This window comes from Anolis carolinensis, chromosome 1, assembly GCF_035594765.1.
Source record: "Anolis carolinensis isolate JA03-04 chromosome 1, rAnoCar3.1.pri, whole genome shotgun sequence".
In the NCBI taxonomy this organism is placed as follows: Eukaryota; Metazoa; Chordata; class Lepidosauria; order Squamata; family Dactyloidae; genus Anolis; species Anolis carolinensis.
Window position 1 is genome coordinate 191,214,299 of NC_085841.1, and position 249,988 is coordinate 191,464,286.

The window sequence follows — 249,988 nt, forward strand, 5'->3', positions numbered from 1 at the left end:
CACTAAATTCATAAATGCAGTAATTACTATGTAGCATTACTGTGCCTCTGGTGGCACAGTGTGTCAAAGCGCAGAGCTGCTGAACTTACTGACCGAAAGGTTGCCAGGTTCCGGGGAGCAAAATTAGCACCCGCTGTTAGCCCCAGCTCCTGCCAACCTAGCAGTTCGAAAACATGCCAATGTGAGTAGATCAATAGGTACCACTCCGGCGGGAAGGTATCGGCTCTCCATGTAGTCATGCCGGCCACATGACCTTGGAGGTGTCTATGGACAACGCCAGCTCTTCGGCTTAGAAATTGAGATGAGCACCAACCCTTAGAGTCAGACATGACTGGACTTAACGTCAGGGGAAACCTTTACCTTTACTAGCATTACTGTGTATTGAACTACCTTTTCTGTCAAATTTGTTGTTAAACATGATGTTTTGGTGCTTAATTTGAAAAATCATAACCTAATTTGATGTGAGAGAAGCCAGAGGGGGGTTGGCCGAGTGGGTGAAGGTGGTGGTGAATGCCTCCCTTCGGGAAGACATATTTCCAGCGAGCCTGAAATTGGCTGTGATCAAACTGCTGTTGAAGAAGCCATCACTGGACCCCACTCAATTGGATAACTATCGGCCTATTTCCAATCTCCCCTTTTTGGGCAAGGTCGTGGAATGTGTGGTGGCCGCACAACTCCAGGCATTCTTGGTAGATACCAATTTTCTGGATCCGGCTCAGTCTGGTTTCAGGCCAGGGCATGGTACCGAGACAGCCTTGGTCGCCTTAGTCGATGATCTACGCCGGGAACTGGACAGGGGGAGTGTGTCCCTGCTGGTTCTGCTGGACCTCTCAGCGGCCTTCGATACCGTCGATCACGGTATCCTTCTGGGGCGCCTTGCTGGGATGGGTCTCGGAGGTACTGTTTTGCAGTGGCTCCGGTCCTTCCTGGAGGGGCGTTCCCAGATGGTGTCATTGGGGGACACCTGCTCGGCCCCACAGCCATTGTCTTGTGGGGTCCCGCAGGGGTCAGTACTATCCCCCATGTTGTTCAACATATACATGAACAGAGATCATCCGGAGTTTTGGGGTTCGGTGTCATCTGTACGCAGATGATGTCCAGCTCTGTTACTCCTGCCCACCTGTCACTAAGGAGGCTGTTCAGGTCCTGAACTGGTGTCTGGCCGCTGTGTCGGACTGGATGAGGGCCAACAAATTGAAATTGAATCCAGACAAGACAGAGGTCTTCCTGGTCAGTCGCAGGGCTGAACAGGGAATAGGGTTACAGCCTGTGTTGGATGGGGTCGCACTCCCCCTGAAGACACAGGTTCGCAGTCTGGGGGTTCTCCTGGACTCATCGCTGAGCCTGGAACCCCAGGTCTCAGCGGTAGGCAGGGGAGCATTCGCGCAACTGAGACTTGTGCGCCAGCTGCGCCCGTTCCTTGGGAGGTCTGACTTGGCCACGGTGGTCCACGCTCTGGTTACATCCTGTTTGGACTACTGCAACGCTCTCTACGTGGGGTTGCCTTTGAAGACGGCCCGGAAGCTCCAATTAGTACAACGGGCGGCAGCCAGATTAATAATTGGGGTGGCTTATAGGGAGCGTACCACCTCCCTACTTAGCCAGCTCCACTGGCTGCCGATATGCTACCGAGCCCAATTCAAAGTGCTGGTTTTGACCTATAAAGCCCTAAACGGTTCTGGCCCAATCTACTTGTCCGAACATATCTCCTCCTATGAGCCAGGAAGATCCCTAAGGTCATCTGGAGAGGCCCTGCTCTCGGTCCCGCCTGCCTCACAGGCACGGCTAGTGGGGACGAGGGACAGGGCCTTCTCGGTGGTGGCTCCCCGGCTGTGGAACACCCTCCCCAGAGAAATACGGCAAGCCCCAACCCTTTTGAGTTTTAGAAAAGCCCTGAAAACATGGCTATGTGCCCAGGCTTTTGAAGATTAAATGATAATGACGACCCGGACTGATTTACGGCTACAGCACGAGGATTTTGGAGGAATGGATTTTAATCATATGTTTTTATATTTTTTTATATTGTTTTAATTGTTTTATTGGATTTTTATTGTTGTTTTAATTATGTATAGGCATCGAATTGTTGCCAATTTTGTACGCCGCCCTGAGTCCCTTCGGGTGAGAAGGGCGGGATATAAATGTTGGAAATAAATAAATAAATAAATAAATGTTTAATAGGCTTTTCCTTAATCCCTTCTTATTATCCAACATATTCGCTTATCCAACGTTCTGCTGGCCCATTTATGTTGGATAAGTAAGACTCTACTGTATATTCTTGGTGACAGCAAACGGCCTCGCCTGCTAGAAGCAGCAACCCCCAGAATTGGACATGACTGTGCCGGGCTGTGGCGCAGGCTGGTTAGCAGCCAGCTGCAACAAATCACTCTGACCAAGAGGTCATGAGTTCGAGGCTCGCCCGTGCCTGCGTCTGTCTCTGTTCTATGTTATGGCATTGAATGTTTGCCTTATATGTGCAATGCAATCCTCCCTGAGTCCCCTTCGGGGTGAGAAGGGTGGAATATAAATACTGTAAATAAATAAGGAAAGGGAAAAAACTTCCTACTCCCGAGGAATGGTTAATCAGAATCTTGGACATGATACAAATGGATAAGCTAATACAAAAAATAAGAGAGGGTAAAAATAAAACAGACTGGACAAACTTCATAATATTCTTGATAAAAAGAAGAATGGACTTCATGATAGACTTATCTACAATATAAAACGGTTTAAGTGAAAAGAGACTAAGGGAAATTACCAATATGTAATCAACGAAAGAAAAAACTCAGAGATCAAGATGGGAAGTCAACCAATTGTTTTAAAATTATTTTTCTTTCTTTTTTCTTCTTCTTTCTATTCTTTTCTTTCTTTCTTTCTTTCTTTCCCCCTCCCTCCATTTTTCTCTCTTCACCTACTTTCAGAACCCTTTCACCTCCCTCACTTTCCTATCAATATATTGTTCCACCACTTTCGATGTACAGTAGAGTCTCACTTATCCAACACTTGCTTATCCAACGTTCTAGATTATCCAACGCATTTCTGTAGTCAATGTTTTCAATACATCGTGATATTTTGGTGCTAAATTCTTAAATACAGTAATTACTACATAGCATTAATGTATAACGAACTACTTTTTCTGTCAAATTTGTTGTATAACATGATGTTTTGGTGCTTAATTTATAAAATCATAACCTAATTTAATATTTAATAGGCTTTTCCTTGATCTCTCCTTATTATCCAACATATTTGCTTATCCAACGTTCTGCCGGTCCGCTTATGTTGGATAAGTGAGACTCTACTGTATGTAATCAACGAAAGAAAAAACTCCGAGGTTAAGATGGGAAGTCAACCAATTTTTTAAAAATTCTTTTTCTTTCTTTCTTTTTTCTTCTTCTCTTTCTTTCTTTCTTTCTTTCTTTCTTTCTTTCTTTCTTTCTTTCTTTCTTTCTTTCTTCCCCCCCTCCGTTTTTCTCTTCACCTACTTTCAGAACCCTTTCACCTCCCTCACTTTCCTATCAATATATTGTTCCACCACTTTCGATGTATTATGTTTCTTTACAAAATAAAAAATGCGTCCGAACGCATCTCCTCCTATGAGCCAGGAAGATCCCTGAGGTCATCTGGAGAGCCTTAAAAACATGGCTTTGTGCCCAGGCTTTTAACGAATAAACGATAAAGACGACCCAGATTGTTATATGGATAAAGTTGGAGGATATTGGACGAACGGATTTTAAACACGTTTTATGTTTTATATTTTATACTGTATTTAATTGGTTGTAATATATTTTTATATGTTGTTGTTTTTAATGATGTATCGGCATCGAATTGTTGCCAATTGTACGCCGCCCTGAGTCCCTCCGGGTGAGAAGGGCGGGATAGAAATATTTGAAATAAATAAATTTGAAATCAATAATGAGTAAAATAAATAAATAAATAAATAAATGACTGGATTTAAGATGCAGAGAGATTGGATGGTGACTGCTGGATTTCTCCATGTTCAGTGGCTGGGTGGCCATCCGTGGGGAGTGCTTTGATTGTGTATTCTAGCATGGCAGTCTGGGTGGCTCTTGGGGTTTTTTTTTCGTGTCAGGAGCAACCGGAGTTGCTTCTGGAGTGAGAGAATTGGCCGTCTGCAAGGACGTTGCCCAGGGGACGCCCGGATGTGTTTGATGTTTTTACCATCCTTGTGGGAGGCTTCTCTCATGTCCCTGCATGGAGCTGGAGCTGATAGAGGGAGCTCATCCACACTCTCCCCGGGTGGGATTCGAACCTGGCAGCTTTTTTTTTTTTTTCCGTGTCAGGAGCAACCGGAGTTGCTTCTGGAGTGAGAGAATTAGCCGTCTGCAACACGAGAGAATTAGCCGTCTGCAAGGACGTTGCCCAGGGGACGCCCTGATGTTTTGATGTTTTTACCATCCTTGTGGGAGGCTTCTCTCATGTCCCCGCATGGAGCTGGAGCTGATAGAGGGAGCTCATCCACACTCTCCCCGGGTGGGATTCGAACCTTCTGGAGTGAGAGAATTGGCCGTCTGCAAGGACGTTGCCCAGGGGAACGCCCTGATGTTTTGATGTTTTTACCATCCTTGTGGGAGGCTTCTCTCATGTCCTTGCATGGAGCTGGAGCTGATAGAGGGAGCTCATCCACACTCTCCCCGGGTGGGATTCGAACCTGGCAGCTTTTTTTTTTTTTTCGTGTCAGGAGCAACCGGAGTTGCTTCTGGAGTGAGAGAATTGGCCATCTGCAAGGACGTTGCCCAGGGGACGCCCGGATGTTTTGATGTTTTTACCATCCTTGTGGGAGGCTTCTCTCATGTCCCCGCATGGAGCTGGAGCTGATAGAGGGAGCTCATCCACACTCTCCCCGGGTGGGATTCGAACCTGGCAGCTTTTTTTTCGTGTCAGGAGCAACCGGAGTTGCTTCTGGAGTGAGAGAATTGGCCGTCTGCAAGGACGTTGCCCAGGGGACGCCCGGATGTTTTGATGTTTTTACCATCCTTGTGGGAGGCTTCTCTCATGTCCCCGCATGGAGCTGGAGCTGATAGAGGGAGCTCATCCACACTCTCCCCGGGTGGGATTCGAACCTGGCAGCTTTTTTTTTGTGTCAGGAGCAACCGGAGTTGCTTCTGGAGTGAGAGAATTGGCCGTCTGCAAGGACGTTGCCCAGGGGACGCCCGGATGTTTTTGATGTTTTACCATCCTTGTGGGAGGCTTCTCTCATGTCCCCGCATGGAGCTGGAGCTGATAGAGGGAGCTCATCCACACTCTCCCCGGGTGGGATTCGAACCTGGCAGCTTTCAGGTCAGCAACCCAACCTTCAAGTCATGAGGCTTTTATCCCCTAGGCCAGGGGTCCCCAAACTAAGGCCCGGGGGCCAGATGCGGCCCTCCGAGGTCATTTACCAGGCCCCCGCCCTCAGTTTTATAATATAATATATTGTATATACATATAATATTGATAATAATATTATAATGTAATACAATATAACACTAATAATACCATATAATAATATTAATTATATATTCTATATTACATATAATATTACTAATAATATTACAGTATAGTGGTATAGTTCAATAAAGTAATATATAATGCTAATATTGTGCTATGCTAATAATATAATACATTGTATGTACATATAATTTGTAAGCCACTCTGAGTCCCCTTTGGGGTGAGAAGGGTGTGATACAAATGTAGTAAATAAATGCAGTAAATAAATAAATAATAAATAAATACATTTTAGACTTAGGCTTGCCCAAAGTCTGAAATGACTTGAAGGCACACAACAACAACAACAACAACAACCCTAATTAACTTGACTATTTCATTGGCCAGAAGCAGGAACACACTTCCCATTGAAATCCTGATAAATGTAGGTTGGTTAAAATTATTTTTATTTTTAAATATTGTATTGTTCTTTCGTTGTTGTTGTTGTTGTTGTTTTTGCACTACAAATAAGACATGTGCAGTGTGCATTGGAATTTGTTTGTATTTTTTTTTTCAAATGATAATCCGGCCCCTCAACAGTCTGAAGGATTGTGGACCGGCCCTCGACTTAAAAAGTTTGAGGACCCCTGCCCTAGGCCATCGGAGGCTCCGGCTCTTGGGGTGTCTGTGACTCAGAGAAGAGTGAGCGAGAGGGAGAACCTGAGGAGGAGTTTTGGAGAGGGAGTCTCTCTCTCTCTGCCTGTGTCTCTTTCTCCTGCTCCTCTGTCTGTGTCTCTGAGCGGGAGGAGGGATGACTTGGCACTGAGTCCCGCTCCGGGCTCAGCCAGCGCTGGGTCCACGCCTCCGGGTCTTGCCTGAGCCGAGCTTTGAGGGAGGGAGCAAGAGAGAGAGAGAGCCGGTGAAGGAAGGAAGGAAGAAGAGAGGGAAATAGGGAGGGAGACTGCACCGGCGCGGAGGGAGGGGGAAGGGGGTGTTGCGGAGAGGAAGGGCAGCCTCCTCCTCCTCTTCCTCCTCCTGCTTCCAGAGGAGGACCTGCTCCTGCCTCCTCCATCCTCTCCCGCAGCAGCGCCCTCAGGTAAGGCTCGTCCTTCTGCGGCTGTCTGGAGCTGAGGCTTTGAACAGAGCAAGGGATGCCCTTTCCTCTCTCCCTCTCCTGGGTTTTCTGCAGGCTCTCTTCCGCAGAGCAGGGAGTGAAATGGCAGGAGGGATTGAGCCCTGGTTTTTTGCTGCCTTTGCCCCTTCCTCGGCCAAGGATGACAAAGGGCCAGGCCTGCTGCCTCCATCCTTCCTGCCATCCGGGTGGCAATATGTGTGTGTGGGCCGCAGCCTAGAGAGGCTTTGGGGCAGCCTTGACGAGTCACACACACACACACACACAGAAACACCCGCAGTCATGAATGCCAACTGGGGACACAGGAGGCGGGAGGAGAGGGCAATGCGCTTGGGTAGGGAAGGAGAATTGCTTCCACACTCCCGCATCCATCCAAGCTGAGGTGGCACATAGCAGTGTAGGATGATGCCCATGAAAAAGGGGCTGGGTATATACAGTAGAGTCTCACTTATCCAACACTCGCTTATCCAACGTTCTGGATTATCCAACCCATTTTTGTAGACAATGTTTTCAATACATCGTGATATTTTGGTGCTAAATTTGTAAATACAGTAATTACTACATAGCATTACTGTGTATTGAATTACTTTTTCTGTCAAATTTTTTGTATAGCATGATGTTTTGGGGCTTAATTTCTAAAATCATATCCTATTTTGATGTTTAATAGGCTTTTTCTTAATCTCTCCTTATTATCCAACATATTCGCTTATCCAACATTCTGCCGGCCCATTTACGTTGGATAAGTGAGACTCTACTGTATATGTATGTGCCTTCAAGTTGCTCGTTGACTTAAGGGCAACCCCTGAGACCATCATGGGACTTTGTGTTGTCGAAGGCTTTCATGGCCGGAATCACTGGGTTGTTATGAGTTTTCCGGGCTGCATGGCCATGTTCCAGAAGCACTCTCTCCTGACATTTCACCCACATCTATGGCAGAGGTTGTGAGGTATATTGGACAACTATGCAAGGAGGGTTATTGTGTGTTTTCCAGGCTGTACGGCCATTCCCTCCTGACGTTTCGCCCACATTTATGGCAGGCATCCACAGAGGTTGTGGGGTTATTGGACAACTATACAAGGAGGGCTATTGTGTGTTTTCCAGGCTGTATGGCCATTCCCTCCTGACGTTTCGCCCACATTTATAGCAGGCATCCACAGAGGTTGTGTGGTATATTGGACAACTATACAAGGAGGGCTATTGTGTGTTTTCCAGGCTGTATGGCCATTCTCTCCTGACATTTCGCCCACATCTGTGGCAGGCATCCTCAGAGGTTATGAGGTACAGTATAGTCTCACTTATCCAACATAAAGGGGCCGGCAGAACATTGGATAAGCAAATATGTTTGATAATAAGGAGGGATTAAGGAAAGGCCTATTACACATCAAATTAGGTTAAAAAAAGGTAAAGGTAAAGGTTTTCCCCTGACGTTAAGTCCAGTCATGACCGACTCTGGGGGTTGGTGCTCATCTCCATTTCTAAGCCGAAGAGCCGGCGTTGTCCATAGACACCTCCAAGGTCATGTGGCCGGCATGACTGCATGGAACGCCGTTACCTTCCTGCCGGAGCGGTATCTATTAATCTACTCAAATTTGCATGTTTTCGAACTGCTAGGTTGGCAGGAGCTGGGGCTAACAGCGGGAGCTCATTCCGTTCCCGGGATTTGAACCTGGGACCTTTCAGTCTGCAAGTTCAGTAGCTCTGCGCTTTAACACACTGCGCCACCACCAGGGGCCCCTAGAGTCTCACTTATCCAACATAAATGGGCCAGCAGAACGTTGGATAAGCGAATATTTTGGATAATAAGGAGAGATTAAGGAAAAGCCTATTACACATCAAATTAGGTTATGATTTTACAAATTAAGCACCAAAACATCATGTTTAACAACAAATTTGACATAAAAGGTAGTTCAATAGGCAGTAATGCTATCTAGTAATTACTGTATTTACGAATTTAGCACCAAAATATCACAATGTATTGAAAACATTGATTACAAAAATGCGTTGGATAATCCAGAATGTTGGATAAGCGAGTCTTGGATAAGTGAGACTCTACTGTATATTGGAAAAACTAAAGGCAGGTTTATATATCTGTGGAAGGTCCAGGGTGGGAGAAAGGACTCTTGTCTGTTGGAGGCCAGTGTGAATGTTGCAATTAATCACCTTGATTAGCATTAATGGCCTTGCAAGCTTCATTCCTGCCTGGGGGGATCCTTTGTTGGGAGGTGTTAGCTGGCCCTGATTGATTCATGTCTGAAATTCCTCTGTTTTCAGAGTGTTGTTTTTTATTTACTGTTCTGATTTTAGAGTTTTTTTAAATACTGGTAGTCATATTTTGTTCATTTTCATGGTTTCCTCCTTTCTGTTGAAATTGTCCACATGGTTGTGGATTTCGATGGCTTCTCTGTGTAGTCTGACATGATCGTTGCTAGAGTGGTCCAGCCTTTCGGTGTTTTTAAATAATATACTGTGTCCAGGTTGGTTTATCAAGTGCTCTGCTATGGCTGACTTAGTCTGCAGTGCCTTTCATGTTCCTTGATTCGTGTTTTACATACTGGTTGCTAGGTTGAGTTACCAAAAGTTAATTGCCGATATTCTACATATTTTAGACAACTTAGCTATGTCTGTGAATCTAAATAACCTCTCCTAGTCCAGCCCCTTCTGACCTCATCTAAAAAGCCAGCCGCTAGACCGGGTATTTTTTTTTTGCACAGCCTTCATGGTGTCATCAGAAAAAGCTGGGCCTGGGAAGTGATACCTTCCCGGCACCATGACAAGAGGAACTGCCCGTGCATGCTTAAAAAGTTGTAATCCGAAGCCGATTCTGTGCTGTGATCAAACCTCCAGCTGAAGCTTAAACACTCGGAGCCGGCATTAGGGCATGATGTTATATAACTATTTCCACTGTGATGGGATGAAATGGGGATGAAGTGGCTTGGAAAGCTCAATTGCATTTATTCCCGCCCCCCTTATTAGAAGAAGCAAGATATTTCCTCCTTGATAGTGCTTTTAAATATATTCCCAACTAGCTTGGGTATCCGCATTACGCGGGTTTTTTAAAAATTAAGTTTTTTAATTGTACAAAATGCATAAGGTTGTGGGTGAACTACAACTCACATCATACTGGGTTAACCCCGAGAAATTCCATCAGTCCTTAAAGTTTGTTATGTTGGGCAAGTTTGCTCTAGATCAGGGGTCCTCAAATGTTTTTGACTTTCAACTCCCAGAAATCCTAACAGCTAGTAAACTGGCTGGAATTTCTGGGAGTTGTGGGCCAAAAACATCTGGGGACCCCAGGTTGAGAACCATTGCTCTAAATGCATCATCAGTGGGGTTCATTATGCTTTCTGGTTGTAGGGTAAACTACAATTCCCATTACAGTGAGTCAGTCCCCTTAGACCTCTCCAGTACATTGAGTTAGCCATGGGAGTTCTGTGTGCCAAGTTTGGTCGAGGTCCATCATCGGTGGAGGTCACAGTTTCCCTGGTTGTGGGTGAACTACAACTCCCAGAAAGGAAGGTCAGTTCCCCCCAAACCCCTCCAGTAAACAAATTTAGGAATAACTGGTATTTGTGCCAAGTTTGGTCCAGATCCATCAATGTTTAGGTTCATAGTGCTCTCTGGATGTAGGTGAACTACAACTCTCCCAAATCAAAGTGAATTTCCCCTAAAGACCTCCAGTATTTTTTGCTGGTCATGAGGACTCTGTGTGCCAATTGTGGTCCAGTTCCATCTTTGGTAGAGTTCAGAGTGCTCATTTATTGCAGGTGAACTATAAATCCCAGTATCTACAACTCCAAAATGTCCAGGCCAATTCCCCTTAAAATCGCCAGTATTCAAATTTGGGCATATTGGATATGCATGTCAAGTTTGGTCCAGATCCACCATTGTTCGGGTTCATAATGCACTCTGGATGTAGGTGAACTACAACTCCTATAAATCTCTCCAAAGACCTCCAGTATTTTTTGTTGGTCATGGGGGTTCTGTGTGCCAAGTTAGTTCCAGGTCCATCGTTGGTGGAGTTCAGAGTGCTCTTAGATTGCAGGTGAACTATACATCCCAGTATCAACAACTCCTATAAATCATGGTGAATTCTCCCCAAACTTCTCTAGTATGTTCAGTTGCTGATCAATTCCTCTGTTTGCTGTGTGCCTTAGAAAAGAATAGGAAAGGGTTAAGGGAGAGGCAGGGGGTGGAGTCGTGCACATTCCACACCAATGGGGAGAGTAAGGAACACTTGGATGTCTGTGGTGGAGGAAAAACAGAAAATCTAGGATGAAATGGTCCCCGTATGAAAGCCTTCACTTGGGTGGGGGGCAGTATGGTGTTTGTGGAGGACATTAGCAGGACTCTTGGACATGTTCACGGTGCTCGCTATAACCTGCAATGTCATTGGAGGGAGGGCCTTGGTGTCTCCTAAGTAGTGGGAGCTATAGTTATTTGTGGAAGTGGGAGCTTGTCTGTGGAAGTGGGCACCCCAACCTCACACATGCATACATATTTTCATTTTTATTATGTGTATAGATGAAATGCTCAACCTAGTGTCTTGGAAAAGATGATTGATAGGCCTCAAAGGAAGTTGGCATCCTAAAGTATATCCTTTCTGCCACTTTCCCACAATCATGTTTATATGTGGGTGGTATGTAGTATTAATTTGCTAGGAATCGTGTGGGCTATTAATTGTTGCGCAAAAAAACCCCTATTTTGACAGTCTCATCCTTCCCACAATATGGTAAAAACAATATGATAAACTTTTCTTTTTGATGAGTTTCACTGTACAATCAGATTGTCAGAATGCCACTTTGTACCACAGGCATTCCTGGTAATCTACATCAGTTCAGTTTTATTATTAGCATTTAGTAAATGAAGCCGGACTGCCTCTTTTGGACTTCTCTCAATGAAACAAATTTCCAAAGGTCGTGAAGCAAACTGCAGTACAATTTGGCTTTAACAGTCTCTCCTCCGTAAGGAACACTGTCTGAGCTTTTTTCAAGGGGTTTTGATCACAATCCTGCTTGAATGGGCTCTGAAGATTATAAAATAATAGCTTGGGGACCCGGCGGTGTCCAGGTTATATGAGAAAAGCATTGTTTTTCTGTGCTCCAAGTTTAGTCTAGATCCAATGTCAGCTAGGTTCAGTGGGTGCAGGTAAACTACAACTCCCGTATGCAAGTCCCATCGTCCATGGTGTAGCCTCCTCCAAACCACACCAGGATGTAGAGTGGATCATGGAGGCTCTGTTTGCCAAGTTTGGTCTTTATCAGTCATTGGTGTGGGTTGAAGTGGTCTCAGGAAGTGAGTGAAGGTACTGTAAATCCCATCATCCATGGTCTGTTGCCCCTCAAACCGCAGCAAGACGTAAAGTGGGTCATGGGGGGCTCTGTGTACCAAGTTTGATCCTGATCGGTCATTGGTTTGGATCACAGTGGTCTCAGGAAGTGAGTGGTTACTGTAAATCCCATCATCCATCATCCATCATCCATCCTCCCCTAAAATGCACCAGGATGTAAAGTGGATCATGATGGCTCTGTGTGCCAACTTTGGTTCTTATTCATCATTGGTGGGGTTGCTGTGGTCTGTGGGAGGCGAATTGCATGAAGGCACTCCAAATCCCATAATCCACAGTCCGTCCTCCCCCAAACGGCAACGGGACATAAAGTGCCCATCATTCGCTGAAATAGTTATGTTAAATAGCAACCATCGTCTGCTTATAATAGCCACCTCTGTTCTAATTTGATTGTAGTTTTGTCTATGTGTGACCTTGACTTGCAAAGCCTGAAAAGGAATTATGTTGAAACACTCTACAATAAAATTATGTTTTTGGGGGTTTGTCTTATTTCTGGTATAAACTAACACAGGCAGAAAACTAAATTAGAAGCTAATTGGATTAAACATAACCCCAGGGTTGACTTTCTTCCAGTAATGTCCTTACACCCCTTTGCATCACCCCAAAACTGACTCCAGTGGGTTTCTTAGTAATCCAGAAACGCCTTTCCTCCCTAAACCTAGAAGAGAACTTCTGGTCAAAAGGGTTGGGCAACTTTCACAGATCTGGAGTCTGATTTTGTGCCAACAGGACACTCAAGGGCAGTAGGCACTAAAGCTTTTTTTGGTCTCCCAAATGATCAGGTTCCCATTATTAGAACCACCAAGGTAGTGAAGTTGAGCTCACCGTCTTGGTGGCCCTAATAGTGAACTATCAACCTGAAGTATTTCAGTTTTTTGACATCTTTGTATTCACTTAACAGGGTCTTATACTTTCCCCATTCTTGAGTATTGATTTAATGCTTTCAAATATTCTATAATAGAATAGTTGAAAGAAACAGTCAGGGCCAGCTAACACCTTCCAACAAAGGATTCGCCCGGGTAAAAAGCTTTGAATCTGCAAGGCCATTAAATGCTAATCAAGCTGGCCAATTGCAACATGACTCAAACAGAAAAGAGTTCTTTCTCCCAACCTGGACTTTTAACAGTTATATAAACCCCACTTAACTAGTTTCTAACAGACCTCTCAACCTCTGAGGATGCTTGCCATAGATGTGGGTGAAACATCAGGAGAGAATGCTTCTGGAATATGGCCATACAGCCCGGAAAACTCACAGCAACCCATTCCAACAAAATTGCAGTATAAAATCCTTAAATAGCATCTTGCTGTTGCTCTAAATATTAGTATCTATAAAAGGTCTAATTGTTGTAAACAATGACAAGAATGCCATCGTTTAATATTATGAAGGCAGGTCTTGCCAGAGAAGGCATTTTTGTAATGTTCTACCTTCTCCTAATTTGAGAGTGAAAAATAATCCAATTTCAAATGCCTATTGAAATATTTATTTAGACAGGCTTTTTCTAGGTAGTAGCAAACATTTCCTTCTCTCCAATTGCATATTACTGTTCATGGGTTCTCATTTTTCCAATTAGTTAAAACTACTTTTACATTGTTTTGCTTGGTGTTCTGTTTTGCTATACAGTATATGCTTTTAATTGCAGCTGCGTATAATGCTATTATCTTCAGTGGCATAGAAATGCCATGAATAAATAAACAGCATGAGATACCCAGCTAGTTGTTTGTGTCTGTGATACATAGTCAGGACTGCACCTGAAGTTCTCTTCAACTTGACATTTTGAAAGGTCTTACTCAATTAGAACTTGATTATTTCATTTGCTCCCACCCCTTTTTTCGATGTTGGGAAGTTTTCTTATAGCCAATGCTATTCTGTAAGCAATTAGCAACCTGAATAATGGTGAAAAGTGATCTGAATAATTGACAGACTGTATTAAATGACATGGCAAATTAAAATTTGCCTTCATGCAGATTACAGAAAGAAAATCTAATGAGAATGTTAACATGTGTTAAGTGAATAACAGAAGTGATTTTGAGATAAATTGACACAAAAATACCAGAGGAAGGTAACAATAGTTCATTCGTGTTGAGTGATTGTCGCTTTGTAATTATAGATCCCATTCTATTTAGGAAGCTAAACAGGTCGGATCTGGTAAGGGCCTAGATGGGAGACCACTAAAGAATACCTGGTGTTTTAGGGTATATTTCAGAAGAAGGAACTGGCAAAACAACTTCTAAGTATTTCTTGACTAAGAAAATCCTATGAAAGTAATGGGCAGGGCTACCATAAGTTGACAGGCACTTGAAGACACATATACAGTAGTGTCGTGCATGTGTATGAAATCGCTTACCGTTCCTGTTTGTTTCATTCGTATGGCCCCATTTTCATTTCTGTCTGCTGCTTATGGAGATGAGCACCTATATGAATGGGCTTTTCTGTCCAAGGTCCGAAAAAAACCAAAAGATTTTCAGGCCTTGGGCAGCAAAGCACCAGGCCCTGCGGTTGAGTGCTTGACTGTAGGCTTGGAAGTCAGAGCCTACAAGCACTGAGCCCTCAATGCTCATAGGCTCTGGCTGGCGGGCCTAGCATCAAGTGCTCGACCATAAGCCCTGCGAGCCAGGCCTACGAGCATTGAGTGATCAGTCTCCTATGCCCAGCTCGCAGGGCCTATAGGTGAGCACCGAACGCTTGATGCTCATAGGCCCTGTGAACTGGGCCTATGAGCACCGAGCGTTTGGTGCTTGACTGTAGGCCCTGCGAGCCAGGCCTATGAAACATCGAGTGCTTGATGGCTCATAGACCTGGCTTGCAGGGCCTATGAGCATTGAGCGCCCGGTGCTTGGCTGAAGGCCCTGTGAGCCAGGGCCTACAGCCAAGCGACGAAAATCAGCTGACCAATCGGCTACCGTTCCCCTCTGCCTTTCATTTCACTGTTTCTTTTGTTCCCATGGGGTTGTACCATTCCGTGCAATCCAAATGTTTTTAGGATTCATTCAGCACTTTAAGTATTACACCTGCTGTATAATTATCCCTCCCTGATAACTTGATATTGCTTTGCACCTTGGCCTGGATCTTTTGACCCAAATCGGGATTTTAATATTATTGTGTATATTGACTTTTATGACTGTTTTTAATCATGTTGAAGTTTTACTGCTCGGTTTAATGTTTTATCTGATTTGTGCTGTCGTGTCTGGGCATGGCCCCATGTAAGCCGCCCCGAGTCCCTCCGGGGAGATGGGGCGGGATATAAGAATAAAATTATTATTATTATTATTATAAATGGCCAAAACGGTACAAAACCACGAAAGAAACAGATGAAACAGGATTTGAGCCCAACCCTAACATACAGTATTTCTAGCGCTTGGGTTGACCCAGCAACCCAAGTTTGCCTTTGGGATGAGTTATTCTGGTCTCTCAAGATGAGTGGATTGACTTGGATCTTGCTTTTTGCTCAGGATTTCAACTGGAGTATTTCCTCTCTGTATGCTCCCTTTCTGACACTCCAACTGAAGCACGTTTCATGTATGCTGTAAACCCAACTGAATTCAAGCCATTGTGATTTATTGTTTCTAGATACATAATGTCCACCTTAATCCTTGTGTTGCTGCAGAACCCACCCCCCCCCTCCATAAGTTCCATAGTGTTGTGTACATGGCTTCTGTACATTCTTGTAAGGTGGTGACAAAATATGCTGGGTTTATATGTCACTTTATGTGAATTTGCAATATGTCAGTACACTAAGATATGAATGAGCATTCTGTGCCTTTGCACAGCTTTTTTGTTTTTCCCTTCATATACGCCAGGAAATTGTTTAGGAAACTATAGCTGAGTGTAGTTTCTTATTACACTTGACCCTTGAAACTGGGATGATCAACATACGGCCCTAAAGGTCTTGTTGGATTCCAACTCCTATTAGCCCTAACCCGCAGAGCCAATGGTGACGGATAATGAATTTCATTCTAGCAACACCTATAAGGCCACATGCTCCACATCATTGTATGAAACTAGAGGTAATCACTTCTGTACCATCAGAATATAATGGCATACTTTATAGTTTACATTCATATCTTGTCTTGTTTGGAAGTAACTAATCAGTATTTCTAGTTTGGGTGTTAATTAAAACTATGCTCAGCTGTGATTTCTTTGACTGGATCTATACAGCCATATACTCCAAATTATAAAAGCAGATAATCCAGATTATCTGCTTTGAACTGGATTATATGAGTCTACACTGCCATATAATCCAGTTCAAAGCAGATAATCTGGATTTTATATGGCAGTGTAGAAGAGACCTTAGTTTGTTTTCCAGTCACATACATATAGCAGGAGAAGGTTGGCTTCAGGAATGTCATTTATATCTCAATTCAGTTAAATCGGGAGCTCCTGCTGGCACAGTGGGTTAAACAGCTCAGCTGTTGAACTTGCTGACTGAAAGGTCAGCAGTTTGAATCCGGGGAGCAGGGTGAGCTTTAACTGTTAGCTCCAGCTTCTGCCAACCTAGTGGTTTGAAAATATGCAAATGTGAGTAGGTCAATAGGTACCACTCCAGCGGGAAAGTAAGGGTGCTCCATGCAGTCATGCTGACCACAAGACCTTGGAGGTGTCTATAGACAATGTCGGCTCTTTGGCTTAGAAATGGAGATGAGCACCAACCCCCAGAGTCAGACACGACTAGACTTAATTTTACGGGACAACCTTTACCTTTCCTTAGATAAATCAAGATCTGGATCTTCAGAATTGGCTACAGAATGGATTCCCCTGGATGTTTGTTCAACAATATTTCTCATTCAAGATGCCTTGATAAGTTTCCATGGAACATTTTTTGGGTTTCTCGTCGGACTCCTATTTGAAATTCATGGGGTCATCTTAAAAGGCTGCACTTTTTGACTTCATTTATATTTCCCCTCTTTCTGCAAAAGTCCACAAGCACTTCACTCACCTCTTTAAGCAACCTTTTGTGAGTCTTTAGTTTTATTTTTCTCTTCTTGATGTCTGTTAGGAAAAGGACAACAGAGGGAAACCACTAATGCTTTGTTTTTAGGAGGTAATTTGAGAAAACCGAGGAGAGCATTAATCCCAGGGTGGCTTTGTGACACAGCGCAGAAGACAAAGCTTACCACAGGCATAGAGGGAATACACAGGTAGAAAGGTGGGCCAATCTGATCCGTAAGATAAACAGAATCATTAAAGGATTATGTGAGGGGAAAACATAAAGTGAAAGAAAAGAGCTTTTATGAATGTAGCAATGACATTATAACAATTGTACCAATATTTAAAAGGCATTAATATTTAGAACAATACTTAGTTGTTAAGTGAGAATTTCAGGATGTGTGCTCTTTATTCAGTGTTTGTTGAGGGGCTGGTTGTGAAAGTTAAAATTTTCCATAGGCTACGTCATGAGACATTTATTCCTTGGGAGGAGAGCAATGACCAACCTTGATAAAATAGTGAAGAGTGGCAACGAAGGTCCGCATAGTTAAAGCAATGGTATTCCCCATAGTAACCTATGGATGCGAGAGCTGGATCATAAGGAAGGGTGAGCGAAGGAAGACAAACGCTTTTGAATTGTAGTGTTGGAGGAAAATTCTGAGAGTACCTTGATCTGTAAGAAGATCAAACCAGTCCATCCTCCAGGAAATAGTGCCTGATTGCTCACTGGAGGGAAGGATAGTAGAGGCAAAAATGAAGTATTTTGGCCACATCTTGTGAAGCCAGGAAATTTTGGAGAAGACAATGATGCTAGGGGAAATGGAAGGAAAAAGGAAGAGGGGCTGACCAAGGGCAAGATGGATGGATGGCATCCTTGTAGTGACTGGCATGACCTTGAAGGAACTGGGGGTGGCAGCTGACAGGAAGCTCTGGCGGGGGCTGGTCCATGAGGTCGCGAAGAGCCGGAAGCGACTGAACAAATAAACAACAACAACATCATGAGAGCAAAAGGAGAACTTTGTCATTATTTGCTTTTTTGGGGCTGTCTTGGTTTTTGTTTTCTTAGTATAAAAGGTTTGCAATTTTGGAGTTTCGACAGCCCAACTGATTGCAGATGGATTTTTAAATGCTTTTCTTTGTTTGCTGTTGTCTTCAGAATAGCACTTTGCTGACCTTGCCTGATCTATTTTATATGAGTTATACAATCTTCTAGTTTAAAACTAAAGCAAAGCATTACCAGAAACTATTAGATGAATGAGAAACATCTGAAACATTTCATTCCTGTTTTATTCAATTTAAATGTGAGTAGGCAGTGTAATGCACATAATTACAACATTCCCAAACTGCAGCAGTAATCATCAACTATGTTTCCAGTTTGTATGTTTGCAAGACTCCGGAGCTATTATAAACTATGAAATGTTTAAGTATACTTTAAGCCAGGGGTCCCCAAACTTTTAAAACAGGGGGCCAGTTCACGGTCGCTCAGACCATTGGAGGGCCGGATTATAGGTTTTTTTTTAAACTATGAACAAATTCCTATGCACACTGCATATATCTTATTTTCAAGTAAAAAACAAACAAAAAGGAACAAATACAGCCTCAATGTTAATAATAATAATCATCATCATCATCATAAAAATAATAAGGAGGGTTGGAAGAGACCCCTTGGGCCATCTACTCCAACCCCCTTCTGTTTTTGTGCACCACACCATAATCAAAGCACCCCTGACAGATAGCCATCCTATAATAATAATAATAATAATAATAATAATAATAATAATAATAATGATAATGTAATAAACATGGTTGGAAGAGACTCCTTCAGCCATCTAGTCCAACCCCCTTCTGCTTTTGTGCACCAAAACATAAAGAACCCCTGACCAACAACAACAACAACAATAATCACCGTTGGAAGAGATTGCTAGCCTTCAAGAAAAATGAATCCACAACAAGGCTGCAGAGTATTCTTTCAGTTATTCACATTGGAATGACTGACGAGGGAGAGAGGCACATGGGGACTCCCTGCTTGTCTTGCCTTGTCTCCCTGCTTGTCTCCTCGGCAGCAGCGGGGGGGGGGGGGGGGGGGGAGGTGCATGCGAGGTGAGGAAAAGGCGTGTGCCTTTCTCTCCTCGCTCGCCTGGCACGCACCTTTCCCGCTGCATTCCTCAGTGGCAGGGGCGGGAAAGCTGGCCACAGGGCAAGGGAGGAAAGGCGAAGGCCTTTTACTCACCCTGTGGGTATCTTCCTCGGCGGCAGCAGCGGGAAAGCTGCCCGCGGGGCGAAGAAAAGGCTTGCACCTTTCTCTCCTCTCTCTCCCAGCATGCACCTTTCCCGCTGCCTTCCTTAGTGGCAGCGGTGGGAAAGCTGCCCACGGGGCGAGGGAGGAAAGGTCCAAGCCTTTTACTCACCCCTGTGCATCTTCCTTGGCGGTAGCAGCAGGAAAGCTGCCCACGGGGCGAGGAAAAGGCGTGCGCCTTTCTCTCCTCTCTCGCCCAGCACGCACCTTTCCCGCTGCCCTCCTCGGTGGCGGCGGCGGGAAAGCTGCCCACGGGGCGAGGGAGGAAAGGCGCAGGCCTTTTTCTTGCCCTGTGTGCATCTTCCTTGGCAGCAGCAAGCTGCCCACGGGGCTAGGAAAAGGCGTGTGCCTCTCTCTCTCTCGACCAGCACACACCTTTCCCGCTGTCTTCCTCGGCAGCAGCGGCAGGAAAGCTGCCCACGGGGCGAGGGAGGAAAGGTGCAGGCCTTTTACTCGCCCCATGTGCACCTTCCTTGGCAGCGGCGGGAAAGGTGCGTGTGGGCCGGGGCGGAGAGAAATGTGCATGCGCGGGCCGGATAAATGGCTCTGGCGGGCCGCATCTGGCCCGCGGGCCGTAGTTTGGGGACCCCTGCTTTAAGCAGTTCCATTTTTTTGTTTTAAAAAAGCTTTGTCCCTTTAAAATGTTGGGAATTTATAAACCATATATGTTATTGATAGTCATAACGGCTGTATCCAACCATCTATCACATTATATATATTCTGACTTTCTCCCAGACAATCCTGGTCCTGTTTAACTCTTAAGGAATGACAGAGTTAGGCTGGATCCCTTTGAATTTCCTGCTCCGCCCTGCTGAGGCTTGCTTTGTCCTGATTGGTGGAGCCGCCCTGATGTCATGAACAGCTGGGAGGGATCCCCTCGAAATGGCGGGATGATGACTCTGCCGACCAATCGGAGAGCATTTCTCACTTCCAATGCAGATTTCTGTTCTCCAATGACTGTCAAGGGCCTGGAAGGTCATATCAGACAAAGGAGACATAATTTTATAAATTAACAGCAGTGTCCCAACACCAGGATGAACAAAAAGGGGCCATCAGATCCCATGTGTTTTACTGTTGTGATTATTGTTTCTATGGGCCCCAACCGAGTGGGTCTGGCGACTCTGCACCAGTGTCCATTGTGTTTCAAAGCAGCATATTGTCCAAGGTGATAGGATTATAGGATCCATTTCTGGAAAAGGGGGAAATGTCATTGTGGAAAGTGGGGCAAATCATCCAAACATCCAGGAAGGAAATGCCAGATGATAAATGTCTTTTCATATGTCAATGTGGCTGCTCAAAGAACAGGCAGCCCTACTCAGAGTCTTGTCTCTTGCACAGCCTGCTCTATGGGTCAAAGATGATGGGTGATGGAGTCCTTTGTCCTTAGGTGATGACCCGGGGAAGGAATTCCCAGGTCAAGGGGTGCTGACAAAAGGTCATCAATGTTCCAACATTTTATATGAAACATAAAATATGACATTATAAGAAGAGTCCGTAGATGCCGAGAGAGACCCAACAACCTGGAGGCCTGGGTATCTGCGGAAAAAGGGTACACATACACAAGGGATCTGTGGGTATCGAGAGAGACCTAACAACCTGGAGGCCTGGGTATCTGTGGGGGATATTGGGGTGAAAAGGATCACACTTGGGTGAAGAAAGGAAGGAGGGAAGTGGGAGAGCCCTGCTGTGAGGGCCATGGGGCCATGGGGTTATCTGGGCCGACTGCCGGAGGTGAAAGGGGGAGAGAAAGTCACAAAAGTCAAATAAGATACATAGAGTCAGATGTAGAGGATAATGCACTGAAGTACACATTTATTAAAGGGTTACTTTGTGATGAGCTAATAATAAGTGGAAAGATTGTTGTGGGATGTATCGCTGGTAGCTGCTGTCGGGTTCCTCCAGTCCTGCAAATGTTTGTATAACCCAGTGGTTCTCAACCTGTGGGCCACAGCCCAGCAGTGGGCTGCGAGAATGAAAATCCGGTCCGTGAACCTCCTTCTTCTTAATTTTTTTATTTTATTAATTTTTCCTGTTCCTTTCCACATAGCTGACCATTGTATTGGATAGACCACATCGGCTCTAGATTATTAAATAGGGTTTTCTGTTGGTGAGCAGATGGTGACTACTGGATGGCATATGTTCTGTATCTCGAGCTGATGTGGTCTATCCAATGCAATTTTCTGAATCAGCACCCCCAAATAACCAAACATTATCTAAAGTTGACTAATAACTGATTTGTAACCCTTTTGGTACTAATGTTGGAGAGTGGCCCCTGGTCAAAGTGATCCCTGGTCAAAGTAGTCCCCGGTCAAGTGAGCCCTAGCCAAAAAAGGTTGGGAACAACTGGTATAACTGATCAACCAAACTTCAGGCTACCGCCACCTGCAGAACTCTCTGCTGCAGTGCTGCCTTTGTCAATTTAATATTTTGAGCTGGGTGGGTTGGCGCTTGACATCATGGTTATTGTCTATTGTGAATCTTATTAGACACTTGTCTATTGTGAGTGTTATTAGACACTTGTCTATGTGTCTAATAACACTTAATAAATTCTTATTTACCTCTCCCCATGAATCATGGTGAAGAACAGTAACATAGTAAAATACAACACACACCATCAGTTTTAAAAACCGACACCATTATTTAAATAATTGGTATTTTAAAACAGTAGTTTAAAACTCATAATTAGAGAATAATTTACCAAGATGAAAAAGATTGCTGTTATGTAGAAAAGAAAAGTCTTGGGATTTTTTTTTAAAAGTGATGGTTTACTGAAAATAATCCAGTGTTTTTTTAGCCTGCAAATATCTTATGATATTCTTTTTGGGGCTATTTTTAAAATGGGATCAATAGGTGAACACACAGCTGACAGTAATTTTAGGAGGAAACAAATTGCACTTTGCAAAACTAATTATGTGTACATTTAACTTATACAAAATTACATATAAATGGTCTTATGTGTCATATGCATCATAGAATGCACTGAGTGTTATTTTTAGAAATGATATTTGTATTTCAGTGTTAGAAAAAACAAATAACTGGAGAGGTTTTTAAAGAAGGCTGTTGTGTGGGCGTTTTGTAGTGTTGTTTACCAGAACTCAGTAAAATACTAAGATGGTTGAGGATTAATTTAGCTTTTTTCCCTTGCATATCCACTCAACTGTACAGAAAACAGTAGTGTCTGGCTTTTGGGGGTTTTTGTGGCATCTGTGTCACAAGTTGAGTCTGGAGCCCCTTCTACACTGCCATATAAATTCCAGATTATCTGCTTTGCTCTGGATTATATGGCAGTGTATACTCATATAATCCAGTTCAGATCAGATAATGTGGATTTATTGTTTTGATAATCTGGATTATATGGCAGTGTAGAAGGGGCCTGAGAAAGGCATTGCCTCTGTAGTAGCCCCACTGCACTGTGTCTTGATATTCTGGATTATATGACTGTGTGGAAGGGCCCTCAGAATCAAAGATATATGATATTTAACTGTGGGCTCCCCAGTTTATGGTCATAGCCAATATTGATTCCCCCTTTCCCCTCTTCATAAAAAATCTCAACTTTCTTGTAAAGGAGGATAACTAGAGATCTGTATTGTTTGCAACCTGCCTGCCTATTTTTGAATGTTAAAAGAGCCGTAGTTTAAATTATCATTATTGTAAAAAGAAAGCAATACTTTTAGACAGTGTGGTGGTGATCTGCTCTATCTTTTAATTTAGAGGTTGCTGTTAGTTTTTTGGGCTGTATGACCATGTTCCAGCAGTATTCTCCCCTGACGCTTCACCTGCATCTGTGGCTGGCATTTTCAGAGGTTCAGATCCTCTGAGGATGCCTGCCACAGATGTAGGCGAAACGTCAAGAGATAATGCTTCTGAAACATGGCCATGCAGCCCGAAAAAGTCACAGCAACCCAGTGATTCGAGCCATGAAAGCCTTCAACGACTTTAAATGAGTTTCCCAAATGGCAGAATCCTATCATCAAATAATTCAGAAACTGGGATATCACCCTTCAAGTTCAGACTAAAACTCAGAGTGGATTTACCATTCCGTTAAGGTGGGAGCCACTACTATTGGCTATCAGTACAGTTGGCCCTCCACATTTGTGTGTTTGACTTTTATGAGTTTGGTTATTTGATTAAGATGTTCTCTCAGGGAATCTCTAGGTCCTCTGGTGCCACTCTTTGATCAATTTCCTTAGGCCCCATTTACACTCCCATATACTCCAGTTTTTGAATACAGATTAATTGCACTGACCTGGATTATATGGCAGTGTGGATGGGTATAATCCAGTTCAAAGCAGTTAATCTGAAACTAGATTATATGGCAGTGTAGATCCAGCCTAAGACTGCAGCATCTGGAAGTCTGACTGTGATGAGACTCTTCACTCTGTCTGCTAAATGACAAAAATGGTAAGAAATCTTTTACATTGTATATAAGAATAGACATTAGAGATGAATATTGTATACATCTGTTTCTGTTAAAATCAATATATTACATTCATGCTTGGTTTATGGCACATTCGGTTGACAGCCTGCAATGATGGACTGTGGCAGTGATAATGCAGAATTCATTATTCTTTGAAAGTGAGAAGGGAAATGTGAGGTGCTTTGAGGATTATTTTCAGGAACTTCATTACACTTGTGAAATTCGCAATAGTAAAGAATTGAACACTTATAGTAAACATTTTTTCAAATTGTAAATTAGTTTTTTTTTTTACTGAAGAGTGCTACAAAAATGTCAATAAATAAAATACTTAAAGGTGAGCCATTGTGTTATGACTGTGGTTGCCTGTTGTGCTGCATTGCAATATTTGGGTACAGTAGAGTCTCCCTTATCCAAGCTACACTGGCCAGCAGAACCTTGGATAAGCGAATATCTTGGATAATAAGGAGAAATTAAGGAAAAGCTTATTAAACATCAAATTAGGTTATGATTTTACAAATTAAGCACCAAAACATCATGTTATACACTAATTGGACAGAAAAAGTAGTTCAATACGCAGTAATGTTATGTTGTAATTACTGTATTTACAAATTTAGCCCCAAAATATCACGATATATTGCAAATATTGACTACAAAAATGCATTGGATAATCCAGAAGCTTGGATAAGTGAGTTTTGGATAAGTGAGACTCTACTGTATTTTCATTGTAGCAGTCTAACATTGCAATATTTGGGTGTTTTATCATTGTTATTATGCGACACTAATAATTTTATATGTATTCCTCTGGTTGACAAATTATCACCTTTTCATGTTCATGATTAATACAATCATAATTTTTGCTTCTTTTAGACTGGTACGTTAAAATATGTGATTAGAAAGGAATGTGATCAGAAACAAAACTGATGATTGTATTAATCGTGAAGCACATGGACAATATTCATGATGTATGGTACATTTAACCTTTTGTCTGTAAAGACGAAATATCCCTCCTATAGAGTCAGTATAATTGAATGGTAATTGAAGTGTATGCACATAACAGCTCGTTTTTGTAAGGATATATTTTGTCAGCTGTGACATTCCATCAGTGTGAGATGAAATAATATATTTAGAGGCTCTTCTACCGCCACTGTCCCCCTTTGCTTATGTCTTGTATCCTGAAGATAGGACCTCTTTGTTGAAGCACTCTTATCTTTCCCGAACAAATATTGTGAGGGCAGTTAAACAATTCCTGTGTATTCAGAAAAGCACAGAGTACACACAAGGTGGAGGTTAACTGACAGCTAATATTACAGTGACTCCAATTACAGCAGTTGCGTGTGCTGTGGAAATACAGATGACCTCCTGAGTTTTATTAGAGAGCAGCCATTCACCAGCCACTTTTGTCTCTGCTCCTAGCATACGTTCTTTTGTTCTCTTGTCGTGTTATAATCATTTGTTTATTTCCTTCCACATCACCGCTTTTAAAAGGCTCCCTGCTTGACAATTTCTGCTTTAGAATCAATTGATCCTAATGCCAATGAGGGGGCTTTGCTAATTATTATGTAATTGGTCACCCCTGGCAATGAGGTCCTGCAGCACAGCAGTCTTCTTTGTTAGGGAGAGCCTTTGGAATACCCAGACCACATCCCCAGATGTTGAATCATATTTTGAGTTCCCTAGAATTTTTCATCTGATTAGATGTTGATTTTAAAAAGGAGGGTAGGACTGTGGGAAGGGGGAAAAGGAAGCAATTAAAGTCCGAATTTATCTTAAACTGATGATAGGAAGAGACAACATACACAAAGGATAATTGTATGTCTGTCTACACAGAAATAAGGCCTGCTGGGTTTAATGAAATTTAACACTCAGGCCAATGTAATTGAGATTTACTAATCTTAATTTGATTAGGTTTTACTAGATTGCAGTCAAATGCCTAGTTGCTGGGATAAAGAAGCAAATAATAAGGGACGCCCCTCGTCCCCATTTTTTAAAGTGCATAACAGCCAACAGAATAAGCACAATATATCTGTGTTGTTTGTTAATGCTACTTCTTCATATTATTTCATTGTGTGCATACTATTTAAATTTGTTGTGTTTGTGCTCATGGTGAAACGGTGCCATCATTTGCAAAGGCACTGTGCTGTGTGTGTTAATTGGAAAATGAAGTGCATGAAGCCAATTGACTGAGTCTGCTGATTCGATGCTGCTGCAGAACCTGTTTGGACAGATTTTCAGTGCTGACTGAGTACTGCTAGTGAAGAGAGCAGTATACTCCAAGAGGCCTTGCTATTTTGAGGCCTGTTTGCTGCTGAGAAAAGAGGGAGAAGAACCAGGACTGTATTCTTCTCTGAAGCTGATTTGTGGAATGAGAAAGGATTGTTTATGATTGTAGACTTCTGTAAGTGATCAGAGGGACCATTGTAAAGATTACTGGTTTTTTTTTTATCCCTTGGAATTAGTAAAGTTCCTGTATTTTTGTTCTGCAAATCTAAGTGGCATGTTATTGTTCTGTGGGTGACTCTGGATTGCGGGCACATGTACAGTAAGAGCTTCCATTTATCATCATCAATCCGCTACAATAGGTAATTATTATTATTGTGTGCCTTCAAGTCATACACAATTTATGGCGACCCTGAGACAAATCTTTCACAGTATTTTCTAGGGCTGAGTATGTGGGATGTGCTCAGAGGTCCCCCAGTGAGATTTCATGGCCAAGCAGGGATCTCCATTACATCTGTCTCTTTCTGTTGCTATTATTTTTATTTTAGTGATGGAGAAACCAAAGCAGAGGTTTCAATTTAGTTTGGCCAAAATCATATACAGTAGAGTCTCACTTATCTAACATAAATGGGCTGGCAGAACGTTGGATAAGTGAAATGTTGGATAATAAGGAGGGATTTAGGAAAATCTATTAAATGTCAAATTACCTTACTATTTTACAATTAAGCACAAAAACATTGTTTTACAACAAATCAACAGAAAAAAGCAGTTCAATATATTGTAACATTATGTAGTAATTACTGTATTTAAAAATTTAGCAACAAAACATTGCAATGTATTGAAAACATTGACTACAAAAACATTAAGTACTAAAAATTGACTACAAATAAAGATAACATTGCATAAAATGAACTTGCAGTAACAACATTGTTAGAAGTTACAATTCTAAAAAGTTCAGTCCTTGCTGCCTAGAGAAACAGCTGTGGATCTGGGCGGCAGGCAGACTGAGTTGGATAATACAGAACTTTGGATAAGCAAAGGTTGGATTAGTGAGACTCTACTGTATGTAAAAACATCTGTGTTCCATATCTTTGTAGACCTGCGGAAATGTCCTGGTTTCAAAGGACATTTGGAAATGTACTGACATAATATCTCCCATAGAGCATGAATCCACTTTAAATCCGGTTTCTGCCTCCTGCAGAATTCTGGGATTTGTAGTTTGATGAGGCCCAGGACCTGTCTGGCTGAGCTGTTTAAAGGCCTCTTCCTAAAGTGGATTTAAAGTAGATCCAAGTTCTAGTGTGATGAGGTCCATAGAGTTGGGTACCACTAGCATAAACAGCAGTTAAAGAATTATCAAAAAGTTACCCTATAATTAATTGGAAGGAAAGAGTCACATCATCAAGCTCTATTTATAAGTTAGGCTGTGCAATCTGAAGCCTTGGGACCACATGTGACCCTTGGCTATTTCCTATCCTAGAAGCAGTGGCACACCACCCACTTTTCCTGGCAGCCATTGCGTTTGCAGTCTTGATGGAAATTTCTGGAGCATGGGAGTATGTTGGGATTAGTGTGTGTTGTGGGGGCAGAGCAAATGTGTATTTGCTCATGAATCAGCACACTCGTGCACAAGGGCAGACAGCTCTTGTTGTTCTAGTCAACAAGAAAGCAACCCTTACAACTCTTATGGTCAAAAAGGCTGTGCAGAAACATTCCTTCCACTACCCCAGTTGCAGACATTATTAATACCTGCCTGATGTACAGTGAAGCTTCAGCACTGAGTCTGAAAATGGTATGGAAATTCAGTGTATTAGATCCAGACATTGCATCATATGAACAGAAGCATCCACAGAATATACCTGATCCAGTGGAGTTGGCTGAATAATACTGGAGAAAGTGGTGTTTTGTGTGTGTGTGTGTGTGGGGGGGGGGCAGTTCCTCTGTTTTCTGCATCTTCCATGCTCCCTGAAAACCTTAACTGAAACACTGAGAGATGGGAAAAGGATTGAGACAAGAGGCTCAGCTGGGAGCTGGAAGGAAGATTGCCATTACTGTGAGTGGTGTGTCTCTTCGTATCAGATATTCATGTGATATCTGATATGGAAGTTCCGGCTTGAACAGCACATTACAATTTATCTTTCCAGCAGTACTGTGACACAGCTCATTATTGCCAGCAGTATTTATTTACACACATTTAGATCTTTCCCCTCAAACAGGAATTAAGGTGGGAAAGTAAAGCTGCAAGATAGTGTTTTGTCTAAAAGTGTAGTTATATTCCTGCTCTAAGAATACATTTCTCTTCTCTAAGACACAGAATCTTTTTGGAAGTGCTCTGAAACCCTAAAGTAGAGTTCCTCGTGATAGAAAGTACACACAATTCAGGAAGAATGACAGAAATTGGAGGAAAGGTAATTGTTACAATAAATACAGAAGAGTATAATACTTGGCAAGTATGTGCTTTGGAGCCTCGAGTCAGAATGTTGTGAGGGTAAATCTCTCCTCATCTCTTTCAATGAAGAGTTGTATTTTCTGATAAAGAATTAAAATGTCACCAATGTTTAGTGGGGGAAAAAACCATTTTATTTCTTTGAAAAAGGAAAGACTGGCCAATCATTAGTTTTATAGATTAATAAAATATATATGTAGATCAATAGATTAATAAAATACTGCCTAAATAAACAGCTGATATTCAGTGAAACAGAGAAAGATGACAGGAAAGAAAGGTGATTGATTTAGAAATAGTATTTTAACCATTCATCTTATGACAGAATTCTACCATGGCTTCCTGTTGTGAAATTGGTTTACACAATACAGCACCTTTCCCATTTGCTAGTGCCTACAATTTGAATATATCCACTGGATAATGGAGGAAGGCAGGGAATTTCAGAAAAACATCTATTTCTGTTTTATTGACTATTCTAAAGCCTTTGACTTTAGATCATAATATATTGTGGCAAGTTCTTGGTGGTATGGGGATACCATGTCACCTTGTCTGACGCCTGAGGAATCTATATAAAGACCAAGTAGCAACAGTCAGAACAGATCACAGAACAACAGACTGGTTCAAATTGGGAAAGGAGTACAGCAGGGCTGTATACTCTCACCCTATCTTTTCAACTTGTATGCAGAACAAATCATGCGACGTGTGGGGCTTGATGAATCCAAATCTGGAGTTAAAATTGCTGGAAGAAACATTAACAACCTTAGATATGCAGATGATACCATCTTGATGACTGAAAGCGAGGAGGAGCTGAGGAGCCTTATCACCAAGGTGAAAGAAGAAAGTGCAAAAGCTAAACATAAAAACCCAAGATTATGGCAACCAGACAGATTGATAACTGTCAAATAGAAGGAGAAAATGTGGAGGCAGTGATAGACTTAAATTTCTAGGCACGGCGATCACTGCAGCTGCAGACTGTAGCCAGGAAATCAGAAGACATTTACTTCTTGGGAGGAGACAAATGACCAACCTCAATGAAATAGTGAAGAGTAGAGACATCACACTGGCAACGAAGGTCCGCATAGTCAAAACAATGGTATTCCCCATAGTAACCCATGGATGTGAGAGTTGGACCATAAGGAAGGCTGAGCGAAGGAAGACAGACGCTTTTGAACTTTGGTGCTGGAGGAAAATCCTGAGAGTGCCTTGGACCGCAAGAAGATCAAACCAGTTCATCCTCTAGGAAATAATGCCCGGCTGCTCACTAGAGGGAAAGATGAAGTACTTTGGCCACATCATGAGAAGACAGGAAAGCTTGGAGAAGATCATGATGCTGGGGGAAATTGAAGGGAAAAGGAAGAGGGGTCGACCAAGAGCAAGATGGATGGACGGTATCCTTGAAGTGACTGGCTTGACCTTGAAGGAACTGGGGGTGGCCACAGCCGACATGAAACTCTGGCGTGGGCTGGTCATGAGATCACAAAGAGTCGTAAGCGACTGAATAAATAAACAACAATCAGGTTTAGCTAATGCGTGGTTCAATGTAAAGTTTTAATGCAGTTGTCTCTCTCTAAGATTTTCTGGTGTAAAATGGCACTTAGCTAAGTTATGGGTATATTAATCAGTAAGAGGAAGAGGAATAAATTACAGCTGTGTTTTCGTTTTGTCCTATCAGTTCTTACTAGTCGTAAACTAACATTTTTATCAGGAACATTATTTAGCTGTCTTTTCCATGTGGTAAGTTGCTGACAGCCCTGTGCTATGTAGATAATGCTGTCAGATAATGCCAGGAAATCCCTCAACAATCCCTCAGGAAACACAGTAGCTTCAAATTAAATTGCCAAATAGCAAAGGGACTTGATGGCTTCAAAAGACAGATGACTCCTACCTCCAGGCTACATGCAGGTTATATGGTGACTGGCAGTTATAAATTTCTGTCTCAGAGTTGAGTTTGGACACATTCAGCTTCTTAGTTGACAGTTATAGAAATCATCAGTAGCCTCAAAGCTAGTATTTGTTGCTGTCTTTATAAATGTGCAACATCTAGGGCCCCTTCTACATTATCCTTATATCAAAAATAAACCTAAAAGGATAAACCTGGAGAGTTGCTATCAATTTATTAATGTCTAGCTCTGTTTCTGTCAGCAGCATGAATTGAAATTTTAAATACTTATTGCACTTGCACTATTATTAACTGCTTATCACACAATTCAGAAGTTTATTTATTTATTTACAGTATTTATATTCCGACCTTCTCACCCCAAAGGGGACTCAGGGCGGATCACAATGCACATATACATGGCAAACATTCAATGCCATTATTAGACATACAACACATATAAACACAAATAGAGGTAATTCAACATTTTTCAACTTCCAACTTTCCAACTTCAGGAGGTTATGCTCAATTCCAGCCACAGGGGGAGCTGTCGCTTCATCCACTGTGACGTCGAGTCTTTTTTTATTGTAGTATTTCCTCCTTACTCCTCGATCTTGGCAGCTTTATGGTGTCGTAAATTAAATTAACCTCCCTGCTTTAAACAGTCCCTAATTTCTCTACTCACAGCTGCAGCTGCTTTTGAACTGCTTAGGTGGACAGTAAGCTAGGCTATTAAACAGTTGGGTGCTCAATCCGATGTGGGCTTCGAACTTGTGACCTTTCGGTCAGCAGTGATTTATTGCTGCTGCCGATTAACCAGCTGTACTACAGCCCGACTTTGTCTGCACTAGAGCCCGGCTATGAAATAAGATCTCATGTATGGCCTCTATTTATAGTTTGTATTATAAACATGTCATTACATTCAGATATTCCTGCTGATGCATGCTGGACTTCCTGACAATACCATACACACTTGTCTGCCAACACTTGGAAAATAAAGTAGTCATGACAACTTTACCTGTATGCTACAGTGCCCCTCAGAGGTCAACATCACCTACTTTGGGAAGCACTGGTATAGTTTTTTTTTTTTGGTGTCAGGAGCAATTTGAGAAACTGCAAGTCGCTTCTGGTGTGAGAGAATTGGCTGTCTGCAAGGACATTGCCCAGGGGACGCTCTGATGGTTTTGATGCTTTACCATCCTGTGGGAGGCTTCTCTCTGGAGCTGACAGATGGAGCTCATCCGCTCTCCCCGTATTTGAACCCTGACCTGTCGGTCAGCAGTCCTGCCGGCACAAGGGTTTAACCCATTGCGCCAACAGGACTCCATTGGTATAGATTATTGGATAACTTGTAAAAAAATTAGTGTGACATAACATTTGATTGTCCTGATAGATGTTACTGCCAGAACAGAATACAAAAACCAAATGCTTCCACTTGATGGGTCAGGCAAGGTTGCACTTTATCATCCTGTCTGTTTAACTTGTATGTTGTATGTTGAACATATCTTATGTTATGTTAGACTCAGAGGAACGAAGTGTGGAAATTGGGGGAAGGAACATCAACAGTTTAAGATATGCAAATGGCACACTACTAGCAGAAATTAGCAAAGAATTGCTAAAGAAAGTCAAGGAAGAGAATGCAAATAAAGGTTTACAGTTCAACAGTAAAATGGAGACTGCAGTCAAGAAATCAGACTAGGACCTAAAAGGGCAGCCATGGAGGAACTATACAAGATCCCAAAATATAAAGATACATAATTGAATTCTAAAATCAATACTGTCCGCGTCACCATATTAAGAAATTTCTAAATATTGTGGAAGCTGGGTGGTGAAGAAAGCTGATAGGAAAACACTAAACTTATTTAAAACTTGGTGCTGAAGAAGAGTTCTGTGGCTAACGTGGGACTGCTATAAAGACAAATAATTGGGTCCATGAGCAAATTAAGCCAAGAAGCCAAGGTGACTGAACTGAGATTGTCGTAGTTAGACTGTATCTTGAGAAGAAAATAATGCTTGGTAATTCAGAAAGCAGTAACAAAAGAGAAAGAACGCATTCCAGCTTGATGGACTCAATCATGGAAACAACAGCCCTGAGTCTGTAAATACTAAATAGGGCTCTTGAGGACAGGGTGACTTGAAGGTCTCTCATTCATACGGTCACCATAAATCAGTGTCAATGGCAGTTAATAACAACAATATCAGCCTGGATAAACCGCTGTTGCTTCCAGAATGCCTTGCTGAGGATGCATGAATAGAGAAAAAGTAGAAATGAATAAGCCTCCTTCACCAGCTACCACCAGAGTTATGAAAAAGATGTATTAATTAGGCAATCAAAATCATAATCAAAAGGCTGATTGAGAAAGGGGATGGGAATAATCCCTAAATGAACTTTGTGAGAAATGCTTTAAGTGGTTTCTAGAAAATTCAAAATGTTTCATTTACAACAGAACAGACCATGGAACAGCAGACTGGTTCAAGATTGGGAAAGGAGTATGGCAGGGCTGTATCCTCTCACCCTACCTTTTCAACTTGTACGCAGAATACATCATGTGATGTGCGGGGCTTGATGAATCCAAGGCTGGAGTTAAAATGGAAGAAACATTAACAACCTTAGATATGCAGATGATACCACTTTGATGGCTGAAAGCGAGGAGGAGCTGAGGAGTCTTATAAGCAAGGTGAAAGAAGAAAGTGCAAAAGCTAGTTTGCAGTTAAACATCAAGGAAACAAGATTATGGCAACCAGACTGATTGATAACTGGCAAATAGAGGAAGAAAACATGGAGGCAGTGATAGACTTAAATTTCTAGGCACAAAGATTACTGCAGACGCAGACTGCAGCCAGGAAATCAGAAGATGTTTCTTTCTTGGGAGGAGAGCAGTGACCAATCTCAATAAAATAGTGAAGAGTAGAAGCATCACACTGGCAATGAAGGTCCACATAGTTAAAGCAATGGTATTCCCCATAGTAACCCATGGAGTGACTGGCATGACCTTGAAGGAGCTGGGGGTGGCCACGGCCGACAGGGAGCTCAAGCGTGGGCTGGTCCATGAGGTCACAAAGAGTCAGAAGTGACTGAATGAATAAACAACAAAAAATTTGCAACTCGACGTGGATAATTTGTCATGTTCATATGTTTAGTTTTGAACAAAAGCCAATTGAACTGTTGCTGAAATATCTTAAAACTGCTCTGCTTTTTGCAGTGTAGAAAGCTATATCTATTGTTTCCATGTTATTTCTGTCTCTCATATACAATTTTCTGTAAAAGAAGTAATGCCCACAGTGCATCTTCTTAGTTAATTGAGCTATATCTGCGCTTATTTAATTTGACTCTGGTGTCCTGATATGTTCCCTATCTTTCCAGTTTTGTGAAATCATTGTGGAGATCTTTATAGTTTGCTTTAATTTTCAGCACTCCGTATAATTTGGCATCATCCACAAAGTTATTACCTCACACTGTACTGCAGTGCTCTGTCCTTTCAAGCGTTGAAGCATCAATTTTATTCCCTAATAGGCAAACAATTCTGCAGAATCAGGCTATCTTGGCTATTTCTTACACCATATGTCTTATTTTGCACCCAGATTACTTGATCTGCAATACACATTTACCTTTGACAGAGGGTAACTAATCCTTAATACCTTTTATCTCTGTAAATTTGTGTAGAGTTGTGTACTGCTAGTGACTGGAGACTGAGTATGCACTATATGATTTCAGCACTAGGACCTGGACCTTTAAAGTTTTCATTGTACAATAATTATGAACTATTATACGAAAATTATTTATCCTAATTATGTTCACAATATTAGCATCTATGCGTATTTGTGTGTGCCTTCAAGTTGCTTATTGAATTATAGTGGTCCAATGAATTTCATTGCATTTTCTAAAGCAGGGAATATTCAGAGGTGGTTTTTACCAGTTCCTTCATCTGAAATATAGTTTACACTACTTTGTATTCATAGGCAGTTACCCATCCAAGTGCCAACCAAGACTAATCCTTCTTAGTTCCCAAGAACCTAGTCCCAAATGCTACAAACCCTTGGGGAGTCAGATTGCTTACCCCCATATGTCCTTAGAAGAATTTGTCTTTTGATATCATAACAGTATAAGAGAGATGTGTGTATGTGCAAAAACATTTTCAGCATGAGACCTCTTGGCCAGGGAGTATTTCCAGTAGTTGCAGCATTGAAAATCCAGCCTTGTTGAAAGGCGAAAGGTATCTTGTGTGTCTGTAAATTCTTTCAGGTCACCTCCCAATTTACAGCAACTCACTGATTTCAAAGGGTTTTCTCAGGCAGGGAATATTCAGAGGTGATTTTTCCAGTTCCTTCCTCTAAATAAAATATAGCATACTGCACCTGGCATTCATTGACTTAACACGTGATATAAAACTTGGAGGTCAAAAGAATTTGCTTTGAACCAGTCTTTCTTGACTTAGTGCCCTCTCAAATGTGTTGGATATCAATAGCTAACATCCCCAAATAGCATAATAATTTATTTAATCCCAGCTTTGCTATGAAGCCCCCAGTGGCGCAGTGTGTTAAAGCGCTGAGCTGCTGAACTTGCGGACCGAAAGGTCGCAGGTTCGAATCTGGGAAGCAGAGTGAGCGCCCACTGTTAGCCCCAGCTTCTGCCAACCTAGCAGTTCAAAAACAAACAAATATGAGTAGATCAATAGGTATCGCTTCTGCGGGAAGGTAACAACGCTCCATGCAGTCATGACCTTGGAGGTGTCTACGGACAATGCCGGCTCTTCGGCTTAGAAATGGAGATGAGCACCAACCCCCAGAGATAAAAGCAGGGAGATATTTTAAGGCACCTATAAGGAAAATGCCGGCATATAGATCAAGGAGAAAGTTTATGAACAAAGCTCTTCGGCAGGGAGATGGAGCGACAGCTCCACCCCCCACTCCATGGCCAGAACTGAGCACAAGCTTCCAAGATGCCAAAGATGGGAAAGCCTATATATACCTCTATTCTATGTACAATTGTCTGTGTCTTGTCTGTATAAATTGCATTGAATGTTTGCCACGTATGTATGTTCTGTGATCCACCCCGAGTCCCCTTCAGGCTGAGAAGGGCAGAATATAAATAGTGTTATAGGGTATAGAGTCAAAGAATATTCATAGTCTGTCAAAAAATTTTTTAGAGTAGTGTATGATATCCTCAGGGCTAAACGGTACATCACAGGGAAAATCAAGAGAACATTATGGAAGACACCAAAATAAAAGTTCATCCCCATTCACTATCCCAAGGAGACTTAGCTTTAGTAGAGATTTGGTCCTTATGTTTGTTTATAAAATAAACAAATGAAGGCCATGTACCAAAGAGCATGTAATTGTGCTTTGCTTTTTGGAGCTTCTTAGAGCAACCCTTCAAATTTGTATTATGAAGTTATAGAAATCACTTAGTTTTTTCATCTCCTGGAAAGCTATTTTCCCTCTAGCTGTGAGTGGCAGAAATAGCTCTAAATCCTTTATGCAACAAGATTTTAAGATTCTCATACATTAATAAGAGTGGCAGCTTTGCATTTGGTTGTAAAATGTGTCCAGTGGTTTCAGAAATGAAATGATCATTTAAAAAAACAACCACTAAAAGTCAGGCGTTGTATTATTCAACGAAGAGGTAAATGTATTTTTAGATCCATCATGATCAAGTGGAAAGGGCACCTGAGTTACATTGGGAAGATCTCATCTCAGCTGGTGTAATTCAGTAATTTGACATAATAGTTTTATAGAGGACTCCCCTTGTCATGTGGCAATATTACATATTTGTTCAGACATGTAATATTTGTTGTGCAATGACTCTCTTGCTTTTCTGCTGAGTGGTGATCCTGAGTATTCCTCCCAAAGTCCCGCCTTGACAATTGTGGCGGAATGAAAATCACGCATAGTTCACGTTTGACCAGTCCACACACTATCTTGTCAGAGAAAAGATATGCCACGCAGATGATCAGCAAAGAACAAGAAGTTTACTCTTCAAATTGCAGAGCAATATATATACAGTCATATGAACAGTTGCATTGACTCACACAATGTCCTTTGAGGGAGATTCAAATATTCCTTAGATGCCCATATTAATTGTCTTCTTCCAGCAGCCCAGAAGCAAACCTCTCTTGGTAAGCTCCTGCACAGAAAAAACTATATGTAACTGTTGCCAAAACTCCCAGGCTCAGTTAGCTGCCTGGATGTAGCCCAACCAATCAGCTTTGTGCTTTGCATTTTCAGTTAACACACTCACCAACTGATTTAAGAAACTCTAACAATAACATCATGTGTACACGTTGAAGTGATGAACACATCAAAAATTAGTAGAAGACTTTTAAAAAACGATTTGCCTGGTCACCCTTTGTGCCCATGAATTATAGGTAGGCCTCATCTGAAAACAAAACTATGCAATTTCACTGTGGTTTGAAGAGAGGGAAAGCATTTGTTTCCCTAATCTCGACATTCCCTAGTGTCTGTTCAAATTCTCAGTGAGCTTTACACGAAATGGACACATCTGGTGAACCCATGTTACAGCCTGATGAATGTGTTCATGAATATAGGCTCCACTTTGTCTGTCTTGTCAAGATTGTGAAAGGAGTACAGCAGAGCTGTATCCTCTCACCCTACCCATTCAACTTGTACGCAGGACACATCATGCGACATGCGGGGCTTGATGAATCCAAGGCCGGAGTTAAAATGGCTGGAAGAAATATTAACAACCTCAGATATGCAGATGATACTACTTTGATGGCTGAAAGCAAGGAATAGCTGAGGAGCCTTATAACCAAGGTGAAAGAAGAAAAGGCAAAAGCTGGGTTGCAGTTAAACATCAAGAAAACCAAGATGATGGCAACCAGACTGGTTGATAACTGGCAAGTAGAGGGAGAAAACGTGGAGGCAGTGATAGACTTTGTAATTCTACAAAGATTACTGTAGCCAGGAAATCAGAAGACGTTTACTTCTTGGGAGGAGAGCAATGACCAATCTCGATAAAATAGTGAAGAGTAGAAACATCACACTGGCAACAAAGGTCCGCATAGTTAAAGCAATGGTATTCCCCATAGTAACCTATGGATGGGACAGCTGGACCACAAGAAAGGCTGAGTGAAGGAAGATAGACGCTTTTGAACTGTAGTGTTGGAGGAAAATCCTGAGAGTGCCTTGAACTGCAAGAAGATCCAACCAGTCCATACTCCAGGAAATAATGACCGGCTGCCCACTGGAGGGAAGGAGATTAGACACAAAGATGAAGTACTTTGGCCACATCATGAGAAGACAGGAAAGATTGGAGAAGAGAATGATGCTGGGGAAAATGGAAGGAAAAAGGAAGAGGGCAAGGGCAAGATGGATGGATGGTGTCCTTAAAGTGACTGGCTTGACCTTGAAGGAGATGGGAGTGGCGACGGCCGACAGGGAGGTCTGGTGTGGGCTGGTCCATGAGGTCATGAAGATTTGAAAGCGACTGAACGAATAAACAACAACTGTCTGTCTTTATTAATTAATCAAGAGGTTATAACAGTCATGATGAAAGACAGTTATTTCTTGCTTCTCTTTTGCCCTTTTGAAATAATAACTTTCTATCTCACTAAATGTTAATCCTATATAAAACCAAGACCAAAAAATACAATAGGGCAAAAATTAATCTTGCCCACATCTACACAGCGGTGACCATTACAGGTTCCAAATGCTATAACTCCCATGAAAGTTAATTAGTTTTCTGGAATTCCCCCTGCCCTGAATCACTACATACAAGTGTTGATTTTTTTTCTTCCAATATCAACATGGCAAATGGCGGGTCATGCTGAGAGTTGTACTCAAAAAGATCTGTAGGGCATCATATTGAGGAAAGCTTCTCTAATGAGTTCTGAAATCACTAAGTGGATCAGCACTGCTTCCTTTGCCAAAGGTTCCTTTGCCAAACCATAGGTGTCATGCAAAAATGAATTCTTACAACCAGTGTGCCTCTGTATTGTATTTTACGGCACAGTTTCAAATGATATTATTAGGTTGCAAGGATATCTTGTGCTCAGCATTTCTGAAGGTTTTATCCTGCAGTGGAGCCAAAAATGATCTCATGGTAGTTAAATGAAAACTGCTATCTCAGTAATGTACAGAAGCCGTCTTCATAATAAGAAATAATGTTAGGTCATCTTCAGTTTAGAGTATTTGGCTGAATTCCCCCTTTCTGGTGAAAACTAGCAGTTTCACTGGGTGAACGACAATAGGTGGTTAATGAACATACCAGCCAGTGCTCCAGCAGTAAAAAATGAGGGATTTGGCAAGCGCCGAAACCGCAGATTCGGCAATGGAAATGCGGTATGTGATCAAGTATTTCCAATGAATATTGTTCTAAATGTAGCTCAGAATGGTTCTGTGCTGTGATTGAATTATTAGCAAGACTCTGGGCACTAAATCACTTGGCTTGCTAGAATCAAAACCTCTGCTTAGCCATCATTCTGCAAGGGTGACCTTCATAGAGCCTAGGAAGGAAATCCCGTTTGCCTGTTGTTCCAGCATAATTCAAAAGGCTCACTAGAGTGGCATAATGGCCTAATACCCACATTGAAAGAGCCAGTTGGAGCATCCCAGCTAGCATGGGGTGCATCTACACTACAGAATGAATGCAGTTTGACAGCTATTTTACCAGCTGTTAGGATTTCTGGAAGTTGAAAGCCAAAAACATCTGGGGACCCCAGGTTGAGAACCATTGAGCCATGCCAGTTAAAGTAGTGTCAATTTGCATTCATTCAACAATGTAGATGCACTCACATTATGAGTGCATAATGATAGCCCTATGTTCCACTTTGACTACCATGGCTACTAGGAGCCTCCGGTGGCCTAGGGGATAAAAGCCTCGTGACTTGAAAGTTGGGTTACTGACCTGAAAGCTGCCAGGTTCGAATCCCACCCGGGGAGAACGTGGATGAGCTCCCTCTATCAGCTCCAGCTCCATGCGGGGACATGAGAGAAGCCTCCCACAAGGATGGTAAAACATCAAAAACATCAGGGCGTCCCCTGGGCAACGTCCTTGCAGACGGCCAATTCTCTCACTCCAGAAGCAACTCCAGTTGCTCCTGACACGGAAAAAAAAAACATGGCTACTTTCTGTGGAATTCTTTGGTTTGTTGTTTCAGTGAAGCCCAACACTGAGAATTCAAAATGTCCCTTGCAAAACTGCAAATTTCAGGATTCCATCAAAAGCCACCATGGCAAGGTGATTTAGTGGTTTGAGCATTGGATGAAGACTCTGGAGGCCAGAATTTAAATCCCTACACAGCCATGAAACCCACTGGTGAGTGACCTTTGGACAAGTCACACTCTTTCAGCCTTAGAGGAAGATAGAAGCAAACCCTATTCAGTGGTTCCCAACATTTGGGCCCCCGGGTGTTTTGGACTTCAGCTCCCCAGTTCCTAACAGCTGGTAAGTTGGCTGGGATTTCTGGGACTTGAATTCCAAACACCTGGAGGCCCAAAGTTTGGGAACCACATTTTTTTTGTGTTAGTCGTGACTTAAGAACATACTGCAAGTCGCTTCTGGTGTGAGAGAATTGGCCGTCTACAGAGATGTTGCCAAGGGGACACCCAGATGTGTTACCATCCTGCTGGGAGGCTTTTCTTATGTCCCCACAAGGTAGAGCTGACAGACAGGAGCTCACTCTGTCTCTCAGATTCGACCTGCCAACCTTCAGGCCAGCAACCCAACCTTTCTGTGCAGTTCAGCCGGCACAAGGGTTTAACAAATCTTACAAAAAAACCCAACAAAAATAGTGCTGTAACAGTGTCGTGTGATAAGGCTTCAAGAATCTACCAGCACCTTAAAGACACATTTTACTTAGCAAATAATCTTTTGTGGACTAGAGCTGCATTTGAATGAATGCAGTTCTTACAATCAAAAACACTGCAGTAAGAAAAAGAAAAACAGTAATGAGAAAAATAAAAAGAAGCATGCTTGTTTGTTTGTTTATAGTACAGATTTTGGATGAAGCAAAAATTAATTTTTGTTTAGAATTAAATTCTATGTCCATGATATCTCATTGTGTATGTATAATCAAATGTGAAAATACAGATACAGACAGTCCTCGAGTTACAAACATCCAACTTACAAATGCTTAAGAACGAGGCTGAGACAAAAGGAAGTGAGAGAAATCTACTACTAGGAAGAGAAATTCATTCTTGGAAGAATTGTGATGGGGAAAAGGTGTCTCCACTGAAGCTTTAGCACAAATCCTTGTTTCCATAACAAGTCAAATTTTTCGGTATCCAATTTTCACAGGGACAGAAAGTGAGGAGAAATCTTCTGAGCACAGACAACAAAACAAACCCCACAGGTGTGTTAGGCCTTCCCTATGCAATCCAAAGCTAAGAAATGTATATGCATTTTGTTCGTAACTTGGGGACTGCCCTCAAAAATCTAAAAAAAACCCTGAAATCTAAACACTCTTGATCTGAAGCTTGTCAGATAAGGGATACCCAACCTGTATTTCTGTATCATTTCCCAGTCCACAAGGGCTCCTGAAGTGATGAGCAAATAAAAACCAATTAATACAAAGATATAACAGTTTTAAAACATATTAAGATATTCTTTAAACTCATAAAAGTAATCTAAATGCTTAACAATAAAAGAATGTAATGTGCAGCTAAAAGGAAACTTAGCGAAAACAAACAGTCTTCCTTAAATATAAGGAATACATTACATCAATCGGTTACAAAGAAGCAAAAAAAACACCAGTCAATAGTAAAACTTCAGCAACAAAACAACATAAAAGCCAGTAATTGATCTAAAAATATCTGTCATGTCAGCAGAGTGGCAATAAAGATAGAGGTTGATTTGCTTCCTTTGACCGAAGGGTGCATCCACACTCTAGAATGAATGCAGTTTGATACCACTTGAAATGCCATGCCTCAAACTACAACTCCTGTGATTCCAAAGCCTAGAGCCATGGCAGTTAAAGTGGCGTCAAACTGCATTCATTCTACAGCGTATGCGCTGTGGAAATTGAGTCTGGAGGCTTGTCTACAGTAATATATTGTATATACATATAATATTGATAATAATATTATGATGTAATACAATGTAATAATAATAATACACTATTATAATTGTATATATTGCATGCAATATTACTAATAATATTGCAATATAGTCGTAAAGTACAATATAATAATATATAATGCTTATGTAGTGCTTATATTATGCTATACTAATAATATAGCTTTAACACACTGGTGGCACAGTGTGTTAAAGCGCTGAGCTGCTGAACTTGTGGACCAAAAGGTGCCAGGTTCAAATCCCGGGAGCGGAATGAGCACCTGCTGTTAGCCCCAGCTCCTGCCAACCTAGCAGTTTGAAAACATGCAAATGTGAGCAGATCAATAGGTACCGCTCTGGCGGGAAAGTAACGGCGCGCCATGCAGTCATGCCAGCCACATGACCTTGGAAGTGTCTACGGACAACGCTTAGATATGGAGATGAGCACCAACCCCCAGAGTCGGACACGACTGGACTTAACGTCAGGGGAAACCTTTACCTTTACCTTAATAATATAATATATTGAATGTATATATAACTTGTAAGCCGCCCTGAGTTCCCTTCGAGGTGAGAAGGGCAGGATAGAAATGTCGCCAATAAATAAATAAACAAATAATAAAAATATCACACTCACTTTGTAGCTGCCTTGTTCCTGACAAATGATAAATGATTCTTCTGGCAGTGAAAGGGTTTTAATGTGCTAAAACACTTATTTGTCTGCAATTTGCAGGAAAATCTGGATGTGTTTTGCTATGTGTGTGCAGTCTACTTCAGGAGTCTAGCTCAAGACTGTTCAGTCATCCTGAAATCAGAGGAGTGCAGCATACTAGCGGTTGAGATGGGAACTAACTTAAACATTTGATGGGGAAAGAGTGATTCTCTACTTACTTACTTGCAAGTAAATGGCTTATTTATGGGTAAACAACTAAAACCAGTGGTAATTTGAATTCAAGGTACAGTAAAGTCTCGCTTATCCAACCTTCGCTTATCCAATGTTCTGGATTATCCAACTCAATCTGCCTCCTGCTTGGATCCACGGCTGTTTCCCTAGGCAGAAAGGACAGAACTTTTTACGAATTTAACTTCTGACAATGTTGTTACTGTAAGTTCATTTTATGTAATTCTATCTTTTTTTGTAGTCAATTTTTTAGTAGTCGATGCTTTTGTAGTCAATATTTTCAATACATTGCAATGTTTTGGTGCTAAATTTGTAACTACAGTAATTATTACATAACGTTACTGTGTATTGAACTGTTTTTTTCTGTCTATTTGTTGCAAAACATGATGTTTTGGTGCTTAATTTGAAAAATCATAACGTAATTTGATGTTTAATAGACTTTTCCTTAATCCCTCTTTATTTTCCAACATTTTCACTTATCCAACATTCTGTTGGCCCGTTTATGTTGGATAAGCAAGACTCTACTGTATACTGTTTCAATGCAGTATATTACAGGTAGGTGTGGCACGAATGCAGTGAATCCAGGTAGTTTTGGGGCTGAATAATCTGAATTACAACTGGGTTATTTTGGTAGTGGAGCAGTGGGTTGAACTGCTGAGCTGCAAAACTTGCTGACCAAAAGGTTGGTGGTTCTAATCCATGAAGTGGGGTGAGCTCCCGTCATTAGCCCCAGCTTCTGCCAACTTAGCAGTTCGAAACATGGAAATGTGAGATCAATAGGTACCGCTCCGGCGGAAAGGTAAAGGCGTTCCATGTAGTCATGCTGGCCACGTGACCTAGAAGGTGTTTACGGACAACTTCGGCTCTTTGGCTTAGAAATGGAGATGAGCACCAATACATATCCTGTTTAGTTGTAACTTGCATAAGAAAGAGAGAAATCAATACCTCGGCTATGCATTATACAAAAGACACACTGGGATATTTATATTAAAACTATCTTTTTATTGGCCAGCCAGAATGCTAAAATAACATATAAAACTGCCGTTTTTCTATTTAAAGCAACTCTGCTGAGAACTGAGTATTTGGAGTTGATTGGTGTAAATTTTAGGGGTGATGCAGATATTTGATCTGGTTCAGCATCTTGACTCCTTGTTGTTAAAAACTTGTTTAACTTTTGGTTGAAATGTGGGTTGTTTATTGTATGTGTTAAATGTGTTTGTCAAATGTTTTGATATGGCCGCTAGGCTAATCAATAAAACATATTCATTTGAATTGCTGCCAGAATCTGTTATTACATTCTATTGGGGGCCTCTTATTCATTGTTGTCATCGTCATGGTTTGCAATGATACTATATGTGGGTTAAATGGAAAATCAAATGCATGAAGCCGATTGGCTGAGTTTGCAAAGACCTGGGGAATTGGTTTGAAATTGCAACTGTTGCTGTCCTGCTGCTGGAGAATCGGTTTGAACAGGTTTCTGTGTGTGTGTGTGTGTGAGTCTACTGAGTACTGGCTAGAAAGAAAATGGCTCTGTACTCAGAGAGGCCTGACTATTTCTGAGGCCTTGTTTGCTGCTGATCTTCACTAAAGCAGATTTATGGACTAAGAAAGGACTGCTCATGACTGCTGATTTCTGTAAGCAATCAGAGGGACTATTGTAAATACCATTGTTATATTGATCTCTTGAATTTAGTAAAAGTTCCTGTGTTATTTGTTCTGCAAAGCTGAGTGGTGCATCATTCTGTGGGGTGACTCTGTGCTCATGGGCACACGTAAGAGCTTCTATCACCCACAATCTGCAACAGTTGTCATTATTATGTGCCTTCAAATAATTTTCAATTTCTGATTCCCCTAATGTGATATTTTCACAGTTTTCCTGGCAAGATTTGATCAGTGGGTTCTGCCATAACATTCCTCAGAAGCTGAGTGGGTGTGATTTGTCCAAGGTCACCTACTGGATTCAATTACCAGGCAAGGCTTCAAATACTGAGTCCTAGCATTAGTCCAACACTCAAACCACTATAACATGCTGGCTCTCTTATTCATTGTATTGCAATAAGTCTAAGTCAGCTTGACAGTACATGCTGTAATACCAAAAACAGTGAGATGAAATATCATGAAATAAATTGATTAGCCTAAAAGATGCCATAAGATTCCTTTTTCTTTTCATTGCTTTGATCCACATCCTGATAAACTAGTTACAGTACAAAGATGTTAGATGTTTGTAGCATCTTTCTTGTGAAATTTAAAATGCTAGGCACAAAAATAAAACTTTATTGCTATTCTCAGCTGGCTATGAAAGCCTTAAACTTCCAGTATATACAGTAAATCTCACGGAAGTTAATAGAATCAAAGTGGTAGGCTCTTTATTTTCTGATCACACTAAGCAGTTAACATTCACTGGTGATGCCTTAGAGAGCATTTCACAGGAATATTTTTGTAGCGCTAATTATCCAATTTTTTTGCAAATCTCCCAAATTTTTTGGAATGTTTTAAGATTCTCTTCACAAGGGTTTGGAGGGCATTACAGTTATATTTGAAGCCTCCTGGACCCCGAAGGATAAAAACCAAATTTTTTTTTGCAAATATAACTTTTAAAAAAATTAATTTGCCACAAAATGACCTAAAATTCCCAATCTGGTAAAAGTGCCTGCATTGTTCACAGCAAAACAAATCTGTAAACCAGATCAACAAATGGGCCACACAGTTTACAGAAAACCTACATACATGATAGATACCTACATAAAAACTCCAACCATCACCCAAGTAGCACAATCAAAGCCCTGGCAGACCGTGCAAAAATAATCTGCCAACCCCACCTCCTCCGTGGTGAACTGAACCACCTAAACTGGGCTCTACAGGCCAATGGAAACTCCACCACAGACATCAGAAGAGCTTCAAGGCCAAGAACAAGTCAGGAGAGTAAAGACAAAGATCCACCCAGAGGAAAGGTGTTCTTACCAGACAACAAGGGAACCACTGAATACATAGGGAAGCTGATGAAGAAACAACCCACAAACTATCTACAGACCCACTAAGAAAATCCAGCAAATGCTACGTTCAGCAAAGGACAAGAGGAATCCTCTCACATATGCAGAAGTCTACCATATACCATGTAGCTGTGGACAAATCTACTTAGGGACCATCAAACGCAGCATTGCCCAAATACAAATCAAGGAACATGAAAGCCACTGCAGACTGACTCAGCCAGAGAAATCAGCCATAGCAGAGCACTTGATGAACCAACCTGGTCACAGCATATTATTGGAGAACACAGAAATGCTGGATCACTCTGACAACCACTATGTTAGACTACATAGAGAAGCCACTGAAATTCACAAGCATGTGGACAATTTCAACAGAAAGGAGGAAACCATGAAAATGAACAAAATCTGGCTACTAGCATTAAAAAAACCTCTAAAATCAGGACAGTAAATAAAGAACAACACCCTGAAAACAGGGGAGTTCCAGACAAGAAACAATCAGGGCCAGTTAACACCTCTCAACAAAGGATTCCACCAGGCAGATGCAGCCAGGCTTTGAAGCTGCAAGGCTTTTCAATGCTAATCAAGCTGGCCAATTGCAACATTCACACTTGCCTGAAACAGACAAGAGTTCTTTCTTCCACCCTGGACATTATTCCACAAATATATAAACCTCCCTTAGTTAGTTTTCAATAGACCTCATAACTTCTGAGGATGCCTGCCATAGATGTGGGTGACACGTCAGGAGGGGACACTTCTGGAACATGGCCATACAGCCTGGAAAATTCACAGCAACCAAAGGAATTTTGTTTGTTTGTGGGAGTGCATATAGTGAAGTTGTGGCAGTCAAAGGTCTCCCCAGCCTTGATGCAACCCCATCGCCATCCATAGTTGGATGCATTAGGGATAAGCCTTGTTTAATATGTTTGTATGATAATCTTCACAAAACTCTTAATTTTCCTATCTGTGCTTGGCAGCTGCTTGACATCTATTTTACTGCCAATGATTTAATGAATTCTGTGTCTTCTGTGAAATGTCTCTTGCTGTAGATAGTACTGGGAAGGAGACATTATAATCTTGTTTTAAAGTAGAGAAAACAACTATTCTCTGATTGTAGTGATTTGTTTTTTACTTTTGCCTCTCCTTGCTTCAACCCGCTGAATCTACTTAATCTGCAATCGACGTAATCTTCTTTTGTCCTTGGAGATCTGTTGTCTGATCTATTTTGTAAGAGATTGTAATGGATGTTGTATTATGATTGTTATTAGTAAAATTTCTGTGGAGTATATTTCCCTTTACTGCAACTATTATTGTAATGGAAAACGGGTTCTGTGAGCCAGAATTTTGGACCAGTTTTGGGACAATTAGTCATTCCTCTGTATGCTAAGCAAGTGCATTGGTGAGTCACTGTCTCCTTGCAGACGGAGTAAAAAAAGGAGGGATGCGAACCAGCATCTTACACAATTTCTTCCTTGTTCTGAGTCATTTCTGCTTACCTCACTGACAAAAATAACATTATGCAGCTCAGAAATCTTGTTAGCACTCTTGCAAAATCATTTGTCACTACAATCCAGGCATTGGTAATTATTACTGGAAATGATGCAAAATCCTGCTTGACCATAGAATCCCAGGTTGGCTAGCAGTACAATTTTGCTGCTGTCTTAGTGGAAGCATTAACAGGAAAAAGAAATCCTGATCCGTTGCTTTGCAGCTAAACTGCATACTCTAAAAATCCAGCATTTGGCAATTGAGCATTCATGAAGAAGTGAATACTGGGATTGTGGCTGTCACCACTCAATAAGGTGGGGGTATGTCACATACTGCTGCTCATAATTATGAATTCAGGTTTAGCTCCTGAGAATAAGTACCAACATAATTCATAAACAGGCAGTCCAGTCCTGTCCATTGATACAGCTGCTTTTTAATAGAAAGAGAAGTTTGTATTGTGACAGCTAAATTAGCACAGTATAATGAGGTCGAAGGCTGTTTAGAGCCGTGCAGCTGTTGTCCCAGATTTATGCAGCTGTCATGCCAGGAGTTTAGTTCAGGATCAGATTCCGGAGCAGGCAAGCAAAGATCAAAACCCAATAGTAGTAGTAGTAATAATAATAATAATAATAATAATAATAATAATAATAATAATTTTATTCTTTTATCCCACCTCCATCTCCCCGAAGGGACTCGGGGTGGCTTACATGAGAAAAAAGCCAAACACAACATAAATTGACATACAATCCATGAATTTAAAACACAATATAATAGTAAAGGTAAAGGTTTCCCCTGACGTTAAGTCCAGTCATAATGTCTGGTTGGTGCTCATCTCCATTTCTAAGCCGAAGAGTCGGCGTTGTCTGTAGACACCTCCAAGGTCATGTGGCTGGCATGACTGCATGGAGCGCTGTTACCTTCCCCCCGGAGCAGTACCTATTGATCTACTCACATTTGCATGTTTTCAAACTGCTAGGTTGGCAGAAGCTGGAGCTAACAGCAGGCTCTCGCTCCGCTCCCCGAATTTGAAACTGGGGCCTTTTAGTCTGCAAGTTCAGCAGCTCAGCGCTTTAACACACTGAGCCACCGGAGACTCTACAATAAAATAACATAGTTATACAACAACATAACATAATAAAATTAAAAAACTGAGACATCAATTGTTGTGTATAGTTTGTTTTAAGGACTTCACAACACCTTACGTGTCCACAGCTGTCTCTTGGAGTTTAGTGTTCAAGATCTAGGACCATATAATTGTCTTCGGGGTGCAATTTTGAAGGACATGTCAGCACCATATATCAATTCTGCAATTGCCCTTCAGCTTGATATAATTATGCAAGAATTGTCCTCTGAATGAATACCATATATCATGAAAAGAAGCATATTAAATGTTACATTTAAGTTGGTCTTCTTTAAGTCTTCATTTTTGCTTTTTTTTAGGTCCTAGGTCTTGATGATTCTGCATGACGCTTGAGGAAACCATGGCAGGTACGATAATTATGTGACCAATTTTATATTACAGGTGCTGAAAAAAATTAACTTTGTAAAGTCATGTTTGTTGCTGCATATCTTCAAGTCATTTCTGACTTATGGTGACCCTAAAGTAAATCTTTCAGGTGTTTTCCTCCTGTGAGGATGCATCTTGCAATTCTCCAGGCAAGATGTAGCTGCATACATATTTTTTGATATTATACCTTCTGTCTTCCTAAGATTATGAGATTTAGAAAGTTAGTTAGCTCCAAGATCTTTCCTATCTAGAATGGATTTCTTTTACTTCAATAAATACTTTTGAACTTATATTTTTGGCTCTGCATTCTCTTGATGTTTCGCCCACATCTATGGCAGGCATCCTCAGAGGAACCTCACAACTTCTGAAGATGCCTGCCATAGAAGTGAGCAAAACATCAGGAAAGAATGCTTCTGGAACATGGCCATACAGCCCAAAAACTCGCAGCAACCCTATGGCAGTATTGTTCTAATCTGGAATGTACTGGTAGTGTCAATCCAAATCCAGTTCAAATACTGTGCAAAGGGAAATGTGTTATTTTATTTATCAGATAGTTTATTATTGTTATGTAGATATACATCTCTGTCTTGATATATGGTTGCTACTAGAGCAGAGGAATGCACATATGGAAACATTGTATGCACAGAAATCTTTATTCTGAGCACAGGCATATTTTCCTATCCCTTGTAAATGATCAGATATTATAGCCATGGAAGGACGGCTACAATAATTTTTTCCAGTGTGGATGACACATTAGACAATGTTATTCCTTCTGCTCTCCTTACAGAAAGTCTATAATTACTTGACAATAATTTTGTTAACTTCTTCATTGTACAGTAAATATGAAACGGTCCAAAGTAATTTGTTTTATCAGTCAAGCTATCCAAAGTAAAGCGAAATGATTGATTCAGTGAGATTTAAATGGAAGCATGATACACACATTCAGAGATGCTTTTATTGATCTGTTCATTTAGCTGTGACAAGAGTAAGGAAACAAAGGCCCTAATTGCTTGTTCTGCGCTCATTCAATATGTGTGTTTCCTAAAAAAAAAAAAATCTGCTTAGTCTACACATGTTTTCCCAGAGTGCATGATGTCACTAATCTCAGTATCCTTAGATGACTCGATAATAATTTTGGCATAATATCTCGCTTTCTGTCTCTGTCCCTTTCTCTTTATCCTCAAGGACAATTCTAATTAATTAAGAATAGGAAAGTAGCCTGGGTAGCAAGGTCACAATGTGCATCAATTTGCATTGGTGAAGAAGTCAATTTAATTAGCATTGCTAGTGCCACCTCAGACTCTTGCAGTAGTGAAGACTGTGCATATCTTCTGTTCCCTGCCAGTATTTTTCTATTTTCCTTTATGCTTCGTATGGTATTTTCTTAACACCTCCAGATAGTGTTAAAGCAACGTAGCATTCTGTTTTGTTTTCTCTGTGAATACTTGTGTACCATCCAATCACATTTTCTTTAGCTGAGGTTTGGAACTGTTAGCATCTTGCTTAAGAATTTACATTAGTAAAGGAATGCTCACAATTGAAATGTGGTTTGGGAACTACAGTCATCCTTTTCTTTATTTTGAGAACTAAGGGCCTTTCCACACAGCCATATAACCCAGAATATCAAGGCTGATAATTCACAATATCTGCTTTGAACTGGGTTATCTGAGCCCACACTGCCATATAATCCAGTACAATGTGGATTTTATATAGCTGTGTGGAAGGGGCCTTAGTGATGATGGGTGCCCAGGAGGAACAATGGTAATCAAGATACTCCAAACTAGTAAAATGCTGTTGATGGTCAAAGGAAGAGAGATTGCACTGAAATCACATTGAATCTACAAATGCATCTTACTGTTTTATCACACTTGTGTGTGTCTAAGGGCCCTTCCACACAGCCATATAACCCAGAATATCAAGGCAGAAAATCCCACAACATCTGTATCACACCCCAAGGCTGCATGGGCACCTTGAAAACCACACTGGAGCCCAGAATATAAGCAATCAAGCTGTTTATTGTAGAATATAAGCAAGCACAAGCAAATAAAGTTCAAAGTCAATACAGTGGATGGACCACCAAGCAATATACTTATCTGTCCTAAATAGAAGTCCAACAAAGTCTCTCAAGGTTATAATCCTAACTGGAACTGTGCTTAGTCCCACAAGATGCAAGCAATAGTCCACAGAGAGTTCACTTTCCAAAAAGGAAACAGCAGGACGCCACAAGAACAAGAACCATACTCAAAGTAATCCAAAGAACTGTAATCCACACAGCAAGGAATCAGCAAGGTTCAACTGGAGACAAGGTACAACAAGGCAAGAGATACTTGAAATCCACAAGGCAAAATCTTGGCTTGGAAGTTACGGAGGCAAGAGCACGAAGACAGGGTTCTTTCTCACTTGAATAGCAATGTTGACAGCTCCGCAGTGCAGAGAAAGCAAGGAATATTTAAGGAGATTTCAAGGCTATTGTTTCTGATGAGAACTAGGGAGTGCTTTCCTTTTCATGAGAAAACTCCGCATTAGTGCATCTCTGAACCAGACGTTGTCCCTGCGTAAATATCTCCCTTCTGTCAAAGTCATCAACCCCCTCCGGGCTAGCAAACCCATCTGGCTGAATTAGCCTTGACTTCTTACAGGAATGCTTATCCCTGGTTTCAGAATCCTCTGTAGAAATCAATTCAGGCACCTGTAGCTGGATTGCAGGCCTATAATCATAGTCTTGGATAGGGCCAACGTCTGATTCTGACTCCAGCTCAGGCTGAGCTACAACAAACTGCTTTGAACTGGGTTATCTGAGTCCACACTGCCATATATTCCAGTTCAAAGCAGATAATGTGAGATTTTATTCAGCTGTGTGGAAGGGGCCTAAGTAAACCTAATGTTATTGAGCAATTTAGAGCAGCAGTGGATAGTGAGATCCAACCAGCTGTGGTTTAAGCCTGGTGAGAAAAAGAAGCCAATATTCCAGAATAGATTTCACCAAGTTGAAGCAGAAGCCACCGAGGTATTTAATTTCAGCTGAAAGTGATGCCAGCCCGCGATAATTCACCAGAATAGGTTGAGATACATAACACAGCAAAACATGTATGTTTATACAGTTTTCAAGTTAAAAATTATCACCACCCCCGGCTGGACCCAGCATTGCCATGATTGGCTGAGCCAGCGTGACATCAGCCCCTTCCTCTAAGGATGTTAGAGCCAGCTGCAATAAATCACTACTGACCGAGAGGTCATGAGTTCGAAGCCCGGGTCGGGTTAAGCCCCCGACCATTAAATAGCCCGGCTTGCTGTTGACCTATGCAGCCCCGAAAGACAGTTGCAGCTGTCAAGTAGGGAAATTTAGGTACGCTTTATGCGGGAGGCTAATTTAACTAATTTACAATATCATAAAAAAACTGCCAGCTAAACACGAAGAAAGGAATGAGGAAGTACAGCCACCAGTGGACAGTGAAGCAACAGCTCCCGCTGTGGCCAGAATCATGAAGCTGGAAAAAAATGTTAAATGCCTCTGTGTCTGTCTATATACAGTAGAGTCTCACTTATTCAAGCCTCGCTTATCCAAGCTTCTGGATAATCCAAGCCATTTTTGTAGTCAATGTTTTCAATATATCATAATATTTTGGTGCTAAATTCGTAAATACAGTAATTACAACATAACATTACTGTGTATTGAACTACTTTTTCTGTCAATTTTTTGTATAACATGATGTTTTGGTGCTTAATTTGTAAAATCATAACCTAATTTGATGTTTAATAGGCTTTTCCTTAATCCCTCCTTATTATCCAAGATATTCACTTATCCAAGCTTCTGCCGGCCCGTTTAGCTTGGATAAGTGAGACTCTACTGTATGTTGTTTGTCTGTTGGCATTGAATGTTTGCCATATATGTGTTCATTGTAATCCGCCCTGAGTCCCCTTCGGGGTGAGAAGGGCGGAATATAAATACTGTAAATAAAATAAATAAATAAATAAATAAGGCTCAATGGTCTTCTGAGGACTAAGGGCTCTTTTGTTGGCCTACTACTGTATTTCAAATTTTATTGGCAAATTTCAATTTAGCTAGTGTGACAAATGAAGCAGGATGTTAGTTCAGGTAGAATTACATCAGATTGTTCCTTGCAAGGCATCTCTTATGTGACTGCTAAATACAGACACATAATTTAGTACAGACATGCATTCTACGAAGCTTGGAACCAGTAATGCTGTAGTATGAAACTGTTAATTAAGTATTATAAACACAGATGAAGTTGGCCTGAAAAGTACATGATAAAGTTGTTTTCAGGATGATTTAAGATAATTTATGCGACTTTTTGACAGTTGAAGCCATCATCTTTGATGACTCATTTATGACTCAGGCGCTGAGTTATAAAAATAAAATCCAATGAAAGATTTTGCTCTTAGGAAATAATAAAAATGTATAGGTTGGTGCTCGGGATGCATTTTATCTGTGACAGCAGATGCTCATGAGCAATTTTATTGTTTGTTCAGTCATGCCAGTAATGATTTAGGGAAAGAAAATTAAACTAAGACCCTCGTAATTATAGAACCCATATCTACATTTTTCACTTACCCCTCTAGTAATCTCTAGTTTTTCCAACACAACTCTAATTATGGTTCAGCTAGAAATGAGGTAATTAATGGTATTTCTTTGGATCAATTGTTTCACATAACCACAGTATGGCTGGGCACAAATCTTTTGCAGATGCAGTAGTCTTACTGTAATAGTAATTCAGATGAAACCATCCTGAAAGGACCAACGCATTGACATCTCCGGCCCATCCTCTGTTTGGATATCAGCCAGCAAGCCAACACCTTAAATCAAGAAAGAATTTCCTAAGATCTACAGGGATACTTGCAGGAACACCTCAGCAAGCAAGAGTCCAAAAGTGGCAGTTAAAACCTGGAACCTCAATCTGGCTGATACTGGATGAGAAACTCCCTCCTGGACACAGAGAAGACTGGGCGACTTGGAAGGTGTTGAACAGATTGCGTTCTGGTACCACGAGATGCTGAGCCTTAAGAAATGGAGCTATAAAGTGGAGTCCATGACATGCGAGTGTGGAGAAAAGCAAACCACAGACCACTTACTACAATGCAGCCTGAGCCCTCACACATGCTCAATGGACGACCTTCTTACAGTGACACCGGAGGAACTCCAAGTGGCAAGCTTCTGGACAAAGGAAATTTAGCATAATGCTTCCGGTGGTGCAGCAGGTTAAACTGCTGAGCTGCTGAACTTGCTGACCGAAAGGTTGGCAGTTCGAATTCGGGGACTGGAGGAAACCATGAAAATGAACATAATCTGGCTACCAGTATTAAAAAAAACCAACTAAAATCAGAACAACACTCTGAAGACAGGGGAATTCCAGACATGAATCAATCAGGGCTAGCTAACTCCTCCCAACAAAGGATTCCCCCAGGTAGGAAGCAGCCAGGTCTTGAAGCTGGCAAGGCCGTTAATGCTAATCAAGGTGATTAATTACAACAGGTAATCAAACTGGCTAATTGCAACATTCACACTGGCCTCCAACAAACAAGAGTTTTCTCTCTCACCCTCGACCTTCCACAGATATACTCGTATTGCTTCGTTTCCAATATACCTCACAACCTCTGTGGATGCCTGCCATAGATGTGGGCAAAATGTCAGGAGAGAATGATTCTGGAACATGTCCATACAGTCCGGAAAACTCACAACAACCCAGTGATTCCGGCCATGAAAGCCTTCGACAACACAAAGTCCCATGATGTTCACAGGGGTTGCCGTTAAGTCAACAAGCAACTTGAAGGCGCCTACATATATACCTCTGTTTGATAGGCAACATGAAGGCAAGTGCACACACACATACACACACACTTTGCTTTTACTGGCAAAAGAGTAGGCTGTTTTAGCTGCGGTGTTCAGTAACTATAATCCATCATATAGACAGACTAATCCATTTTCTAGTGCAGCAGTGTCATTGTTCTAAATGGCTGGAACAAATCTCGGTCTCAAAGGCAACTGCCACTTCTAATTTACTTTTTTAGTGGTTTAGGTTTAGGGCACTGTGTGCATTGCTTACCAGCTTTTGTCCCCTGAATCTTTACCCTGCCTGCATGAAGCAAAGCAGATGAGTACAAGATGTTGAAGCCTTGTTTCATTGCTGTAGAGCTTGTATTTAATCTATTCCATATTTCTTGGAAGTGACTTGATGCAAATTTTTCCGAGATTCACCTTTTCTTCTTTGCGGTTTCTGTGACCCACACATAGGGTCACAGATGTGTGTGTGCATGCTTCAGGCTGACAAATATTCCAGCGTTGTGCCTATTGTAGGAGATAGGTTTTTAAGCAATTAAAAATACATAAAATTAACTCTCTGCATTTTAAATAGATTTAAATTGGCTGAAATGCATTAAAATTAATTCTTCATGGATTATTAAATGCATTAAAGTTCTTCCCACTTATTGACAAATAAAATTCTATGCGTATGCTTGTTAAATAGTATTACATTGTTAGTTATACAGAAATGAGCCTTAAATGTACTTTATAGGACTTTAATTATTTCTTATTGATGATCATAGTTGAACTAAAAGGAACTACATTGACCATGATGTTAACTACTCCATTGATTTTAATGATCTGCAAACAATTTTCAGTGACAAATCATGTCACTTTTAAAAAAAATCTGGGGAATATTGGGGGATTAAAAGAAGAATTTAGGAGCCCCATGCACCTCAAAGACTACACTCTGTTCTAGAAATTGGGAAGTCTTTTGACAGTAACCCTTCATGGTTTAGAACAATCTACCCTTATTTCCCACAATTTCTTTCATTTGCCAAAACTGGAGGAGGAGAAGGGACTTTCTCATCAATGTTTTTTACTCTAGTAGTGATGCTTTTTTCTGTTTTTTTTTCCTTTTTAGACTTTAATTTTTCCCATCAGTTTTAAACAATTAATTGAGCATGAGGATCTATAACTGCAAGCAGCTTTTCCATGAAATGTGTGGCTTAGGGAGTATCTATACTGGCAGGAAACCCTGAGGCTGTTTTGGAGAACCGTACTCTGCATCACCCCCAAGGTCTAGGCATGTGCGATCCAAAAAAAAAGAAAAGAAAAGAAAAAGGTTCTAAACTGTGTTCAAAAGTAGGGAGACTGGCGCTTTGTTTCTAAAGTCCTTTCCGAATTTTGGGGGTAGAAATTTCAAAACTTTACGAAACTTCCGAATCTTCTTAAGTATTTCATTAATGGCGGTTGCGCATGCTCAATAAGGAAGACATCATTGCCAGTGGGGAAACTTCAGGGGCTCATATATCCTTCATTTTTAAAGCTATTGAGGTGAAACTTGCTACAATGGTAGAACATATTTACCACTGTTTGCTTACCAAATTTCAGAATGTTTAACATATCCACAGATTTTTGGCAACTTTTCAAAGTTTTTATAAAAAAACATTTTTAATAATAAAGATAAACTGTTCCTGGTTTGAAAATATTATTTCCTGTTTCATTGTGTGGTCTTTACTTTGAAAGTCATTGTTCTACTCCAGAAACTCTGTTTTTGTGACAGAAACTATGTTAAATTGGTGGAGACTCAACAAAGCAAAATGCGCTATATAATATAATATAGGACGATGTCCCTTGCACAAAGACAACGTTTTAGTAGTGTAATAAACTTTCATCCATAGCATTTGGGAAAGATGTTTTATGTTCCCTGGGATGATGCACATTCCTTCTGGTTGAACAATTTGCTGATTTCCCATATATGTGTGAAGAAACCAGGAAGAAAAGGAAGTGGTTGCATAAATGTAACTGCTTCTTTAAGTGGCTACCCATGAAGCCATCCAACTTCCCTTTCTTCTCTATGTAGTCCCCTGCTCTTCCTGTTTGGATTGTATGAATGTACCGGTATGTATATGTATGTGTGTATTTGTTGTATTTGTATGCTACCGTTCTCCCAGAGTGGAACCCAAGGCGACTTCCAAAATAGTTAGATTGTAGTTTCCACAACAGAAGTGAGGGAAAGGATTGAGGGCATCATACTAGACACAAGAGGTCTTCCACCAAAAAGTCAATCAAGTTATAGAAGTTTCTAAGGTTAGGTTTTGTAGTTGCTGTGTGACTCACGTATAAATTCACAGATTACCACTCAAAGAACTACAGTTAAAGGTAAGCAACTTTTTTTAATGGTGTGAGAAAGGAGGTTTAATTCTGTGGCTTTCAGAGGGAGAGGATATGAAGTTCCCTAAAAGTGATCAAATCTTATTTGCAACATTTGATAGTCATTTGTTAATGCAATATTGAGTAAATTTTCTTTACAATAGAATTTGCCCTGGTGGCGAAGTGTGTTAAAGCATTGAGCTGCTGAACTTGCAGACCGAAAGGTTCCAGGTTCAAATCTCGGGAGCAGAGTGACCGCCCTCTATTGCTCCAGCTTCTGCCAACCTAGCAGTTCGAAAACATGCAAATGTGAGTAGATCAATAGGTACCGCTCCGGCTGGAAGGTAACGGCACTTCATGCAGTCATGCCGGCCACATGACCTTGGAGGTGTCTACGGACAACGCCGGCTCTTCGGCTTAGAAATGGAGATGAGCACCAACCCCCAGAGTCAGACATGACTGGACTTAACGTCAGGGGAATCCTTTACCTTTACCTATGTTATTTTAAGATATGCATTGGGTGCATTTTTGTATATTTAGTATTTGGTATTAAATTGCATTAGGGGTTTTGAAGTAATAGTATCAGAATATTAACTGTGGATGGGTTTTTGAGGATTGGAAGTGGTCTAAAACTGGATTTGGAAAATGTCTTGGCTCATTTGATCATATTATAGTGCCTCCCCCCCCATTCCTCTCACGAATTGCCTTGAAGTCACTGGATTAGAAGAGGAGAGGGGGAAAAATGCAGTGTCACCACTAACTCAGTTGTATCTGTAGCATATTACTTTGTTCTTCCTACCCAAGCTAATGTAGAAGACGTCATGCTGCTGCTTGAAAACATGGATCAAAGGGTTTTGTGTTATTTATAAACAAAGGAATGATTATGAAAAAAGACATTGCACATTAACAATTATGTGTGCAGCAATTGATCAGTCATTAAAAGTATGCAAAATGTACATTTTAGGTAAGAGTACAGGAGCATTGGAAGACAGAAAACTAGTAGACCGTAGAAAATATATAACAAAAAGTGCTGTAGCAGTGTTATTGCTGTAGGCTGTTGACAAAATAGTTTTCATGCACTGTATATATTCAGGACAGTTTTTCAATGTGTGTGTATATCAGTGAGAGCAGGGAGAAATGAGATATCCCTGGTTGTGCATCAGGACCTCCAAGCCCTGGGCCTTTCATAGCAGAATGAACTGTACCTTCCTGTCTGTGGTGTTCACTGTGTTTCCTAATTGTATGTTTCATGACAGCAAATTCTTCTATGCTATCTCAGGGCTAAAACTCCTGTTGTCATTCCTCTTTCTCACAAATTGAAAAGAAACCTTGTGCACGGAGTTGGACATACACCTTGCTCTTTTCAGGTCCTGTTAATATGCTTTCAGAAGAAAACATTCACCCCTTTCTTAAAACCAATGTTTAAGAAAATAGTGTCGACAGTAGTGTTTTTCTGGTTGTAATAAAAGATATAAACTTAACACTTACTGCTTTTAAATTGAAAAGGTATGAGAGGCAGAGATCAGGAGTCTATGCTATTGATCTAAATGTCATATTTGAAAAAGTCAATATGTAGGAGAGACACACTGAAGCATGACATGAAAACTGCTAGTCCTCTTATATTACTAGTTTGCCGCATTATCATCCAGAATATTAGAGGGAGAATGGTGCGAAAAGGTGAAAGAATCCAGCTTGATTTTACAGACTCCTCAATCTGCTCATATATATTTTTGTGGTGGAAGTAAAAACCCTAGATAAAATTCACATGAAATGGGAGTATTAGGAGCTTGCGTTCTGAAAGCACACACAAGTGGACCATCAGACCAAGGGTTGCCAAACTGTGAACCGGCTCTCTGCTTAAAATGTTTGAGGACCCCTAATCTGGATTGCTTACTGACCAATCTTTTGAGCCAGTCCCTTCCCAGTCTATGCACAGGGCAAATATTGGCAATTTAATCTACCTTTCAGTTTCTGAAACTTTTCCTTGCAAAGCATTTATGACCCTTCCTGTCTGTGTTTTCTTAGTTAAAAAGATTTCCTTCCAGTCTGTATTATCATTCATGGAGCACAGATTTATTTCCAATTGCCTGATCTTTCCCTTTTTTAAGGTGTATCTATGGCAACATGAGCACAGAGAGATATCTTATTCAATAACTAACAACAACAACAACCACAACTTTATTCTTATATCCCTCCACCATCTCCCCAAAGGCAACATGGGGACCAAGCCCAGTATAAACAAGATACAAAGAGACATAGTTAAAAATATAAACAATAAAATATAGTAAAAATAATAAAAACTAGTAGAATTAAAACATCATAAAAAACATCAACCAAACAACAGACAATCAGTCGCCAAAAGTAGTGGGCGTGTGCAGAATGGAGGGGGCGAGACAATGGCTTATGCAACCACGAGCTGTAGGGCTGGGACTAGTGGCCATGCCATTCAGATTTGAGGGAGAAGGACAAAGGTGTGTGCAATTGCAAATTTTAGGGCTGGGTCAGGAGATAAAGTGCTGGAGATCCAAAACAGAAAATTAGGGCGAGGCAAACCTATCAGTAGCTAAACTATTATTCCAAGGCACATTGGAACATCCAAGTTTTCAAGTACAGTAGAGTCTCACTTATCAAAGCCTCGCTTATCCAAGCCTCTGGATTATCCAAGTCATCTTTGTAGTCAATGTTTTCAATATATCATGATATTTTGGTGCTAAATTCGTAAATACAGTAATTACAACATAACATTACTGCGTATTGAACTACTTTTTCTGTCAAATTTGTTGTATAACATGATGTTTTGTTGCTTAATTTGTAAAATCATAACCTAATTTGATGTTTAATAGGCTTTTCCTTAATCTCTCCTTATTATCCAAGATATTCGCTTATCCAAGCTTCTGCTGGCCCGTTTAGCTTGGATAAGTGAGACTCTACTGTATTTCTGGAAGGCAGACAGGGTAGGAGTTAATCTAATCTCCCTGGGAAGAGCATTCCAGAGCCGGGGAGGGGGGGCACCACCGAGAAGGCCCTCTCCCTCGTCCCCACTAGTCGTGCTTGTGATGGAGGTGGGAATGAGAGAAGGGCCTCCCTGGCAGAACTTAGAGCCTGTTCAGGTTCGTAGAGGGAGATACAATAACGAAGATAAGCAGGACCTGAACCCTTTAGAGCTTTGTAGGTAAAGACCTGCATATTGAATTGGGACCGGAAACCTATCGCCAGTCAGTGGAGCTGCTTCAGTAGAGGTGTCGTAGCCTGCTCCGACACCTCTACTGGTTAGCCAGGTTAACAAACTGGCTGCCGACCTTTGCATAAGTTGCAGTTTCCGGACCATCTTCAGAGGCAGCCCCACATAGAGTGCATTGCAGTAATCCAGTCTAGATGTAACCAAGGCGTGGACCACTGTGGCCAAGTCAGGCTTCTCGAGCTATGGCCGCAGCTGGGTAAGGTTACCTCTCCTCAGCTCATCCAACCAAGCCTTGGTGATGCTAGCCAGGTCCGCTTTTTCATCCAGGATGAAATCTTGGATGGCCGCTGTTTTACCCTTTATGGACCTAGCATTTAACAGCAGGACCTTAAGTCCGGAGGGCCTGTCATGTTGGCTAACCTGCTTAACCAGCCTCAGAGTCTCAAGAACTCTGTTCCCTGGGATGGTATGATTGACCACATCTCCCTCTCCCCAGTACGACCTCAATGGTGATCCCCCGGTCCCGGATCTCCCCTTTCCTAGGGGCACTTACTTGTGGGATTGGGATGGTAATGGGTTTAAGGGAGATAGTCAACTCTCAGATGACAAGGGTCCAAGGGGACTTGTAAGGAGGGTCCTCACCGGGGGAGAGTCTTATAAAACCAAGACAAAGGAATCATTTAGAGTCCTTTTAGGGGATCATTCTAGGGGCAAGAGTGGGCGCTCTTCTTGCTCAGAGATTGGAGACGCTGGCGAGGAAACTAGAGTCTTCATTCGTACTTTTAGGGATGATTCTGGGGATTTCTGGGAGCTATTCCTTTATTAGGGGGCCTATCTTAAGTCCAGCAGTAAGTGACCAGATAATTTTGACTCTCTTTATATGGAAACCCCAACCATTCAGTAATGGTTTACATGCTAACACCTCCTTCGATATATAAGCGTCTTTGAATGTAAGTAGGAGACGTGAGGTGTGCTTATAATACTCTCTACAGAGCCACTGATGGAACCAATTTTGACATCCTTAAGGCGCTTCCTTAGAATCTGTCCCAGGGACACCTTGACAGCTTTCAACGAAGTCCATTGCTCCGTTTGACTTCAATAGCCAACTGATTAGGTTGCAAAATCCTGTGTTGTTGTTGCGATTGCAAATACTGCTGGGGGCAACTTTGCCATGCGGGAGGGGGGGGGGGGGGTTATCTATCTGCTTGAAATGGCAGAAAATATAAAAGCACAACTTTTTATTTACCCGGAGGGTGTAGAGCCGGCATGGGGAAACTTGAGCCCTCCAGTTGTTTTGGACTTCAACTCCCATCTACTGGCTGTTAGGAATTGTGGGAGTTGAAATCCAAAACATCTGGAGGGCCCAAGTTTTCCCATGCCTGGTGTAGATAAATCTTCAGCATTTTTTTTTTAAATTAAGCATACCAAAAAATCTGAGGTCCATATTCCATACTTGGGGAAGCTGGAGGTGCTGAAGGTTAGTAAATGGCAGTAAAGGTTGTCTGTGACATGCGGTTTGGCCTGCATTTCTAATTCATCCTCTCTCTCTCTTTCTCTCTCTCTCCCCTCTCCCCCCCCCCCCCCCCCCCCCCCCCCGCTTAGAGGTGGTGGTAGACCTTACCCCACTGGGCTGAGGTCTTGTAGTTGAGCCATCCTATATAGTTTGAATTGGGAAGTGATGCATCTTTGTCTTAGGCAACAAAAATTATCTTGGCCCAACTCTGGACACTTCCCTTGTGACATCATTCAGAATAGACAACTGCAGGATACCACCCTCATTTGGAAGCAACATCAATATCCATCTCATGGGGAAATATTTGGCATGGTGGAAATCATGTGTCCTTCCAGGTGTTGTTGGACTGCAGCTCCCTGAGTCCCTAGCAAGCTTGGCCAGCATTGAGGAATGCTTGGAGCTACAGTTCAACACTGTTTGAAGGGCCACATGATTCCTGCTTCTGATATATACTAGCTGTACCTAGCCACAGGTTACCTTCCACAGATATATAAAAAGAAGCCTCCCATAGAATGGTAAAACATCCAGGTGTCCTCTGAGTAACATCCTTGCTGCTTGCAGTTTCTGAAGTCGCTCCTGACACCCTTTCCATGGCTAGACCTCAGAGCCTTGGCCGTGCATAACTCCTCATGAGTGGCGAGGAGGTGGGCCTAGCCTTCCCTTGCAGCCCTGTCCACACCAGTTGCTAAAGGGTGGAGACTACTTCGCTGTTGTTTGCGCCATTGCTAAGAGGAGGTGCCGTCTGTTACGACAGTTGCTAAGGGAGAAGGGGAATACTTGGCCTTGCTAAGGGGAGGAGCCATCTGTTAGGATGGTAGTTAAGGGAAAAGGAGCCTGATTGGCTGTTGCTTTGGAGTATGATTTTACCTTTTTCAGGTGGGTCAGGTTTATGAGAGTAGGCTCAAAACACTCAGCAGTTCGAATGCTATGTTGTGTCCAAATTTCATAGCAATTGGTGGAATAGTTTGGAAGAGATGAGGTCCCTATAGATTGATTGGCACATTTATAGCGCTATTAATAAAAAGTTACCTTTATTATTAGAACAATGGGAATTAGTTGGCCCTATCTGGCAGTGGACTTTAAGGACAGCACAAGGTTTTTTGTTGTTGTTGTTTAAAAGGTTTTAAATAACAGGATAATTTATTAACAGCAAATCTCTCCTAGCTGCATGGAACACTACACTCTACACCTATGAATGTGAATCGGATCTAATAACAAAATCTTTCATCTTCATTGTCATTTGACCTAGGACTTTTTGTATGCGTGTCCCACTCTCTTCTTGGTAGAGTTCCCGTCTGGAAATATAGGGTCTTTCTTATCCTAGTTGCAGTGTTTCAAATACTGACTCACTCAGCAAGCCATACCATAAAACCATCAGAAAACAGGAAAACTGCTCCTACCTGTTTTAAAGTAGATTGCGTATTATTCTCCTGAGTAAGCGTATCTGCCTCCTTCCTTGGTTATTGTGCTAGCAGTCTACGAGTGTTCTTTTCTGTGGTAAGTCAGTCTTTTCTCTCCTTTTTAAGTAGCTCTTAGGTCCCTTTTAATCCACATTTTCTGTCTTGCTTAAGTGAACAAGTCACGTGTAGACTAATATAGGATGCGGGCTGCTGCTGAATTATTCATCCATTCACTTCCAGTACTGAAGGAAAAATAAAGGCAATATCCAAAGGCAATATCCAAAGGCAATTTAGACCCTTTTTTAAAAAAATGAGAGCAAAGCTTTTGAGTTACAGCTTAAAAAATATTCTCTTGTGGTATGAAATTCACATTAGCATTTAAAATGGAAAATATTAAATATAATTATTTCACTTCAGGCTTTTTTTTAAGTTCAGATTTGACAGCCGTATGTGATGGTTTTTAAAGGAATTGAGAGAAAAATGTTTGAAGACTAACGCATAGCGTTTTAGCACTTGGTTATGTAACTTATGAAGTAAAATATTACTGACAAGAGTATCTCTTATCAAAAACTCCAAAATATTCCAAAATCCAAAACTGTTTATATGGGTGGCTGAGACAGTAAACTGTTGCTTTGTCATTGAAACAATGTACACAAAAACTTTGTTCCATTTCCAAAATTATGAAAAATATTGTGTGTAAAACTACCTTTAGGCTATGTGTATGAGATGAAACATAAATTAAATTTCATGTTTAGGCATGGATCCCATCTCCAAGATATCTCATTATGTATACAGTGTTCCCTCACTTATCTCTGGGGTTAGGTTCCAAGACCACCCGCAATAAGTGAAAATCCGCGAAGTAGGGATGCTATATTTATTTTAATATTTATACATTATTTTAGTAGTTATACACTTAAGTCTTTATCAACCAATCATGTGTTGATAAATCGCCTCCTTCTCCCGTTGCTGCTTGGGCTCCTTTTCTTTCCCTTTGGCTTCTCCTTCCTCCCTTCCTTAGACTGTAAATTGTAATTTTTTTATGATTTATAATAGTCTTTTAGAGTTTATTAAAAACTGCGAAACAGCGAATCTGCGAAAAATGAACCACGAAGTAGTGAGGGAACACTGTATCTAGGTATTCCATAAGCTGAAATATGGAATACATTGACTCTAAGCATTTTGGAAAAGGGATATTTAATTTGTATCTGCTGATAAAGCTCAAAAGATATGTATATGTATATGTGGTATCAAATTGTTGCCTTTGTAAGACTGCTCTGAGTCCCCTTCAGGGTTGAGAAGGGTGGGGTATAAGTGTGTGGTATATAAAAGCTGAGTAATCAAATCTGAATGCAACAAAGAGATATTGGAAGATGTTTTAAATATGTATTTCATTCTGAAATGAAGAACTTTGTTTTTCTTTATGGATCAGTATTTGTAAATCCTACATTTTAGCTTTTTCTACAAATAATTGTTTTTTTGACCTCTCTGCAGAGGAGTGAGGAAGTGTTCTCTATTAGTCTGAATTAATGGTAAGATTTAAATTTCCAGAAACAATAGAGAGCAGCCCTTCTGGGGACATTCTGCTTCACAAAGAGCTATGAAAAGACTGCCTATGAGCAAGATGAATGTCATTCAGTAGAGTGATGCCTGCATATATCTGTCGACTAAGCTATTAAAAGAAGTCAGGCTGCATAATGGCTAGTTATTATATAGGAATCTGCAGAGCAGAAGCGGTTTTATACAGGTCACAGGTCAAGGACACCAGTACATGCTATTCAGCAGGAAATCCAGCTAAGGTACAAAGCAACCTGGACTGGATGAGATTTGTGAGTGCTTGGTCTTGAAAGTAGATAGAGGCGGAAATCATTTGAACACCTCTCTTGAACTCTTGACAGATTCTGGATCCCTCCCCATCTATATAATGCACAGAAAGAAAATCTTTGGAACATTGAAACGATCTCTCAGTTAAAGGACAAACACTTTCTAACTTCATAAAAACAATAGCAGGAACATCAATAATAATATTTGCAAATTTGAGAAGTTTTAGAGGTTTAGAGGTTGCTGAAGCAGAGAGGGTTTTCATTAGTGGTGTGCATTTGTGTAAATGCTCATCCTGTTTCGTTTCTGGGATTTTGTTGTGGGACCCAATCCGTTGGGAGGGTTGTTTTCAGTTCTTTCATTTGGGGGCTTCTCATTTCGTGCTTATGAATAAACAGAAGACACGAAAGAAACGGTAATACGAATTTTGCGCACATGTCTAGTTTTCACCCTTCACTCATTTTTAATACGTGCTGTTTGCTTCTTGTGCGAAGACTGTGTTTACTTTTCAATAGCTATGGTATATTTGGAGAAAACATTCCTGAACTCAAATCTCAGTAAGATTCCACAAGAAATATTTACAAGGTTTTGGTAAATATAATTCATTCATGGAGTTGCGTGCAGAGCCTGGTAATGATTGAGCTTGCCGTTTGCTGTGGTCTAATTCTGGCACAACTGGCAAGGTTTGTAACATTGAGATGGGAGGGAGGACGATTCTGAACAACTCACCTGGAGTATCAGTACAGAAGTCAACATAATGCCTGTTAGGATGTGACTGTATAATCAAAACAGAGGAGAGCTGCTCTCTTTTGCTCCTTCTGCACATAAGATTGATGTGATTGCGATATTTTGTGCTGTTCTGAAATTTAACGCTGGCATGAGTGCAAGGAGACACTCAGCAAGGATATTTTTGCTGGGCTACACAGTGTACTGAGAGCAGTCATAATGTATTTGGATCACACAGCATCTAATGGGGGTAATGACAGCTTAAATAAAATATACACCCAGGGGCACAGGACCACAATTTGTTTTAGGATAAAAATCAGAAATTTAAATTTACAGAGAAACAAATGTTTTGAATTATTCTCCCCTCCTACACAAGCACTTCATGACAGCCTGAATGACAATGACAGGCTTATGAGTAATACAATACTTCATTAACCACGAGATACAAAGATCTTGAAATTATCATTCCCACTCATTATGTCATCAAAAGACCCTTTAATTCATGGCCATTACAGTCAGTAGCAGCAACCTTCCAGTATACCTTTTTCTCAAGGCTGATCCCAAAGAGCTGGTGATGTGGGAATTGAACCTTGAAAGACATAGAAAACATATTTTCAAATTGAATTGTGGGTCTTCCTTTCTGTTCAGAGAAAAAAGTTGTCGATTTCACTTGTTTGGTTTGTATTTCCTGCCCGCGAGCTTGAATAAAACCCTCATTTCTAAAAAAATCTCAACCAAAACAGATAAGTATTTTGAATTAAGAGAAAACCCCAAAAGCAGTTATGACCTTTGTTCCCAATTTATTAGTTCCTGTCATTATTGTTAGAACAATAACAGTACTTACTATTAGCTTTCCTATTCTTTCTTAATTTGCTGAAAGAAAATTATGTCATTCCTATTGTATTAACAGCAAGCAAGCGCTACCAAGTGCCTTGAGTGCCTTCTCAACCTTCGGGGTTGAGAAAGGCGGGGTAGAAGTATCATAAGTAAATAAATAAATGATGATGATGATGATAATGATGATGATGATGATAATAATAATAATAATAATAATAATAAACTTTATTTATACTCCACTCTATCTCCCCAAGGAGATTCAGAATGGATTACAGTACATACATGGCAAACATTTAATGCTGCTATACAATTGACAGAGATAGAGAGTACATAAACAGAAGCAAGGCTTCTCTCTTTTCATCTCCGGCATCTGGCTGTGCTCGATTCAGCCATGGGGATGTGCTATTGTTATGACTTTCCACGCTGAGGAGCCTGTCGTTCTCCTTTCCTGGTCAGATTTTTGCCGACATGCTTTTTTAGGGCGCCTTTTACTTCCCAGCCAAAGCGATACCAATTTATTTATTTACATTGTTGTTTTCGAACTGCTAGGTGAGCAGAAGCTGGGCTGATGTCAGGAGCTCACCCCGACCCGGGCTTGAATTGTCAACCTTCTGGTCAGCAGGATCTTTTATACCAGGTGGTTTAACCCAATGTACTAGCCTGGTCCGGTTCCAGTATTTCTGTTACTACTTAGGTTTTAAATGAGATTATATTTTTGAGCTGACATGCATTCTATAGAGTCCTTTTGAACTGCAGCGTTCTTAAAATAAGAGTAATTTTCTTAAAATAAAATGCTCTTGCCAACTCTAGCTGATAAGCATGTTATTCATAATCACTGGGATTTTCGCTTTTCCACTCAAACCAGCACAAGCCACTCACTACCAAGACTGATCTTGAGAAGAGTCTGTTGCTTTGTGGTGACCTTGAAATGGTTTGAAGCAAGGACACGAGTCCATGTGCATTCTCACTTATGCATGCCTCTCCATGTAATGCTGCCGGAAACGGGGTTTGTAAGCATGCATTGTTTTTTTAAAGATATGCTGCTTTGTTCCATCAGGAAAACAAAAAGCAATAGCCACAAGAATCTGTTATTTATGTGGCACAAATTAATGCTACGGTCCTCGTCATTTTCAAAGTTGGGCATTAAATAATGAAAAGGAGCCCCTTTTCTAAATCACCATTTAACCTAGCAATTTGAATTCAGTGGGACTCTCCTGATTACCATAAATGCTTCAGATGTTCTGACAGGGTAGAGATGTATGCTCACTCATGTAGGCAAGGCAGCAGGCAGAGGAGGCAGATGTCATGTTGACCTCTTGTCATCCGAATCTGATTATCTGGGGGGTGACCTCCATCCATTTGAGGTCACCATTGATGAATGTAGTGCACAGCTTTAGAAATTTTAAGCTAGTTTGACCCTACCATGTGATATTTATGTTTGGGGAAAGCAAAATAGAGAATCCATTGTATCATTGCAGAATATATGTGGGAGGAATTGATATTTTAGTATATTTTGGAAGGCTAATTAATGGACACCAATAAACACAACCCAATAAATATTGCGACCGCAAACAATCAAAACATTATTCTTTTTTTCTCAGGGATTATATTTTTTTCTTTAATTAAATTGCAATGGAATCATCCATTTTACCAAATGGTAAAATGGTATTTGCAAATTTCTGAAATTCTCAGAATAATTTGATTGGAAATTTGATTTTCACACTGCTCTTGGTTTCCCTAAGATTATTTTTCTTTTTTTGGACACTCTGTTTAAATGTAGAGGATATCAGCTATTACCATGCATTTTCTTTGCTAATGTGTTTATAGTTAATTAAAGTATGTGGCTTTAAAAACTCTTTATGTGGAGTAAATTTAGTTTATGTGAGTTGCTACAGTGTGCAAAAAATAGCTCCGTGACATCAAAACAAAAACACTCCAATGTTTCTAACCCAATTAACTCCATACTCTTACATTATAACATAATGTTAAAATATGCAGTGAAAATGTGGCATCTCACTGCAAAACTGGAACATGAAATCAACCGTCATCGCACTGATTGAACTTCATCACCAAAAATGTTTGGTGATTGTGGCATTATGATGATGATGATTAATATCCTGAAGAAGGCTGAGGAGGGATTCTACAATTGGAAAGGAAAGGAAAGGAAAGAATGGCGAGAGAGAGAGAGAGACTGGTTATTGGGAGCAATTCATTAAACACATCTCTGTTTCAGGTTTGTCTTGATCATCTAATGCAGTGTTTCTTAACTTATGGGGGGTCACAACGGGGGTGTCAGAGGGGTCGCAAAGACCATCAGAAAACACATATTTCTGATGGTCTTAGGAACCCCTTTGAAGGTTAACTATACATTCCAGCAACTACAATTCCCAAATGTCAGGGTCTATTTTCCCCAAACTCCACGAGTGTTCACATTTGGGCATGTTGAGTATTTGTGCCAAGTTTGGTCCAGATCTATCATTGTTTGAGTCCACAGTGCTGTCTGGATGTAGGTGAACTACAATTCCAAAATTCAAGGTCAATGTCCAGCAAACCCTTCCAGTATTTCCTGTTGGTCATGGGAGTTCTGTGCCACGTTTGGTTCAATTCCATTGTTTGTGGAGTTCAGAATGCTCTTTGATTGTAGGTGAACTATAAATCCCAGCAACTACATTTTTCCAAATGACAAAATCAATCCCCCAAAACCCACCAGTATTCAAATTTAGGCGTATTGGCTATTTGTGCCAAATTTGGAAATGAACATACATCCTGCATATCGGATATTTACATTAAAATTCATAACAGTAGTAAAATTACAGCAATGAAAATAGTTTTATGGTTAGGGGTCACCACAACATGACTGTATTAAGGGGTCGCGGCATTAGGAAGCTTGAGAACCACTGATCTAATGATTCAGAATATTGCATTCAACCCTCCATATTCACTGGACTTATGAGTGCAGGGTCACCGGGAAAGTGGGAAAATGCAAATAAAAACTGTCTTTTTGCCATAGAGAACACTTTTCCTGGAATCTCTACGTCTTTTAGCATGGCTCTGTATGGTCAATACCCAATGGATGTAAACCTATAAGCATCCAAAGAAGGTCCCTTGGATGCGGAATGACTAGGAGACTCAATGGAGAATGAGCTGTTGCTAGCAACCACAATAGTACCTACCTAGTGGGTTATGTGACTAGGGTGGTAATATATCATTTCCAAAACATATCTATGTACGAGTCCCCTAAGGAAAACTCCCTTTAATTTAATTATCAGAGGACACACACTGATTATAATTAGGCAACAGTCCTCCTGTTGTCATCTAGTAATGTTTTCTCATTGCTGGCAGCTTTCTAGCCTATTTGCTCTTGCTCCATTTCTCAGGGGAAAAATGATGCTTTCCTTAAGGTATTGAGCAAGCTATATGTGTGATTGGATTTCTTTGTAACAATTGTTCCCCTAATTTTATGTAGCTGCAAACCTCACTTTGCATTTTTAAGGTGGTGCAAGTAACAATATGGAGGAAAGTGGGCTCGCCTCCATAGTGGCTTTCGTGTATAAAGAGGATGTCTTCTGTTATTGAACGCTTTCTACATGATTGGAAACCCTGGATAGCACTATATTCCTTCAAGTTGGGTTGCTGTGAGTTTTCCAGGTTGTATGGACATGTTCCAGAAGCATTATCTCCTGACGTTTCTCTCACATCTATTGCAGGCATCCTCAGAGGTTGTGAGGTCTGTTGGAAACTAGGCAATTGCGGTTTATATATCTATGGAATAATGTCCAGGGTGGGAGAAAGACCTCTATTTAAATGTGAATGTTGCAATTAGCCACATTGAGTAGCATTGAATGGCCTTGCAGCTTCAAAGCCTGGCTGCTTCCTGTCTGGGGGAATCCTTTGTTCAGAGGTGTTAGCTGGACCTGTTTGCTTCCTGTCTGGAATTGTTTTTTTTTAGTGTTGCTCTTTTTTTACCGTCCTGACTTTAGAGTTTTTTTTAAAAAAAATACTGTACTGGTAACTAGATTTTGTTCATTTTCATGGTTTCCTCCTTTCTGTTGAAATTGTCCACATGTTTGTGGATTTCAATGGCTTCCCTGTGTAGTCTGACATGGTGGTTGTGAGAGTGGTCCAGCATTACTGTTCTCCAATAATATCCCATGTCCAGGTTGGTTCATCAGGTGCTCTGCTATGGCTGACTTCTCTGGTTGAGCCAGTCTGCCTTTCATGTTCCTTGATTCAACATGTTTGGGTGCTGTGTTTGGTGGTCAAATTGCTTGTTGACTTATGGTGACCCCGTAGATTTGAAGGGTTTTCTTAGGCAAGGAATGCTCAGAGGCCCCCACATAATAGATAGATGCATTTTACTCCAGTTGTCAAAGGCTCATTGGGGGGCTGATCGGGGTAAATTGTAGGGGTGATACGGAAACATGATGTATATATAGTACAGTCTCACTTATCCAACATAAACTGGCTGGCAGAACATTGGATAAGCAAAAATGTTGGATAATAAAGAGGGACTAAGGAAAAGCCTATTAAACGTCAAATTACTTTATAATTTTACAAATTAAGCACCAAAACATGTTTTACAACAAATCGTCAATACAAAGCAGTTCAATACACAGTAACATTATGTAGTAATTACTGTATTTATGAATTTAGCACCAAAACATCACAATGTATTGAAAACATTGATTACAAAAACATTGGCTACTGACAAATTGACTACAAATAAAGATAGAATTGCATAAAATGAACTTACAGTAATAACATTGTCAGAAATTAAATCTATAAAAAGTCAGTCCTTGCTCCCTAGAGAAACAGCTGTGTATCCAGGCGGGAGGCAGACTGCGTTGGATAATCCAGAACGTTGGATAAGGAAAGGTTGGATAAGTTAGATTCTACTGTATTCAGTTTTATGATATTTATTTACTGTATTGATATAAGTGTTTTCTTTAACTTACTATATGGAGTGTAATCATGTTTTACCAAGTCTTTTTGTTTGGTTTGGTATTCTGACATGGCCTAAGGGCTAATTAATAAATGTACCATTGCCCAATGAGAAACCTGTTTGAAACTATTCTTATTTCGAACTCTCTCTGGGATCCAATATATAAAGATATGCCACAGAGCTCAGCTCAGGAAATAAACTTTCCAAGTCCAACAATCTTGTTATATCTTCTCTTCTTTATCTCCAAACATAATGGACTTAGTCATCATGCATATACACTAGAATCATATGGAAGATCTTCATTTGTTGCTTATACAGAATAATCACATTAATATCAATGACATTCATAGGAAGAAAACATGAAGATGCTATGGTTGCCATAGCTACTAGGCTTCCTATCTATCCTATAGGCGACGCTAGCCACCTATGCATGCATTTCTAAACAAATAAAGCTGTGGCGCAATGGGCAGGGAATAAAGAGAGCTGGTTTTTTGTAGTTTCAAAGTAACTTGTCACTTATGAAGCCAAGCAAGAGAAAGTAATCAGTATCTTGTAAAGAGGAATTGTATTTTGCCACTGAAGAAACAACTGGTTGGAAAATCAGCAGATCAGGAATTTCCTCCCAAAAAGAATCATCTTCTCTTTTTTTCTAGACGAAACGTATTGGAAAAATATTTTATGGTTTCCTTCTGGACCTCCCCTAATATATATTGATTGGTTTGCACCTTTATTTGTATGCAAACCATTTCCTTACTGAGTTGATGTGCTTTCTGTTTATTTGATTGGAAATTCCCAAGAAATTGAATTAAATTAGTAGGTGAGTTCAGATATAACAAAGGGGAGGGATTCTCCATTCTAACTTTTTTTTTATTTACTGAGAAATGCGTTATGGAATATCTCACACTTACTTGTGGAAGCATATATGCAACTTTCACATCTTTTCATTTCTCTTTCAAGGTCTGGTTGGATGCCTTTTGAATTGTCAACCCCTTTAATGTAAAGGACACCCTGTGAATTGGAAACATGGTGAAGATTATTTGGCTCCCCGTTTATATGGAAGACTGAAAGGAGATTCATGTGGTCTTATCTGTGAAAGGAGATCACAAGAATTTAGCTGCAAAGATGAGTTCAGAGGAGAAAGGTATATCTCCTGCTCACAAAACCTCTACACCATCTCATAAAAGTGCCTCTTCTTCATCATCTTCCCAGAGGGACAGCAGGCAGGTAGGTAAACAAATAACACATTTATGTTCATATTGAAATGCTGCAATTTTTTTTACATTGTTCCTTGTTATTTATACTTTGTGAAAGTGAAGTTTAAAGGTTAATGAACACAAATGTTTTCTACGCAGCTTGCTACTATGAAGTACATTGATAAAGAGCCCATAATAGACTGTGTTGTCTTTACTTTGTGCTGCTCCTTTAGAAGGGGATAAGCAAAAGAAAAAAGAAAAAAAAGATGATAGTCAGGTAGACTTCTGTAATGTGAAATATTCACCCTACTTTTGGAGCAGACTAAATGGTATCTTCAGAGTGCATGTTGGAGCTATTTATTTTTACAGATGATTTTGTGTGTGTGTCAGGAGCGACTTGAGAAACTGCAAGTTGCTTCTGGTGTGAGAGAATTGGCCGTCTGCAAGGATGTTGCCCAGGGGATGCCCGGGTGTTTTTGCCATCCTTGTGGGAGGCTTCTCTCATGTCCCCGTATGGAGCTGGAGCTGATAGAGGGAGCTCATCCACATTCTCCCCGGCAATCTTCAGGTCAGCAACTCAACCTTCAAGTCATCAGTCCTACCGGCACAAGGGTTTAACCCATTGCGCCACCGGGGGCTCCTTTAAAGATGATGGGACAAATACGTAGTTGGGAATGACTCTATTTAAGGAAGGATTTAGGAGAGAGGTGTCCAGAGCTTCTTGTTGCCTATGAGTTTTTCTCTGTAGCTACTCTCAAGCCTCTTCGGCTAGCTGTGCACACTTCCAATCTGAAAGGAAAGACTGCAGAGATTTTGGATTTGCGTAAAGAAAAATGGACTTACCCAACTACCTTTAATCCTGCTGTCAAGTTACCAAGGGAATTTTGACTCTGGAAATCTCATATTTATCTTATCGCATCTAAATATCACTTAACCTTCTAATTTTTCAACTATTGGTTTTTTCTATTAAATAGAACCATTTTGGAAATAATATGGCTGTAATATTAATTGTATCTCTGGCCTGTGTGAATGATTTTGGGTGAGAAATATGGTTGTTTGGGAATGAAAAGTACATTAGAACATTTTTCTGCTTTTTATGAAAAAAATTAAACAATAATATGAAAAGATAATATAAAGATATTACACACAGAGATAGAAATGAAGCCCAAATATGTTCTACTGAGTATGACTGACAATGAAAACCCATTTCGATAAAAAGATAAAATGTTTGTATACATGACAATGGCAGCAAGAATGGTCTACGTGAGATTTTGGAAAATGAATGAATCCCCGACAATAGAGCAATGGCTAGATAAAGTCACAGATATAATCAGGGCTGGCCCTAGGTAATTTTCAAGTGTAAGCGAACAGAATTTTACCCCCACCCCCACCCCCACACCAATCACTGAAAATAAAAGTGTTGGATAAGCGAAAATGTTGGATAATAAGGAGGGATTAAGGAAAAACCTATTAAACATCAAATTACATTATGATTTTACAAATTAAGCACCAAAACATCATGTTATACAACAAATTTGACAGAAAAGTAGTTCAATATGCAATAATGTTATGTTGTAATTACTGTATTTACGAATTTAGCACCAAAATATCATGATATATTGAAAACATTGACTACAAAAATGGCTTGGATAATCCAGAAGCTTGGATAAGCGAGGCTTGGATAAGTGAGACTCTACAGTAGTATGTATTGTCGCACCTCAGGCTAGCTTCACCTTGCTATATACACCAAACTGCACACAGGCTGAAGTCTTTTTAGTTTATTAGAAAATAGAATATAAAAGGTTCTTTAAAAGCAAGAGTAAAGTTCCAAATAATGGTTACAAAACAAAGTCATAGAGAACAAATCCAGAAATCACGAGGAATAAACAAGGTCCCAATAGAGCATGACAAAGTCCCAGAACATGAACACAGAAGCTGCAAGGTAATCCAGGAAAATGAGAGCTTGCTTCTTGGTTAAACGAAAGTTGCTTTGACAAAGGTTTGTCTCCAAACACATTGCTTTAATACCCTTTGCAAAGCATGAAAGCATTTCTCTGGCCTCTAACCTCCCTCTTGTTTGCAATTCTCACACTCCTCCGAACTCTGAATTCCAAATGGTCAGCTCGATCTAAGGAACCTGTTTCATCAAGGTCAGCCTGATCGTTAAGTTTGCTGACCCTCATTATCAGACTGAGAATTGTGCTCCTTTCCCAAGTCCATTTGCACCTGGCTAGTTTCAGTATCAACAACATCATTCCTTGCTATGGGAGAATGAACTTACAGTCCCTGTTCCTCATCAACAGGGACATTTTGGACCTGACTGTGAACTTGAATCCCATCATCCTCATCAGAGTCAATCTGAGGTTCCAGCTGAGTCACAACATGTATTAATATTAACTAATTTTAGCAGGGCAGAAAACACTTTGTACTATTGTATTAATGTTACCCAATACTTGCAGACCCTACCACCAGATGAAGACTATAGATCAGGGGTCCCCAAACTAAGGCCCGGGGGCCGGATGCGGCCCTCCAAGGTCATTTACCTGGCCCCCGCCCTCAGTTTTATAATATAATATTTTATATCAGTTTTAATAATATAATATATTGTATATACATATAATATTGATAATAATCTTATTATTATCTTACAATATAATACTAATAGTAATACCATATAATAATATTAATTATATGGTATATATATTACATATTATATAATAGTATAGTGGTATAGTTCAATATAGTAATATATAATGCTAATATTGTTTTATGCTAATAATCTATATATATAAAAGAGTGATGGCATCAGGGCAGCGGACAAAACAACAAAACTATAGGCCCCCCAACCTCGAAATTTGACAACACAACCCATCATCCACGCCTCTAGGTTGATACAACAAAAAGAAAAGAAAAATAAAGTCCTAATTAGAGAGAGAGGAATAATTGCTTTTATCCAATTGCTGCCAGTTAGAAGGCTAAGCTCCTCCAACTTGGTCTCCTAGCAACCCAATAAAAATAATAAAAAACACGAAAAAATAATAAAAAACACTAAAAATTAATACAATAAAATACTATAATAACAGAAAATAACTAAAAATAATAAAATATAATAAATAAAAATATAACTTACAATAAAATTAATTTAAAAAATGCAAATAACGTCAAATAAAAATTACACAACAATTTTTAACCAATACCACCACCACTTTGCCACAGCAACGCGTGGCCGGGCACAGCTAGTATAATATATTGTACTAGCTTTGCCCGGCCACACGTTGCTGTGGCTTATGGGAATCCTTTGTTGGCCAGGTGGAATAGCAGTGAATAGCCTTGCAGTCTCAAAGCCTGGCCATTTTCTGGAGTAGCTGGAGCTTTTTGTTGTATGAACGTAGAGGCATGGATGAGGGGTTGTGCTGCCACATTTAGTGTTTCTGGGTTGTATAGTTTTGTTGTTTTGTCCTAGGCCGAAATTTCATTACCCTTTTATATATATAGATGTACATACAGCTGCTCTGAGTCCCCTTCGGGGTGAGAAGGGTGGGATATAAATGTAGTAAATAAATGCAGTAAATAAATAATTAATTTTAGACTTAGGCTCGGCCAAAGTTTGACATGACTTGAAGGCACACAACAACAACAACAACAACAACAAGAATCCTAATTAACTTGACTATCTCATTGGCCAGTAGCAGGCCCACATTTTCATTGAAATCCTAATAGGTTTATGTTGGTTAAAATTGTTTTCATTTTTAAATATTGTATTCTTTCGTTGTTGTTGTTGTTGCACTACAAATAAGATATGTGCAGTATGCATAGGAATTTGTTTGTATTTTTTTTCAAATGATAATTCGGCCCCTCAACAGTCTGAAGGATTGTGGACCGGCCCTTTGCTTAAAAAGTTTGAGGACCCCTGCTATAGATAGTCGAAACCTGTTACGAAGAATCAAGAAAATAAACAAGAAAATTTACTACGTTGTGAATGCAACTGCCATTAATCATACTGTGAATGCAACAGTTTGATTGTGATTTGTAACCACTTGCGCTCGCCTTTCCCTCTTCCCTTGCCCTGCGTGTTCCTTCCACTGCAGAAAAGGGAGCCGCAGCAGCGGGGTTTTCCCGCCGCCATGGCTCCCTCCTCCACCACTGAGGAAGGCACGCAAAGGGCGAGGGATGAGCATGGACCAAGGCACACAGGGAAAAGAAGGAGGGAAAAGCATGTGCCTTTCCCGGCAGTGGTGGCGAGGTTTGTCAGCAGCCTCGCTCCCCTCTGGCCTCAGAGGAAGGAAAGGTGCATGGGGTGCGAGGGAGGAGAGGTAAGGGTCCTGGCAGGAAGGCGTGGGAAAAGGGCTCTTCTTTCAGCCCCACACCTTCCCACCAGGACCCTCACCTGAGTATAAGCCGAGGGGGGGGGGGGTCAGCCTGAAAAAAGGGCTGAAAAACTCAGCTTATACTCGAGTATATATGGTATATTCTTTAGAAATTGGTTAGTAGGAAAAAAGTTACTGTTCTTCCGTATTTTAGAGTCATTATTCTTCAGACATAATTCTAAGAACTAAATAAGGAAGTATTTCTGCAACATTTTATTTTCTAAGGATGTTTTCCTTGAAGGGGACCCACCTGTCTCATATCAAAGTGGCATTTATGCTCAAATATTAAGTGGTTTAAAAGGTCATAGAGTTCAAGTAAGCACTCCCTTGTGCTTGACATTTCGATAGTACGAAGCATTGTGCAGTTAAAAACTCTTGAGGAATTAGGAATACCTTTGAAAATGTATGTTACTTGATTGAAGTATCTGTCTAAATCATGCTTAAAGAGAGGACAGACATATTTCAGACGTAAGTAGTACAATTTAGTGAATCGCAATTTAGGAAATATTAGTAAGAAACAGAAATGGAACATGTCAAGTTTTAACACTTAATGGAAAGATGGAAAGGTTCATAACATTTTCTGCTTGATGAAATTCAAAGAGAGTAGAGGAGGCTTGTTTATTATAAGAACTTGCTGAATGTGATTTAATACATACTCAAAGAATTTTGAATACCATAGAATCATTCTGGAGGGCTCAGTGATGCCTGGAGCTGTGTTTTTTCAAGGCTTCCAAGTAGTTGTATGATCAGCTTCCTCTGGAGGTTCAACTGGAAGGTGACTATAGAATCATGCTGAATGACTAGAGAGAACACTAGAGATCTTATCACATTGACAATTGGAAATTGGGGGGAACTGAGAGAACCCTACCATCTGTCCCTGTCTTTTGGGCCGGCTGGCCATCTTGCGTCCTTTTCTGTGGTTTCCTTGCTTCCTCCTTGTTTTATCGTGTCAGGAGTTGGGTAGTACCCAACTTTTAAAAACAGAGTGTTCTCTCCATGTTAACATGCTGGCAACACAGATTTCACAGGCAGCTACTAGATTTGGCCGTCCATCATGGAATGGCCTCCATGGGACTCTGTTTTGCCAGAGTGTTAAAGCAGAGAGAAGACTGAGATAAGATTATGTGGGATGAAGTTGTAGGCATTATTAGCATCCAGAATGATGTGATGGTGCTTCACCGAAGACTTCATTCAGTATGGTAAGAAAAACAAGGTTTTAGATTACATGATAATCGTATTATTTTGGGATTTCCTGTGAGATTTCCTGGGGCACAAAGTGATCCAGGAAAATGATCAAAGTCAAAGAAATGATGGCTCTCTTTGGGAAAATCCTGATTCAGAAAATGTAAGGCTCTTAGGTCAGGACGAGGAGCCAGAAACGGCAACATCAAATAAGGGGGTCAGGCTTAGAGATAAGTGATATGGAAGGATCCCAGGGAAAAACACCTGGAGATATGAAGGTCAACAAAAGTCTTTGTTTACAGATTAGAGCAGAAGATGGGCAGTGCCAGTCAGCCTGTCTATGTGGGAAAGCAGAGGAGAAAATTTGTGGGAAAAGGCTGAAACCTCAAGAAGATTTCTGGAAGTCAAAATCTCTACTTTTCATCATCGATTTTCCTCTCTTCATCTTATCTTATATTCCTCTCTTTTTTAAAACCAACAAGTTCGACAATATTCTTTTTAAATTATTCTTTATCTCTAAAATTCTTTTTTACCTTTTACATATTTTCTCTACTACTCTACTCTACCCCTTTCCCCCGCTACTTTTTCCTTCTTTGTTCCTCTGAAGTTTCTTTCCCTTTTTTAATTTGTAAAGAAAACTTAATAAAGATTTTTTTAAAAGAAATGACTTCATGGCTATTAAATTAGGAAGTTGTTTACCTAAGAGTTAGTTCAGGCAATGTAGCATTCAAGTGAGGAAACTACGCCTGTGTTCTCTGAACCTTGTCGCAAGTCAAGCATTGTTACTGGATTCAAATATCCTGGAAGCTTTCTATGTTCTCATGTTGTAATCTTGCTCAAGTTTTTGCTAAATATCTTTTCCTGTGGATTTATGCTTTACTTGTGACTTTCTGGCTACTCTTGGACTATATTACTTGGAATTTGCATGAAACATTTGGAAATACTGTCTGGATATCACTTATTGCTAACCCATTTTTGGATTACACATCTGTTTTCCTTATTCCTGCTTCTTAATATGTTTTTGTGTTTTTGCAATAAACTGTTTGCTTATACTCTGGATTCTTTCTATGGTGTTGTGGTCACAAGGGTTCCAGGCATGGGGTGCAGCACCATCCTTTGCCCATCTCTGGTTGGAGATCATTTGCAGGAAGGAAGGGTCCTTTGGAGCAGGGAGCCTACATGCATAGATCAGCCTCTTTTCAATATATGTATGCTCCCTACCATGGTATTAAAACCAAGAGGTGTCCCTTTACAAAATTGCTAATGATGTGAGGATGAATACTCAACTAGGGTTATATTAGAGAGCACATATCTGTATATGACAAATGATTATCGCATATGACAACATCTGTTATCCTTTCAAGAGAAAATTACATAATTGTTAGAAAGCCACTGCAAGGGCTTGAAGAACGTAATTAGAAGAAAAGATGAAGTTTGGAAAAGTTACTTTTGAACTATGACTCTGTGTAGACCCACCAGTAAACATGCAATAATTGGGAATTTGTAGTCCAAAATGCAACTTTTTCAGCCCCCACGAAAAGATGCAGCAAGCTTGAACTGAATGCTACACCCTTGTTTATCTTTTTTATTTGAGTGGACTGTAGCATATTTTACTATCAGAAGATACACAAAGCATCTAATCTCACAAGGCACATGTTCACAAAATTAATTGTAATGAAACTTAACAGTTTTATTATGAAATATGTTAGAATGTTCATGTTTTAATAAAATTCTCACATAAGAGGCTAAGGCAAGAACATTGATTTTGGCAATATGGTATTTATTTATTTATCTGTCTATCGTGTCAGACGTGAACCAAGGTTGGCTATATGGTGGTGATATTATTTCTGTGAACATGATATATTTCTGTAAGTGTTGCCAGCCCTTTCTCTTTGTTTCGTGTGTTTAAGAACATTTATTCTTAATATTCTCCTTATTTCTGTTTGTTTTAGAGTGGCCATATATTAGAGCGAAATATTTCTTCAGGAAGTGCAGATCTGGTAATGGGCAAACAGTTGCTAGAAAATGAACCGGTCATCATATCTAAAGTAAGTAAAGCCTGCTAGGTTGGGGATGGGGTAGAAAAACCAACTACTTGCATGTAAAACAAAATGTATTGGCTTACTGCTTAATTTTAAATATACAAAGATTGTATGTTTTTTTTTTGATACAGGGCTGTAGTTAGCAAGCATAATAATGGTACAGTTCAGCATAAGGCAATTAATACGAAATGGATTCTCTTTTGGTGTACTGAGTAATATCTTCTGGTTACTTTTTTAGGAGACATTTTGAATGAATTTTTTATGTCCAATGTTATTTTCTTGTAAAGCTAGAGGTTTTTTATTTAAAAAAACAACAACCAATAGGCCCGGGCTGTGGCGCAGGCGGGAGAGCAAGCCAGCTGCAATTAACTGCAATGAATCACTCTGACCAGGAGGTCATGAGTTCGAGGCCCGCTCGGAGCCTATGTTTGTTTGTCTTTGTTCTATGTTAAAAAGGCATTGAATGTTTGCCTATATGTGTAATGTGATCTGCCCTGAGTCCCCTTCGGGGTGAGAAGGGCGGAATATAAATGCTGTAAATATAAATGCTGTAAATAAACCAATAAGTAGCAAGAAAGGAATAAGTAACACATATTAACATGGTGGCAACAAATTGGGGTTTACATGAGGAATTATTTTAAAATGTACCCAAGTTTTGGTTTTGACAATGTCAATCCCAACCGCCACTGGGTGATTTGAGGTGGGAAGTTGACTGCGCTACATATTTATTTGTGAACTTTGTTCACGCAAATCTCCTTTTGAAGCAGAAGCTATTAAGGAATTCATTCAACTGCCCACACTTAATTAGATGACTAGTAGTCGAGTCATAGGAAGGAAAACTCATTTGAAAAACAGACAAGATAAACAGCATTTTAAACTGGAAAATATTTTGTTTTATTCAGCGGGGGCCACGGTGTGCAGGGGCATGGCCAGGCCGCGTGGCATGGGAGGCGTGGCCATGCCTCCTGGCACGTGTGGGCTGGCGCATGGCAGGAAGCCCCAGGAGGCCAGGCCACAGCGGAAAGGGCCAGGCCGTGGTGGCAAGGGCCAGGCTGCGTGGGAGGCGTGGCCAAGCTGCACGGCGAGAGAGGCGTTGCCATGCCTCCTGCGCAGCCTGGGCACGTCTCCTGGCCCATGCGGCCTGGCCATGCCCATGCCTCCTGTGCGGCCTGGCTGCATGGTGACCAGGTCAAGGCGGCCAGGCTGCAGTGGCCAGGTCCAGGTAGCAGTGGCAAGGTCCAGGCTGTGTGGGAGGCGTGGCCGGGCCGCATGGCGTGGGAGGCATAGCCAGGCCACGCGGGAGGCATGGCCACGCCTCCTGCACGGCCTGGCCATGCCTCCCGTCCCACGCAGCCTGGCCACGCCATCACAGGCAAATGCCTAGATTGCCTGGCGGTTGGACCACCTCTGTGTGTGGACAATGATTTTGCCTTGGCGTTCCCGGATTAAGATGCCAGTAAAGATATACCCTTAGCCAAAGTGGATTACATATTGCTGTTTGACAAGAGAGAGTTAAAAATCTTGAGTATACCAGTTGAATTTGTTCAAGCTTTTCCTCATGTCTTTCATCCAGAGTAAGGTGGATATGTCCTGTGGATTTATTACATCAAAAGACATAAGCCTACTAATTACAGTTTTATATGAATTAACTTTTAAATTTTTAATTTTGTTGGTAATTCGTTTTGACTCGTAGCCATATGCATGGTTTTGAGGAACATTTTGCATACAGAAGCTTCAGCTCATAAAATAGAGTAATGGAAAACCTTTTAGTGAAGCACTGGTTAGGCACAGATTGATGTTTTTGCCAAAAAAAAACATACCCTGCCATTCCCATGGTCTGCTTCTACTGGTTTAAATTCCTTTTAACTTCTTAAATTGTTAATATATTTTTAACCATCTGATTGTTTTCTTACTGTTTACATTGTTTAAGTTAAGATTAAGGGAAGCTTGTCATGCATTAGGAATTAGCCCTTTGTGGTGTTTGGCTGCTACAGGGCTGATCTTCATTTACATGAGTGGTTCCCAGCCTTTTTTTTTTTTGACTAGGGACCACTTTGACAAGGGACCACTCTCCAACATTAGTACCAACAGGGTTGTGAATCAGTTTTTGGTCAACTTTAGATTCAGTTTGGTTATTTGAGGTGCTGATTCATAAAATTGCACTGGATAGATCACATCAGCTCTTGTTTCTGATACAGAACATATGTCACTCAGTAGTCACCATCTGTTCACCCACAGAAAAATGTATTTAATAATCTAGAACTGATGTGGTCTATGAAATGCAAATTTCTGAATCAGCACCCCAAATAACCCCCAGGAACAGGCCTCAAAACAAAGACATCCAGAAAAAATGTTTTTTGGTTGGGCTGTGTAGTAGTAATGGTGAGGCTGCAGACCATGTTTTAGTCCTTGTGGACCACTAGTGGTCCACGGACCACATATTGGGAACCACTGATCTACACTGAGTTAAGTGCTCAATGTACATGTGATCAAAGAAACCCTGGGTAGTTAGTATAATGTCAAAAAAGTAGTTAGACGTAAAAGTTCCCTTTATTTGTCCAAACATGGATGTTTATACCCCATGGTTAAGAAGAAGTACTGTATATACTCGAGTATAAGCTCAGTTTTTCAGCCCTTTTTTTAGGGCTGAAAAAGCTCCCCTCGGCTTATACTCTTGGCTGGCTTATGTTTGGGTTGGCTTATACTCAAGTATATAGGTAATCAGACTTAGTCTTATCTTATTGAAGTCTGATGATAATAATAATAATAATAATAATAATAATAATAATAATAATAATAATAAATTTTATGTAAACATTCAAAAACATTTAACCTATTGATGCCTCAAATAATGTAATTTTATTAGTATCTATATCTATTTTTATTTTTGAAATTTGCCAGTAGCTGCTGCATTTCCCACCCTCGTCTTATACTCGAGTCAATAGGTTTTCCCAGTTTTGTGATAAAATTAGGTGCCTCGGCTTATATTCGGGTCGGCTTATACTCGAGTATATACGGTAAGTCTTCCAGGCATATTGAGTTCCCACCTTCACAGTTGAAAAATATGACTCATTAGTCACGAGCCATTATAGACAGTGAAATAATGTGTTTATTTGGGGATTTTCTTTATTCTCTTTTCTATCAGGAGCCAGACAACTGGGAAATTATAGAAGGTCTGAAAATTGGTCAGACTAATGTTCAGAAGCCAGACAAACATGAAGGATTCATGCTGAAGAAACGGAAATGGCCTTTAAAAGGCTGGCACAAGGTAAAATGTCCATAAAGCAGCTGAGTGACCATTGCCTCAAACAAAAAGGAAGTGTTATGGCTACTGGTATTAAAAAATTGTCAAATCAGGACAGTAAATAAAGAACAACACTCAGAAGACAGGGGAATTTCCGGCATTAAACAATCAGGGCCGACTAACACTTCCCAACAAAGGATGCGCTAAAATTTGATTACTGCCAAAATTTGGGAGGGATTGATCTTGCATTTTGGGAGTTGTAGTTCACCCACAACCAGAGAAACTGTGACCTCCACCAATGATGGACCAGTGCTTCACTTGGCACACAGAACCCTCATGACTAACTCAACTCACGGGAGGGTTTTGAGGGGACAGACTCACCCTAGTGGGAATTGTAGTTTACCCTACAGCCAGAGAGCACGCTGAACCCCACCAATGATGCATCTGGACTAGAGCAAACTTTCACAACATAACAAACTTTAAGTCCTGATGGAGTTTCTTGGGGTTAATCTGGCATGATGTGAGTTGTAGTTCACCCACAACCTTATGCATTGTACAATTAAAAATTTGACGTCTTCAAATAACCCGGGTACCCAAGCTAGATTTAAATAAATGTTAGTAGTGAAGAAAAAGAAGATAGATTTCACTTTCTTTTTTTGTTTTCGTTTAAGGTTCAAAATTGATTCTCCAGTGATAGCTTCTCCAGTTGAAAAAGGGGAGATATTTTGATCCAAACAGACAGGTCAATAGTTATGTCTATACATTCATGGGTTCCTAAGGGCTTTTAAAGAGGGAGATAGGCCACCTTAATTAATGATGAGCAGCAATACATGAATAGATGTTGGAGATCTCTCATCTGAATTTCACAGGCATAAGTTCACTAGACTACTGCCATTTAGTTTCAATTTCTGTTTACAATGTTGTCATAATAATGGATTACCTGGTTAGATTAATTGAGATAATGCTTGTGAGAAGTGCTTTGAATACTGGCAAGGTCTTTTATAAATAGTATAAGTGTTAACACTGTAATTAATTACTGCTGTCACAAATGAAAGTAAAGTGTTTATTAATTTTTTTTCCTCCCGATGTTGGTTATTAGAAAACGACAGGGAATATGTATTTGTTCCATCTGTTATATTGTTTTGCTTATTCCTGGTTTTATTTAGTCACGTCAACATTTTTCCCTGCAGCGCTTTTTTGTCCTGGATAATGGAATGTTGAAGTACTCAAAATCACCGATTGATGTGAGTAAAGCTATTTTTAAATTTGGGAAACGCCTTTTGCATTCACTTTAAATCAAGAGTTGGTAACATACTGCCCTGAGAGCCTGTTCTTCTGTTCACAAAATCCCTCTGGATTCAGGTGAAAGAAAAAGAGATGGAAAATATGAAAGGTACATAAAAACTATCACTTTCTTTGATGTCCACTACCTCAAATGTTAAAAAACCATGAAAATTACCCATAGTAAAGGTAAATAATAATAATAATAATAATAATAATAAGTTTATTTTTATATCCTGCCACCATCTCCCCGCAGGGACTTGGGGCGGCTTACATGGGGCGAAGCCCGACAACACAATTAAAATAGAATAAACAAAAAATACATAATACACAATTCACAGTATAAAAATTGATAAAAACAGCAATACAGTATAAAACAGGGATATTATAGCAATGGTTAATAATATCAACTGGCAACCAGGCACAATTTCTATCATCTTCATGGGTGGGGAGACTAGCTGTCAGCCCCAGCTTCTGCCAACCTAGCTTTTCGAAATCATGCAGATATGATTAGATCAATAGGTACTGCTCCGGCGGGAAGGTAACGGTGCTCAATGCAGTCATAGCGGTCACATGACCTTGGTGGTGTCTACGGACAACGCCGGCTCTTAGGCTTAGAAATAGTGATGAGCACCAACCCCAGAGTCAGACGCGACTAGACTTAATATCAGGGGAAACCTTTACCTTTAACTACTGAATAGCATACTAGTTAATCTTTTTCTTTTCAATGTGGTTGATAATGTTTTCCCTTGCTCTTTCAGACTCAGAAAGGGAAGGTCCATGGAAGCATCGACGTTGGTTTATCAGTTATGTCAATTAAAAAGAAAGCTCGTAGGATAGATCTTGACACTGAAGAGCACATCTACCACTTGAAAGTGAGTTTTGCCATTAATTCCACAGCCAAACCAAGAAAAAAACAAATCCCTGGTGTTTTGGTTTTTAGACATGTTCCTGGAATTCTTTGGAGGACTGATTCAGAAACTGGCATTGAATAGATTATATCATCTCTAGTTTCTTAGATAATAGTTATTGTTTTCTTTGGGCAAGCAGATGGTGAGTGGTGCATGGCATATGTTCTGTGTCTCAAAAACTAGAGCAGATAGAAGGAAACTGGTGCCATTTTTGGAATCAGCAGGTCGAATATACTCAGAAACAGGTCTAACATTTGACCCATCAAAATGTGTGTTGGCCAGTGTTATTTTTCACACGTGCAGAATCACATTAACCCGATGGGAGCAATATTCCATGACTCAACTTCTACTCCCATCCTTCCTTTTACCAGGTGAAATCCCAGGATTCATTTGATGCTTGGGTATCAAGGCTGCGCCACCACCGATTATACCGTCAGAATGAGATTGTACGATCACCACGAGATGCCAGCTTCCACATATTCCCTTCAACTTCAACCACCGAGTCTTCACCAGCTGCTAATGTTGCCATGCTAGAAGCTAAGGTATAGGGTCACTTTGATCTGGAAGAACTCCATTTTGGAGTTCATATTTGGTTATTGTACCACATTTCCTGTCTGGGTTTTTTTTTCTCAGGATTTAGGTGATGTTAACGGCGCTCCATGTAGTCATACTGGCCACATGACCTGGAGATGTCTATGGACAATGCCAGCTCTTTGGCTTAGAAATGGAGATTTTCACCAACCCACAGAGTTGGTCACTACTGGACTTAACGTCAGGGGAAACCTTTACCTTTACCTATAGGCCATATTAAGGCCTCTTCTACACTGCCATACAATCCAGATGATCAAAGCAGATAATCCACATTATCTTATTTGAACTGGATTATATGAGTCTACACTGTCATATAATCCAGTTCAAAGCAGATAATCTGGATTTTATATGGCAGTGCAGAAGTGGCCTAAGTCAGAGAAGAGGACAAGGCATTCATGAAAACCTGTACTATTGAATTATCTGGTTTTGTAGGTTTGGAGGTTTTTAAAATCATTTATGCTAAAGTTTGAATCTGGGGAGTGTAGTGAGCTCCCACTGTTAGCCCCAGCTTCTACCAATTTAACAGTTTGAAAGCATGCAAATGTGAGTAGATCCATAGGTACCGCTTCGGCGGGAAGGTAATGGTGCTCCATGCAGTCATGCCGGCCACATGACCTTGGAGGTATCTACAGACCACGCCGGCTCTTCGGCCTAGAAATGGAGATGCGCACAACCCCCCAGAGTCGGATGTCTTAATGTCAGAGGAAAACCTTTACCTTTACTATGCTAAAGTGCCAAATTTCTATATGCTTTTAATATCATTAAGGGGTAAAATGTATCCCTTGTTTAGTTTTTGTCACTGACTGTGTTATTAATATTTAGTATTCGGTATTATAGTTTTTTGTATTTATCATTCAGTGTTGCAATTTTCTGTATTGCTTTCCCCCCCCGTAGGTATCACAGAATAACTTCCCATGGCAGCCACCTATCCCTTGCAGTAACAGCCTGTCTCCATTACCTGCAACATGTACCACTGGCCAAAGTAAAGTAGTTGCTTGGTTGCAAGACTCAGAAGAGATGGATAGATGTTCAGAAGGTCAGTGTCAGCCTTCTCTTTAATTCATTATCAGGGACTTTGCTAATGAATGGTTATGGTTAATGATAGAGGCATTCATAGAGTGTAATAACACGATTTTTGTTCCTGGGTTATAAATATCATTTCCTAATTGGTTTTATCGTAAAAACACGTGGAGCTTCAAAAGTTGTCTAATGTATTTTGTACATCTTTAGTTAGTCCGATAAATTCATTGCTGGTTTGTGGATTCTGGATTTTGTGTTATGGCTACCCCTTGATAGATTTCCAATGACTATTCAAACCTCTTTCTTAGGAGAAATGTATTTCTTCTTTTCACTGACTTCTTCATTCTTAAACAGTTTCCTATGTGTTAGTTATTTTCCCTGTCCACAATTCTAGGCTCAACCTACATATATTTTTTGAAAAATCATATTCCAGGGTAATACCTTTATGAGCTTTCCCCGTTTATAGAGAATTTGATTTTGTTGCTTTTTTGCACTCTTTAAGATTAAATCTTCAGACATATAGATGTTAGGACTGTGTATGTACTGTGTATATCAGTGGGTTCCGCGTATCACCAGTGGTCTGCAAGAACTAAAATATGGTCTGCAAAACATTTTAAATTTGAAACTTAAATTTGAAATTTAAATTTTAATGAATCCATTGCTACGCGGGTGGTGCTGGCGAGTAGGACGTCGGCGAATGCGGGAGGCTGGGGGGGGAGGGCAAATGATAAAGTTCACGCACACACGCTACCCAGCATCAGTCAATTGCGCACATTTTTTTTGTCTTGCTCAGCCGTGTCAGTGATTCTGTTTTGCTGTTTAGCGACTCAGCGGCTCTAGTAGTTTTACTGACTGTGAGTCCTCAATATTCATATTAATTTTTGACTTTTTAAATGATGATTGAAAATGGAAAGGTTGCAGAAGAAATCCAGGAAGAGCTCATTGAATTTCAAAATGATATAATCTGCAAGGATGCATTTGAATCTGATTCTCTTGAGGAGTTTTGGTGTAAAAAATAATTTTAATACTAAAATTTGAGGAATTGCCTTATCTTATACTCTTCTCCACAACTTATTTATGCGAACAAGGGTTTTCTCCTTTGCTGGTACAGTAGAGTCTCACTTATCCAACATAAACGGGCCGGCAGAACGTTGGATAAGCGAATATGTTGGATAATAAGGAGGGATTAAGGAAAAGCCTATTAAACATCAGATTAGGTTATGATTTTCAAATTAAGCACCAAAACATCATGTTATACAACAAATTTGACAGAAAAAGTAGTTCAAAATGCAGTAATGCTATGTAGTAATTACTGTATTTACGAATTTAGCACCAAAATATCACGATGTATTGAAAACATTGACTACAAAAATGTGTTGGATAATCCAGAACGTTGGATAAGCGAGTGTTGGATAAGTGAGACTCTACTGTAATTAAAAACAAGTCCAGGAATCGATTGAAAGTAAGTGATGACATGCAGATAACTTTGAGCAATAATATTAGCCCCAGGGTTATCCAACTTGTAAAAAAGATGCGAGCTCAAAAATCACATCGATGCAAGCTGAATTTAATTTTCTATTAAAAATGTTCTTTTTTATATTATAATAGTACTCTTAATTCATGTTACTATTAAGTTTAACGAATATGTTAAAAGTTTTGCTTAAAGTTTATTTTTAGATTTACACAGTTTATTATTTTTGAACTTTGTGGTCCCTGCTAACAACAAAAAAATCAAAGTGGTGGTCCCTGGTCAAAAAAAGGTTGGGAACCATTGGTGTATGTAATTAAAACAACAAATCTTCCAAACACACCAAAGGAAGCGGCCCTTCATTTTTTAATTTGTTATTGATTAAAGAGAGCAGAAGAATAGAAGCTCCATTTAGGACAGTTGTTCTCCACCTGTGAGTCCCAAGGTGTTTTGGCCTACACCTCCCAGAAATCCTAGCCAGTTTACCAGCTGTTAGGATTTCTGGGAGTTGAAGGCCAAAACATCGGGGGACCCACAGGTTGAGAACCACTGATCTAGGTGATTCCAGAGAATACTTTTGTTCTGAAATCAATCAATCTCATTTAATGCAATATCAATGGCTTCCATTTGTTATTCTGCTATGTTTTCCCACTGGTTTGCTCCTTTATATTCTTAACACAGAAAATTCATTAAGGAAGCAAAGATGGGAAAGGTTCTTTATGCTTCTAACAAGTGTTACTATAATATTTTACATTTGCTTTATGAATCAGTATGATAGTGCTGCTGTACTGGTGATGTGACCCCATCCAAGGCCACATCTACACTGCCATGAAATACAGTTTCATTATGCAGTTTGACTGCATTGAATTGCATTATACGGCAGTGTAGCATCATATCATGCAGTTAAACTGCATTATGAAACTTCATAATATAGCAGTGTGAGATGGGACCACAATCTTGAGCAAGATAAAAATATATTCCTCTCTTCCCCCTCCCCGTTTTTTCTCTTTTGGAAATCCAGATCTTGCACACTGCCAGTCAAACCTTGTGGAACTCAGTAAAATCCTTCAAAACTTAGAAATACTTCAGAGAACTCAGTCAGCTCCAAACTTCACTGATATGCAGGTAAACATATTTTGTTAAAATGAAATAATATTATTTAAATTCGAAACATCTGATGTATTTATCAATGGATATGAAACGCCACTATGCACTATAGCCCTGTCAACTTTAGAAATTCTCAGGTCACTAAAAGGAGACCCAACAAGGTGAATAATTTAATGATCTAGTTTATATATCAGGAAAAGCTAGGGTTTTAGGGAAACTTGGTTTATTGTGAATTAAGCATGCGGCTGAAAAGTACCTAATAGTTACTAGTGTAACTAGATGTCTCTCCTCAAAGATATAGACTGTGCCTTGTGGTTCTGACTTGTTCAGATGAGAGGTACTCCAGAGAGCTGGGAGCCGAGTCATTATGACTAGGCTTGTGCATGGATTCGGAGGGACCAATTCCTTTCGGCTAATCTGATTTGTTCGGTTGGTTGTAACGGCAAGGGCTCAGCCTCTATGTTTTTTTGGCCACAGCAGAACAGTGGAAATCGGAAACTGAAGGAAGCCCAGCATAGGATAGCTCCACACTGATCGCTCTTCCTTCCCTGCCATAGGAAGTGGGGATTCAAGCCTCCTTAAAATGCCTTGGAAAGCTGTGTGCTCTGAAGGGAGGGAGAGAGAGTGCCATAAGTGGCTATCTCCTCTAGAGTAGAAACAGCTTTAGCTAAGCATTAAACCTGGTCTCTTTTACAGACAGAAGGGAAAGGATCACAGAAAGTGTGGTATCTTAACTCTGATGCTTTTAATCCATGTCTTAATGAAGGATATAAGGACAAACAATGTCTAAAACGATGGGAAGGGGAGCCTGGGAAGTGTCCCCCCCCCCCATAGTGGGCCAGATAGAAAACAAATCTTTCAGCTCCCCTGATCAAAAACGAATTTCTCTCCTCTTGAATCCGGGAGTCTTCCGAAAATGGATCAGAATCCCCACCGAAATCCAGGACACCGAAACGGATTGCAGTTTACCCATATTGCACAAGTCTAATGATGACTGCACTGTTTCCAGTGAAATGCAGCTTGCTGAGCCACTCCTGCTTGTCATAAATGCTTAATGTGATGCTCTCACATGCAGGCTCCAGGAAAACTATAAATAATCCCATCCAATACAAATTTAGAAACACTTGCCTAATTTGTAGAAATATAGATTGTGTGATTATGGAATCCTTTATTCCATCCATTTAATATTCAATTGTTCTTTGTTGTTGTTTTGCTAGGGAGTTGGAATGTCACATAGAAGTAAGGACAAATATCTTTTTGCAGTGAATTTTAGATTAACATAAAACCTGCATCAAAGATAACTGGCTTTACAATTGTTTTCAGAGTTTTTGTTCTTTTATTGCTCTTCAGTCAGCTTGTTGTTTGTTTTGCTTGTAGAGCCTAGATTTAACATTCTTATCATGTTTCTGTTTGCAGAGAACTTATTCTAACACTCTGACCTACTAATTTTTTTTGCAATATTGTCTGTGTCCACTTTGTGAGCTTTAATGTAGTGCTTTTGTTGCCTTCTAACTATTTTATTATGTAGGCTAACTGTGTAGATAAGAAAGACAAGCGTGTCACGAGAAGATGGAGAACAAAAAGTGTCAGCAAAGATGCTAAAATACAGCTCCAGGTATTGAGTTCATGTTATTTTTTTCTTTCATCACAATTTTAGGTAAACATTCTTTCCCCCTGTTACATAAAAGCAAGAACAGAAAAAAATAATAATGTTCAGGTCTTTCTCTTTTGTTCTTGAAAGCTTTTTAAAAATTGGAAGATCAGGGTTCTTTAGTCTTTTTCTTTGTTCTCTTAATATGAAAATTTAGAGAAGAAAGACAGAAAACATTTGTTAAAACATAAAGCAAGTTACTAGACGGGATCCAATCAGCTACAGTTTCTGAACTCTCCTTGTTCAGTCTGATGTTTGATTTTTTCCACCTTCACAACATCCTACAATCTGCTTTTAAAAGTTTTCTCAGCTTTATAATGGTTTGCCAGATAATATGCAGTGGAATGGGAGAAGGTAAAGAAATGAAAAGTTTTTAAAAATCACTTTTAGTTACATGTTTAGTTACAGAGTTATTGAATCCCAGATATTATGTTATCATTAACAAAGATGTCCTGATTTTATTCTGTGTACCATATAATGTTTGATCAGCATATGTTTCTGTTTTGCTATATGAACATGTTTGGAGGAGCCATATCCAAACTTCTCATCAGAGATCTGAGGCCTCTTCTCCACTTCCATATAAAATCCAGATTATCTGCTTTAAACTGGAGCATATGGCAGTGTAGACTCATATAATCCAGTTCAAGACATATAATCTGAATTATCTGCTTTGATAATCTGGATTATCTGATTTGGTAATCTGGATTATATGGCAGTGTAGAAGGGGCCTTAATCTTGTGGGTTCCAGAATGTGATACCACTTTCAAATGGGTTCCCCATGGATAGAAAATATTGCAGGGTTGAAAATAGCTACTTGTCTGGACATTTAGGGCAAGCAAAAACTCCCTCTAGGGCTAGCTCTTATGTGAGGCAATGCTATAAGATTTGTGTTAATTTTGGAAGAAATGTGTCGGACAGTTTTTCTTTTTTCCTCTTTCCTGATATTCACTGCCTGCCTTCTCACCTGACACTGATTTCCTCCCTGAATCTCATAGAGGGGGAAAGAAATATTCCCAGAATTGCTTGTAGGAATGTCCCCCATTTAACAAATAGGGAAATTTATATCATGGATGGAGGCCATGGTTCATAAGATTTGAAAGGAAGGTTTATGATCCAAAAAGGTCCTGTTCTCTCTCTCTTTCTCTCCCTCTTCCACGTCTCTCTTTCTTCTTTCTCAAGACAGGAATTACAATAGACTATTTCTACCAGGTACAAATACAGTAGAGTCTCGGTTATCCGATCTAAACGGGCGGTCAGAATGTCAGATAAGCGAAACTGTGGGATAATAGGGAGGGTGGCAGAAGAAGGAATCTCTTCCGCTGTTGCTGGTGATCCTCCTCCTCCTCCTCCTTGGCAGGCTGGCATTAAGGAAGAGGAGGAGGAAGAAGAGGACAAGCAGCGGGGGCAATGCAGCCCCCAAGCGATACTTGCATGCTGCCCATGCTGCTGTTGCTAGCGGTCCTCCTCCTCCTTGGCAGGCTGGCCATTGACGAAGAGGAGGAGGAAGATTCTGCTGCCACTATGCCTTTGCCACCCGCCCTCACTCGCTCGCTCTCTGGCTCACTCACCAGCCAGGTCCTGGCAGCAACGCCAGAACCAGGACCCAGCCCGGTGAATGAGTGAGTGAGCGAGCAAACAAGGGCAGGTGAGCGAGGGAGAGTGGCAAAGGCCCTCCCTCCCTTGCTCACTCACTGGGATGGGTTCTGGCAGCGATAGCGGTATTGGCGGCAGAACCAGGACCCGGCCTGGTGAGTGAGCGAGCGAGCAAGGGAAAATGGCCTGCTTCTGCCACTGCTGCTGCCTTTGTCACCCGCCCTCCCTCACTCGTGCAGAACCAGGACCCAGCTCGGGAGGGCGGGGAAGTGAGCAAGCGAGGGAGGGCAGCCCCAGGCGTCGGATAATACGGTGTGTCGGATGAACGGAAGTCGGATAAGCGGGACTCTACACTAATTGCTGTCTTTCTTTCTGTCCTTCCTATGTCCTTTTTTATGTATATAGACAGGATTTCCCCCAGTTGGATGAATACAATGGAGCCCTTTGTGGCTTGTCTTTCTCTCAGCCTTTGTCTCTTTCCTCTAGTGAGAATAAGAGGTTTTACTGTCTCTCTGGTAGAGACAGAAAAAGAATGGAAAGCTGTGCTCTGTGTTGCCAGTTGATGTTCCTTTCTCATTCCCAAGCTTAATGACAACTCAATTTCCTGGCAGCTTCCTAAAGAGTTTGGAGGTGGGATTGGTTGGTGCATACATGCTCATTTGGAACAGATCAGCTTTGATCTTCTGATAATTCACAAGACAGAACTATTAGTGGCAAGGTGAACAAAAGAAACAAAAGAAGATAAATGTTGGTAGGGTTGTGAGAAATAATAATAATATGTATATGTATGTATAAGCTTTCAAAATTAAAAATAGTGTTTTAAAGAAAATTATATTTTCAAATATTTTTTTCAAATTCAAGAGTGAGTGGCACCTTCAAGCAATCTTTGTGCTTGTTTTTTGCTATGTCTTATATGTGTACACATGAAAATTTGTTCTGTCACATCACTATTAATATCTGTTTTCTGAGAAGACAGGATGCAGGCTGTTTCTCGTCTTCTTCTCTTCTTTCACTCTATTGTTCTAGTAGCTGGCAGATGAAATACATGTCATAGGAGAAGGTGGAAGTGAATAGCCTGAACACCCAGTGTAGGAGTCTGTCACTGAAGCTGACTAAGACATGCCAGCAGAAGAACTGAAAAATATATGGAAGTGGGGTAGAGATGTGATAGGTTGAAGATGGAGTGATGTTATATCAGATCCAATCTTTCCAACAATGTGATGCAGCAGCTAAAAAAGACAACGGGATTCTGGCCTGCATCAATAGGGGAATAGCGTCTAGATCCAGGGAAGTCCTGCTCCCCCTCTATTCTGCCTTGGTCAGACCACAACTGGAATACTGTGTCCAATTTTGGGCACCACAGTTGAAGGGAGATGTTGACAAGCTGGAAAGCGTCCAGAGGAGGGCGACTAAAATGATTAAGGGTCTGGAGAACAAGCCCTATGAGGAGCGGCTTAAAGAGCTTGGCATGTTTAGCCTGCAGAAGAGAAGGCTGAGAGGAGACATGATAGCCATGTACAAATACGTGAAGGGAAGTCATAGGGAGGAGGGAGCAAGCTTGTTTTCTGCTGCCCTGCAGACTAGGACACGGAACAATGGCTTCAAACTACAGGAAAGGAGATTCCACCTGAACATCAGGAAGAACTTCCTCACTGTGAGGGCTGTTCGACAGTGGAACTCTCTCCCCCGGACTGTGGTGGAGGCTCCTTCCTTGGAGGCTTTTAAGCAGAGGCTGGATGGCCATCTGTCGGGGGTGCTTTGAATGCGATTTCCTGCTTCTTGGCAGGGGGTTGGACTGGATGGCCCATGAGGTCTCTTCCAACTCTACTATTCTATGATTCTATGATTCTCTAGGACACAATAGCACTGTTTATTAGAAATTAACACCAAGTTGACAGTTGTCCCAAGTCATTTCCAGCCCTCTTAGGCTGCAAAGGATTTGAATTCATCATCACTTCTGCTGGTCTTACATATCTTGGCCAATTTAGATTTACACTCAGACTCTGCTCTCCACTGTTGACTTTACTGTCTCTACAAAAATACCTATGCTGGTATGTCAAAGTATGCATATTTTTTAATCTGAATTAAAGGTAGAAAGATATGGAGCCCCTTGGTAGCACAGCAGATTAAACCGCTGAGCTGCTGAACTTGCTTATCGAAAGACTGGCAGTTCGAATCTGGGAAACTGGGTGAGCTCCTGTTGTTAGCCCCAGCTTCTGCCAACCTAGCAGTTTGAAAACATGCAAATGTGAGTAGATCAATAGGCACCACTCCAGTGGGAAGGTAACAGCACTCCATGCAGTCATGCCGGCCACATGACCTTGGAGGCGTCTACAGACAACTCTGGCTCTTTAGCTTAGATGACAACCAACCGCCACAGTTGGACATGACTAGACTTAATGTCAGGGGAAAATATTTGCCTTACTAAAGGTGGAAAGAATTTGTTTGTTGATGGAAATTCATTTCAGAGAACAGTTTGAAATACTATACCACATTGTGCATCCTGTAGAATGCATTGTGCATACTTCGTCATTTTAGTAGTTTTGGCACATGCAAAAAACAGATTTCTATTTGTCTGTTGTTCACAAAGAGTTCTTGTTTTCAACTGAGGACCTAGTTGATTTTCTCAGTCTGGTATAAGAAGCAGGAGTGTGTCTGGAGGGTCTCTTTTGATCTTGTCTGACTTATAATGAAATCTAACTTATGGTGATCCTTACAGCTTTTGTGGCAAAATTTATTGAGAGTTGTTTTGCTGTTGCTTTCCTTTGAGACAGAGAGAGGGAGCCTTGTCTAAGTGAGTTTCAATGGCTGACTAGGGATTCAAACCATCATCTCCTCAAATATAGGAGTCAAATATAAGATTCCCTTTTCCTGGACTGTGAAGGATGTCTGACTCAGCTCAAAGGTTTCAGTGCCCAATGGCAGAAGTGCATGCTTTGCCTCTCCTTACCAATGGTCTGTGGTTGTGTGATTGTTCTCAAGAAAATGAAGGAATATATTGACTGCAATTTTGTGAGTCCTTTCCTGGTTCCTTTTGAGTGGTATTCTAGATTTTACATTGTACAATGAAGGGCTGTCATCAGCTACTCTTTTTGGACACTATATGTTAAGAGTTTGTCTGCAGTTTTTGTTGTGTTGGAAGTGATACATAATATATTTGAATGGAAAATAATGGGGGAATTGAACAAGACCATAAATATGTAAATACTTGAATGTAATAAGTAGGTAATCTATGTATATTAAATTTGTGCCTTTATAAACTAGAATATAATTTGGTATCACATAAAGCTTTATACAGCTTTATACAGAGAAATAAGCACTATCAAACTATACCTGCACATAGTTCCTATAACTGGCTTAAAGCCATAACTGAGAGCCACATTCTAGGTAAATTCTACAACAATGAATGAGGTAAACAAGTTATTTCCAACATCTGGATTTTATTTGTCTTTTCATCCCATAGCCTTTGTTTCCCTTGGCATGATGAATATCATACAGTTGTCCTTTACATTTAGATGTGTGTGTGTATGAGTATACCTTCAAGTCATCAGTCAACTTACAATGATTCCATGAATTTTGTATGATTGTCTTAGGCAAGGAATCCCACATTTGCCAGTTCCTTCCTCTAAATATAACCGACAGCACCTCTTATTTGGATACCATTGAGAAAATCCTATAGCAAATATTTTTAACATACTGAATGAGAACATTATCTCATCCTTGAAGGCTATTTAATCCTGAGAATTAGGACTACTGCCAGATTCTTTGGACATGGAAAAACTGAAATCAAAAAGAATTGTCAAGCTAGGATGAGAGCACACTGAGGAGCGATCAAATAATTCAGATCACTCATGTTTGTTGCATCACACTTCGAGTCAATTCACATGTATTATGGAAATTGCCTTTTTTGTGGAAGTAAAATTATGTTAGGAATCTATCCCCCCTTTTCTAGCATTGCAAGGTTTTCAAAATAGCAATAAAAGTCAAAATTCCTGACTTGCAGAGATGACAATGAGGAAGTACTGTAGCTATTATCAAGTTTATGCTCTACCTACATACCAGATGAAATAATTGATTTCAGTTAAATTGGCCGTGTGTTTTTTTTCTCTAGAATTAATATACTGTCCTCGTTCATGAATTACATGATGGAAATGTTTCTGTCTTTACGAGGAATCCACACTAAAAATCATATGATTTGTTTATTTTTTGTTCCGTTACCTCTCTACATTTGCTGAGGTTTGGGTGCAGGACCCCCATGAAAGTGAAAAAATGTGAATTTAAAAACTGCTTTCTTTTAAACCAGAAGAAACATCTTTCTAGGAATGTCTAGATCTAGTCCAGTAGTTCTCAACCTGTGGGTCCCCAAATGTTTTGGCCTTCAACTCCCAGAAAACCTAGCAGCTGGTAAACTGGCTGGGATTTCTGGGAGTTGTAGACCAAAACACCTGGGAACCCACAAGTTGAGAACCACTGCTCTAGTCTGACTCCATAATCAACCTGTGCTGGGAACTGACCATATAATTGTATTAGAAGATGTCGAGATTCCTAAAGAATTTTTTTTAATCAAACCCACAAATGTGGAAGGCCAACAGTGTGCAAACGAAAAAGTTTTCTTACCCTCAGATAAGGGATGGTCTTTATAATAATGAATAAGCTTAGCAATCGTCAGATAAGGGACATCACCTATATTGAGGGACACATGACAACCCTACCCTTCTCTGACTGTCTCATCTTCCTGCATCCCACCATTTTCCCCCCTCCTTTTGCCTCCCTGCTCTTTTTCCGGTTCACTGTCAGGAAGGGACAACGCTGAAAAGCCAGTTCAGTTCTGCACGGCGCCGACAGAGACTGGCGGCAGCAGTGGCTACAACAGTGAGTGGACTTAACAGTTAAGGCACCTACAGCATTAAAGATGGGGAAATTGCATTCGGTGGATTGTACTAGTCATACTAAGCACATCAACGGCATGGCAGGTGCTTGTATGACACTTGGGAAGCATGGAAGGATTGGGTTTCAAGGCCTGCTCTAGCCACGCAATGAAAAATACTGTGTGCTCACAAATGTTCTAACCTGTATTGGTGTACAGGTCAGCCAATGTGAGATGGAGCATGAAGTGCAAAGCTTAGCCAAATTTAGTCTCTTTCCAGTCATACTGCTAGGCTGGGATGGATTAAAGCTGTGACAAATTAAGCTTAAAGTGCTTCGTTTTAGCTGGAATGGACACTGCATGCACGTGTGTATGTGTTTAGAATTATTTCTCCTGTGAGTGGCTTTGTGTATACTTTCTGAGACAAATTCTGTGTTTCTGTATCGGTGGTACTCCTAAGATTAGTAAACATAATAGTTATATATGGAAGTATGTTTGTTATCTTAGTAGAAAATGGTCTTGCCACTATTTTTCCCAATGTGGTCTTTGGGGAATTCTTTCTCCAGGAACTCCTCAAATTCCACAATAACTTCAGTTAGTCTCTTTGGACATTGTCCTCTGTAATAGTCATATAGTCCTTCATTCAGCTGCCATCCTACATTATTTCACTTGAGGCACAGCTATATGATTCTTCACTACTTATCCTAGACCATGATTTTTAAAAAAACTAACAATCATGTAACTGCCTGGGCAATTGACCTTTCTATTTCCAACCTTCAAAATGGGGAAGGGGATGGGAGCAGCCATGATAACTAGGAAGAAGTTTGAGAAGAGAAGGAAACTTCTGATCACCATCTGAAGGTAACACAATCTTGTGTTAGCATTACGGTATAATAAAGCCACTGTGGAAAATCTTCCAGAGCAGAAGGTGAGGTGAAAATAATCAAGCGAAATAAAATATCTGTCATGGGAGGAACCAAACATATTCTTTTAAAGGAATTTTGATGGAGAAAGCAGACATACAAAGCCAAATATATGATTCCAGAGATTCACCTTAGCCTCTTATGATCTATTAATTTTGATGGAATGTATAACTCTTGCCCCTTTCAAAATGGAGATATTCAAAGTGGTCCATTGCAAATAGAAAACAACAAACCACAAATAATCAAAATTTCATGTGTCGACATATTTTTGTATACCATGTGATATAAATACTCAGAAAGTAGTTATGTGTTCAAAGTGCTAATGCTCACTTTGAAGTAAGTCCTTTTGAACTTAGAAGGCCTTATTGCTGAATAAAGATGCTAATGATTGCACTGATATTCCATGAAGCAACTGTGCTAATTTGAGAAAGCTGAAGCGAAATAGTTAGTTGTCAGGTCCGCCATGGAATTCCATCGTGTTATATTATACTATTGCATAATTTTCCCCATAGTCTCAAAAAGTCATATTACTGACACTACAGATACATTTTATTTTAATTCCCCCCCCCCCCAGGAACTTGTCATTAAATAGAAGTGTGTATTTGTTGTATTGAGTAGCAGGGAATGACAGTTTGCATGAATAGCAAAATGCTTCCAGTAAAAGAAAACTTACTTATGTAGGCTTGTGCTGAAAAGACTTCCAAAGTGTGATATAGTAAATGTGAATGTTTAGGAAATGAGAATACCTGAAACTTGGAAGGAAGGAGGTTTTCTGATGTTTCACTGACGTAATAAATAGGCTACTCAAGCGAATCTGTGTATTGATAGTTGGTGATTAACATTAATAGGAAGGGATTGATTTTATTTATTTATGATACACTTTTACGATTTAATATTTCATAAAAATGTTATTGTTGTTGTATGCCTTCAAGTCATTTCTGACTTGACCCTAAGGCAGGGTTTTTTGTGGCTGTGTATGAGACTTGCCAAAGTGGGTTTCCTTGACCAAGTGGGGAATCGAACCCTGATCCCCAGATTCTTAATCCAAACCTATAGTGGAACCCAGAAAGCAGATGCTTCAAATTGTAAGCATGATTTACAAAACATTTGTGCCTGAATGCATCCTATCATAAATATTCTGGCTTCAACACAGTATTGCCTTAGTGCTGGACTATCAATGCAAATAATCATATTTTTTCTCCTTCCCCTTTTCAGCCCCCAGCATAACCTGAAAATACGTTCTCTGCCATCTCAAACAGATTGTGGGGGGTCCAAGAGGCCTGTATTTGGGAAGAGAGATCATTACCCTCCCTATTCCACTAATGCAAATGCATTAGTGGATATCCCATACTGGTATATTTCAGTTACACTCAGTGTAACTGAAAGTCCCATTGAGTGTTAGGGCTTTATCCCCTCATCTGAACATACAATACTATATACTTTCCATGTACCTTGTTCCTATATACTTTTCACCCAGTTCTTCGCAAAATTGGTTTATATATTTTTTTAATAAATGGCTTCTATTTTGATACACAGTTGCTATAAATAATTTAGATTGCTGAAGATCCCTTTTAACTTAGCTGTACCTTCAGTCCAGATATTTGGTCAAATTTCTAGATGCTATACAGATATTTTGTCTTGTCTAGCCTCTTATCATTAGAAATCGACAAGTCTTGACATTTCCACCGGGAAATGATTGAGTGAATACTTTCCTGTTGACATGTTCCTTCTGTATTAAAATCTATAATTGGTAATGAGATTGTATGTAGAAATATGCGAAACATTCGGAGACAAAGAATCTATATGTAATCTGCATATTAGTCTACTTTTAAGACTTTAAGAAAATCTTAATTATTTAATGTTTAACTTTTTAAAAGTAAGAAAAACCCAAATATCAAAAAGTAAAAAACAAATGATAATAATAATAACAATAACAACAACACTTTATTTATTCTCCGCCCTATCTCCCCACGGGGACTCAGGATACACATACACGACAAACATTCAATGCCGTTTGGACAGACAGGACAGGACAGAACAGGATTCAATGCCATTATCAGACATACCACAAATATAGACAGACAGTAGAGGCTATATTTAATATTATCCAGCTTCCGGCTTCATGAAGGTATGCTCGATTCCGGCCACAGGGGGAGCTGCCACTTCATCATCCACTGTGACGCTGAGTCCTTTTTGATGGTAGTACTTCCTCATGTTCTTCGCACACCACTGGCAGTTTTTTGGTGTAATTAAATTAAGTTAAATTAGCCTCTCCGCATTAAGCGGTACCTAGAATTCTCTACTTACAGACACTGCTGTTTTCGAGCTGCTTAGGTTGGCAGCAGTCTAGGCTATTAATGATCGGGAGCTTAACCAAGATCCGGTCTTCGAAGCAACAACCTCTCCTTGCCTACATAGATGGCTTGTCTCCAGAGCAGCTTTGGGCCATGTAAGGGTAGTGACTGGAGTTGGGAAAAGAGGAATGTTTGTTTCACAAGTGGACCTCTGCTTCTACAACATGAAGTATCCACTGCCCACTATGTGCATTTAGGGATAATACTAGAAGTCCCCTTTGGAGAGATTCTCTGGTTTCATTCTTTAAACAAGGAAAATACACTCCTTTTGTAGTTCAAGTGTAGTTTGGATGCAGACATGCTGTCAGCCTCTGAATAGAAATAAATGTATGAAATGTAAGTGACAGTTGAGACATCTAGAGAGTCATATAAGAGAAAATACTGTGGAATAAGATTTGTTTTAGTTGTATACTGTGGGAGTCTAGTCCTTGACAACAGTGGAGAAAACTTATCTAGTAAGACATTTAGTCACTGGTTATAAAAAAATAACTCCATAAATTGTTTCAATGCAAAGTAATATGACTTTTTATGCTGATGCTGCTCAGAATATTTCAAAAGCATGGAATATATTTTGTGATAGTTTTGAGCTATGTATGTTATTTAGATAACAAAACAATTTAGCATTTCATTTGGTGGTACAATGCTGAATTAAGTTATGGTTATATTAAGGAATGCTTGAATATTGGGCTGCAGATCTCACCCAAGGTTGTGTGCATTTTGCCTTGCATGTCTTTATATCATATAATAGTGATAGTTTAATAACACAAGAACTGTAGAAATGTGTGTGTGTGTGTGGGGGGGGGGGGGGGTTGAGTATCCCTTATTAGAAATTCCTAAGGCCAAAAGTGTTCTATAATTCAGGGTTCTTTTTCATTTTTAATACCCATTATTTATGTAATGAGCTCTCTTGGAGATAGGCCCTAAGCCTAAACACAAAAATTATTTATGTCTCATATAGACCTTATACAAGGTAATTTTATATACAGTGTTTTTCATATTTTGGGGCAGAAAAGAAAGTTTGTGAATATCAAACCTGCAGAAAACAAAGGTTTCTCAGCCACAAATGTGGACCATTTTGGATTTTGGAATTCCGGATATTGGATGCTCAACCTCTGTCATGTCTACTTCTTAAAGTTGCACATATTCACTGCATATAGAATTTGCATACATAAGCACATATGTATATGGAAACTCACTTTAGAAGGGAATGAAAAATGGAGACGGCACAGTGAATTTGTGTTTTTTGGAGGCACTATTCAAGAAATAGCCTAGTTTTGTACACTACCTTAAACTGTCTTTCTAAATTGAAAGATGGCATCAAAAGAATCTCTGTAGTTTCACAGTATATGATTTATAGATGTACTGGTTCAATGTAATATCAATATCCAGTGGTTTCATAAATCCGTTCATATTTTTTTTAGCTATATGTTAGCTATAATTTTATATGGAGATATGTTTGGCATTAACACATTTTTCATGTCAGGCTGAAAGACCAGACTACAAATTAAGTAAATTTTCACCTGAAATGGCGCTGTTTACTTTTCTGTTTTCCACTCTATTTCTAGGAAGTATTTTATGTCATTTATATCATTATTTAATCCCCCCTGCCAGTATCACGCATGCACACATACACACATTATTGCATTGCTCTACGTAGAAGAGTGAAGATTTTCTTGCTTCTTTAAATTATAAGATAGAAATGAATGTAAGGTTTCCAACATACAGAAAATATGAATGAGTGTCCAGAGTATATCCCAATTGGTTTGAGAAAAAGAAACTGATTTCATAACTGTGAACAAAATAAGATGTTCTCCTAGGCAGCTTATTGCTGTAGAATAATTGTTGTAGAAACAATGACATTTTTTGAAAATCCCACACTACATTGTCATCCATTTGTAATTTTCTGAGTTTTCAAAATACTTATTTGTGGTTGGGAAGAGTTGTTCACAGGTAAAAAGGCACTAAACCTTAGTGCTTTATTTGTTTGTTTGTTTTTGCGACGAGAAGCTTTGAGGTCAACAGATGAACCTATCATATAACACATGGAGGATAATGTCTGCAATTGGCACCATCATTTTTGTCACCTGTTTATTTATTATTAGTTTATTTTAAACCACACTAAAGCATTATATGTGTATGTGTCTACCCTTTGAAGGATAATATAATAGCATTATACCTCTACTCTCATGGGATATATAAACAATAAAGGTCTTTTCTGGTCACTAACGTTTGAACAAAGCAGTTTATGATAGTCACCAGAATGGTCTTTAAAAATATTATTTAAAAATATTAGTAACGTTAGGTGTTACGTTCCTATTATGCTGGCCAGAATCCCATGAGGAAATTACAGATGGGTAACTTAGAGCTATGCGTTCATGATCCTAGTTTAGTAACTATTATAGTTGCATTTTTAGAATTTTAGTTTAATAAATATGGTAGCTGCACATTTGTAGCTGCCCAACAGAACTGTGGTCTTTATTTTAATAATAATAATAATAATAATAATAATAATAATAATAATAATAATAATAATAATAATGCATGCATCATCCAAAAATACATCACACAGTCCTAGACACTTGGGAAGTGTTCGACTTGTGATTTTGTGATATGAAATCCAGGATATCTATCTTGTTTGCTGTGTCATAATAAAATAATAATAATAATAATACATTTTCAGGCACTATTGAGATGAAATGGCAATGATGGGAAGTTGAATTTTCATTTCATATTATGTACACATACATCCCACTCAATTTTAGATGAAGACAAAAATGGTGCCTAGATATTGAGGATGTGTTACGTAGGTTCAGCTGCCCAGTAAATCACTACTGATCTCAAAATCAGACTACTTTTAAAGAGAATAGTACTATTAACCGGACTGCCCATGAAAAGAACAAAGTGAAAATGTACTTCCCCTTTCCAGAAACATGTGGGAAGTTAGTTATAATCCCACTTTGCAATTTCAGTTTAAGAGCAGTGTCATATCAGCACTAGGATCCATCTGTCTCAAAATACTCCTGCTATGAAGATACCTCTCAACAAAAGTGTCCAAATATTTGTGAATATTAAGCATTATGAAAATTGGCAAAACAGTGTTGTGTATCTGTTGCTTTTCAATGTAGGTCCCTTTCAGTTCCACCATGTCTCCTGTTCGCCTCCATTCATCCAATCCTAACCTCTGTGCGGACATCGAATTTCAGATGCCACCAAGTCACGTAGCTGACCCCCTGGAAACTTCCACGGACTACATCAAACTCCAGGAAGAATTTTGTCTCATGGCACAGAAAGGTAAGGACACATGTACTAGAGGAAACTCATTGGAAAATTACTGTGCAATTGATGTAACTAGGCAGCTTTGTCCAGTGTGTGTTTGCTTCTGGCACCTTTGGGAAAAGAAATGAAAACATTGCATGGGCAATTGCTGAGGGTTTCCATTTCCTCCTCTTAGTCTTCAGGAAAATCATTGCTTCATTTTATAGATTTCATTTGCACTCTCCAGCCCTTTTCAAACCCACCTGCAGTTGCATAGAAGCTACTTCCCCCATCATGTTATGTATATCCACAGTGGATGCATGTGAGTGAATTGCTTTTAATTTTTTCTCTATTCAGCAACCCTCTTGATAGGAGATGTTAAAATCACAGATCTCCTGAACCTTTTCAGATATTTGAGTTTGTATCTCTTAGAACACACGTGTCAAACTCAAGGCCCATGGGCTTAATCCGACCCACCATTTTATGGGACCCTCCAGATTTTTTTTCGTGTTAGGAGTGATTTGAGAAACTGCAAGTCGCTTCTGGTGTGAGAGAATTGGCTGTCTGCAAGGATGTTGCTCAGGGTACGCCCAGATGTTTTGATGTTTTTACCATCCTTGTGGGAGGCTTCTCTCATGTCCCTGCATGGAGCTGGAGGGAGCTCATCCACACTCTCCCCAGGTTGGATTCAAATGGGCAACCTTCAGGTCAGCAACCCAACCTTCAAGTCATCAGTCCTGCCGGCACAAGGGTTTAACCCACTGCTCCACCAGGAGCTCCGATGCTGGACTAAGACTCCTATATTCCTCGTCATTACATTAACATCTGGAAGGCTTCACTTTGTTGTGTTTTGTTAGGAGAATGGGCTTTGAATAAATTTGTATCTAAAGATACAAAGATTTTGGATATGATGTTTGACTTTAAAATGCCTTTTAACTTTTCTCCAACCTACCCATCCAGTTTGCAATAGCTTTTACATTATTGACTGGGGATCATGGAAACTCTACTCCCAGGACAGTAACATTTCTAAGCTCTATATTTCAGAGGTTGGGCATACGGTCAAAACATTTGGAAAGAAATAGCCTGAACCTTTTCTAGCAACCCTGCTCTCCACAGATTTTAATATTGCTCTTTTATTTATTTTTATTATTCATGGTTACTTGTTGTCTAATAACATTGTCTCCCAGGCATTTGACATTATAATTTTAAAAGGTTGTATCATCTTGCAAGGCAATCATTTTAACACACTATATATAGAATATGCACTGATTAAGTTATATGACTTTGCAGGTTAGAGGACTTTAAACCAGATTCACTCAGTTAAAAAGTATCATCTGCCAAAGTTTCCACCAAATTGGTTTCCCTGCCCCCCCCCCCACATACACACTATGCCACCACTTACCCAAACTTAAAAAAAAAAACCCAAAAAAAACCCCCAAAGCTTGATTGTTGTAATATTTGAATTGGGGTGCACATGTATGCTTTGAGCTGCTTGATCAAATGATAGGGTTAGTTTTCTTTTATGTAAAGTGAAATCTGGGTACAATAGTGGTGGTGGCTTCCATGACATTGGGATAGTGTTACCCATTCCAGATTTTCATCCATACTTTAAATGAGCTTTAAATATTTTGGAGTTGAGTCCAAAGGTTTGGATAGTTCCATCAAAGGTTTATATCAGGGGTCCTCAAACTTTTAAAGCAAAGGGCCGGTCTACAATCCTTCAGACTGTTGAGGGGCCGAATTATCATTTGAAAAAGAAATACGAACAAATCCCTTTGCACACTGCACATGTCTTATTTGTAGTGCAAAACAACAACAACAACAACAACAATGAAAGAACAATACAATATTTAAAAATGAAAACAATCTTAACCAACATAAACCTATCAGGATTTCAACGGAAAGTGTGGGCCTGCTGCTGGCCAATGAGATAGTCAAGTTAATTAGGATTGTTGTTGTTGTTGTTGTTGTTATTGTGTGCCTTCAAGTCATTTCAGACTTTGGGCAAGCCTAAATCTAAAACTATTTATTTATTTATTTACTACATTTATATCCCACGCTTCTCACCATGAAGGGGACTCAAAGCAGCTGTATGTACATACAATATATTATATTATTAGCATAGCACAATATTAGCATTATACATTACTATATTGAACTATAGCACTATACTGTAATACTATATGTAATATATAACATATAATTAATATGATTATATGGTATTATTATTAGTATTATAATGTATAACATTATAATATTTTTATCAATATTATATGTATATACAATATATTATATTATTAAAACTGATATAAAAATATATTATAAAACTGAGGGTGGGGGGCCAGGTAAAGGACCTTGGAGGGCCGCATCCGGCCCCCGGGCCTTAGTTTGGGGACCCCTGGTTTATATCTTTGATGGCAAAAATGGGACATATGTTCTGCCTAGATTGATGACTGCTAGATATTAAACAGTGCTTAATTAAGTGTATTAATAGATGGGAAAGAGGGATGCTTGTATTGGCATCTTTTGTCATTTTTGCAAACATTTTCTGAGGAACACATTTTTTCTATAAATATTGCATATACTGTACCAACATTTTTGTAAGGGTTTTTCAAATTACAGATTTATAATATCAAACTTTGTGTAGTAATTATAAGTCAAAGCAACATGGGCTAAAAGCAGTTTCACAAAACTTACATAATCCAGCTCTATTTTAGAAAATGTTTTGCAAAAATGTACAACTGGAAACATTTGCTTTTAGAATCTTATCTTGTCAAAGGCAGGGATTCATTTTCAAAATCACCGTGTTTAGTAATTCAGTTTTAAATCATGAAGAGCTGATAATACTCACTACCTGCTTTGGAAGAGAGAATTTAACAGGAAAGCACTACATTCCAGTATAAATATCATCACATACCCACTGACCATTTTTCATGTTTCCATGGTAATCCTACATTGGAAACCCAAACATTGTAGGTGATCAGGCCTGTAGCGAGGGGGTGGTTTTAGGGGTTCAACCCCCCCCCCCCGAAATTTTTCAGGTTATAAAAAAACCTGGTTTACTCATGAATTTTAACTGGTTAACCAAATCCCCATGCTAAGTCTATGAGACACTAAACATTAAGAGTCCCTTCAGGCACTATCTCAAGCAGATATCGACAGGTTTGTAGCGGAGAGGGGTGTGTGCTAGGGGTTAAACCCCCCCCCCCCCCCGAAATTTTCAAAACCCCCCTGGAAATTTTTTTCTGGCTACGGCCCTGTAGGTGATGTTTGCAAAACCCGCAAATACTACTTATTTCTGCTGTAGGATCGAATTCTAGAAATCAACTATCAAAACTCTGCCGGTTTAAAGTACTGCTACCGTGTTCCCCCGAAAATAAGACAGTGTTTTATATTATTTTTTACTCCCAAAGATGCGTTAGGTCTTACTTTCAGGGGATGTCTTATTTTTCCATGAAGAAGAATTCATATTCATTGTTGAACAAAAAAATATTCTATACTGTACAGTAGTTGTCATCACAAACCAACATAACTAAACCAGACAAACTGTGACTCCTGTCAATAATTTCTTGTTACTACCATTATTTCCATATACAACTGGTAAGTAAGCCGCCCCGAGTCCCTCTGGGAAATAAAATAATTTTATTGTTATTATTATTATTATTATTATTATTATTATTATTATTATTATTATTATGTACATTTACCAATCCTGCATGCTATGGTGTTTTGTTTGGCAGGCGCCAGGCATGCTTCCAAACAAAAACATTGCTAGGTCTTACTTTCGGGGGAGGCCTTATATTAAGCAATTCAGCAAAACTTCTACTAGGTCTTATTTTTTGGGGATGTCTTATTTTCAGGGAAACAGGGTATGTACACTAATACAAATATCTGCCCTCAGTGGCATAGTGGGTTAAATCACTGAGCTGCTGAACTTGCTGATCGAATGGTCGGAATTTCAAATCCGGGGAGCGGTGGTGAGCTCCTGCTGTTAGCCCCAGCTTCTGCCAACTTAGCAGTTAGTAAACATGCAAATGTGAATAGATCAATAGGTACCGCTCCAGCAGGAAGGTTACGGCACTCCATGCAGTCATGCCAGCCACATGACCTTGGAGGTGTCTATGGACAACGCCGGCTCTTCGACTTAGAAATGGAAATGAGCACCAACCCCCAGAGTCAGACATGACTGGACTTAATGTTAGGGGAAAACCTTTACTTTTACTATGTACACTAATGACTTTCTTGTTTCTCTCCAGTACATTCTCTTCTGAAGTCTGCCTTCAATAGCATTGCAATAGAGAAGGAAAAGCTTAAACAGATGGTTTCAGAACATGATTTCACAGGACATAGCACACAGATAACACGTCTCCGACAATCTCTTTCTCAGGTAAGTTCTTTTATGGGTGCTTGCCATATTTGCAGATGGCTTTGAAATGTCTATAATTGGCATCAGTGTTGGCACACACATTAGGCACCACCTAGCTTTCACAAAATAAATAATACGATATAACACAAATGTATTTTTATCCCAGTCTATTTATCATCTAAATTCTACTGTTAGTCCAAGATGAAGTTAGACTACACATGGGCAAACTTCGGCCCTCCAGATATTTTGGACTTTAATTCCTACTGGATGTTAGGAATTGTGGGAGTTGTATTCCAAAACACCTAAAGGACCGAAGTTTGCCCACACCTGAGTTAGACCTATCAAATTACTGAGATTTTCCTATATCTGGAGGAAAGACCGACCCAGTTGGTGGATCTACTGTAGTTAGAATTCTGGCCCATTGTTTCACATGTTGCTAAGAGTTTTAAAAAATGTGCAAATAGAAAGATGTATGTATAAAAGTACAAAATGCGTCAACTTTGTGTCTAGATATTGCTTTTGTTGCAAAAAAAAAAAATCAATCAAATCAAAAGAGTAGTACAGTAGAGTCTCGCTTATCCAGCCTTCACTTATCCAACATTCTATATTATCCAACGCAGTTTGCCTTTTAGTAGTTCATGTTTTTGTAGTCAATGTTTTCAATACATTGCGATGTTTTGGTGCTGAATTCGTAAATACAGTAATTACTACATAACGTTACTGTGCATTGAGCTGCTTTTTCTGTCAGTTTGTTGTAAAACATGATGTTTTGGTGCTTAATTTGTAGAATCATAGCGTAATTTGATGTTTAATAGGCTTTTCCTTATTCCCTCCTTATTATCCAACATTTTTGCTTATCCAACATTCTGCTGGCCCACTTATGTTGGATAAGTGAGACTCTACTGTATAAGATTTCCCCTGCTGCTGTTAGTTTAGTTTCAGGTGGTTTCTTGCATGTGTGGCAAACCACCCAATATATTGCTCTTGCTTTTTCTCTCTCTATATGTGTGCTGTTGAGCAGCCTCCTTTCTGTTTTCACATTTAAGCAAAATGAGATACATTACTGCCTGGAACAGTGGGATCTTGTATGACTAACTTTCCTGGGCTTGTGTTACCTTCTTCAATTGCATTTTAATGTGATTGATGAGTATGTGGATACAGCCCAACTTCCTTTTTTCACAACTTTTTATTCTTCCTTACAGTAAGATCTGCGCAAGTGACACTTTTGCCTATGTTTACATTCCATAATTGTCTGGCCTGCAGTCTTTCTTTTTTATTTGACCTTTGTTCTGCTTCATCTGCTGTGTATTTCTTTGTAACCTAATGCTATGCATTAGTATTTGGCTTTTTCAAGTATAAATCTTCCTTGAATGATAGTGGTTGGAGGGGGGAAGGAATAGACAGATAAGAAGTAGGGAAAACAGAATTTTTAAAGATAGTTGAGGGTTTCATATATGTGTCACTTCCTTCAAAGAGGATGACTGCCATCACAGTTGTTTTTGAGGATCGTTCTATATATTTGTAAGCTTTTCTTAGCAGAAGCCAAAGAAAAATCTTGAGATTCCCCAGGCAGTTTTTTTCTGCCAATGATTTTACTGCTATCTATAACCATAAGTCATAGTGCAAGGCATGAGGTTTTGTTTCCATTTTGTACCTGTCTATTGTCTTTGAGAATTTCTTATAAGGGATCTCTTTCTGTCGTCCCTGATGCTAAAGAGGAGTGGCAAAAGAAGTTTCCAATTACATACCAAATGAGTGTTTCACTTCTTACTCGTGTTTTGTCTTTCTCTTGCTTCATTTCTGCAACTTCAAAACTGTCTACCAAAATCTCATCAGTCTCATTCCTGCTTTCTCACTGCCGTTGCACTACTTTTTTGCAATATCGCTTATAATATAGATGGTAATGCAGGTACCTCTTCTATGGAAACTGACTTGAGTGTCTAACCTATTTAACGGATTCATTAAACAACATACATTTTTTCACATTTTATCTCACTTGTAGTAAATCTGTGAAATTGGTCTTTGCATGTGCCTTGCAGAAAATTAAAGTGGTTCAGTAATTGTTTCTTCCTGCCTCATTGCAAAAGAGCTGGCTACTATTGGGTGAAGTGCAAAAAGTTTGGTTTAATCCATAATAAAAATACAAATCTAAACATAAAGGTTGAATCACATGTAACTTATTGGATCCTGATACAAAATAACATATAGTTTCAAATATACATGCAAGGAAGGAGCAGCAAGGAAGAGTGTTTTTTTTTTTAAGGCAAAAAAATGTCCTTTCCCCATATATTTTCATGCATGTATAAATATGTGAGGGGAAGTCTTAGGGAGGAGGGAGCAAGCTTGTTTTCTGCTGCCCTGGAGACTAGGACGCGGGACAACAGCTTTAAACTGCAGAAAAGGAGAGTCTACCTGAACATTAGGAAGAACTTCCTCACTGTGAGAGCTGTTCAGCAGTGGAACTCTCTGCCTCGGAGTGTGGCGGAGGCTCCTTCTTTGGATAGATGGCTGGATGGCCATCAATCGGGGGTGCTTTGAATGCGATTTTACTGCTTCTTGGCAGAAAAGGGTTGGACTGGATGGCCCTCGAGGTCTCTTCCAATTCTATTATTCTATGCACATCACTATGTAAATGGAGCATATGTGCAAAATTAAACAGGTTCTCCTACAATAGACGTTCCCTGGTTTCTTCTTCCATTGTCTCACATCAATCAAAGAACCAAGGAAAGGCTGAGGGTGCATTTCCATTACCAATTCATACTGCAGTCCAATCCATGCATGCTGATCCAGAACCAAGTCTCAATGGATTACTTAATTCCCAAAGAATAATGTACAGGATTGCAGTCTTAAGGCAAAATGCAATGAGGAATGGGAAAAGCTTCTCAACATTTTAAAAAATGAAATGCAAATGTGGCGAGGGTTCAGATTTGATTGGAGCAGCAAGGAAGAGTGTTTAATCCATTTTGCCAATGATTTTTTTAAAAGACAAAAAATAAGTCCTAGCCCCATATCTTTTCTTTCACTGATGAAAAAACATCTAGAGAAGCAATTTTGACTGGAAAAATATATTTAACATGAAAGGACTAAGCACTCTCTTCCTTTTATCACTGCTCCAATCAGATTCAAAGGCTGTCATGGTTGTATTTCATCTTGTCTTAGTCCTTAACGTTATTTAAACAGAGCAGAGGTATATGTTAGAGACAGTGCTCAGCTGTTTTGTGAAACTGTTCCTTGTCGCCACAGTTAAACTGATATAAGCTTTTATGGAATCATACCCACTAATGGTAAAGCAAGGAAACAATCTATTCTGGAAAATGTCTTTCATTGTGCTTCTGGCCAGAGTATAGGACCACTAGTGACTTCACTCTGATTATTTATTTATTTTTGCTATTTTGTGAATTTGAATGTAAATATTCAATTCTTGTTATTTTAAGGCTCTCAACCAGAATGCTGAACTAAGGAGTCGCTTGAACAGAATACATTCAGACTCTGTTCTTTGTGATCAGGTTGTCAGTGTAAATATTATCCCTAGCCCTGATGAGGTAAGACTTTGGCATTGATCTAATGGACTTTACTGTAGTCAGATCCTGCTAATTGCTACTAATGACTAAATTGTTCTGTTTGATAAACCTTGCGAGCAGTGGGATGAGCTCATTTTCAAGAGTGTTCTAGCCGTGTTCATAAATGTATTTAGCTATGGTTCATGTTAAATATCCTTTGGGAAAGTCTGTTGGGAAGTGGAAGGTTTTACATGAGGACTTAAATTTGGCCAAACCCAAGGGCTATCTAATCCCATATCCTGGGATTCATGGCCAATGAGATACCTCCTTCCAAGAGGAACACTGTGCCTGATTCTGGAGTTAATATGTAACCACTTCTAGCCTTATATTGTAGGCAATTTGCTTAACTCCCCTTTTAAACCTATCTGAACTACCCATAATTGTCTGCCTCTCATACAGGGGCGGTTCAACCATTAGGCGAAGTATGCGGTTGCTGAAGGCACCATCCTCTAGTGAGTGCCTAGGGGCCCCCGTTGAGGCACCTCTGCCCAGGCGTGGCCTTCCTGACTCTGCAGCCGCAGCCTGGCCTGGCCTCCGCAGCAGCCGGGCCACCAGGGCAGTTAAACGTGGCACCGAGGTGCCTTCACTTTAAAGCAGAGGCACAGAGTCACTTCCTTCAAGTGTGTCCCAAGCTTCGGTGGTGACCCAGGTGTTTTGGACTTCAGTTTCCACCAACCTCGAGCATGTCAAGACCCAGGCTACAGAACACCAATAACCATGCGCAGAGGCCGGATTCTATCTAATATCTTTATTATAGAAATATATAAAGTCAATAAAAACAAGTGAAGAATATAGTTCAGAAGTAGACCTTTCAGGAAAGGTCAAATATAGTCCAGGAAAACAATGTCCAATATGTGATATTAGAGTCCAAAGTTATAATCCAATAACCGAAACACACACTTTGCCAAGCAAAGTGTGGGGAGATGACAAGGTCTTTTAGTCCATTGAAGCTTGACAACAAGGCTGGAAAACAAACTTGATACTTGGCTAGACAAGACTTGATACGAGGCAACAAGAAGCAAGAATAAGGTCCGTGGCGAGGTCCGCGGTCAAACAGGGAACAAGGCAGGCTTGGAACTTGGTCTGGGAAACAAGGAACTGGGGATTACGAAGTCCACACACGATCTCACTCCTCAAGCTGACGAGTTGACTCCGCAAGGTTTCCTTCGCGGCAAAACACCTAAATAGGGTCTCGTTTCCCGCCAGAAGAACACTTTCCCTGGAGAACTAGAAGTGAAACCCAACTCTGTCCAGATGCATGACTCCTTAGAATTTCCCAAGGGAAGCAGACCTAATCAGCTAATTGTTTGGCTGCGATTGTGGCGCTCCGGCGATTCGCCTCCCTAGCGCCTCTATCTCTATTATAATTGTCCTTTCGAGAAAACGGGGGAGAATTCTGCCCAAGGTTTGTTTGGCTGACTTCTTGAGGGCAAACATCTTCCAGGTGCAGGGGCTCCGATTCTGGCTGAACCGGTGGAAATCCCATGTTTTCCTCCTCATCTGCCACAATAGTACTAGGAACGGGACTACAAGGCCCATGAGACATCACAGAGCATCAGCCAAAGCAGTGAGGCTGTTGGGAATTGAAGTCTCCTCCCTGGGGGTGTGGCCTGAGGAGGAGGCCACTCAAATTCAGGCATGGCGGCCACAGCTTGCTCCCAGCGCTGGTGAGGAATGGAGGGCAGAGGCATGGAAAGCGGGGGCCAGGGTGATGGGGGTGTTTATGGAATGGCCAAGGCGGGCAGTCCCTTCGACCTGTGGCACTTCCTGCAGCAGCCCCAAGTCCTCGCCCGACTCCTCAGCGCCATAAGACGGGATTCGGGGGGTTTGGGAGGGGGTTGAAGGAGCTCTCCGAGCGCTCCCAGGAAGGGCTGAAGTGCGGCCTCTTGATTGGTTACTTCAGACACCTGGGCTTGAGGGAGGGAGTCACTGGTCCGAAGACTTTCTGAAACTACCAAGATTTTATAGCATTGAGTCATGGCAGTTAAAAGTGCTGCCAAGTTGCATTTGTTTACTTTACAGCAGGGATAGACAAACTTCTGCCCTCCGGTTGTTTTGGACTTCAACTCCCACAATTCCTAACAGCAAGGGGCAACCATGAAAACTATTTGCTCAACTATCTATGGCAAGCATGGGGCAAACTTCGGCCCTCCGGGTGTTTGGACTTCAACTCCCACAATTCCTAACAGCCGGTAGGCTGTTAGGAATTGTGAGAGTTGGAGTCCAAAACACCCAGAGGGCCAAAGTTTGCCTCATGCCTGATCTAAAGCAAACAATTGGCATAATAAAGCATACTGGGTTCAGGTTAACTAGCAAAGAAAGTGGGATGATGGTAATATGGGGAGACAAGGATCTTCTGGACTCTTGGACTGGTTCTTAAACACGCTTCGTGTATTCCAAGTACACTGAAACATACTTATGGATTATCAGCCTTGATATTCTGGGTTATATAGCTGTGTGGAAGAACCCTCAGGGCTCTTCCACACAGCCATATAACCCAGAATATCAAAGCAGAATAACCCACAATATTTGCTTTGAACTGGGTTATCTGAGTCCACACTGCCCTATATCCCAGTTCAATGTTTGGTGCTAAATTTGCAAATATAGTAATTCCTACATAACATTGCCATATATTGAACTGCTTTTTCTGTTGATTTGTTGTAAAACATGATGTTTTGGTGCTTAATTTGTAATGTAATTTGTAATTTGTAATTAATAATGTAATTTGATGTTTAATAGGCTTTTCCTTAATCCCTCCTTATTATCCAACATTTTCACTTATCCAACGCTTTTATTTTTCAGTGATTAGTTTGGGGGGGGGACCAATATTCTGTTCACTTACACTTGAAAATTACCTAGGGCCGGCCCTGCTCTCATACCAGCTAATTGAAAGCAATTTGCTTAGCTCCCATTTTTAACCCATCTGAACCACCCACAGTTGTCTACCTCTCATGGCAGCTAATTCCCTGCATCATCCAAATACTCGGCAAAAGATCTCCCATTTGTTTGTCTTGAATCTCTTGCCACTCAGACTCATTGGATGGATCTTAGATTTTAGTGCTATGAGCTGAAAAAAATGTCTACCCACTTTCCCAGTGCTATAGCTAATTTTGCAAATGTCTATCATGCCTTCCATTCATGCCCTTATCAGAACCAGTTCAAACTTTTATCTTTTTCTCAAAAAAGCAATTGCAGCAGCTCTCTAATAGCTTGGGCCATCCTTTTCTTCACTTTCCTGGAAGATCTTGCTTGAATGATGGCAATCACATCAGAGGCAGTATTTCTCATGCAGCTTCACTGTATAAATACATTATGAGAGATTATTTTCAGTACTATTCCTCTTAATCCATAGCATGGTGTTTGTTGTTTTCACAGCAGCCATAGGCTGGCTCAGCATTTTCATTCTCACTGTGACCCCTTGATCTTTCCTCATTAGTCATAGCTAGCATTTTGGATGCTGTCGGTGTATATGTGAAGTTAGGGTTGTTTGCCAAAATTAAATTTACCTTTTCAATTCTTACTCATCCTTTTGGAGTTCATCCATTCTGAATAATTTGTTCTCGTTCTCAAATATGGATGTCTCACTGCTCATTCCTTGCTCTGTGAAAAACAAGTTTTAAGGTATCAGGTCTTTCCAGTACAACTCCTCAAGCGATCCCACTTCTTAGATCCCTTCACTTATTTATTCAGCTCTCTACTGTTGGTCTTTAACTAGTTACAAGATCCCATGTCTACTGTCCTGAAAGTTGGAAAAGAAATATGTTAATGCATGTATTGGGATATAATTATGTTTTCTTCCTAGCATACTTTAGGCAGTGCCAATGTCCTGTAAAACTAATCTGTAAATTGTAGTAATACTTTTTTCCCCTTCCATCTTTATTCAAGAGAGTCAATTTTCAAGTTAGAACAAGGAAATATCACATAAGCTTATAAGACTCTTAGAAGGCATGATCATGTCCTTGCTGATTTTAGCCTTTTGACTTGATCACAAAAGAAATTTATTTTATCCTCTTTGAATAGAAGCTGGATGAATAGAATTCAGAGGAAGGAGAAGACATTTTGCCCAGTGTAAGACATCTGTATAAAAGTTACTCCTTCAGCGCCGCAGAGCCAGGGTGACCTAGACCATTGTATAAAGGCTTCTATGACACATTCTTTTCTTTGGAATAATTGACACAAGTGCCTCCGTGTTGTTATATTAAGCTATGTCTGCCTTTAGTGCGGTGGGTTTTTTTAAACTACATATCATGAGCAGGATGAATTTTGCCACAGGGAAATAAATATTTCTGCACAGGTAAACTATTTACTTTAGCTCTTTAAAATATTTAAAGAATGCATATACTCGGAGCTAAGGAGCCCCCAATGGGGCAGCGGGTTAAATCACTGAGCTGCTGAACTTTCTGACCGAAAGATCGGTGGTTCAAATCCGGGGAGCGGGGTGAGCTCCCGCTGTTAGCCCCAGCTTCTGCCAACCTATCAGTTCAAAAACATGCAAATGTGAGTAGATCAATAGGCACTGCCTTGGCGGGAAGGTAACGGTGCTCCATGCAGTCATGCCAGCCACAAGACCTTGGAGCCGTCTGCAGTCAATGCCGGCTCTTCGGCTTAGAAATGGAGATGAACACCAACCCCCAGAGTCGAACATGACTGTACTTGAGGTCAGGGGAAAACTTTACCTTTACGTATACTCCGAACTGAAAAGAAAAAACTAGACAGGTTTTTTAAAAAATCAAAGATTTCAAATACTGCACTAGGGTTGTGTTCATGTGGTGCAGCAGGGAAGTGCACATGGGAATATTTTGAGCTGAAAGGTTGGGTTAAAATGGCTTAAAGTAAATAAAAGATAAACATCACTCCTTCTAATAGCAATTTCATATAGTGATTGCTCACAGGATTGCAATCAAAACAAGATCATTCAGGAGGGATTAGCATGCTCAGTTGAAGCTAGATATATATTTTAGAATGGCTATATTTATTTGTTTATTTTTTAAAAAACAAACCAAAATAAGGTATTGTCAAATCATTGTAGGGAAATTTTTTCAAAAGTTGAATGCAGTGTGAGATTTGTTGGGACAAGTGTGAAGTCTTGCTTGGCAGGAAAGGTTGACCAATAAAATAAAATAAAATAATACTCCTTGTAGGAGTAAATATGTCCTGCAACATTACATTGAGATGCTGCATGTATGTGTATTAATAGTGACAAACCTGCGAAACATGGAATGATTTGTCCATGTATATTAGTATACCCTTAGTATACCCTTAGCCCTTAGTATATTCTTGCAAAATGGCTTCCCTCTGTCCTAAATTTCATGTTTTCCAAGTTCATAGGAGACTTTCAGTTTCCTTTCTGAATCTTGAATGAAGGGGGAAAAAGAGAGATCAGATAGAGATGAAGCAAAGTCATCTGCACACAAAACTATTTTGACTGGGCAAGATCTTGAGTTGTCTCTGGCATCGAATGGCTGGTGGATTTGGTGCTGCTGAGGGGGCAGTGGATCTACTCGGGACTTTACCTCCATTCTTCCCTTTCTGCTTTTAGTTGAATGGAGGCTCCAGTGATGCTTGAGAGGAATGGCATTGAGAGGAATGGTACATATCCACTGGCCATCCTTGCCTGGTGCCATGTGTACATTGATTTGACTTCATGCATGTGCTTGTGTGCTTTATGTTACAGTCCGGTGAACAGATCCATGTCAGCCTCCCACTCTCCCAGCAAGTTTCTCATGAGAGCCGCCTCTCCATGTCTGAATCGGTCTCTGAATTCTTTGATGCACAAGAAGTGCTTCTGTCTGCAAGCTCATCAGAAAATGAGGTTAGTCTTTATTCTGTGGGTCTACTGGTTATTACAATACCTATAACATGGGTAATTAAAGGACTAAATCTTAGGACATAATCTTTGGTTCAGTTCCACCTCCAGCCAGCATAGGCACTGGCAGTGTGTGAAGGCTTCTTGGGACTGTAGTCCAAAAAGATAAAAATTTCTCATCTTTGCCCTCAGGCACGACATACTCTCCATCTCTTGCACAAGACTGGATGTGATTATTCTTATTTATTATATAAAGTTTCTGTAAGAATTACTGAAGTCATGTGAAGCAGTTTGAAGATGGAGAATTGATAACTGAGTGCTATATAATAGTGCTGCCAATTTGAAGGGGGTTAGTCCAGAATCAAAGAACAATTTACATTTTCTTTAAATCATGTTGAGAGACAGCACTATTCATGTATCTTTTTTTTAAAGGAAAGAGCAAAAGCTACGGACATGGGCCCAGAATCAGTGAGGCATTGGGTGATCTCAGTGGCTTGATGTAGTCTGACTATTTTAGAAAGAAATACTGTTCAAGCTACTTATCCCTGGATTCGATATTCATGATTTCACTTATGCATGCTCCCCCTCAAAAAAAATCCTCTTGGAAGTATCTGTGGGCTTCTCTAGGTCCTCCAGGTCTGTTCTTCGGTATACTTCTGGCTTAAGTATAATCAAAGTGTAGGTTTTCAAGTTCGCTATAATCTGTGGCTTCAGGTGCCCATGGTCTTGGAAGGTATCCCTTGTATGTGAACAGTAAGCTACTTTTAGGAAGTGGGAAAGCTGAGTTAACATTCAAAAATGTGTAACTATAGTGGCAATGAATCACTGGTGGTTATGGACCTGGACCTTTCACTGTAATATATTACATTTTAAAAGCAGTTCTGGGCTTAGATATAAACATTACAGGTTTCCACACTGGATTAGATTGATTATCCAAACCATGGTCCAGAATAACTTTTTCCAGTCTTACCTCTTGGACCAAAGCTCCCATCAGTCCTTGGCAAGTGATCAGGAGAAACAGGAATTGTAGGACAACAATCTAGAGCAGTGGTTCTCAGCCTGGGGTCCCCAGATATTTTTGGTTTTCAACTCCCAGAAATCCTAACAACTGGTAAACTGACTGGGGTTTCTGGAAGGAGTAGGCCAAAAACATCTGGGGACCCCAGGTTGAGAACCACTGATCTAGAGGATACAATTTTGTGGGAGACTGGGAGCAGGTTTTAGAGAGTTATAGATGAAAGCATTTTTCTCTTCACACATTACAAGGCTTTTCTCCTCTACCTACTATCTTTCTGTAATCTGGTTGGCTATGACAACCAAACCCTAATTTGAGGTATGTGTGAATGAAGGGTAGTTTGGATTCAGCATTAACAATCATTTAATGATTTGAATGTTGTGGCATTCTCTGTTTAGAGAAAGTAGAGGAAGTTATCAGGTTGAGAATAGACTTGGGACCTATTAAAGGAAAGTTCTGGGCCACATCTGGCCTGTAGACCACATTTTCTCTATCATTGTTCTACAGGCAATTTTAATATAATTTGTACCTTATGTATATTGGGTTGTGGAGGAAATATATGTTCTTAAGGTGTCCAGATAGATAAGATAGATAATTAGATAGGACCATCAAGTATCTGTTTCTTTAGGTGGTCCCATTAATATGGGTCAGCTAGAGTTTCCCAGAGCTGAATTGCCTGGCATGCTGTGAAGGCACAGATTGAAGCACACTTTGAAGTATATTAACTGAGAAGATACAATGCTTGCAAGAGATTTGAGAAGGGGTTGAGGCTGGAGATGAATTGGAAACATGTATCGTAAGGGACTTGGATTTATGGACACATTGGCTGCTGCTAGCATTAGTTTTATTTAGTGTCTTCCCTTTCTTTTTTAGGCTTCCGATGATGAATCATACATCAGTGATGTCAGTGACAACATATCTGAAGACAACACCAGTGTCGCAGACAATATTTCTCGGCAAAGTATGTAGGGGATATTTGGTGTGTATGTTAATATTCCAATACAACTGATCAATATAACCGTGTTTCAATTTATACGTATGTCAGTGGCTATAGATATAAATTGTAAGAAGTCACTTCACTTGAGTACAACATGAATCCCTCCCAGGGCTATTTTTGCAAATTCAGATTGTATCACTTTTTACTTGCAGAAAAGGGGTTCTCTCTTTTAATTTATTTTTCCCATTTATACAATGATTGATCATTTTTCTCATCTTTTTATATTTTTTGATTCGCACCCCATGACAGCATCAATACCATCATAGCTTTTCCTCTTTTATTACTCTTTTTCATTCCCATTTTTCAGATTTTAGTGCACTTTTTCTTCTCATTCTGTTAGGCATCAACTCTCTCAGTTCAGCAAACATTTCCTTCTTTTTCTCCACCATTCTCATTCTCAGGGTGGCATGAAGGAGTGATCCACTATCACTGGGTTTATTCTCGCATGCCAGCTGACCATGTTCTTTTCTATTCCTTTTTCTCCATCTTACTCTTTACTTCTTTTTGCTGTTTTTTCACACCCTCATATGTTTCCACTTCACTGAATTCAGTGGCCACAACACACAAGGCTTCCACTTTTCCAGTAAGTAACACATCTAGAACATAAGTAGCGATCACTTGGAAGTGTACATGGTAGAACCCAGATGTTTTTCCAGTTTGTTAAGTGAGGAAAATATGATTTGAAAAGAAGTTATAGGGAGCGGAGATCCACCATGATGGGAGATCCACAAAATCTACATTTGGAACTTCATTAGTAGGGAAAGCTGCTGAGGAATCATTTGGAGTTAAAAGTGTGAGCACATACTGCTACTTTTTGTTGTTGCTCCCAATCACCTTTCAAAATGCTTTCCCCCCTCATCTCTGGTTTTATAGTTTATAAAAATTGGAATCCCTTGACATTTTATGCTCAAGTTTTGTGGTAGTCTTATATGTGTGTGGTGTATGGCATAGGTAATTGATCCAGGCTGGAAAAAGTGGCATGAGTCCCTGCCATTTCTGCCATATTGTAATGGGTTTAAGGCATTCCTACTAAGACCACTATGGACTGTCCCTTTCCTTATGAGCTTGTGTCACACTGATGGAAGAGTGGTCTAATTCAAGTGTAGAGAATCTGCAATCTTCTTGATGAGCCTGGAATATAATTGGCATCAGCTCCAACCAATATGGCCAATAGTCAAGGATTGGACAGACCAACAAAAATGTTTTTGTTTGGTGTCTTTCTGGAGTTATTTGGGACACTGTTTCTGAAAATTGCATTGGATAGATGGCATGAGCTCTGGTTGCTAACATATGGAGGCTCCTTCCTTGGAGGCTTTTAAGCAGAGGCTGGATGGCCATCTGTCGGGGGTGCGTTGAATGCGATTTCCTGCTTCTTGGCAGGGGGTTGGACTAGATGGTCCATGAGGTCTCTTCCAACTCTACTATTCTATGATTCTATGATATGGTTGTCATGATTTTCTGTGGGTGAGCAGATAGTGACTGGTAGATGTCATATGTTCTGTGTCTCAAAAACTAGAGTGGATAGGAGGAAACGGGTGACATTTTTGGAATCAGCAGGTCAAATCTATCCAGAAACAGGACTAACTTTTGAGGCACCAAAATGTGTGTTGACCAGCATTATAATAACTGCAGTTCAGCAACATGTAGAAGGTCACAGGTTCCCTGCACCTGATGTAGCAATAATAATAATAATAATAATAATAATAATAATAATAAAAATAATAATAATCCAGCATATCTATTTTGTTTGCTGTGTCATACAATAACAACAACAACAACACCAACACCAACAATAACAACTTTATTTACAACCTGCCCCATCTCCCTGAGGGGAGTCAGGGCGGTTTCCAACAAAGAATGGCAAAAATTCAATGCCATAAAACAATACAAAATGAACAAATAGCCCCATTGATAAAAACATCTATAACAAATTATAACTACTCACAAAGTTTAAGTAATTAAATAAAACATATAAATCTATTAAACCTACAAAGTAACAAAACTAATCAGTTTAAAAACAATTAAAATAGTTAAAATAACCATTGTTATATAACTTATCCGTAGTGTATATGTAGGCATATGTGTGCAGATTTCTTATACATGTATTATTATGTGAACATATAAAGTCAGTGGAAGATTTTTACTTTCATTTGGTCTTGTTTCTCTTGCAGTACTTAATGGTGAACTATCAGGAGGTGCTTTCAGAAATGGACGAAGGACGTGTCTCCCAAGCCCCTGTCCTGATACTAGTAATATCAATTTGTGGAACATTTTGAGAAATAATATTGGAAAGGATCTCTCCAAAGTATCCATGCCAGTAGAGCTCAATGAGCCTCTGAATACCTTGCAGCACCTTTGTGAGGAACTAGAATATAGTGAACTCTTGGATAAGGCTGCTGAATCTGATGACCCCTACGAACGTATGGTGAGACACAACACTCGGTCCATGTCCCATAAGGCCCCTTTTCTTTCTTTGAGCTCCTAGATGCATTGCAGTCATCCATTTTCCTTGTATTTGTGATGGATAAGTCCTGAAGTGATGAAAATATGTATGTGACTTCAATAATGATTCTGATTATAATACCTTTGCTTCAAACTGGTTCTTTAAGGAGAGCTATAACCTTAGAGGAAGGGACTTTCAGACTGCAAGTGTTTCATCTATTCATATAGGAATTCCATTTCATAAATTAAACACTGGTATTAAGCCACACTTAGAGCAAATATTTACATGCCCTTTGACCATTGACACGACTTTAGTTTATCCCTTCACTAAACCTAGTGGTTGTGTCAAAATCCCAGGAATATGTTGGAGGAGCTGGTAATATGAGTTCTCTCAATGTTATAATTTTCTGACACTGAATCTGCAGGTTTCCTGGCTGTCATACTGGCCCTCAAGGGGGGAATGTTTAAGCTACAAAATTGGGTTTTTCCCAGAAGCTTGAAAAGTTACTTTTGGGATGAGAAAACTTACAGCCAGAATGGAAGCCAGTAGGAAAGAGCCATTTGCTTGTGTCTCTCACCTTCCTTAGTAATGCTGAAAGGGGAATATGATGTCAGAAGTAGGTGTCAGATATGTTTTGAGCAGTCTGCACAGCAAAGGAACACAAGTATTTAAGATATGAAGGCGCGTCTGCATGCAGTTAAAAACTTTGCATATTTGAAAACCCCTAGACTGTAGTAAAAGCTGTTTTGGTCCTCCTTTGCATCAACCAGCTGCATGGCTCACTGCCTTTTGACAAGAAGCGAATCACCAGGGAATCCCACTTTGCAAGCCTACTTTGCAATGCCACCTGCGTTCATCTGCAGGTGGTTTACTCAGGAGAAATCCCTGATGGTCTGCCTCCATTTTATTTGTATAAGAGCAGAGTTCTAGGAACTGGAGTTGGTAAATATAGAGAAACACAGTCTGCGATTAATCTCAAAGGGCTTGTAAAGAACATAAATCTCTGGAGAGATGCTCTTCTCTACCTCTAACTGTGCAGAACACATCCATCAATTTTGTTGTTGTTGCACTTCAGCTGTTTTTATTCTTTTATTAGCATCTCAGAAGATGCCTAATAAAATGAAAACAACAGTTCTCAGACTTCCATTTGAGGTATGGGCAAGTTAAGGACAGTGCATTTAGGAAGTGCTAGCTCCCTGTAGGCCAGGGGTGGGAATCATGCAACCTTTGAGATGTTGGACTGAAGCTCCCATCAGCCCTGGCCAGCAGAGCCAATACTTAAACATTCTAGTTGTTGGGGTATCTGGACAGTCACTTTATTTGAACTCTTGCTGTAGAGAAATATATATCTTTCCCCATCACAGAACTTCCAGATTGTCTCCTTGTTATATGCCTTCTCAGGTAGGTATGATCTTCAGACAAAAATCAGAAGAAACTGTCTGTTATAGGGCTGGCAGGTGTCTCAGTTTATAAGAGATGCTCTCTATTTCCTGATTGGGCGGCACTTTCGTTTATATATGCCGAACAAGATGTCCTAAAGTTTCTTGATGTGTGGGCCCTTCATAACAACAGAAATGTAATTTATGAATGTGAACAATATATTTTATAGAACACATGTCCAGATTAGCTAAAACCAATAATTTCATTTGGTATTTAGGCTGAACGCAAACTTCTTGATCGTTAATCCTAGATGCCATGCATTTTGACAGTCCCTTCTTGCTGGCAATGTTAGTTCAGATCCAAAAGAAAAGCTGTCATTATCTTCTCCCAAAACGACAGGGAGAAAAAATACTGCAGTTTGCAAATGTCAGTTTCTCCTGATATGCAGTAGGCTTGTGCATTTGTATTGAATTACATACAGTTTCTGTTTGTTCCATTCGTATGGCCCCATTTCCGTTTCCGTCTGCCACTTATGGAAACAGGCGCCTATATGAATGGGCTTTTCTGTCCAAGGTCCGAAAAAAACAAAAAAACTCCAGGCATTGGGTGCCAAAGTGCCAGGCCCTGTGAGCCAAGCCTACGAGCCATCGAGCACTCGATAGTCAACCGTTGAGCATTCGATGGTACGCCCGGCAGCCAGGACCTACGATCATTAAGCACTCGATGCTCGTTGGCCCAGCAAGCAGGAGCTTGGCTGAAGGCCCTGCGAGCCAGGACCTGCAGCCAAGCACCAAAAATCAGCCAACCAAACAGCTATCGTTCCCCTCTGCCTTTTGTTTCCCTGTTTCTTTTGATCCTGTGGGGTTGTACAGATGAAACAGGATTCGGGCCCTAATCTAATATGCAGTCATTGCTACTGCACTATATCCAAAGGAAGCCATTGGTATAGGAGGGCACCTCATCCCACAGGAGAGGATGAGAGAGATTTTTCCTCAGTCAGCATAATAGGGTTGGGCATATCTCCTGTGGTATTATTGGCATTCCTAGTTTTCTGAACAATAGAAAAACTTTTGGTTATGCCTCCCTTGCAGCAAGGACACTGGTTGTGTAGACTGGCCCCTTCTACACTGCCATATAAAATCTAATTTGTCTGCTTTGAACTGGATTTTATGGCAGAATAGAAGGGGCCTGTGTGCATATGTAATGGTGTATACTAAAATTTAGTTTTAATTTTTGGATTGCTTAAATCGTTTTATTTTTTTGTTGTGAATTTGTAGCAATGCATTTTTCATTTTCGTAAGTCACTTTGAGTCCTGAATTGGGAGAAAAGGCAGGATTCAAAATAAATATAACAACAACCACAATAATAACTACTAAGGACAGAGGGACTCCCATTACCTAGGGGGAAAACTGATGTATTTGTATGTATAATCCTTACTTTTCTCAATCAAGTTCAGAGGGTAGTTTTTCAGCTCTTTCCTTTACTATTACTGCTGTTTTATTTAGGTCCTAATTGCTGCTTTTGCAACATCAGGATATGCCTCCACTTATTACAGAGCTGGAAGCAAGCCTTTTAACCCTGTCCTTGGTGAGACTTATGAGTCTATTAGGGAAGACAAGGGATTTCGTTTTTTCTCGGAGCAGGTAAAATCAGTCCCAAAATTAGCCTTTAAATAAAAATGTGATTTCTTCTTTTTTAGTTAAGGTATTGCATATTGATTTATGAATGTTTGCTGATATGAATATAAGTATTTACTTGTTAAAGCATGGATTAAAATATTTTATAGATTCGATAAAATTTAAGATTCCAAAGCTTAATCAAGTTTTTATTCAAATAGTTTACATAGTTGCGTATATGTTTTCTTATGTAAAGATTCTGAAAGTCTTCTGCATCTTTTTGTACAATTCCTCACCACCATATTTTGTTTTTACAGGTTAGCCACCACCCACCTATTTCTGCCTGTCACTGTGAATCAAAGAATTTTGTGTTTTGGCAAGGTATACATTTTAATTCACACGCCTACAGATCAAATTTAATTAAAGAGAAACAAAGCCTTATATTATAGTTTAGTGTGTTGGATTTTGTAAAACAGTTACCTATAGATAACTATCAGATCTACTGTATTTTGGTCTTGCATGCTTTAAAAACAGAAAAAGTGAGCTTACAGTTTTCTGTCTTTAGAATAGTGTTATTTTTTCAAAGCAGGGTTGAGTTAGATCATTTGTTATACTATGAGACATAAATAACTTCATTTGTAGAAAGCTACAGTAATATGTAGAGCAGATTTCTAAATCTCTGTTCTGCTCTTCAGATATCAGGTGGAAAAACAAATTCTGGGGCAAATCGATGGAAATACTGCCAATTGGAACCCTGAATGTAACACTTCCCAAGTAAGTGGTTCCTTTGTTCTTTAATTTGTATTCTCTATTTTGTTCTGGAAAGTCGGGCACGTCTGGGTTTTTCGGAAAATGGCATTCATAACCTTTTGGAAAACACCATTTGAAGAATATAATTTTTTAGAAAAGCATGACCTTTCAGAGAAGAGCCAAAAACCCTTTAGAGTACAATCTTCTCTTGTAGTATACAACTAGATGTAATTATGCAAGGCAATGGTTTCAGCTGTTAGACTGAATAACCTGTTGTCTCTGGTCTGTTAGGAAAACAGAAATTTGTCAGTGCATGAAAAAATAACAGAGCTTTAGAAATATTTTTCAGGGTCCAAAATGTGGAGCCCCCAGATGGCATAGTGGACTAAGTGACTTGAAGGTTGGGTTGCTGACCTGAAAGCTGCCAGGTTCGAATCCCACCTGGGGAGAGTGCGGATGAGCTCCCTCTATCAGCTCCAGCTCCATGCGGGGACATGAGAGAAGCCTCCCACAAGGATGGTAAAAACATCAAAACATCCGGGCGTCCCCTGGGCAACGTCCTTGCAGACGGCCAATTCTCTCACTCCAGAAGCAACTCAAGTTGCTCCTGACACGAAAAAAAAGTGTCCAAAATATATATACTCTCCCATAAAACAACTTATTTATATCATGCACTCAAGAGACAAAAATGAAGTAGACTTTGATACAAATAACATATTTGATTTACTCACAACCTTCATGTGTTCAGCATACACAGGTACAAAGCTTATCAGTCTAGTTTCAGATATGTTTGAGATAATTCTCTGTGCCATTTGGCTAAAACATCTCTCTTGTAACAAAACAACTATCAACAGGTCACATAATCAAAAGGAGAGAGAGAGAAAGAGCATGTGGTCTGCAGCTCCTTTTGTAATTTCTCAGGAACCATAGAGTAAAGGAAGCTGCATACCAGAACATACATAGAGTAAATAGTAAGGAACAGGGTCATAGATAAACATTGCTAGAGAAGACGTGAAGAAGGTTATCATTTCCAACAGGTTTTAGGTTTACATGCAGGAAAAGCACCCCTAACAGATGGCCATCCAGCCTCGAAAGAAGGAGCTTCCACTACATTCCAAGGCAAAGAGTTCTACTGTTGAAGTTCTTCCTAATGTTCAGGTGGATTCTCCTTTCCTGTAGTTTGAACCCATTGCTGTTTCCAGGGCAGCAGAAAACAACCCTGATCCCTCTTTTTTGTGACAGCCTGTGAATACCCATTTTGGGACAATTTGGAGAATGTTCTTCAGTACAAAAGTCAGCATTTCATCAAAATGTTTCTCATAGGAGGGTAAGGATAAGAAGCATCTTATTCAGTGTAAGGTTTTACATTGACATGAATTCTCAAAAGTGTCAGGAATGTGGCTGGCCCTTGTGTTAGGAAAGGGATACTAGCAAAACTTTTTCCATCTCACCATTCTGTATGGTGTTCTTTGGGCATATCTACACAGGCTGTAAATTGGGTCATGCTGTAAACAAAGGTGCCAGCATGATCTGTGGAAAAGATGGGGATCACTCTCCTTTTCACGAGCCAGTTTTGATGTCAAGTGATGGCCCAGAGCCCTCAAGAGCACCATGCCTGCTGCTGCTACAGTGATAAACAACAGAAAAGATAAGGGTGACCGTCCAGTGGGGCCATCTTACTGGATGGCCAGGGCTTTGCTCTTGCTGCTGCCACGGTTCAGGAGTGAAGCATGTAAACACTCCACAAAATTTGGGGTCAGTCTGAAGCAGCAATGTTCAGACCAGCCCTGGATTTAGATGCCTGTGTAGGTGGGTCCTTTGTGGTTAATCACCTGATTCTGGAGTTTATGCCATTCAGCTTAATTCATCCAGGACCAAAGTTATGGTTTATGCTTTATGCTGTTTTATGCTGTTTTTGCTGTTCATATGTTTTTATTGTTTATCTTGGTTTTAATTTATGATTGTTTTTAATATATGTTGATATTGGGCATGTCCCCATGTGAGCTGCCCCGAGTCCCCCTGGGGGAGATGGGAGTGCGATATAAAAATAAAGTATTATTATTATTATTATTATTATTATTATTATTATTATTAATAAAATTATGAGCTATGAAAAAGGTTCAAAGCTCTGGTCTAAAAGTCATTGTTTGGAAGTCACTTTGGACAATTCACTGTTTCTTCCAACCTCATAGGATTGTGAGACTTGTTATCATGGAATATATGAAAGCAGGAAAACTTGTCTGGTGTCCAGTTAAAAGGTAGCTTTAGCACAGTTGTTTACAATCCAAACTGGATATTCTGAAGAGCTTCATGGTTTTTTACATTTCCTCAGTGGAATAAATTTTATCCATATCAAATACCAATTAGGGTGTGTAGGAACTGGCCCGAAATCATTGAGGTCCAAGTTATCTAAAGGACTGTTCAAGCAGTTTATTTCTGTGCTAGACCACCTGCAACTGCTTCTTGTCTTCAGAAATATAGAGTATAAATGGAAACCAGATGTTGGGACTTTTTAACATTAGCACCCAAAGTATGGAATGCCCCCATATGTATGCCAGCCATTCACATATCTATGTTTAAACCTTTTATTCATTCCAGATTCTTGAAACCAATGGGATAATGTTTACGGTTCTTACTGTTGCATTCAGCTCTTCTCTCTGCGTTGTTTTATCATACTATTTGTGGTAACGTTGTAAGTCATTTTTGCAGGCTGAAACAGTGGTGGAAACATGGGTTATAAATAAACAGTAATCACAGGGACCATCGTATTCTTTTGTTCTTGAATTTCAGGATGGAAAAGGTAGTTTAATTTGCAGTTGAAGCGTAACTGTTCCACTTAATATTCCTTCCAGGTATGGTGATTGCTATGTATGGAACAAAGTCACTACTTGTATACACAACATCCTCAGTGGAAGGAGATGGATAGAGCATTATGGGGAAATAACCATCAGGAACACAAAGAGCGGTGTCTGTATATGTAAACTCACTTTTATGAAGGTAGCTTTTTTATGATCCTCATTGTGATTAGTGACATAGCTATTTATCCGATGGGGAGCTCAAATGCAGCCCCTTCTGGAGCACATAAGATATCTAGCAAATTAATTAACCGGCTGAGATTGATGGATTTTCTCATAGTAAAAACAAGTGCTTTAATGTGAGAAATCAATCTTTTCCCTGTTCATTAGCTTCTGGTGCAAACAGTATAATCATATGGTTGATATTTCTATGTAATCCTACGTAGGCCATAAATATGCAAGCCTCCCATGCAGTTCTTAGGAATGGTAAGAATATTTGAAAATATTTGAGAAATAATTGAAAAAGATGCTTTTCTAAAGTTAATAGACCCTTAAGAGAAGAATTTGGGATGAATGACAATCCGGTTTGGCACTTATGCTTCATAAAATGCACATTTGGTTGTTTTACCCAGGGGATAGCATTTTCTGTGAAGGAAATAATATTTCGATGTAGAAAAAAATATTTATACACAAAAAATATTTTCTGTTTGAGAAAAGCTATGTAATTGAAAGATTATTCTGTGCAAAGTTTGATATGCAACTGATTTGCACAGGAACTGGCATTTTCTCTGCAGAAAACTTTTCTTTTTTCGATGAAAAAAAAAAGACTTTCCATACCAAAAAAACCCACCTGGTTCTAGCTCAAGAAAAAAAGTTTTCTGCACAATCAATGAATTTGTGGATTTTGCACAGGAGTCCTGAATTGTGAATTAGTTTCAAATTGTGAATTAGTGGTTCTCAAAGAACTTCTCTCAGCAAAAGGAAAATGGCTAAAATTATTCATTGCTTGCTTTGAAAAAAAATTGAACAAATAGATCACTAACAATTCCACAATTTTGAAATGACTACTGATAGAGCCTGTTTAAGAACAGAAAACAAAGAGATCTTTTAAGCTTTGCTGTTTTTAAAGAGATTTATTTGGGTATCAGCTGACTCAAAAATGTAGTCTCCGTGGAGGCTGCCGGCAATATGAACCATTAAGAAGGTTCTGTCAAATAATCTTAAGACTGGCCGCTGGAACAATTTCACTTTCAGTCTTGGGTCTTCAAAACTTCTTCACTCTTCCTCCTTTTCTAAATGTTTGTTATTTCTCTTTTTGATAGCTATGGCTATTGTTTCTTGAAGATTTATTAGTTAAGTGACTGAAAGTCATGCATTTAACCAACCAATTCCTTTAATCAGGCAGGAGTTATGATCAGAGATCAAAATGTATTTAAAGATTTTTATGTCACTTGATAGTGATCCATGACTGCAGAAAATAAAAGAAGACACTTAGGGAGAGTAGATGTAACTTGTCTGTCCCTCCCCATCCCTCAATACAACCCAAAGCAAACATTTGGACAGATTTGAATCTATGTCGTCAAACTCTTTAATTTACAAAGAAGAGTAAAATAATTATTCTGCTCTTATCTAGAAGGCATGCAGGAAAAGATATTAATACACAGATCAGGGTTGTTGTGTGTTTTCCAGACTGTATGGCCATGTTCCAGAAGTATTCTCTCCTGATGTCGGCAAAACGTCAGGAGAGAATACTTCTGGAACATGGCCATACAGCCCGGAAAACACACAACAACCCTGTGATTCTGGCCATGAAAGCCTTCGACAACACAATACACAGATTTTCTGTTTTGTCAAAGATAGTATAGCTCAGAGCTGGGCATTTATGGTTCCTATTGCCAACTCAGACTAGACTCAGCAGCCCAATTACATACAGCTTAATGAACTAAATTATAATTCTTTTGGGACTGCCTATGAAAAGAGTGGCACTATTTATTTGTGGCCCAGTTTACCACTTTCTTCTCCTTCTAGCAGCTGATTAGTGCTGTACAACTTTAAGATCGTGATATAAATTTGCAATTCAGTAGGGCTGCATTGGTTGATATCAGTGAAGTAGCTATGCAAGGGAAGACATTGATCTAAAATAAGAATGTTACACACACGTCCATGAAACATTCCCCCAGTTTCCTAATCTCTAGCTTTGCGGAGAGTGAAACACTGACAATAATTGAGACCTAGAAATTTGTATTTTGATATGTTTCCAGGTAAATTACTGGAATTCGAATGTAAATGAAGTTCATGGTGTCATCATGGATCAAGAAGGAAAGGTGGTGCATCGCCTCTTTGGAAAGTGGCATGAAGGACTATATTGTGGCGTTGGGCCTTCGGCAAAATGTATATGGAGGCCAGGTAAAAACAATATATTGTTTGAGTGACTAGGTTTACTGGAGATAACTAGATTTGATTTAATTTGTGTTATCACTGTATCAAAACTGGAGAGGTTCTAGACATTCTTGAGGGACTTTTCTCAGTTGCTTCATACTCAATAGTCTTTTTTTTTTTTTTGCATTATCAGTTTGGCATCGGAGGCATGACATAATTTGGATGTGTTTAGGGCAGAGGTTCCCAAGGCCTACAGGCTGGATGCAACTCTCCAAGGTCATTTACCCAGCCCCTGCCCTAAACTTTAGACTTAGGGTTACCCTAGGTCTGAAACAACTTGAAGCCACACAACAACAATCTTAATTAACTTGAATATCTCATCAGCCAAAAGCAGGCCCACACTTCCCATTGAAATACTGATATGTTGGTTAAAATTGGTCTTCATTTTAAATATTGTATTGTTCTTTCAGGTTCTTTACACTTTAAATAAGATATACAGTGTTACCTCACTACTTCGTGGTTCACTTTTCGCGGATTCACTGTTTTGCGGTTTTTCAATAAACTCTAAAAGACTATTATAATTCATTAAAAAAATACAATTTACAGCCTAAGGAAGGGAGGAAGGAGAAGGCAAAGGGAGAGAAAAGGAGCCCAAGTGGCAACGAGAGGAAGAGGCAATTTATCAACACACGATTGTTTGATAAAAACTTAAAATAGCGTATAACTATTAAAATAATGTATAAATATTAAAATAAATATAGTGCCCCTACTTTGTGGATTTTCACTTATTGCGGGTGGACCTGGAACCTAACCCCTGCGATAAGTGAGGGAACACTGTATACAGTGTGCATAGGAATTAGTTCATTTTTTTTTCAAATTATATCCCCCACCTCCAAACTGTCTGAGGGACCATAAACTGGCCCTCTGCTTACAAAGTTTGAGGACCCCTGATTTAGAGTCTATACATTGGCCTATTTCCTCACCTGCTCTGTTTTCTATATAGGTTTGGCTATATTTAGAACAGAGACAATGCCCTTGAGCTAATCTTCTCTGTCAATGATCAGACTATGGATAGAATTGAAAGAGGTGCCTCACTAAATTTTGTGGTCATGTTATCACTGCTTTCCTTGGCAAAGTGGGTGCATACATCTATCCTTTCAGATGCTTCCTTCACATCAGACTAGATGGCTTCCATTCTCCAGACTACAGTGCCTCATTGTAAAAATAGTTATCTTCAGGACATAGGAACATACAAAATGGTACACATTGACATATGGTACATATCTAAGGAAGCAGGTGTAATCTTCTCAGGCTGTGGTAGAGGGAATTTGGTAGAAGAGTTATGCATTTTCTTGTACTAAGCAATCCCTGAAAAAAAGTGTGGGGAATTCTACAGGCTTTCAGTATTATGTAGGGTGAAAATTGTAGCTATGACAGAAAAGAGATCCTGAAGAATAATTCCTAGTCAGAACAGATAGTATTGGAGGTTTGTAGCCATAGCTTTTTGGACCAGTTGAAGTTTTCAAACAATCTTCAAAGGTATCCCCATGTAGAGCTCCTTATAGTAACCCAAACAGGATGTAACTAAGGCATGTACCACTGTGGCCAGATCTGACATCTCAAGGAACAGTTGTAGTTGGTGCACAAGTTTCAAATTTGAAAAGGCACTCATGGCCACTGCAGAAACCTGGGCCTCCAGATTTAACACAGAATACAGGAATCTTTAACACAGATTTAACACAGAATCCAGGAACTGTGGATTTGTGTCTTCAAGGGGATTGTAACCCCACCCAGCACAGGCTGAATCCCTGTACTGGCCTCACACTTGTCTCCTTTAGGCAAGCTGGAATTCTGCCTTGTTCTAAGGAGGCATTGATTACACCTTTCACCCACTTGTAAAGAAGAATTTGGAAAAATTGCTTTTTAGCCTATAACATCTACAATCTCCTATGACGTGGCTGCTTTATCATTTCCAGTGGCTACTCAAGGATATATAATAGATCAGATCTTTCTCCATCTGCTGTTTTAGATCCATGACAGACAATAGTGTTGGTCTTCCTTGGACAGTGCCTGCATGGTGTTCGATGAATATATGTGTCACTCTCACAAGTTGCCAGAGATGTTATGACAAGCTACACGTGGTTATTTTCCATTTGGCACTTTCTTTTGCATGCAGAATTTCCCTTTTCTCTCCCAAAGATTAACTACTAACTTTATCTCACCTATTAATGTAGGCTCGATGCCAACCAACTATGAGCGTTACTATGGCTTTACAAGGTTTGCCATTGAGCTGAATGAGTTAGATCCTGCATTGAAAGACCTCCTTCCAAGAACAGATGCACGATTCCGGCCCGATCAAAGGCAAGAGTCATACTGCTTGTCTAATGACTGTGGCTGCTTTAGAGGAGAGATTATAAAGGAGTATTAATGTTCAGTGATGCCACATTTGATGCATTGATTCATTGCACGAATTTCCTAAAAGGGTCTTGATAAATTCAAAAGGCAGAGCTAGTTTAATATTATTTTTTTAAATTGCTAACACTGCAGAAAGCAGGTGGTATCTTAGAACAGGTACCTTTATTTATCACACATAAATGATGGAATGTGTCTTTTAAAATGGTTCTCGTATTTACCTGTTGCTGCTTATTTCAAAAGCAATCAAATCATGCTAGTTCTTTTCAGAATTGTTGAGTTTCCTCATATGCACTTGTTCTGATTTGGTTGATGACTTAATTTACAAATAAGGAACTAGTAAAGGTAAAGGTTTTCCCCTGACATTAAGTCGAGTTGTGTCCGACTCTGGGGGTTGGTGCTTATCTCCATTTCTAAGCCGAATAGTCGGTGTTGTCCATAGACACCTCTCATGTGCATGACTGCATGGAGCGCTCTTACCTTCCCACCTATTGATCTACTCACATTTGCATGTTTTCGAACTGCTAAATTGGCAGAAACTGGGTCTAATAGTGGGAGCTGACCCTGCTTCCTGGATTCAAACCACCGACCTTTTTAGTCTCAGCAGCTCAGCTGTTTAACCCGCTGTGCCACCAGGGGCTCCATAATGAACTAATCATGTATTAATCAATTAAGATGGCTTTAGCTTGGTGTCAGTCTTGCTCACAGAATTGTCAGGAATATGCAATTTTAAAGACTATTTAGCATCTCTTTAGCATTTTTTGTTCTTTTGCTGCATGAATGTAGGCATCAACAAAAATGATAACATTCTTTCATTGTAGATTTTTGGAAGAGGGGCATTTAGAAGCAGCGGCCACAGAAAAACAAAGAATAGAGGAACTCCAAAGAAGCCGGAGGCGCTACTTAGAAGAAAACCATATGGAACATGTACCAAGATTTTTTAAGTATGTAAATTCCTGCTACAAATAAATCTACAGTTGAGTAATAGAGTAGAAAAATTTAAGCAGATTACTTACACTTAGTAGTAGAAATAGGAAAGTTATTGGGAAAGAAATAAAACATTCATTTAATCTAAGTTAATAAAATTGATCAATGTAAAATATAGCACATTTCACTGTGCAATAGTCGCCACCGCATAATAGTTTTGGGGTCCTGAAACTGGTTTCTTGCTTTTCCTCTCTTAATCCTTGCATTAAAGCTGGCTATGTCCTACTTCTGAGGAGGGAGGAAGGAGAAGACCTAATATTTATAAAGAAGACCATCTGTTTTTTACAGCTAGATAACATTGAAAGTTTAGGTTTTGACCTAAAAGTTTAGGTTTTGACCTAATTGCATGGGGCATAGCCTCTGTGTTTTTCATCCATTTGCATTTCCTTTTAAAACTTTATAACTCAGGAGGCTGGGTCTGCGACTTTCCCTTCTCCCTCCTACCTCCTTGGAAGTAAGAGTGGGAAAGCCCCAGACCTAGCCAGTTCTGCACATATTTTTTCTTCACATAATGGTCATACACCCTTTTTTTCGGAAGGAAAAAAGGGATTAAAAGGGCAGCTATTACTCAGTGAATGGCAATTTGCTTGTTGAAGATACAGCTATGCAATTCTGCATCAGATTGACTAAGTATGTAAGCCGCCCCGAGTCCCTTCGGAGAGATGGTGGCGAGATACAACAATAATAATAGTAATAATAGTAGTAGTAATAATAATAATAATAATAATAATAATAATAATAATAATAATAATAATAATAATAATATACTGAGTGTACAAAGGCTCTCCCCATTGACCTCAAAGTTGTTGAAATACTTCTTTGTAATTATGTTTACATAAGAAGGGAAATATTTTTTACAAGTAGATTAATTTCAAAACTGTGTTTAAATTTATGTTACACAAAAACACTTAAAACTTACCAGAAATTCCCATCTGTGATGTTATTTTTCTTCCTCTGCCATATCCTTTAGAAGGAAGGCAGCTGCATGGATTTTTAACAATCCTATTGGTCATTCGCTCCAGCCACTCCAGCAAAAATCCTTCTTTTAGTCCCTCTTGCCCACTTATAATGTCATTTCCTTACCCTCACAGGTTTTTTAAAGATTAATTTCTATGTAAATACTAGTCTTCTTTCTAAGCTGTTTTCCCAATGGAGGGGTTAGCATTGTGACTGTTGCTCCCACAGGGCTTTGTTTTGGGCATCCTCAGTACTAGTAGTAGTCCTATATTTAGGAATTTCAGAAATTAGTTTCTCATGACAGATGCCATGTCTAGTGTAGAACACAGCAGGACCATCTGGATGCGAAGAAAAGCGCTGCACTTCCAAGCTGCTCTTACTACTTTTTAGTTATCATATTCTCATGATTAAAAAAAGATAAACATAGATGGCAGTAAAATCAATAATGAGGTACACTTCCATATATGGTCCGTAATATTTTCATTGCCATTAGATGGAGTGAAGTATGTTTTCAGGCATGGATGTATGCCTCTTTTCTCTCCCAAAGATTAATATACTTTTGAGGTACCGTATTTACACTGACCTGTTGATAAGTCAACCTATGTTACATAGGCTGATTTTTTTTAACTAAAGTTTCTAGACTTATACATGAGCATTTAGAGTTACTGATATTATGAAATGTATTACATCTCACTGCATAAAGTGAGAGCTTTGCAGAAAGGAAACAATATTACAGACGAAGATACAAAATAAATATTTTACAGTAGAGTCTCACTTATCCAACATAAACAGGCTGGCAGAACATTGGATAAGCAAATATGTTGGATAATAAAGAGGGATTAACATCAAATTATGTTATGATTTTACAAATTAAGCACCAAAACATCATGTTATACAACAAATTTGACAGAAAAAGTAGTTCAACACGCAGTAATGCTATGCAGTAGTTACTATATTTACGAATTTAGCACCAAAATATCATGATGTATTGAAAACATTGACTACAAAAATACATTGGATAATCCAGAACGTTGGATAAGCAAGTGTTGGATAAGTGAGACTCTACTGTATTTGGTAAGGGAGGTGTCCCTCAGAACATTTTGGACCAAGGGTTATTATGATGCATATGCTTAGAATCAGTTATGCTTATGTTTAATTTGTTGTGATACTATGTAAAAAAAACTTCAGACAAAGAGCGTGAACACTTGGATCCAGTTTGGTGCCTTGGGCATTCAAAAGCTGCCTTGCACAATTGTATTGCTGTTCGTAAGAAATAACTTCACAAATAAGTATTCACTTGTAATATGCCTTGAGTACCAAACTGGAAAAGAGGCATGATGATGATGTTGATTGTGATGACAAAGATCAAGATAACTTTATCTTATCGATCTAGAAGCCGAGGCTGGGGAGGTTGTGTTTACGCCACAAAACAAAAATGTTGTTTTATATTGTACAGCCTCAATCTAGTCTCTAAAATATTCTAGTTCAGTGTTTCTCAACCTAGGGGTCGGGATCCCTGAGGGGGGGGGTATTGTGAGAGGGGTGTCAGAGGGGTCACCAAGGACCATCAGAAAACTCCCAAATATCAAAGTTTATTTCCCCCAAATTCCACCAGTGTTCACAATTGGGCATATTGAGTATTCATACTAAGTTTGGTCCAGATCCATCATTGTTTGAGTACACAGTGCTCTCTGGATGTAGGTGAACTACAACTCACAAACTCAAGATCAATGCCCACCAAATCCTTCCAGTATTTTCTGTTGGTCACGGGAGTTCTGTGTGCCAAGTCTGGTTCAATTCCATCATTGGTGAAGTTCAGAATGCTCTTTGATTGTAGGTTAACTATGAATCCCTGCAATTATAACTCCCAAATGATAAAATCAATCTCACCCACTCCCACAACCCCACCAGTATTCAAATTTGGGTGTATCAGGTATTTGTGCCAAATGTGATCCAGTGAATGAAAATACATCCTGCATATCAGATATTTACATTATGATCCATAACAGTAGTAAAATTACAGTTATGAAGTAGCAACGAAAATAATGTTATGGTTGGGGGTCACCACAACATGAGGAACTGTATCAAGAGGTTGCAACATTAGGAAGGTTGGTCACGGGAGTTCTGTGTGCCAAGTCTGGTTCAATTCCATCATTGGTGAAGTTCAGAATGCTCTTTGATTGTAGGTTAACTATGAATCCCTGCAATTATAACTCCCAAATGATAAAATCAATCTCACCCACTCCCACAACCCCACCAGTATTCAAATTTGGGTGTATCAGGTATTTGTGCCAAATGTGATCCAGTGAATGAAAATACATCCTGCATATCAGATATTTACATTATGATCCATAACAGTAGTAAAATTACAGTTATGAAGTAGCAACGAAAATAATGTTATGGTTGGGGGTCACCACAACATGAGGAACTGTATCAAGAGGTTGCAACATTAGGAAGGTTGAGAACCACTGGTCTAGTCTCTAGTCCTTTTTTCCTTACCACTAAGGCCCCTTCTACACAACTGTATCAATCCAGATTATCTGCTTTGAACTGGACTATATGGCAGTGTAGATTCATATAATCCATCTCAAAGCAGAAATCTGGATTACCTGCCTTGATATTCTGGATTATATGGCAGTGTAGAAGGGCCCTAAGTGATAAGTAAGACCTTTTTGTTTTTGAAAAAAAAATGTTTTCCAGCCAATATTTTAGCAGGGTTATAGTTTGATTCCTTTTAAAGGCATTTCTGCATGTATTTTGCCTCATACTAATTGTTCTCTTTTACGTTTACAGAAAAGTTATCGATGCCAATCAAAGAGAAGCCTGGGTTTCTAATGACACGTATTGGGAACTCCGAAAGGATCCTGGCTTTAGTAAAATAGAAACCCTCAAACTCTGGTAAACTGAGAATGTAGATCTAGTAACATATCACTCTTTAAAAGAAAAGAAAAACTATGCACATGTTTCTTATAGCTAAGGGTGGTTTGTGGGTCTGCAGGAAACCTTTCATTTGCTTTTATATTCATCTTTATAATGGACCTCCAAAAGTGCATTATCCCACACCCTAAACATTTCTGCAGCAGTCATTAAATTAAACACCCCTTAAAGATTCAGACACGGAAAAAGCAGCACAAGAGAAGCGTGTACTGAGTTAGCCAAAGATGCTTTGAAGAGTATCTGGTGCTTAAAATAGACATGGAATTCCAAAACAAAGCAAGTTCTGTTCTAACAAACTTGTCTAGAATGTCTACACCTGCAGTTACTGAATCTTGAATCACACTCCTTATTCATTTCCAGCTTCAGGTTAGTTTCCTCATGTGATGTGCTTGGACTGGCCATGTTGAAAAAGACATGCTTTTTCTGGAAGCTCTTCCCATTCATATGCCATGTTTCATGCCTTAAAAAAACACAATGTGAAGTTGTACATGGTCATTTTAACATATGTATTCTTAAACAGTCAGAATTTTTAAAGCACTAGGGTTTGGTTCATATTATAAATATTGAAGGAAAAGTATTATCTGAAAGAGAGCAAACCCTAAACGGATGGTGAAGAAAAGTGATGTATTGGTATATGTTTGAACATCGTGGGACTTGGTCATGCTGGAAAAAAAAGCTGGCTAATTTTGTAACAAATGAATCCGAGGTCACATTCTCAATGCCTAATGCTGTGAAAAATACCCCGTCTCTTACCATCACTTCTCATGGTTTCACACTTTGTTTCATTCTCTCATACGTCTTAATACAGTTGGAATTCCTTGAAGATTGCATGAGGGTCAAGCACAAAAAAAGATGTCAGAAAAGTGTCTGGCTTCTCACTTGGAAGTGAAGGATTGTCCTGATGACTTAGGATTATTTGAGTGTGTGTGTGTTCATTCATGTTGTGTTATAAGCATGATATACTTCAGTTGCAAGTCTGGGAAAGGCAGTGTGGCTCACATAGTAGGTTCTTGGTCACACCTTGCTGATACGTTTTTATGCAAAATTATATTTTACCGGTTTCCATAAAGCAATTATATTTTTGGATGAAGAAGCAAAACCTAAATGGCTGCTGAGTGGCACATTTTTGATGCGTAAGTGGAAAGAGCTGGGTGACTCCTCTCTCAAAGTGAAGTTGGTATGCTTTATTAGTCAATATTATTAGATTTTTTGAAAAAATCTGAATGCTTTTTAATGTAATCTTGTCTTTAATTCATGCCCAGTTTATTAACTGGGTTCTAATTCCATTTCTTGGGCACTGATGACAGAAAAGATGTCCTTGTATATATTTCATAATTAATATTTATATATGTACATGGCACATAAGTCTATACATACTTTATTTTACCCTTTATATAGTACTTCCTAAGAAGAAATTATTGGTGGGCTTCCATAGACACATAGAGATGGCTAGTTTGTACTATGTTTCCCAAAAGTAAATTACTTATATATGCTATTTGGTACTTTCCCCTCCCACTAACCCATCCTTTTCTGTTTTGTATTTCTTAAGGAACAGGCCATTTAAGAACTATGGTTCTTCCCTTACATTATTCCTGCCTCATGGGATATAGTGGCATTACACAACGGAGCCACAATTTCTCTGAGCTTCCTTTTGTTGCTCAGGATCTTAGGGGTTTGACTGAGGTTTGAAGGTATCTGAGGATGCTTCCAGACAAAGCTGTTATTCTACCTTTCACACATTTTATGGGGCCTCCATGCAACCTAGTCTCTTGTTTGTATTTCCCCCCACAAAATATTGTTTCTGACCCCCTTTTAACCATAGTGTGGAAGAAATACAAAGATTTTGCAGTACCTTTTGAATGATGGCACCAGGAAGCACCTTCTCACCTTAAAGCACTCAAAGAGCATTGAAGAATATCAGCTTTCCAAATCCATTTTAGCAAAAAATCCACTAACATTTCAACTTTTCATTTCCTAAAGAGAGATTTTCAAATTGTTGGGGCTAAAGGTGTGAATGTAAAAAAAAATTTTTAGGGGCATAGCATGGGACTAATTCAACTCTTTAGCTCTATCAGTATCTCCAATATCTAAAGTTGCAGTATTTCATGTTTTGTGCATTTGCTGATTTCAGTCCTCCCTTTCTATTATCCGAATACATTCAAGATGTCTATTATTTTTATTAATGTCCCACTTTATCTCTCTCTAAAAAAAAAATACCTAAGGCGGTTAACAACACTATAAACAATGCAATATAAAAATAGTAGGTTTGCTTGTCTAAAGAGAATGAAATGTCAACAGATAAAGCAAACCGGAGGGCAGAAACAAATGTTCCCAGATCAGTTATCTGCTTTGGAAGCAGAAATGACTTTTTCTTCTTGGGGAAATCTTGGGGCATGGTGGATGGTGGAGGAACAGTTCTGCAAACTTGCAACAGAAAATGACTGTTGTGAAAAGGACACTAATTGGTTGATGTTCACTAAATTATTGGGTAATAGAAGAGGGCATTTAGGAGCAATCTTTTAATAGGAATAAGTGGTCGGGAGTACATCCCTCCAAGGTTTCCCGGTGAGCTAGTGTAGTCTCCAACCTTCTCTAGTTGCCCACTTCTCTATAAGAGAGAATACTGGGCCCGATTATTTAAGCCCAGTTTCATAGGCTATTGGGTGTTATGGACTGCATTTTGGCCCATCCGTGATTGGCATTCTGTTCAAGAATCTAAAAATATGTGAAGCATCACATATAATGTGGCATGTATCAAGGAGTTTCACTTTTTCTAAATGTGATATTGCGATTCTTTAAATATTTTTATACATCTCCTTTTGACAGCCTGTATACCAGTGGTTCTTAACCTGTGGGCTGCAGCCCAGCAGCGGGCCATGAGAACGAAAATCCGGTCTGCAAACCTCCTTCTCTTTATTTTATTTTCTTTCCACTCCTTTCTGCAGAGCTGACCATTGCATTGGATAGATCACATCAGCTCTAGATGATTAAATATGGTTTTCTGTGGGCGAGCATATGGCGATTACTGGATGGCATATGTTTTGTAACAGAAACTAGAGCTGATGTGATCTATCCAATGCAATTTTCTGAATCAGCACCCCAAATAACCAAACTGAATCTAAAGTTGACCAAAAACTGATTCGTAACCCTTTTGGTACTAATGTTGGATAGTGGTCCCTGGTCAAAGTGGTTCCCGGTCAAAAAAAAGGTTTGGAACCACTGCTGTAGACTAAAATTGGAAGGACAGAGAAAAGATTACCATGGCCTCTATGCAAGGGTGACACACACACACGTGTACAGTGTTCATCGTCTTCACACCTGTTATAGCACAGGTCATCCCCATATCATTATTTCTTTCTGAGAGAGTTCATTCTTATTGAACATGCTTTTTAATATCATCTGCAGTGTAGAGAAAAGGCAGCTCCCAAAGGAATGCATGCTCAAAGATGGGAATCCTATACAGAAAATTCTGCTTTAAGTCTCCTTCAGGAGAGATAAAGTGTGGCAATAATAATAATAATAATAATAATAATAATAATAATAATAATAATAATAATAATAATAATAATAATAGGGCAGGAAGGAGATGTCATCTTTAGTTGTATGTGCTTCATGACTCCAACTGAATAGATGATTTCTGTGCAAAGGTAATACATTTGTGTACCCAGGCTGAGCAGAAGTGCAATGAGTGTGTTTGCATACATACAGGATACTTATATTGCGGATGTGCATGTGGTTGATCCTGGAATTATATTGCTGTGATCATCACTTGCAAATACATCCAGTCAGTTAGTCTTGATAGAACTGGGACAGGAGAACTACCATTTAGTTTTCAATTTAGAATCAGTCTTGAAATTATTTACACCTACCCCCTTTCTGGATCTTTCCCCTTAACCTCAGAAGTGATCATTTATTTACTTTCTGTATTAACATCTAACTCTGCTTCACTGGGATTTTCCAGCCATTTCTGGCAGATACACTATGGTTTATGGGTGGGCTGTAAAAAGGTGCTTGAGGTTCATGCAACAAGCATGAGCTAGGCTAGGCTATTTCCCTCCTCTGTACTTGGGACACTTGGGGTCTTATGAATAACTCCATCATAGATGGTTTCTGCAATACCTCTCAATTTCAAAAAAGTAGTTTGCTAGGAGATACCAGAGACTGGGCTGCTGCTCCGACAAAAAGCTGCTAATCCTTCGCTCAGAGCTTTCCAAACATTTCATGTTGGTGACAAAATTTTTGGACATGCATCATTTTGCAACACAGTAATTCAGTTTTACTATCAACTGACATCTTATAAGAGATACAGACACATGCAGAAATTGTAATAATATATATGAGGAAACAATGTATCTCATGAGCACCTTTCATTTATATGTTTTTAAAGATTTGTTGGAGCCTCCAGTGGCTTAGTGTGTTAAAGCGCTGAGCTGCTGAACTTGCAGACCAAAAGGTCCCAGGTTCAAATCCGGGGAGCAGAGTGAGCTCCCGCTGTTAACTCCAGCTTCTGCCAACCTAGCAGTTCGAAAATATGCAAATGTGAGTAGATCAATAGGTACCGCTTCGGCGGGAAGGTAACGCTGTTCCATGCAGACATGCCGGCCACATGACCTTGGAGTTGTCTACAGACAACACCGGCTCTTCGGCTTAGAAATGCAGATGAGCACCAACCCCAAGTCGGACATGACTGGACTTAACATCAGGGGAAACCTTTACCTTTACTAAAGATTTATTGCTTATTTCACATAGACCCAGAAGTCTTTTGTTATGTTCGTGTGACACATCTGCACACTGCAGCTGACACACTAACATGTCACAACACAGAGTTTGGAAAGCTCTGCCTTAGCTTCTCTGAGTTGTTTTTGTTCACTACAGCATGTCGCTGAATCTTCTGCTTTTTAACATGCTAAATTAAGCCTAGACAATGTATATAATATTTATGCAAGAGGAACGAATTAACCATGCTGGGGGCTTATGGATTTCAATGGGGCAAGGTAGTTGCACATCATTTGCTGTGGATTTTATCTGGATCAGTTTACACAAGTGGATCTTTCACACTATGCATTTATAGCACTATGATTCCACAATGGAGCTCTGTGGCTAAGCGCGCCATCCAAAATCTAGATCCCTGAACTTGCTTTGAAACGACTCAACTATAATGGTATGATTCCACTTTAACTGCCACGGCAACATCCCATGGAATTCCGGGTTTTGTAATTTGGTGAGCTCATTGGCAGAGGATTCTAAATACACTTCTCTAAACATAAATTCCCAAGTTTCAATTGGATAGAACAATGGCAGTTTAGTTGGTCCCTTAGCACTCCACTTGTATAGTGTGAATGAACTCATGGTGTCATTAGCGTGGCTGCTGCCAATAAAATGTATCCTTTTTTTGCATTGGATGCCTTTTGAGAAGCACCGGATGCCGAAGTGTTTGCGTGTTTCTCACAGCAATGCCCCATCCGCACTGGGAATGCTGATGCTGCAACCTGAGCACTAACAAGGGATTTTTTATATGCTTTTATATTTTACCATTGCAAGATGGTAGCAAGCTCTGGGACTGTACGTTTGTAGCATCTGCAGAGGTGACATGTAAATTTGGCCTCCCAATCAGATATTTCTTTTATTTCTGTTTTTTAATTTCTAAAGGTTTTCAGATATACCCTTCAAAATGAATGTTTTTTAAAACAGAAATAAATAGAAGCAGAATATACATCAGTTACCAAAATATTTCTGGTAAAATTACATTTAAAACTGAAATCGACAGAATTCACTTTAAGGGAACAATATGCATCCTATCAGGCAGAAATCCAACTACCGTGTATTTCTGCAAATGACTGATCTCATATGATGGAGACTTTTCTTTATTAAATTTCCAGATTGGAAAATTGCACTCTTCTCTGCTCTGAGCCTGTTCCCTCTCCTTCAAGTTTCAGCAAAAGCTCAAGAAGACCTAGTTTGTATGATTTGCTTCTTTGTTATAATGCTGCTTATTCGCTGAAAGGCGCTGTATCTAACAATGCTCCAATCAGGTCCCTTTTACTGACCTCAGTTATATACACATTTACTTTTTTTGAAGTAGATTTCGTCCCTCTCTTCTTCAAGTCCAGTAAAATTCATTGGCAGATTTGGGAAACAGTTATTCTCTGCAGAATTGAGGAGAGGCAGGAGTTCAGCCTTGGAAAAGGTTACAATATTTGTCGAAATTGACAGGATCTCTAAAACTGGGCTTTACAGCATGCAGAAAGCCTCCAAGTCTCTCGTACTTCTACATGCTTGGCTTGCAGTCGTAACCATAGTTTTGGCCTGGTGTGCTGAAGCAAAATATTATTTCCACAAATACTTTTTCTAAAGATCTGCAACAATTATCCAGTCCAAAATAAAACATCTGAATCCTGTGTGGCCCCCAAATATTTGAGGTTAAGTAATTGCAGATTTGTGGTTGTGGATGCAAAAAAGTTTCCTTGCTGTTGCATATATGTACTGGGTGAATGAAGACCAGACTCTGGCTACCAATCCACATGTTTGGGTTAATCGATTTCCTTTCTGCCATTAGGGTGTTTCTCAAAATGGTGCCAGTTTGGAAACTGGAACAATTCAGTTATCTGTGGGAGTCTGAGCAAAACCAACTGTTATTAAAAAGAAATTATGTTTGTCTGTTTCCTTATGTGTATCCTGTCCTTTGTTTAGCAGTTCCCATTTCCTACACAAATTAACCACCCAATTGCTTTAATGCAAAACAACCTTTTGTTGATTTGTTTGTTTGCCAGTAAATTAATGTGAAGAAAGGTATACATATTATGCCTTAAAGATAACAGCTGAGCTTGGTTTGAAATTCTGTTTGATCTAAGAGGAAAACCATCATTGTCAAATGATACACTGTATTTTGCAGTGTCCTGTTTTACTCATTTCGGAAAACGTGTGCTGAAAGAACCATATTGAAACTGAATTGTCTTTACAATCTCATCAAACCCTAGACAGAATTCAGTAAACGTTCAGTTCCCTATGTTTAGCAAGCCCTGTAAAATCTAACCACAGCTTCCTGGATTGTATCCTATGGCAGCAATTGAAAAAAAGGTGATTTTCAGAGCCAAAGAGATTGTGTGTGAATCTGAAACATCATTTCCACTGGTTCCACTGCCAAAGAAACAAGCCATTGCTCACTTGCAAAAGTGTCCCGCTTTCCCCTCTTTGTCAGTGGGAGCTGTTCTAGCAGCAAATAAATCCGCTGCTTTGGTAACACATGGTTCTGTTCAATATGCGTGTATCACTTATTTGGATTGTCTGGTACGTTGTGCTACCAAAAAAAGCAGGAAAACTGTGCCTCTTCAAATGAATGTTGTACAGAGGAATGTTCCACTTGTAAGAAAATGGGCCTCAATAAATTCACAGCAATTACTTTGTAAAGTCACGTTGATTTTTTGCGGGAAGTGTTTTGATTCACTTTACTGGTTTTCTTGATTGTATTTCCTGTCCTAGCCTGCCTTGAAAGGATATCACAGTGCCCTCTTTCAGTCCTAAAAAAGACAAATGAGAAAGGACAGTGACAATAGCCATGGAGAGATTTCTATCCTGATCTCTTCATTCCAAACACATTGTTCTGTGTGATGTGTATTTTCTGCTGCGTCAGGTCAGATGTGATTTGATCCCAAAGCTTTCTAGTCAGCATGTAGATAGATACACAGAGCAGTGAGCTGCTTAAAATAGCAATACTGGCTTGGATCCAGACTTTCAATACTCCCATACAGATGCTCATGACAATGAGTTGGAGAAAAATGCTAGTATCCAATGATGGGAATTCTTCCCTCTCACAAAAAAACTGGTCCTGATGTTATTACTATTGGATTTATCTGTGTAAGTGATTGCTCATACAGTGGTCAACATAAGTGATCATTGCAACATGTCACACGGGGAGGGATGGAGCTATGGTTTTTTGCATTGATTTCAGATTCCTTGGGTGTTTCTGCACATGGATCTGGAATTTGACACATTTGGGACTTCCAAGCTGCTGCAAATCCATTGGGGTACATTAGGCCCACCACATTTCCCATTGACTTGGACTTGGAAACTAGAGTCGATCTGAGCGGCTCATTCGTCCGCAGGAAAAGAGGACTATGCCAAATTACTGTAGAAAGCTGCCTAGACTTCTATGACCACTTCAGCTCAATGGTTTAACGCCAAAATTGCAACATGACATTTGCCAAGCCTAACAAATATATATAAATGTTATCTTGTGATTACCACAATGAATTATGAACATTCCCGTGGTGCTTTCCCAAGAACTTGGATGTAGGCTTCCCACACAACACTGCAGAATGGGAAACATGCACTGGCATTGTGTTCATAGCATACATAGGTTAAAGTTGAGTCCTACATGTGAAGAGATGTTTTTGGAAAATGTGCACTGGTCGCAACCAGCTAATGATGAAAGTGGAGTCATACATGTACTTTTAATACATAAGTGTGCACAGTAGTATGTGATTCCATGTTGCCTTTGTGCACTACAACTGCCCAAAGTTTGTCAGCCATGCGCATTAACCCACATATACTACCCTACATTGGTATTTGGCACAGAGGCTGCTTAATGGGGAATATTTACACTGCACTTAAGTGATTCAGAATCTCAGTCTGCATATGTATATGTGCACCACAGTGCTATGGAGCAATGACATTTCTCCCAAAAAAGATGGCCCTACTTGCATTGTTTTGCTGTAACATGAATTTATGAAATGATCAATGTATATACAAAACGCAACTTGAAAATGAATTACTGCAATTATTCTTTAAAACAATTTATTAAAGAATTTCTAATGACATAGTTATCTTATGAAAAACGGCAGTGATGTTAATAAAGATATTGTTTCTAGAAAAACACACTCTTCAAACCATAAATTAAAAAAGGGCCACAATGCACACAATGAGAGAAATCCAAATACAGGAAAATTCATGTCATGGCCATCACATAAAGCTTTTCAAAACAGTATTTTTCTTGGGGAGAATCAGATACTAGCAACTTTGGTTTCAAGATCCCATATATGGAGGTTTTCATGAAGTAGCTGGTAAACTAGCATGTGTGGTGCAAGGGCTCATAGCTACTTGGTGATACTAGACAATTCACGACAATTCTATAAATCTGTGCTAAATGTTGCCCCAATTCAGATACTAGAAAAAACAGAAGTTTTTGCAATCTGTGTCAATCCCAAATCTCTATCAATCACAAAGATGTTCCATTTCTGTTACATATTTTCCTCTACAGTTTGATCAAATTCCAAAACTTCCTTTTCTTCCTAAGCTTTAATTCTGTCATTAAATACAAGAGGTAGAAAGACATGTATTGTCAAAGTAAGGACAGCAATGATCAAACCGGCTAAGAAATGATCCTGCAACCCATAAATATAGCGAGGAATGCTGGGAGTTGTAGTCCAATATACTTGTAGGGCATCATTCTTACCCCTATATAAAGTCGGCATGTAGGGACCAGAGTAGGTAGGGGTCTGAAATCCTCCTCCTGGCTATTGAGAACTATGCTGAGTACCACAAAAGGCACTATTCTAAATATATTGTTAATTTAGTTGTCTAACTGCATGGTTAAATTGGAGCCAGACCTCTTCCCTGCTAATACCTTGTTATGATGCCACAACATTCTCATTGTGTTGAGCCCAAAGTGTGATTGGAGTGTAGCAAGGGCAACTCCTTGGTTAGAGCAGGACCAGTAAATTTGCTTCACGATTTAGCCAGAACCTAAAAGGAGCTTTCCAAGGTGCTGAAAGTATTTTGGAGACACCTTGGACAACTCCTGGAAGGAAAGAGCAGACTGAAACCAAGTGTGCTTTCACCACCTGACATGGAAACAGCCAGTCTCCTCGGACAGGGCCAGTAGATCGGAAAAGGGTTGCGGGATCTGATTTGATTTTCCTTAGAAACCTGAGGTCCACCAACTAGAGCCAGGTGCAATACAGTAAGTGAAGACAAGCACAGAATTGCCGATCAAGTGCAGAAATTCATTTTCAGTATTAGAACTGCACACCAGTATTTCCTGTTTTCTCCCTATCTTGACTTAAGCGACTCAGTTTAAGGAGAAAAAAGGAGATTTTTTTATCACCACCGTTGTTAAAACAAGAATCAAAACCCCTTGCTGATCTACTGTAAAACTGCTTCCCTGGAAATCTCTGAGTAGAAAGATCTACTTCACACTTCTGATTTGAAGAAATTCCTACCTTGGTCCTGAGAATTCTAATCCAACAAACCCAAGAAAACTAAAATCTTGCATTTAAGAGATGTAGCTATGAGACACAACTAGTTCTACCCCTTCCCCACTAAAACCCACCCTTTTTCAGCTGCAGCCCAACCCCCAAACCCACTCATTTCTGGTCAGTGGAGAGCACAGGAAGATGATGAATGCCCAACTACCTTTGTCTGGTCAGCTGTTCAGAGGTCTTCCCAAGGTCTCTGTGGGGGAAGCCAATGTGTTGGCACCCAGCTCTGGGTTGAACCTGAAGGAACAGATTGGTCATTGCTCAGTTGTTAGAGAATTCCAGCCTCTGCAGTGACCAAGAAAAAAGAGTTGCAATGGGGGAAGTCCAACTCATGCTATCGTAGTTCACCAGTTACAAGATGCCAGCCAAACCCTTTCTCCATGACTGCAGCTGTGCTGGTATCTGTGCTTCCTGAGTCTAGCTATCCAAAATGAAAACCCCACAATTAATTGATGTAAATCATTATTTCATTCTAACGCATAAATATATATGTGGATTTTGTGATGTGACTTTAAAAAAACAGCCCCAAGAGTTTGGAAACTGTTCAGCTTAAATAGATAGGTCCTTTTAAATGATATCTGTTTCTAAATATTTCCTTTTGCTTGAAGCTTATTTCCTCCCAGCCATGATTTTTAAATATTGTAGTGCATTATGAGCAGCATCGTTGTGAGCATTGCCCCAGGAGATCCCAGTCCCGTGGCAAACTGTGATTGGATGGGTTGACAGTTCTGCAAGACATTGGAATTGTCCATTCACACTCAGTTCCTCTGAAATTGCAAACAAAATGTTCATTAGTAGAGAATTAGATAATGTTTTTAGAGCAATAATTATGCAAATACTCTTTTCCAGATACTGTAACTAGGACTGTCTTTCTAAACATAAAGGGCATGGTCATCTGTCAGAGATAATTTTGAGGGGGATTTTTGCACTGGCAGCTACTGGGTACATGGCCCTTAGTATAACTCTACAATTCTATGATTCTAGGCCAGGGGTCCCCAAACTAAGGCCCGGGGGCCACATGAGGCCCATCGAAGCCATTTATCCGGCCCCCACGGTGGTGGTGGCTCCCTCCTCCACCAAGGCATGCCTTTCCCGCCTCCTCCCTCACCTGGTGTGTGTCTTCCAAGGCTTTGCTTGTTTATAATGGTATTTTAATTATTATTTAATTAATAATTAATTATTAAGGGGTGCTTTGGTAGTGCTTTTGGTGCACAAAGGCAGAAGGGGGTTGGACTAAATGGCCCAAGGGGTCTCTTGCAACCCTCTTTATTATTTCTATTATGATTATGATTATCATTGAGGCTGTATTTGTTCCTGTTTGTTTGTTTTTTTAACTTCAAAATAAGAGATGTGGAGTGTGCATAGGAATTTGTTTATAGTTCTTTTTTCAACTATAGTCCGGCCCTCCAATGGTCTGAGGGACCGTGAACTGGCCCCCTGTTTAAAAGGTTTGGGGACCCCTGTTCTAGGCCATCAATCCATTTGGGAGGCTATCCCAATCCAGTTGTACTTTGTTTCTTTTGAAACCAAAGTAGTTTCAGTCATGACTAATGTGATTAAAATGGGACCTAGCTGCAACATTCAGAGGTTGTAATCCTATATACACGCACTAGGATAAAATCAATCGGCTTTAATTCTGAGTGGAGCTACATACGTCAGGTTCTGTATATATTTTCTAGCTCTACGGGGAAATCCAAATTTCTGATTTCTTCTCCTCCTCCTCCTCCTCCTCATTATTATTATTATTTTCAGTGCAGAGTTAACCATTGCTTATGTCTAAATTCTTGTTTAGGAACTACTTTGTCAAAAGACTTCAGTAGAACAGCAAGCCAATGTGCCACCTTTCTGTAAACTGAGTAGTGTATAATTCTACAAATACTACACCTTTTAACCCATTTAATGGTCCAAAAGCTATTCATTGAATTGTGTTCACAAAAATTCTAGACCAAATCTGCAAAAATTGTTTCTTTGTTGCTACTAGCATTATGTGTCTGGGGGTCCTGGCCAAGATTATAGATCAAGTAGGTCGAGCATTTGAACTCCCTCTACACAATTCCATGTCCTCTACCTGCTCTGTTAGCTCTTAAACTCCACGAGGGGTTGCTATTATTCCTGCTGTTGACCACTGGCTAAGGGTACAAAGGGGAAAAGCAATTTAAGACACATCCAGGAAGGCGAAAGATATAAGGGGGAACTCACAAATGACAAACAACCTCCTTTTCCTTCCCATAATAATAATAATAATAATAATAATAATAATAATAATAATAATAATAATTTTATTGTACCCCGCCTCCATCTCCCCTAAAGGACTCGGGTCGGTTCACATAGGGATGAGCCCAGCAACAACATAGGTTAAAATACAATCCATGAATTAAAACAATATAACAATACAAATATAAAACAATATAAACACAAAAGTTACTTTAAAACCTGGACATAAAATGCTACTTATACAGAGGGTGACTTGTACAAAACGCTGAGTAAGGTTCATGGATAGAATAGGGGCGATCAGGGAAAGGGCGGAAGAACGTTCTCGATTAAAACACCAAAATCCTATAAGGCGAGGAGCAGTGATAAAGTGCAGTAAGAATTTGTAAACAAGAACCCACACCAGTGACACATTTGACACCCAAATGTTTCCTCATTTTGTCCGCTCCCCACGAATAAACAACAGTTGTGGCCATCCTTTGCAGGGTTTGACAGAAGGCAACTTTTGAACAGAGGGCTAAGGACTATAGAAGAGTATCTATGCCCCCTTGAAAAATAACATAATCATCATACACATATATAAGCTACATTTATAATCATATGTTGCTCACACTTACATATCCACATGTTGCTCAGGATCCCACTCACTAAGTTCATACCAAAACTGGAAAAGTGGACACCTTCCCAAATTTTGGTATACTTCATCCAAAAACTATTAGTTCTGTCTGGCCAGAGAAGAAAGATACTGAGGAAAATGATGTGTCTCACCTGCAGTGATCGTCCTTACCTATGTCCAAATACGTCGCATGAAAGCCTTGTTCTTGCGCAATTTCTCTAAGGAGATGAACGTAATCTGTGTTTGGAATACTCAGCGGGCTCATCTTCAGCAGAGTGATTTTTTCTCTGGAGGAATTCCTTAAGGTATCCCAGGTACACCCCAAATTGCGACTCTGTTTATTGGTCCAAGGCAAATTAAGAAGATTTAGATGGAAAATTCTCTTTCAAAGCAAGTTGGGGAAAAAACTGTATGCAACAGAGCAGATCTGATGTCATTTTTTTATTTGATTATGACCTATAAAGCCCTACACAACTCAGGTCCAGGCCATTTGGCATTGGGAGCCTCAGAAAAGGCCCGTCTCTGTCCCACCACCATCACAAATATAGTTGATGAGAACATGGGAAAGGGCCTTTAAAGCGGATGCCCCTGGAAAGCAGAAGGGCATACTGCAAACTTTCTAAATCGCCTTTAAATAGAGTGACCATATACAAAAACAGACTGGCTCCCTGAACCTTTAATAGTGGTATACAAGAAGGAATTCCAGCAATGAAACAACTGATTTTCCTTTTGCTACAGAGCTATAAAAGGTGCAGGAGGCCCTGGTCATCCTGTATGTCAAGGCCGTCCTATATGTAAAGTTCATACCTACTGATGCCAAGTTGGGGAAGTGGAATTTCTTAGATGAGTTGTAACTCATCATTGTCACTAACTCCTTCATAGCCTCTAAGTTTCTTCTGTGTTTCAGAGAGAACACCAAAACTGGTATGGCAAATGGTAAGAAGTATACCATTCAGCTGTGGAAAAGTCTATATAGAGGCCACCAAATGCAGGTCCCAAACACGAATCAAGGAATATAAAAGGCACTGCAGACTAAACCAGAGAAGTCAGCCATAGCAGAGCACTTGACATTATTTGAGAACACAGAAATTCTGGACCACTCTCACAACCACCATATCAGACTATACAGAGAAACCATTGAAATCCACAAGCATGTGGACCATTTCAACAGAAAGGAAGAAACCATGGAAATGAACAAGTATAAAAAAACCCCTAAAATCAGGACAGTAAATAAAGAACAACACTCAGAAAACAGGAGAATTCCAGGCATGAAACAATCAAGGCCAGCTAACATCTCCTAACAAAGGATTCCACCAGGCAGAAAGCAGCCAGACTTTGAAGCTGAAAGGCCATTCATTGCTAATCAAGGTGGCCAATTACAACATTCACACTTGCCTCAAGCAGAGAAGAGTTCCTTCTCCCACCCTGGACCTTCCACAGATATATAAACCTCACTTGCCTAGTTTCCGACAGACCTCACAACCTCTGAAGATGCCTGTCATAGATGTGGGTGAAACATCAGGAGACAATGCTTCTGGAACATGGCCATACACCCAGAAAACACACAGCAACCGAGTATGGTTTTTGTGTATTTGAAAACCTGTGCGTTTCAGAAACAGCTACATACATAGCCTAATTCAGTTTTAGCTCGCTGGGGACTAAATTTAGTTACAAATTCAATGGCATGCTTTTTAAGCAAAAGGAAGAGAAACCTTAGACAACTATTAAAGTTAAATAAAGTATGCAGGGGTGATAGGAAATCGTTGGGATGCTCAAGGCAAGAGGTCCACCTTCTCACTGGGTGGTGATATTTGTCCCTTAGGAATGAAGTATGGCTTTCATGTAAAGAAAACAAATACAATTTTAACATTTGAAAAATTAAGCAGTTTCCATGAAATGCGATGCATTACTTACTAAATTAAGAGAGATGTTATCTCCAGAAAAATTCTGGAATTTGCGAAGTAATTTCTCAGCTGCATTTCGCTTAGCTAGTTTTTTGGATGTCCCCATCCCTGTACAAAAAAACCCCACACACAACAAAAATTAAAACAGAGAAGTCAGAATAGGATAAACTTTTCCTAAGCAATGAAGTTCTTGAGTAAAGTAGTGAATATCATAATATCAGTCTAAACAGCATGCCAACTCCCTCCTTGCATGTTAGCTAGGTCAACAAACTGCAGGCTTTATGCTCACCACATTCCTCATGACATCCTCCAGTTTTTGAAAAGAAATAACTTTGCAGCTTCAGTATCTCCCACATTTTGCTCAGCGAGGATATGAAAAGCAATCTCACCAAGCTCTCTTTTTTTTCTAAGAAACCAATTTTTCAAAGCTAGAATCAATGGAAAGGGCCTGAAATAGATTAATAGGAGGCAACGCCCCTACCAAGTACCAAGGGAGGGAGGGATGAAGACTGGAGGCAGACAAATCTCTCGATTCCTCACAACTGCTTGCTGTTGTGACCATGTGCCAAGAAAGGGAGAAAGAGGCTTTATTGACTCCTGCAGTGCTAGGCAGTAGAAGCGTTTCTATCCATCTCTGCAATCCATTCGCTTGGGTTAGCTCTACATCTTCTGTGATCTTCTGATTGGTCCCATTTCATCCACTGGCTAAAATGTACAGCTGGTATTCAATATAGATCCATAAGAGATTTAATCTGTACTAAGTGAGAAGCTGAATGGACTTAGAATCATAGAATCATAGAATAGTAGAATTGGAAGAGACCTCATGGGCCATCCAGTCCAACCCCCTGCCAAGAAGCAGGAAATCGCATTCCTTTACTCAATCCAGTAGTATACTGGGGAACCATTTTCATAGGATTAGAGAAAGACTATATAAATGCTCCCTTTGTGCACCTTTAGATCCAGTGGCTGGATTGGGCAGAGGCGGCCGTTCAGCTTCTTATCAAGGCACAAGCAAGACTTGCATTTCCCTCCCTCTCCTACCAGCAAGCAAGCCTGCTACAATCAGAAGCAGAATCCATATTGCACATCCTTGTTGCATAATAAGCTGACCTCCTTTGTCTGGTGCATTGGCTGGCTCTTTAAAGTGGGCTGAGCAAGAGTTCAGAGCAGGATACATTACTTAATTATACATATACAACTAAAAAGTCAATCTAGGATTCCAGATACACAATTCAATAAAAATATTGTATGTGTGTGTTTTAAATGCAGTTTTGACCTATATGATAACACTACATAACATGATTTTTGTTCCCAGGTTATAAATGTCATTTCCTAATTGGTTCTATCATAAGAACATGGAAATGTTTTATTAAACTGCAAAAACTTTGTTTTTGCAGGACATCCTGAGCACATTTTGATATAGTTTTTCAATGATGATCTCAGCCAATTCAACATTGCTTGTGGCAGGCACAAAAACAAAGCTTCTGGAATATATAACTGTACTTTCAAAATAAATACCACACAATTAAACAGGAAATGACACTTTCAAATCAGAAATGTTTTCAAATTTTGTTATATATAGTAGAGTCTCACTTATGCAATGTTCTGGATTATCCAACGCATTTTTGTAGTCAATGTTTTCAATGCATTGTGATATTTTGGTGCTAAATTCGTAAATACAGTAATTACTACAAAGCATTAATGTGTAATCAACTACTTTTTCTGTCAAATTTGTTGTATAACATGATGTTTTGGTGCTTAATTTGTAAAATCATAACTTATTTTGATGTTTAATAGGCTTTTGCTTAATCCCTCCTTATTATCCAAGATATTCGCTTATCCAAGCTTCTGCCGGCCCGTTTATGTTGGATAAGTGAGACTCTACTGTAGTGTAATTTAGTTCAAATCCCAAGGCATTGTAGGATAAAATTACATAAAACTGAAGCAATATTAATCATAAATAGAAACTTGATTCATACGGATTATTAATCCCATGCTATATTTTGTACTGGGGAGATGAGGAAAAGTAAGAATTTGGCACCTGTTTCCACAAAGGCTTCTATTCTGCAAGTCACTGTAAACTCTCTCTTATGAGGCGGGCCTGTCTCCTGTGCCATTGAATACTCTGGAAGTTTCCAACCTTTCTGAATAGCCAGCTCCTGGATTTAAAAAAAGCAGACGGACAAAATAGGTATTTAGTCCAATCTTAAAGCAAACTGGTCTTCTCCTCCCTGCCTTCAGTTATTTTGCAATACAATTTCCATTCAGTCCACCAGCAGAGTCAATGGCTAGGAAAACTCCTCTGATTTGAGAAACCTGATTTAGAACGTATTTCTTAAACCTAATTATTTTAAATGTAATAATCATTTGCATTGCAAATCTCTGACCTAAAAATAGTTATACTTGAAAGTGGGTGACAACGCTAACAACCAAAAGAAAAGGTTCAATGGAGAAAATCCCCCATTGATAAGCTGAGAAGCACAGCATGCTCCAAATCCTGTTGTAACATACCTGGAGAGATCCTACAGGATTAGTCTTATTCTGTGCTTGATTGACTGCTCCAGGGATTAAGTGATCTGGCACAGCAATACTAAAAAGGACACAGGAAACTGAAGATGATGATTTAGATATTATTTTAAGCTTCACTTCACAAATTAATTGAGATTCAACCCAAAGTACTTATCACACTTTGACACAAAACTCCAGAGTGAGCCAACAAAGAGTCTGTACATTTGCTATAGACTAATAAAAGTTATTTTGGCTCACTTTCTTAGATGCATAAAATGTTACATAGAATTGAATAGACAGAATATAAAAATGGAATGGCTAGAATGATTAACTAGAAGTTAGTTTAAACTAGAATAGGATGAATCAAATGTTGAATAGTCAGCTAACCAAAGTAAACTCAAATGAGGCTACTGTAGGCAGGACTAACAAAAGGATTCAGACCAACATATCCAATGTGTGTGTGTAGCATTAGACAAGGAAGTAGAAAGAAATTAAATGTAGAGACTACTGGGAGTACTCCTGGCTCTAGGAAAGTCATAGTTATGATTTATTTCTAAAGCCTTCATTCTATTTCAAGCTCCTAGAAAGAGACTGGAACTGCAGCTGATGAAACAGACTGTAACTACAAAGACCTATTTTATATTTAGTGTTTTGCTCTTTATAGCACCACATGGGTCTTTGCCATTTCTCGTTTTGGCTACCAACCAAGATGCTCACTTTAAATTTCAATTCGAATTTTGTGCTTTTCTATGTCAATGTGACTATCTATATACGGCTCTCCCTTCCTCATTTTTAACTTTTTTGTATTGCTTATGAAACTCAGGGATTTCTGAAGAGCTGCATGTCTGTGATAAGAAAAATTATTTTAAAAAACTGTTTATTGTTAACATTTGTATTAGCCAAGGTGGATTAGACAGCTGGAGTTGAAGTTTGAGAATTGGACTGGGACACTGAGGATGCATCTACCTTGTAGAATTAATGCGTTTTAACATTTTAACAGCCATGGCTCATAGCTTTCTCTGCCTTACCAAACTACAAATCCCATGATGCCACAGCATCGAGCCATGGCAGTGAAGTGTCAAACTGTATTGACTTTACAATGTAGATGCATCCTAAGAGTCTAGAGTTTGAATCCTCACTCAGCCATGGAAATCTAGTGGTTGACCTTGGGCAGGTCACACTCTCTCAGCCTCAGAGGAAGGCAAGGTAAATTCTGCCAAGAAATCCCCCACGATAAGATCAACTTAGTCTGAATTGTCATAAGTCTGAATTGGCCTGAAAGCACACAATAACAACAGGGCAGATTTCAGTCAGATGTAAGGGATGACTGCAAAAAAAAAAACAAAACAAAACAAACAGAAAAAAATTCTCTCCAAGGGATGGTAGTGCTACAAATATAACAGCACCAAGACTACTATAGCATCTGGATACTATGTTATGTGTTATGGCTCCATTTCCCATTAATTCTAGTGGAAGATATATTATATCCATTGCCATCACAGCCTTTGTCACAATATACTAAAACCAAACTCACCAAACAACTGAGTTGCCTTTCATAATATTCAGCGCAGCTTCGGCAGCTCTATGCTTGGCAATTTTCTTGCTGGGCCCTTCTCCTGAATTAATAATAAAAAACACAAACAAATACTACTTTTCAATTTCAAAATAATGGAGTTTTTGGGGGTTTTCAACTTCAGCAATTTAAGCAATGACTTCTGAGCCTCCTTTCCAAATAAAAAAATGAAAGCACTATTTCCATCTTTCCTGGACACCTTTCTAAGAAGGTGAAATTACTCATCTTAGCATGTTTTGTAAGTGACAACCAATACTGCAGAAGAAAAATGGGATTTTCTCAACACAGCATTTTATCATGGCTGTATTAATATTTTTCCCCTAATTAAAAAACCATAATTTTCTGTACATGTTATGGGGATCATCTCTATTAGCAGGGACTCAATTACGCCGTTTCCCTCTGATCATTTTCATGACCAGCACAAACTCAAAAGTACAGACTTTTTTTTCTTCCTTTTTTCTTTTTTGTTTAAGAGGCTATATTTCCTACTTTACTATCAACCACATTGTTCTCCCATTTTTATTTTAACTTTCTAAAATCATAAATAATTTATTTTTAAGTTCAGACTTTGTGAAAAGAGGGAGTGGAGAGTAAATATTTATTCCTTTGAACTATTAAAGCACAAACAGCATACGGTAAAGGAAGAAAAGACACAACACTTATCCAAATGCAAAGCTGTTACAAACCTGTTCCAGTTACATTGCCTAAGGTGACTTTATAGGTGAAGATTGGCATATGTACTTCTCCCGCAGCATTTTCACATTCATATATTGGATTGAGGTTTGCCTTTGTGCCATATTCGTGTAACAGCTGAATCGGTGTTTTCCCTGGTTTGGATGCAACAATTTCCTCCAACCTGTCCATAAAGTTGAATAATAAATACATGAATTTCGGAGAAAAAAACAGAATTACTCTCCATCTGCTAGGGTTACATTTCTAATTTGGAAGCAATTGTGCTATGTTTGCTATTCATGATAAAGACTCCAAAGAAGGTTAAAGGGAATTTTTATGGCTGGACAGTTAAAGGGAATTTTAAACCCAACCGCCAATCTAATTACGCTATGTAACACAATTTTTGTTATTGGGTTATAAACATAATTTCCTAATTGGTTCTATCATAAAAACATGGGAAAAGTTTATTAAACTGTAAAAACTTTGTTTTGTGGGACCTCCTTCAGCACATTTTGCTATAGTTTTTCAATGAATATCTCATCGAGCCTCAACCAATTCAATCAAGCTGATGAGTCACCAAATTACAGCTTCCATGATTCCATAACATGGAATCATGGCAGTGAAAGTGGAATCAAACTACATTAATTCTACAGTCTGAATCCTCATTCATTCCCAGCATCTGATTTCCCAATTCTAATCCCTTTCCTATGGCTGCGCTTAATAAATACACAGAGACAGATGAGATTGCAGATTTCTGGTGCCTGATTTGTTCTGATCCTGCTTTTATTCCCTGCCCTCCGCCACATGCTATAAACAGAAGTTATGATGAATTTGTAAGTAGTGCAGAGGCTATAAGGAATGTCTTTTTTTGAAAGGAAATGCTACTACATACCATCAGCACAAAGGCAAAGAATGAGGGTAAGCAGAAAATAAAAACCTTCATGTTGTTAAGGATTTTAGTCAAAGCTGGGAAAAGACAAAAAGGAAAGATCTGGGGGAAAAGGGTATTGAAAACTGCATAGGGGAAAACTAAAACTGAAAAAATGAGTTGGGTAATGATGATGATGATGATGATGATGCCGCAAGTACCACCTCCCAGCAGCAAAGAACTGGTGGGATCACAAACCTGCAAAAATATTGGAAAATGAGCACGCAAAGATACTGTGGGACTTCCGAATCCAGTCTGACAAAGTTCTGGAACACAACACACCAGACATCACAGTTGTGGAAAAGAAAAAGGTTTGGATCATTGATGTCGCCATCCCAGGTGACAGTCACATTGACGAAAAACAACAGGAAAAACTCAGCCGCTATCAGGACCTCAAGATTGAACTTCAAAGACTCTGGCAGAAACCAGTACAGGTGGTCCCGGTGGTGATCGGCACATTAGGTGCCGTGCCAAAAGATCTCAGCCGGCATTTGGAAACAATAGACATTGACAAAATTACGATCTGCCAACTGCAAAAGGCCACCCTATTGGGATCTGTGCGCATCATCCGAAAATACATCACACAGTCCTAAACGCTTGGGAAGTGTTTGACTTGTGATTTTGTGAAATGAAATCCAGCATATCTATCTTGTTTGCTGTGTCATACAATAATAATAATAATAATAATAATAATAATAATAATAATAATAATAATAATATCATTTTATTTGTAGACTGCCCTATTTCCCCAAAGGGACTCAGGGTGGTTTCCAACATATATTGTAAATATTCAATGCCAACAAGGAGAAGACATATAAACAAATTACATCAAAACAGAATAAAAACTGAATAAAAACAAAATTAACCAAGGATAAAAACTTAAGGAAGCAGGTCAGGTACAATGCTGATGCATAGAGTGCAGAGATATAAAAACCGCAAAGACCACACTCAGACTATGCAAATCACATTTTGCAGTTGAGATTCAAAAGGTTTTAAAATATTATAGTAGGAAACTGACTAAAAAAATACAAGAAGGTTTGAAAAAAAGAAAGAGAACTCAAGAAACAGAAGCTCACACTTGAGGCTAAAAGACAACACATCCTATCTAAACCGATTCCAAGTGTCTAAACACATGCATCTTCATTTTACATGCTTTCAACAGTTCTTTAATTTTACAGTATTTTTCAATAACTTTTCTAAGCAGTTCTAAAAGAAAGACAAGACACAGTTGTCCCTCTTTATCCACATATTCTGTATCCGTGGATTGGAGCATCCACTGCTTGGAAATACTTCCCCTCTCCAAAATAAAATAAAATAATCCAAGCAGCAATCCTCGATTTTGCCATTTTAATTAAAGGACACCATTTTACTACACAACTGTTTATAATGGGATTTGCGGATGTATCCATGGATTTTGATATCCATTGGGAGGGAGGGGGGGGCGAATGTTCCTGGAAACAACCCCAAAGGATGGCCAAGGCTTTAAGACACAAAGATACTTCTTAGTCAAAGTATGTCTGTTTGTTTGTACCAAGAAAGAAAGAAGAGAAGGGAAGGTATATGAGGGAGAAAGGAAAGGGAGGAGAGAGCGAGCGACAAGGTGTATGAGGGAAAGGGAGGAAGGAAAGAAAGAAACAGCCACAAATAAAGCCCAAACCAGTATATGTGCCAGTGTCCCTATAAACCAGACCTGCACCACATGAGGCTCTTAGTCCGACTGCAGCCTGCCAAAGGATTTTTGGAGTTCGGCGAAAAATATAGATGATATATAAGGGATGTAACGATGTGGCAACAGCACACAAGGTGACACATTCCACTGTTGCTAAGGAAACTCCTGGCCAATGGCAAAGTTTCATCTCCACCCGCCTCCTTTTAAATCCTCCAACTGGTTATTACAGGCCCCATCAGACAACATGTCCCTTGCCTGCTGAACCACTCTGGTTACCCAAACCAGATTGATTTAAATCAGTGGTTCCCAACCTTTCTTTGACCAGGGACCGCTCTCCAACATTAGTCCCAAAAGGATCACAAATCAGTTTTTTATCAGCTTTAGATTCGGCATGGTCATTGGGGTGCTGATTCAGAAAATCGCATTGGATAGACCACACCAGCTCTAGTTTTTGATACAAAACATATGCCATCCAGTAGTCGCCATCTGCTTGCCCACAGAAAACAGCATTTAATAATCTGATGTGGTCTATCCAATGCAATTTTCTGAATCAGCACCTCAAAAACAGGTCTAAAAATGAAGACACCAAGAAAACATTTTTTTGGTTGGACTATATTATTATCCATAGTAGCAACAGTGAGGCCATGGACCGTATTTTAATTCTTGCGGACCACTAGTGGTCCACGGACCACAGATTGGGAACTCCTGATTGAAATGTTTAGAAAAATAATTTTTAAAACCACTGAAATTAGTAATTTGGCCTTTAAAAACCAATGTGACATTTCTAACATGGTACGTCTTGCTTTCTTTTTCCTGACAGTGTTAAGGGAGGGAAACTCATCTACAAGAGATACTGGCATTTTAGCTTGGCTTTTCTGTGTCAGTACCAAGCTTAAGACACTAAATTATTATTATCGTTATTAGTATCATAGAATAGTAGAGTTGGAAGAGACCTCATGGGCCATCCAGTCCAACCCCCTGCCAAGAAGCAGGAAAATCTCATTCAAAGCACCCCCGACAGATGGCCATCCAGCTTCTGCTTAAAAGCCTCCAAAGAAGAAGCCTCCACCACAGTCCGGGGCAGAGAGTTCCACTGCTGAACAGCTCTCTCACACAGTGAGGAAGTTCTTCCTGATGTTTAGGTGGAATCTCCTTTCCTGTAGTTTGAAGCCATTGTTCCGTGTCCTAGTCTGCAGGGCAGCAGAAAACAAGCTTGCTCCCTCCTCCCTATGACTTCCCCTCACATATTTGTACATGGCTATCATGTCTCCTCTCAGCCTTCTCTTCTGCAAGCTAAACATGCCCAGCTCTTTAGGCCGTTCCTCATAGGGCTTGTTCTCCAGACCCTTAATCGTTTTAGTCACCCTCCTCTGGACGCTTTCCAGCTTGTCAACATCTCCCTTCAACTGCGGTGCCCAAAATTGTACTCCAGTATTATCATGATTTATACCCCACCTTTCTTCCTATGGGGACTCAATATCTATCCACATTAAACAATTTAGAAAGAGCAATACAAAAGTTTTTTATTACTATTTAATTACAATTAATTACAATTACAATTATTTAATTACAATTAAATAGTAATAGTGTGGAAAAAACAAAATTAAAATACAGTAAATACATTAAAATGGCATTTAAACCTCATATCCTCCCTCCCAATTTTCCCCAGAACCTGCCCCTTACCCTTCTCCAAAAACCTGTTGGCAGAAGGTTTGCGGAAAAAAAGCCAGCCAGGATGGGGCCATCCTGGTCTCTCTTGGGAGGGAGTTCCACAGCCTGGGAGCAGCCACCAAAAAAGGCCCTTTCTCGTGTTCCCACTAAGTGTGGGATGGTGGGACCGAGAGAAGGCCCTCCCCAATAGATCGTAGATGTCTTCCAGGTTCATAGAAAGAGATACGGTCCTTCTGATAACCTGGACTGCATCCATACAGGGCTCTGTACGTCAAAACCAGCACTTTGAATTGTGCTTGGAAACGTGTTGGCAGCCAGTGCAGTTGTCGCAAAAGAGGAGTTGTATGCTCCCTGTAGCCAGACCCAGTTCACAGTCTGGCTGCTGCTCTTTGGACCAACTGAAGTTTCCGAGCACTTTTCAAATACGGCCCGTGTAGAGTGCATTACAAATCCTACATTACAGTAGTCTAACCGGGATGCTCCCTCTATCAGCTCCAGCTCCATGCGGGGACATGACAGAAGCCTCCCACAAGGATGGTAAAACATCAAAACATCCGGGTGTCCCCTGGGTAACGTCCTTGCAGACAGCCAATTCTCTCACTCCAGAAGCAACTCCGGTTGCTCCTGACACGAAAAACAAAACAAAAAACCAAGGCATGGACCACAGTGGCCAGATCTGACTTCTCCAGGAATGGGCACAGTTGGCTCACTAGCTTTAACTGTGCAAAAGCACTCCTGGTCACTGCTGATACCTAGGCCTCCAGGTTCAGATCCGAATCCAGGAGTACTGTACTCTTAAACTGCGAACCTGTGCTTTCAGGGGGAGTATAACCCCATCTAACAAAGGCGGAGTCCATATTCCCAGATCTGTTTTACAACTGACTAGGTGCACCTCTGTCTTGTCTGGATTACGGTTCAATTTGTTTGCCTTCATCGAGCCCATTACAGCTGCCAGGAATCGGTTTAGCATGGGAATAGCTAGTGAAAAGGAATGATAAGAGTTGTCATCTGCATATAGATGGCACTGCACTCCAAAACTCCAGATGACCTCTCCCATCAGTTTCATGTATATGTTGAACAGCATGAAGGACAGCAAGTGGCACAGTGTGTTAAAGAGCTGAGCTGCTGAACTTGCAGACCAAAAGGTGCTAGGTTCAAATACGGCCCGTGCTAGGTGCTAGGAGCGGAATGAGCGCCTGCTGTTAGCCCAAGCTCCCGCCAACCTAGCAGTTTGAAAACATGCAAATGTGAGTAGATCAATAGGTACCGCTCTGGCGGGAAGGTAAAAGCGCTCCATGCAGTCATGCCAGCCACATGACCTTGGAAGTGTCCATGGACAACGCCGGCTCTTCGACCTAGAAATGGAGATGAGCACCAACCCCCAGAGTCGGTCATGACTGGACTTAACGTTGGGGAAACCTTAACTTTACTATGGGGGACAGCACAGAGCCCTGAGGGACCTCACAGGCCAATGGCCAAGGAGTCAAACAGAATTTTTCTACAATCCCACCAAATGTGGAAGAATAAACCTCTCCCCCCATACTTACGCCAACGTTGGTTGGAAATATTTCCCATTATATGAGCTAATTGGAGGACTCATACACACTGTCTTGCACAAAAGGGACCCTGTCAATCCGGTCTTGGTAGTAGGTGACTCCCTCCTTAGAGGAACGGAAGCCATCATTTCCAGACCGGATGGGATGGCTCGAGAAACATGCTGCCTCCCGGGGGCAAAAATACACCATATCACTCAGAGGCTCAGCAGGCTCCTAAAGCCCCATCACCCTCCCCACCTTATGTTGATTCATGTAGGTACCAATGACACCGCTAGGCATACTTTTCAAAAGATCACAAATGATTTTCGAGCTCTGGGAACAAAGCTAAAACTGTATAATGTACATGTGATCTTTTCATCCCTCCTCCCCGTTGTAGGACACGGCTCTACAAGGGCCGGAAAAATAGTACAGGTCAATAACCGGCTCAGAAAATGGTGTCAAGAGGAGCATTTTGGCTTCCTTGACCATGGTCTACTCTTCCAAGAGGATGGACTACTGGCAAGCGATGGGGTGCATCTCACACAAGTAGGAAAACATCTTTTTGCACACAGACTCACAAACCTCATCAGGCGCACTTTAAACTAGATCCACTGGGGGAGGGGAACAACAGCCTGGTGAACACTATATTACCCACGACCACAGGGAACCGCCAAAAGGCTAAACGGAGGGCTGCACAAACACAGCAAGGACCAAGTACAGAGAGCACAATAATCCCAAATAAACAGTTCGAGGGGAGGTCACAGGGGCTTACATGTCTTTACACTAATGCTCAGAGCATGGGAAATAAGCAAGACGAACTCCAACTCCTAGCACAGCACCACACATACGATGTCATAGGCATCACTGAAACCTGGTGGGATGACTCCCATCACTGGAATTTAACCATTGAGGGCTATAACCTCTTTCACAGAAATAGAACAAAGGGGAGAGGAGGGGGAGTAGCTTTATATGTCAAAAACAGTTATGTTGCAGAAGAAATGCAAGACTGTAATCCGGGAAACCAGCTTGAAAGCATCTGGATAAGAATCAAGGGAACCGGGACTCAAAAAGATCTTGTCGTGGGTGTCTACTACAGACCTCCGAGTCAGGATGAAGGACTTGATGAAGCCTTCTGTCAACAGCTGACCAAACAGGCACAAAGAAGAGATATAGTAGTCATGGGCGATTTCAATTATCCCGATATCTGCTGGAAAACAAACTCAGCCAAGAGTACAAAGTCCAACAAATTCCTCACTTGCCTTGCAGATAATTTTATGGTCCAGAAGGTAGAAGAGGCAACAAGGGGATCAGCAACTCTTGATCTAATCTTAACAAATGTGGAAGACCTGATCAATACAGTTGAAGTGGTTGGATCCTTAGGGGCAAGTGACCATGTGCTCCTGCAGTTTGCAATACAAAGGAATGCTGAAACTAAGACAAGTCAAACACGCATTCTGGACTTTAAGAGAGCTGACTTCCAAAAAATGAAGGAATTACTGAGTGGCATTCCATGGACGCCGATATTAAAAAACAAGGGAGTTAAGGATGGATGGGAGTTTTTCAAAAGTGAAATACTCAAGGCGCAAATGCAAACAGTGCCAACAAAGAAGAAAAATAAGACATGTGCAAAGAAGCCAGAATGGATGTCCAAAGAACTTCTAACTGAGCTAAAGCTCAAAAGTGACATGCACAAGAAGTGGAAAAGGGGAGAAATCACCAAAGAAGAATTCAAACGTATAGCCAACACCTGTAGGGAAAAGGTTCGCAAGGCTAAAGCGCAAAATGAGCTCAGGCTTGCCAGGGACATAAAAAACAACAAAAAAGGCTTTTTTGCTTACGTTGGTAGAAAAAGGAAGAAAAAGGAGGCGATAGGGCCATTGCAAGGAGAAGATGGGGTGATGGCGACAGGGGACAGGGAAAAGGCAGAACTACTTAATGCCTTCTTTGCCTCGGTCTTCTCAGAAAAAGAAAGCCATCTTCAACCTCAGCAACATGGAATGGACGAAGGATTGGGGGAAATCCAACCCCAAATAGGGAAACAAGTTGTCCAGGAACACCTGGCCACTCTAAACGAATTCAAGTCCCCAGGGCCAGATCAGCTACACCCAAGAGTAATGAAGGAACTAGCGGAAGTTATTTCAGAACCACTGGCAATTATCTTCGAGAGTTCTTGGAGAACGGGAGAAGTCCCAGCAGATTGGAGGGGGGCGAATGTGGTCCCGATCTTCAAGAAGGGAAAAAAGGATAACCCAAACAATTACCATCCTGTCAGCCTCACGTCAATATCAGGCAAGATTCTGGAAAAGATCTTTGAGGAAGTGGTCTGCAAACACTTAGAAACACATGCGGTCATTGCTAATAGTCACCATGGATTTATCAAAAACAAGTCATGCCAGACTAATCTGATCTCTTTTTTTGATAGAGTTACAAGCTGGGTAGATGCGGGGAACGCCATGGATGTAGCGTACCAGGATTTTAGTAAGGCCTTCATCAAGGTCCCCCATGACCTTCTGGCAAACAAACTAGTAAAATGTGGGCTAGACAAAACTACGGTTAGGTGGATCTGTAATTGGCTAACGGAACGACAAAGGGTGCTCACCAACGCGTTGTCTCCTTCCTGGAAAGAAGTGACAAGTGGAGTGCCACAGGGTTCTTAGCATGGTTCTGTTCAACATCTTTATTAACAACTTAGATGAAGGATTAGAAGGTACGATCATCAAGTTTGCAGACGACACCAAACTGGGAGGGATAGCTAACACTCCAGAAGACAGGAGCAGAATTCAAAACGATCTTGACAGACTAGAGATATGGGCCGAAACTAACAAAATGAAGTTCAACAGGGACAAATGCAAGATACTTCACTTCGGCAGAAAAAATGGAAATCAAAGATACAGAATGGGGGACGCCTGGCTTGACAGCAGTGTGTGCGAAAAAGACCTTGGAGTCCTTGTGAACAACAAGTTAAACATGAGCCAACAATGTGATGCGGCTGCTAAAAAAGCCAATGGGATTCTGGCCTGCATCAATAGGGGAATAGCGTCTAGATCCAGGGAAGTCATGCTCCCCCTCTATTCTGCCCTGGTCAGACCACACCTGGAATACTGTGTCCAATTTTGGGCACCACAGTTGAAGGGAGATGTTGACAAGCTGGAAAGTGTCCAGAGGAGGGCGACTAAAATGATTAAGGGTCTGGAGAACAAGCCCTATGAGGAGCGGCTTAAAGAGCTGGGCATGTTTAGCCTGCAGAAGAGAAGGCTGAGAGGAGACATGATAGTCATGTACAAATACGTGAAGGGAAGTCATAGGGAGGAGGGAGCAAGCTTGTTTTCTGCTGCCCTGCAGACTAGGACACGGAACAATGGCTTCAAACTACAGGAAAGGAGATTCCACCTGAACATCAGGAAGAACTTCCTCACTGTGAGAGCTGTTCGACAGTGGAACTCTCTCCCCGGGGCCGTGGTGGAGGCTCCTTCTTTGGAGGCTTTTAAGCAGAGGCTGGATGGCCATCTGTCGGGGGTGCTTTGAATGCGATTTCCTGCTTCTTAGCAGGGGGTTGGGCTAGATGGCCCATGTGGTCTCTTCCAACTCTACTATTCTATGATTCTATGATTCCCTGATGGCGCAGTGGGTTAAACCCTTGTGCCAGCAGGACTGATGACTTGAAGGATGGATTGCTGACCTGAAGGTTGCCAGTTCGAATTCAACCTGGGGAGAGCACCGATGAGCTCCCTCTATCACCTTTAGCTCCATGCAGGGACATGAGAAAAGCCTCCCATAAGGAAGGTAAAAACAACCAAACATTCGGGCGTCCCCTGGACAACATCCTTGCAGACAGCCAATTCTCTCACATCAGAAGCTACTTGCAGTTTCTCAAATCACTCCTGACACGAAAAAAAAATCTGGAGGGTCACATAAAATGGTGGGTCGGATTCAGCCCATGGGCCTTGAGTTTGACACGTGTGTTCTAAGAAATACAAACTCAAATATCTGAAAAGGTTCAGGAGATCTGTGATTTTAACATCTCAAAGCAGTGGTTCTCAACCTGTGGTTCCCCAGGTGTTTTGGGCTTCAACTCCCAGAAATCCTAACAGCTGGTAAACTGGCTGGGATTTCAGTACCCACTATTGCTTAGACTGGGAGTCCCGTTGGCGTGGCGGATTAAACTGCTGAGCGGGGTGAGCTTCCGCTGTTAGCCGCAGCTTCTGCCAACCTAGCAGTTCGAAAACATGCAAATGTGAGATCAATAGGCACCACTCCAGCGGGAAGGTAACAGTTCTCCATGCAGTCATGCCAGCCACATGACCTAGGAGGTGTCTACAGACAACACTGGCTCCTTGGCTTAGAAATGGAAATGAGCACCAAGCCCCAGAGTCGGATTCGACTGGCGTCAGGGGGAAACCTTTACCTTTACTGCTCAGACTATTAGTTGTTGATTATACTGTTTTTATGTTATTGCCTTGTTGTAATGTTGTTGATTCTATTGAGATATGTTTGAATCTAGGTTTGGTTTTGATCTTTGTTGGATCGTTCTGGTCCTCGTGTATGTCGCCCGAGTCCCTTCGGGGAGACGGAGGCCGGATATAAAAATAAAATTATTTATTTATTTATTTCTGATATTTCTACCCCACCCTTCTCCCCGAGGGGACTCAGGGCGGCTTACACAACTGGCAGGATCACTACCAGTATATCATCTATATATATAAAAGAGTGATGGCATCAGGGCAGCGGACAAAACAACAAAACTACAGGCCCCCCCAACCTCGAAATTTGACAACACAACCCATCATTTATGGCTCTAGGTTGATACAACAAAAAGAAAAGAAAAATAAAGTCCTAATTACAGGGAGAGGAATAATAGTTTTTATCCAATTGCTGCCAGTTTGAAGGCTAAGCTCCATCCACTTGGTCTCCTAGCAACCTACTCAGCCCAGGGGACAGGCACAGTTAGGCTCACTTAGGCCTCTTCCACAGATTATCAGATTTGAACTGGATTATATGGCAGTGTAGACTCAAGGCCCTTCCACACAGCTATATAACCCATTTAGAATCTTATATTATCTGCTTTGAACTGGATTATCTTGACTCCACACTGCCATATAATCCACTTCAGTGTGCATACTAAACATAAAGACAACCATACAACAGACATTCAATACCACCACTACCTCACCAATTTCTCACCACCACCACCAGACAATGCCACAGCAACGCGTGGCCGGGCACAGCTAGTAATACAATAAAATAATAAAACAATTAAAATAGTTAAATGACATAGTAAAATACAATATATAAAAGATTTAACACAGTGCAACACCGAATATATATGCCAGTCATCCATCAGACCTTGTGCAAGAGCCTTAATCCAATCCCATTATTTCTGGGAGTTGTAGGCCAAAACACCTGGGGACCCACAGGTTGAGAACCACTGCCTTAAAACGTGAGGAGGGGTGAAATCGCATTGATGCTACATTGGTGGGTGGGCAGTCTCCCACCCAAGTCCTAACCAGGGCGGGCGATGCTTAGATTGCAGCACCAGATTGGGGATTTGGGGGCGGGAAGTGGGTGTGAAATGCATTGCAGCAGCTAGAGCAGCCTCCCTCCCTGCCTGCCTGCCTGCACGCTTTCAGGGCGCCGCCCTTGGCTCAGACCTGGTGGGAACCGGCGGCGACTGCGACTGCGCCTGCGCCTCCTGCTTCTCCGCCTCTGCCTCGACTGAGGGCTCGGCGCCCAAGCCGCCCTCCTGGGGCTGAGCCTGAGCCACGCCGCTCCCTGCCTCCTCTTCTTCTTCCTCTTCTTCCTCCGCCTTCTCCTTTTCCGCCTCCATCTCTTCTTCTCCTTCTTCTTCTTCCTGGCCGGGAAAGCCTGCCTCCTTTCCCTCCCTGCCTGGCATCACGTGTGTTTCCGGGGCCAGAGCAGCCAGGCGGAGCCAAGCCGAGAGGACCAGCCGGGCACGCCCAGGAAAGGCCGCAAGCGCCCGCCCTGTCAGTGCAGCCACTCCTTAGAAGTCTGGTATTATTCTTCTACTCATCATTCGAAGATTCTACTCCAAAATGATCTCCAAAAGGTCATAACTTTGTAAAGAAAAGCATGCCCTTTCAGAGAAGAGACAAAAACCCTTGAGAGTAGAGTCTTATTGTATACAGCCAGATATAATGGAGCCACCGGTGGCGCAGTGGGTTAAAAGCCTTGTGACTTGAAGGTTAGGTTGCTGACCTGAAGGCTGCCAGGTTCGAATTAAACCCGTGGAGAGTGCGGGTGAGCTCCCTCTATTAGCTCCAGCTCCATACGGGGACATGAGAGAAGCCTTCCACAAGGATGGTCAAAACATCTGGCCGTCTCCTGGACAACGTCCTTGCAGACGGCCAATTCTCTCACTCCAGAAGCAACTCCGGTTGCTCCTGACACACACAAAAAAAACTTGAAGGTTGGGTTGTGCTGACCTGAAGGCTGCCAGGTTCGAATCCAACCCGTGGAGAGTGCGGGTGAGCTCCCTCTATTAGCTCCAGCTCCATACAGGGACATGAGAGAAGCCTTCCACAAGGATGGTCAAAACATCCAGCCGTCTCCTGGACAACGTCCTTGCAGACGGCCAATTCTCTCACTCCAGAAGCAACTCCGGTTGCTCCTGACACACACAAAAAAAACTTGAAGGTTGGGTTGTGCTGACCTGAAGGCTGCCAGGTTCGAATCCAACCCGTGGAGAGTGCGGGTGAGCTCCCTCTATTAGCTCCAGCTCCATACAGGGACATGAGAGAAGCCTTCCACAAGGATGGTCAAAACATCCAGCCGTCTCCTGGACAACGTCCTTGCAGACGGCCAATTCTCTCACTCCAGAAGCAACTCCGGTTGCTCCTGACACACACAAAAAAAACTTGAAGGTTGGGTTGTGCTGACCTGAAGGCTGCCAGGTTCGAATCCAACCCGTGGAGAGTGCGGGTGAGCTCCCTCTATTAGCTCCAGCTCCATACAGGGACATGAGAGAAGCCTTCCACAAGGATGGTCAAAACATCCAGCCGTCTCCTGGACAACGTCCTTGCAGACGGCCAATTCTCTCACTCCAGAAGCAACTCCGGTTGCTCCTGACACACACAAAAAAAACTTGAAGGTTGGGTTGTGCTGACCTGAAGGCTGCCAGGTTCGAATCCAACCCGTGGAGAGTGCGGGTGAGCTCCCTCTATTAGCTCCAGCTCCATACGGGGACATGAGAGAAGCCTTCCACAAGGATAGTCAAAACATCAAAACATCCGGCCGTCTCCTGGATAACGTCCTTGCAGACGGCCAATTCTCTCACTCCAGAAGCAACTCCGGTTGCTCCTGACACACACAAAAAAACTTGAAGGTTGGGATGTGCTGACCTGAAGGCTGCCAGGTTCGAATCCAACCTGGGGAAAGCGCGGATGAGCTCCCTCTAGCAGCTCCAGCTCCATGCGGGGACATGAGAGAAGCCTCCCACAAGGATGGTCAAAACATCCGGCCGTCTCCTGGACAACATTCTTGCAGATGTCCAATTCTCTCACACCAGAAGCATTTTGCAGTTTATCAAGTTGCTCCTGACACGAAAAAAAAGCCAGATGCAGCAGAGTCTCACTTGTCCAAGCTATACGGGCCGGCAGAAGCTTGGATAAGCGAATATCTTGGATAATAAGGGAGGATTAAGGAAAAGCCTATTAAACTTCAAATTAGGTTATGATTTTATAAATTACACACAAAAACATCAGGTTACAGGGCCGTAGCCAGAAAAAAATTTCGGGAGGGGTTTTGAAAATTTGGGGGGGGGGGGAGAATCCCTGACCCACCCGCCCCCGGGTTCAGACCTGTCAATATCTGCTTGAGATAGTGCCTGGAGGGACTCTTAATGTTTTACGTCTCATAGACTTAGCATGGGGATTTGGTTAACCAGTTAAAATTCATGAGTCTCACTTATCCAAGCTAAACGGGCCGGCAGAATATATCTTGGATAATAAGGAGGGATTAAGGAAAAGCCAGGGGCCCCTGGTGGCACAGTATGTTAAAGCGCTGAGCTGCTGAACTTGCGGACCAAAAGGTGCCAGGTTCAAATCCCGGGAGCGGAATGAGCACCCGCTGTTAGCCCCAGCTTCTGCCAACCTAGCAGTTTGAAAACATGCAAATGTGAGTAGATCAATAGGTACCGCTCTGGCGGGAAGGTAACAGCACTCCATGCAGTCATGCCAGCCACATGACCTTGGAGGTGTCTACGGACAATGCTGACTTTTCAGCTTAAAAATGGAGATGAGCACCAACCCCCAGAGTCAGTCACGGCTGGACTTAACGTCAGGGGAAACTTTTACCTTACCCAAGGAAAAGCCTATTAAACCTCAAATTAGGTTATGATTTTGCAAATTAAGCACCAAAACATCTTGTTTTACAACAAATTTGACAGAAAAGCAGTTCAATATGCAGTAATGTTATGTTGTAATTACTGTATTTATGAATTTAGCACCAAAATATCACGATATATTGAAAACATTGACTACTAAAATGGCTTGGATAAGCCAGAAACTTGCATAAGTGAGACTCTACTGTATAATTATATGCAAGTCAGCAGTGGTTTCAGTTGGGTTGCTGTGAGTTTTCCGGCCTGTATGGCCATGTTCCAGAAGCTTTCTCTCCTGACGTTTCTCCCACATCTATGGCAGGCATCCTCAGAGGTTGTGAGGTATGTTGGAAACTAGGCAAGAGGGGTTGATAAATCTGTGGAAAGTCCAGGGTGGGAGAAAGAACTCTTGTCTGTTGGAGGCAGGTGTGGATGTTTCCATGTCAGACTACACACCCTGGACCTTCCACAGATATATAAGCCTCCCTTGACTAGTCTCCAACATACCGTGCAACTCTGAGGTCTGCCACAGATGTGGGCGAAACGTCAGGACAGAAAGCCTCTGGAATATGGCCATACAGCCCGAAAGACTCACAGCAACCCAGGGAATCCGGCCATGAAAGCCTTTGACTATACAATGGTTTCAGTTGTTAGACTGAATAATCTGTCATCTCTGATCTGTTAGGAAAGCAGAGATTTGCCAGTGCATAAAAAATCAAAATCTTTTATTGTTAGTTTGACCAGTCAAATATGTGCAAGTCTTTTTCAGGTATATAATGAATAAAGGTCAGTTTTTCACCTCTGTTAATGATTTTTGGTGGTTTTAGGATGAGGCTACACTGGCCAGTAAATTCACAGCCAGTCATATATTCATAGAATTGTAAAGTTGGAAGAGATCCAGTCCAAAACAATCCAAGTACAGTAGAGTCTCACTTATCCAACATAAACTGGCCAGCAGAATGTTGGATAAGTGAATATGTTGGATAATAAGGAGAGATTACGAAAAAGCCTATTAAACATCAAAATAGGTTATGCTTTTACAAATTAAGCGCCAAAGCATCATGTTATACAACAAATTTGACAGAAAAATTAGTTCATTACACATTAATGCTATGTAGTAATTACTGTATTTACGAATTTAGCACCAAAATATCATGATATATTGAAAACATTGACTACAAAAATGCATTGGATAATCCAGAACGTTGGATAAGTGAGACTCTACTGTACTTCCAACAATTGGTCATCTAGCCTCTGCTATCCAATATCTGCTGGATAGTGGAGGAAGGCAGGGTGTTTCAGAAAAACATCTATTTCTGTTTTATTGACTATTCTAAAGCCTTTGACTGTGTGGATCATAATAAATTGTGGCAAGTTCTTGGTGGTATGGGGATACAAAGTCATCTTGTCTGTCTCCTGAGGAAACTGTATAACAACCAAATAGCAACAGTAAGAACAGACTACGGAGCAAGAGACTGGTTCAAGATTGGGAAAGGAGTGCGGCAGGGCTGTATACTCTCACTCTATCTTTTCAACTTGTATGTAGAACACATCATGCGACATGCAGGGCTTGACGAATCCAAGGCTGGAGTTAAAATTTCTGGAAGAACCATTAACAACCTTAGATATACAGATAATACCACTCTGATGGCTGAAAGCGAGGAGGAGCTGAGGAGCCTTATCACCAAGGTGAAAGAAGAAAGTGCAAAAGCTGGGTTGCAAGTAAACATCAAGAAAACCCAAGATTACGACAACCAGACTGATTGATGACTGGCAAATAGAGGGAGAAAACGTGGAGGCAGTGACAGACTTTGTATTTCTAGGTGTGAAGATTACTGCAGGCTGCAGACTGCAGCCAAGAAATCAGAAGACGTTTAATTCTTGGGAGGAGAGCAATGATCAATCTCGATAAAATAGTGAAGAATAGAGACATCACACTGGCAACAAAGGTCTGCATAGTTAAAGCAATGGTATTCCCCATAGTAACCTATGGATGTGAGAGCTGGACCATAAGGAAGGCTGAGCGAAGGACGATAGACGCTTTTGAACTGTGGTGTTGGAGGAAAATCCTGTGAGTGCCTTGGACCGCAAGAAGATCCAACCAGTCCATCATCCAGGAAATAATGCCCGACTGCTCGCTGGAGGGAAGGATATTAGAGGCAAATATGAAGTACTTTGGCCACATAATGAGAAGACAGGAAAGCTTAGGAAAGATCATGATGCTGGGGAAAATGGAAGGAAAAAGGAAGAGAGGCCGACCAAGAGCAAGATGGATGGTATCCTTGAAGTGACTGGCTTGACCTTGAAGGAGCTGGGGGTGGCCGTGGCTGACAGGGAGCTTCTGAAGGGCTGATCAAAAAGCCTTCAAATCAATCCAATGACAGTTTATTGAATTTCTCACCATGACCAGAGCCAACCAGCGAAGAAGAAGAATGGAGACGGATCCTACCTGGTACCACTCTGGACAAAGCAGAAGCTGGCATGGCAATGTGCCTTTGTTTTGAGTAGCTGTCAAAAGGGTTATAAATTAATCTGTATATTCCCAATTGCAGTGTGTCGGTCTTTGGAGAGCAGATTCTTCTGACATGCATGTTGGCCAAGGTGAATAAATGCCTCCTGTTTTGCCTTCAACCTACCTGCATCTTATTTGGTCCTTTGGGAGCTTGACACTCCGGGACCCGAACCCACAATTTTGTCAGAACCAAAATCACTCAGCACATGTGCTTTGAATAAAAATGGTATGAACCCTATCTTTGATCATCCTGTGCTGGTATTCTGGCCCTCAGTGGAAAATCTTAGATTTCTTCATTATTTTCTATGGCCGTGTTGTATATTGCCTTTTTAAGGACGGCACTTCTCACCTTCACTTAATAAAGAAGAGAATGCAGAAGTCTACAGAAACTGTGCTATTCCTGTCCCACCTAATTATGTGATCACAACTTCTCCCCAGTTAGATCCACTCTCTGTTATGCTGTAAAGGTTAACATCCAAACAAATTCACATTTTATGAAACATTGCATGGGATTATTCAGTCCACATAATACAGATCCTAAACTAGTTGTGGATGTGCTATCAAGTTGCTTGTCAGTTTATAGTAACCCCGTGGATTTAATATATATTTTTATTTACAGTATTTATATTCTGCCCTTCTCACCCCGAAGGGGACTCAGGGCGGATCACAATGCACATATACATGGCAAACATTCAATACCATTATTAGACATGCAACACATACATACAGATAGTAGAGGTGATACAATATTTTTCCAACTTCTGGCTTTAGGAGGTTATGCTCGATTTCGGCCACGGGGTGAGAAGGGCAGAATATAAATACTGTAAATAAAAATATATATTAAATCCACGGTACTGAAAATCTCATGTCTCTAGTCAAGTTGCCAATTCTTACAGTGGCATTGAAATAACTGACGGGATTAGTTTACACATTGTAAACCAGTGGTTATTTTAAAAAAATACTCTCGAATTTATTTAGCCTCAATTTATATTGGCAGCATATCTGCATAATTCCAAGCCATCACAACATTATAATTTAGATGAAATTCTAAGAGATAGACAAAACCAACTATCAAAATGATCTATGAGTCAGGCAGAATCTGATTTAACTGGCGCTTCATCCACTATGACGCCTAGTATTTGTGATCATAGTATTTCCTCCTTGCTCTTCGGCTCGCCACAGTTTTATGGTCGCGTAAATTAAATTGAATTAACCTTCCCGCATTAAACGGTCCCTAATTTCTCTACTTACAGTTGCAGCTGTTTTCAAACTGCTTAGGTGGACAGTAAGCTAGGCTATTAAACAGTCGGGAGCTCAATCTGACTGTAGGCTTTGATCTAATTAACTTTTGGTCAGCAGTGATATATTGCTGCTGGTTATTAACCAGCTGCGCCACAACCCGGTCAGGTTTTCTCAGGCAAGGAAAATACTCAGGTAGCTTTGCCAGTTTCTTTCTCTGAACTATAGCTTATAGCATCTGGTATTCATTGGCAGTCTCCCATCCAAGTACTAACCAGAGGTGGCTCTGTTTAGTTTCCAAGATCAGACAAGATCCTGGCCACCTTATTGAATCCTAAATTTAGTTGGCAGCATCATCAAGAGTAAACCTATTAAATCAATGGAATTACAGTAGAGTCCCACTTATCCAACACTCGCTTATCCAACGTTCTGGATTATCCTACACATTTTTGTAGTGAATGTTTTCAATATATCGTGATATTTTGGTGCTAAATTCGTAAATACAGTAATTACTACATAGCATTACTGCGTATTGAACTACTGTTTCTGTCAAATTTGTTGTATAACATGATGTTTTGGTGCTTAATTTGTAAAATCATAACCTAATTTGATGTTTAATAGGCTTTTACTTAATGTCTCCTTATTATCCAACATATTCGCTTATCCAACATTCTGCCGGCCCGTTTATGTTGGATAAGTGAGACTCTACTGTAGTTAACTATTGTCTTACCTTTTCACAGTTGATTCCACAAGTCTGCTCTTGCTGAGACTGGCAGCTAGGTTTAGGTATGAGAGATTTTGTATTGCATTCATATCTGTTTGAAATGTGAGTGTTTCTAAAATCTAGTAAACTATATTCCACAATATTTTCCCCAATGATACAACAAAGACTTGAGATGCTATGCTGGGGTCTATTGTGTTGAGAATTGGCACATCAAAGAACCTTCCTTTTGTGGGTTGGAAAGATTTATTAAAACATTCCAGTGAATTAAATCAGATTCTGCCTGACTCATAGATCATTTTGATAGTTGGTTTTGTCTATCTCTTAGAATTTCATCTAAATTATAATGTTGTGATGGCTTGGAATTATGCAGATATGCTGCCAATATAAATTGAGGCTAAATAAATTCGAGAGTATTTTTTTAAAATAACCACTGGTTTACAATGTGTAAACTAATCCCGTCAGTTATTTCAATGCCACTGTAAGAATTGGCAACTTGACTAGAGACATGAGATTTTCAATACCACGCAGAAGTGATGTAGAAGCTGCACTGCCATAGAATCCAGTTTCTGAATCCAGATTGTCTGATTTGAACTGGATTGTATGGCAGTGTAGACTCATATAATTCAGGTCAAAGCAGATTATATGGCAGTGTAAATCCAGCCTATGATGCCACTTCGTGTGCTTATTTATATTCCTTCACGTCGCCTGTTGACCCCATACATTTCACAGAGTTTTCTTAGGCAAGGAATACTCAGAGGTAGTTTTTCCAGTTCCTTCCCCTGAAATATAGCCTACTACAGTGTTACAAGTGATCACTGCCCTATCACTTTACGTTGATAATGTATTATTAATTATTTTCAATGTGACTGAACAATGAAAAGGCGTTCTTGAATAATATACCAGAGAAGCTGGATGATAACAATGCCAATACTTTCCTTCCGTTTAAATGAAACAAGCTTTGGTACACAAATGGTTTTTGTTGCGTATTCGTCATTTTGGAAAAGGTAAGAAAATGTATTTTGAAAATATGGCTGTACAGTTTGTGCACTTCAACTGAGAAGAAGGTTTTTTCCAAAACAACTTTTGTATGCATAATATGTTTGCTGCTGCTACCAAAAGTTTTGTTAAGCAAGTTGGTGATGGAGGTCGATTAATTCCTGTCCGGAGCCTGAGCGAAGCAGACAAATACCAGCCTCTCAGTCTTGTCATCAAGAAGAAAAGCTGCATTTTTTCCAGACGATCAAGATTTATTTCAACACCGTTCAGCCTGAAAGACATTCTTCAGGGAGAAAAAGAAATTTCAGCGGGTAAGGTGTTTTATTTTAAAAGTTCTTAGAAGCTTAAACAAAGATTCTTTTCTAATTTTTCAGAGATACAACTGAACAGAGTTCCTGCAAAAGAGAATGATGCCTGCTTGTATTTTATAATACGAGCAGGTAGAAAACAAAGGAGAAAACAAATGTGTTTGTTTCCAAAAGGTACCAAATCCAACTAAGCAAATTTTACAGGAACTGGGAAAAAACATGCTGAGGTTATGCATTCTTTTGCTAAAAATGAAATTTTCCAAGCCTCGTACCAAAGTGATTTCATGCATTTTGATAGTTTTGATCTGTGCAAGATAGTCTGCTCCTAGCGAACAATGTGCTGCTACCGATAACTCATTTTTTGGATTTGGTACCTTTTGGAAACAAACTCTCCAAATAGTGTGTTATTAATAAGTGTTAATTATTTTATGTTTGATAAAATATTGAAAACTTAGGAATGCTTTTTAAGGGTTGTTGAATATGTTCCAGTACAATATTTTGTGTAATTTCCTCACTGCAAAGAATAAATATATTATATTATTAATTAATTAATTAACCATATTTATACCCTGCCTTTCTTACTCCTTAGGGAACTCAAGGCGGCTTCGATGCCATACAAACATAAATAGCAAAATAAACATATACATTAAAGCGGTCATTAAAAACATATCAAACCTTAAAACCACTTATTTAAAATCATGCAATCCAATATTATAGTGCACTGCCATCCCGAAGTGTCATTGCACTATCCATATTCTCTTATTGTATTGATGTGTTACTAATCGAATGCTTGGTTCCATATCCATGTCTTTAGCCTTTATTATATAACAAGTCACTTGCAGGGTGATTCAGATATCTTTATTTGTAAGTGAATCCTAGCGAATTGAATAAGACTGATCCTAATAAAATATATTATACTTAGGCTTACAGCTTTAGTATGCATGTCATTTTTATTTTATTCATTGTCACAAAGAGAAGTGAGAGCACTCCATCACAGCTACATTTCTGTATCTCTCATTTCACGTGAGACATGTAGCTGCTCAGGATTATTATTTCAATTCACTGTAAATAAAATCTCATCAAAATTGTAAAGGTTCTCCTTAAATGCAATATTCACATTGTTGCAGTGATAGGGATCTGCCTGAAAGTGAATATGCTTTACAGGCTTTATAGAGCAATAAAATACTCTGCTGGCCACAATGTTGGAATCAGCCATAAATGGAGAAACACCTGTAATCTGCCAGATGTTAATAGATTGCAGATCTCAGCATTTCCCACTATTGGTCAGGCTGTCAGGGTCTGACGACGACAACAACAATAACAACAACAACACTTTATTTATATACCGCCCTATCTCCCCAAGGGGACTCCCTGATGGAAATGGTAGTTGAACAACAGCTAGAGGACTCCCTCCTTAGTACAGACTTCCTCAATATATACAGTCATGTATAAGAGGCAAAAAATAAAGCTTTACCATTTATTTCCCTGTTTATATACAAAAGCAATTTGGAGCATGGATCCCACAGACAGAGGACAAGACGTAGTGGCTCAAATTCTCGCTAACTGGATCAGACAATAATCAAGACCATCAACTCTGTTTCTAAATTACAGAGTTATAGCAGTTTGACACCACATTAACTACCATGGCTCAATGCTATGCAATTTTGGGATTTGTAGTTTTGTGAGATCTCTACCCTTCTCTATCAGAGAGCTCTGGTGTTACAACAAATTACAAATCTCAGGATTCCATAGGATGGAGCCACAGCAATTAAAGTAGTGTCAAACCGCATTAATTTTACATGCACCTCAAGATGCAGTTTGATCTCACTGAGTCCCATTATATACAATGTTGCAGTCAAATAGTGTCCCTTTTATAAAATGGCAATATCAGTGTTGGCTTTTTGGAATTTGAATATATATATATATATATATATATATATATATATATATATTTCAAAGCCATGGATGATTGAATCTGTAGATACAAAAATTTGTGAATTTGTACCATTGGTTTGCGGATCTGGTTTTCTTCCTCCTCTTGGCTGATTTTCAGTCTTGCAAATACATTTTGGGTTGGGACATATTCCTAAAACTGCTTAATGCAGTGTTTAGGGCATACGAAAGATTATTTTTCATCCAAATTTTTAAATAAGGTGTGTGAGCTTTGAGGAGCTCAATGGAAATTCGATGACCATAAAAACCATTTGGGACGTGTGGGACACATTGCCTTCAAGTGTGGTAGAACACACTTTTGTGTTACCAGTGCTGAACTGAAATCCAACAAGTTCTTAAAGTAGCTTCTTAACGGTGTGAAGGAGTGGAGAAGGCCGCCTTGTTTTTTTTCTATGTGCTCTTCCACACAGCCATATAACTCAAAATATCAAGGCAATATAACCCACAATATCCGCTTTGAACTGGAATATCTGAGTCCACATTGCCATATATCCCAGTTCAAAGCAGATAATGTGGGATTTTATTCAGCTGCGTGGAAGGGACGTACACCTTAGACCATACTTGTGTGAACATTAGATCTTTTTCTGTTTTACTAAGCAATCCCTTTTCTTTTAGGTATTTCATCCTACCAGTTACTGAACTATGAAGACAAATCAGATGTAGCGCTGAACGGTAGACGAGGAAATCACATCATGAGCTCGGCTGGGGTCAATATTGCAGGATCGGATTCCCTCGCAGTGAAAGCTTCATTTGGCATTGTCACTAAACATGAGGTTGAGGTACCAACGTTACTCAGAGAAATGGCTAATCGGTTAGTGTGACAGATTTAATTATTGTACTGTTGCTTGCTTACTTACTACTACAGGTGCATGCTATACAAATGAAGTCATGGACTTTACATGACCTGTACGAAGACTTGAGGATTCTGGATGAGTGGATTTTAATCTTGCACATTCTTAAAATTTTATATAATGTGACTTTATTTTGTAATGGTATCTGTTTTATATGAACTGTTGTTTTGTAGATTGTTTTATATGAATTGTTGTTTTTACATTGTTTTTAGCATTGAATTTTTGCCTATTTACTGTAAGCCGCTTTGAGTCTCCTCGGAGAGAAAGGCGGGGTAAAAGTGATGTAAATAAATAAATAAATAAATACGTCATCTCTCTATATAAAACTCAAAGTATGTATGTACAGGCAGTTCTCAAATTACAAACATTCGACTTACAAACAACTCATAATTAAGAACCAGGGTGAGACAACAGGAAGTGAGAGAAATATAACCTTTAGAAAGGAAATTCACTCCTGAAAGAGTAATTATGGGGAAAATATGTTGTTTCCATAATAAACCAAATTTTTCAAATCCAATTATCACAGGGATAGAAAATGCGGTGAAATCTTCTGTTCTGACTTATATACAAATTCAGCCTAAAAACAAATCTACAGAACCTACCTTCCTTTAACTTGGGGACTGCCAGTATGTATGTATGTATGTATGTCCATTTGTGTACTACACAGGCTGTTGCTAGGTGAAGTGCCCCTCTAAGATGTCACTAGATTGGCTATTGCTAGGTGACAGATTGGCTGTTGTGAGGTGAAGTGGCCCTCTATTATGTCACTGTGAAAGAAAAGTGACGTGTGTATAAGAGAAAGGAAAAAAGAAAAAAAAGAAAAAGAAGGGAAAGAGATGAAAGGAGAAGGAAGGGAGGGAGGGGGAAAGAAAGAAAAAGGAGGGAAGAGAGGAAGAGAAAGGAAAGGGGGAAAGGTATGTATGTATGGAAGGAAGGAAGGGAGAAATTGGGGATTAAAGTTGGGAGGGAGGAGCCCCAGACAACACTGGATTTACACACTAGTATATGAATATTTTGAAAATAAAATGTTTAATTTGGTTTTAAAGTTACCTGTACGGGAACAATGAAAGACTACACAAGCTGTTTCCCACTTTATTGTAGAAAAATGAATTTTGAGCATTGCCTTGTCCGCCAGTCGCGAGAAAGTAAGAGGACTGTCCTTTGTGTGGTCATGGAGAGCATTAGAACAACACGGCAGTGCTCACTGTCTGTGCATGCGGGCATGAGAGGGGACACAATGCGGGTGAGTGAGCATGCTTAATAACACTCCGTAGACATAATAAATTGTCTATCTGTCTGCTTAGGCAGAAATAACCAGCCGGGTGATTTGTGGTGATGGTAGGATGCTGAGTTGCAGGGAGCTGATATAAACAAACTATCTTCTGGTAAATGACTGGGGACTTAGAAGGGGAAGTAATTTTCAAAAATATAAGTTACTGCCATACAAAAGTAACTCTCATTTAGTTGCTGTAGGATCAAAAGTGCAGAATCTTTTCTTAGTCCAATGCACATATCTGAAATAGTAACAGAGTGCAGCCAGCCCTCCGTATCAATGGATTCAATCATCCATTCCAAAAATCAAATCTTGATTTTGGCATTTTATATAAGTAATATTCTATCAGTACACTATTGTATATACTGGGACCTGAGCATCTGCAGATTTTGTTATTTCCAGATGGGTCCTGGAAACAAATCCTATCATGTGTGCACTGTGTGCACAATTTTATGGGTTTTTTGTACCATATATTAATTTTGTCTACCTCACCAGAGGAGCCCCTGGTGGCACAGCGGATTAAACTGCTGAGCTGCTGAACTTGCTGATTGAAAGGTTGGCGGTTCAAATCTGGGACGCAGGGTGAGCTCCCGCTGTTAGCACCAGCTTCTGCTGACCTAGCAGTTCGAAAACATGCAAATGTGAGTAGATCAATAGGTACCACTCCAGCAGGAAGGTAACAACGCTCCATGCAGTCATGAACTTGGAGATGTCTACGGACAACGCCGGCTCTTTGACTTATTAATGGAAATGAGCACCAAATTCCAGAGTTGGACATAACTAGACTTAATGTCAGGGGAAAACCTTTACCTTTAACTTACTACCTGACCATATTCTAGGCAACTCAAAAGGTTTGTTTACTGTCTGACTAGTACAACTTCATCAATTTAAAGGCATCCAGCTCAATTGTTCTGTGGACAATTTCAACAGAAAGGGGGAAACCATGAAAATGAACTAAATCTGACTACCAGTATTAGGGGGAAAAAAACCTCTAAAAGGAACAACACTCTGACAACAGAGGAATTCCAGACATGAATCAATCAGGGGCAGCTAACACCTCTGAACAAAAGTGTCCTCCAGACAGGAAGAAGCCAGGACATGAATCTGGCAAGGCCATTAATGCTAATCAAGGTGATTAATTAAAACATTCACACTGGTCTCCAATAGACAAGAGTTCCTTCTCCTACCCTGGATCTTCCACATATATATAAACCTTCCTACCATAGATGTTGGCAAAATGTCAGGAGAGAATGCTTCTGTAACATGGCCATACAGCCCGGAAAACACAAAAAGAGTCATACTGCCTTCTATGTTTCCTTAGAATTACTTAGTGTTATGTAATGTACATTTTTATTTGAAAAGCTTAAATTATCAGATGTTAATGCTTTCTCCTTCCTTCCAAAATAGTTTCATATTATTGATGACCATAATTACAAGGGACGCGACAGAGCAATAGTATTTCCTGCACACACAACAATTGCATTTAGTGTGTTTGAACTGTATATCCAGTTGGATGGTAATTTTGGTAAGTAGCCTGATTGTGCCCACAGTTATAATAATTTCTCTATTGTTATGATATTTATCTTTTGTTTTAAAATATTGGGATGCACAATCAACAATTTTGTAAAATTCTGTACATGTTTTAACACAGGTAGTTACCAATGTAGAGTGTTTCCCAAACAATCTTCTCTGGATATGGAGGTTGCAATCTGCTGGCAGAAAGGAATCCATTTGAGTGTTCCTATTTTTTTTTCCTGTGTTGTGGCTAGATAATGATATGCTACTTAAAATAATTGAGTTGAACTGAGGAGTTGCCTTCTGCTAGGCGGAGAGCTTGAGTCCCAGAAAATGCACTCCCTCCCCATTTTCAGGGACTTTTCCTTCTCTCGTACAGGGTTTTAAAAAACAAACAAACCTGGGTGACGGAGGCAGTGAAATCCCTATCTACCTAACCAGCTCAACACACCTCAGTTTAGATCCACCAGATTATGTATAATAAACATACATGACGTATTTATTTATTTACAGCATTTATATTCCGCCCTTCTTACCCCGAAGGGGACTCAGGGCGGATCACATTACACATATAGGCAAACATTCAATGCCTTTTAACATAGAACAAAGACAAGACAAACATGGCTCCGAGCGGGCCTCGAACTCATGACCTCCTGGTCAGAGTGATTCATTGCAGTGATTCATTGCAGCTGCTCTCCAGCCTGCGCCACAGTCCGAGCCAACACATGTTGTTTCCAACACATGTTTTTGACAGCCACATTTTTAATGAAGTGCCAAAGCTGTAATACGCAACTTTTATGTTGCATACAATGTGTAGACCAGTGGTTCTCCACCTGTGGGTCCACAGGGGTCTTGGCCTACAACATCAGAAATCCCGGCCAGTTTACCAGCTGTTAGGATTTCTGGGAGTTGAAGGTCAAAACATCTGGAAACCCACAGGTTGAGAACCACTGCTGTAGACCAAGGAAAGAAGTAGGAACATGTGTTACACCTCTTCTATAGGGAAGGAATATGTGTATAAGACATATAGGAATTCTGTGTATCCTTTTGCATACTGTGAAAGCTAATGGTGACTTAATTCTATTTGTATCCAAATTAACATCACTGTGAAGATGGTCATTTGGGTTTCCAAACCAGAAAAAAAGAGTCAAGACTTGGAAGTTTGCCTCCAAGTCCAAACTCTTCCTTGTAGAATCAGCAAATTTTATTCTGTGTAATATCTTCTTCAAACTGTGATATATTGCAGTTATTCCCAAAATATGGTCTTCCATGTATTTTGGACTTCAACTCCTAAAAGCCCCAACTATCATGGCCAATGGTCACAGATTCTGAGAAGCAAAGTTCAAAACATCTGGAAGATCAAAGTTTGAGAACCATGGTTGTTTTGGGTTGAAATAATAAAGCAATGGTTTTCATTAACTATGATATGAAGTTGTACTACTTCTCAGTATTAATTGTTAAAATATTCTCTGTGTTATGCCTCCCCCCCCCACCCCAGAGCTATGTGTTGCTCCAGAATCCAGAGGAGGGTTTGAAAAAGAACCATCAAGATCATTTTCATTTATCAGATTAAGGAATACTCTGTTTCATCGAAGTAAGATATTTAATATTCATATTTGTATGCATTGCATTACTAATTGGACAGGAACTTATGGTTCCTGAGAGGGGGGTCCCATAATCCATAAGAAATATGAGACTGGGCTTTGACTAACAGATTCCAACCTAAATCCCTCCCCCCTTAATTGGGTGTGATCAGGGGGCTGGTAGAGATTTGAAATTTTTCCACTTTTCACAGTAAGAGGAAAATAAGAAGGATCTAACCACAGAAGAAGAGTGGTGAGCACGATTCCTCCCTCCCATTCTGCCAAAGCAGGGTTTTGGATCCTTTGGTCATTTTGACCTCATACTGATTTAATGTCATCCATAGGGGTGGTCAAAAGGTCCCAGGTTCAAATCCTGAGAGCGGAATGAGCACCCACTGTTAGCCCCAGCTACTGCCAACCTAGCAGTTCGAAAACATGCAAATGTGAGTAGATCAATAGGTACCGCTCCAGCGGAAAGGTAACGGCGCTCCATGCAGTCATGCCGGCCACATGACCTGGAGATATCTATGGACAACGGCGGCTCTTCGGCTTAGAAATGGAGATGAGCACCAACCCCCAGAGTCGATTACAACTGGACTTAATGTCAGGGGAAACCTTTACCTCTACCTTTACTAGGGGTGGTCTCAAAATGATAAGACTGGTATAGAACAATTACATTACATTCTGTGTGCCAGAGTAATAGCAGTACAATTGTCATGAGATCTAATTAGACTAATGGCAGAAATTTCAAAATCCACAGGATGCGTACATTTCTAATTCGGATGATTATAATAGTATTTTTCCCTTAAAAATGAGAATGCACCATACTGTAATTTATCTGAATTGTTAAGGAAAGTTATATTTAGTAGGATTGGAAGGCTCTGTATTTCATCAATTGCAAGATGGCATCAACTGTAAGATGTGCCCTTATTTCAGTACGACTGTGCCAGCACCACCAAAAATACGTAAAATACACCTGCGATTCTAGGATGCATGCCATTTTTAGAGATGTTTATATTGGGGAAAAGTGAGTCTTAGAATTGAAGGAATGCAGTACAGTAGAGTCTCACTTATCCAAGCCTCGTTTATCCAAGTTTCTGGATTATCCAAGCCATTTTTGTAGTCAGTATTTTCAAGCTATCATGATATTTTGGTGCTAAATTTGTAAATACAGTAATTACAACATAACATTACTGCATATTGAACTGCTTTTTCTGTCAAATTTATTGTATAACATGATGTTTTGGTGCTTAATTTGTAAAATCATAACCTATTTTGATGTTTAAAAGGCTTTTCCTTAATCCCTCCTTATTATCCAAGATATTCCCTTTCCAAGCTTCTGCCGGCTCGTTTAGCTTGGATAAGTGAGACTATTGTATTATGTTTCTCTTGTAATGTGACCATAATACAGTATTTTAAAGTAACCTACTCCAATCCTTATTTTCTGTACCAGACATGGACAAACTTTGGCTCTCCAGGTGTTTTGGACTTAAACTCCCCAAAATCCCAGCCATTTTACTGGCTGTTAGGAATTGTGGGGGTTGAAGTCCAAAACACCTGTAGGGCTGAAGTTTGCCCATGCTTGTTCTATAAGATTAAAGCTATGGCATAACCCATTTTGGGAGCTGAGCTAATCTCTGTGAAAGGATCTTTGTACCACTATCTGGGTGTGGAGCTGTGCATGCAAATGTGTGAACACTCCCAATCAGAACATTTGCAATTGTGCTGTTTAACTGTTTTGAGAGAGGTGGGTAGCTTTTTTCTGGATTACCTACATTCCCTCATTCCTGAAAGACAGATGTTTGAGCCGTTTGACATAGATACTGCTTTCTAATGGGGACTGTACATTTATTTGCTTAGGTATTGCCTTACACAGGTAGGGATATTTGTACAAAAATTGGAACAGGCAACAACTTATTTATTTACAGCATTTATATCCCGCCCTTCTCACCCTGAAGGGGACTCAGGGCGGATCACATTACACATATAGGCAAACATTCAATGCCTTTTAACATAGAACAAAGACAAGAGAAACATAGGCTCCGAGCGGGCCTCGAACTCATGACCTCCTGGTCAGAGTGATTCATTGCAGTGATTCATTGCAGCTGCTCTCCAGCCTGCGCCACAGCCCGAGCCCGAACAACTTACAGTGGGCATTTTCATTTATTGGTGATGCACTTGGCCCTGTCTTATATAGATCACCTTATTCGAGTAGTTGGTTTTCTACTGCAAAATAATTCCATCTCTCAATGATTTTGATATTGAATTTTTGATAAAGTTTGATTCAGTAAAATCCTCCTATAGTTATATGGAAAAGCTTATTCTGTCACCAGGGCTTTTTTGAAATGTGGTTGAGCTTTTCTAGTTTTATAATATGAAAACATATTAAACAATTAACAGGTTTAAAATATTAAGACAATGTTCCAATACACATAGCTAGAATAGCATTTGAATTAAACCAGAAAGTCCTAAAATATTTTAATTGATAGCACATTTTTATTTGGTGACTAAATGAAAGAAGCATTGGTACCAACTAAGTCTCCAAAGGAAAGGCATCCCATAACTGTGTGCCAAGATGGGCCACAGAACCAGAAAATCTTAATCCTTGGACAGGTATATATAGGGAAAAGAGCTTCCTCAAGCATTGAGGTCCAAAATTGTTCCCATCATTTGTTGTAGTGTGTCTTCAAGGCATTTTCAACCTATGACAACCCTATCACAGGGGTTTCTAGTGAGATATATTGCAAAAACGTTTGCCATTGGCTTCCTCCGAGGCCATTTTTCAGTTTGTTTTAATGTGGTTTACAGACTTTTTTAGATAATAGATCCTTACTATTACTGTTGATCAGAGTTTTCCAAACTTTCCATTCTTTTAGGACATGCATCCTTTCATGACACAGCAATTCAGTTTTAATAGCAAACTAGAGATTAAATCAAACCTTATAAGAGTTTCATATAATATATATGTTATGAAATAGATAGTATATCATATGTATATTATATGATGTATAGTATATATAAGTTTCATATAATCTGTATAATCAAGAAGCATTTTTATGCGGCACACCTGTGGACTGCAGGCAACACAATAGTGTGTCGCAACACACAGTTTGGAAAGCTCTGCTGTAGATTCTAGGCTGATTGAACTGTTCCTTTTTCTTTTTGTGGTTAATCGGCATAACTCATTTTCTTTATATCTCTTCATATGCAGACAAGAGGGTAATGGATATCATCGCTCACCCAGATAATTACTTAGATGACCTTTTTGCGGACTACTATGAAAAGGCCGCCAGCTTGACGGACATCTCTGCAAGCTATTTCCGAGAAGGAGCTCACATACGTGTGAATTTACTCAATAACAACATCCCCAAGGGCCCTTGTTCCTTGTGCGGGATGGGCAGCTCCAAAAGGGAAACCGTTTATGGGTGCCTGGAGTGTTCTTTCAATGGACAGACATTTGTAAGACTACATGCTGTGCCTTGCTTTGACCTATGGCATAAGAGGTTGAAGTAAGGCTTTAAATAAAGACATTGGAGATGGATCCAGGTGGCTATTTGCCCTGAACACCATGGGACTTGCTGTAAATCACAGGTAACTGGTTTTCATGGTCCTTAAACACAACCAACTTCAGCTTGGGTCCAATCTTTTATGAACATTTAGCCATGTTTGTGCCATAGGAATTTTGTGAGTTATAATTGCAAATGCATCAATTCATAAAAATGAAACCAGATATGATTGATTTAGTTTCATGTTTTCAAGCAATATTTTATTCTTAAACGTAAAATTATGCCTATCTTAATTTGTTTTTGAAAGATGTTATTGAACAATATTTTTCTGATTGCATAAAGAAGAATGGTTAACATGTCCTCTGTGAGGAGAAGATGGGGTGATGGTGACGAGGGACAGGGAAAAGGCAGAACTACTTAATGCCTTCTTTGCCTCAGTCTTCTCACAAAAAGAAAGCCAGCCTCAACCTTAGCAACATGGAGTGGACGAAGGATTAGGGGAAATCCAACCCCAAATAGGGAAAGAAGTCATTCAGCAATACCTGGCCACTCTAAATGAATTCAGGTCCCCAGGGCTGGATCAACTACACCCACGAATATTGAAGGAACTAGCGGAAGTTATTTCAGAACCACTGGCAATCATATTTGAGAGTTCTTGGAGAACAGAAGAAGTCCCAGCAGATTGGAGGGGGGCGAATGTGGTCCCGATCTTCAAGAAGGGAAAAAAGGATAACCCAAACAATTACCATCCTGTCAGCCTCACGTCAATATCAGGCAAGATTCTGGAAAAGATCTTTGAGGAAGTGGTCTGCAAACACTTAGAAACACATGCGGTCATTGCTAATAGTCACCATGGATTTATCAAAAACAAGTCATGCCAGACTAATCTGATCTCTTTTTTTGATAGAGTTACAAGCTGGGTAGATGCGGGGAACGCCATGGATGTAGCGTACCAGGATTTTAGTAAGGCCTTCATCAAGGTCCCCCATGACCTTCTGGCAAACAAACTAGTAAAATGTGGGCTAGACAAAACTACGGTTAGGTGGATCTGTAATTGGCTAACGGAACGACAAAGGGTGCTCACCAACGCGTTGTCTCCTTCCTGGAAAGAAGTGACAAGTGGAGTGCCACAGGGTTCTTAGCATGGTTCTGTTCAACATCTTTATTAACAACTTAGATGAAGGATTAGAAGGCACGATCACCAAGTTTGCAGATGACACCAAACTGGGAGGAATAGCTAATACTCCAGAAGACAGGAGCAGCATTCAAAACGATCTTAACAGACTAAACAGATGGGCCGAAACTAACAAAATGAAGTTCAGCAGGGACAAATACAAGATACTCCACTTCGGCAGAAAAAATGAAATACAAAGATACAGAATAGGGGACGCCTGGTTTGACAGCAGTACGTGTGAAAAAAATCTTGGAGTTCTCGTGGACAACAAGTTAAACATGAGCCAACAATGTGATGCGGCGGCTAAAAAAGCCAATGGGATTTTGGCCTGCATAAATAGGAGTCTAGTGTCTAGATCCCGGAAAGTCATGCTCCCCCTCTATTCAGTCTTGGTCAGACCACACCTGGAATACTGTGTCCAATTCTGGGCACCACAATTGAAGGGAGATGTTGACAAGCTGGAATGTGTCCAGAGGAGGGCAACTAAAATAATCAAGGGTCTGGAGAACAAGCCCTATGAGGAGTGGCTTAAAGAGCTGGGCATGTTTAGCCTCCAGAAGAGAAGGCTGAGAAAAAACATGTGAGAAGTCATAGGGAGGAGGGAGCAAGTTTTTTTATTTCTGCTGCTCTGTTCGGCAGTGGAATTCTCTGCCTCAGAGTGTGGTGGAGGCTCCTTCTTTGGAGGCTGGATGGTCATCTGTCGGGGGTGCTTCGAATACAATTTCCTGCTTCTTGGCAGGGGGTTGGACTGGATCTGAGGTCTCTTCCAACTCTATTATTCTACGATTCCTCTTTTGAGTTAGCATTTTAAGAAATGTAAACATGTTTAAATTGATGTATAGAAAGAATGTAAGTATTTTGAAAGGGAATTATGTGCAAACATTTGCTTGCATCTAAAGAAAGGAATGTGTTTTATTTTAACAACACCGCAGTAATATGGGAAGAAAATGTGTGAATTATTTATTGCTAGTATAAATAATTAATTGAAGTATCAGATTAAGAACATGCTTGTGTTTGCTCTGGTTAAAAATACAGAGACATAAAAGCTAGACATTAGTACACCATAAATGTTTAAATTTAAATTTGCCAGTGCCCCTGCTTATATTTCCCATTTATTCTATATATTTGTCATTATTATTGCACAGGTTAAGTTTGTTTAAAAAATTATGTGACTTCCTACTCTTAGTTCCTCTTGATGGATTTGAAAATATATATTTTTAAAAAATAATAAAGGCATATCTTTTGGTCGGAAAGCATGATTCCTCTTGCTTAATTGTGTATCTGATATACTTTGTATTGATTAACATCAAATATCTAGCCATTAGGTGGCACTATCTGCTGCTGTGTTTAAAATTGCATGCTAAAATTGGCACTGCTGAGAGCTTCTAGAATTCCTGCTAAATATTTATCTGCCAGGACATTTGTAAAAATAGAAGGGCTATATTTTATTTATTTGGTTACCCTGCAACACATGGCTTTAAGGGTGATGTGCAAAATATAAAAATATGCATCTCATCACAGCTTTGCTACTCTACTGCTGAATATACATGTCCAGTATGGAATGCATCTCACATTAGAACAGTGGATGTGGCTCTAAACGAGACATGCAGCATTATCAAAGGATGTCTACTAGAGATGTGCACTGTATTTATTGCTTCCTAAGATCTACAGAGATACTCACAAAAACACCTCAGCAAGCGAGAGTCCAAAATTGACAGGTTAAAACCTGGAACCTCAACCCATGGCTGATACCGGATGAGAAAACTCCCTCCTGGTCACACTGAAGACTGGGAGACTTGGAAGGAGCTGAGCAGACTACGCTCTGGCACCATGAGATGCTGAGCTAACCTTAAGAAATGGGGCTACAAAGTGGAGTCCAGGACATACGAATGTGGAGAAGAGCAAACCACAGAATACTTACTACAATGCAGCCTGAGCCCTGCCACATGCATAATGGAGGACTTTCTCATAGCGACATCTGAGGCACTCCAAGTGGCCAGCTTCTGGAGAAAGGAAATTTAGTATAATGCCAAGTTTTTAACTTTGTTTGTGGTTTTCTATACAGTACATTATAATTGTATTCTCAATTCGCTTCTGATACAATAAATAAAAAACACATATATACATTTTTAAAATGCATAAAAATAAAAGAATCAATTTAAAAATAAAGTAGTGTGGAGTGGGCAGGGATTGCACTTGCTTGTGTGATGGTTCAGAATGCAGGACAGAATGGGAGAAGGCTGGAGAATTTAGAATATATGGATTTTAAAAACAAAATGTAATGTGGCCGGCATGACTGCATAGAGTACCGTTACCTTCCTGCCAGAGCAGTACTTATTAATCTACTCCCATTTACATGTTTTTGAACTGCTAGGTTGGTGCTAAAAGCGGGAGCTCACTCTGCTCCCCGGATTCAAACCAACCTTTCGGTCAGCAAGTTCAGCAGCTCAGCAGTTTAACCTGCTGCACTACTTAGGCAATCTCTGTATCATCATCTTATTGTTCTATCATCTAGTGTTGTTATTTAGGGCTGAAGAAACAGGTTTCTGTAGATGATTGAGGGTTTTGTGGATGGTTGGGATTGAGGGTAGAGGGAAAACACCAGTACAGTAAAGTCTCACTTATCCAACACTCGCTTATCCAACGTTCTGGATTATCCAACACATTTTTGTAGTCAATGTTTTCAATACATCATGATATTTTGGTGCTAAATTCGTAAATACAGTAATTACTACATAGCATTACTGTGTATTGAACTACTTTGTCAAATTTGTTGTTAAACATGATGTTTTGGTGCTTAATTTGTAAAATCATAACCTAATTTGATGTGTAAGAGGCTTTTCCTTAATCTCTCATTATCCAACGTTCTGCTGGCCCGTTTGTTGGATAAGTGAGACTCTACTGTATTTACACCATTGTTACGGCATGATTTTTAAGAAGAAAACCAGGTAGCACCGTGTGTTTCTCCCCTCTCACCCCCACCATTCTACAGAGATTATGGAACACGCTTGCTATTCCACCTTCTCACGTTTTATTTCTTCTGAACATTTCATCTAACTTACTTACTAATTTTAATTTTGACAAAAAGGTATAAAAATTATCGCAACAAAGGTATACAAAAAGATTATGTGCCTCAAAAAGGCCTTCTGTTTTATAATATATCAAATTAGGCTCGATGTAATGCAAAAGTTCCAAGGAGGTCAATGGGGCTGAGGTGAACCAAAAGATGTACAGGTTGGAAATCTAGCACCAGATCCACAGCTCCGTCTTCATTTCAGACATGTGTTCAGGGCTTCCCCTGCAGCCTGGATTTCATATTAACTTCAGCATGGTGGCATTATGCAACAGGCACAGCCATGCTACTGAAAGAACGAGTGGGGAATCCCTTGTAGAAGCTCCATGTGCATATGGGAAGAATGGCTACACAGGTAAGAAACAGGTAGACCTTCAGCCACGATCTGTTATAGTTCATCATGCTGGTAGACATTGTATTCCTTGGCAGATATGAAGCCATCTCCGTCACGGTCGTTCTTTTTAAATATATCAACCAAAACATTCTCGTGATGTAATGGGTCACGCTTCTTGCCATCTCTTTCAAATTCCTTCTTCAAATAAAGGTCTATCTAAATAAACAAATAAAACAACAACAGAATCACGTCAACTTTTGCTATATTTACATTGCAAAGCCACATAGCCAATTTCTGGAGTTGATTTGGGAGCCTTTGATAAGAGGTGCCTGTCCCATTGACAGAGAAACAGGGTTGAATATCAAACCCTTGATACAAAAACAATTTGTAGTCAAAGGATTCAACCCAATGGTATTGTTCTGCAGACAGCATGCTCCAGAAAACTATGAAACCCTCGAGAGCTGTTTTTTTTTTTGGTGGCACAAGAGGGCAGGGTATGTGCGTGAAAACAATTCTTGTCAATCTAGTGGAAATCTACTAGTTGAGTGGTTCACAATCTTTGGTTCTCTAGGCATTTTAGACATCTGCCCCAAGAATTCCTGACAGTTGGCTGGGGCTTCTGGGAGTTGAAGTCCAAAAGCACTTGAAGGACCAAAGGGTAGGAACCACTGCACTAGTGCAACACAGAATTTGGGAGAAACATTTTATTGTTTTTTGCCATTTAGCACAAAGAAACCTAAGGAGAATCACTGCTAAAATTAGGAACCTCCATACTGATAAAAGAGAAAAAGACAAAAGAGACTCTGATAAGATAATCGGACACTCACATGTGGATGTCTACCTTTCCAAGCACAGCTGAACAAGGAAAGAGTACAGGTCAAGAATGACTATTTGGGGTTCAGAAACATGGGTATTTGCTGAAGTGTAGATAGTGCTCTCCCTTGCTCTCTCAAAAGACTTCTACATTTTAATATATGAAGGGACTGTAAAAAGAGAGCCTCCCATTCATTTTTGATGTTATTACATAAAACGCTATAGATTACTTATAAACAAGGAAGGGTAGATGAAACGGGAAGCTACTGCTTCGGAATTATTACCTCATCTCTTGAAAGTTGTTTGTCTTTATCCATGTCGATATCAGAAAACGCTTCAACGCTGCGTGGTCCTTTTGTTATGGCATACAATTCAATCTCAAAGATCAAAGTTGCATTCGGTGGGATTTTTGCTGCATCTAGTAATTAAACAAGAATATTTTAAGAGCAAATCATTTTAATCCCAGACAATCTGGCAGTGTAGACTGATATAATCCAGTTCAAAGCAGATAATCTGGGATCATATCCTAGAATAAAGAGCAGTGTAGATCCCGCCTAAGAGAGGTCCCTGTGTTTTCCAGAAGGGCAAGTCACCTGGCATAGACAGCAACATCCTCAATGACCTGGCAATGCCATGGCAATCTTGGCCTGCCTGCAATGCCTGTTGTCCCTTGGTGGACAGGGACTCAGACACAACGGAAGGAGAATTTTGCTCCTCTGAGACAATAAGGTCAAGACTGTCACTGGATTTGTTTGAGGCCATTTGTTTTGTTCTCAGGGAGAAAGCTCCCTGAGAGACACCAAATCAGTAGTCTGTTGTGCCTGAACAGCCATTAAAACAAAGAAACAGAATTTGAAATAGGCCTTCAAGGAGTTCAAAGTGAAGTGGGGCCCAGAGAGTAATGACAAAAGAACAAAATTAGCTTAAAAGAAGATCCGTGTTTAGTACCAGTAAGTCCAAGTATGCTTTTGTATTAATATTGTACAGTTAGTAGGCTTTGGGAAATGATGACTACCACAAAGGATAGGTATGTACAAGTATTAAAGGAGGGTGTTTGCAAAGTCAATCCAAAGGAAACATTTGGCAAGGCATGCACATGCTGTTGATACGTACTATTTATGGTTATCTCAAATGTCTTAATCAAAAATTCTGTCAGGTAGGAATTACGACTGTATACAAAGGATGTCAGTTTCAATCCCCAGTCGGGAGAAACTAGTGATGGACTATGATCTGAAACAGGGTAGAAGTAGAGGGATTTCATTCTGCAATGATGGGATGACCTGGTATGATTTGGGATGAGGTGGCTTTCTATTCATTTGTGAGTTCATTCGTGAGCTTCTGTGACATGGCATTGATAACTAGAAACAAAACAACCTTATTAATGTACAAAAAGAAAATATTTATGAATTTTAAAAACCCTTTCTGTATAAAGCATGAGTCCAAGTTTTCCAGATGTTTTGGTCTGTAGCTTCAATCAGGCCCAACCCACCTGACCGACAATTAAGGATTCTGGGAGTTGTTGGCCAAAATATTTGGAGAGACAAAGATGTCCCAACAGAAGTAGATTAACTATTAAGCAAAAACAAAACGAAACAAAAATACACCAATACACTTAGGGGATCAAGAGAAGGAAAGGGAACGGGGGAGAAACAAAATGTTTCCATTGCTAGATTTACCATGGACCATATTGTGCAAAACTGAAAATGGTGGAAACATTATTTTCCATAATACTGTCAGTTTTGTTTCATTTTGAAAAATATAATTTTATGGTTTATTACCGTTTATATTTTAAATGACATATATGGGGTACCAAAACATTTAAAGTGCTTAGGACTTGTAAAAGTCTTAATCCAGCCCTGTATTCCACTACTAATGTAGAGCCTAAGATAGCCTAAACTAAACCACAGATGCACAACCTTTTATAGTTCATTAAGTGTCTGGGGTAGTTTTTTTTTCCTCACAACTTATGTAAGAGTCTAGACCCATGCAATAACAACCGCATTAGCAAAGAGGCATATTTCTGATTGCTCTGTTTCTAGATTTAGTAGCCTAGAGAAAAGGGAAATGGAGGAGAAAGATCCAGAAGCCGGATTCAGAGAACAATACCTACCATAGGAAAGCTGTGAAAAGAGCTAGAAAGCGACATGCATCCTTGATATTCAGAACTAGTGCCATCTTGCTCAACATGCAGGACTATTCTGACAAAGTACAGAGTGTTGCAGGAGGAAAGAAAAATCCTTCTTCAGTTGCAGCCTAAAACAAACAGTCATTGTTAGTGTCCGGCAGATGTGCAATGCTTTCTTCTTTTGGAAGAGCTGGTGACAAATCAAGGTGCACTAATTTAATGGAACTATCGCTTCATTACTCACTAGTTTCAGCAGAATTTAGATTATGTCCATAATCTAAACTCTGCTGAAACTATAATAACTTTATTTTTAGTACCCCGCCACCATCTCCCCAAGGGACTCAGGGTGGCTTACATATGGCACAAGGTTCCTAAAACAACACATAAAATAAGCACACAATACAATACAAAATAAAACCATGAGTATATAAAAACAATTTGAACTCAGAACAGCGCCCAATAACCTATAGTGTCACCTGTCGTAAAAACATGGCCAATTGTAAACAAGAAGAAAGGAAAGGGATAGTGCAAGTTGTAGGTAAGGAACAAGGGAATGTAGACCATTGGGCTAGACATTCTCAAAGGCTTGTCTAAACATTCAAGTCTTCAATTCCCTCTGAAAGGAGGATAGGGTGGGGGGGGGTACAGGGGGGCGTGCGCGAATGCGATCGCTAAGATAGGCAGGGCCTGAACCCGAACTAGTGATTAAATCAGGGTGGAAATGACACTTCTTGAAAACCTCAGTGGGCACCAGACATGTAATTAGCCCTCTTTCTCACCAATCCTTCATTCACTAGGTACATGCAAATAGAGGTATTCCAACAGCCACCCAATCCAAAATCTGAAAAACTGTTGGTCCTGAGCATTTCAGATAAGAGACATATAGAATATCAATATACATAACACTCTTTTGGCTAACTTAATATCTTCTTAACTAAGTCAGTAAACCTGGAAGCAAAAGAAATCAAGGCTACATTGTTTACAGATCTTAAACATAGGCTCACTTCAAATCAAATGCCATTACTTGGTGACTAGTAGCAGCTCTGTGGGGCTTCACCCCTCAACTTATCCCCCAGTTTTTGGATTCTGTTGTTTTTCAAACTGGTTCACAACATTTCAAACAGTGTTTTGAAACCATGATTTGGAGGTAAATCACAAAATGCACCATTTGGAGCTATTGATGAAAAAAACAGACTTTTCAGGTATCAAAGAGAGCTTACATTTGTTTAGATTGTTTTCAGACACAGTTTGTGGCTTTCAGTTTGTGTGTACACTCTGTTGTAACTATGCATAAGAAAGGTAAATGAAGTCACCATAAGTATCCTACCTCTCACTCTCGCCTGTTGCTAATAATATACTATGTCTGTAAATTCCTCAGGGCAGAAGTGTTTCCTCTTCTATTAAATGCCATGTATGTTGCTAAGCACTCTTAACAAGAAATGAGAAATACGCTTGCAACCTATGAGACTGAATACTCCTTTTGCTGTAGCTTAGCTGAACTGCTATAAAGGGAATATTGTGAGCCACTTTAAGTGCTCATTTTGGGAAAAAGCAGAATATTAACAATAACAGCAGCAGCAACAACAACAGTCATATGTTTTACCATATCCATGTTTTCCATAGGCAAGCGAAGGAGGAATGATCACCTTCCGTTTCTCTCCAGGGCACATATTCAGCATTGCAATATCTAAGCCTTTAATTACTTGTCCAACACCGAGGACAAACCATTTTGGGTGACCATCATTCTGTGTTCGACTATGAAGAAGAAAAAAAAAGCAAGAAGAGACATTTAAAATATACTGCACAGTATTAAGAAACTATCTGACATATAAGCATGAAAACAGCGATTAATCTTCATTTAATTCAGCACCAGATTTTCTCCTCCCCTTTTAATTTCTCAACATGTCAGCATAGCATAAACATTGGTGAAGAGTTACTGGTACTGCCTGTCATTAATTTTAATATTTTACTTCTACACTCACAGTTCTTTTCATCTTTTGTATGGGAATGACTAATGACAAATCAATTCATTCAACCAGTGAGTTTACATTGTCATTCCTATTAATTGCTGTCAAATCGATTTCGAGTTTATGAGTATATACCCAGTTAAGTTCAAAGTTTTGGACTTCTTGATAGAGGTGGCTTTTTTGCGGAAGCCCATTCCAACAGATTTTGTTAGCCACAGTGGCGCAATGGGGTTAAACCCTTGTGCTGGTTGAACTGCTGGCCTTAAGGTTGGCAGTTCAAATCTGCGAGATAGGGTGAGCTCCCATCTGTCAGCCCCAGCTTCCCATGTGGGGACATGAGAGAACAAGTGTGACCACGATCACACTGTGAAATCAATATTAACATTAGAAAACTCCCAGCCCCTCAAAGGAAGAATTGTCAGATTGGGGTTTGCTGTAACCACAGTGAGCCTTTGAGGTTTGGTTCCTAGACCTTCGAGGGATGCATCTACATTGTAGAATGAATGCAGTTTGACATCACTTTAACTACCATGGCTCAATGCTATGGGATCATAGGAGTTGTAGTTTGGTGAGGTAATAATAATACTTTTAATTTATATTCCGCCTCCATCTCCTGTAGGGACTTGGGGTAACTTACAAGATAACACACAATGGTACCATGACATATATGGGCCCTTCCAAACAGCCATATAACCCAGATTATCAAGGCAGAAAGTTCCACAATATCTGCTTTGAACTGGGTTATCTGAATCGACACTCCCATATATTCCAGTTCAAAGCAGAAAATGTGGCATTTTATTCAGCTGTTTGAAAGGGGCCTAAGATACAACACAACAACGTATGCATACTATTTGGCAGAGAACACTAAAGACAACTCCCATGATTCTACAGCAGTAAGACATGGCGGTTAAAGTGGGACCAAACTGCATTCCTTTTACAGTGCAGAAGCACACAAAGTCTGAAATCAGTAGAGTGACATAAGCTTTTCACTACTGCCACCACCCTATCAATCTTGGGCTTTTTGACTATAAGTTTTGTCTATGTTTCTACAGCATTGAGTTGTGGGAGTTTGGATGGTGTCAATCTGCATTTGTTCATCAACCACACTCTAAGGATGGATCTACACTGCCATATCATCCAGATTACCAAAACAGATAATCCACAGTATTTACTTGGAACTAGATTTATTTATTTATCATGACAGAAGCGAATTGAGGGTACAAGTTGTAATGTATTTGAAAACACAAAATTAAAAAAAAACTTGGCATTATAGTAAATGTCCTTTAACCAGTAGCTGGCCACTTGGAGTGCCTCTGGTGTCGCTGTGAGGAAGTCCTCCATAGTGCATGTAGCAGGGCTCAGACTGCATTGTAGTAAGTGGTCTGTGGTTTGCTCTTCTCCACACTTGCATTTCGTGGACTCCACTTTGTGGCCCCATTTCTTAAGATTGGCTCTGCATCCTGTGGTTCCAGAGTGCAGTCTGTCCCATGTCGTCCATGCTTGCCTTCCATGTCGGCCAGTCTTCTACGTGTCCAGGAGGGAGTCTCTCATCCAGCATCAGCCACTGATTGAGATTTCGCGTTTTAGCCTGCCACTTTTGGACTCTCGTTTGCTGAGGTGTTCCTGTGAGAATCTCTATAGATCTTAGAAAACTATTTCTTGATTTAAAGCGTGCTGGCTGATACCCGATTCAGGAGAGAGGCTGGAGACGTCAATACCTTGGTCCTTTCATTGCTGGTGAAATCCCTGCGAAATAGTATCATTTCTCCAGTGGTGTAGGGCATAGACATCCTGTGATAATGCAGCATGTCTCATTAAGAGCCACATCCACTGTTTTAATGTGGTAAGAAGTATTCCACACTGGGCATGTGTATTCAGCAGCAGAGTAGCAAAGCGCAAGGGCAGATGCCTTCACTGTGTCTGTTTGTGACCCCCAGGTTGTGCCAGCCAGCTTTCGTATGATGTTATTTCTAGAGCCCACTTTTTGCTTGATAGTCAAGCAGTGCTTATTGTAAGTCAGAGCACAGTCCAGGGTAACTCCCAAGTGTTGTCAAAGGCTTTCGTGGCCAGAATCACAGAGTTATTGTGTGTTTTCCAGGCTGTATGGCCATGTTCCAGAAGTATTCTCTCCTGATGTTTCACCCACATCTGGAACCCCCGGTGGAGTAGTGGGCTAAAGCCTTATGACTTGAAGGTTGGGTTGCTGATCTGCAAGCTGCCAGGTTCGAATGCCACCCGGGGAGAGTGCGGATGAGCTCCCTGTATCAGCTCCAGCTCCATGCGGGGACATGAGAGAAACCTCCCACAAGGATGGTAAAACATCAAAACATCAAGTCGTCCCCTGGGCAACGTCCTTGCAGATGGCCAATTCTCTCACTCCAGAAGCAACCTGCAGTTTCTCAAGTCGCTTCTGTCAAGAAAACAAAACAAAACAAAAAACCCCACATCTGTGGCAGGCATCCTCCTTTAGGGCTTTGTCCCCATGTGAGCTGCCCGAGTCCCCTCAGGGAGATGGAGGCGGCATATAAGAAATAAATTATTATTATAATATTATTATTGTGAGATATATTGGAAAAACTAAGCAAGGAAGGTTTATATATCTGTGGAAGGTTCACCCTGGACCTTTCACATATTTTGGTGTGCTGCAATGCTCCAGGTAATCCTCAGAGCTTGAGATGCTTGTCTGTTCTTTAGGTGAAAAGCACACGTCTGTGTTTTAGATGGATTAGGGACCAGCTGGTTTTCCCTGTATTAATCAGTAAGAGCACCTAAAGCTTCAGAGAGCTTCTGTTCAACCATTCCAAAGCTCCCTGCTTGGGCGGTGATGGCGCGATCATCAGCACAGAGGAATCTCTCCGTGCCTTCTGGACACTGCTGGTCATTTGAAGTGGATTATACGAATCTACACTACCATATAGTCCAGTTCAAAGCAGATAATCTGGATTTGTATATGTCAGTGTAGATCCAGACTGAAATGAATGCAGTTTGACACCGCTTGGCAAAAATATTAAAATTATAATAATAATTATTAAATATCAAATAAAAATAGCGTACCTGCAATAAAACTTGGAGCGATCACTTGCCAGGTATCCATCGTAGTGGGCGTTGAGGAGGTCCCCTTTCTTGCTCTTCTGATGGCACTCTTCGGGGAGGTGCACGACTTCCACCTGGACCTGATCCGAGGGCGCTTCGACCTTTTGCGCTCCGCTTTGGAGAGAAAGCAGCGCCAGGGCTTGGAGGAGGAAACACCCACCCAGATGCATGGCTGCCTATGAAGCTCCTCAACTCAGAAACGGCCTGACCAACTCTTTTGCTCCTCTCACTGCGCTTTCCTCCCGGGTCTGCGTGGCACTGGCATTGTCCTACGTCACGCGGGGAGGAGCTAGAGACGGAGGCGTGGGATTGGCCTCTCTTCCTCCCCTCCCGCTTCCTCCTTTGTAGGGCAGGCATGCGCGAAGCGGAGCTGCCTTCATCTCAATCTACAGACGAAGGTCTCCGAAGTGGGATTGAAATTCCGGGTGGGAGGACAGCACTAAAGCCGACCCTTATTTTCTTGCCGCCTGAGCCTCGGATGATCTCCAATAACAACAACAACAATAATAATGGGTTGCTGTGAGTTTTCCGGCCTGTATGGCCATGTTCCAGAATCATTCTCTCCTGACGTTTCTCCCACATCAATGGCAGGCATCCTCTGAGGTTGTGAGGTCTGTTGGAAACTAGGAAATTGGAGTTTATATATCCAGGGTGGGAGAAAGAACTCTTGTCTGTTGGAGGCAACTGTAAATGTTGCAATTAATCACCTTGTTAGCATTGAAAAGCCTTGCAGCATCAAAGCCTGGCTGATTCCTGCCTGGAAGCTGCAAGGCCATTCAGTGCTAATCAAGATGGCCAATTGCAACATTCACACTTGCCTCCAACAGACAAGAGTTTTTTCTCCCACCCTGGACATTATTCCACAGATATATAAACCTCACTGACCTTATTTCCAACAGACCTCACCAACTCTGAGGATGCCTGCCAGAGATGTGGGCAAAATGTCAGGAGCGAATGCTTCTGGAACATGGCCATACAGTCCAGAAAACTCACAGCAACAACAACAACAACAACAACGGGTTGGCAAGGTGGCAAGGAAATAAGGCAACTTCTGAGGATGCCTGCCATAGATGTGGGCAAAATATCAGGAGGGAATGCTTCTGGAACATGACCATACAGCCCGGAAAACTCACAGCAACCCATTATTATTGTTGTTGTTGTTGAAGATAAACAGAGGCTCAGGTGGCAAGGAAATAAGGCAACCGCTGAGGATGCTGGCCATAGAAGTGGGCAAAATGTCAGGAGAGAATGCTTCTGGAACATGGCCATACAGCCCGGAAAACTCACAGCAACCCATTGTTGTTGTTGTTGTTGAAGATAAACAGAGGCTCAGGTGGCAAGGAAATAAGGCAACCGCTGAGGATGCCGGCCATAGAAGTGGGCAAAATGTCAGGCAAGAATGCTTCTGAAACATGGCCATACAACCTGGAAAACTCACAGCAACCCATTATTATTATTGTTGTTGTTGAAGATAAACAGAGGCTCAGGTGGCAAGGAAATAAGGCAACCTCAGAGGAGGCCTGCCATAGATGTGGGCGAAACGTCAAGAGAGAATGCTTCTGGAATATGGCCAAACAGCCCAGAAAACTCACAGCAACCCAGTGATTCTGGCCATGAAAGCCTTCGACAACACAATAATTAATATTCCTTACCCAGAGGGAGGAAATCCAAGGGCTGCTTTGCATTCCTTGGAGTGCATCTACTATATTGTAGAATCCATGCACTTTTCAATTTCTCCGGCTCAATGCTATGGGATCCTGGGAGTTGTAGTTTGTCAAGGCCTTTGCCCAAACTATACCTCCCAGGATACCATAGCCTGGGCCTCATGGAAGTGGGATCAAATTGCCATTGGCTCAATGTGATGAGATCCTGAAAGTTGCAGTTTTGACAAAAGCATTTTAGCCTTTTCCGGGAGTTGTAGTTTAACAAGGTAGTTTAGACAACGATCACAGGATTCCATAGCACTCAGCCAGGGCAGTGAAAGTGGTGTGACCAGTCACTCACTCTGGCCCCTTCTACACTGCCATGTAATCCAGATTATCAAATCAGGTAATTCACATGATCTGCTTTGAACTGGATTTTATGAGTTTACACTGCCATATAATCCAATCCAAAACAGATAACCTCGATAATCTGGCAGTGTAGATAAAATGCTGTGGAGTGGTAGCTTTACATGGTCTTTTGCTTTCTCTGCCAAAGAATGCACATTTCCAAGATTCCACAGCACCAAGGCAGGGCAGCTAAAGCGGTTTAAAACTGTGTTATTTCCATAGTGTAGATGCAGCCAGCAACTTGTCCAAATGCTCTTACTGAAAAGATTTCATGGTGGCATGAAGGAGACACAAGACAGGATAGGCAAGCAAGTTGATCTTGGGAGATGTAGGCCCTTTCTACACTGCCATATAATATCCAGATTTGAACTGGATTATACGGCAGTGTAGACTCAAATAACTCAGTTCAAAGCAGATGTTGTGGATTTTCTGGATTATATGGCTGTGTGGAAGGGCTCTTAGGCCCCCTCTACACTGCCACATAATTCAGATTTTCAAAGTTGTTAATCCAAATTTTCTGCATTAAACCAGATTACATGAGTCTACACTGGCATATAATCCAGTTCAAAGACTTCGTTCCCATCCACACAGCTGAATAAAACCCCACATTTTCTGTTTTGGACTGGAATCTATGGCAGTGTGGACTCAGACAACACAGTCTGGAGCAGATATTGTGGGATTTTCTGCCTTGATATTCAGGGTTATATGGCTATGTGGAAGGGACCTGGGATATATGGCAGTGTGTACTCAGATAATCCATGTGTTGTCGAAGGCTTTCATGGCCAGGATCACAGGGTTGTTATTTATTATTTATTTACAGTATTTATATTCCGCCCTTCTAACCCCGAAGAGGACTCAGGGCAGATCACATTACACATATAAGGCAAACATTCAATTCCTTAACATAGAACAAAGACAAGACAAACACGGGGCTCCGAGCTGGCCTCGAACTCATGACCTCTTGGTCAGAGTGATTTGTTGCAGCTGATTGCTCAACAGCCTGTGCCACAGCCTGTTGTATATCTTTCGGGCTGTGTGGCCATGTTCCAGAAGTATTCTCTCCTGACGTTTCACCCACATCTATGGCAGGCACCCTCAGAGGCTGTGAGGCATGGATAAACTAGGCAAGGCAAGGAAAAAATATATATCTGTGGAGAGTCCAGGGTGTGGCAAGAGTCCTTTGTCACTGGGAAGCCAGCATTAATGTTTCAGTTAATCACCCTAATTAGCCTTGGAAAGGTTTTGTCTCTTGCCTGGGGGGCATCCTTTGTTCAGTCATTAGCTGTCCTTGGGGCTCCTCTGCCCTCAGAGTGTTGGTTTAAATGAACAGGCCCAAAAGAGCTGTTATTAGAATACTTTCTGTTTTGAAAACATATGGCACTTTATCATTGCTACTTATTTCTATGATACAGCACTTTATGAAACCTGTCCCCACTGGGTTGCTTTTAATTACTCTGATTTTATCTGCTTGGATTTTAATGTATTTGTCTATTATTTTATTTTGTGTATTGTTGGAATGTTTTAAGTTATGTTAAATATGTTGTTGTTGTTCGGGCTTGTCCCTGTTGTGAGCCGCCCCGAGTCCCTTCGGGGAGATGGGGCGGGATATAAAAATAAAGTTTATTATTATTATTATTATTGGTTCCCATCAGATAATCCAGTTCAAAGAAGATACAGTAGAGTCTCGCTTATCCAACATAAACGGGCCAGCAGAACGTTGGATAAGTGAATATGTTGGATAATAAGGAGAGATTACGGAAAAGCCTAATAAACATCAAATTATGATTTTACAAATTAAGCACCAAAACATCATGCTGTACAACAAATTTGACAGAAAAAGTAGTTCAATACACAGTAATGCTATGTAGTAATTACTGTATTTACGAATTTAGCACCAAAATATCACGATGTATTGAAAACATTGACTATAAAAATGTGTTGGATAATCCAGAATGTTGGATAAGCAAGTGTTGGATAAGTGAGACTCTACTGTATTGTGGGATTTTCTGCCTTGATATTCTGGGATATAGGGCTGTGTGGATGGGCCCTTAGTTGGAACTCACTGCCTACTGAAATCAGGCAAGCTCCCACTTTGTTAGCTTTTAGGAAAGACCTGAAGACATGGCTCTTCCGCTGTGCTTTCGGTGAGTAACTTCTGTTATATATTTCTGTGTTACTCCCCCCCGAACATCTATCCTCTAAACTGCCCCACTCTCATATGTCCCTGTCCACATTGGAGTACCCCTCTGTCCCTCTCACTCCGGGTTTTATCTTTGTGTTCATGCGGCCTGCTCTTGTTTTACTGTTTCTTGATTTCTTGATGTGATGTCTATTATTATCTATTGTATTACTTTTAATTATGTTATGATATGCTGTTTTATATTTTATTATATTGTATTGCTTTGGGCATGGCCCCATGTTAGCCACCCCGAGTCCCTTCGGGGAGATGGGGCGGGATATAAAAATAAAGTTTATTATTATTATTATTATTATTATTATTATTATTATTATCAACACAACGACGTTGTATGGCACAGCAAACAAGATAGATATGCTGGATTTCGTTTCGCAAAACCACAAGTCGAACACTTCCCAAGTGTCTAGGACTGTGTGATGTATTTTCTGATGATGTGTGCAGATCCCAGTAGGGTGGCCTTTTGCAGTTGGCAGATGGTGATTTTGTCAATGTCTATTGTTTCCAAATGCCGGCTGAGATCTTTTGGCACAGCACCCAGTGTGCCCATCACCACCGGGACCCCCTGTACTGGTTTCTGCCAGAGTCTTTGAAGTTCAATCTTGAGGTCCTGATAGCGGCTGAGTTTTTCCTGTTGTTTTTCGTCAATGCGACTGTCACCTGGGATGGCAACATCAATGATCCAAACCTTGTTCTTTTCCACAACTGTGATGTCTGGTGTGTTGTGTTCCAGAACTTTGTCAGTCTGGATTCGGAAGTCCCACAGTATCTTTGCATGCTCATTTTCCAATACTTTTGCAGGTTTGTGATCCCACCAGTTCTTTGCTGCTGGGAGGTGGTACTTGAGGCATAAGTTCCAATGAATCATTTGGGCCACATAGTTGTGCCTCTGTTTGTAGTCTGTCTGTGCGAGTTCAAAGCAGATACAGTAGAGTCTTGCTTATCTAACATAAACGGGCCAGCAGAACGTTGGATAAGTGAATATGTTGGATAATAAGGAGAGATTATGGAAAAGCCTAATAAATATCAAATTAGGTTATGATTTTACAAATTAAGCACCAAAACATCATGTTGTACAACAAATTTGACAGAAAAAGTAGTTCAATACACAGTAATGCTATGTAGTAATTACAGTAGAGTCTCACTTATCCAACACTCGCTTATCCAACGTTCTGGATTATCCAACGCATTTTTGTAGTCAATGTTTCAATATATCGTGATATTTTGGTGCTAAATTCATAAATACAGTAATTACTACATAGCATTACTGCGTATTGAACTACTTTTTCTGCCAAATTTGTTGCCTAACATGTTTTGGTGCATCATTTGTAAAATCATAACCTAATTTGATGTTTAATAGGCTTTTCCTTAATGCCTCCTTATTATCCAACATATTCGCTTATCCAACATTCTGCCGGGCCCGTTTATGTTGGATAAGTGAGACTCTACTGTACTGTATTTACGAATTTAGCACCAAAATATCACGATGTATTGAAAACATTGACTATAAAAATGTGTTGGATAATCCAGAACGTTGGATAAGCGAGACTCTACTGTATTGTGGGATTTTCTGCCTTGATATTCTGGGATATAGGCCTGTGTGGATGGGCCCTTAGTTTGGGGGAAGAGAAGAAACATTGGGAAGGGGAGGGCTATGATGAGAAGAAACATTGGGAAGGGGATGTGCCATATGTACTTGGCACATCCCTGCCTTCGCCTCTTGGGGTTTTCAACTAGTGCAGGCGCCTGTTTCCTCCCCTTTTGCTGCTACGTTTTCCTTTAAACCCGCAGCCCTCTTCATCCAGGAAGTAAATGAGACGTCAGGGTCAATGGCAGCCCAGGCAAGAGGTGGAGGGAGGGAGGGAGGGAGGGAAGGGGGAAGGAGAAAGGGGAGAGGGAGAGGGGAGCGAGGGGCCGGCCAGGAGGAAAAGGCAGATCCAAGCCTTGCGTCCCTGCTCGCTTTGTTTTCCCCAGCGGCTGGCTGCCCTGAGCCCAGGCGAGGACTGGCTCCGCTCTTGATGCTGCCTCTCTTCTTCCTCCTCCTCCTGGCTTCAGGGCATCCTCCTTAAAAGCCAGCAAGAGAGCCCAAAGAGCTGCCCGCCCAGCCCTCCATGCCCTTGCGTTTCCTCAAGAGGAGAGGAGCCCTCCTTGCTGCTCTGACCAAGGCCAAGGAAGGAAGGAAGGAGGAAGCAGGATGCTGCGCCAGCCGCCGCTTTGAAGGATGGAGGGAGTCTTGTACAAGTGGACCAATTATATCACAGGTACTTGGGGCGGGGGGGGGGGACTCCTTCTGAACGTCTGAACGCAGGCGCACTAAGACACGTGTGCATTTCCCCCTCTTCTGAGAAGAGTAGAAAGGCTCTGATCCCTTCCTTCTTTGGGGTCCTTCCACACAGCCCTATATCCCAGAATATCAAGGCAGGAAATCCCACATTGGAATATATTGGTGGTGTGGACTCAGATAACCCAGTTCAAAGCAGATATTGTGGGATTTTCTGTCTTGAAATTCTGGGATATATGGCTGTGTGCAAGAAGGGCCCTTAGGCCCCTTCCACACAGCTGAATAAAATCCCACATTTTCTGCTTTTAATTGGAATACAGTAGAGTCTCACTTATCCAACACTCGCTTATCCAACGTTCTGGATTAGCCAACACATTTTTGTAGTCAATGTTTTCAATACATCATGATATTTTGGTGCTAAATTCATAAATACAGTAATTACTACATAGCACTACTGCGTATTGAACTACTTTTTCTGTCAAATTGGTTGTATAACATGATGTTTTGGTGCATAATTTGTAAAATCATAACTTAATTTGATGTTTAATAGGCTTTGCCTTATTCCCTCCTTATTATCCAACATATTCGCTTATCCAACATTCTGCCGGCCCGTTTATGTTGGATAAGTGAGACTCTACTGTATATGATGGTGTGGACTCTGATAAACCAGTTCAAAGCAGATATTGTGGGATTTTCTGTCTTGAAATTCTGGGATATATGGCTGTGTGCAAGAAGGGCCCTTAGGCCCCTTCCATACAGCTGAATAAAATCCCATATTTTCTGCTTTTAATTGGAATACAGTAGAGTCTCACTTATCCAACACTCGCTTATCCAACGTTCTGGATTAGCCAACACATTTTTGTAGTCAATGTTTTCAATACATCATGATATTTTGGTGCTAAATTCATAAATACAGTAATTACTACATAGCACTACTGCGTATTGAACTACTTTTTCTGTCAAATTGGTTGTATAACATGATGTTTTGGTGCATAATTTGTAAAATCATAACTTAATTTGATGTTTAATAGGCTTTGCCTTATTCCCTCCTTATTATCCAACATATTCGCTTATCCAACATTCTGCCGGCCCGTTTATGTTGGATAAGTGAGACTCTACTGTATATGATGGTGTGGACTCTGATAAACCAGTTCAAAGCAGATATTGTGGGATTTTCTGTCTTGAAATTCTGGGATATATGGCTGTGTGCAAGAAGGGCCCTTAGGCCCCTTCCATACAGCTGAATAAAATCCCATATTTTCTGCTTTTAATTGGAATACAGTAGAGTCTCACTTATCCAACACTCGCTTATCCAACGTTCTGGATTAGCCAACACATTTTTGTAGTCAATGTTTTCAATACATCATGATATTTTGGTGCTAAATTCATAAATACAGTAATTACTACATAGCATTACTGCGTATTGAACTACTTTTTCTGTCAAATTGGTTGTATAACATGATGTTTTGGTGCATAATTTGTAAAATCATAACTTAATTTGATGTTTAATAGGCTTTGCCTTATTCCCTCCTTATTATCCAACATATTCGCTTATCCAACATTCTGCCGGCCCGTTTATGTTGGATAAGTGAGACTCTACTGTATATGATGGTGTGGACTCAGATAAACCAGTTCAAAGCAGATATTGTGGGATTTTCTGTCTTGAAATTCTGGGATATATGGCTGTGTGCAAGAGCCCTTGGGCCCCTTTCACACAGCTGAATAAAATGTGGCTCCTTCTTTGGAGGTTTTTAAGCAGAGGCTGGATGGCCATCTGTCCGAGGTGCTTTGAACGCGATTTCCTGCTACTTGGCAGGGGGTTGGACTGGATGGCCCATGAGGTCTCTTCCAACTCTACTATTCTATGATTCTATGAAAATCCCACATTTTCTGCTTTGAGGTGGAATATATGAACTGGGAGTGTACAGGAATGTGCCACAAAGCAAGCAGGGTAGGCTTACCGGGTCTACGTCCTTAAGGGCCCAAGTAAGGAGCCTCATAACTTAACTCAAATAGGGACTCATCTGTCCTAAATCCAGCACTGTATACACAACCACATTTTTTTTGAACTGGAATATATGGCAGTGTGGACTCAGATAACCCATGGCCTTACCACACAGCCATAAAACCCAGAATATCAAGGCAGAAAATCTCACAATATCTGCTTTGAACTGTGTTATCTGAGTCCACATTGCCATATATTCCAGTAAATAGCAGAAAATGTGGGGTTTTATTTAGCTCTGTGGAAGAAGCCTTTGTTATCCAAGTCCACACTGCCATATATTCCAGTTCAAAGCAGAAAATGTGGGATTTTATTCAGCTCTGCTGAAGGGGCCACTGTTCAAAGCAGATATTGTGGGATTTTCTGCCTTGATATTCTGGATTATATGGCTGTGTGGAAGGGCCCTTGGACTGCCAAGGCTCAATGCTATGGAATCCAGGGAGCTGTCCTGTTTTTACAAGGTCTTGTGCCTTCTCTGCCCAAGAGTGCTGCTGGTGCCTCACTAAACTACAACTTCAGTAATTCCACAGCATCGACACTGCATTCATTCTACAGTGTCGGTGTACCCCTGGTTGCTGGTTTGGCATAAATAAAATGATGGTTGGAAAAGTAGAGGGATTCTTGTTGCTGTTGTTGTTGTTCTCAATAGCCCTCAAGTAAATTTTGATTGTACTGAGGTTGACTCCTACCACACCAGACATGGGAAAACTTTTTTGCCTTGGTGCCGCATTGTGGGCTGACCGAGAGGGCCGGGCTAGGAAGAAGAGCAGCCGGGCACTCGTTTGGGGGGGGGGGGGGAACAGGCCCAGGAGGGACAGATCCTGTGAGAGGGTGGGGCTGGGAGAGGGCAGGACAGGGCCAGATTGTCCTCCTGACATAAGGACAGGGATGCTTGCTGCATCCTTAGGCCAGGAGGAAAACAAGACATGCAGATACTGCCTTATCCTCCTCCCCAATCGTCTTCTAGCCCGATCTTCAGGCTGTCCTCACGGCATTATGCCGGGAGGAGGGTAAGATAGGCAGGGGCAGCTCCAGCTATACGCAAACCATGCGGGTGGTGAAGGCACAATCCTCTAATGGGCGCCAACTTGTGCCTGAGGGGGTGCCTTGGCAGGAAGAGCCAACGGAGGCTGGAAGGGTACAGCGCCTGCCTCCCTTCCTCCCTGGCTCCCCCGCCCTTTTTGTGCTTGCCCCATTAACTATGGGCTTTGCACTTGCCCCTTTAACTGAGCCGGGGGAGAAGGGCCGCGTGGGCAGGCGGGTTGCCTCCAGTCAGGTGAAGCAGCTGCCTCCCATCGGTATCTGTCTTGATCTGGATTATCTGAGTCCACATTCTATATAATCCACTTCAAAGCAGATAATGTGGACTATCTGCCTTGATATTCTGAGTTATATAGCTGTGTGGAAGGACCCTCAGGGCTCTTCCACACAGCCATATAACCCAGAATATCAAGGCAGAATAACCCACAAAATCTGCTTTGAACTGGGTTATCTGAGTCCACACTGCCATATAATCCACTTCAAAGCAGATAATGTGGATTATCTGCCTTGATATTCTGAGTTATATAGCTGTGTGGAAGGACCCTCAGGGCTCTTCCACACAGCCATATAACCCAGAATATCAAGGCAGAATAACCCACAATATCTGCTTTGAACTGGGTTATCTGAGTCCACACTGCCCTATATCCCAGTTCATTGTTTAGTGCTAAATTCGCAAATATAATAATTCCTACATAACATTACCATGTATTGAACTGCTTTTTCTGTTGATTTGTTATAAAACATGATGCTTTGGTGCTTAATTTGAAAAATCATATTGTAATTTGATGTTTAATAGGCTTTTCCTTAATCCCTCCTTATTATCCAACATTTTTGCTTATCCAACGCTTTTATTTTTCAGTGATTGATTTGGGGGAGGGGAGGGGCGCCAAAATTCTGTTCGTTTACATTTGAAAATTACCTAGGGCCGGCCCTGGAGATAGGTGATGTCCGAGAGAGCTTCGGAGGGCTCTCGGCTGCTGCATGCCTTCCTCAGGCTGTTTTCTCGGCATAAGGACAGGGCTGCTCGTACCGTCCTTATTCTGGGAGGAGGGCGAGACATGCAGTGGCTGAGAGCACTCCAGAGGGCTCTCAGCTGCTGCGTGCCTTCCTCTCCTGTCCTTTCTGCATAAGGAAGCAATGGGCCACTGTGCCCTTATGCTGAGATGACAGGGAAAATGAGGGCCTCAGGTAAGCGCCCAGGGGGCTGCATCAGGCCCCTGGGCCTGACTTTGCCAATTCCTGATATATACTCATGTATAAGTCAAAGGCAGATTTGGGGGCCAAAATTATGGATTTTGCTGTGACCCATGGATAAATTGAGGGTCGTTTCATAGAGAGGGAACAACACCACTACTGGACCTCATCTCCATTCCTCACTGAGGCATTTAAAAAGGCCAGAAACAGCCCCAGAGTGGGGAGAAGAGAGGGCTTAGTATTCATTTTAGATTTTCTTGGGACAGACTAAGCTCTTACCTTTTGCCACTCTTCCCAGAGAAGGCGATGATTTTTAATGATTCCTTATTAAAATTTTTGATAAGAGTTAAAAATAAGAGTTTTAATGTGAGTACAGTACTCACACTGACTTGTGGATAATTTGACCTAGATTTTGGCGATTGGCTTTTTGAATTAACTTTGTAGACTTATACAGGAGTATATAGAGTATTTCAACACTGTTCACAAGAGTATGATTTCTATCCCACTTGTGGATTAGAGAGCACAAGGCAGGGTATGAAACACATATAGGTCTGTCTTTCCAATGCTTTGACATTACTTCTTCCCCTCAGTACCTATTACCTGAGGCTGCCGAATTATTTTGCTTAATTTACAGGGCCAGCCCTGTATTGCATACATTTCAGTACATTAAGGAGCCGTTCCAAATTTACTTTGATAGCACTATGTAACACGGCTACAATATCTGCTGAGAATGTAAGAGAACAATTTTGCATTATTGAGCACATGCCCAGAAATCTGTGATGATCAAAGAAGAGGCTTGGTGATGCTAAAGAAAAATACAGAGTATTATTGCAATTCCCACAACATCCACCCCCAAAAACATAATACAGTAGAGTCTCACTTATCCAAGCCTCGCTTATTCAAGTTTCTGGATTATCCAAGCCATTTTTGCAGTCATGTTGTTTGGGTGCTTAATTTGTAAAATCATAACCTAATTTGATGTTTAATAGACTTTTCCTTAATCTCTCCTTATTAGCCAAGATATTTGCTTATCCAAGGTTTTGCCGGCCGGTTTAGCTTGGATAAGTGAGACTCTACTGTAGGTAGAATGGCTGTTAATAATAAAGTAGCACTGTAAAATTAAACTTTGTTAGGACAGAGAGTTGATCACTTCAGATGGTAGATGCTAAGAAGTGGCAGGAAGTGGTTATGTGTTTGTGTGTGTGTGTGTGTGTGTGAGAGAGAGAGAGAGAGAGAGAGCTTTGTGCCACGTGGCTTGTCCCGTACCATCTAATTCAGACTGCTGTTTTCAAGATGCTCCCTCATCCAGCTGCCATTTGGCTTTTTTCCATGGAATGAAATGAGGGAGAGGGCATCTTCTTTATTATGTCAGGCAGCAAATTTTTTGGTCCTTATCCAAATCTCAGACTGAAAATATTAGGCAGGGTCCATTGAGCATCTTATCAGTGTCTTAAGGAAATGTTTATTACACGGCACATGCATATCTTGCTTTTCTTTGGGGAAGTTTGTTGCAAGTACAGTAGTTAAAACAGTTCAGCCTCACAGAGTCATACCCTAGTCTGATTTCTCTAAGAAATACTATTTTCTCATAGTAGTAGGTAAATGAGCCTATAATAATGTAATGCTGAGAACTATTTGGAACAGGAAATTGCTGCTGCACTGCCGTTCCTTTCTAGCACAGCACTTCAAGTCTTTAGGATTAGCTTCCCAACTTTAACCTCAGGATCTGATTTTTTGCTGGCATTCCTGGTAACCCGTGTTCACACTGATCCATGGGCTGACACTGTTGTTATTTTATAGTTTCCATTTCTGTGTTTATCCTCTTTTTATCTCTCTCCTCTTAAATTTATTCCTTTTAGCCTTCTATGAATTTGATAGCTGTGTAGGAAGAGTACAAAATCACAATTGTGGGTTGTCTCCTCCAAGATAAACTGTGTTTGGTCAAAAAGCAGAGAAGTTAAAATGAAAGAAAAAAGCTGCTATTTGATATGGAAGTCAAGTGAAACTCAGTCTGTTGGAATAGACATCATAATTCAGGCCTATGCCTTAATTGTTTGTAAAACAGTGAGTGGGTAGATGTGTATGTATGTTTTCCAGATAAAATGTACATCCTGTTCAAAATTGAAATGTCTTTACAATACCAACTTATCTTATGATGCTTCATTGGTGCCCTTCACATCCTCCCCTAATCTTGTCTTGCCTCCGGAGTCAGAAATCAGGTAGGAGAGGAAAATGGTACATGATGAAGTTAAATAGGACTTGAGTGGGAAAAAGCACATGCGCTTTAAGGGTTGAACTTGGTGGACATCTTTGCTGTTTTGTACTTTCAATGTACAGTAGAGTCTCACTTATCCAACACTCGCTTATCCAATGTTCTGGATTATCCAATGCATTTTTGTAGTCAATGTTTTCAATACATCGTGATATTTTGGTGCTAAATTTGTAAATATAGTAATTACTACATAGCATTACTGCATATTGAACTACTTTTTCTGTCAAATTTGTTGTATAACATGATGTTTAATAGGCTTTTCCTTAATCTCTCCTTATTATCCAACATATTCGCTTATCCAACGTTCTGCTGGCCCGTTTACGTTGGATAAACGAGACTCTACTGTATTTCCAATGTATGTCAACCCTATTATGGGGTTTTCTTTCATATGCCGCTGAAAGAGTGTGATTTGCTCAAGATCACGCAGGCCCCTTCTACACTGCCATATAAAATCCAAGTTATATGCTTTGAACTGGATTATATGGCAGTGTAGATTTATATACTCCAGTTCAAAGCAGATAATGTATATAGCCGCCCCGAGTCCCCGTTGGGGAGATGGTGGCGGGGTATAAATAAAGTTTTATTATTATTATTATTATTATTATTATTATTATTATTATTATTATTATCTGCTTTGATAATCTGGATTATATGGCAGTGTAGAAGGGGTCCTAGTGGGCTTTGATGCCTGGATAGGAGTTTGAACCCTAATCTGCTGGTTCCCAAGTCCAATGCTTTATTTCGTGTCAAAAGCATTGCATAACAAATACATTTTAAAATGATAAAAAAAGGAAATCACAAGCAACTAAATAGTTTTAGACCAAAAACGGGCAACAGCAACCGCATTGTCCGTAGCTTTAAACAACTCTTCCTCCGTGCATGAGGCAGGACATTGTGGGCAAGCATACATATGCGGAGTTGTTTGTTCTGCTCCACAGTCACACAAGGTGGAGGATTCCTCCAGGTAGTGCCACCTTGCCAAGTTGTCTTTAGATCTGCCCACTCCACTTCTGAGTCTGTTCAGGGACTTCCAAGTTGCCCATTCTTGGTTTGCCCCTGGAGGAAGACCCTCTTGGGGGGCCATCCAGTTAGAATTGCCAGGTTTAGCTGCCCAGAGGGACACCCTTGCTGTTGCTGGAGGAACATCAAGAGGAGTGGTGGTTCTCATGAAGCCCTTCCTTGATTTGAGTCTGGTGGGAGGAGGCTGATAGTCATGCAGAGGGTGGCTTTCACAGTGTTCAACCTTATTTCTCTCACCGTTAGCAGCAACTTCCCGTCGCACGTCAGGAGGGGCAATGCCAGCTAACTTGTAGAGTTTATCAACAGGTGTAGGTTTAAGGCATCCTGTGATTATTCTGCATGTTTCGTTTAGTGCTATGTCCACCTGCTTCAATGCTGAAGCCACTGCACCACATGAGGACTTTATTGTCTAAAGTCTGTCTTTTTTAGACATCTGTTTGCTAGATTTATGCTCCACCTTTTGGCACCAGTGGGACCCAGTGGATTAGTGATAAAATTAGTAAAACAAGTTAACAACTATAATGTACCGTAATTCAAACCAAGTATAGTACTACAGAGTTAACAACATAAAATAAAGTAATCCAAACTAAGTACTACTGGTCATCAAAACATTTGAAAAGAAAGTTTGTACCTGATTGGATTAGAATAATAGAATCATAAAGTTGGAAGAGACCCCAATGACCATCCAGCCCAACCCCATTCTGCCACACAATCTAAGCACTCCCGATGGGTGCAGGAAGCCAGGCTTCTTGGTTAGAGTATTCTTGTCTACTAGCGGAAGAACAGGGAAGGACTCAGCCTAACCTCCCTTGGAATAAACACAGTGGAAGGCTTTCTTTTAGACGTAACAACCACCTACCTAGAGATCACCTCATCTCTTTTTATTATCTCTCATTAGCTGTATTTCACAAGAGAGCTTTTACTCAATATATATGGTCCCCGAAAGGCATATTTAAACCTGTATTTTGTTTGCATGTGCTTTAAATATGGCTCCTTTGCCTTTAACATCAGATAGCTCGGTGAAGTAAACAAGTCTGTACATAAAGATAGTGGCAGATACCACTTCTGGGAAGTTTATAAGAGAGAGAAAGAGAGAGAGAGAGAGAGAGAGAGAGAGAGAGAGAGAGAGAGAGAGAGAGAGAGAGGACTTGAAGTTGCATCACATTGCAAAAGGAAGAAAATTGATATACAGTATTTGGAGAATGGTTAAACGGTTCCATTTCATTTTAAAGGGTTTCCTAAGGGACTGTTATCCTTCATTTTATCCAGTTTCCAATACAGTGACATCTGTGATGGAGAAGAATTTAATTTTCAGCACATTAGCATGACATGACATACATTATACATGGATATCTTTGCAGAAGCAGGCACTTAATATGACTGTATTATACAGATTTAGATTTTTCTGTCTACAAGATATAGAACTTTTCTGTGAAACCTTTTAAACAGCAGTCTTTTAAATAAAAATCCAGTTCTCACCACATATTCTTTCTAGAATGGGAGAATTTTTCAATTTTGCTTTCTCACATATCCAATTTGTTCTGAACATGGTGACACTTCTGAATATTGGTAAATTCTTTTTAAAAAATGAACTGAAAGAAAATTATTTGCCATATGGACTTACCAGATTCACTAGGGATAGCTTTTTGCCACATGTGGCACAATGCTAATTTAATGCTAATATAGTTTTTAAATTGTAAATATTTAGGGTAGAAAACAATCTACTGTACTTTATTTTATTGATTTATATTCAAACTTTCTCTTGTTTCTCTTGCTATCCAAAGATAACTCCTGGCCGTTTCAAGAAAGCAAGCGTAAACTGAGTATTAAGGATTTTCTAATATGTGAATACAGGTTGGGTATTTCTCCTGTAAAGGGCTTGGGACCAGAAGAGTTCTATATTTCATTTTTTTGGATTTTGGGAATACTTGTCTATAGATGACTTCTTGGTTGTGAGATCCATTTATGAAATTCATTTATGTTTCACTATACATATTTTCTGAAGGTAATTTTGTACGTAATATTTTAAACTAGCTTGGGTACCCGGCATTGCCCAGGTTATTTGAAAAAGTAATTTTTTAAATTGTACAAAATGCATAAGGTTGTGGGTGAACTACAACTGACATCATGCCAAGTTAACCCCAAGAAGCTCCATCAGTACTTAAAGTTTGTTATGTTGGGCAAGTTTGCTCTAGATGCACCATTTGGGGTGGGGGGGGGGGGGTCAGTGTGCTCTCTGGCTGTAGGGTAAACTACAACTCCCACTATAGTGAGTCAGTCCCTTCAAACCCCTCCAGTACGTTGAGTTAGCCATGGGAGTTCTGTGTGCCAAGTTTGGTCCAGGTCCATTATTGGTGGAGTTCCCAGTTTCCCTGGTTGTGGGTGAATTACAACTCCCAGAAAGGAAGGTCAGTTCCCCCCATACCCCTCCAGTAATCAATTTTCGGCATACCAGGTACGTGTTCCAAATTTGGTCCAGATCATCGGTGTTTGAGTTCACAGTGCTCTCTGGATGTAGGTGAACTACAACTTCCACAAATCAAGGTGAATTTCCTACAAAGACCTCCTGTATATTTTGCTTGTCATGGGGGCTCTGTGTGCCAAGTTTAGTCCAATTCCATCTTTGGTGGAGTTCAGAGTGCTCATTGATTGTAGGTGAATTATTAATCCCAGTACCTACAACTCCAAAATGTCCAGGCCAATTCCCCTCAAGATCCACCAGTATTCCAATTTGGGCATAATGGGTATGCATGCCAAGTGTGGTCCAGATCCATCATTATTTGAGTTCATAATGCACTCTGGATGTAGGTGAACTACAACTCCTATCAATCCCTCTAAAGACCTCCAGTAGTTTTTGTTGGTCATGGGGTTCTGTGTGCCAAGTTTGTTCCAGGTCCATCGTTGGTGGAGTTCAGAGTGCTCTTAGATTGCAGGTGAATTATACATCCCAGTATCTACAACTCTTATAAATCTCCACAAACCTCTCTAATATGTTCAGTTGCTGATCATCAACCCCTCTGTTTGCTGTATGCCATAGAAAAGAAAGGGAGAAGCAGTGAGCAAGTCATGCAAATTTCACACTGAGAGTCAGAAACACTGGGATGTCTGTTGTGGAGGAAATACAGTGTTCCCTCACTTATCGTGGGGCTTGCGTTCTAGGACCACACGCAATAAGTGAAAATCCACGGAGTAGGGACGCTATATTTATTGTAATATTTATACATTATTTTAGTAGTTGTACACTATTTTAAGTCTTTAGCAACCAATCGTGTGTTGATAAATCGCCTCCTTCTCCTCCCGTTGCCTCTTGGGCTCCTTTTCTCTCCCTTCAGCTTCTTCTTCCTCCCTTCCTTAGGCTGTAAATTATAATTTTTTATGATTTATAATATTCTTTTATTTATTGAAAAACTGTGAAACAGCGAATGATACAATTCCCTAATATTGTGTGGTCCTTGCAATTGCAGCAGAGCTGTATTATTTTTGTGTGGATTCTGTCTGAGCTCAGTAAACAACAACATTTGTGTTTGAACTTGAATATTGGTTTGTCTTGCAATCTTCTTTTACCAATATAATATATACTTCATAAGTCATCCTTTGAAATGTAGACCAGTTCAGCCTTGTCAGTGGCAAAAAAACAAAAAAACAAACACGATAGTTCAGGCTGATTCGCTTTTCAGACATTCTTGGGCTCAGAAGTGTTTTGGATTTTTTATATATATGGATTTTAGAATACCTGTATTTGCACATAATGAGATATTTTGGAGATGGGATCCAAATTTAAACACAAAATTCATTTGTGTTTCATACATACCTTATACACAGAGCCTGAAGGATAATTTCATACACAATACTTGTCACTGATTTTGTGCATGAAACAAAAATGGTTTACAATGAACCTTTAGGAACCAAAGGTGTCAGAATCTCAAACATCCATATGGACAATTTCACATTTTGGAGTATTTTGGATATTGGAATTTACCAACATTACATCTTTTCCTTAGATATGCCCTTTCTGTGATTTCAAATTACCTGGATTTAGTGTGGATGAGATTATGATAATGAAAAACAAAGAAATACAAAACAAAAACAGATAGAAGACTAAACATTTATCTGCAGTGAGGGCAGTTCTTGTGTATATAATTTGATGTTCTATTAATGATTTTTTTATTTAATAGTAGACTGTGGAATAAAATGCCACACAAAACATTTGCTATTTGTAGCTTCTTGAGTAAATTAGTATTGAAGCCTTCCAACCTTAATCGAATTTGGTTTCCTAACAGTAGTTGTGCATTTTATTACTGGTATTTTATAGTGGCCTTTTCTTCTTTTCCTCCTGCAGCTCTAGAAGTATCTTGAAAATAATATCTGAGGGTTTTTATAGCAAAATTTGGAACAGTATTGGCATTCTCAGGAGTCTGAGAATGGCACATTTCCTGCAATCATTCTGAATTTTGCTATACTGTGAATAGCTATCACATTGGATATAGTACTCAGTATATTGCTGGCGTTGTCTAATTGATCGACATTTAAGAAATTACATATTGCTCTAAAACCTATTGTTATTTTCAACTAGAGTAAATAATAATATTACTTTATTTATAATCCACCCTGTCTCCCCGAGGGGACTCAGGGCAGTTATCTGTACCTGTAGCGATTTGTCATGGCCTTGGGGTTGTACAATAAACTATTTAATTGATATGAACTAGAGTAAATGTATTGCACTAGTCAAATCACTTGCCTTTCTGACTGATGAATGAATTAATTCTTTCACAGCATGTCTACAAGTATAGATCTCACATGGGCAGACATTGGCCATAGAGGTGTTTTGGACTTCAACTCCCACAATTCCTAACTGTACATTTTTTTGATTTTATGCATTCAACTAGAAGTGAGGCTTTGGTTATTCCAGCTCACAGTAGGTTCTTTTGCATCTAAATTGTCCACCAAATATGCTGCAGTTAACCTCTCCGATTTACGTGTGTACAGTGCTATTGTTTGTGTGATATTACACTTATAACAAGAAACTTATGCTGTGTTCTCTTTTTGCTTTAGGTTGGCAGCCTCGTTGGTTTGTTCTAGATAATGGGATATTGTCTTACTACGATTCACAGGATGATGTTTGTAAAGGTAGCAAAGGAAGCATAAAGATGGCCGTGTGTGAAATCAAAGGTAAGACTCACAATAAGTCTTTGGGTTAAGTGTGCATTTTGGCTTCAAGTGTAGATATACTATTGTTAAGTTGTTGTTGTTGTTGTTTGCTTTCAAGTCATTTCCAATTTATGGTAGCCTTAAGGTGAACCTATCACAAGGTTTCCTGGGGTGAGAGTGTGGGACTCACTGAAGTCACCCAGTGGGTTTCCATGGTTGAGCATGGAGTTGAATCTTGGTTTCCAGAGTTATAGTCCAATGCCTAGTTCACTACCCAACTTTGGATACACTTTAGGTAAATAGATCACTACTCTGACTCCCCAATGGCGACAAAGGATGATTAAAAAGTGGAGGGTGATGGTAGTGGGGGACATGATTTCTGCAATTTTCTCCAAGATGTTGGGAGCAGATTTTCATTCCCTCTCCCACCCCCAGCACTGAGAATCTCTTTGGCAGAAATAGAAGTGTTTGGAGCCTTGAAATATCATAGAAATTGCAGTTGGTTTTTTTTTTTTAATCCAGGGGACTTTTGATTGATGCAGATTGTGGGGATAAAGTTACTTTGGACAAGTTACTGTTCAGAAGCCCGACTTTTCTTTTTTGTTGCAAGAATTTTCACTTGTTCAATTATCACTTGTGTATATGGACTCAGTGCCTTTTGGCACTTCAGAACCTGATAGGGAGGTCTTGAAAAAATGGAAAATTTTAGTATCAGCATCATTTTAGCTGTTGATAAACCTACTTGATACATTCTGTAATGTACATGAGTGGGACAAAAGAAACTACAGTTACTTATCTTTTCAGTATGGTTGACATCTCAGCAATAATTAAGTAGATAAAAAAGGAAAATGCTATTCATCCATAGATCTATAGTCATTTTGATTTGAAACGTAGAGATTCAAATGCAGTGCTGGACTTGTAGGTGTCTGTTTTCAGCTGCAAGGTTTTCTGTAGAGCAGCAAGGGGTTTCCTAAGGACCAGGCATTATTTGGTAACTACTAATAAAGTTCTAGAGCAGTGCTGCTCAGTCGTGAGCATAAATGCAGTGCCAATCCTGGGATGCATCGGGAAAATACCAGTCCTCCACATCAGATACCTTGAGATGCAATTCCTAGAGAACTCTTGGGGATAGTTTATTCCCATCTAAGGATCCCAGGCAAATGGGAATGTCCATGTCAGTTAAAGCAAAACAATGAATATAATAAATAGCTTGAAGTAATCCAATTGTGACTGGGCAAACTAGCTATGTTTTTTTTGACCACGTTTCAAAATTTTGTTCTTCTACTTTATTTTTTCTTGTCTTGCCAAAGTGCACCCAACAGATAGCACAAGGATGGAGTTAATCATCCCAGGAGAGCAGCACTTTTACATGAAAGCTGTTAATGCAGCTGAACGACAGAGGTGGCTAGTAGCGTTGGGGAGCTCAAAAGCCTGCTTGACAGACACCAAAACAAAAAAGGAAAAAGGTATTTGCTCACATTTTCTAAATTAACCCAGTCTGGGTAGTTATTAGTCAATATTGCTACCATGTGAAATACTAACTTTATTTATTTATTTGTTCATTTATTTATTTGCTGTTAGAAACACTACCACTGGGGCTGGGTGGCCATCTGTTCGTGGTGCTTTGAATGCGATTTTCCTGCTCCTTGGCAGGGGGTTGTACTGGATGGCCCATGAGGTCTCTTCCAACTCTTTGATTCTAGGAAACTGTAGATAATAGAGAATCTTCCTATAAAAAACAACTTCTGCTGGGAGTTATCACAGAATCTTGAGGGAGCACCTAGAAAAATCCTCTAGAATTTTTAGGTCCTCCAATAAGACTCTGGTAATTTTGGTGGAAGTATACCATTGAATCACCTGAAGGATGTAGAAAATTCCTAGAGAGGGTATATTTTGTTGGATATGGAAAGTTAAACCATGGGTACCGGTTCCATATTGTATATGGATATGATTTAAAATTCATTGGGCACCTTGCATTGGTATTGAATGTGCACATTGGGTAAATAGTGATGTGATCCTGAAACCCCTTAGAATCATAGAATCATAGAGTTGGAAGAGACCTCGTGGGCCATCCAGTCCAACCCCCTTGTAAGAAGCAGGAAAATTGCATGCAAAGCACCTCTGACAGATGGCCATCCTGCCTCTGCTTAAAAGCCTCCAAAAAAGGAGCCTTCACCACACTTTGGGACAGAGAGTTCCACTGCTGAACAGCTCTCACAGTGAGGAAGTTCTTCCTGATGTTCAGGCGGAATCTCCTTTCCTGTAGTTTGAAGCCGTTGTTCTGCATCCTAGTCTCCAGGGTAGCAGAAAACAAGCTTGCTCCCTCCTCCCTATGACTTCCCCTCACATACTTCCCCTTGATATACTTTTAAAACATTCAAAAACAATTTACCTGTTGTGGGATCAGGATGGTAGAGCTAATGAGTAGAAATCACCACCAATCTCTTGGTGGGATGTGCAGATATTTGGTAAAACAAGAGCTAAGGTTGGAAACTGACGGAGAAAAATTGATGCTTCTCACCTTGTAGAAAGTTCAGGACTGAGTCTTTTTTGTTTTAAAGAAAGTAAATATTTGCAACGTGAGAGAAACTCCTACACTTGAATGGAAAACTTTGCTATGCTACTCTTGCAGAAACAAACGAAACCAGTGAATCTCTGAAAACCAAAATGTCCGAACTTCGTCTCTACTGTGACCTTCTAATGCAGCAGGTCCATACAATACAAGAATATGTTCACCACGATAAGAATAGTTCGTCACCTACTGTGGAGGTATCAGCCTATTTATTTTCTCTTGAGAAGCTTTTATTTCCCATTGAACAAAGCAAATGATGCTCCCTTTCTTGCTTTGGGGAATCTGCTTCAATGTCATGATATACCGATGAGATTGTCAAGTACAGCAACACAGTTTTTCTAGGATTTCCTTCTGCTAATTTTAGGAATCGCCTAAGTCTGTGGAAGCCTCCTATATGCAAATCGATGAGAGATGTCGCTAAGTGGCAGGAGAAAATGAGGGCGTAATCGCTCTCAATAAAAATTATGCTCCCCAGTGTAATTTTCCTGCAATCTCCAGGTTTCTACCATTGCAAATAGGGCAACACTGACCACTATGAATTGTTACATTTGCTGTTTTTACATTTCCTTGGTAACTTTTTACTTTTTCTTTTGCTGTCTAAACTGAATTTACAAATGCCCAATTGAAGTTTTAAGTTATTGTATTGCTAAAGACATGTGGATGGAAGGAAAATGTCATATGTGTGAGGGCAAACTTCTTGGGAGTGGTGGTGAAGCTTTCTTTTGCCCTTAACTACGTATCAGCTATGTAAACCAGCATTGAGGTTCTGGTAATTTCTGGTTGCTTGAGAGTTGTGATTAAAACTAGGCCTAACTCATACTTTATCCCATACTATAGCATTCCATAAACTTTGTATTGACTTGATATTAGTATTAAAATACAATAATTAAAAGCAAATTAAGTTAAATAAAGACAAACCTAACTTCATGTAACCATTCTAGTAAAGGTAAAGGCAAAGGTAAAGGTTTTCCCCTGACATTACGTCTAGTTGTGTCCAACTCTGGGGGTTGCTGCTCATCTCTATTTCTAAGCCAAAGAGCCGGCGTTGTCCATAGACGCATGACTGCATAGAACACCGTTACCTTCCCATTGGAGTGGTACCTATTGATCTACTCACATTTGCATGTTTTCAAACTGCTAGGTTGGCAGAAGCTGGGGCTAACAGCTCACTCCGCTCCCTGGATTCAACCCACCAGCCTTTTGGTCAGAAAGTTCAGCAACTCAGTGGTTGAACCCACTGCACTACAGGGGGCTCCGTAACCATTTTACTGTATTATAAAAACAGGATTTAAAACATTTAAATAGTTATTTCTTTGATTTTTTGCTGGTTGCTTAAGAATAAAACAATGCATTCAGTGAAAAATGAAAGAGTAAAAAACAAATGAAACTACAAGAGTGAAAGACTGGGGCACATGTTGTAGTGCAAATTTCAGCTCCTTGGCCTGTAACTTATTAAAATGTTTTAATTATTTTTTTAAAAAAGTGAGTGACCGGATATGCTTTTCAGTATTTACAATATGTCATCTAGATTTATGACCTTGCAAATGTTTCTGGTCACATTTATGATTGTGGCACAATTGCTTTGATGGCACATACCCCCTTAAAACCGACTATAAAAGCCAGGCAGCTGCACTAACGGCAAGAATTCTACAGTACTGGTGAGCAGGGTACTGAAGGGTGATGCATCCAGCCCCCTTCAGCTTGTTAGTTACAGTTAGTTGCTCTGTGACTCAATGATATGAGTGGCCATCCTACGGATGTGAATTGATGGGTATGCCTAATTTTTAGGTGGATTTTCGGGGGTTGGATCAGGAGACAAATTGTAACTATGAAATCATAACTTCAGAGTTGATTCTTTTCCATTGTAAAATAATAGCCTGACGAAACATCTCAGGTACTGTGGGCAATCCCTGTGTATAGAAATACTCGATTCAAAGACATACTTGTGTTAGTATGGGGCAGTATACAGAGATATCTTGCAGCACCTTTGAGACTTGAGGCCCCTTCTACATTGCCCTATATCCCAGGATCTGATCCCAGATTATCTGCTTATCCCAGATTATCTGGCAGCAGAGACTCATATAATCCAGTTCAAAGTAGATCATCTGGGATCGGATCCTGGAATATACGACAGTGTAGAAAGGGCCTGAGTGGAAGAAGTTGTTAGTATAAGCTTTGTAGATTTCATCATCAGATGCCTGCAGTGACGTCCCTAGGAACAGACCTTTATGAGCAGGCTGCATGTGTGAATGGTAACATTAATTAACATTATAATCTCATAAGGGCCTGGCTGTGGCACAGCTGGCTAGTAACCAGCTGCAATAAATAACTACTGACCGAAAGGTCATGAGTTTGAAGCCTGGGTCGGGTTAAGCCCCCGACCATTAAATAGCCGGGCTTGCTGTTTACCTAAGCAGCCCGAAAGACAGTTGCATCTGTCAACTAGGACATTTAGGTATGCTTTATGCGGGAGGCTAATTTAACTAATTTACAACACCATAAAACTGACAGCAGCATGTGGAAAGGAATGAGGAAGTACAGCACTCAGTGTCACTTGTGGATGATGAAGCAACAGCTCCCCCTGTGGCCGGAATCGAGCATACTCTCATGAAGCTGGAAATGTTAAAATTGCCTCTGTGTGTGTCTATGCTGTATGTTGTTTGTCTGATGGCATTGAATGTTTGCCATATATATGTTCATTGTAATCTGTCCTGAGTCCCCTTCGGAGTGAGATGGGTGGAATATAAATACTGTAAATAAATAAATAAGTTCTGGCCAATTTATCACATCTCCATTTTGGTTCCCAGTCAGCATCACATCATTTTAATAACTCCTTCCACTATTTATATAGTTAGCTACACTTAGGCTTTAGGCAGCATCTTTCTTCTTGCTTTTTTCCCCCCAATGACTATCATTAAAACAGAACACAAGTTTTGCCTTTTTATGTCTATTTGCACATGTGGCCTGCTTAAAAAGGTCTGCTCCTAGGCACTTTACTCCATCTATGAAGTAGACTTAAATCTATCAAAGCTTATGCTACTCACTTCTTTTTCTCTCAAAGATTCTACAAGAGCTCCTAAAAATACTTCCATATCTATTAGGGCCTCCGGTAGTTCAGCACATTAAAGCAATGAGCTTCTGAACTTGTGGACCGAAAGGTTGCAGGTTCGAATCCGGGGAGCGGAGTGAGCGCCTGCTTTTAGCCCCATCTTCTGCCACCGTAGCAGTTCAAAAACATGCAAATGTGAGTAGATCGATAGGCACCGCTCCGGCGGGAAGGTAAGGGCGCTCCATGCAGTCATGCCAGCCACATGACCTTGGAGGTGTCTGTGGACAATGCCGGCTCTTCAGCTTAGAAATGGAGATGAGCACCAACCCCAGGAGTCGGACACAACTGGACTTAATGCCAAGGGAAAACCTTTACCTTTACTATCTATCAAAGTCATCCTAAATTTCCAAGCATGGGGAATATTACACAGACTGGCAGTTTTTTAAAGACTGATTCCTTGATCAGTTGAATTGAGGATTAAACAGCTTTTGCTTTAGCCAGAAAGCTTTATCAGGCAACGAGCCTAAGATTATTTCATGGTTATTTAAGGCCGTTACTGATGTGTGTTTGTCTTCCTTTTGCTTTCAGAATATGAATGAAGCTTCTTCCTTGCTCAGTGCCACTTGTGACACATTTATCACGACACTTGAAGAATGTGTGAAAATAGCAAATGCCAAGTTTAAGCCAGAGATGTTTCAGCTGCCTCATCCTGACCCCTTAGTTTCTCCTGTGTCACCTTCACCTGTACAGATGGTTGGACATTCTTTTGCATCATATTTTCCTGGGGGCTTGAGGAGGTTTGGGAGGGAATGGTGGGCTAAAGTCAGATGCCTAGGTTCTACCAGCACAACGTAGCCAACTAAAGTCAAGGAATTGATCTTTTTCTAAGAATAACAACAAGCTGTAGTATTTACTGGGAAGTAAGATTGGTTTCACGCACTACATTTTAAATGTATGTGTTTGGAAATATCTGGTGCCATCAACATCTGATGGGAAACTTGCACTTTTTCACGTACTTGATAATAAACCCATTAGTGGCCAATAAACTCAAATGCATCTGTGAACAAAGCATGCTTATTATTTATTACATATTTTTATCCTACCCTTTCTTAAATAAGGCCAGACCAGCATCTAGGATCCCTTTGTAGTTTTAGCATTCCAAAAACATCACGAGATGTGTTAGGCTGATAGGTGAAAGTCTCACAGAAAGTTTTGTGTCTTGAGTAGGAACTCGAACTTGAATTTCCTCAACTCCAAATATCCTAACCATTAGATATCCTAACATATTGGTTTAGGATTGTTTTGTAAAATCAAATTAAAGTCATTTGGGAATGGGGCTGAATAGTCAGTGGAAAATAGTGTGCACCAGCCATGTGTTAAAGCCTTTAACAGCATGTCTACAGGGAAGCACTAGAAAAGCATGAATGAACTCTGCAAGAAACAAATCTTCACAGAGCTTTTCCTTCTTTGGCTCATATTGCAGTGGAGACCACTGGCTTGAATTAAGTCTTTGCTTCTGCCAAAGAAGCATCCATTGAGCAGAGTTGCAGCCGGGATGCTCCTGTTGATGAAATTGCATGAGAGGAGACATGATCACTTCTCTAGTCTCACTGCTGTTCCTTGTGGTACTCTGAGATCTGAAAGGGGAGCCAGCCAAAATTGTCTCCTTTTTCTCTTCTGCTGGTTTCAAAAGCCTTCCATGGATGGAAAAGCCATTCTTCAATGACAGCAAATACTGGATCCAATCCAAAGGCACTAACATAGAGTGCATCTATGTTGTAGAATTAATGAATGCAGTTTGACAGCCATGGCTCAATGCTGTGGATTCATGGGAGTTACAGTTTTGCAAAGTTTTTAGCCTTCCCTTCCAAAGAGTCCTGGTACTACAGCTTCCAAGATTCCATAGCATTGAGCCATGGCAGTTAAAGTGGTGTCAAAGTGCATTAATTGTACAGTGTAGACACACTCTGACGATAGGCAACTTGTGCTTCTCTCTTGTCACTATTAGCTACGCTCACCAAAGCAGATAGATGTTGCAATGCAATAAAATCTCAAAGTTGCTAATCCCTGCTTTGATTATCCAAAATATTGTTTTGTCCTCATAGCATATGCTTTTTAAGGGACTCCTTGTAACTGTTAAACAGAATATTGAGAGCAGCATCAAAGATCAGTGTAGCTGCTGTTCAGCTATGTTCAGAATTTGGAGGAAATAAAATGTAATTTGTGTACATGCATGTCTGTATAATAGTATTCAATTACATTCTTCAAAAACTACAAACTGTCATGTAAACATTCAGGGACTGTATAATAACTTGTTTTATTTCTTAAATTATTCTTTAGATGAAACGTTCTGTTAGCCACCCAGGTACTTGTTATCCTGAAAGGTAAGCCAAAGAGAGAGAGAGAGAGAGAGAGAGAGAGAGAGAGAGAGAGAGAGAATATGCATATTTCCAAAGTGTGAGAACCAAAGAAATGGTATAAGAAATGTTTTGTAATGTCCCTCACATTATCGACATTTTATCTCTGCCAAAAGTGATTCACAGTATGTTGCCCACATGTAGTCCCACTGCAGTGTGTTTTGTGATGGGAAAATGTATTTTTGTTTACCTAATTATATGCAATATAATGAAAAGTTAATATGTGAGTATTCATATTCCCCTTACAAATCCACCTGAAAATATTGCTGTTTTAATACCTGGGAATTAGAAGAGTAGTAATTACATGTAATCATTCAACATTCCCTTATGCGTTGATCCAGAGGCCTGCAAAATCAAGGACCATTAAAACAACATGCTGGTGGGGTTTTTTTTTAGGAATTTGAAATTCTAGATTGAAAAATGATCTTAGATGTGATCTTTTTTTAGAACTTGCTTTGATATTTTTATTTTCTAATGTGTGGCTAAGATGCCTTTTTGGAATAAACAGTAAAAAAGCTGAAATCTTCTAATAGACTTTCAATACACTTTAATTCCTTGATATGAAACACAAAAAATCAGTTCAAAAGCACTAAAAGATAACATAGATAACTGTGTAACATGATTTTTGTTCCTGTCATTTCCTAATTGGTTTTATCATAAAACATGGAAAAAGTTTATTAAACTGCACAAAGGTTTCCTTATTTTCATTAGGGAAAATTACAAATGAAGTGCCTAGACTGAAGGAAATAATAGTACTACCCTCAGCCACAAAAACGATGTTTCTGAAGTATAACAATTACTTTCAAAGTACTGCACAATTACATAGGAAATAACACTTTCAAACCAGGAACAGAAAATGTTTCAAATTTTGTTACATAGTGTAATCAAAACTAAGTTAACAACTGAATTGTCAGTCCTGAGAGAGAATGATTGGAAGTTCAACAATTCGGTAGAGAACTGTGGAGGGTATGGCATTGTTTTTGTGCTTTTTGAATTCTGTAACCAAAAATACTCGCACATTAAAAAACATCTATAATATTGAAAAAAGTTTTTCATCACAGAACTGTGTGATTGGCAGTGAGTCATCCAGTTATCCCTCAAGGCAGTTTGGTTGAGCAGAGTAATGCTTAGGACAAGGTTTCTCCATATACCTACATACTCCACTCCACTATCAGCCCTTTTATGTAGGGCTGGCAACTTAATCTATGGATCATGTTAGAGCTGTCGCTTATTTATTTATTTATTTATGACATTTCTACCACACCTTTCTCTACCCTGAAAGGGACTCAAGGCAAATATGTGTACATGGGAATTTAAAAATGTTTTCAGTACTTTGTGTGTTTGTTTGGGTGGCTGGGCTAGGCAGATTCAGTGGGACTACAGCTTTTTAGGAAGGCTTTTTTTCTAATATCCCCAGCTGCAATGAAAATATCATTCTTTATTCTAATATTGCAGTTTGGAGAAAAAGGTGTTCATGCCAGTGCGATATTTACTTCACCAAGACAAACTGTAATGTATGTTTTGTCCAAATTGTAACCGGGGAGGAAAGGATCTCTTTAGAAATCGCCTCCTGCCCCATCTAGTATCAAATAATCTTGAATCCTAAGATGTTTCTATCCAGTAATTGAATGCAGTAACTATTAGGCCCTCAGCAAAATGACTATAGGCATTCTTCCTCTGTCTCATCAATTTTTTCTGCAGTATATTTGAGAAACATTCTGTTATGTATCAAATAAATGATATGCAATAGTAGAATGAGCTTAATTAACAAGAGAATAACAAGTCTTTAAAGCCTTTAGTAAAATGTGTGACTGTTGCATTTTTTTTAGGAGTGGTCATTTCACGAAAGAACCAATTTCATCTTCCCATCGATTGTCACAAAAATGTAGAAGAGCCGTGTCTGATGCAGGACCATCTATAGATATTCCCCTTGAAGATACAGACAGTAAGTTATATTTATATACTAGTTTGGGGACCTGGTGGTGCCCAGGTCATTTGAGAAAGGCATTGTTTGCCTGTGTTCCAAGTGTAGTCTAGATCAAATGTCAGCTGGGTTCAGTGAGTGGGGGTGAACTACAACTCCCATATGCAAGTCCCATCGTCGATGGACCGTCCCCCTCCAAACAGCACCAGGATGTAGAGTGAGTCATGGTGGCTCTATGTGTAAAGTTTGGTCTTGATCAGTCATTGGTGGGGGTTTCAGTGGTCTCAGGAAGCGAATGAAGGTACTGTAAATCCTATCATCCTTGGTCCATTGTCCCCCGCAGGAGGACATAAAGGGGGTCACGGGGGTTCTGCCTGCCAAATTTGGTCCAATTCCATCACTGGTGGGCAGCACAGTGGTCTGTGGAATTTGAAGCAATTGAAAGTACTGCAAATCCCATCATCTGTGGTCCATCCTACCCCAGATGACACCAGGCGGTAAAGTGCATCATGGGGGTTATGTGTGCTAAGTTTGGGCCAGGTCCATCATTCCTGGCAGTCACAGTGACCTGCGGAAGTGGCGGACAATCAGAAAGCTGCCACATACACAGAAATATACAAACATACCCACATACAAACATTGACTTTTATTATCTTTTATTTTATTATATAGATAGATAATATAGATATAGATTATTGACCAAAGAAAAGATAAGGACTCTAATTATAGTAAATCTAAAACGACCAGGATCTTTATAAACAGACTGCAAAATAAACTTACCTACCCCCTTTTTCTTCACTCCTTTCCCATCCCATACTTCCCCAAATACTCCCCCCCACCATCCCTCCACTCCCCTTTCCCATCCCCGTTTACCTTGATTTCTTCTCTCTCTCTTTCATTTTTCCCTCCTCCTCTCCCCCCCCCCCCCCTTTTCCCTTCCCTTTCCCCTTTCTCCCCTTCTTCCTTCTTCTTGACCAGAATCGGAGCAGAAACACACTGGGATTGAATCTTCGCTCTCAGTTTCATAGATCTTTCTTCTTGTTCTTAATTCAGATTTCAGTACTTTCCTCTCATGGCGTAGGACATACTTATTTGTTGATCTTGTGGGTGTTTTTTTACCAACTGTTCAAGCCGTTTTGTATTATTCTGGGTCCATTCGTTTTTCACTTCTGCAGCAGCTGGTGTCTTGGTCATGGCCTGACTGGGCTGGGAAAAATGACAAAACAAAATCATTGTATCAGCTTAAGGGAAAAAAGAAATAGAAGTTTATCAGACTGTAAAATAAACTTACCAACCCCCTTTCTTTTCAGTCCTTTCCCATCCCTTACTTCCCCAAATACTAACCCCCCCCCCCCCATTTTTTCCCATTCCCGTTGAAAAAATTGAAAAAGGGATTTAGGAAAGAGAGTGAAGAAATCAAGGTAGATTTCTTCACTCTCTTTCCTAAATCCCTTTTTCATTTTTCCCTCCTCCTCTCCCCTTATTTGCTCTTCCCTTTCCCCTTCCTCCCCTTCTTCCTTCTTCTTGACCAGAATCGGAGCAGAAACACACTGGGATTGATTCCTCGCTATCAGTTTCATAGATCTTTCTTCTTGTTTTTAATTCAGATTTCAGTACTTTCCTCTCATGGCGTAGGACATACTTCATGTATTTGTTGATCTTGTGGGTGTTTTTTTTTTACCAACTGTTCAAGCAGTTTTGTATTATTCTGAGTCCATTCATTTTTCACTTCTGCAGCAGATGGTGTCTTGGTCATGGCTTGACTGGGCTGGGAAAAATGACAAAACAAAATCATTGTATCAGCTTAAGGGAAAAAAGAAATAGAAGTTTATCAAAATGACCATTTTGTTTTCCTCTCCCTATCTTTGTGTCTGTTAACAGAAGCTTGATGTGTAGATAGTAAGCATAGAAAGCACAAACTAAAGTGACATTTTCTCAAAGTGTCAGTCTGCTGTTCAATACAGGGAGGAGACCTGTAAAAAGTTCTGTAACCTTTTTGTAAGGTTCTTCTTGCAGGCGTAGAGAACAATGCAAATACGTTTTCATTAGAAATATGCAAATAAAATAAAATATGTGAGACACTCAAATGGGTGGACCAGGCCATTCATTGTATAATGTATACATATAAATCTTACCTTAACGTTTTTCATGTGTTTCGCTGAAATGTAGAGTATAGATATACCAACAACTGCGACGAGTAGCACTGCACCACGAATAAACAACTTCTCTAGGGTCTTTTCTGAAATGTCTAAGCCAAAAACACCACAGACATTAGATGGCTCTCTTTTCAACAGTTGCTCTTGTTCCTGTGATGGCAAATCAAAGCCAGTTGTTGCCTAGGCTGGTTTTCCATAACTGAGAACATTTTGCAGTTCCCAAAAGAAGCATATAAGAACAGCCTCCAAAAACCATCCTTGCTGTATGATAGTCATCCAGAAGTACTTGTTAGAGAAGCTTCAATATGAGAACATCAGGCACGGAGAAATTCTATGAGGGTCACAAAGGTTTCCTGATCTTTATAAGAAGTGGGAGCAGCCCAAGAGAGAGAGAGAGAGAGAGAGAGAGAGAGAGAGAGAGAGAGAGAAAATTATTTCACATATTTACATATTGCTATTTGTAAATGACAAACAGTTTAGGAAAGTATGTTGATATCTTACAAATCATGTTTTTTTAAAAAGGCTTTCATGAGATACCGTATGTTGGCCATACCCCTCAGCTAAGTTGGGCAAAACACCCAGGTCCCCGGATATAGACACCTTTAACATCTCCAGGGCGACCAGTCAGGAAAACATACCAAGAATTCTGCCCCATGTCCAAAGGATTTTACAGAGCCAGAGCTCTCCGCGTTTCAAGGTCATTTCCGTTTGCCCTCACCCTGGTTGCGTAAACACAGGTGAGGGTTTCCGTTCCTGGCTCACCCCACAAAGGGGTGCCTTAGGTGTACACCAAATGTAAACCTATGGCTGCTTTCCGCCACAGATTAGGTGTAAGTGTCCACTTTACCCCTATCCCCTACCAGGCTCCAAAGCGGCTTTAATGTCCCTTTACAAGTCACCTAGGAATTGGTGATTGCCTGTATCTTTTTAAAAAAATAATTTTTATTGCAAGATTTGTAAGCAACAGTGTTACATTTTCTTTAACATATATATATCTTTTTCTTGATACAATAAAAACCAAATTGACTGCTAAGGATGATTAGGGAAAGGGGAGGAGGGGGGGGGTCCGGCGGGGAATACGAGGGGAGGGGAAGGAGCAGGAGGAGAAAAAAAAGGGAGAGAGAAAAAGAATGGTTAATAAAAAAAACAACAAAAAACAACCCCCCCCCAAAAAAAACTATAAACACAGTTGCTATAATTTTCCTACTACTTCCAGGGTCCGTACTGCAAATCCCATCATCCGTGGCCCATCCTACCACAAATGGAACCAGGCCATAAAGTGCATCATGGGAGTTAAGTGTGCCAAGTTTGGGCCAGGTCCGTCATTTTTGGTGGTCATAGTGGCCTGTGGAAGTGGCAGCAAGTCAGAAAGCTGCCACATGCCCACATACAAACACTCCTGGAAGTCCCATCATCCATAGTCCAAACTATTCCAAACTGGACCAGGATGTAGAGTGGGTAATCGGGGCTGTGTGCCAAGTTTGGTACTGACTGGTTGTTGGTGGGAGTCGCAGTGCTTTCAGAAAGTGAGTGAAGGTATTGCAGGCCCCATTGTCCATGGTCCATCCACCTCCAAACTGCACGAGGGTGTAGAGTGGGTTGTTGTGGCTCTGTATGCCATGTTTGGTCTTGATCATTCACTGGTGGGGGTCGCAGTGGTCTCTGGAAGTGAGTGAAGGTATTGTAATTCCCATCATTCATGGTCCATCATTCTCCAAACCGCACCAGGTTATAGAGTGGGTCATGGGTGGTCTGTGTGCCAAGTTTGGTCTTGATCAGTCATTTGTGGCAGTTGTAGTGATCTCAGGAAGTGAGTGAAGTTACTGCAAGTCCCACTATCCTTGGTATGGCATTCCCCAAACTGCACCAGAATGTAAAGGGGGTCACGGGGGTTCTGTCTGCCAAGTTTGGTGCAGTTCCGTCAATAGTGGGCGCTGCATGGTCTGTGGGAGCCAAGCAATTGAAAGTACTGCAAATCCCATCATCCGTGGTCCATCCTCCTCCAAACGGCACCAGGACAGAATGGGTCATGGGGGTTATGTGTGCCAAGTTTGGGCCAGGTCCGTCATTCGTGGCGGTCACAGTGGCCTGTGGAAGGGGTAGCCAATCAGAAAGTTGCCACATACACTGCCGCATACCCACATACATACAAACATTCACTTTTATTATATATAGATAGATAGATATAGATAGATATAGATATATAGATATAGATGTATTATGTGTTCCCTGTTCTTGAAGTAGAAGCCCACTTGGAGCAGGGTCATGATCTTTGCTAGAGTAACAGTGAATACAGAGATTACAGAAAGGGCAAAATGTTTTTGGTGACATAGGTATGTGCAACCTGAGGTTAGGCATGCACATTCTTTGGTGGATAGTGCAGAAGGCATTATTCATTACCTCCTTGCAAACTATCCACCCACTCCCTACAGATAGCTTGTAAGTACCTGGGCGGCCAAGATTGTATAGTAGCCATGGGCAGAGAAGTTCCATAGCTGCAACTACTTATGACTGCATGGGAAAAGAAAGTTTAGTCACTTAAGATCTTGGAGGATGACCTCAGCACAAGGTTGTGGTAGATGTACACTCTTTCTGTTAGATGTATAATTGTAGCCACAGCTTCTTGCATTGTACTGATGAAATAGGGTGCTAATGGCCTGGCATTTTGCCCTTTGAAGCATTTCAGAGTGGATTCAAATGTTACTTTCCAAAGACTTGCACAAGAAATGGTAGTGATTTAATGAGAAAGGATATCCACAGGAACTGTGTTACAAAACGAAGTTCTCTGTGGTCAGTGCAGGAATAATGAAGCTTTTGATTCTGTATTTGTTGTGGTGAAATAAAAAACACAATATTGATGGAACAGGGCCTGTGCTTTACTGTATTCAGAAATTTTTCATGCCGAAGTGTAAGTCTTTGTGTATTGTTTGTTAGTAGTAGTTAGTAGGGAGGAGCCCCAGTGGCGCAGCGGGTTAATCTGCTGAGCTGCTGAACTTGCTGACTGAAAGGTCGGCGGTTCGAATCTGGGGAGTGGGGTAAGCTCCCGGTGTTAGCCTCAGCTTCTGCCAACGTAGCAGTTCAAAAACATGCAAATGTGAGTAGATCGATAGGTACCGCTCCGGCGAGAAGGTAATGGCACTCCATACAGTCATGCCAGCCACATGACCTTGGAGGTGTCTACGGACAACGGTGGCTCTTCGGCTTAGAAATGGAGATGAGCACCAAGCCCCAGAGTCAGACACAACTAGACTTAATGTCAGGGGGAAACGTTTACCTTTATCTAGTTAGTAGGGGGCTACTTCATGCTTTCTTGGAAGAACGATTTGTTTTACTAATGTGGAGAATCAGGTGAGATAAATGCAGAGGAGAGTCAGCTATTTGAAGGGAATCCTTGACACCTCTCACCCTCTAATTTCCCTTTCCTTCTCATGCCTCTCTCTTTTTCATCAGACTAGAAGTAAGCCTAAGAATAAAATTATTATGGGGAGAAATACACCCCCCCCCTTAAAAATATCCTCACTCACAAAAATATTTAAATGTAACTTCTTTCTTTCTATTGATTTATCATCTACAAATTTGTTACCTTAGCAAATGCATATTTGTTTGTCATAGTATCACAACGTTCTTTTGGCTTCTTCTAGTGAGGGATGAATACTATTAGAAGTAAGACCCTTATATCCATGGGGGATATGTTTCCGGCCAAAACGTGGTTACTGGAAACTGTGGATATGACCGATTACCATTAAATTACCTGACTTCCAGTCCCAGCATCTCATAGAGTTGCTTTGGAGCAGTGGTTCTCAAGCTATGGGTCCCCAGATATTTTGGCCTACAACCAGGGCCAGCCCTAGGTAATTTTCAAGTGTAGGTGAGCAGAATTTTCCCCCCTCCAAACCAATCACTGAAAAATAAAAGCGTTAGATAAGCGAAAAGGTTGGATAATGAGGGTTTAAGGAAAAGCCTATTAAACATCAAATTACATTAAGATTTTACACATTAAGCACCAAAACATCAAGTTTTACAACAAATCAACAGAAAAAGCAGTTCAATACATGGTAATGTTATGTAGGAATAACTATATTTGCGAATTTAGCACCAAACATTGAACAGGGATATAGGGCAGTGTGGACTTCGATAACCCAGTTCAAAGCAGATATTGTGGGTTATTCTGCCTTGATATTCTGGATTATATGGCTGTGTGGAAGAGCTCTGAGGGACCTTCCACACAGCCATATAACCCAGAAGATCAAGGCAGATAATTAAAAGGCCACAGAAAGGGAATCTGGCCCCGGTATTAAAAAACTCTAAAATCAGGACAATAAATAAAGAACAACACTCTGAAAACAAGGGAAATGCAGACAGTAAACAATCAGGGCCAGCTAACACCTCCCAACCAAGGATGCCTCCAGGGAGGAAGCAGCCAGGCTTTGAATCTGCAAGGCCATTACATGCTAATCAAGCTGCCCAATTGCAACATTCACACTAGTCTCAAACAGACAGCTCTTTCTCCCACCCTATACTTTCCACAGATATATAAACCCCACTTACCTAGCTTCCAAGTTCCAACAGACCTCACAACCTCTGAAAGCCTTGAAGGTGGGCCTGTGCCATCCAGAAGGTCCAGGTGGGTCTGCGCCGGCTGGAAGGCCCAACACGGGTGCCAGAAGGCCCAGTGCGGGCGCCGGAAGGCCCAGCATGGGTGCCAGAAGGCCCAGTGCAGGCACCGGAAGGCCCAGCGTTGCTGCTGGAAGGCCTAGTGTGGCCGCCAGAAAGCCCAGGCAGGCACAGGCTGAAGGAAGGCCCGGAGGAGAAGGAGGCGGGGTGGGGGGGGGGGGTGGCGGCGCCATCCTCCCAGGGGCCTCACTGCGCCCCCGGGACGATGGGGCCACAGGCAAGTGCCTAAATCGCCTCGCGGTTGGACCACCCCAGGCTACAACTGCCAGAAATCCTAACAGCTGGTAAACTGGCTGAGGTTTCTGGGAGTTTTAGGCCAAAACACCTGGGGGTGCACAGGTTGAGATACACTGCTTTGGAGGAGGCAGAGATTCTTAGAAAGGTATCCTCTCTATGAATGTGTTAGGTCAGGGGTCCCCAAACTAAGGCCCGGGGGCCGGATGCGGCCCTCCAAGGTAATTTACCTGGCCCCCGCCCTCAGTTTTATAATATAATAGTTTATATAGTTTTAATAATATAATATATTGTATATACATATAATATTGATAATAATCTTATGTTATGCAATATAATACTAATAGTAATACCATATAATAATATTAATTATATGTTATATATTACATATTATATAATACTATAGTGGTATTGTTCAATATAGTAATATATAATGCTAATATTGTGTTATGCTAATAATATAATATATTGTATGTACATACAGCTGCTCTGAGTCCCCTTCGGGGTGAGAAGGGTGGGATATAAATGTAGTAGATAAATGCAGTAAATAAATAATTAATTTTAGACTTAGGCTCGGCCAAAGTCTGACATGACTTGAAGGCACACAACAACAACAAGAATCCTAATTAACTTGACTATCTCATTGGCCAGTAGCAGGCCCACACTTTTCATTGAAATCCTAATAGGTTTATGTTGGTTAAAATTGTTTTCATTTTTAAATATTGTATTGTTCTTTTGTTGTTGTTGTTGTTCCACTACAAATAAGACATGTGCAGTATATGCATAGGAATTTGTTTTTTTTTTCCAAATGATAATTCGGCCCCTCAACAGTCTGAAAGATTGTGGACCGGCCCTCTGCTTAAAAAGTTTGGGGACCCCTGTGTTAGGTCCTCCCACACAATTCTTTGTAACTTCTGTGGAAAGCATACAGTAGACACAGCAAATTTTTAGAAATACCATTTTCACTCAAATGTGAATATGTGAAATTGCAGATGTGGGTTCCATGGTTACAGGAGTCTTAATGTATCATATAGTTGCTTCAAGGGTTCTTTAGAATTTGATACCTGGTGTTGTTATTTATTTGAAGGATAAAAGAGCCATAATGAGACCCTTTTCCTATCCCTACCCCAGCCTCTACGTTAGACAGGATGGATCCCACTACACCAGAAACTCTGCTTAAGAGTGTCCCAACTTAAGAACATTTTGCATTAAGAGCTGTTCAGCCCAGGTTTAGCTTTGACATAAGAGTAACATTTTGAGTTAAGCTCTAGTGCCAGAGGGAGCGCTGGCACGAGTACAGGCCTTTGGGACTTCAAGAGAGTAGCTTCCATGCCTCGTGCTCTTTTCCACTTTGGGAGATTACTGTCCGCTTTGATCTTGTCTGCTTTGAGGAACTTTGGCTTAGTTGATTTTGTGTGATTTTTATTCCTGGTTTGTTTGGCTTTATGAAGAGAGAGAGGGAGAGAGAGCAAGAGATGTAGGGAGGCTGGAATGAGTCCAGAATGAAGAAAATGATGCTCCTGCCTCTTCACTTTGTGCTCCCTTGTCACAACTTTGTGCTTCTACCTTTTAACGTTGATTTTTCCTTTTTTATTGTTCCATGTGAATGTGCATTTATACATTATTTGACACTTTAAATTAATTCCATCAGATTGCTGGCTAACTTCACCTCATGGCAGCTATGACATATTTTAAGTGAACACCTATTATAGCCATTTCTAATGTATTTTAATTGTCTTACAGGGTATATGTTTTAATGTTAAAACATGTTATTAGCGTTATCATGACTTTTGGATTATTTTATGTTGTTTTAATTCTTTTGCTACAAGTGTACTGTTGTGTATTACTTTGGTTTTTGATGTGTTTGTATTATTTTGGGCATGGAATGTTTGCCTTTTTTTTGGTATGTAGTCCCTTCTGAGTCCCTTCTGGGAGAGAGGGTCGTCTAGAAATAAAGTTTTATTATTATTATTATTATTATTATTATTATTATTATTATTATTAACCCAAAGACAGAGTATGACACAGCAAAGAGATATATATGCTGGATTTCGTATCACAGAGTCACAAGTTGAACATTTCCCAAGCATCTAGGACTGTGTGATGTATTTTCGGATGATGCGCACAGATCCCAGTAAGGTGGCCTTCTGCAGTTGACAGATCGTAATTTTGTCTATTATTTCCAAATGACGGCTGAGATCTTTTGGCGCAGCACCCAGTGCGCCAACTACCACTGGGACCGCCTATACTGGTTTATGCTAGAGCCTTTGCAGTTGGATTTTGAGGTTCTGATAACAGTTGAGGTTTTCTTGTTGTTTTTCATCAATTCGACTGTCACCAGGTATGGCGGCATCAATAATCCCAACTTTTTTCTTTTCCGTGAGGTTTGGTGTATTGTGTTTCAAAACTTTGTCAGTCCCACAGTATTTTGTGTGTTCATTTTCCACACCTTTGCAGGTTTGTGATCCCACCAGTTCTTTACTACTGGCAGATGGTACTTGTGGCATAAGTTCCAATGAATCATTTGGGCCACATAGTTGTGCCTGTTTGTTGTCTGTCTGTGCAATTTTCTTACAGCAGCTGAGGATATGATCAATGGTTTCATCAGCTTCCTTGCACAGTCTGCACTTTGAGTCATTATCTGATTTCTTTTATCTTAGCCTTAATTGCATTTGTTCTGATGGCTTGCTCCTGAGCTGCAATAATCAGGCCTTCTGTCTCCTTCTTCAGTGTTCCATTGGTGAGCCATAACCAGGTCTTCTCCTTATCAACTTTTCCTTCAGTTTTGTCAAGAAACTGTCCATGCAATGTTTTGTTGTGCCAGCTGTCAGCTCTAGTTTGTAGTGCAGTTTTCTTGTACTGATTCTTTGTCTGCTGTGCTTTGAGAAGTTTCCAATTATTGACTTCAATCAAAGCAGGTTCTTCACTTTCCTTTACATATTTTGCCAGTGCATGTTTTTCTTTTTCGACTGCTTGATTTACTTGTAAAAGTTCTCTGTCACCAGACCTTCTAGGCAGATATAGCCGGTCAACATCACTGTGAGGATGCAGTGAATGATGAATGGTCATGAGTTTTCTTGTTTTTCTGTCCAAATTGTCCAGTTCCACCTGCATCCAGTTTATGATGCCAGCAGTATATCTTATGACAGGTATGGCCCAGGTGTTTATGGCCTTGATGGTATTGCCTCCATTGAGCTTGCTTTAGAGAATTTTTCTGACCCTTTGACTATATTCTTTGTTGATCACAGTTTTTACATTTTCATGTTTGTTATTGTTATTATTATTATTATTATTATTAGTAGTAGTAGTAGTAGTAATAGTAGTAGTAGTAGTTATTTATAAAGTACATCTCGGACGAATGGAATTAATAATATATATGTTTTTAAGGTTTTTATAATGTGTTTTAACAATGTTATTAATGGATCTGTTTATATTGTTTTGTTTTTATGATTGTATTTTGGGCATTAAATTTTGCCAATTTTTGTAAGCCGCCCTAAGTCCCCTCGGGTGAGAAGGGCAAGGTATAAATGTTGTAAATAAATAAATAAATAAATAAATAAATAATACATTTTCTAACATAACAAAAAAAGGAGGGCTGAGGGGCCAAAATGGATTAATGGCATTCCAGTGGGAAAAATCATTTTGAGATAAGAATATTTTGAATTAAGAGCTTGGTCGTGGAAAGAATCAAACTCTTAAGTCAAGGTATCACTGTAAATGGGTGCAAGATGTAGTCAAGTACAGATGACTGAATGGGGCCTTTTCCGGGGATACCATTAACAAGATGTGCTTTGACCCATCTCTTCTTAGGACCAGCATCCTGTTCCAGAGATACTCTAAACGGAGACCTGGCACCTCCAGCAGTCCTTCCTGAAACCTCCTTACCATTATGCGATTCTAAAAAAGAACCAGAGCTTGAAGAGACTCTTCCGCCTACTTTCTGAAGACACGAAGGGAACAACTTTCTCTATGTACCGCTATGCAAACACTGCTGGGATTATGTGGCTGTGGGGGAGTGGTTCTTGTGAGAAGGATTTCTCTGCACTTTATAGAGTCATGTAAAATGAAACAAAAAAAACCTTTGAAGTGTATTTTATCTTTATATAGTTTATTCGCAAGAGTATTTTCCTAAAACAAACAAAAAAATCAGTTTGTGCGTTTTTACTAGATAGGTATGTACCTTTGTAAACGTCGCTCTTCTTTTTACAAAGTGGGATAGTCTAAACCTTGATATAAAGGTTTCAGATTTGGATCAGGGGCAGCTTGTGCCATAGTTAGGGCTGATGATATGATGACATAGTAATAGTTCTGTCAGTTATATTATTTTTTAAAATTTTTGGTACAAATCCATGTCTCACTGAACTCAGTGGCAATGCTACTATTTTCTTTTTTTATGACACATTGTATTTTGGTGGTACTTTCCCATGCATTGAAATTGAGACTGTATTTCTAAAGTTATGGCTTGTTGGTGATTATTGTTTCTCTCTTTTTAAAAGCAGCAGTGTACAAAAGTTCGCTATCTGGAATTTCAGTGCACCTTAATTTTTTTTTCATTTCCATGGGACAAGTGTAGGCTAAGGGTACAGTTCAACCAAAAACAAGCACCTTTTACATCAGTTGGATTTAATGAGATCATTTTTTTATACAGTGAAGTAAGTGGAAATTTGTTTAGCTGTATGTAAATCTTGCCCTTAAATGCTTGAATTCTCGAATTTTTCTTTCAACTCCTGTATTTTTCCAAATTGCACTCAGAACCAAGTCAATCAAAAATAATGGATAAAATGTGCAGTATTTTTTAAAAAGAAAGAATATAAATTATGTGATCACAAAGCATTCTACAACACGTGTGTAAAGATATTTTTACATTTTAAAATGTATTCTTTTTGCATACTAGTCATTTGTTGGGATGTGGAGCAGATATGTGGAGACAGGCTTAGTTCTTGTTGGAGTAGGTTTTCATAAACAAATACACTCCTATCAATGTTTGTTTTGTTTAAGACTTCTGGGAATCATTCAACCAAAGCGAAGCATTTCATAATCTAGTGGGTTTTACTGGAAGATTAAAGTATAGGTGTATCTTCTCCTGTTCACACAATGAGACTAAGGAGCACCTATCTTTGGCTGGATTCTGCTCTTTTAGTTAAACTATGCTTGTTTTTTGTGTTGTCGAAAGCTTTCGTGACCGGAATCACTGGTCTGCTGTGAATTTTCCAGGCTGCACGGCAACGTTCCAGAAGCATTATCTCCTGATGTTTTGCCCCCATCTATTACAAGCATCCTCAGAGATGGTGAGGTCTGTTGGAAACTAGGCAAGTGGGGTTTATATATCTGTGGAAGGTCCAGGGAGGGAGAAGGAACTGTTGTCTGCAAGTGTGAATGTTGCAATTGGCCACCTTGATTAACATTGAATGGCCTTGCAGCTTCAAAGCCTGGCTGCTTCCTGCCTGGGGGAATCCTTTGTTGGGAGGTGTTAGCTGGCCCTGATTGTTTCATATCTGGAATTGCCTCCAACAGACAAGAGTTCTTTCTCCCACCTTGGACATTCCATAGATATATTTTCAACAGACCTCACAACCTCTGAGGCTGCCTGTCATAGATGTGGGCGAAACGTCAGGAAAAAATGCTTCTGAAACATGGCCATACAACCCAGAAAACTCACAGCAACCCTATGCTTGTTTTTTTGTTTTTTTGCCAATTTATTAATTTAACACTGGTTTCTAAGATCTGCTCTTAAGCTGAGATTGTAATGTATTCATATTTGCTGCTGCATATTTATTTATGACATATTTATACCAAAGGAGGGCAGTGGTTTTTATCGTTGTGAATCCTGTAACTTGGAAAATACCCTTCATATACAGCAACATTCTTCTTGCAAATCCAGTGTCAAATCTGAATGTGTCTCTAACAGAGCTGAGAACTGAGCTGTGACTAGAGAATGAACCATTTAATCTTGCCACCTCTTCTTGTTCTTTATGGGCCTCATTCAGCAGAAATCTTTTCCATGCAGGCTCTATTTATTTTGTGGGGTTTCTTTATTTTCTGAAGCTTTTTTGTTGCAAGAGCAAAGATAACATAGGCAGCTCAGCTATGAGCAAGGTTTGCACAGATGTTTTCAGACAGATTGTGCCCAAAGTTCTTAGTGTTTCGAAATGTATTTTTGTTTGTTTGTTTGTTTTTGTATAAACTTTGGGATATATTTGGTATATGTCTTGACCATGAAGCACTTTTTAAAAAATAAAATAAAATAAACAACCTTTTCTTTTACAAAAGAGGTTACTTAAGTGTTTGGTAAATAAATCCAGTTTTTACACGGAATCATGCAGAATTCTTTGTTTTTGGTCATATCTTTCACTTTAGGGTATACATAGACACTGTAGTTTTAGTTTACAAAACATAATCGAGGAACAGATAATGTTTGACCCTCCATATGCTTTAGGGTCCACTGCTATTTAATCATATTGGGTGGTATTGATGGAAAGTGAAGGGGAAAACATGACTGTATTATTTTCATATTTATTTATATCCCGCTTTCCTCTCTGAAAAGAGACTCAAAGCGACTAAACATCTGGACAAAGTTTTGTGACCATGGAGTATATAAATAGCTATACAAATGAAACTTTTTTTTGACTATCAGATGGTTAAATCCATGGATATTGTACCACAGCAATAAGAATTAGGGCATGCCTAACTTCCAAGTACATACAAATCAAACTGCTTAGGTAAGATACAGTGGCACTAAGTATCTGCTAGAGTTTGATTTCAAGACCCACAGTGGATACCAAATCCCATGATATTCAAAGATTTAGTAAAATGATGTCCTTTATATAAAATGGATGGAAAAGTCAAGGTTTAAGAGATGTAGATATTCAAGTTGTGGATGGTTGGATACAGAAGGTCCATCCTATTACATGCCAAACACAGTGAATGGCAGTGCTCTCTGGACCATCCTCCAAAAAATCGCATTCCCTGACAAATTTGTGAGCATCCTGTGGCTCCTCCGTGATGACATGATGGCAACAGTCTTAGACAGCAATGGCTCCCAAAGTGACCCATTTAAGGTGGAATCAGGTGTCAAACAGGGATGTGTTATTGCCCCAACCTTATTCTCCATCTTTATCGCTATGATACTTCATCTTGTTGATGGGAAGCTTCTCACCGGAATGGAAATAATCTATCGGACTGATGGCAAGTTATTTAACCTCAGCAGACTGAAAGCCAAAACCAAGGTCACAACAACAACCGTTTTAGAACTGATAACGTAGTCTGTACGCATTCAGAAGAAGACCTACAAACCACTCTAAACACCTTTGCAGAAGTATACGAGAAGCTCAGCCTCTCATTGAACATCGAAAAAACCAAAGGGCTCTTCCAGCAGGCACCAGCCAACCCCTCTGCTAACCAGAAATACAGCTTAATGGTATAACACTAGAAAATGTAGACCATTTCTGCTACCTTGGCAGCCACCTCTCCACAAAATTCAACATTGACATTGAAAATACAACACTGTGTGATCTCTGTGCATGCAGCATTTTTCACAATGAAGCAGAGAGTGTTTGAGGATCAGGACATCCATAGGGAGACCAAGGTGCTTGTTTATAAAGCTACTGTCCTCCCAATTCTGTTATACGCTTGCAAAACGTGGACTGTCTACAGATGTCACACTCAACTCCTGGAATGATTCCATCAGCGTTGCCTCAGGAGAATCCTGCCAATCTCTTGGGCAGACAGGCGGACAAATGCCAGCGTGCTGGAAGAAGCAAAGACCACCAGCATTGAAGCGATGCTGTTATGCCATCAACTCTGCTGGACTGGCCACATTGTACAAATGCCTGATCACCGTCTCCCAAAGCAGTTACTAGACTCCCAACTCAAGAACAGGAAACTGAATGTTGGTGAACAGGAAAAGAGATTGAAAGATGGGCTTAAAGCCAACCTTAAAAACTGTGGCATAGACATCGAGAACTGGGAAGCCCTGACCCTTGAGTGCTCTAACTGAAGGTCAGCTGTGAACAGCAGAGCTGTGGAATTTGAATAGAGGGCAAAAGGGAGAAATGTGCAGAGAGGAAGGTGCATCAAGCCAAGTCTGACCAGCACCGCTTTCTGTCTGGAAACCCATGTCTTCATTGTGGAAGAACATGTGGGTCAAGAATAGGGTTCCACAGCCACCTACGTACCCACCGCCAGAACACTACACCTCGAAGACAGTCATCCGCGGACAACAAGGGATCGCCTAAGTAAAGTAAGATATTAATTCAGAACAATATAAACAACAATCATCCAAATGCCACAACAGTAAAACAAAATGAAAGAAGTAGATAGACCATCAGCAGAAAATATCATCCCAAGTCAGCAATTGAGATCAAAGTGCTTATAAAAATCATCTGGTTAATTCTTGCAGACTGTGCTACTGCTGCACCTCAAGAAAAAAACAGATTAACATAACTGAAAACCTTTCCAGCTTATCTAACCAGGCTTAATTTGTGTGTGGATATCTTGCTCCCTGTAGGCTTGAAACTATGTGTCCTGCTGCACTGGAATAGCTAGATGTGTCCTTGCTGATTTCCTTGGTCATATTTGGCAGATGGTTGTACTGTTTACAAAGTGAAGATTTAGCGATGGCGCTGTAGTAATGTCCTGGTGCAGGACTGGGAGCTCAATTTGAAAATATACAGAGGCTGGATGGTCATCTGTCAGGGGTGCTTTGAATGTGATTTTCCTGCTTCTTGGCAGAGGGTTGGACTGGATGGCTCATGAGGTCTCTTCCAACTCTATTATTCTACTATGATTCTATGAAACAACTTCCAAAAATATTTGTAAATGACAGGGACAGGGAGGAGAAGGGGGGCTGTTACCTATACATCCCAGTGCAATATGTGTTGCGTATTGTAGATGGTAATAAATGGAAGTTTTATGTCTGCTTCTGAACCAAAAGTCACCCTGCAGTTTTTTTAATAACATGCCACTCAGGTTTGTGAAAGAAGTAACAGGAACTTTACTTAACTTCAAGAGATCAAACAGAGCAATAACATATACAACAGTCTCTCTGATTGCTTAAAGAGAATAGAGGGAATGAACAATTCTTTCAAATAATCCTTAAATATGCCTCAATGTCTTAGAAATAACAAGGCTTTAGAGAGTCAGCAGCCATCTTATCTTTATACAGCAATCTCTTTCCCTCACTGAGGTAAAAGATGCACAAACCGGTTCCCTCAGGAGTATGGCAGAGAAAGTGGCCAATCAGATACTCAGCTCTTCACAAGCTCAGCCAATCAGCTACTTACACATACTCTTCCAGTTAACCCATTACATCATGGTGTCTTTTTACAAACCCCAACAATATGTTGCCTGGTACAGCTAATGGAGGGAGTGGACTTCTCTCCCTGACAGGTCAACATTACGCCCCCTGATTGATCTCTAGCTGAACTCTAGTTATTTCTAACTTGCTGCAAGCCGCTTTCAGAGTGCCTTAGATAGGAAAAGGCTGAGACATGCATATATATGTCCCATGCATGTAGAAAAGGTAAAATGAGCTTTTTATGACATGTAAAGTGACATAGTGATGATGATACGTATGTAGAAGTAAGTTCTTTGTCAGTATCCTGAAAATGTATAAATAAAGGAGGACAGCTCTTCGTCCTACTCTAGTGCCTTTTGGAGCAATCCACGCTAGAGTCAGTTCCAGTTGGTTTTCCTTAAAATAAACCATTCCTTTTTTAAGCCTCCCCAAAGGATTTATTTTGTATATTATTACTCCACAACACCTCTTTCCTCAAGCCCCTGGTGATGTACCTTCACTCCCTTGATGATCCTCTATGGCTGAGGCCCACATAGGCGTTCCAGGAACAGGGGAGGCAGAAATAGCTGCATCCTGCTTTCTCTTTCCCCATGTAAATCTAAAAAACCCATAGCCCAGAATTCCTGTCTTCTATATCTTACCTAAAATAGATAAAGGTGTCATACCCCCTCCAGGCAGACCTAATGTATCAGGCACATCTTCAATTTTAGAACCACTGGCAAAATATTTAGATTTTTTTCTTCAGCCTTTTGTCTCCAAAACTCAAGCCTACTTCAAAGACACCACTCACTTCATCAATATTATTGAATCTTTACACATTCCGAAACACTCTCCTCTCATGACCCTGGACATTATATACCAATATCCCTTTAAATGAGGCTAGAACTATCGTAAAAGATATTTTTGAGTCTAGAACATCACAAACACCACCTACACATTTCCTTATGGATCTCCTCGATATAGTTTTGGAAAATAATAATTTTAGATTTGATGCGCAGTTTTATTTGCAGATCTGGGGGATAGCCATGGGAAGTCCAATGGCCCCCTCTTTAGCCAATTTGTTTGTTGCACAGCTAGAAATCGATTACATTTATAACCAAGAAAGGAATCCCTTTTTAAAATATATGATTTATTATGGGAGATATATAGATGATATATTCACGATTTTTTCTAGTTACCAGATAGCTGAACAATATAGTTCCTGGATCAACACCATTCACCCCAACATTAAATTTTCCAAAACCATTAAATCAACAGACATAAATTTCTTAGATGTTTCTATACACCAAGATGAGAGGGGCCTGTATGTAAGTAATTACTCGAAACCAACTGACAAAAACTCAATTTTGCATTTCAATAGTTATCATCATTATTCACTTAAAGCCAATGTGCCTTACTCTCAATTTCTCAGAATCCAAAGGAACAATAGCAAGCCAGATCATTATCTCTCAGCAGCCCATTCCCTCAACAGTAAACTTAAAGCTAGAGGCTATCCAGCTAAAGTACTACAACAGGCTTTTCAGAAGTCCCTACAAATTGATAGAAGTACATTATTGACATACAAACCCAAACAACAACAGAACAGGATAATTTGTCCACTAACACTTACCACACAAACCCCACATATCCGCAGGATCATTAACAAACATTGGCACCTTATACGGGAGATCCCAGGATGCAAAGATACACCTATCATAGCCCACAAAAGATCTCAAAATTTAAAAGACATTCTTATTCATTCTGACTTTAAAAAATCCATTGTAGAATCCACAAGTATTACAACAGGGAGTTTTAAGTGCAGTCATTGTGATGTTTGTTGCCTCACATTTGACATTAAGCAGTTTTCCCATCCATTATTACACATCAAAATCAATTTGAAAGACTTTATTACATGCTCAACGGAAAATGTAATCTATGTAATTCAGTGTCCTTGTGACTTGCTGTACATTGGGATGACCACTAGACCACTGAGAATCAGAATTCAAGAACATCGTTCAAAAATTAGAAGAGAAAGTCTAGATTCCACTTAATACACACATTTTCATGATAAATCTCACCCATATAACAGCTTTAAATTTTTTGCTCTAGAGAAGTTACATATTACTGCTTACAAAGACATTAGAACTGGTCTCCTCAGAAGAGAAACTTTTTGGATTCACAAACTGAGAACAACCACCCTTATGGTTTAACGATAGACTAGACCTCAGCTGTTGCCTGTAATCATATATTTAAACCTTTAGAAAACCATGAATGATTGCTCACGCCATAGAAACCACATTTCAGCATACTTATCTGCGAATCTGTAAGTAGTAACTACTATGCCTGGGTATGGAAAAATCTTTGTGTTGTAATTCTTAATATAGCATGCTTTGATATGTCTATTTTCACTTGGTCTATATAAATTATATCTTGTATCTTATAAAGAGCACAATACTAGACCATTTCTTTTTATCTCTTAAAGATATACTGAAGCAGAGCCAACAATATACAAATTGAGCAGAGCCAACAATATACAAATTGAAAACTATTTGCTGCTTATCAATTGCCGCTTACCAGAAGAAGGACAGCTGAAACGAGTAAACCCGGGAACCAGTAGTAAACGGACTATTTCAATCTACAGCCAGCTACTTAGAAACAGCATTCTGTTCTCCTAGCTGGGGAGCTATATACGGCTCATTTTGACCTACAGCTACTCAGAATCAACATCCATGTATAGTTTGTTCCCCAGATTTGGGATCTTACTCTTGATAAACTGAAGTTATTTCCAATAGACTGTAATTTCAAGAGATATTGTATACACTTGATGGCATCAACACAGGATCTCAAAGAATCAAAAGAACTTTTGGTCAAGGTTTTTCTTCTAGAATAAGCCTTTTAACACCTGTGAAGTCTTTAAAGATATATTAACAAATATTATTTTGCAAAGGTTGAATGTGTTTATACTATGTTGGTTGCCAAATCCAATTAGAGTCTTCAGAAACTGTTTAAATAGTGGAGACTACTTGATCTGTTTTGACTCTAGTCCACATTTAAGCCTTGATGATTACAGTTTCCTTTAAACATTACAGTCTGGAAGATACTACTGTGTATTACAACAGTTGACTGTACTTATTATTTTCATTATTGTTGTTAACTCTCAGGTGAATATTGTGTGTACATAATGCTCTAAATTACATATTGCATTTTATGTTTTGAACCTTTATAGTATTTGCTTATCTTTTTGACATAGAAAGAAGATAGCTCTGTACTCTGAGAGGCCTGACTATTTCTGTGGCCTTTGCATGATGCTTTTTAAAGTTTTGAACCTTTATAGTGTTTGCTTATCTCTTTGACGTGGTCCTTTTGTACCCCAGCCTCTGGAGGGAGGCAGGTGTTCTTGCTGGGCTTTGCATCGCAGAGTCACCCAGTCATAGGGCCAGGGCCTCAGTTCTGCAAGGAGTCAGTTCCAGGAACAGGGGAGGCAGAAACAGCTGCATCCTGCTTTCTCTTTCCCCATGTGAATCCAGCCCTTCTTGTTTTAACATTGTCTTTCTCAAGTAGATAGTGAAGTAGCGAAAGAGGAGAGGTGCTTGTTTGAATTGAGGT

General features: G+C 40.2%; 5 protein-coding genes across 18 annotated transcripts; 3 read left to right on the forward strand and 2 right to left on the reverse strand.

Annotated features, from left to right (window-relative positions):
- The first annotated feature begins 6,197 nt into the window (after positions 1 to 6,197).
- Positions 6,198 to 145,360, forward strand: osbpl6 (oxysterol binding protein like 6). 9 transcript variants are annotated; one of them, XM_003225691.4, is made up of 27 exons: positions 6,202 to 6,517; positions 47,895 to 47,942; positions 71,470 to 71,736; positions 79,207 to 79,302; positions 82,442 to 82,564; positions 83,731 to 83,784; positions 84,583 to 84,696; positions 85,104 to 85,274; positions 86,218 to 86,359; positions 88,833 to 88,936; positions 90,447 to 90,533; positions 96,960 to 97,034; positions 103,432 to 103,597; positions 107,818 to 107,948; positions 111,362 to 111,469; positions 117,162 to 117,299; positions 119,182 to 119,269; positions 121,477 to 121,730; positions 124,635 to 124,772; positions 125,063 to 125,126; positions 125,441 to 125,519; positions 128,348 to 128,492; positions 130,552 to 130,696; positions 132,904 to 133,030; positions 133,903 to 134,025; positions 137,819 to 137,923; positions 143,842 to 145,360. In XM_003225691.4, coding segments are annotated over exons 3-27 (2,880 nt in total). In that variant the 5' UTR covers positions 6,202 to 6,517; positions 47,895 to 47,942; positions 71,470 to 71,634; the 3' UTR covers positions 143,843 to 145,360. The 9 variants fall into 9 exon arrangements, 8 of the variants coding, with proteins under 8 accessions (XP_003225739.2, XP_008116416.1, XP_008116421.1 ...); XM_008118209.3 differs by having other exon boundaries at positions 6,203 to 6,517; positions 137,819 to 145,360; XR_010002346.1 differs by lacking the exons at positions 132,904 to 133,030; positions 143,842 to 145,360 and having other exon boundaries at positions 6,198 to 6,517.
- A 1,378-nt stretch (positions 145,361 to 146,738) lies between these two features.
- prkra (protein activator of interferon induced protein kinase EIF2AK2) lies at positions 146,739 to 169,497 on the reverse strand. Its single transcript, XM_008118208.3, has 8 exons — positions 169,154 to 169,497; positions 157,717 to 157,886; positions 156,992 to 157,073; positions 155,461 to 155,539; positions 154,991 to 155,108; positions 152,960 to 153,057; positions 151,217 to 151,379; positions 146,739 to 148,985 (listed from the first exon to the last, which is right to left on the reverse strand). The coding sequence occupies exons 1-8, from the start codon at positions 169,393 to 169,395 to the stop codon at positions 148,828 to 148,830; spliced, it is 1,110 nt and encodes a 369-aa protein (XP_008116415.3). The 5' UTR covers positions 169,396 to 169,497; the 3' UTR covers positions 146,739 to 148,827.
- pjvk (pejvakin) lies at positions 169,422 to 190,727 on the forward strand. Its single transcript, XM_003225686.4, has 6 exons — positions 169,422 to 177,622; positions 180,188 to 180,383; positions 181,525 to 181,666; positions 183,104 to 183,221; positions 184,710 to 184,805; positions 188,006 to 190,727. The coding sequence occupies exons 1-6, from the start codon at positions 177,403 to 177,405 to the stop codon at positions 188,305 to 188,307; spliced, it is 1,074 nt and encodes a 357-aa protein (XP_003225734.2). The 5' UTR covers positions 169,422 to 177,402; the 3' UTR covers positions 188,308 to 190,727.
- A 1,761-nt stretch (positions 190,728 to 192,488) lies between these two features.
- fkbp7 (FKBP prolyl isomerase 7) lies at positions 192,489 to 201,157 on the reverse strand. Its single transcript, XM_003225685.4, has 4 exons — positions 200,841 to 201,157; positions 197,423 to 197,574; positions 193,979 to 194,112; positions 192,489 to 193,097 (listed from the first exon to the last, which is right to left on the reverse strand). The coding sequence occupies exons 1-4, from the start codon at positions 201,047 to 201,049 to the stop codon at positions 192,936 to 192,938; spliced, it is 657 nt and encodes a 218-aa protein (XP_003225733.2). The 5' UTR covers positions 201,050 to 201,157; the 3' UTR covers positions 192,489 to 192,935.
- Positions 201,158 to 201,161: 4 nt separating this feature from the next.
- On the forward strand, positions 201,162 to 243,423 carry plekha3 (pleckstrin homology domain containing A3). Of its 6 annotated transcripts, none has more exons than XM_003225684.3 (9): positions 201,162 to 201,277; positions 207,180 to 207,385; positions 219,987 to 220,103; positions 221,393 to 221,548; positions 222,715 to 222,851; positions 226,292 to 226,456; positions 228,044 to 228,087; positions 229,950 to 230,065; positions 240,919 to 243,423. In XM_003225684.3, exons 2-9 carry the CDS (start codon positions 207,346 to 207,348, stop codon positions 241,050 to 241,052), a joined length of 909 nt encoding a protein of 302 aa, XP_003225732.1. In that variant the 5' UTR covers positions 201,162 to 201,277; positions 207,180 to 207,345; the 3' UTR covers positions 241,053 to 243,423. The 6 variants fall into 6 exon arrangements, with proteins under 6 accessions (XP_003225732.1, XP_062825205.1, XP_062825202.1 ...); XM_062969135.1 differs by lacking the exon at positions 207,180 to 207,385 and adding an exon at positions 240,211 to 240,257 and having other exon boundaries at positions 201,220 to 201,277; positions 240,919 to 241,038; XM_062969132.1 differs by lacking the exon at positions 207,180 to 207,385 and having other exon boundaries at positions 201,220 to 201,277.
- Positions 243,424 to 249,988: the final 6,565 nt, after the last annotated feature.

Bases quoted from the DNA above. Each gene is read 5' to 3' on its own strand.
- osbpl6 (XM_008118209.3), top strand. From the start codon at position 71,635: ATGAGTTCAGAGGAGAAAGGTATATCTCCTGCTCACAAAACCTCTACA. The intron at 82,565-83,730 runs GTAAAATGTCCA...TTTTCCCTGCAG, and splicing joins CTTTAAAAGGCTGGCACAAG to CGCTTTTTTGTCCTGGATAA. The intron at 103,598-107,817 runs GTAAGGACACAT...GTTTCTCTCCAG, and splicing joins TTGTCTCATGGCACAGAAAG to TACATTCTCTTCTGAAGTCT.
- prkra (XM_008118208.3), bottom strand. From the start codon at position 169,395: ATGCCAGGCAGGGAGGGAAAGGAGGCAGGCTTTCCCGGCCAGGAAGAA. The intron at 157,887-169,153 runs GTCTGAGCCAAG...CTTTATGGACAG, and splicing joins TCGCCGCCGGTTCCCACCAG to GTTGGAGGAAATTGTTGCAT. The intron at 155,540-156,991 runs GTGAGTTTGGTT...TGTCCTTTTTAG, and splicing joins AAAGGCAACTCAGTTGTTTG to TATTGCTGTGCCAGATCACT.
- pjvk (XM_003225686.4), top strand. From the start codon at position 177,403: ATGCATAATATGTTTGCTGCTGCTACCAAAAGTTTTGTTAAGCAAGTT. The intron at 177,623-180,187 runs GTAAGGTGTTTT...CTTTTCTTTTAG, and splicing joins AGAAAAAGAAATTTCAGCGG to GTATTTCATCCTACCAGTTA. The intron at 181,667-183,103 runs GTGAGTGAGCAT...CTTCCAAAATAG, and splicing joins TGAGAGGGGACACAATGCGG to TTTCATATTATTGATGACCA.
- fkbp7 (XM_003225685.4), bottom strand. From the start codon at position 201,049: ATGCATCTGGGTGGGTGTTTCCTCCTCCAAGCCCTGGCGCTGCTTTCT. The intron at 197,575-200,840 runs GTACGCTATTTT...TCTTCTTCATAG, and splicing joins CGCTCCAAGTTTTATTGCAG to TCGAACACAGAATGATGGTC. The intron at 193,098-193,978 runs GTAATAATTCCG...TTGTTTATTTAG, and splicing joins AACAACTTTCAAGAGATGAG to ATAGACCTTTATTTGAAGAA.
- plekha3 (XM_062969132.1), top strand. From the start codon at position 201,235: ATGCGCGAAGCGGAGCTGCCTTCATCTCAATCTACAGACGAAG. The intron at 222,852-226,291 runs GTATCAGCCTAT...TTTTGCTTTCAG, and splicing joins GTTCGTCACCTACTGTGGAG to AATATGAATGAAGCTTCTTC. The intron at 230,066-240,918 runs GTAAGTTATATT...ATCTCTTCTTAG, and splicing joins TCCCCTTGAAGATACAGACA to GACCAGCATCCTGTTCCAGA.